The 288,358-nt window shown below is 38.4% G+C and overlaps 1 protein-coding gene and 2 pseudogenes across 7 annotated transcripts; 1 reads left to right on the top strand and 2 right to left on the bottom strand.

The window, feature by feature from the left end:
* The first annotated feature begins 130,032 nt into the window (after positions 1 to 130,032).
* NBDY (negative regulator of P-body association) lies at positions 130,033 to 273,384 on the top strand. 7 transcript variants are annotated; one of them, XR_015159938.1, is made up of 5 exons: positions 130,033 to 130,355; positions 132,207 to 132,343; positions 147,871 to 147,945; positions 166,462 to 166,572; positions 186,610 to 186,850. XR_015159938.1 is itself a non-coding variant. In XM_086390155.1 (2 exons), exon 1 carries the CDS (start codon positions 130,120 to 130,122, stop codon positions 130,324 to 130,326), a length of 207 nt encoding a protein of 68 aa, XP_086246281.1. In that variant the 5' UTR covers positions 130,033 to 130,119; the 3' UTR covers positions 130,327 to 130,355; positions 132,207 to 132,362. The 7 variants fall into 7 exon arrangements, 1 of the variants encoding a protein (XP_086246281.1); XR_015159937.1 differs by lacking the exon at positions 166,462 to 166,572; XR_015159939.1 differs by lacking the exons at positions 147,871 to 147,945; positions 166,462 to 166,572 and adding an exon at positions 133,922 to 134,022.
* Positions 237,970 to 238,614, bottom strand: LOC147340286 (ubiquitin-conjugating enzyme E2 D3 pseudogene; annotated as a pseudogene).
* LOC147340285 (endoplasmic reticulum disulfide reductase DNAJC10-like) lies at positions 262,842 to 268,155 on the bottom strand (annotated as a pseudogene).
* Positions 273,385 to 288,358: the final 14,974 nt, after the last annotated feature.

Raw genomic sequence — 288,358 nt, 5'->3', positions numbered from 1 at the left:
TCCCTGGGTCAGGAAGATCCCTGGGGAAGGGAATGGCAACCCACTCCAGTATCCTTGCCTGGAGAATTCCATGGACAGAGAAGCCTGGCAGGCTACACTCCATGGGGTCAAAAAGAGTCAGACATGACTGAGCAATTAACATTTTCACTTTCACCTAACAATGATTAATATCATTACAGGATGAATTTAAAAGTTGAAGATAACACAGCAGTGATGTATACAGCTGGCTTTTGATTAGCAGCACACATTCAGTTCAGTTCAGTTCAGTTCAGTCACTCAGTCATGTCCAATTCTTTGTGACCCCATGAACTACAGCATGCCAGGCCTCCCAGTCCATCACCAAACTCCCGGAGTCCACCCAAACCCATGTCCATTGAGTTGGTGATGCCATCCAACCATCGCATCCTCTGTCATCCCCTTCTCCTCCTGCCTTCAATCTTTACCAGAATCAGGGTCATTTCAAATGAGTCAGCTCTTTGCATCAGGTGGCCAAAGTATTGGAGTTTCAGCTTCAACATCAGTCCTTCCAATGAACACCCAGGACTGATCTCCTTTAGGAGACTGGTTGGATCTCCTTTCAGTCCAAGGGACTCTCAAGAGTCTTCTCCAACACCACAGTTCAAAAGCATCAATTCTTCGGTGCTTAGCTTTCTTTATAGTCCAACTCTCACATCCATACATGACCACTGGAAAAACCATGACTAGACAGACCTTTGTTGACAAAGTAATGTCTCTGCTTTTTATCCATCATCATATAACAACTTTATATAATAAGTTGATTTGGTTTAGCAGTTTTTCTAAGTGTTTAAAATTACAGAGCTTGTGCTTTATTTCTCTTATTTTTCCCCAAATGATAACCTAATGTATAATCAACACGTAAAGCTTGCTAGGTAAGATATATTACTTATTCCTACCTTAAACCACAGACAATAAGAATATTTCCATATTTCCAAGTCATGTTACCAATGTACTAAAGAGTTCACCAAGCCCAGTATCCATTATTTTTTTTAAAATTTTAATTGGAGGATAATTACTTTACAATATTGATGGTTTTTGCCATACATCAACACGAATTGACCATAGGCATACAACTCCTCTATCCTGAAACTTCCTCCCCTCTCCCTCCCCACTCCACCCCTCTAAGTTGACACAGAGCACCAGTTTTTGAATGCCCTGCACCATGCATCAAACTCCCACAGCTATCTATTTTACATATGGTAATATATATGTTTCAATGCTGTTCTCTCAAATCACCCTACCCTCTTCTTCTCATACTGAGTCCATTATTTTTTTTAATATTTATTTATTTTATTTATGGCCATGCTGGGTCTTCATTGTTGTGTGACAGTTTTCTCTAGTTGTGGGAACTAGGGCCTACTCTGCTGTGGTGTGTGGGCTTCTCATTGTGGTGGCCTGTCTTGTGGAGCACAGGCCCTAGGACATGTAGGCTTCAGGAGTTGCAGCACGTGGACTCAGTGCTTGTGGTTCATGGGCTCTAGAACACAGGCTCAGAAGTTGTGGGGCATGGGCTTATTTGCTCCATGGTATATGAGATCTTCTGGGACCAGATATCAAACCCTTGTCTCCTGCATTGGCAGGCAGATTATTTACCACTGAACCACCAGGGTAACACTATCCATTATATTTTAATTAATGACTTTATTTTTCTTGAGAAGTTTTAATTTCACAGTAAAATTAAAAAGAAGGTAAAATATCTCCCATATATTCCCTGCCCCAAATGCATAATTCCCCCCATTATTAACATCCCTTACCAGACTGGTGCATTTGTTACAACTGATGAACCTACAATGACACATCATAATTGCCCATCAACTATAAATTGGCACTTGCCATCTGCCTCTACAAAGAGAAAACTATGAGCTGCTGCAGCTGCTGATCTTCAGCAATCCCCTTAAAGGAGTTCATGGTGGAGATCAGGAATGAAGCACTCTGTGTTCTAGGATTAAACTGACAGTACAGGTCTTCAGATAATTAGATATTTCCAGGAGGCAAATTTATGAGCCCAATTCTTGCATTTCTTCAAATCTAGAAAAGCATTAAAATCCTTCATGGAAACATCTGCCTAGAAGAAAACATCTGCAAAAAGTATATGTATGCTTGATTACATTTCAGTTCAGTTCAGTTGCTCAGTCATGTCTGACTCTTTGTGACCCCGTGGACTGCAGCACACCAGGCATCACTGTCCATCAAAAACTCCCAGAGCTCACTCAAACTCATGTCCATTGAGTTGATGATGCCATCCAACCATCTCATCCTCTGTCATCCCCTTCTCCTCCTGCCCTCAATCTTTCCCAGCTTTAGGGTCTTTTCAAATGAGACATTCCTTCACATCAGGTGCCCAAAGTATTGTTGTTTCAGCTTCAGCATCAGTCCTTCCAATGAATATTCAGGACTGATTTCCTTTCATTTCAGTTCAGTTCAGTCGCTCAGTCATGTCTGACTCTTTGTGACCCCATGAATCACAGCATGCCAGGCCTCCCTGTCCATTACCAACTCTCACAGTTCACTCAGACTCAACGTCCATCGAGTCAGTGATGCCATCCAGCCATCTCATCCTCTGTCGTCCCCTTCTCCTCCTGCCCCCAATCCCTCCCAGCATCAGAGTCTTTTCCAATGAGTCAACTCTTCACATGAGGTGTCCAAAGTACTGGAGTTTCAGCTTACCATCATTCCTTCCAAAGAAATCCCAGGGCTGATCAGAATGGACTGGTCCAAGGGACTCTCAAGAGTCTTCTCCAACACCACAGTTCAAAAGCATCAATACTTCAACACTCAGCTTTCTTTATACTCCAACTCTCACATCCATACATGACTATCAGAAAACCCAAAGCTTTGACTAGATGGACCTTTGTTGGCAAAGTAATGTCACTGCTTTTTAATATGCTGTCTAGGTTGATCATAATTTTTCTTCCAAGGAGCAAGCGTCTTTTAATTTCATGGTTGCAGTCACCATCTGCAGTGATTTTGGAGCCCCCCAAAATAAAGTCTGTCACTGTTTCCACTTTTTCTCATATATTTGTCATGAAGTAATGGGACCAGAAGCCATGATATTAGTTTCCTGAATGTTGAGTTTTCAGCCAACTTTTTCATTCTCCTGTTTCAATTTCATCAAGAGTCTCTTTGGTTCTTCTTTGCTTTCTGCCATATGTGTGGTGTCATCTGCGTATCTGAAGTTATTGATATTTCTCCCAGGAATCTTGATTCCAGCTTGTGTTTCATCCAGTCCAGCATTTCTCATGATGTACTCTGCATATAAGTTAAATAAGCTGGGTGACAATCTACAGCCGTGGTGTACTCCTTTCCCAGTTTGGAACCAGTCTATTGTTTCATGTCCAGTTCTAACTGTTGCTTCTTGTCCTGGATAAAGATTTCTCAGGAGGTAAGTCAGGTGGTCTGGTATTCCCATCTCTTGAAGAATTTTCCACAGTTTATTGTGATCCACACAGTTAAAGGCCTTGACAGAGTCAGTAAAGCAAAAGTAGGTATTATTCTGGAACTATATTGCTTTTTTGATGATTCAATGGATGTTGGCAATTTGATCTCTTGTTCTTCTTCCTTTTCTACATCCAGCTTGAACATCTGAAAGATCACGGTTCACATACAGTTGAAGCCTGGCTTGGAGAACTTTGAGTGTTACTTTGCCAGCGTGTGAGAGGAATGAAATTGTGCAGTAACTAGAGCATTCTTTGGCATTGGCTTTCTTTGGGATTGGAATGAAAACTGAATTTTTCCAATCCTTTGGCCACTACTGAATTTTTGCAATTTGCTGGCATATTGAATCTACCACTTTCACAGAATCATCTTTGAGGATTTGAAATAGCTCAACTGTAATTCCATTACCTCCACTAGCTTTGTTCATAGTGATGCTTCCTAAGGTCCACTTTACTTCCCATTCCAGGATGTCAGGCTCTAGGTGAGTGATCACACTATCGTGGTTATCTGGGTCATTAAGATCTTTTTTGTATAGTTCTGTGTATTCTTGCCATCTCTTCTTAATATCTTCTGTTTCTGTTAGGTCCATACCGTTTTTGTCCTTTATTGTGCCCCTCTTTGCGTGAAAAGTTCCCCTGGTATCTCTAATTTTCTTTAAGACATCTCTAGTCTTTCCCATTATATTCCTTTCCTCTATTTCTTTGCACTGATCACTGAGAAAGGCTTTCTTAACTCTCCTTGCAATTCTTTGGGAGTCTGCATTCAAATGGGTATATCTTTCCTTTTCTCCTTTGCCTTTTGCTTCTCTTTTTTCACAGCTGTTTTTAAGACTTCCTCAGCGAATCATTTTGCCTGTTTGCATTTCCTTTTCTTGGGGATGGTCTTGATCACTGCCTCCTGTACGATGTCACGAACCTCCAACCATAGTTCTTCATGCACTCTCTCTATCAGATCTAATCCCTTGCATCTATTTGTAATTTACACTGTATAATCTTAAGGGATTTGATTTAGGTCATACCTGAATGGTCTAGTGGTTTTCCCTGCTTTTTTCAATTTATGTCTGAATTTGGCAATAATTAGTTCATGATCTGAACCACAGTCAGCTCCTGGTCTTGATTTTGCTCACTGTATAGAGCTTCTCTATCTTTGGCTGCAAAGAATATAATCAATCTGTGTTCAGTATTTGTGGAGGTCCTTTAATGGGCCGGGACCTGGCAGATCGGAGTCGACGATGAGGAAGAAGGATAGGGAGGGAAAGAAAGAAACCAGTATTCCCTGGGTTATGTAGAAAGCAAATAAAGCCCTAGAACAGGGCTTGTGCTGCTTACGAAGGCACAGGGCACCCTCTCAAAGAGGTTTTGAAAGCCCGAGCAAGAAAGTGAGCTCAACAGGCTTCTGCACTCCAGAGAACTAGCCAGAGAGAGAGAGAAAGAAAGACATGGAGACTCAGGTTCTGATGGAACAAGGGTACTTTAATCATGTTTGTGAGTATATATATTGGTCATACAAGGAAACTTTAGGCAAAAAATAAAGAACAATAACCAAACGTATATCAACCATCACCAAGGTAACAACAATAAATAACAATCGTCATAAGGCCAGAAGACAATCCATATTTGAGTAAGAGGGTCGTTACTAAACAGTTTTTCCTTAGGATAATAGGTTACTTAAGGAAATCCATGCATGTTTTCTGTCCCATGACCTCAGTCCTGGGAACAGCATGCCGCTCCACTCGTTCCTGTCTACCAGGAACTGATAAGGAACAGAGGGTTCATGAGAGATAGAAAACAACATACAGGAATCCTAAAGTTAAACATTCCCTAACAGGTATTGACCATCTGTTGATGTGCATATGTAGAGTCTTCTCTTGTGTTGTTGGAAGAAGGTGTTTGCTATGACCAGTGTGTTCTCTTGGCAAAAATCTATTAGCCTTTGCTTTGCTTCATTCTGTATTCCAAGGCCAAATTTGCCTGTTACTCCAGGTATTTCTTGACTCATTACTTTTGCATTGCTGTCCCCTATAATGAAAAGCACATCTTTTTTGGGTGTTAGTTCTAGAAGGCCTTGTAGATCTTCATAGAACCATTCAGCTTCAGCTTCTTCTGCATTCTTAGTCAGGGCATAGACTTGGATTACTGTAAGACTGAATGGTTTGCCTTGGAAACAGAGATCATTCTGTGTGTGTGTGTGTGTGTGTGTGTGTGTGTGTGTGTGTGTTTGAGATTGCACCTAAGTACTGCATTTTGGAGCCTTTTGTTGACTATGGTGGCTACTTCATTTCTTCAAAGGGATTCTTGGCCACAGTAGTAGATATAATGATCATCTGAGTTAAATTCACCCATTCCTGTCCATTTTAGCTCAGTTCAGTTCAGTTCAGTCCAGTCGCTCAGTCATGTCCAACTCTTTGCAACCCCATGAATTGCAGCATGCCAGGCCTCCCTGTCCATCACCAACTCCCAGAGTTCACCCAGACTCACGTCCATTGAGTCAGTGATGCCATCCAGCCATCTCATCCTCTGTTGTCCCCTTCTCCTCCTGCCCCCAATCCCTCCCAGCATCTTTTCCAATGAGTCAACTCTTCGCATGAGGTGGCCAAAGTACTGGAGTTTCAGCTTTAGCATCATTCCTTCCAAAGAAATCCCAGGGCTGATCTCATTCAGAATGGACTGGTTGGATCTCCTTGTAGTCCAAGGGACTCTCAAGAGTCTTCTCCAACACCACAGTTCAAAAGCATCAATTCTTCAGCGCTCAGCCTTCTTTACAGTGCAACTCTCACATCCATACATGACCACAGGAAAAACCATAGCCTTGACTAGACAAACCTTTGTTGGCAAAGTAATGTCTCTGCTTTTGAATATGCTATGATTGCTAAAATGTCAATGTTCACTCTTGCCATCTCCTGTTTGACCACTTCAAATTTGCTTTGATTCATGAACCTAACATTCCAGGTTCCTATGCAATATTACTCTTTGCAGCATTGGACTTTACTTCCATCACCAGTCTCATCCACAACTGGGTACATGTACTCCCCACTTTACTAAAGTTACATATATACTCACCTCCCCTTTACCTCTTTGAAGCAGTTTCTTAGAGCTATCTGAAATGCTATCTCCTGGCTATTGTTTTCATTTTGCACCAAGTAAAACTTACATCACAACTCTCATGTGGTCCTTTTTTTTTTTTTTTTCAGTCAACACACCCAAACCCTATATGTGAATTATAATTCACATTATAATTCACTTTTGCTGTTTTAGGTTCTATGAGTTTAGAAAAATATATAAGTGATACACACACAGAGACACACACACACACACACACATATGTATATACATCATTCCACTACTCATTATTAAAGCTTGATTAAAAGGAACTCATTAGACAGTAAATATAGAACTAATGAATTATAATAAATAGTGTTTAATTTGTTCTAAATCTTGAAGGTAAATTCATCAAAATAACCATTTCTCACATTTGTCAATGTCAATAGCAACATCTGAATTACAATCAGTTAAAACTCCTTGAATCATGGACACATATGTACCATATTTGATTCATATTGGTATAGGAGACAATTTACTTCCTTTAGTCAAATTAGTTATATTTGTTCAGTTTTCAACAGTTTCAATCTTATACTGCTAAATTTCACTTTTATAATATTAAAAATCTTCCAACACCATAATTTATTCTGTCTATAGATAGTAACATGTCTAACGACCAGTTTTTGAATAGTTGGCTGTGTGGTTTTAAATGTGAGGGCTTGTGAGATTTATTTAGCTGTGCATTTTATTGCAAAAGCATTTCACACAAGCCATCAAATTCCAAATTTTTCCTTAATACAATCCTAATTTTGCTTCTGCTGCAATATCCTGTATTATTTTGTGATTCCATAATTTTTGTCTTAGAAATGCATGTTTCTGCAATTGCCCCTAGGCAGTAATTTGTGTGTGTGTGTGTGTGTGTGTATGAGACAGAGAGAGAGAGAGATTTGGCTTATTTCTTTTTTAATTTTTTTCTTTTTTAAAAAAGCTGAGGTATGACTGACATATAATGTAATTTTCAGGTGTATGACATAATGACTGCATATTTGCAGATATTGCAAAATAGTCACAAATCTAATTAACATCCATCACCATTCACAGCTAAATAGTTGTTTTTCTTGTGATAAGGACTTTACTCTCTTAACAACTTTAGGAGGCCTGGTGTGCTGCAGTCCATGGGGTTGCTGTGTCAGACACAACTCACCACTGAACAACAACAATTATTAACTAGAGTCTCAACACTTTACATTATTTCCCCATGATTTATTTTATAACTAAAATTTGTATCATTTAACTCTCTTCACACATTTTTCCCACTCCCATTTGCTGCCTCTGGCACCATCAATCTGTTTATCTATGAGCTTTTTCTCCTTTAAAATTCCACATATAAGTGAGAGCATATGGTATTTGTCTTTCTTAGCCTTATTTCTCTGAATATAATGCTCTCAAAGTCCATTCATGTTGCAGAAAATGGCAAATTTTATTCTTTTTATGTCTGAATAATATTCCATTGTATGCATATCGCTTTTTCATTATTAATTAATCTACTGATGGACACTATGGACACTGAACTACCATAAAGATCCATTGTACATCTCTTTTCAAGTTAGTGTCTTCACTTTCTTCAGATAAATATCTGGAAGTGGTATTGCTGGATCATATGGTAATTTTATTTTTAAAATTTTGAAAAACCTCCATAAAGTGGCTGTGCCAAGGTACATTCCCAACAAGAGTACACAAGGGTTCCCTTTTCTCTATATTTTTCCCAGAGTTTTTTTTCTTGTCTTTTAATAATAGCCAGTCCAAAGGTATCAGGTGATTCGTATTTGCATTGAACCAATGATTGGTGATGTTGAGCATCTTTTCATGTGCCTATTGGCCAGCTGTATGCCTTCTTTTCCACAGTTTAGTGTGATCCACACAGTCAAAGGCTTTGGCATAGTCAATAAAGCAGAAATAGATGTTTTTCTGGAACTCTCTTGCTTTTTCTATGATCCAGCGGATGTTGGCAATTTGATCTCTGGTTCCTCTGCCTTTTCTAAACCCAGCTTGAACATCAGGAAGTTCACGGTTCACATATTGCTGAAGCCTGGCTTGGAGAATTTTGAGCATTACTTCACTAGCGTGTGAGATGAGTGCAATTGTGCTACTGCTTGAGCATTCTTTGGCATTGCCTTTCTTTGGGATTGGAATGAAAACTGACCTTTTCCAGTCCTGTGGCCACTGCTGAGTTTTCCAAATTTGCTGGCATATTGAGTAGAGCACTTTCACAGCATCATCTTTCAGGATTTGAAATAGCTCAACTGGAATTCCATCACCTCCACTAGCTTTGTTCGTAGTGATGCTTTCTAAGGCCCACTTGACTTCACATTCCAGGGTGTCTGGCTCTAGGTGAGTGACCACACCATCATGATTATCTGGGTCATGAAGATATTTTTTGTACAGTTCTTCTGTGTATTCTTGCCATCTCTTCTTAATATCTTCTGCTTCTGTTAGGTCCATACCATTTCTGTCCTTTATCAAGCTCATCTTTGCATGAAATGTTCCTTTGGTATCTCTGATTTTCTTGAAGAGATCCCTAGTCTTTCCCATTCTGTTGTTTTCCTCTGTTTCTTTGCATTGATCGCTGAAGAAGGCTTTCTTATCTTTTCTTGCTCTTCTTGCTATTCTTATCTCTTCTTGCTATTCTCTTGAGAAATTTGTATGCAGGTCAGGAAGCAACAGTTAGAACTGGACATGGAACAACAGACTGGTTCCAAATAGGAAAAGGAGTTCGTCAAGGCTGTATATTGTCACCCTGTTTATTGAACTTCTATGCAGAGTACATCATGAGAAACGCTGGACTGGAAGAAACACAAGCTGGAATCAAGATTGCCGGGAGAAATATCAATAACCTCAGATATGCAGATGACACCACCCTTATGGCAGAAAGTGAAGAGGAACTAAAAAGCCTCTTGATGAAAGTGAAAGAGGAGAGTGATAAAGTTGGCTTAAAGCTCAACATTCAGAAAACGAAGATCATGGCATCCGGTCCCATCACTTCATGGGAAATAGATGGGGAAACAGTGGAAACAGTATCAGACTTTATTTTTCTGGCCTCCAAAATCACTGCAGATGTTGACTGCAGCCATGAAATTAAAAGACGCTTACTCCTTGGAAGGAAAGTTATGACCAACCTAGATAGCATGTTCAAAAGCAGAAACATTACTTTGCCAACAAAGGTCCATCTAGTCAAGGCTATGGTTTTTCCTGTGGTCATGTATGGATGTGAGAGTTGTACTGTGAAGAAGGCTGAGCGCTGAAGAATTGATGCTTTTGAACTGTCGTGTTGGAGAAGACTCTTGAGAGTCCCTTGGACTGCAAGGAGATCCAACCAGTCCATTCTGAATGAGATCAGCCCTGGGATTTCTTTGGAAGAAATGATGTTAAAGCTGAAACTCCAGTACTTTGGCCACCTCGTGTGAAGAGTTGACTCACTGGAAAAGACTCTGATGCTGGGAGGGATTGGGGGCAGGAGTAGAAGGGGACGACAGAGGATGAGATGGCTGGATGGCATCACTGACTCGATGGACGTGAGTTTGAGTGAACTCCGGGAGTTGGTGATGGACAGGGAGGCCTGGCGTGCTGCGATTCATGCGGTCGCAGAGTCGGACACAACTGAGCGACTGATCTAATCTGATGTCTTCTTTGGAAAAATGTCTATTCAAGACTTCTGACCATCTATTAATCAGATTGGGTTTCTGTTTGTTTGTTTGATTGTTTGTTTTACTAGTGAGTTCTATGGTTTCTTCATATATTTGGATACTAACCCCATATCAGATATATGATTTGCAAATATTTTCTCCCATTCTGTGCGTTGCCTTTTAATTTTGTTGAGGATTTCCTTTGCTGCAAAGAAATATTTTTATTGGATGTAATCCCACATATTTTGTTTATGAAGTCAGGGCCAAAAAAATATCACCCAGACTGATGTCAAGGAGCTTACCACTTATGTTTTCTGCTAGGAATTGTATGGCTTCAGCTTTTACATTTGAGTCTATTTTAAGCTGATTTCTATGGATGGCGTAAGACAGTGGTCCATTTTAATTATTTTGCATGTACCTGTCCACTTTTCCCTACAAACAGACAATTTTTGTTCTTTATTTCATTCAGCCACTCCACATCTTTTGATTGGCATATTTAGTTCAGTTACATTTAAAGTAATTATTGATAGGTATGTCCATATCGCCATTCTGTCCATTGTTTTCTGGTTATTTGCAGTTCTCCTCTGTTTATTTCCTTTTCTCCTGCTGTCATTCATTTATTTTCTTTAGTGAAATGCTTAGATTCCTTTTTATTTTTGTGTATCTGCTTTAAGTTTTTGTTTTGTGGTTATCATGAGGCTTACATTTAACATCATATATTTATAATAATCTATAGTAAATTAAGAACTTTCAGATATCCAAGCTGGATTTAGAAAAGGAAGAGAAACTGTAGATCAAGTTGCCAACATATGCTGGATTATAGAGAAAGCAAGTGAATTTCAGAAAAACACCTATCTCTGTTTCATTGACTATACTGAAGCCTTTGACTGTGTTGTTCATGACAAACTTGGAAAGCTCTTAGAGAGATTGGAATACCAGACCATCTTACCTGTCTCCTTAGAAACCTGTATTTGGGTCAAGAAGCAACTGTTAGAACCCTGTATGGAACAACTGATTGGTTCAAGATTGAGAAAGGAGTACGACAGGGCTGTCTGCTGTCACCCTGTTTGTTTAACCTATACACTGAGCACATCATGAGAAATGCTGAGGTAGATGAGTTACAAGCTGGAATCAAAATAAGCAGGAGAAACACCAACAACCTCAGATATGAGAATGACACCACTCTAATGGCAGAAAGCAAAGAAGAACTAAAGAGCCCCTTGATGAAGGTGAAGGAGGAGAGTGAAAGAGTTGGCTTAAGACTAAATATTTAAAAAACTAAGATCATGACATCCAGCCCGCTTGCCCTAAAGATCCTGGAGCAAGTGAAGAATGAAAACAGAACACAAAATCTGATGCAATGGGTCAAGGAACCTGCAGCCTCTATTGGACTGAGGACCAGAGTCCACTCTGAGTCCAGATTTTATTTCTGATTGCAGACTACAAAACTTTCTTTGATCTATCTTTCCCAAGACACTACACTGACATAGTCCAGATCTCATTATTTTTATCCCAGGATGTTCCTTTCTTGGATAGTCTTGGGAACAATCAGCAATCAGGTAGGCAGTGTTCATACATAACACTGACCTGGTGTCCCAAGGTCCATGCTTTCATGATCCCAGTCATACTCCCTTCTGGGTCTGGCCTTGGGGTCTATAACAAGGCTATTATTCTAAGAAAAACATGAAAAATGTTTTTCATCATTGCTGGTATATCATCAACACAGTTTCTTGATATATGATATTTTTCCATGTGCTATTTCTATGAAATTTCTCAAGGCTGTGAAAGTGCAATATTAGAAATTCCCACTACATGGTCTCATGACTGCATGGCAAATAGAAGGGGAAAAGGTGTAAGTAGTGGCAGATTTCCTCTTCTTGGGCTCCAAAATCACTGCAGATGATGACTTCAGCCACAAAATCAGAAGACAATTGCTTCTTGGCAGGAAAGCAATAACAGACAGTGTGTTGAAAAGCAGAGACATTATTCTGCTGATAAAGATCCGTATAGTCAAGGCTATGGTCTTCCCAGTGGTCACCTATGGTTGTGAGAGTTGTATCATAAAGAAGACAGAACACCAAAGAATTGATGCCTTTGAACTGTGGTGCTGGAGAAGACTCCTGAAAATCCATTGTACAGCAAGGAGATCAAACCAGTCAATCTTAAGGGAGATCAACCCAGAATATTCACTGGAAGGACTGAGGCTGAAGCTGAAGCTCCCATATTTTCATCATCTGATGTAAACAGATGACCCATTGGAAAAGTCCTGATGCTGGAAGATATTGAGGGCAGAAGAAGAAGGTGTCAGAGGATGAAGTGGCTGGATGGCATCACTGATGCAATGAACATGAACTTGGGCAAACTCTGAGAGATGGTGAGGGACAGGGAAGCCTGGTGTGCTGTGATCCATGGGGTTGCAGATTCGGACATGACTGGGCAACTGAACAACAGCAATAGTAAATTAATAAGAACCTAAGTTTGAATGAATTCTAAAGTTCTACATTTTTACTCTGCTTATACCCACATTTTATATTCTTCATGTCACTTTTTAAAGTTTTTCATTTTGTGTTATTCCTTAAATAGTATTTATAGCTGTAGCTATTTTTAATACTTCTGTTTCAACTTTTATAATAGTTTATGTTATTTATGCATTAACTTTACTATATATTTATCTTTACCAGTAAACTTTATTGTTTCTTATGTTTCTTACTACCACTCAATGCTGTTTGTCTTTACCTTAATGAAGTCTCTTTAAGATTTTTGTAAGGGTGGTTTCATGGTAATAAATTTCTTTACTTTTACTTGTCTGAAACCCTGTCTCTCCTTCAATTCTGAATGATAACTGTCAGGTAAACTATTTTTGGTTGGATTTTTCCAGCATTTTGAATATATCTCATCACTTCAGGCCTAATAAGTTTCTGCAGAAAAATATGTTGGTAGTCTTATGTGGGTTCTCTTTTAGTAAGAACCTACTTTTTCTCTTACTGTTAAAATTTATAAAATTTCTTGAAGTGACATCACTGAAATAGCAAAGTCGGAAACCCTAGATTCCATCCTCCCACGATTGGCAACAATTAGACAGTTATCAGTGAACAAAAACAGCTCTAGGAGAAACCTGTACTGCACTTAAGAAATCTCAGAAACACTATGGAGCAAAAATCATGAAGATAACTGCATAAGAAGGAAGACGGGATCATTTTGCCTGCAACATCCCATTTCCTAAGTTGGCATTGATCAGTGGCAAGAGTTGTTGCAGTTCAGTCACTAAGTCATGTCCAATTCTTTGTTACCTCATGGACTACAGCACACCAGGCTTACCTGCCCTTTACTATCTCCTGGAGTTTGCTCAAACTCATGTCCATTGAGTCAGTGGTGCCATGCAACCATCCCATTCTCTGTCCTCCCCTTCTCCTCCCGCCTTCAATCTTTCCCAGCATCAGGGTCTTTTCCAATGAGTCAGTTCTTCACATCTGGCGGCCAAAGTATTGGAACTTCAGCTTCAGCATCAGTCCTTCCAATGAATATTCAAGGTTTATTTCCTTCAGGGTTGACTGGTTTGATCTTGTGGTCCAAGGGACTCTCAAGAGTGTTCTGCAAAATTGCAATTCAAAAGCATCAGTTATTTGGTACTCAACTTTCTTTAGAGTCCAATTTTCACATCTATGCAGAACTACTGGAATAACCATAGCTTTGACAATATGGACCTCTGTTGGCAAAGTGATGTCTCTGCTTTTTAATATGCTATCTAGGTTTGTCACAGCTTTTCATCCAAGGAGCAAGCATCTTTTTTTGTTTGTTTGTTTTTTCTTGGTGGCAGTCACTATCCACAGTGATATTGGAGCCCAAGAAAGTAAAATCTGGAAAATTGGGTCCTAAGATGGTGGAGGAATAGGACGGGGAGACCACTTTGTCCCCCATAAATTCATCAAAAGAACATTTGAACGCTGAGTAAATTCCACAAGACAACTTCTGAATGCTGGCAGAGGATATCAGAAACCCAGAAAAACAGTGCATTGTCTTAAAAATGAGGTAGGAAACAATATAAGATAAAAAGAGACAAAAGAGGTAGGGACGGAGCTCTGTCCTGGGAAGGGAGTCTTGAAAAAGAAAGAAGTTTCCAAACACCAAGAAGCACTCTCACTGCCGAGTCTGAGGCGAGCCTTGGAACCACAAAGGGCAACATAACTGGGAGGAAAAATAAATAAATAATTAAAACCCACAGATTACGTGCCCAGTGGTAACTCCCCCAGTGGAGAAGCAGTGCAGACACCTGCACCCACCACTATTAAGCTGGGGCTGGGCAGGGAGGCGCGGGCTACATTGCTTAGAGTAAAGACCGGGCCTGAATGCCCCAAGGGCAATCTGAGGGAACTAACTTGGGCTAGCAAACCAGACTCTGGGATAGCTACCATGCGAAAAGCCCTAGCCTAAGACACCGTGAGGCCCGTGTCTTAGGACTGAGCAGAGCTAGCCAGCTGCAGACCAGCACATTCCCCTCCAGTGACAGGCAGGCGAGGCAGTCAGAGCTGGACACTGGCAATTGCAGCCCCAGAGAGGCATTATCTACAAAACTGCAAGGAGGCTTCATTGCTAACCAAGACTTCTTGGGATTCTGGATGGTCAACATCCACCTGAGAAGGTGCACCGGTTGTATATCCAGAAAACCCAGTGGCAGGGACAGGGGAGGCGATAAGTCGGAGCGACCGCACTCACCACACACCTGGTCACCTGAGCTGCTCGGACCTGGGAAGAGCACAAAACGCAGGCCCAACTGAGTCTGCTCCTCTGAGGACTACCCGAGTACCTGAACCTGATTGACTTAGACCTGGGAAGTGCATACAACCCAGGGCTGGCCTCAGACAGTTCCTGGCATAGCAACCTAGAGCCTCAGCAGTGTAGACTGGGGAAGAACACACGCCATGACTGGGGGCAAATCCAGTGTGGCTAAGACAATGCGAGCACACTCCAGTGTTATTTGTTTGCTGTGTTCCTCCCTCTCCACAGCATGACTGAACAAGTAGGCCTAAAAAAGTGACCACCACTGACCCCTTCTGTCAGGGCGGAAATTAGGCACTGAAGAGACAAGCAAACAGAAGACGCTAAAACAAACAGAGGGACCCTCCTTGGAAGTGACAGGTGCAGTAGATTAAAATCCTGTAGTTAGTACCGACTACATAGGAAGGGGCCAATAGATATTGAGAAATATAAGCCGGATCAAGGAACTATCTGAAAATGAACTGACCCCACAATGCCCGCAACAACACCAGAGAAAGTTCTAGATATATATTTAATATTTTTACTATCATTCTTTAATTTATTTTTAATTTTTAAATTTTAAGTCCTCTATTGCTCCTTTAATTTTCATTTTTATAACCTACTATTACTTTGCAAATAAGAGACCTTATTTTTTAAAGCAAACTTCACATATATATATTTTATAATTTTTGTGACTTTGTTTTTTTCTATAATATTGTATTTTTTGAAAATCCAACCTCTACTCTAGATTTTTAATCTTTGCTTTTTGGTATTTGTTATCAATTTTGTACCTTTAAGAACCCAATCTTCAGTACCCATTTTTACTTGGTAGCGAGATTACTGGCTTGACTGCTTTCTCCGGCTTTGGACTCTCCTTTTTCTCCACGAGGTCGCCTCTATCTCCTCCCTCCCCCTTCTCTTCTATACCCAACTCTGTGAATCTCTTTGTGTGTTCCAGACGGTAGAGAACACTTAGGGAACTGATTACTGGTTGGATCTGTCTCTCTCCTTTTGATTCCCCCCTTTATCCTCCTGGCCACCTCTGTCTCCTTCCTACCTCTTCTCTTCTCTCTATAACTCCATGAACATCTCTGAGCGGTCCAGACTGTGGAGCACACATAAGGAAGTGATTACTGGCTAACTTGCTCTCTCCTCTTTTGATTCCACCTCATCTCATCCTGGTCACCTCTTATCTCCCTCCCCCCTCTTCTCTTCTCCATGTAGCTCTGTGAACTCTCTGGGTGTCCCTCACCGTGGAGAAACTTTTCATCTTTAACCTAGATGTTTTATCAATGGTATTGTATAGATGGAGAAGCCCTGAGGCTACTGTAAAAATAAGACTGAAAACCAGAAGCAGGAGGCTTAAGTCCAAATCCTGAGAACATCAGAGAACTCTGGACTCCAGGGATCATTAATTGACAGGAGCTCATCAAATGCCTCCATACCTACACTGAAACCAAGCACCACCCAAGGGCCAACAAGTTCCAGAGCAAGACATACCATGCAAATTCTCCAGCAACACAGGAACACAGCCCTGAGCTTCAATACACAGGCTGCCCAAAGTCACTCCAAACCCACTGATATCTCATAACTCATTACTGGACACTTCATTGAACTCCAGAGAGAAGAAAACCAGCTCCACCAACCAGAACACTGACACAAGCTTCCCTAATCAGAAAACCTTGACAAGCCACCCATCCAACCCCACCCACAGTGAGGAAACTCCAAAATAAAGAGAACTCCACAAACTGCCAGAATACAGAAAGGCTACTCCAAACACAGCAATATAAACAGGATGAAGAGGCAGAGAAATACCCAGGAGGTAAAGAAACAGGATAAATGCCCACTAAACCAAACAAAAGAGGAAGAGATAAGGAATCTATCTGATAAAGAATTCCAAATAATGATAGTGAAAATGATCCAAAATCTTGAAAACAAAATGGAATCACAGATAAACAACCTGGAGACAAGGATTGAAAAGATGCAAGAAAGGTTTAACAAGGACCTAGAAGAAATAGTCAATATATAATGAATAATGCAATAAATGAGATTAAAAAAACACCCTGGAGGGAACCAACAGTAGAATAATGAAGCCAGAAGATAAGATTAGTGAGGTAGAAGATAGAATGGTAGAAATAAATGGATCAGAGAGGAAAAAAGAAAAAAAGAACTAAAAGAAATGAGGACAACCTCAGATACCTCTGGGACAATGTTAAACACCCCAACATTCGAATCATAGGAGTCTCAGAAGAAGAAGACCAAAAGAAAGACCATGAGAAAATCCTTGAGGAGATAATAGTTGAAAACTTCCCTAAAATGAGGAAGGAAATAATCACCCAAGTCCAAGAAACACAGAGTCCCACAGAGGATAAACCCAAGGCAAAACACCCCAAGACACATATTAATCAAATTAACAAAGATCAAACACAAAGAACAAATATTAAAAGCAGCAAGAGAAAAACAACAAATAACACACAAGGGGATTCCCATAAGGATAACAGCTGATCTTTCAATAGAAACTCTTCAGGCCAGGAGGGAATGGCAAGACATACTTAAAGTGATGAAAGAAAATATCCTACAGCCCATATTACTGTACCCAGCAAGGATCTCATTCAAATATGAAGGAGAAATCAAAAGCTTTACAGACAAACAAAAGCTAAGAGAATTCAGCACCACCAAACCAGCTCTCCAACAAATGCTAAAGGATCTTCTCTAGACAGGAAACAAAACAAGGGTGTATAAACTCAAACCCAAAACAATAAAGTAAATGGCAACAGGATCATACTTATCAATAATTACCTTAAATGTAATTGGGTTGAATGCCCCAATCAAAAGTCAAAGACTGGCTGAATGGATACAAAAACAAGACCCCTATATATATTGTCTACAAGAGACCCACCTCAAAACAAGGGCCACATACAGACTGAAAGTGAAGGGCTGGCAAAAGTTATTCCACACAAATAGAGACCAAAAGAAAGCAGGGGTAGCAATATTCATATCAAATAAAATAGACTTTAAAACAAAGGCTGTGAAAAGAGACAAAGAAGAACATTACATAATGATCAAAGGATCGATCCAAGAAGATGTAACAATTATAAATATATATGCACCCAACATAGGGGCACAACAATATGTAAGACAAATGCTAACAAGTATGAAAGGGGAAATTAACACAATAATAGTGGGAGACTTTAATACCCCACTCACATCTATGGATAGATCAACTAAACAGAAAATTAACAAGGAAACACAAACTTTAAATGATACAATAGACCAGTTAGACCTAATTGACATCTATAGGTCATTTCACCCCAAAACAATGAATTTCACCTTTTTCTCAAGCGCACACAGAAACTTCTCCAGGATAGATCACATCCTGGGCCATAAATCTAGCCTTGGTAAATTCAAAAAAATTGAAATCTTTCCAAGCATCTTTTCTAACCACAATGCAGTAAGATTAAATCTCAATTACAGGAGAAAAACTATTAAAAATGCCAACATATGGAGGCTGAACAACACGCTGCTGAATAACCAACAAATCACAGAAGGAATCAAAAAAGAAATCAAAATATGCATAGAAATGAATGAAAATGAAAACACAACAACCCAAAACTGGTGGGACACTGTAAAAACAGTGCTAAAGGGAAGGTTCATAGCAATACAGGCATACCTCACGAAACAAGAAAAAAGTCAAACAAATAACCTAACCCTACACCTAAAGCAACTAGAAAAGGAAGAAATGAAGAACCTCAGCGTTATTAGAAGGAAAGAAATCTTAAAAATTAGGGCAGAAATAAATGAAAAGGCAACAAAAGAGACCATATCAAAAATCAACAAAGCCAAAAGCTGATTCTTTTACAGGATAAATAAAGTTGACAAACCATTAGTCAGACTTATCAAAAAACAAAGGGAGAAAAATCAAATCAATAAAATTAGAAATGAAAATAGAGAGATCACAAAAGACAACACAGAAATATGAAGGATCATAAAAGACTACTATCAGCAATTATATGCCAATAAAATGGACAACGTGGAAGAAATGGACAAATTCTCTGAAAAGTACAACTTTCCAAAACTGAACCAGGAAGAAATAGAAAATTTTAACAGACTCATCACAAGCACAGAAATGAAACTATAATCAAAAATCTTCCAGCAAACAAAAGCCCAGGTCCAGAACGCTTCACAGCTGAATTCTACCAAAAATTTAGAGAAGAGCTAACACCTATCCTACTCAAACCCTTCCAGAAAATCACAGAGGAAGGTAAATTTTCAAACTCATTCTATGAGGCCACCATCACCCTAATACCAAAACCAGACAAAGATGCCACAAAAAAAGAAAGCTATAGGCCAATATCACTGATGAACATAGATTCAAAAATCCTTAACAAAATTCTAGCAGTCAGAATCCAACAACACATTAAAAAGATCATATACCATGACCAAGTGGGCTTTATCCCAGGGATGCAAGGATTCTTCAATATCCGCAAATCAATCGATGTAATACACCACATTAACAAATTGAATGACCATCATGGTCATCCTGATCATTAAGACCTTTTTTATGTATAGTTCTGTGTATTCTTGCTACCTCTTCTTAATCTATTCATCCTGTATTAGGTCCTTACGGTTTCTTTCCTTTATTATGTCCATTTTTGCATGAATATTTCCTTTGATATCTCCAATTTTCTTGAATAGATCACTGGTTTTTCCTATTCTGTTGTTTTCCTCTGCTTCTGTGAATTGTTCATTTAAGAAAGCCTTCTTTTTTCTCCTTGCTGTTCTCTGGAATGCTGCATTCAGTTTGGTATATTTTTTCCCTTTCTCCCCTGCTTTTCACTTCTCTTCTTTTCTCAGGTATTTCTATAGTCTCCTCAGACAACCACTCTCCTTCTTGCATAAGAATGTCTAAAATAAAATAATAGCAAAACTTATTTAAAATCAAGAAGAAATGATCTCTTAGAAGGGAAGTCCCATGAAGCTATCAACCGATTTATCATTAGAGACCTTGAAGGCCAGAGAGAATTGGATTACGTATACAAAGTAGAAGAAAGAAACTGCCAAAGAATAAATTATCAGTGCAAAATAGACACATATGTACATAAATAAGATTTTTATTCAAGTCTCATGATAACCAGAAAACAAAAACCCACAATAGATTCACAAACATAGAGAGAAGAAAACAAAAATTATCTCTATGGATAAACATGATTTGCAAAGGAAGGCAGGAAGAGAGAAACACAGAAATATGTGAACTACAAAACATCCAGAAACAATATGATGAAATTAGTAAGAACTCACCTGTCAGTAACTACTTTAGATGTAAATGGATTGAAATATCTAATCAAATGACAAAGTAGCTGAATGAGTAAAAATGTAAAAACAGAAGACCTACCTATATATTCTACCTATAAAACACTTTAGCTTTAAAGACACAGTTAATACATAGGAAAATATTTTCTATGGAAGCAGAAACAAAAAGAGAGTAGTCCCTTGTACACTGTTGGTTGGAATGCGAATTGAGAGGCACTAATGAGAGTGGTATGGAAGTTCCTTAAAAAAACTAAAAGTAGAACTAGTATATGACTTTGTACACTGTTGGTTGGAATGCAAATTTAGAGGCACTAATGAGAGTGGTATGGAAGTTCCTTAAAAAAACTAAAAGTAGAACTAGTATATGACCCTGCAATTCCACCCCTGGGCATATATTCAGAGAAAAACAAGATCTGAAAGGATAGATGCATCCCAATGTCCATTGCAGCACAGTTTACAATAACCAAGACATAGAAGCAACTGAAACGTCCATTGACAAAGGAAAGGATAAAGAAGTAGTACATACATACAACAGAATATTACTTAGCCGTTATAAAATAAAATAATGCCATTTGCAGCAACATGGATTGACCTATAGATTGTCGTGCTGAGTGAAGTAAGTCAGAGAAGGAGAAATATCATATGACATCCCTTATATGTGGAATCCAAAAAGAAATGATACACGTGAACTTACTTAAAGACAAAAAGAGACTCACAGACTTAGAAAACAAATGCTTGGTTACTGGAGAAGAAGGATGGAGGAAAAGGATAGTTGAGGAGTTTGGGTTGGACATATACACATTGCTGTATTCAAAATGGATAACCAAGAAGGATCTATTGTATAGCACATGGAACTCTGTCTAATGCTATGTGGCAGCTTAGATGGGAGGGGAGTTTGGGGGACAATGGATACATGTATATGTATAGCTAAGACCTTCACCACTCACCTCAAACTATCAAAACATTGTTAATAGGCTATCAGTTCAGTTCAGTTGCTCAGTCATGTTCGATTCTATGCAACCCTATGGACTGCAGTACACCAGGCTTTCCTGCCAATCACCAACTCCCTTTTTCCTCAAATTCATGTCCATCGAGTTGGTGATGCTATCCAGCAATCTCATCCTCTGTCATCCCCTTCTCTTCTTGCCTTTAATCTTCACTAGCACCAGGGTCTTTTCAAATGAGTCAGTTATTCGCATCAGGTGGCCAAAAGATTGGAGTGTCAGCTTCAGCATCAGTCCTTCCAATGAATATTCAGGACTGATTTCCTTTTCCATTTCCATTTCCATTCCATTTCCAACAGGATGGACTTGTTGGATCTCCTTGCTGTCAAAGGGACTCTCAAGAGTCTTCTCCAACGGCACAGTTCAAAAGCATCAATTCTTTGGCGCTCAGCTTTTTTTATATTCCAACTCTCACATCCATTACATGACTACAGGAAAAACCATAGCTTTGACTAGACAGACTTTTGTTGGCAAAGTAATGTACATGCTTTTCAGCATGCTGTCTAGGCTGGTCACAGCTTTTCTTCCAAGGAGCAAGCGTCTTTTAATTTCATGGCTGCAATCCCCATCTGCAGTGGTTTTGGAGCCCAAGAAAATAAAGTCTGTCACTGTTTCCATTGTTTCCCTATCTACTTGCCATGAAGTGATGGGACCAGATGCCATGGTCTTAGTTTTTTTTAAATGTTGGGTTTTAAGCCAACTTTTTGACTCTCCTCTTTCACTTTCATCAAGAGGTTCCTTAGTTCTTCACTTTCTGCCATAAGGGTGGTGTCATCTGTGTATCTGAGGTTATTGATATTTCTCCCAGAAATCTTGATTCCAGCTTGTGCTTCATCCAGCCCAGCATTTCAAATAATGTACTCTACATATAAGTTAAATAAGCAGGGTGATAATATACATCCTTGGTGTACTCATTTCCCATTTCTAACCAGTCTGTTGTTCCATGTCTGGATCTAACTGTTGCTTCTGGACCTGCATACAGAGTTCTCAGGAGGCAGATAAGGTTGTCTGGCATCCCCAACTCTTGAAGAATTTTCCACATTTTATTGTAATCTACACAGTCAAAGGCTTTGGCATAGTCAATAAAGCAGAAGTAGATACTTCTCTGGAACTCTCTTGCTTTTTAAATTATCCAATGGATGTTGGCAACTTGGTCTCTGGTTCCTCTGCCTTTTCTAAGTCCAGCTTGAACATCTGGAAGTTCTCAGCTCACGTACTGTTGAAGTCTTGTTGGGAAAATTTTGAGCATTACTTTGTTAGCATATGAGATAAGTGCAGTTGTGCAGTAGTTTGAACATTCTTAGGCACTGCCATTCTTTGGGATTGGAATGAAAACTGACCTTTTCCAGTCCTGTGGCCACTGCTCACTGCTGAATTTTCCAAATTTGCTGGCATATTGAGTGCATCATTTTCACAACATCATCTTTGAAGATTTGAAATAGCTCAACTGGAATTCCATCACCTCCACTAGCTTTGTTCGTAGTGATGCTTCCTAAGGCCCACTTGATTTCACATTCCAGGATGTCTGGCTCTAGATGAGTGGTCACACCATCGTGGTTATCTGGGTCATGAAGGTCTTTTTTTGTATAGTTCTTCTGTGTATTCTTGCCACCTCTTCTTAATATCTTCTGATTCTGTTAGATCCATACCATTTCTGTCATTTATTGCGCCCCTCTTTGCATTAAATGTTCCCTTAGTATCTCTCATTTTCTTGAAGAGATCTCTAGTCTTTTCCATTCTGTTGTTTTCCTCTATTTCTTTGGACTGATTACAGAGGAAGGCTTTATTATCTCTCCTGGCTATTCTTTGGAACTCTGCATTCAAATGGGTATATCTTTCCTTTTCTCCTTTTCCTTTAGCTTCTCTTCTTTTCTCAGCTATTTATAAGACCTGCTCAGATAACCATCTCTCCTTTTTGCATTTTTTTCTTTGGGTATCATCTTGATCACTGCCTCCTGTACAATGTCATGCTTCACCCAGCCTTTCACATGATGTACTCTGCATATAAGATAAATTCTCATATTTTCTTGCTTCTTTTAATTTCACACAATATTTTGTTTTATAATGCTTTTCATGAATGTGATGATAGTTTTGTTTTGGCAGATAGTTGATTTGCTGACAAATCACTCTGATGTTTTCAAATCTTGATTTTAAAATTGATATGAATCTAGAGTGGTGACTTGCTGACTTTTTATTTAAGGGCAAAGTAATAAATATTTTAGGCTTGCAGGTCATACAGGTTCTATTTAACTGCAAGTAGACAAGAGACTACTATGAGCAATCATATGTGAAGAAAATGGACAACCTGAAAGCAATGGACAAATTTTTAGAAAAATACAACCTTATAAGACTGAACCAGAAAGAAAAAGAAAACATGAACAGACCAATCACAAGCACAGAAATCATAAGTGTAATAAAAAAGTTTTCCAACAACAACAACAAACCCAGAGCAAGATGGCTTCACAGGCAAATTCTATCAAACATTTAAAGAAGATCTAGCATGTATCTTACTAATACTCTTTCAAAGAGTTTCAAAGGAATGAAAACACACAAACTCATTCTACAAGACCACAATCACTGTGATATCAAAACCAGGCAAAGATATCACAAAAAAGTACACTGTATGCCAATGCCACCGATGAACATTGATGCAAAAATTCTCAGCAAATTGTAGCAAACAGAATTCCAAAACACATTAAAATGATCATACAAGTGAGGATTAAGTGATCCAAGGGTGCAAGAATTCTTCATTACTGTAAATCAATCAATACGATACACAATATTAACAAATTAATGGCAAAAACAATATGATCATCACAATAGGGACAGGGAAAACCTTCAAAAAAATTCAACACTCATTTATGATGAAAACTCTCTAGCATATCGGCATAGAAGGAATCTAGCTCAACATAATAAAGGCCATATATAATGCCACAGAAAACATTATTCTCAATGGTGAAAAACTGAAAGAATTCTCTGAAATCAGAAATAAGACAAGGACATTCATTCTCACCACATTTATTCAACATCGTTTTAGAAATGCTAGCCAGGGAAATCAGAGAAGATAAAGAATCCAAATAGGAAATGAAGAAGTAAAAGTGACCCTGTTTACAAATGGCATAATACTATATGTAGAAAATCGTAAAGATGCCACCATAAAATTACTAGAGCTAATCAATGAAGTCCCTTGTATTCCCACACACTAACAATGAAAAATCAGAAAGAGAATTTAAGGAAACAACCCCATTCATTATTGCAACTAAAAGAATAAAATATCTGGGAATAAACCTACCCAAAGAGAAAAAACACATGAATGCATAAAATTAAAAGACACTGATGAAAGAAATCAAATGTGACACAAACAGATGGAGAAACATACCATGTTCTTAGATAGGAAGAATCAATATTCTGAAAATGAGTACAGTACCCAAAACAATCTACAGGTTCCATGCAATCACTATCAAATTACCAATGGCATTTTTTATAGAACTAGAAGAAAACATTTTACAATTTAACAAAACACAAAAAGACCCTGAATAATAAAAGCCATCTTGAAAAAAAAAATGAAGATGGAGGAATCAACTTTCCTGCCATCAGACTACAAAGCTACATTCATCAAAACTGCATGGTACTAGCACAAAAACAGAAATATAGACCAATGGAACAAAATAGAAAGCCCAGAGATAATCTCATGTACATATGGCACCTTATCTTTGACAAATATGCAAAAATATTCAATGAAGAGAGGACAGTTTCTTCAATAAGTGGTGCTGGGAATACTGGACTGCTATGTATTAAAGGATTGAAATCAGAACACTTCCTGAACTCTAAATGGGTTAAAAATCTAAATGTAAGGCCAGAAACTATAAAGCTCTTAGATTAAAACAGAGACAATACACTCTTCAACCCTAATCACAGCAAGATCCTCTTGACCCCACCTTTAGAGTAATGGAAATAAAACTGAAAGAAACAAGTGTGACCTAATTAAACTTAAAAGCTTTTTCACAGCAAAGGAACCAATAAGTAGGATGAAAAGCAACCTTCTGAATGGGAGAAAATAACTGCAAAAGAAACAACTGATAAAGGATTTATCATGAAAATATATAAACACCTCATACAGCTCAATATCAGGAAAACAAACAATCAAAAATGACCTGAAGACCTAAATAGACATTTCTCCAAAGAGGACATACAAATAGCCAATAAACACTTGAAAAGATGCTCAACATCACTCATTATGAGAGAAATGCAAATCAAAACGACAATGATATATCAACTCACACCAGTCAGAATGGCCATCATCAAAAAATTTACAAACAATAAATGCTGGAGATGATGTGGAGAAAAGGGAACCCTCTTGCACTTTTGGTGGGAATGTAAACTGATATGGCTACTATGGGTAAAAGTATGGATACTCCTTTAAAAATAGCAATAAAACTACCATCTGACCCAGCAATCCCACCACTGGGAATATACTCTGAGAAAACCATAATTGAAAAACACATGTATACACCCTAATGTTCATTGCTGCACTATTTATAGTAGCTAGAATATGGAACTAACCTACATGTTCATCAATAGATGATGGGATAACCAAGATGTGGCACATATACAGAATGGAAAATTACTTGGGCATAGAGAGGAATGAATTTGAGTCAGGTGTAGAGAGGTGGACAAATGTAGACCCTGTAATACAGACTGAAGTAAATCAGAAAGAGAAACAAATATCATATATATTAATGCATATATATGGAATCCAGAAAAATAGAACTGATGAACCTATTTGCATGGAAGAAGTAGAAACACAGATATAGGGAATGCACTTGCAGACACAGTGGAGGAAGGAGAGGTTGAGATGAATTGAGAATGTAGCATTTACATATATACACTATCATGTGGAAAAGATAGCTAGTGGGTAGCTGCTATATAACACAGGGAGTCCAACCTGGCACTGCAACAACCTAGAGAGGTGGGATGAGGGAAGGGGAGGGAGGCTCAAGATGGTGGGGATATATATATATAATGATCATACAATAATATAATATATATATTATATATATAATTATGACTGATTTGCATTTTTGTACAGCAGAAATAAACACAACATTGCAAAGCAATTTTCCTCCAATTAAAAATAAATGAAGACAAAATAAGGAATACTAACTTTGAAAAACAAAGGAAGGATTTTTGATGCTGAACTCCCATCATGGCCTAGAGGATAGATGTCCACTTGTAAGTACAGGGGATGCAGGGTTGATACCTAGTCCAGGAATATTTCAAATGCTGAGGAGCAACAGGCCCATATGCCACAACTACTAAGCTCACTCTCTAGAGCCCATGAGCTGCAGTTACTAAGCTCACATGCCACAACCACTGAAGCCCACATGCCTAAAGCCTGTGATCCATAAGTAGAGAAGTCACCACAATTTGAAACCCATGTGCCACAAAGAAGAGTAGCCCCCACTTGCCCCAACTAGAGAAAGCCCACCCACTGGAACAAAGACCCAGTGCAACCATAAGTAAATCAATATATAAAATTAAAAGAAAAAAAAAAAAAAAAAAACAAGGAATGTCAGAGGTGAACCATTGGACCAAATAGATCAATCATTCCATCCAATAGCACCAAAATACATACTATTCTCAAAGCGTTCATTGCTCAGTCATATCTAACTCTTTGTGACCCCATGGACTGTAGCCCTTCAGGCTCCTCTGCCCAAGGAATTCTCCAGGTATGAATACCAGAGTGGGTAGCCATTCTGTTCTCCAGGGCATCTTCCTGACCCAAGGATTGAATGCACATCTCCTGTGTCTCCTGATTTTCAGGTGGATTCTTTACCTTCTGAGCCACCAGGGAAGCAGTATAATCTTCTCAAGTACATGCCAAACATTCTCTGCTGCTGTTGCTGCTGCTGCTGCTGCTAAGTTGCTTCAGTTGTGTCCGACTCTGTGTGACCCCACAGACAGCAGCCCACCAGGCTCCCCCATCCCTGGGATTCTCCAGGCAAGAACACTGGAATGGGTTGCCATTTCCTTCTCCAATGCATGAAAGTGAAAAGTGAAAGTGAAGTCGCTCAGTCGTGTCCGACTCTTAGTGACCTCATGGACTGCAACCTACCAAGCTCCTCTGTCCATGGGATTTTCCAGGGAAGAGTACTGGAGTGGGTTGCCATTGCCTTCTCCAAGAATATATAATATAATAGGTCACAAATAAATCTTGGGATATACAAAAAGATTGAAATCATACCAAATATCATTTCAACCATAATAATATCAAACTAGAAATCAATAACAAGAGAAAAGCTAGAAAATTCACACATATATGTAAATTAAATAACCCCCTAAACAACCAATGAGTAAAAGAAAATAAAATGGAAATAAAAATAACCTTAAAAACAAATGACGATGGAAACAAAACATACCAAAATATATGGGATGCAGCAAAAGCAAGTATAAGATGAAGGTTTACAGCATAAAAAAACCTACATTAAGAAAAAAATGGCTCAAATAAACTAACCACTCAAGGAACTGCAAAAAAGAAGGAACACCAAACTTAACATAAAAGAATGAAATAACAAAAATGAGAGCAGAAATAAACTGAGATGAAAAAAAAAATACAAAAGACAGCAAAGAGCTGGTTTTTTAAAGATAAAATTATAAAACTTTAGCTACACTATGGAAAAAAAACACAAATATATAAATACATGTAAATAAATAAATTTCAAAACGAAAGAGGTGATATTACATGTTACCTCAGAAATACAAAGATCATAAAAGACAATTAGCAAGAATTATACAACAGAAAATGGATGGACTAGAAGAAATGGTTAAGTTCCTAAAAGCACAAATTACCAAGATTAGAGAAATAGAAGATGTGAACAGAGAAATGAGTAGGAAGGTTAAATCAGTAATCAAAAGACCTGTTTGTTGTTTTAGTCACTAAATTGTGTCCGAGTCTTTGCAACACCATGGACTGTAGACCACCAGGCTATTCTATCCATGAGATTTCCCAGACAAAAATACAGGCGTGGGATTCCATTTCCTTCTCCAGGGGATCTTCCCCATACTTGAGTCTTTGTTCTGCCATCAGCTCCTCAGGTCAGGGCTGAAAGGTCATTAATGGACTGTTAGGGGCCTGGGGGGCAGCAGGCTCTGTGGGAGTTCAGGGAGCTGAGGCTAACTGAGGGCAAGGAAAGGAGCACATAGAAGGCTGCCCTCCTCCCCCACCCCACTCCCCATCCCTGTTCTCTAGCTCTTCCCTGTCAGTGCACCCCCAGTCAGGGTAGAGGGCAGAGGGCAGAGGGAATGAACATCCTGAACCTAGGGAAACTTTATTATTCATGAACACACTGTGCAGGCTGTCATTGGACTGGTTGGAAAGCTGCTGTCCTCTCCCTAGAGGGGCTGGGAGTCCTAGCTAAGCTGTGCTCCCTCTACATGCTCCAGGTGCTGACACGATGAGTGACATGAGTTCTGTAAGCCTGGAGATGGGTCTTGGCAGCTGGGTGACTTCAGCTGCCACACTGTGCTCCAGGATGAGCAACCACAGCAGAGACGATGGTGACACTTGCAGTAAGCACAGTTACAGTGAGTTGGGTGCCAGCAGCTCATCTTTTGAGGAACTGGACCTGGAGGGCGAGAGACCCCTGGGGGATCCAAAGCTCAGCCCTGAGACTAAGCCCCTAGGGGCTGCCAAGTGGTCCTGGGAGCCCACTACCCCAGAGAAGGGTGAAGAGTAACCACAGCCTGCACCTTCCTGTGGCCCAGCTGCTAAGGATCTGAGCAACTCTGCAGTCGTCCTCTCCCACCACTTCCTGGGTTCAAGCAGGGGCCAGGGCTCTCATGCAGCCCTGACTTCTCCTGCCCTGGGCCTCTGGCTAAGCCTTCTCCTCACTATCCTCTTGGCCCCAAGAGCCAGAGGAGCCTCTGGGGCTGCCATTCCTGTTACATCTGTTTTTCAGATTCAGGTTGGCACTTCCAGGACCCAGAATAAAAACAAATTATTTCCTCAGTTTCAAAAAATAGACTTGTTGCTTTAGTCACTAAATTGTGTCTGATTCTTTCTGATCACAAGGACTGTAGACCTCCAGGCTATTCTATCCATGAGATTTCCCAGTGGAAAATATGAGAGTGGGCTGCCATTTCCTTCACCAGGGGTCTTCCCCACCCAGGGATCAAACTCGCATCTGCAGCCTTAAATGCAGATTCTTTACAACTGAACCACTAGGGAAGCAACAGCAACAGATTAAATCAGTTATTAAAAGGCTACCAACAATGAAGAGCCAACAAGACAGTTTACCTACTGGATTCTACCAGACAATTAAAAAGAATGAATGCTAGTCTTTCTCAAACTCTTCCAAAAAATTGAACAGAGAATTCTATGAAACTCATTTTATGAGTCCAGCATCATCCTGATACAAAACCCAGATAAAAATACTACAAGAAAAGAAAGCTACAGAACAACATCTTAATGAATACAGATTAAAACCTCTCTGCAGAATACTGGAAAAAATGAATTCAAAAGCATATACAAAGGGTCATACATTATGATCATATGAGATTCACCTTTGAATGTAAGGATGATTCAGTGCATGCATAACAATAAGTATTGTACATCACATTCAAAAATGAAAACTTACCTCAATAGATGCAAAGAAAGTACCTATAAAAATACATTCTATCATGATAAAAGTGCACAATATAAAGCTTATAGAAGTAATTTCGTGACCCTAGGGACTATAACCCGCCAGGCTCCTCTGTCCATGGGATTCTCCAAGCAAGAATACTGGAATGGGTTGCCATGCCCTCCTCCAGGGGACCTTCCTGAACCCAGGGACTGAACCTACATCTCCTGTGTCACCTGCATCGGCATGCAAGTTCTATACCACTAGCACCCCCTAGGAGGCCCATAATAAAGACACATATGACAAACCCATAGCTAACATACTCAATTTTGGAAGGGTAAAATTTTTTTCTTCTAAGGTGAGAAACAAGAGTGTGTATTGTCACCACTCATATTCAAGTCTTATTCAGAGCAATTAGGTAAAGTTTAGCAAGGACCTAGAAGAAATAAAAAAGAGTCAATCAATAATGAATAATGCAATAAATGAGATAAAAAACACTCTAGACGGAACCAACAGTAGAATAAATGAGGCAGAAAATAGGATAAGTGAGGTAGAAGATAGAATGGTGGAAATAATGAAGCAGAGAGGAAAAAGAATTAAAAGAAATGAGGACAACCTCAGAGACCTCTGAGACAATGTTAAATGCCCCAACATTCGAATCGTATGAGTCCCAGAAGAAGACAAAAAGAAAGGCCATGAGAAAATACTTGAGGACATAATAGTTGAAGACTTCCCTAAAATTTAGGGGAAGGAAATAGCCACCCAAGTCCAAGAAACCCAGAGAGTCCCACACAGGATAAACCCAAGGCGAAACACCCCAAGACACATATCAATCAAATTAACAAAGATCAAACACAAAGAACAAATATTAAAAGCAGCAAGGCAAAAACAACAAATAACACACAAGGGGATTCCCATAAGGATAACAGCTGATCTTTCAATAGAAACTCTTCAAGCCAGGATGGAATGGCAAAACATACTTAAAGTGATGAAAGAAAAAAACCTACAACCCATATTACTGTACCCAGCAAGGATTTCATTCAAATATGAAGGAGAAATCAAAAGCTTTACAGACAAGCAAAAGCTGAGAGAATTCAGCACCACCAAACCAGCTCTTCAACAAATGCTAAAGGATCTTCTCTACACAGGAAACACAGAAAAGGTTTATAAACTTGAACCCAAAACAACAAAGTAAATGGCAATGGGATCATACTTATCAGTAATTACCTTAAATGTAAATGGGTTGAATACCCCAACCAAAAGACAAAGACTAGCTGAATGGATACAAAAACAAGACCCCTATATATGCTGTCTACAAGAGTCCCACCTCAAACCTAGGGACACATACAGACTGAAAGTGAAGGGCTGGAATTTTATTGGCATATAATTGCTCACAGTAGTCTTTTATGATCTTTTGTATTTCTAAATTATCTGTTGTAACTTATTTTTCACTTCTAGTTTTATTGATTTGAGGCTTCTCCCATTCTTTCTTGATGAATCTGGGTAATGGTTTGTTAACATCAGTATCTTATAGTTTTCTCTGCAGAAGTCATCTCCTTATGTCCTTATGTAGATTTATTACTTAGTATGTTATTTTGTTTGTTGTTTCAGTAGTAAATGGAATTGTTTCTTTAACTTTTCCTTCTGATCATTTGTTGCTATAGGAATAGGAATTGTGTATAGGACTGCAAAAGATTTCTGTGTATTGATTTTGTATCCTGAAACTTTACTAAATTCATTGATTGGATCTAGCAGTTTTCTGGTGTCATCTATAGATTTTCTATGTGTAGCAACATGTCATTTGCAAAGAGTAACAGTGTTACTTCTTCAATTTGGATTAGTTTTACTTCTTTTTCTTTTCCGATTACGATGGTTAGGACTTACACAATTATGTTGAGTAATAGAGGCAAAAGTCAATACCCTTGTATTATTCTTGATCTTGTAGGAAATGCTTCCAGGTTTTCACCATTGAGAATGATGTTTGTTTTCGGTTTGTCATATTTGGGCTTTTTTATGTTGAGATAGGTTCATTCTACTCCTACTTTATGGAGAGTTTTTATCATACATGGGTGTTGAATTTTGACAAAAGCTTTTTCTGCATCTGTTAAATGATCATATGGTTTTTAGTCTTCAATTTGTTAACATGTTGTATCATAATGATTGATTTGAATGTATGGAGCAACCCTCACATCACTGGGATAAATCTCACTTGATAGTGATATATGATCCTTTTACTGTATTGTTGGATTCAGTTTGCCAGTATTTTGTAGAGGATTTTCGAGTCTATGTTCATCAGTGGTATTGACCTGTAATTTTCTTTCTTTGTGATATCTTTGGTTTTGGTTTCAGAGTGATGCTGTCCTCATAGAATGAGCTTGAGAGTATTCCTTACTTGGCAAATTTTTGAGAGTTTGAGAAATATAAGCATTAGCTCTTCTTTAAATGTTCAGTAGAATTCTCATGTGAAGCCATCTGGTCATGGACTTTTGTTACCTGGAAGATTCTTAATCACAGCTTCAATTTCATTACTTGTGATTAGTCTGCTCATATTTTCTATTTATTCTTGTTTCAGTCTTGGGAGGTTGTACCTTTCTAAGAATTTCTTCTCGGTTGCCCACTTTATTGTCATATAGTTGCTTGTAGTAGTCTTTTACCCATTGTATTTCTGTGGTGTCTATTGTAGCTTCTCTTTTTTCATTATTAGTATTACGATATGAACTCTCTCCCTTTTTTTCCTTAGGACTGTCTAAAGGTTTATCAATTTTGCTTATCCTCTAAAAGAACCAGCTTTTAATTTCATTGATAATTTATATGTTTTCATTTCTATTTCATTTATTTATTCTCTGATTTTTATGATTTCTTTCCTTCTACTAAGTTTGAGGTTTCATTGTTGTCCATCTTTCTTTAATTGTTCTATGTGTAAAGTTAGGTTGTTTATTTGAGATTTTCCTTGTTTCTTGAGGTAGGATTGTATTGCTGGAAACTTCCCTCTTAGACCTGCTTTTACTGGATCCCATAGATTTGGGATCATTGAGTTTTCATTGTCATTTGTTTCAAAGTATTTTTATAATTTCCTCTTTGATTTTTTCAGTGATATCTTCATTATTTAGTTGCATATTTACTAGCTTTCATGTGTTCTATATTTTACAGTTTTTTTTTCTTTAATTGATTTTTAAACTCATAGTGTTGTGCTCGGAAAAGATGCTTGGTACCATTTCAATTTTTTTTTCAATGTACTAAGGCCTGATTTGTGTCACAGCATGTGATCTATCATGGAGAATGTACTGTGTGCACAGGAAAAGGATGAATTCTGTTGCTTTTGGATGGAATGTCTTATAGATATCAATTGTCTATTTGGTCTATTTTGTCATTTAAGGTTTGTGTTTCCTTATTTTCTTTCTAGATGATCTATCCATTGGTGTAAGTGGGGTGTTAAAGTCTCCCACTATTATTGTGTTACTGTCAATTTCCCCTTTTATGGCTGTTAGCATTTTCCTTATGTTGGATGTATAAATATTCGTAATTGGTATGTCTTCTTCTTGACTTGATTCCTTGATCATTATGTAGTGTCCTTCCTTTTGTCTTGTAACTGTTTTTTATTTTAATGTATGTTTTCTCTAATATGAGTACTGCTATTCCAGCTTTCTTTCGACTTTCATTTCCATGGAGTATCTATTTCCATCCTCTCACTTACAGTCTGTATGTGTCCCTGGATCTGAAGCATGTCTCCTGTCAGCAGCATATATATGTGGGGGTTGTTGTTGTATCCATTCAGTTAGTCTGCATTTTTTGGTTGCAGCATTTAATCCATTTACATTTAATGTAATTATAAATATGTATGTTACCATTACCCTTTTCTTAATCATTTTTGTAGGTCGTTTTCTTCTCTTGTGTGTCCTGCCTAGAGAAATCACTTTACCTTTTGTTGTAAAGTTGATTTCATAGTGCTGAATTATTTTGGTTGTCTGTAAAGCTTTTGATTTCCTTGTTGAATATGAATGAGATCCTTGTTAGGTAGAGTAATTTTGGTTATAGGATTTTTCTTTTCATCACTTTAAATATATCCTGCCACCCCATTCAGGCATGAAGACTTCTGCTGAAAAAATCAGCTAATAACCTTAATGGGATTTTCTTGTATATTATTTGTTGCTTTCCCCTTGCTGCTTTTAATATTTTTTTCTTTGTATTAAATTTTTATTAGTTTGATCAATATCTGTCTCAACATGTTTCTCCTTGGGTTTCTCCTGTCTGGGCTAGCTATGCTTCCTGTACTTGGGTGACGATTTCCTTTCTCATGTTAGAGAAGTTTTCAACTATAATTTTTTTCAGATATTTTGTCAGATTATTTCTCTTCTTCTAGGACCCCTGTAATTTGAATATCAGTGTGTTTATTGTTCTCAAAGAAGTCTCTGACACTATCTTCATTTCTTTTCATTTTTTTTCCCTTTATTCTGATCCATGGCAGTTATTTCCACCATTCTACCTTTTAGCTCATATATCCATTTCTCTGCCTCAGTTATTATGCTATTGATCCCTTCTAGTGTATTTTCATTTCAATTATTGTGTTTTATCTGTGAGTTTAGTATGACTTCATGCAACCTGTCTATTGATGGGTGGGTTCCTCTCTTGCTGGTTGTTTGGCATGAAATGTTCAGCACTACGTAATCTGCAGGCATTTTGGTGGAGCCAGGTCTTTGTATCAAGATAGATACTTTCAGGAAAGTACACAGCAATTAATTTTCCCTGGGCCTGGAAAATCTCTGTGGTCCAGAATCCTGGACTCAGTGCTCCCTGTCCAGAGGCCCAGGCCTGATCCCTGGCTAGAAAACCCAAAGCCCACAACCCAAAAAAGCATGGCTAAAGAAAAAAGGAAAAACAAAAACCAAAAAACAACAAACTGACAAAACCCAAAACAAATGTACAGGAACAGAATCAAACAGAAACAAAAGAAGAAGCAGACAGAAAAGAGAAAAAAAAAGAACAAAAGAGCTTAAAAATGAAAACAATAAGGAATAAACTAAGGGAAAGAGCAAAAGAAAGCAAACATAAACACATAAAATGGTCAAAAAAGAACAAAAGCAAAAAAAAAAAAAAAACAAACTAGAAAATATATATGTATATATATTTTAAAGTAATAAAAACAACATTAACATTTGAACAAAATGAAACAAACAAAAAAGTGTAGTAGTAATAAGGATATTTTCCTGGAGCCTTCTTTTCAGTGTCCTTGCTCCCACAGTGAGCCATGGTCAACCTCCACCTCCCCAGGAGGTACTCTAATACCTCTTGACAGGACTCTGGACCTCGTGTGGGCACTGTGGGGCCAGCTCAAACTCTGACATGGCCCAATTCCCATGTATACTTACCTCCAAAGCTGACTGTTGCTAAAGCTAGACCTTGGTTGTGGGAACACTTGTTGTCTATTCAGATGTTCAACAGATGCAGGCATTACCAAGCTGATCACAAGAATTTAATCCATAACTTGTACAGCTACCTGGGGAGATTTCCATTCCTTTTCCTTAGTTGCACCACCCGTGAGGCTCAGCTTGATTTTTGTCCCACCTCTGTATGTGTGTCACCCTTAGGCATCTATTCCTTGCCAAAGAGAGAGGAAGTGAAAACATTGGCTAGTTGGGTACACTTACTTATTCAGGATGGGGAGGGGTATGGTGGCCACAACTGCAGGGATGAGATGAGTGCTGGCAGTGGTGGAAACTGTTAGGCAGTTGCAATAGACTGGGGCATACTTGCCCTGTTGGCAGTCCTTCCCAGTGCCTGAGGAGGCAGGGGTTGGCATGTGGGGGCAGTGGCAGCCCTGCCCCTCGCATACCACTCAACAGTAGCACCTCATTATTTAGGCAGACCATGCTTCTTCTAGTGGCATTCCAGGCCATGGGGGCCCACACTCCCATCCCCTAAGTTGTATCAACACAGCCAACAGCGTTCCTCTCGCTGGGTCTGCTCTCTTAGTCCCACACTTTAGCACTCAGTCCCCACCAACACTGGCAGATTCCTGTCTCAGACAGGGATACCCAAGGCTGATTCCCAAGGAGGATGTGTGATGGGCAGTGCTCAGGACACTGGAGCTGACATGGGCAGAGGAGGCCTTGGCTTCAGGAGTGGGCAAATTGCCCTTACCCGTGCACACAGAGGTCAAAGTCAGAGGGTGGGGAAGAGGATTACAACTATGGGTCTGCTGCTTGTGCACCATTCATCAATGATGCCTTGCTTCTATAGTGTCCCAGGCTTTTTCTGCAAACCTTCCCAGTTTTGGAGCTTCTTACTCCTTTTCCTTCAGGCTGTTTTTTCACAGTCTTTTCACAGTTCCCTCTTTGGGTCTCACTCCAAACCCCACTTTCCAGCACCCAGCATCCTCTTTGCAACAGGAGACACACGATTCAGGCTTGGGTGAGTAGGGCAGCAGCATGGAGCATGTGCACAGTTCTTACTTTGCCATGCCTTACATTGACCATCTGCTATAATCGCCTTTGATCCCCCAAAGGCCGCTTTCTGTCCCAGATGACTAGCCTGTGAGGGATTTTTCTGAGTGTGGGAACCTCTTCTTAACTTTAGATTCCTTCAAGGATTGCTGGTCTCTTTTTTGATTCCTCTTTTCTCTTCTTTCTTTCATCCTACCCAGTTGCGAGGGGAATTTTCTTGTCCTTTTAGGTATCTGAAATTTTCTGCTAATGTTTAGCAGATATTCGGTGAGAATTGTTCTATTTGTAAATGTATTCTTGATACACTTGTGAGAACAGAAGATTCTGTGTCCTATTCAGTCATCTTGACTCCTCCTCCTTTTATTAGTTGTTTTAAAACAATTCCAAACTCTCGAATTAGCTTTAATAAAAACAACCATTTTTTTGCATTCATGTTTCATCAGTATATGTTCTGGTGTTTTATGTTTATTTTTCAATTTCCCAACTTTATCAAGATAAAACTGACAAGTAAAATTTGTATAAATTTAAGATTTGCAACTTGTTTCAGTGTACATGTATATTAGGAAATGAGTATACCACAATCAAGCTAATAAACACATTCACCAACTCATATAGTTACCTTTTTTTGTGGTAAGAACATTTAACATTCAAGGTTTACTTTTTAAACAAATACTGGCTATATAATACAATTAACTATAGTCACCATGCAATATAGAATATCTTCAGAAATAATTCATCCTGTGTGACTAAAAATTTGTACTCATTGACCAATATCACTGCAGTTCCCCCACCTACCAGCCTCCTGGTTACCACTATTCTACTCTGAGATTCTATAAGTTGGATATTGTGGCTTACACGTTTGAGATCTCATCAAGTATTTGACTCTATGTTCCTGCTTATCATCTGTACCTGTCTTGAATCATCTGATATTTCTATTTTTGACTTTTTTTTAGAAACCCCTAGAGTCTTCCCTGTAGCTCAAAAGGTTAAGAATCTGCCTGCAATGCAGGAGACCCGGGTTTGATCCCTAGGTCAGGAAGATCCTCTGGAGAAGGGAATTGCAGTCCACTCCAGTATTCTTGCTTGGAGAATCTCATGGACAGAGGAGCCTGGCAGGCTACAGTACATGGGATCGCAAGGAGTCAGACACAACTGAGTGACTAACACTGTTACTACCATACTGTTTTCCATAAGGGTTATATAAATTTACATTACCACAAACTGTACAAGGGTCCCCCTTTCTCCACATCTTCACGAAGACTTGTTATTTTTTCTGTTTTTGATAATAGCTATTCTAACAGGTGTGAGGTGAAATCTCATTGTGGTTTTGATTTCCACTTCTCTGAATATTAGTGATATTGAGGATTTCTTTATGTACCTGTTGGAAATTTTCATTGGAAAAAATGTCTATTCAGTTCCTTAGCCTATTTTTAAATCAGACTGTTTTCTTCCTATTGAGTTGTATGAGTTACTTATGTAGATTAGATATTAATGCCTTAGCAGATACAGGTTTTGCACATCCCCCCCCCCCACAATTCTATAAGTTATCTGTTTGCTCTGTTGACTATTTCCTTTGCTGTGCACTACCTTTGTAGTTTTAGGCAATCTCACTTGTCTTTTTGTATCCTGCAAGTTTACTATACTTATTAGTTCTAACAGATTTTTCATGTAGTCTTTAGACTTTCCTATAAGTGTATACCATTTGCAAACAGAAAAAAAAAATTAGTTTATTCCTTTCAAATTAGTATGGCATTTTTTTTTTCTTTTTCTTGACTAAATTCACTCTGGATAGGACTTTCAGTACTATGTTGAATAGAAGTGGTGAGAGTGAGCATCCTTTTCTTGTTCCTTATCTTAGTGGAAAGGCTTTTTAGCTTTCCACAGTTGAGAATGATGCTAGCTGTGTGTTTGTGATCAATGATCTTTACAGTGTTGAAATACATTTCTTTTATACCTAATTTTAACAAAATGTTTATTATGAAAAGATACTGAGGTTTCTCAAGTGCATTTTCTGCATCAGTAGAGATTATTCATTCTGTTAATGTGGCATATCTCATGAGAGAGATTTTTTTCAATTCTTTAGATTGTATGCTTTTTAAAAAATAAGTCTTATTAAAAATATAAATCCCACATAAACTCAGAGTCACTGTGCTTGGAAGTATCAACATTTCTTAGAGTGAAGGTTGCAAGGTGTAGGGGTGACCTGGGAACTGGGTTTCAAGGTCCACGCAGATGTGGGGAAAAAGGACACAGGTTTGCAGTCTAGGATGGAAGTAGGCGGGCAATTGTCTTTTCCTGGAATACCAAGGGAAAATGTACATTGTCATATAGTCTCTCTTGGGCTAACACTGACCTATGTCTCTCTCATGTTGCCATAAATCTTAATCATGAAGTATGATCCTTTTAATGTGGCTTTAAATTTAGATTGCTAGTAACTTATTGAAAAATTTTTATCTATGTTCATCTGGGATATTGGCCTATAATTTTCTTCTTATAATGTTCTTCTCCAACTTTGATATCAGGATAATACTGGCCTCATAAAAGAAGTGTAGAAGTTTTCCCTACTCTTCAATTTCTTGGGAGAGTTTTTAAGATTGGTGCTAATTCTTCTTTAAATGTTTCATAAAACTCACCAATGAAGCCATGAGCCTAAATTTTGCTTTGTTGGGAGGTTTTTGGTTATTCATTCAATCTCCTACCACATTATTTGTTGGTTCAGATGTTCTACTCATGAAATTGTTTGGGTAGATTATATTTAGAAATTTATCAATTTTTCTAGGTTATTCAACTTATTGGTGTACAATTGTTATTAGTCTTTTTATAATTTTTTCTGTATATGTCACCTCTTTTATTTCTAAATTTGAGTCTTTTCTGTCTCTATTTTTCATTAGCTTGTGTGTTCCAAGTCTCTTCAGTCATGTCTAACTCTTTGCGACCCTGTGGACTGTAGCCCAGGCTCCTGTGTCCATGGGATTCTCCAGACAAGAGTACTGGAGTGGATTGCCATGCCCTCCTCCAGGGGACCTTCCTGACACAGGGATTGAACCCACATCTCAAGGGTCTCTGGCATTGGTAGGCAGATTCTTTATCCCTGAGACACCTACGAAGCCCTTTGAGTTAGTCTAGCTAATGGCAATTTCCTTTAATTTGTCAAAAAAACTAGCTCAATTTTGCTAATATTTTCTATGGTCTTTTGGAACTCTATGTATTACTAATCTTTATATGTCCTACTTTATGCTAAATCGGTCTTAAATTGTTCTTCTTTTTCTGTTTCCTTGAGGCATAAATTAGACTGTTCAATTGAAATATTTATTTTGTCTGATTGTAAACATTTATTTCTTTTTCTGTGTGTTTCTATTTTATTTTATTTTTTAACTTTACAATATTGTATTGGTTTTGCCACATATCAACATGAATCTGCCACAAGTATACACGTGTTTCCCATCCTGAACCCTTCTCCCTCCTCCCTCTCTGTACCATCCCTCTGGGTCGTCCCAGTGCACCAGCCAAAAGAATCCAGTATCGTGCATCGAACTTGGACTGGCGACTTGTTTCATATATGATATTCATGTTTCAATGCCATTCTCCAGAATCATCCCACCCTCTCCCTCTCCCACAGAGTCCAAAAGACTGTTCTATACATCAGTGTCTCTTTTGTTGTCTCGTATACAGGGTTATTGTTACCTTAATCTTTCTAAATTCCATATATATGTGTTAGTATACTGTATTGGTGTTTTTCTTTCTGGCTTACTTCACTCTGTGTAATAGGCTCCAGTTTCATCCACCTCGTTAGAACTGATTCAAATATATTCTTTTTAATGGGTGAGTAATACTCCATCGTGTATATGTACCACAGCTTTCTTATCCATTCATCTACTGATGGACATCTAGGTTTCTTCCATGTCCTGGCTATTATAAACAGTGCTGCGATGAACATTGGGGTACACGTATCTCTTTCAATTCTGGTTTCCTCAGTGTGTATGCCCAGCAGTGGGATCGCTGGGTCATAAGACAGTCCTATTTCCACTTTTGCATGAAATGTTCCTTTGGTATCTCTGATTTTCATGAAGAGATCCGTAGTCTTTCCCATTCTGTTGTTTTTCTCTATTTCTTTGCATTGATTGCTGAAGGCTTTCGTATCTCTTCTTGCTATTCTTTGGAACTCTGCATTCAGATGTTTATATCTTTCCTTTTCTCCTTTGCTTTTTGCTTCTCTTCTTTTCACAGCTATTTGTAAGGCCTCCCCAGACAGCTATTTTGCTTTTTTGCATTTCTTTTCCATGGGGATGGTCTTGATCCCTGTCTCCTGTACAATGTCATGAACCTCATTCCATAGTTCATCACACACTCTATCTATCCAAAGGAACATTTCATGCAAAGATGGGCTCGATAAAGGACAGAAATGGTATGGACCTAACAGAAGCAGAAGATATTAAGAAGAGATGGCAAGAATAGCTAGTGGAGGTGATGGAATTCCAGTTGAGCAATTCCAAATCCTGAAAGGTGATGCTGTGAAAGTGCTGCAGTCAATATGCCAGCAAATTTGGAAAACTCAGCAGTGGCCACAGGACTGGAAAAGGTCAGTTTTCATTCCAATCCCAAAGAAAGGCAATGCCAAAGAATGCTCAAACTACCACACAATTGCACTCATCTCACACGCTAGGAAAGTAATTCTAAAAATTCTTCAAGCCAGGCTTTAGCAATATGTGAACCGTGAACTTCCTGATGTTCAAGCTGGTTTTAGAAAAGGCAGAGGAACCAGAGATCAAATTGCCAACATCCACTGGATCATGGAAAAAGCAAGAGAGTTCCAGAAAAGCATCTATTTCTGCTTTATTGACTATTCCAAAGCCTTTAACTGTGTGCATCACAATAAACTGTGGAAAATTCTGAAAGAGATGGGCATACCAGACCACCTGATCTGCCTCTTGAGAAATTTGGATGCAGGTCAGGAAGCAATAGTTAGAACTGGAAATGGAACAACAGACTGGTTCCAAATAGGAAAAGGAGTTCATCAAGGTTGTATATTGTCACCCTGTTTATTTAACTTATATGCAGAGTACATCATGAGAAATGCTGGACTGGAAGAAGCACAAGCTGGAATAAAGATTTCCAGGAGAAATATCAACCTCAGATATGCAGATGACACCACCCATATGGAAGAAAGTGAAAAGGAACTCAAAAGCCTCTTGATGAAAGTGAAAGTGGAGAGTGAAAAAGTTGGCTTAAAGCTCAAAATTCAGAAAACGAAGATCATGGCATCCGGTCCCATCACTTCATGGAAAATAGATGGGAAAACAGTGTCAGACTTTATTTTTCTGGGCTCCAAAATCACTGCAGATGGTGACTGCAGCCATGAAATTAAAAGACGCTTACTCCTTGGAAGGAAAGTTATGACAAACCTAGACAGCATATTCAAACAGAGACATTACTTTGCCAACAAAGGTCCGTCTAGTCAAGGCTATGGTTTTTCCTGTGGTCATGTATGGATGTGAGAGTTGGACTGTGAAGAAGGCTGAGCGCCGAAGAATTGATGCTTTTGAACTGTGGTGTTGGAGAAGACTCTTGAGAGTCCCTTGGGCTGCAAGGAGATCCAAGCAGCCCATTCTGAAGGAGATCAGCCCTGGGATTTCTTTGGAAGGAATGATGCTAAAGCTGAAACTCCAGTACTTTGGCCACCTCGTGTGAAGAGTTGACTCATTGGAAAAGACTCTGATGCTGGGAGGCCTTGGGGGCAGGAGGAGAAGGGGACGACAGAGGATGAGATGGCTGGATGGCATCACTGACTCGATGGACATGAGTCTCAGTGAACTCCGGGAGTTGGTGTTGGGCAGGGAGGCCTGGCGTGCTGTGATTCATGGGGTCGCAAAGAGTTGGATACAACTGAGCCACTGATCTGATCTGATCTGATTTCCAGTTTTTTAAGGAATCTCCACACTGTTCTCCATAGTGGCTGTACTAGTTTGCATTCCCACCAACAGTGTAAGAGGGTTCCCTTTTCTCCACACCGTCTCCAGCATTTATTGTTTGTAGATTTTTGGATAGCAGCCATTCTGACTGGCATGAGATGGTACCTCATTGTGATTTCTATTTGCATTTCTCTGATAATGAGTGATGTTGAGCATCTTTTTATGTGTTTGTTAGCCATCTGCCACCAACAGTGTAAGAGGGGTTCCTTTTTCTCCACATCCTCTCCAGCATTTATGCTTGTAGACTTTTGGATCGCAGCCATTCTGACTGGCGTGAAATGGTACCTCATTGTGGTTTTGATTTGCATTTCTCTGGTAATGAGTGATGTTGAGCATCTTTTCATGGGTTTGTTAGCCATCTGTATATCTTCTTTGGAGAAATGTCTATTTAGTTCTTTGATCCATTTTTTGATTGAGTCGTTTATTTTTCTGGAATTGAGCTGCAGGAGTTGCTTGTATATTTTTGAGATTAGCTGTTTGTCGGTTGCTTCATTTGCTATTATTTTCTCCCATTCTGAAGGCTGTCTTTTCACCTTGCTTATAGTTTCCTTTATTGTGCAGAAGCTTTTAAGTTTAATTAGGTCCCATTTGTTTATTTTTGCTTTTTTCCCAATATTCTGGGAGGTGGGTCGTAGAGGATCCTGCTGTGATGTATGTCAGAGAATGTTTTTCCTATGTTCTCCTCTAGGAGTTTTATAGTTTCTGGTCTTACGTTTAGATCTTTAACCCATTTTGAGTTTATTTTTGTGTATGGTGTTAGAAAGTGTTCTAGTTTCATTCTTTTACAAGTGGTGGACCAGTTTTCCCAGCACCACTTGCTAAGGAGATTGTCTTTTCTCCATTGTGTATTCTTGCCCCCTTTGTTAAAGGTAATGTGTCCATAGTTGCATGGGTTTATCTCTGGGCTTTCTATTTTGTTTCATGGATCTATATTTCTGTCTTTATGCCAGTACCATACTGTATTGATGACTGTGGCTTTGTAGTAAAGCCTGAAGTCAGGTAAGTTGATTCCTCCAGTTCCATTCTTCTTTCTCACGATTGCTTTGACTATTCGAGGTTTTTTGTATTTCCATACAAATTGTGAAATTATTTGTTCTAGCTCTGTGAAGAATACCGTTGGTAGCTTGATAGGGATTGCATTGAATCTATAAATTGCTTTGGGTAGTATACTCATTTTCACTATATTGATTCTTCCAATCCATGAACATGGTATATTTCTCCATCTATTAATGTCCTCTTTGATTTATTTCACCAGTGTGTTATAGTTTTCTATATATAGGTCTTCAGTTTCTTTAGGTAGATATATTCCTGAATATTGTATTCTTTTTGTTGCAATGGTGAATGGAATTGCTTCCTTCATTTCTATTTTCTCATTATTAGTGTATAGGAATGCAAAGGATTTCTGTGTGTTGATTTTGTATCCTGCAACTTTACTATATTCATTGATTAGTTCTAGTAATTTTCTGGTGGAGTCTTCAGGGTTTTCTCTGTAGAGGATCATGTCATCTGCAAACAGTGAGAGTTTTACTTCTTCTTTTCCAGTTTGGATTCCTCTTATTTTTTTTCTGCTCTGATTACTGTGGCCCAAACTTCCAAAACCATATTGAATAGTAATGGTGAGAGTGGACACCCTTGTCTTGTTCCTGACTTTAGGGGAGATGCTTTCAATTTTTCACCATTGAGGATAATGTTTGCTGTGGGTTTGTCATATATAGCTCTTATTATGTTGAAGTATGTTCCTTCTATTCCTGCTTTCTAGAGAGTTTTTATCATAAATGGATGTTAAATTTTGTCAAAGGCTTTCTCTGCATCTATTGAGATAATCATATGGCTTTTATCTTTCAATTTTTAATGTGGTGTGTTACATTGATTGATTTGTGGATATTGAAGAATCCTTGCATCCCTGCGATAAAGCCCACTTGGTCATGGTGTATGATCTTTTTAATGTGTTGTTGGATTCTGATTGCTAGAATTTTGTTAAGGATTTTTGGATCTATGTTCATCAGTGATATTGGCCTGTAGTTTTCTTTTTGTGTGGCATCTTTGTCAGGTTTTGGTATTAGGGTGATGGTGGCCTCATAGAATGAGTTTGGAAGTTTATTTTCATTCGTTTCTATGCAAATTTTGATTTCTTTTTTTGATTCCTTCTGTGATTTGTTGGTTATTCAGCAGCGTGTTGTTCAGCCTTCATATGTTGGAATTTTTTTTTCTAATTTTATTTTATTTTTAAACTTTACATAATTTGTAAACATTTATTTCTATAAACTTCTTTCTTAAAACTACTTTTGCTGCATCCCACAAGTTTTTGTATGTTCTGCTCTCATTTGTTTCAGGATGTGCTTAATTTCAACTTTTTATTTTTTCTTTGAACAATTGATTGCTTAGGACTGCATTGTTTAATTTCTATGTATTTTTGAATTTTCCAATTTTCCTACTATTATTGATTTCGAGTTCCATACCCTTGAGGGTAAAAATACTTGCTATAATTTCAGTCTTCTTAAAATGTTAAGACTTCTTTTTAGCCTAATATATGATCTCTCCTGGAGAATGCTGTGTGTACCCTTGAAAAGGTTGTGTATTCTGCTCCTGTACGTGAAATGCCCTGTATGTATCTGTCAGGTCAATTTCATTTATAGTATTGTTCATGTCTGCTAACTCCTATTGATTTTTTTGTCAGGATGATAAACATATTGTTGCAGTTGGGATATTATAACACCTTGCTATTATTGTTTTGCTATCTCTTTCTCCCTTCTGTTCTATTAGTATTTTTTCTGTGTATTTAAATGATCTGATGGTGATGCCTATGCTTTTAAATTGCTATATCATTTTAACAAATAGACACCATTCTCTATGCATAGTAACTTTCTTTCTCTCTTTTTAAAGTCACATTGTAACAAGTATGATCATAAACATACTTGGCCATTTGCTCCAACTTAGAAAGTTAAAACACACACACACACACACACACAGGTAGACAATTTACCACAAAAAAGTTTTCTACTTCTGTTTAATTCATGGTAAAATACTGATTGTGTGCATGTGTGCTTAGTCACTTTAGTCGTATCTGACTCTGTGCTACCCTATGGACGGTAACCTACCAGGCTCCTCTGTCCATGGGATTCTCCAAGGCAAGACTATTGGAGTGGATTGGCATACCCTCCTCTAGGGGACCTTCCTGACTCAAGGATGGAAGCTACAGTGTCTCCTCCATCTTCTGCATCGTGGGCAGATTCTTTACTGCTGAGCAACTAGGAAGTGAAAATACTGATTAGATATTTGTAATCCATACCATTTGACAGTCATATGAATAGTCTACTGGTTTTTGTATGATATTCAATATTGCTAATGCCTTAAGAATTACAATTAAAAATGCAACTGAAATTAAAAATGCAATAGAAGAAAATGATAGTAGTTGAGATGATGCAGAGGAAAGTGTCAGTGAACTTAAAGAGTAGTGGAAATCACAAAAAATAAACAGAAAAAAATAATGTGAATAGTTTCAGAGACCTCTGGTTCTACAACAAGCATACTATAATATTATACAGGTCCCCAAAAATAAGAGAAAAAGGTAGAGAACTTATTTGAAAATATAAATTTAAAAACCTCTTCAACCTCGGAATGAGACATCCAGGTGAAAGAGTTAAAGCTTAGGCAGGCAGTCCAAGGCCCTTTAAGGAGTGGGTGAGTCCCTTGGACTGCAAGGAGATCCAACCAGTCCATTCTGAAGAAGATCAGCCCTGGGATTTATTTGGAAGGAATGATGCTAAACTGAAACTCCAGTACTTTGGCCACCTCATGCGAAGAGTTGACTCATTGGAAAAGACTCTGATGCTGGGAGGGATTGGGGGCAGGAGGAGAAGGGGACAACAGAGGATGAGATGGCTGGATGGCATCACTGACTCAATGGATGTGAGTCTGAGTGAACTCCCTGAGATGGTGATGGACAGGGAGGCCTGGAGTGCTGTGATTCATGGGGTTGCAAAGAGGCAGACATGACTGAGTGACTGAACTGAACTGAACATTCTCAGTTATGCTTTCCTTAAGCCTTAGGTAACATTGTATCTTGCCTGAGAACTGGCATTTCTTTAGGTCAGGAACTAATGACTACATAGCACAATGTCTTACTCATGGAAATGCTTTTCTTGGACTCTATGTTAATAGTTATAGTTGTAACAAATCTTTCCCAGGAGCCTGTTTCTCCAGACTTGTATCCCTGATTACACAGAAACAGTATGTCTTGCCCAGAGACATTGCCCGAACCGTTCTCCCTGGCTAATCTTGTGCCAAAGTTATCTCGGGATGTATGCCTTGGGAAAGGGTCTGGTGGAACTCTTACAACCTTGAGGTATTCCTTTTATCTATTCTCAGCAGCTAGCAGAAAAGTTTATATGGCCCTGCTTAAACTAGTGAGGGTGGGTACTCTCCTACCAGCTTCTGATGTCTATGTCAGAAGCTTTGTCTGTCACTTTCACTTCAAATAAAAATCTACAAAAACTGTCTTTGGTCCCGGAGTTAAATCTTCTCCTTCAGAGACCACAAATCCAGTGGTGCTATTCACCCTACATGTAATCTATCACAGGTAAGACACACAGTAAGTCAGGTGAGAAAAGGTAAACCGAATTGTAAAAGGAGCAAGAAAAAAGCAACTAGTTACATATAAGAAACTCCCACAAGACTATCAGCTGATTTTTCAGCAGAAACTTTGTAGGCCAGAAGGGAGTAGCATGAAATATTAAAGTGATAAAAGGAAAGGGCCTGTAAACAAGAATATTCTATCTGACAAGGCTATCATTCAGATTTGAAGCTGAGTTAAAGAGTTTTACAGACTAGCAAGTTTAAGAGTTCAGCACAACTAAACAGCTTTATAAGAAATCTTAAAAGGGCTTCTATAAACGGAGAAGAGATTATAACTAGAAATATTGATAAATGCAAATACACAGCAAATATCAACCACTTATATAGTTAAGGTATAGGAGAAAAAATTACTAAAATCATCTATAATCTCTCTTCCTTTATCTCTCTTTCTACATATTTATATGTTTATATATATATAAAGACATTTATGTATGTCTATACAAATATATGTATATATATTGTTGTTCAGTCACTCACTCGTGTCTAACTTTTTGCAACCCCAAGGTCTGTACCACTCGAGGCCTCTCTGTCCTTCACTGTCTCCCAGATTTTGCTGAAACTCATATTCATGTTGGATGATACCATTAAAATATTTCATTGTACCACTCCAGGCCTCTCTGTCCTTCACTATCTCCCAGAGTTTGCTGAAACTCATGTTCATGTTGGATTATACCATCAAAATATTTCATCCTTTGTCACTTCCTTCTCCTCCTGCCCTCAATCTTTCCCAGCATCAGTGTCTTTTCCAATGAGTTGGCTCTTCACATCAGGTGGCCAAAGGATTGGAGCTTCAGCTTCAGCAAAAATCAGTCCAACAAATATTCAGGGTTGATTTCTTTTACAATTGACTGGTTTCATCTCCTTGCTGTCCAAGGGATTCACAAGCATCTCCAGCACCACAGTTCAAAAGCATCAATTTTTTGGCACTCAGACTTCTTTATGGTCCAACTCTCACTTCTGTACATGACTACTGGAAAAAACATGGTTTTGACTATACTGACCTTTTTTGACAAAGGGAAGTTTATGCTTTTAACATGCAGTCTAGGTTTATCATAGCTTTTCTTCCAAGGAGCAAGCATCTTTTAATTTCATGGCTGCAGTCATAGTCTGCAGTGATTTTGGAAGAAAATAAAATCTGTCACTGTTTCAATTTTTTCCCCTTCTATTTTCCATGAAGTGATAGAACTGGATGGCATGATATTAGTTCTTTGTATGTTGAGTTTTAAGCCAGCTTTTTTACTCTCCTCTTTAACTTTCATCAAGAGGCTCTTCAGTTCATCTTTGCTTTCTGCCATTGGAGTGGTATAATCTGCATATATGAGGTTATTGATATTTATTCCCCCAATCTCTAATCCATATTGTGAGTCATCCAGCCTGGCATTTCACATGATGTACTCTGCATGTAAGTTAAATAAGCAGGATGGCAATATACAGCCTTGTCATAACCCTTACCCAATTTTGAACCAGTCCACTGTTCCATGTCGTTTTAACCGTTGGTTCTTGACCTGCATACAGGTTTCTCATGAGGCAGGTAAGGTGGTCTGGTGCTTCCATCTCTAAGAATTTTCCACAGTTTGTTGTGATCCACACAGTCAAACTCTCTAGCACAGTCAATGAAGAAATAGATGTCTGGAATTCCCTTGCTTTTTCTATGATCCATTGGATGTTAACAATTTGATTTCTTCTTCCTCCACCTTTTCTAAATCCAGCTTATACAACTGGAAGATCTTGTTTCACATACTCTTGAAACCTAGACTGAAGGATTTTGAGCATTAGCTTGCTAGCATGTGAAATTAGCACAATTCTGCAGTAGTTTGAACAGTCTTTGGCATTGCTCTTCTTTGGGATTAGAATGAAAACTGAACTTTTCTAGTCCTGTGGCCACTGCTGACTTTTTCAAATTTGCTAACATATTGAGTCCAGCACTTTAACAGCATCATCTTTTAGGATTTGAAATAGTTCAGCTAGAATGCCATCACCTCCACTAGCTTTGTTCATAGTGATTCTTCCTAATGTTCACTTATTCACACTCCAGGATGTCTGTCTATAGGTGAGTGATCACACTATCCTGGTTATCTGGATTATTAGGACCGGTTTGGGACAGCTCTTCTGTGTATTTTTACCACCTTGTCTTAATATCTTCTGCTTCTGTTAGGTCCATACCATTTCTGTCCTTTATTGTGCCCATCTTGTCATGACAATTTCCCTTGGTATCTCTAATTTTCTTGAAGAAATCTCTAGTCTTTCCCATTCTATAGTTTTCCTCTATTTCTTTGCATTGTTCACTTCTGGAGGATTTCTTATCTCTCCTTGCTATTATTTGGAACAGGACATTCAGATGGATATATCTTTCCCTTTCTAGTTTGCCTTTCACTTCTATTGTTTTCTCAGCTATTTGTTAGGCCTCCTCAGAAAATCACTTTGCTTTCATACATTTCTTTTTCTTGGGGATGATTTTGGTCACCACCTCCTGTATACTGTTATGAAACTCCATCCATAATTCTTCAGTCACTCTGTCTATCAGATATTATCCCTTGAATCTATTTGTCACTTCCACTGTATAATCATAAGGGACTTGATTTAGGTCATACCTGAAGGGCCTAGTGGCTTTCCTTACTTTTTTCAATTAATTCTGAATTTTTCAATAAGTATTTTACAATCTGAGGCACAGTTAGCTCTTGGTATTGTTTTTGCTGACTGTAGGCTGCTTCTCCATCTTCAGCTACAAAGAATACAATCAATCTGATTTCAGTATTGACCATCTGGTGATGTCCATGTTTAGAGAGTGAAAAAGTTGGTTTAAAGCTCAACATTCAAAAAACTAAGATCATGGCATCTGGTCCCATCACTTCATGGGAAATAGATGGGGAAACAGAAGAAACAGTGTCAGACTTTATTTTTCTGGGCTCCAAAATCACTTCAGATGGTGATTGAAGGCATGAAATTAAAAGACACTTACTCCTTGGAAGGAAAGTTATGACCAACCTAGATAGCATATTGAAAAGCAGAGACATTACTTTGCCAACAAAGGTCTGTCTAGTCAAGGCTATGGTTTTTCCAGTGATTATGTATGGAGGTGAGAGTTGGACTATAAAGAAAGCTGAGTGCCAAAGAATTGATTCTTTTGAACTGTGGTGTTGGAGAATACTCTTAAGAGTCCCTTGGATTGCAAGGAGATCCAACCAGCTCATCCTAAAGGAGATCAGTCCTAGGTGTTCACTGGTAGGATTGATGCTAAAGCTGAAACTCTAATACTTTGGCCACCTGATGCGAAGAGCTGACTCATTTGAAAAAACCCTGATGCTGGGAAAGATTGAGGGCAGGAGGAGAAGGGGACGACAGAGGTTGAGATGGTTGGATGGTATCATGGACTCAATGGACATGAGTTTGGGTGGACTCTAAGAGGTGGTGATGGACAGGGAGGCCTGGCGTGCTGCAATTCATGGAGTCACAAAGAGTCGGACATGACTGAGTGACTGAACTGAACTGAACTTGTGTTGTTTGAAGAAGGTTTTTGTTATAACCAGTTCATTCTCTTAGCAAAACTGTGCTAGCATTTGCCTTGCTTCATTTTGTACCACAAGGCTAAACTTGCCTGTTACTCTGTGCATCTTTTGACTTGCTATTTTTGCATTATTTTCCCCTATGATGAAAGGACATCATTTTTTGGTGTTAGTTCTAAAAGGTCTTGTAGGGCTTCATAAAAATATTCACCTTCTTTGGCATCAGTGGTTGGGGCATAGACCTGGATTAGTGTGATGTTGAATGGTTTGCCTTGAAAATGAACCGAGATCATTCTGTCATTTTTGAGATTGCATCCAAGTACGGCATTTAAAACTCTTGTTGACTATGAGGGTTTTTTGGTTTCTCTTAAGGAATTTTTGCCCACAGTAGTAGATATAATGGTCACCTGAATTAAATTCACCCATTCCCGTCCCTTTTAGTTCACTGATTCCTAGAATGTCAACGTTCACTCTTGCCATCTTCTGTGTGACCACATCCAACTTACCTTGATTCATGGACCTACCATTCCAGTTTCCTATGCAATATTGTACTTTAAAGCATCAGACTTTACTTTCACCACCAGACACATCCACAAATGGGAGTCATTTCTGCTTTGGCTAGCCTCTTTATTCTTTATGGAGCTATTGCCCCAGTAGCATTTTGGACACCTACTGACCTCAGGGTTTATCTTCAAGTGTCATATCTTTTTGCTTTTCATACTCTTCATGGAGTTATCAAGGAAAGAATGCTGAAGTGGTTTGCCATTCCCTTTTCCAGTGGACCACATTTTGTCAGAACTCACCACCATGACCCATCCATCTGGGTGGCCCTGAACAGCAGGGCCAATAGTTTCATTGAGTTAGACAAGGCTATGATCCTTGTGATCAGTTTGGTTAGTTGTTTGTGATTGTGGTTTTCATTCTGTCTGCCTTCTGATGGATGAGGATAAGTGGTTTGTGGAAGCTTCTTGATGGAAGGCACTGGCTGTGGGGAAAACTGGGTCTTGCTCTGGTGTATAGGACCATGCTCAGTAAATCTTTAATCCAATTTTCTGCTCATGGGTGGGTCTGTGCTCCCTCCCTGTACTTTGGACTGAGATGGCTCAGCCCTGGAGTCTGCAGTCTCTATGGTAGGGCTATGGCAACCTCCTCCAAGAGTGCTTATGCCAACACACCTCTCCTCCTAAGACTTCTGCTGCCAGTGCACCTGACCCTGAGGCAGGCCACTGTCTATCCACACCTCAGCCAGGAACTCCCAAACACTCACAAACAAATCTGGCTCAGTCTCTTGTGAGGTCACTGCTAATTTCTGTATCCTGGTGCACATAACGTTTTGTTTGTGCCCTCAATGAGCCTCTGTTTCCCTTGTTGTTAAGTCGCTTAATCATGTCTGACTCTTTGCAACCCCATGGACTGCAGGACACCAGACTTCCCTGCCCTTTACCATCTCCCGGAGTTTGCTCAAACTCATGTCCATTGAGTCGGTGATGCCATCCAAACATCTCATCTTCTGTAATCCCCTTCTCCTCCTGCCTTCAGCCTTTCCCAGCATCTGTTTCCCTAGTCCTGTGGAAGTTCTGTAATCAAACCCACTGACCTTCAAAGTCAAATCCCCTGGGATTCCCAGTCCCTTTGCCAGATCCCCAGGTTGGGAAGTCTGTTGTGGGGCCTAGAACCTTTGCAATAGTTCTAGAACTTCTTTGCTATAATTGTTACCAGTTTGTGGATTGCCCACCTGGTGTCTATGGTGTGGCTAATGATGACCTTCTCCAAGAGAAGTTAGGCCCATGCCACCCCTCATAGGATTGCTGCTGCCAGGGTGTCTGTCCCCACAGCAGTTCACTGTCAACCCACACCTCTTCCAGAGACTCCCAAATACTCACAGGCAACTCTGGCTCAGTCTCTTGTGGGGTCACTGCTTGTTTCCCCTGGGTCCCGGTGTGCACAGGGTTTTGTTGGTGCCCGCAAAGAGTCTCTTTCAGGTATGAGGTTTGATTTTAACGTGATTTCACCCCTCCTACTGTCTTGGTGCAGCTTCTCCTTTGTCCTTGGATGTAGGGTATCTTTTTGGTAGGTTCTAATATCTTTCTATCGATGGTTGTTCAGCAGCTAGTTGTGGTTTTGGTGTTCTTTCAGGAGGAGATGAGTGTGTGTCCTTCTACTTCACCATCTTGGATCAGGCTTATAAATATGTATATATACACATACATACATGCACACATATATTTATGTTATATGTAAACCTCATGTTAACCTCAAACCAAAAATCTGTAATAGATAAACACAAAGGAAGAAAAAGGAATTCAAACATAATATTGAAGATAGCCATTCAATCACAAGTGAAGAGAGCCAAAGAAGAAACAAAATAAAACTATAAAAGCAATTCCAAAGCAATTAAAAAAATGAAAATAAGTATAAATTATCAATAATTAATTTAAACATACTAGGTTGATACAAATGTAATAGTAATTGCAGTTGGTACAAAAGTAATTGAGATTCAAAAGTAATTGTGGTTGACATTTGTGCGAACCACAGTTACTTTTTTCTTTGAAAGTATTTATTTTATTTTTAATAATTAAATGTATTTATTTTTAACTAAAGAGCTTACCACTATTACTTTTGAACCTCAATTACTTTTGTACCAACTGCAATTACTTTTGCATTAGCCATGATTACTTTTGGACCAAGTGTAATTACCTTTGCATACACAATTTCTTTCAAAATTCAATTACTTATACAGCAACCAGAATTACTTTTGCACCCCACAATTAAAGTTACTTTTGCACCAAACACACTTAATTTTGCACCAAACACAATTACTTTTTACCTTCAGTTGCTTTTGCACTAACTACAATGACTTTTTAACCTCAGTTATTAAATACTTTTGCATCCCACAATTGTCATTACTTTTGCAGGAACCACAATTACTTTTGCAGCAATCACAATTACTTTGCAACAACCTAATAGATGCAACAACCTAAAAGTTTCAATAAAAAGACATAGAGTTAATTCTTTTAAATCTGAGTCAATTCTTTTAAATCCCATATATGTGTTGCCTACAAGAGATGCAGTTTAGATATAAAGACAAAAAAAAAAAAAAAAAGACTGAAAATGAGGGTAAGCAAAGAGGTAGTCCATGCAAAAAAAAAAAAAAAAAACAGAAACCTGGGTGTAAATACTTACAACAGACAGACAATAAAACAAGTCCGGAGGAGGGGTCCAAGATGGTGAAGGAATAGGACTGGGAGACCATTTTTTCCTTCACAAATACATCAAAAGATCATCTGCATGTGGAGCAACTCCCACGGAACAACTTCTGAACACTGGCAGAGGACACCAGATACCCAGAAAGGCAAAGCAATCTCTTTGGAATGAGGTAGGATGAAAGATAAAGACAGAAAGAGAGACAATGTATTTGGGGACAGTGACCCATCCTGGGGATGGCATCATGAAGGAGGAGAAATTTCCACACAACAGGAAACACTCCCACAGAAGGTGTCAGTGGGGAGCTTAGGAACCTCAGAGGGAAGCATAACCGAAAAAAATAAATAAATAAATAAAAGAGACCACAGAAATCATGCCAAATCACAATTACCAGCCAAGAAGTTGTTAACATGCTCACATCTGTCTGCCATGACTGGGGAATGTGTGCTGAAGTGGGCTGTGTGGGCTGTGTCATCAGTCCTTAGGGAAGGGACCTGAGTTGAATTCCTTGAGTACACTCTGATGGAGCAAATGTGACTGACATAGCTCAGAAAGAATGGGGAAAACCTAAATTGTGGGATCACGAGAGAAACAAAGAAAAACAAAGGACCATCCCATGGGAAGGCTCTAATGCCACACTCTGAACCCTGGAGAGTTCACAGAACAAATTATCACATCCTAGCAAATACCAAAGGTGGGTGAGCCGGCTGTTATATGCAGCCCTCCACAGAGGCAGACAGGCAAGTGTGTGATAGCCAGAGGTGGAAGGCAAGGGACCACTGCAATTTTAGACCCAGAGACCACATCACCTGCCAGGCTATGAGCAGTCCTCCAGTCACCACCCATGTATTCCTGGGATCCTGGATGGCTCAATGCCAGGAGTGTCATAGCCTGAAACAAGCTCCCCTAAGGAGACACATGGTACACACCTGGGACTGTGCCCTCATGGCACACCAGTGAGCCTGAGAAGCTTGGACCTGGGAGGTGTACACCGCCTTGAGCTGTGTCAACCACTATGTGGTCAATCCACTGTGAGTGCTCCCCACATATGCCAGTGGCATTTGTTTGCAGTGTCCCTCATTCTACACAGTACAACTGAGCAAGTGAGCCCAAATAAGTAGCCACTTTCATGCCCTCATGTCAGGGCAAAGATCAGACACTGGAGAGACTTTCAAACAGAAGAGACCAACCTAATCAAAGAAAAGAAGGAGGAACTGCCCCAGAAGTGGCAGGTGCAAAAGATGAAAATCCTAGAGCTGGGGGAGGGGGGGGCAGTTCTAAGATGGCAGAGGAATAAGATGGGGAGATCACTTTCTCCCCAACAAATTCATCAAAGAACATTTGAACGCTGAGTAAATTCCACAAAACAACTTCTGAATGCTGGCAGAGAATATCAGGCACCCAGAAAAGCAACCCATTGTCTTAGAAAGGAGGTAGGAAAAAATATAAAAGATAAAAAGAGAGACAACAGAGGTAGGGATGGAGATCCATCCTGGGAAGGGAGTCTTAAAAAAGAGAGAAGATTCCAAATACCAGGAAACACTCTCACTGGTGAGTCTGTGGCGAGCCTTGGAACCTCAAAGGGCAACATAACCAGGAGGAAAAATAAATAAATGATTAAACCCCACAGATTATGTGCCCAACGGTAACCCCCAGCTGAGAAGCAGCACGGAGGCCTGCATCCATCACTAGCAAGCGGGGGCTGGGCAGGGAGGCGTGGGCTGCATTGCTTAGGGGAAGGACTGGGCCTGAATGCCCCAAGGCAATCTGAGGGAATTAACTTGAGACAGCAAACCAGACTGTGGGATAGCTATCCCATGAAAAGCCCTAACCTAAGACACCACCAGGCCCGCTCATAGAATAAAGGACTGAGCAGAGCTAGCTGGCTGCGGACCAGCCCATCCCCTACTGGAGACAGGCAGGTGAAGGCAGCCAGAACCGGAAGGGGACAATTGCAGCCTCAGAGAGGCATTGAATACCAAACTGCAAGCAGACTTCATTGCTAACCAAGATTTCTTGGGATTCTGGACAGTCGACATCTGCCAGGAGGGTCGCAGCCAGAGATCAGCTCCCCAGAAGAGACACACGGCACACCTGAGAAGGTGCGCCAGTTGTACACCCAGAAAACCCAGCAGCAGGGATAGGGGAGGGGATAAGTCGCAGCCTTCAGTTGGGGGCTACCGTGCTCACCAAGCACCTGGTCACCTGAGCTGTTCGGATCTGGGAACGGCACAAAACGCAGGCCCAACCGAGTCTGCGCCTTTGTGGACTATCCAAGTACCTGAACTTGAGTGGCTTAAACCTGGGAAGTGCATACAACCCAGGGCCGGCCTCAAACAGTTCCCAGCAGAGCAACCTAGAGCCTGAGCAGTGTAGACTGGGGAAGAACACACGCCGTGACCGGGGGCAAATCCAGTGTGGCTGAGACAATGCGAGCACACTCCAGTGTTATTTGTTTGCAGTGTTCCTCCCTCCCCACAGCACGACTGAACAAGTAGGCCTAAAAAAGTGACCACCACTGCCCCCTTCTGTCAGGGCAGAAATCAGACACTGAAGAGACAAAGAGAAGACGCTAAAACAAAGAGGGACCCTGCTTGGAAGTGACAGGTGCAATAGATTAAAACCCTGTAGTTAGCACCGACTACATAGGAAGGGGCCTAGAGACCTTGAGAAATACAAGCTGGACAAAGGAACTATCTGAAAATGAACTGATCCCATACTGTCCCAAACAACACCAGAGAAAGTCCTAGATGTATTTTTATTATTATCATTTTTAAATTTTTTTATTTTAAGTCCTCTATTACTCCTTTAATTTTCATTTTTATAACTTACTATTTGCAAAATAAAGACACTATTTTTTAAAGCAAACTTCATATATATATATACATATTATAATTTTTGTGACTTTGTTTTTTTCATTAATATTGTATTTTTGAGAATCCAACCTCTACTCTAGATTTTTAATCTTTGCTTTTTGGTATTGTTACCAATTTTGTACCTTTAAGAACCCAATCTTCAGTACCCATTTTAACTTGGGAGCGAGATTACTGGCTTGACTGCCCTCTCCCCTTTTGGACTCTTCTTTTTCTCCACCAGGTCGCCTCTATCTACTCCCTCCCCCTTCTCTTCTCTATCCAACTCTGTGAATCTCTTTGTGTGTTCCGGACTGTGGAGAACACTTGGGGAACTGATTACTGGCTGGATCTGTCTCTCTCCTTTTGATTACGCCCTTTACCCTCCTGGCCACCACTGTCTCCTTCCTCCATCTTCTCTTCTCTGTATAAATCCGTGAACATCTCTGGTTCAGACTGTGAAGAGCACATAAGGAAGTGATTACTGACTAGCTTGCTCTCTCCTCTTTTGATTCTACCTCTTCTCCTCCTGGTCGCCTCTATCTCCCTCCTCCCTCTTCTTTTCTCCATGTAATTATGAACCTCTGTGGGTGTCCCTCAATGTAGAGAAACTTTTTATCTTTAACCTAGATGTTTTATCATCAGTGCTGTATAGATGGAGAAGTCTTGAGGCTACTGTAAGAATAAGACTGAAAACCACAGGCAAGAGTCTTAAGTCCAAATCGTGAGAACACCAGAGAACTCCTGACTCCAAGGAACATTAATTGATAGGAGCTCATCAAATGCCTCCATACCTACAGTGAAACCAAGCACCACCCAATGGCCAATAAGTTCCAGAGCAAGACATGCTATGCAAATTCTCCAGCAACACAGGAACATAGCCCTGAGCTTTAATATACAGGCTTCCCAAAGTCACACCAAACCCACTGACATCTCATAACTCATTACTAGACACTTCATTGCTCTCCAGAGAGAAGAAATCCAGCTCCAACCACCAAAACACAGACACAGGCTTCCCTAACCAGGAAACTTTGACAAGCCACCCTTCCAAACCAACCCACAGCAAGGAAATTCCACAATAAAGAGAACTTCACACACTGCCAGAATATGGAAAGGCCACCCCAAACACAGTAATATAAACAAGATGAAAAGGGAGAGAAATACCCAGAAGGTAAAGGAACAGAATAAATGCACACCAAGCCAAACGAAAGAGGAAGAGATAAGGAATCTACCTGATAAAGAATTCTGAATAATGATAGTGAAAATGATCCAAAATCTTGAAAACAAAATGAAGTTACAGGTAAATAGCCCAGAGATAAGGATTGAGAAGATGCAAGAAAGGTTTAACAAGGACCTAGAAGAAATAAAAAGAGTCAATATATAATGAATAATGAAATAAATGAGATAAAAAACACTCTAGAGGGAACCAGTAGTAGAATAACAGAGGCAAAAGATAGGATAAGTGAGGTAGAAGATAGAATGTAGAAATAAATGAAACAGAGAGGAAAAAAGAAAAACGAATTTAAACAAAAGAGGACAATCTCACAGACCTCTGGGACAATGTTAAACACCCCAACATTCGAATTGTAGGTGTCCCAGAAAAAGAAGACAAAAAGAAACACCATGAGAAAATACTTGAGGAGATAATAGTTGAAAAAGTCCCTAAAATGGGGAAGGAAATAATCACCCACGTCCAAGAAACTCAGAGAGTCTCAAACAGGATAAACCCAAGATGAAACACCCCAAGACACATATTAATCAAATTAACAAAGATCAAGCACAAAGAACAAATATTAAAAGCAACAAGAGGAAAAAAAAAAAAAAAAAGCAACAAGAGAAAAACAACAAATAACACACAAAGGGATTCCCATAAGGATAACAGCTGATCTTTCAATAGAAACTCCTCAGGTCAGGAGGGAATGGCAGGACATATTTAAGGTGATGAAAGAAAATAACCTACAACCCAGATTACTGTACCCAGCAAGGATCTCATTCACATATGAAGGAGAAATCAAAAGCTTTACAGACAAGCAAAAGCCGAGAGAATTCAGCACCACCAAATCAGCTCTCCAAAAAATGCTAAAGGATCTTCTCTAGACAGGAAACAGAGAAAGGATGCATAAACTCAAACCCAAAACAATAAAGTAAATAGCAATGGGATCATACTTATCAGTATTTACCTTAAACGTAAATGGGTTAAATGCCCCAACCAAAAGACAAAGACTGGCTGAATGGATACAAAAACAAGACCCCTATATATGTTGTCTCCAAGAGACCCACCTCAAAACAAGGGACACATACAGACTGAAAGTGAAGGGCTGGAAAAAGATATTTCATGCAAATGGAGACCAAAAGAAAGCAGGAGTAGCAATATTTGTATCAGATAAAATAGACTTTAAAATAAAGGCTGTGAAAAGAGACAAAGAAGGACACTACATAATGATCAAAGGATCAATCCAATAAGAATATATAACAATTATAAATATATATGCACCCAACATAGGAGCACCACAATATGTAAGACAAATGCTAACAAGTATGGAAGTGGAAAATAACAATAACACAATAATAGTGGGAGACACTAATGCCCCATTCATACCTGTGGATAAATGATACAATGGACCAGTTAGAACTAATTTATATCTATAGGACATTTCACCCCAATGCAATGAATTTCACCTTTTTTTCAAGTGCACACTGAACATTCTCCAGGATAGATCACATCCTGGGCCATAAATCTAGCCTTGGTAAATTCAAAACAATTGAAACCATTTGAAGCATTTTTTCTGACCACAATGCAGGAATATTAGATCTCAGTTACAGGAGAAAAACTATTAAAAATTCCAACATATGGAGGCTGAACAACATGTTGCCTAATAACCAACAAATCACAGAAGAAATCAAAAAAGAAATCAAAGTATGCATAGAAACGAAGGAAAATGAAAACACTACAACCCAATACCTGTCAGACACTGTAAAAGCAGTGCTAAGGGGAAGGTTCATAGAAATATAGGCAAACCTCAGGGAACAAGAAAAAATTCAAATAAATAACCCAACTCTACACCTAAAGCAACTAGAAAAAGAAGAAATGAAGAACCCCAGGGTTAGTATAAGGAAAGAAATCTTAAAAATTAGGGCAGAAATAACTGCAAAAGAAACATGCGACCATAGCAAAAATCAACAAAGCCAAAAGCTGGTTCTTTGAGAGGCTAAATAAAATTGACAAGCCATTAATCAGACTCATCAAGAAACAAAGGGAGAAAAATCAAATCAACAAAATTAGAAATGAAAATGGAGAGATCACAACAGACAACACAGAAATACAAAGGATCATAAGAGGCTATTAGTAGCAACTATATGCCAATAAAATGGACAACTTGGAAGAAATGGACAAATTCTTAGAAAATTACAGCTTTCCAAAACTAAACCAGGAAGAAATAGAAAATCTTAACAGACCCATCACAAGCATGGAAATTGAAACTGTAATCAGAAATCTTCCAACAAGCAAAAGCCCAGGACTAGATGGCTTCACAGCTGAATACTACCAAAAATTCATAGAAGAGCTAACACTTATCCTACTCAAACTCTTTCAGAAAATTGCAGAGGAAGGTAAACTGCCAAACTCATTCTATGAGGCCATCATCAACCTAATACCAAAACCTGACAAACATCACACACACACACACACACACACAAAACACTACAGGCCAGTATCACTGATGAACATAGATGCAAAATCCTTAACAAAATTTAAGCAAAGAGAATTAAACATATTAAAAAGATCATACATCACGACCAAGTGGGCTTTATCCCAGGGATGCAAGGATTCTTCAATATCCACAAATCAATCAATGTAATACATCACATTAACAAATTGAAAGATGAAAGCCATATGATTATCTCAATAGATGCAGAGAAAACCTTTAACAAAATTCAACATCCATTTGTGATAAAACCCACCAGAAAGCAGGCATAGAAGGAACATACCTCAACATAATAAAAGCTATATATGACAAACACAGCAAACATTATCCTCAATGGTGAAAAATTGAAAGAATTTCCCCTACAGTCAGGAAAAAGACAAGGGTGCCCACTCTCACCACTACTAAACACAGTTTTGGCCACAGCAATCAGAGCAGAAAAAGAAATAAAAAGGAATCCAAATTGGAAAAGAAGTAAAACTCTCACTGTTTGCAGATGACATGATCCTCTACATTGAAAACCCTAAAGACTCCACCAGAAAATTACTAGAGCTAATCAATGAATATAGTAAAGTTGCAGGATATAAAGTCAACACACAGAAATCCCTTGCATTCCTATACACTAATAATGAGAAAATAGAAAGAGAAATTAAGGAAACAATTCCATTCACCATTGCAACAAAAAGAATACAATACTCAGGAATATATCTACCTAAAGAAACTAAAGACCTCTATATAGAAAACTATAACACACTGGTGAAAGAAAGCAAAGAGGACACTAATAGATGGAGAAATATACCGTGTTCATGGATCGGAAGAATCAATATAGTGAAAATGAGTATATTACCCAAAGCAATCTATAGATTCAATGCCATCCCTATCAAGCTACCAATGGTATTCTTCACAGAGCTAGAACAAATAATTTCACAATTTGTATGGAAATACAAAGAACCTCGAATAGCCAAAGCAATCTTGAGAAAGAAGAATGGAACTGGAGGAATCAACCTGCCTGAATTCAGGTTCTACTACAAAGCCACAGTCATCAAGACAATATGGTACTGGCACAAAGACAGAAATATAGATCCATCAAGACAATATGGTACTGGCAAAAAGATAGAAATATATATCCAAGGAACAAAATAGAAAGCCCAGAGGTAAATCCACGCACCTATGGACACCTTATCTTTAACAAACGGGGCAAGAATACACAATGGAAAAAAGACAATCTCTTTAGCAAGTGGTGCTGGGAAAACTGGTCAACCACTTGTAAAAGAATGAAACTAGAACACTTTCTAACACCATACACAAAAATAAACTCAAAATGGATTAAAGATCTAAACGTAAGACCAGAAACTATAAAACTCCTAGAGGAGAGCATAGGCAAAACATTCTCTAACATAAATCACAGCAGGATCCTCTATGACCCATCTCCCAGAATATTGGAAATAAAAGCAAAAATAAACAAATGGGACCTAAATAAAGTTAAAAGCTTCTGCACAATAAAGGAAACTATAAGCAAGGTGAAAACACAGCCTTCAGAATGGAAGAAACGTATAGCAAACAAAGCAACTGACAAAGAATTAATCTCAAAAATATACAAGCAGCTCAGTTCCAGAAAAACAAATGACCCAATCAAAAAATGGACCAAAGAACCAAACAGATATTTCTCCAAAGAAGACACACAGATGGCTAACAAACATGAAAAGATGCTCAACATCAGTCATTATCACAGAAATGCAAATCAAAACCACAAGGAGGTACCATTTCACGTCAGTCAGAATGGCTGCGATCCAAAAGTCTTCAAGCAATAAATGCTGGAGAGGGTGTGAAGAAAAGGGAACCCTCTTACACTGTTGGTGGGAATGCAAACTAGTACAGCCACTATGGAGAATAGTGTGGCGATTCCTTAAAAAACTGGGAATAGAACTGCCATATGACCCAGCAATCCCACTGCTGAACAGACACACCGAGGAAACCAGAATTGAAAGAGACACTTGTACCCCAATATTCATCATAGCACTGTTTATAGTAGCAAGGACATGGAAGCAACCTAGATGTCCATCAGCAGACGAATGGATAAGAAAGCTGTGGTACATATACACAATGGACTATCACTAAGCCATTAAAAAGAATGCATTTGAGTCAGTTCTAATGAGGTAGATGAAACGAGCTTATTATACAGAGTGAAATAAGCCAGAAAGAAAAACATCAATACAGTATAATAATGCATATCTATGGAATTTAGAAAGATGGTCACGATAACCCTGTATGCGAGTCAGCAAAAGAGACACAGATGTATATAACAGTCTTTTGGACTCTGTGGAAGAGGGAGAGGGTGGGATGATTTGGGAGAATGGCATTGAAATGTATATTATCTTATGTGAAATGAATCGCCAGTCCAGGTTCAATGCATGATACAGGGTGCTCGGGGCTGGTGCACTGGGATGACCCAGAGGGATGGGATGGGGAGGGAGTTGGGAGGGGGATTCAGGATGGGGAACACATGTACACTTGTGGCGGATTCATGTGAATGTATGGCAAAACCAATACAGTATTGTAATGTAGTCAGCCTCTGATTAAAATATATAAATTTATATTAAAAATAAATGAATAATCAATTAACTAACAGCTATCATTTATCTTGAAAAATAAATAAAATCCTGGAGCTAATCTGACACTGTACATTTAAGGGCAGAAAAACAAATTGTAGATTTGAGAACAAGTACAAGCCAGAACAAGACAATATCTGACACTGAACTGACCCCACACTGCCCAAAACAGCTCCAGAGACATTCCTAGATTTATTGGTGGATGGTCGGAGTAGTAAACTCGACTGGAACAGGAAAATGGAGGAATTACATCAACTGTACATTGTCCTGCCTCCTATAATTTTTTCTTTATTATTTTATCTTATTTTTTTTTACTTTTAAACTCTTTAATTTTTATTCTTTTTTCTCATTTTCCCTTTCTCCTTACCTTCATTTTTCCCACATACTATCCTAATATGTTTCTTTATTACTCTTTTAACTTTTATTTTTTTAATGCCTACTTTTTTTTCTCTTTGTATTTCTTTATTTTCAACTGAAGGGTAATTGCTTTACAGTATTGTGTTGGTTTCTACCAAACATCAACATGAATAAGCCATAGGTTTATGCATGTCCCCTCCAACTTGAACATCCCTCCCACCTTCCTCCACATTGCACCTGTCTAGGTTGTTACTGAGCCTCGGCTTGGGATCCATGAGTCATACAGCAAATTCCCATTGTATTTTTTATAGCCTATTTTTAACTTTCCTTTTAAAAATCTTATAAAAAAATACATTCCATATTTCTTATTTTGGGGTTTCATTTTTAATATTGTACTTTTGATAGTCTAATTTTTATTCTAGGTTTTTAATTTTTGATCTTTTGTTATTAATTTTGTATCTTTAAGAGTCTAGTTTTTGGTATCCTGTTTCACTTAGGGATTTTAATATTGGCTTGGCTGCTCTCTTCCCTTTTGACTCTCCTTTTTCTCCTGCTGGTCACCTGCTCCTCCTTCTTCCCTCTTCTCTTCTCTGTATAACTCTGAATCTCTTTGGGTGTGCCTGGCAATGGAGAGTTTTTTCATCATTATATTAGGGGTTTTGTCTTCTGTACTGTGTCCTGAGAAATCTTGATATTACTGTAAGAGGTCCAGACCAAAACCCAGAGGCAGGGGGCTCAACTCCAGAACTTTAGAACATCATAGAACTCCTGACTCCAGGGAATATTAATAGATGAGAACCCACCCAAAAGCCTCCATACCTAGCTTGGTGAGACCAACCTACACCCAAGAGCCAGCAAACACCAGTGCAAGACACCTCGTGATAATCCTCCAGCAAAACAGGAACACAACCCTGAACATTAACAGACAGGATGCCCAAGGCATACCAAACCAACAGAAACCCCAAAACTAACTATTGGACACTACACTTCCCTCCAGAGAGAAGAGATTCAGCTTCGTCCACCAGAACACAGACTCAAGTTTTCTCCCAACCAGGAAGCATTCCCAAGCCACTGGTCCAATCCCACTCACAGGGAGAGGATTCCACAATTAAGAAGAAAATTCTCCAAGGCAGGCTTAAGCAATACGTGAACCGTGAACTTCCAGATGTTAAAGCTGGTTTTAGAAAAGGCAGAGGAACCGGAGATCAAATTGCCAACATCCGCTGGATCATTGAAAAAGCAAGAGAGTTCCAGAAAAACATTTATTTATGCTTTATTGACTAAGCCAAAGCTTTTGACTATGTGGATCACAATAAACTGTGGAAAATTCTGAAAGAGATGGGAATACCAAACCACCTGACCTGCCTCTTGAGAAACCTGTATGCAGGTCAGGAAGCAACAGTTAGAACTGGACATGGAACAAAAGACTGGTTCCAAATAGGAAAAGTAGTACATCAAGGCTGTATTATGTCACCCTACTTATTTAACTTATATGCAGAGTACATTATGAGAAAGGCTATGCTGGATGAAACACAAGCTGGAATCAAGATTGCTTGGAGAAATATCAATAACCTCAGATATTCAGATGACACCACCCTTATGGCAGAAAGTGAAGAAGAACTAAAGAACCACTTGAAGAAAGTGAAAGAGGAGAGTGAAAACGTTGGCTTAAAGCTCAACATTCAGAAAACTAAGATCATGGCATCTGGTCCCATCACTTCATGGGAAATAGATGGGGAAGTAGTGAAAACAGTGACAGACTTTGTTTTGGAGGGCTCCAAAATCACTGTAGATGGTGACAGCAGCCATAAAATTAAAAAACACTTGCTCCTTGGAAGAAAAGCTATGACCAACCTAGACAGCATATTAAAAAGCAGAGACATTATTTTGCCAACAAAGGTCCATCTAGTCAAAGCTATGGTTTTTCCAGTATGTGTGAGAGTTGGACTATAAAGAAATCTGAGTGCTGAAGAACTGATGCTTTTGGACTGTGGTGTTGAAGAAGACTCTTGAGAGTCCCTTCGACTGCAAGGTGATCCAACCAGTCCATCCTAAAGGAGATCAGTCCTGAGTGTTCATTGGAAGGACTGATGTTGAAGCTGAAACTCCAATACTTTGGCCACCTGGTGTGAAGAGCTGACTCATTGGAAAAGACCCTGATGCTGGGAAAGACTGAAGGTGGAAGGAGAAGGAAATGACAGAGATGAGATGTTGGATGGCATCACTGACTCAATGGAGATGAGTTTGGGTAAACTCTGGGAGTTGGTGATGGACAGGGAGGACTGGCGTGCTGCAGTCCATGGTTTTGCAAAGAGTTGGACACAAATGAGCAACTGAACTGAACGGAACTGAACAGCTGATTTATCTATTGGGAACCCTTATGGCTGACATATCAACTGAAGCTCTGAAGGCCACCTCTTCACGACCAAAAATTTAGAGAAGAGCTAACCCCTATTTTCTCAAATTCTTCCACAAAAATGCAGAGGAAGGAATACTAACAAATTGGAAGGGAAAAAACATATGATTATTTCAATAGATGCACAGAAAATTTTTGACAAAATTCAACATCTATTTATGATCAAAACTCTCCAGTAAGTAGGCATAGAAAAAAACGTACCTCAACCTCAGTCAGTTCAGCTACTCAGTCATGTCTGACTTTGTGAGCCCATGGATTGCAGTATGCCAGGCCCCCCTGTCCATCATCAACTCCCAGAGCTTGTGCAAACTCATGTCCATAGAACCAGTGATGCCATCCAGCCATCTCACCCTCTGTCATCCCCTTCATCTCCTGCTTTCAACCTTTCCCAGCGTCAGGGTCTTTTCCGTTGGGTTCTTCACATGAGGTGGCCGAAGTATTGGAGTTTCAGCTTCAGCATCAGTCCTTCCAATGAATATTTAGGACTGATTTCCTTTAGGATTTACAGGTTGGATCTCCTTGCAGTCTAAGGGACTCTCAAGAGTCTTCTCCAACACCACATTTCAAAAGCATCCATTCTTTGGTGTTCAGTTTTCTTTATGGTCACACTCTCACATCCATTCGTGATTACTGGAAAAACCATAGCTGTGACTAGATGGACCTTCATTGGCAAAGTAATATCTCTGCTTCTTAATATGCTGTCTGGGTTAGTAATAACTTTTCTTCCAAGGAGCAATCTTCTTTTAATTTCATGGTTGCACTCACCATCTGCAGTGATTTTAGAGCCCCCCAGTGTAAAGTTTCTCACTGTTTCCATTGTTTCCCCATCGATTTACCATGAAGTGATGGGACTCGATGCCAAGATCTTAGTTTTTTGAATGTTGAGTTTTAAGCCAACTTTTTCACTCTGCTCTTTCACTTTCATCAAGAGGTTCTTTTGTTCTTCTTTGCTTCTGCCATAAGGGCGGTGTCATCTGCATATCTGAAGTTATTGATATTTCTCCCAACAATCTTGATTCCAGCTTGTGCTTCATCCAGCCCAGCATTTTGCATGATATACTCTGCATATAAGTTAAATAAGCAGGGTGAAAATATACCTCCTTGATGTACTCCTGAGAGAGTCATTTCCTAGGCAGGTTGATAAGGAGTCTAGGGGTCCCCAAGGAGAGAGGGGTCTGGAATTCTCAAGGAGGAAGAAAGGACAAACTTTTTTTCCTTCTCTACATTCCTTAGGATTATATAACAATAATGTATCCTGCCTGAGGACAGTCTCTGGATTAAACCTTCTGTTATCTTAAAATGTAAATTATGGGAGTAGGTCTGGTGAGGTCTTTACAACCTCCAGACATTCTTTGGATTCATTGAAGAGTATATAACTTCATTGCTAACACTAGCAAGTGGGTACTCTTTCTGCCCCCTTCTGATGCCTATGTCAGAAGCTTTCTCTAACTCCCTTATACTTTAATAAAACTTTATTACACAAAAGCTCTGAGTGATCAAGCCTCGTTTCTGGCCCCGGATTGAATTCTTCTCCTCCAGGGGCCAAGAATCCCGGTGTCTTCACGTGATTCAACAACAACCTTTCACTCCTTTCCCAATTTGGAACCAGCCATTGTTCCACATTCAGTTCTAACTGTTACTTCTTGATGTGCATGCAGATTTCTCAGAAGGCAGGTAAAGTGGTCTGCTATTCCCATCTCCTGAAGAATTTTCCACACTTTGTTGTGATCCTCACAGTCAAAGGCTTTGGCATCATCAATACTCAAACTGATCACATGTACCACAGCCTTCTCTAACTCAATGAAACTATGAGCCATGCCATGTAGGGCCACCCAGGATGGATGGGTCATAATGAAGAGTTCTGACAAAGCATGGTCCACTGGAGAGACAATGGCAAACCACTTCAATATTCTTGTCTTAAGAATCCCATGAACAGTATGAAAAGGCAAAAAGATATGACACTGAAAGCTGAACTCCTCAGGTTGGTAGGTGCTATTTCAATATGCTACTGGAGAAGAGTGGGAAAATAAGTGCAGAAAGAATGAAAAGATGGAGCCAAAGTGAAAACAACTCCCAGTTGTGGATGTGATTGGTGATGCAAGTAATGTTTGATTCTGTAAAGGGCAATATTGCATAGTAATCTGGAATGTTAGGTCCATGAATAAAGGTAAATCGAAAGTGGCCCAACAGGAGATGGCAAGAGTGAACATTGACATTTTAGGAATCAGTGAACTAAAAATGGACTGGAATGCCTCTTGAGAAACCTGTATGCAGGTCAGGAAGCAACAGTTAGAACTGGACATGGAACAACAGACTGGTTCCAAATAGGGAAAGGAGTACATCAAGGTAGTATATTGTCACCCTGCTTATTTAACTTATATGCAGTGTAATCATGAGAAACGCTGGGCTGGAAGAAGCACAAGCTGGAATCAAGGTTGCTGGCAGAAATATCAATAACCTCAGATATGCAGATGACACCACCCTTATGGCAGAAAGTGAAGAGGAAATAAAAAACCTCTTGATGAAAGTGAAAGAGGAGAGTGGAAAAAGTTGGCTTAAAGCTCAACATTCAGAAAACTAAGATCATGGCATCTGGTCCCATCACTTCATGGCTGATAGATGGGGAAACAGTGGCAACAGTGTCAAACTTTATTTTTGGGGGCTCCAAAATCACTGCAGATGGTGATTGCAGCCATGAAATTAAAAGATGCTTACTCTTTGGAAGCAAAGTTATTACCAAACTAAATAGCATATTCAAAAGCACAGACATTACTTTGCCAACAAAGGTCCATCTAGTCAAGGCTATGGTTTTTCCAGTGGTCATGTATGGATGTGAGAGTTGGACTGTGAAGAAAGCTGAGCACCGAAGAATTGATGCTTTTGAACTGTGGTGTTGGCGAAGACTCTTGAGAGTCCCTTGGAGTGCAAGGAGATCCAAGCAGTCCATTCTGAAGGAGATCAGTCCTGGGATTTCTTTGGAAGGAATGATGCTAAAGCTGAAACTCCAGTACTTTGGCCACCTCATGCGAAGAGTTGACTCGCTGGAAAAGACTCTGATGAGGGATTGGGGGCAGGAGGAGAAGGGGATGACAGAGGACGAGATGGCTGGATGGCATCACTGACTCGATGGACGTGCGTCTGAGTGAACTCTGGGGGTTGGTGATGGACAGGGGGGCCTGGCGTGCTGCGAGTCATGGGGTCGCAAAGAGTCGGACATGACTGAGCGACTGAACTAAATTGAACTGAAGAAGGAAGTGGATATGTAAGGCCATGAAGCTAGACCACCCAATTACCTCAATGCAAAAAGACTTTCTCCAAGAGACATGATATTAAAATTTTCAAATGTCAATGCCAACAAGTTTTAAAGGCGGGCGGGGGGCAAGTGAACAGTAATCTACAGAAGAACTTCCACAAAGCTTCCAGCAGGCATCCTAGCAGAAATCCTAGAGGCCAGGAGGGAGTAGAATGACATTCTCAAAATAATATAAGATAAATACTGTCAGCCAAAAGTAGTCTTACCAGCAAAGTTGTAATTTAGATATGACAGATAAATAATGTTCCAGACAAGCAAAAGCTTGGGTGTTCATGAACACTATGTCCTTATGAGACATATGAAAGAAGCTCTTCTATGAGAAACAAAATAACAAAAATACACAAAACTTTGAGTAAAGTGATAAACAGAATAAGAAAATCACAATTCTTTATCAGAATAAGTTTTTTTAAAATTTATTTTAATTGGAAGCTAATTACTTTACAATATTGTAGTGGTTTTTGCCATAGACATGAATCAGCCACGGGTGTACATGTGTTCCCCATTCTGAACCCCCCTCCCACTTCCCTCCCCATCCCATCCATCTGGGTCATCCCAGTGTACCAGCCCTGAGCACTCTGTCTCATGCATTGAACCTGGACTGGTGATTTGTTTCACGTATGAAAATATACATGTTTCAATGCGATTCTCTCAGATCATCCACCCTCGCCTTCTCCCACAGAGGCTGAAAGACTATTCTATACATCTGTGTCTCTTTTGCTGTCTCGCATACAGGGTTATCGTTACCATCTTTATAAATCCCATATATATGTGTTAGTATACTGTATGGGTGTTTTTCTTTCTGGCTTACTTCACTCTGTATAATAGGCTCCAGTTTCATCCACCTCATTAGAACTGATTCTAATGTATTCTTTTTAATGGCTGAGTAATATTCCATTGTGTATATGTACCACAGCTTTCTTATCCATTCGTCTACTGATGGACATCTAGGTTGCTTCCATGTCCTGGCTATTATAACAGAATAAGTTTTTTTTTTTAACACTTTATTATAGTATAAAATTAAAGGGAGGAAAAAGAGAGCAAAAAATAACTATAGCTATCTCACTTTGGTAATATTTTCACATTAAAAGGGATAACATAAATATAAGAGGAAAAGGATGGAAGTCATAGATAAATGAAGACAAAATTCCATCAGCAGAAAAAGGACTATTTTTCCTATGAGATGCTTGATTAAAATCTTAAGGTAATCACAAAACATAAACAGCAGAGATGTAAAACATTAAAAAAAAGAAGACTAATAAAAACATTATTTAAAACCACTAAAGCAAAATAAAAGCCAGAAACAGAAGAAAAAGAAATGAATATAAAACAGAAGAAAAAGAAACAATGAATATAAAACAGAAGAAAAACAAACAATGAATATAAAGCAACTATAAAAGGAAATTACTAGTACTAAGTACTCATCTAATGATAATCATACAAATCTAAGTGAACTGAATTCACCAATAAAACCACACAGAATTATTGGATAGATTAAAAAACAAGACCCAACTGTACACTGCCTCACAGGGGCACACTTCAGTGCTAAAGACTCAGTGCTACAGACTCAGAGTGAAGGATTAAAAATGATATTCTGAGAAAATGGCAGCCAAAAGAATCATCTATTTACAGTATACAGTCCAATGATTTTTAGTATATTCACAGTATCCATTGTCACTCCTGTATACCCTTAAGCAAGCATTATCTACTTTCTCCATATATACATTTGCCTCTTTTTTTTTTAATAAATGACATCTTTTACAGTTTATTAAATAGTACCCTCCTGTATCATCATTCTCATCTCAGTTCAAATAATACCCTTAGAAAAAACCCATTTCTAACTACCCAGTCTCTACATCTCCAGTAAACTATGTTTATCATATTTTCCTGTTTTATTTCTTTAATGACTCATAATTTGATTACTTATTTATTTACAAACTGATTGTTAATCTCCTCTACCTAAACACAACCTCATTGCAATCTTTTTCACTTACATTCCCAGACTGTAGAACAGTGCCTGATGTATTGTTAGATATTCAGTGAAAAAGATGAATCCACAAATAGGAATTCTGTTCTGGGATGATAAGATGAGCACCTTATGGAACCAGACATTTCACTTAAGAAGAGGTGGAGGTGGAATGTACCTACCGAAGGAGGCTCTTCACAATAAATGATTAATATGTTATTAGATTCCATCCGACAATAATATTCTGGCATTGAGAATGGGTAAAAAGTGCCTTGGGGCTATTGGTATTTTTGCTAAAGGGTGCTATTGGTATTTTGGGTGAATTAATTCATCTTCTTTGCATGCGTCAGCAACTTTGGCTCTACACATTAAATGCTAATAATGCAATATACTTACTCATTGTGACATCCAGTGAAACAAAGTGGGAAACTCATTGGCTAAAGAGATCAATGAAGGTGTCCTATAAACCATAATTTTATATGGGCCAAGTGTTATTAATTCTAGGACAAGTAAAGCAGTATAGCACAGTGGCTAGGAGCATTAATTTAGATCTTGAAATCCTTTCATGTGAATCTTTGTTCCAAAATGTAGTAATTTGGTGATTTGATGGAAGATATTTTACCTCTCTAAGCCTCAGTTTTGTGGATAAAATGTGTAAGTACTTCATATGGTTGTTAGGAGAATTAAGTGAAAGACCATAAAGTCCCAGGAGGTTCTTGACACAGCACTTAATAAGGGTTAACACTTGTGTTTATTGCTAAGTGGTCATTGAGTAGAGCACACTGTCTATGTGAAGGGCTCTAAATTTGGCTCCCTTGTCTCCACTGTAATCTAACAAGCCATTTAATTTTAATTTCTTTATTTGCATAGACAGGAAGCTTTTTTTATTTCGTTCTTTGACTTTTCTTCCTAGTAAAGGGCTCTATCAAGAAAGTGCCTAGAAAGCACTCAAGAAATTCTTAAATTTAAATCATTTGCAGAAAAAGCTATGATGCAAAAACAAGGTAAAGTTTTCCAAAGTCTTTGGTTTTCTAGAAAATATTATAAATCATTACTGTGTATGGTTATCTACATTCTGGCCCCTGGCTGCATGTACAATATTTTTTTAGCATTCATCATTCAAGTTTGATGCTTTACATCAAACTTCCCCTTTTGTCCCCTAATGCTAGCAACAAGACAAGAGAAATGTGTAGCAATCCTCACTCACCCCTATCCCACATCAAATAATGAGAAGAAAGATTTTTGATTCTCTTTTCTTCCATATATCTTTCACATGACTAATTGATGTTCCATATCTCTGATCATGTCATTCTCTGTGGAAGTTCTTTAGTGTCTTTTCATTACATACAGAATAATATGTGGTTTATTGGTGGCTCAGTGGTAAAAGAATCTGCCTGCCAGTGTAGGAGACTCAAGAGATATGGGTTTGATCTCTGGGTTGGAAAGATCCCCTGGCATAGGAAATGGCAACCCCTTCCAGTATTCTTGCCTGTAAAATTCCACTGGACAGAGAAGCCTGACGGGCTATAGTCTAGGTCACGAAGAGTCAGACATGACTGAACATGCAGTCAATTACTGCTTTAATACAGTTACAAATAAACTTTCTAAATTTGTTTTCCTTTGTTTATCTCCATACATCCTTATATTCAAGGCAATCTAAACTGTGATTTTCTGTCAAGCCTTTGTTACTGCTGTTTTTCATCTGAGAGCATCAGGAAATATATGCATGTGTGTACATGTGCATGCATGCAAACACAAAAGCACATGTTCTAACTACATGTCCAAATATTACTTATAAAATACTCCAAGGCCTAGATCAAAAGACTATCTATGGAAGAATAGATAAGAAACTTGTAAATGTTGTCTACTCAAAAGTGAATCTGAATGAGGGATAGAAAGAATGAGAGACTGACTTAATTTTATACCATTTTAGAAACTAAACTTTTATAGATTTACTTGGAATTGTAGGAGACACAAAGGAGATAACTTCTGCAGTTGTGGCATGGGAAGTTCTATGGAGTCCCTACTGAGAAAAAAAAATCTATAACTGGTGAAAATTATAAAAAAAAAAATTTAAATTCACCATTTAAAGATTCTAGGAATTACTGTAATGGCATATGGCAAGTGAAGAAACATATTCAAAAAATTGACAAAATTTCTGAAAAAATAACAGCAGTCTGTGGCATTTGAGAAACAATCTACATTCTTCCTCACCTCCCCTTCAATTCAGAGTGATGGAATCTCTACTCTGTATGGGTACAACTGAAAACACGGGACTTACTCTCATAGCACCGGTCTATGTGCTATTGTATTTTCCAACAGAAGCATGAATTTAACACATTACCTTCTTCCTCAATTTCCATGTTGCAAAAGCTCTATTCTAGGGAAAAAAATGGTGAGAGGTCTAGGGCTTCTTTCTCCTCTTGGCCTGACTCATAGTATGGAGGCTGTATTCCAGGCATGGGTAGCCAAGAACACAGGGATCTCAACTGCACTCGCCACAGATTACTTATAGAGAGATTATACACTGAGAAGTAATATCAGAAAACCAGAGTGCCCTTCTGACAAAGAAGTAATACACCAAGAGAAATGGACCAACAATTCAAGAGCAGTGAAACCAAGATTTCTCTCAGAGGAGAGACAGGCCGTGAGAACAGAGAGCTCTGAAGTCTTACCCAAGGGAACTGACTAAATTTTAAATGGGAAGTGAGTAAGTTTAGGCCTAAAAGTGGTCTTGCAAACAATAAAAGTTTGGTAGTAAGCAATTATGGGCATCCCAGGTGGCTCCAGTGGTATAGAATCTGTCTGCCAATACAGGAGACATAGAGTCATGGGTTCAATCCTTGGGTTGGGAAGATCCCCTAGAGAAGGGCATGACAGCCCACTCCAGTGTTCTTGCCTGGAGAATCCCATGGACAGAGGAGCCTGGTGGGCTGTGGCCCATAGGGTTGCAAAGAGTCAGACGCAAATGAAGCAACTTAGCACAGCATAGTAAGGAATTAAGAGGACCCTCCAAACAAAAAACAAGCCATAGACTGACTAAAATTTTACCAAAATTTAATGGTAAAAGAGGCATTTAAGACAAGATCTACTGGGGTCAGAGCAAATCTTCAATACAGGCCTTAAGGACTACCCTTGCAAAGAGCTTGCATTTTACTGGATCAGAGTGCAGAGCAAATTATGCCTTAGAAGAATCACCATGCAAATAGTGTGAACTAACATGATGACTGGTTCCAAATAGGGAAAGGAGTACATCAAGGCTGTATATTGTCACCCTGCTTATTTAACTTATATACAGAATACATCATGAGAAACTCTGGGCTGGAAGAAGCACAAGCTGGAATCAAGATTGCTGGGAGAAATATCAATAACCTCAGATATGCAGATGACACCACCCTTATGGCAGAAAGTGAAGAAGAATTAAAGAGCCTCTTGATGAAAGTGAAAGAGGAGAGTGAAAAAGTTGGCTTAAAGCTCAACATTCAGAAAACGAAGATCATGGCATCTGGTCCCATCACTTCATGGGAAATAGATGGGGAAACAGTGGAAACAGTGTCAGAATTTATTTTTTTGGGCTCCAAAATCACTGCAGATGGTGACTGCAGCCATAAAATTAAAAGATGCTTACTCCTTGGTAGGAAAATTATGACCAACCTAGATAGCATATTCAAAAGCAGAGACATTACTTTATCAACAAAGGTCCGTCTAGTCAAGGCTGTGGTTTTTCCAGTGGTCATGTATGGATGTGAGAGTTGGACTGTGAAGAAATCTGAGCACCAAAAAATGATGCTTTTGAACTGTGGTGTTGGAGAAGACTCTTGAGAGTCCCTTGGACTGCAAGGAGATCAAACCAGTCCATTCTAAAGGAGATCAGTCCTGGGTGTTCTTTGGAAGGAATGATGCTAAAGCTGAAACTCCAGTACTTTGGCCACCTCATGCGAAGAGTTGACTCATTGGAAAAGACTCTGATGCTGGGAGGGATTGGGGGCAAGAGGAGAAGGAGATGACAAAGGATGAGATGGCTGGATGGCATCACCGACTTGATGGACATGAGTTTGGGTGGACTCCGGGAGTTGGTGATGGACAGGGAGGCCTGGCGTGCTGCAATTCATGGGGTTGCAAAGAGTCGGACATGACTGAGTGATTGAACTGAACTGAACTGAAGGTATTTCAAGAGTCAACATCATCAACCTTCTGGTTCCAATATGTCTAGGTTCTATGTGCTTGTGTCAGATGAAGTTAATTTCTTCCACCTGGTGAGGTTTTAATCTCTGCAAAATAATTCAAGGATATAGCCCAGGATATTATCTATAGCCCTTGAGGAAGAACTAAAAGTCCCTGACTTTGTGACTAAACTACTATTGTTTTGTCTTCCTTGACTGTTTCCCTTTGTTTCTCATATTTTCATTTCTAATTAAATTCTTTCCTTGGAACCCAAGACAGACTAAGGAGACAAAAGGTGTTTTTTTGTTGTTGTTGTTGTTTTGTTTTTTACCAAAAAAGGCAATGGACACTAGGAGGAGTGTGTCCTCAGAAAGGCTCCATAGGATCCTGCTCAATTTCAGTCTGGCTTCTCTGGGGCCAAGCTGTTTTCTTCAAATTTGCTAATATTTAGGCTTACAAGATGTTGGAATTCAGCTGTTTGAGCTGTAACTTGCTTAAACTGTTTGAAAATTATTCCTTTAGAGAAAAACTTCTGAAAAACAGGATTCCAGATATGTAAATATTTTGAGGACACAACCCATCTATAGAGACTCTGGCCAATTTTATGTTTAAAAACTGTGATCCTTCTTCATATATATCTCTAAGTAAATGGACAGACCTGACCGAAAGCAATTTAGAACATCAATGGCCTTTATAGAGAGTTTTGATTCCCCAATTACTATCAAACTGAATTGTACCCAATACCTCAAAAATTTCCAAAACTAAATGGAATGCTTATTTTAATTGGTATGTTGAGGCTTCCCAATGTTATCAGGAGTCTAAAATTGTCTCTCCGCAAATCAAGATTTTGATATGAACTGAGGCAAACTAAAAATTAAAGAAAGATAAAATGGTTCCTGGAACCTCAGGCTCTTCTTCCTCAGCTTCTTTGTCTCAGATTCTGCCTCTGGCACCATTGTCTCTCTCCTCTCTGCTCCCTGTGGCCAGACTCCTTCTCTGATGCCATCTTCCTCCTTCCCTTCTATCCTACCTATGCCTTCACTATGCCCTCAATTCCTCACATAAATTCTCCATTTAGATTTCTCCTTTCTTTGAAAGTCTCTTCACCACATTTTCTTATGAACTTGCCAGAATTGTCCCTTTAATGTTAAGCCATCTGAGGATCCAGGAGATAAACCCTTAATTTCTTATATTCTATGGTCTAAAGCTGAAGTCAAAGATTTTCCCAAAGTTAATGGAGATCCTAGTAGATTCGCTGAGTTTAATATAGTCATTCAAACTTATTGTCCTGGTTTCTCTGATTTATATCAGCCAGTTCACATGTGTGTTGGTGAAGGCCAGGCCCAAGATTGGATTTAAATTGCTAATGGGGAAAATTCTGAATGGGTTCTAGAATTACAACTGAGATACGAGTTCAATAAATGCATTACATGTTCATGTTGAGGCAATTGTTAGGCAACATTATCAAGCATTTCTAATGCTTTTCCAAAGCTTATTGATTGAAGAAAAATTCAGGTTTGCACACAGAAATCTGATGAAACTGTTCATAACTAATACAATCAACTTCAGATTTTTTTTAAAGAAAATTCTTGTCTTTCTGATGTTGATTCCACTCAGGTGTTTTTTAACTTTATGTTTATTAATGGCTAAACTGGGACCTTTCCCCTCAAGTAAAAAGGACCAGAATGGAATGCACTTCAGAATGGATTAACTTCAGATTCAGTTAAACTGGCAAGCCAGCTCTTTTGCACTCTAAATGAGTTATGTAAAAGGAAGAACACAAAAATTCTTAATCTTCAACTTCAATCAACAAAAGTTCCTAAATTAAACTAAAATCCTATAGCTTCTCCCATAATTGCAAAGACCCAGAACATTAGAAAAGCTGTTATTAGAAATTTGAGTGCTTTGAACACCTTCAAGTCTCTAACCAGCCTTTCCATTATTCTCCAAATCCTCAATGTCAAAGCTCCAAGGAACTACAAAGGCTCATCTCAAACCTTCCTATTAATTGGCTTGGAGAAACATTTTTTTTTTTCTAGATTGGGCATAAATCTCTTCCAGTCCTAAATGACACCACAGTCACATCCTGGTGCTCAACATCAGTACTAAAAATATTAAAATGGTCCAAATAGTGGGAATATCTAATTAATCTCAAGAGGCTCTTATCTGTGAACCTATTCCCTTTTGTTTACGCCCTTTGAAAAGTACATATCCTGTATCCTTAATTTCATTGCCCCTGTCCACTTACTAGGATAAAACTTCTTAGGGAAGTATCATACAGGAATTTCATTTTCCCAAAAGGGGACAGTCATTCTGGAATTTGACAGTAGTCATTAAAGGAACTAGCCAGGTGAATTAAGTGGCCCTTTGACATTTTTTATTTGTTCTGTGCCTGATGGTACTAGAGCTGATTCTGGAACTACTGATCATTTGTCCATCTTGTTTCACCTACCTTCCTCCTCCTATGGGCAAAAACTCCAACTGATATTAGCAAATTGTACAGCATACCTCCTATCAAAATTTAAATAGATCACACAAAATATCTTCCTAGAACTAATCAATCAATACTCTATAAGAAGCTTTTCGAAACATAAAACTCATAATAGAAAATTCTCTTACTAGTCAGATAAACTAAATGCAGAGTGTGGAGATTTGTCCCAGGTCTCCAAAACATATGCAATATTGTTATTACTCAACACCTTATTGTTTGTAACCTTCATTCATTACTGACATCAATTTCCACTGGAAGTAAATTCTTTACCATAATTGATTTATGCAGTGCATTCTTTAGTATTCTAGATGATGAAGCTAGCCAGTACTTTGCAAATCTTGAAGGCTGATCTGGATGAAAGTTCGCTAGAGGTTCTAATTTGTCATAATATGTGAATGATTTGTGTCTTTGCCATCCTCAAACCTCCTCACTGGAAGAAAATATTAACTTGCCAAAGCTTTTAGCCTTAAAGGACCAAAAGGTTACCAATGAAAGTTGCAGTTTTCTCAAATCCAGGTTCAATATTTAGGGCCTCTGATATCAGAACAAGGCCTAAACCTAGATCTAGATAGATCTCATGGTGTTCTAAGTTTTCCAAAACTAAGTGCCAAATTAAGGTTTTCTTGGGCTAGTTGATCATTCCCAAAATTGAATTCCAAATTTCATTCTTATGGCCAAATTTCTATGTTTCATTAAAAAATAACCCAAATCCAATTTTATGGAAAGTATCATATAACATAGTCTTCAAGGCCTTAAAGAAGTTTGACAACTCATGTGCCTTTGAGCATCCCAATTATCAAATTACCTTTTTGCATATATTGGGTTGGCTAAAAGTTCAGTTGGTTTTTCTGCATAAGATGGTTCTAGTAGCACTTAGTTTTCTTTAATTTCATTCAAAACAATTTTGTTAGATTGTATTGTGACAGCTGTCACATCACCGTACATTTAAAAAAAAAAAAAAACTTATCAAAATTGGTGAACTTTTGTGTAGTCATTTTAATATTGAAAATGGAAGAAAAAAGTAACATTTTGGCATATTTTGGTTTTCAAGAGAGGTAAAAACACAATTGAAACAGGAATAAAGATGTGTGCAGTGTATGGAGAAGGTTCTGTGATTGATCTAATATGTCTAAAATGGTTTGCCAAATTCCATGCTGGAGATATTTTACTGGATGATACTCCACGGTCAGGTAGGCCAGTTGAAGCCTATAGAGATCAAATCAAGACATTAATTGAGAACAATCAATATTATTGTACCAAGTGGGAATTAGTCAACATACTCAAAATATCCAAATTAGGCACTGAAAATAATTTGCACTAGCTTTTCAATCACTTTGATGTTTGGGTTCCACATAAGTTACATGAAAAAAAAAAAAAAAAAAACTTCTTGATTGTATTTCCACATGTCAATTCCCTACTTAAATGTAATGAAAATGTTTCATTTTTAAAACAAAGTTTGATGTGTTATGAAAAGTGGATATTGTACAATAATGTGGAATGGAAGAGATCATGGGGCAAGCTAAATGAACAACCACCAGCCACACCAAAGGCTGGTCTTCATCCACAGAAGGTGATGTTGTGTATATGGTAACATTGGAAGGGAATTCTCTATTATGAGCTCCTGGCTTCTCTGGTAGCTAAGATGGTAAAGAGTCTGCCTGCAATGCAGGAGACCAGGGTTCGATTCCTGGGTCAAAAAGATCCCCTGGAAAAGGGAATGGCAATCCACTCCAGTATTCTTGCCTGGAGAATTCCATGGACAGAGGAGCCTGGAGGGTTATATTCCATGGGGTCGCAAAGAGTCGGACATGACTGAGTGATTAACAACATTTCAGAAAATCCAAACAATTAATTCCAACAAGTACTGCTCCCAATTAGACCAATTGAAAGCAGCACTTGACAAAAAGTGTCTGGAATTAGTTCACAGAAAACACATAATCGTCCATCAGGATAACCCAAGACCACATGTTTCTTTGATGCGGGGCAAAAACTGTTACGGGCATCCCTGGTGGATCAAATGGTAAAGAATTTGCTTGAAATGCAGGAGACCCAGGTTCGATCCCTGTGTTGGGAAGATCCCCTGGAGAAGGGAATGGCTACTCACTCCAGTATTCTTGCCTGGATAATTCCGTGGACAGAGAGCTAGACTGGTGGGCTACAGTCCATGGGATCACAAACAGTCAGACACAATTGAGTAGCCAGCACTTTCACTTTTTTTCACTCAAAAACTGTTACAGGTTGACAGGGAAGTACTGATTCATTCACAGTATTCACCAGACATTACACCTTTGGATTTCCATTTATTCCAGCCTTTACAAAATTATCTTAACCGAAAAAAATTCAATTCCCTAGAAGACTGTAGAAGACACCTGGAACAGTTCTTTGCTCAGAAAGATAAAATGTTTTGGGAATATGGAATTATGAAGTTGCCTGAAAAATGGTAGAAGGTACTGGAACAAAGTAATGAATACATTTTTCAGTTACGTTCTTGGTGAAAATGAAAATGCATCTTTAATTTTTTCTTTAAAACCAAAGGGAAAAAAATTTAAAAAATAGAAACCAAAGGAACATTTTGGCCTTAAGAAAATGCCCTTGGGGTGTTCACCCAAAATCACAGTAATCATCATTTTCTCATAGGGTATTGTAGCCAACAAGTGTGCCCTCTTGTACGGAGATTTCCCTACCTTTTACCTTGGAAAGATTACAGCCAGTGTCCCTTTGGTTAATACCACTGTAAAAGTTGTCTTGGGATTTCCTTTAACCAGTTTGTACCTCATGCAGTAGAAGCTCTCCTGAATTCTCATCACACTTAACAGTTTTCAGTCAGCTGCCTCAACTCCTATGAAGTCCTTTTGTTAACTGCTTCTCACATAACTCTTTGAAGTTGTGGTAACCTTAACCCTGCTATTCTTCTTCCTTCCATCACCAGTAAAGTCCCTCATGACTGCTTAACACTGATGGACTACCTCCAAACTCCTCAGGATGAAAGCCAGGAAATTCACTTGCATAATGCTAACTTCTCATGGGTCACTGATTATTCTTATTTAAAAGGTGACAGTGGCAAACACTGTGTGGGGTATGCCACTGCAACTCCTTTTCATGTTGTTGAGGCAGCATCTTTACCTATGTCTATTTCAGTCCATCAGGCAAAATTATAAGCTATCATATGAGCCTATTCTTTAGTCAAGGACAAAACTATCAATGTTTATACTAATAGTAGATATGATTTTAGAGTATCCAAAGATTTTAGAATGTTAAAATTTTTGTTAATTTTTGTTTTGTTTCTTAAAATTAATGTTAATGGCCCTTATGTTCAGGAACTATTAGATACAATACTTTTACCTACTGCTTTAGCTATTATTAACATTCCATTCTAGAGCTTTCTAAATGTGATTTTCTGGAAGCTACGAGAAAAGCAGTTTGTTTATATTTCTGCAAGAAATGCTACTCTTAAAAGGGACCAGCTGCAGCCAAAACTCTATCATGGTCGAAAGGGACATTTCCTCAAGTTTATAGCTAAAAAATAAACAGGTTAGAGAAGCCCAACAAGTTGTCTCAGAAAAAGAAAAACAAGAGTAGACTTTCCACAATTGTTGGTTTGATAAAAAGAGAAAGCTCTGGTTTGGACCAAATAATAACCCACTCTTCCAAGAGATTCTAAAATTCCCATTTCTCACCACTGCATATCCTTAAGCTGCTGGTTTATTGACAAAATAATAGCATTTATAAATCAATATTTGTGGGGAAACATTCACAAAACTGCAAAAAGTGTCTGTTTCATTCATTCTACTTGTTCAACATCCAACTCAGGGAAGCCTGTATATACTACTACTTGGTATTTTAAACTACCTAATGGACTATTTGAGGTCTGATAGGTAAATTTTATACAACTTCCTCTGTGACAATATACAGCCTTGACATACTTCTTTCCCAATTTTGAACCAGTCCGTTGTTCCATGTTCTAAGTAAGCGCTTACAAATAAAACTATTCTAAATTCAAGTAAAATTAAACTAAATGAATTTCAGGCTCAAGTCAACTGGGAAATATTCACTATTAAATTGATACTTGGTATTAATGTTTATTTATTAATCTAATTAACATAGACATTGTGAAGAAACTTATAAGGAATAAAAGTGCAAATGAAAAAAGAGTTTTGGATGATTTATGTTTAGCAATCTACAGAGTGATGATATAAAATACAGTTCATGGTTGCTGAAGGAAAGGAGGATCCATGTTTTCAGTAAAAAAATAAAAGTATAAGGAATGGAATTATATTTTATTAAGGGAAAAGGAAGTAAGTCTGAACTTACAGGTGGCTGTTCTCTGAATGGGCAAATAAAATGATGAATATAGAAAATGGAAAAAAAAAAACTTTGTGGGAAGTCAACTCTGAGAAGAGAGTTTTGTGCATGGTACAAGTTTCTTAAGACATTAAACTGCATCTGAAATATTTTATTGTTACTTTGACTAAGTGAATATTGTTTCACAGTGAATATAAGCTGGTATCAAGCTGGCATTTGGTTTCTCTCTCTGTTAAAAGAACAAAGTTTTCTTGGATTGTGGCTTTCGATAACAGATTGTGTAAATGTCTTTGCCTTTAAATATTTGTTTTTAAAATCTTTTAACTTTGCAAAGTGAATAAGTATTATTTCACAATGATCTATGAAGTCTATGACACACATAGACAAAGCTCATTCTGCTTCTGCAAAAACTAACCCCTCTACTACTCCTAAATCAATGAATTTAAAATAGATAAACAATGGCTGTAAATCAAACAATCAGGGCTATGGGAAATCCAAGACAGCCCCTTGGCTCTTCCAGCTCCCTGACAAACCTGACTTTTACTTGATGAGATAAAGTCTTTCCTGGCTGCAGAGTTGATGCTGTCACAATAGAGGAAAAAAATGATTAAAAATGTGTTTTCCACTTGGATATACTTTCTACAATCTCCCGTGATCAATGCACCCACTTGATCTTCATTGGATGAATCATAACATAAAACTTCATACACTTCTTAAAACCTGTAACTTTCACTATCATCCTCAATCATCAGATGAGGACAACAGAACAGAAATTATTTGCATGAGATTAAGTAAACTGCTAAATACAATTAACATTTTGATGAATTTTTTTGTCCAACATATTACTGGCTTCAGATCTTTGTTTTCAGATATAGAAAAAGTTCTTCTCCTCAAGATACTTATGGTTTAAAGCAATTTGATAATCTACATCTGTGGGTAAGATTAAAACATTTTTTCTCTCTGCCTTATCCCTCCAGAAATTTGTGACACTTGAGTTCTGAATAGCCTTATCAGGTAAGTAAAAAGGCTATCTCTTGACATATACAGAAATCTCAAAATATAGTGGGGACCTCTAGAAAAAAAAAAAAATCCACCTCGACAAAAACTGATGACAGGCCTATGACATCTAAAGTCAATAGGCCAAATTTACTTTAAAAACAAGTTAGTCTTGGGTTTGTTTAATAAAAATGGGGGTATTTTTTAAATGTTTCACTAGATATTAAATTCTAGTTTTGTTTGTGTTTACTAAGATTCACTTCTGAGATAATTCTTCGTTATAAAATTTAATTAGATTAATAAGAGGACACTCTAAGTTTGTTTCTTTTTTTTTTTTCAACTACAATTTTATTTATTTATTTTCTTTTTTTAATTTTATTTTATTTTTAAACTTTACAAAATTGTATTAGTTTTGCCAAATATCAAAATGAATCCGCCACAGGTATACATGTGTTCCCCATCCTGTCTAAGTTTGTTTCTAAAGCCTAACTTCATAGTCAGTCTTTGGCTAAAGACCAGGTGCACCATGATCTACAACCAGGAAATTAACACCAGACTATAGCCATTCGACAGAGAAGGCAATGGCACCCCACTCCAGTACTCTTGCCTGGAAAATCCCATGGACGGAGGAGCCTCGTAGGCTCCAGTCCATGGGGTCGCTAAGTGTCGGGCACGACTGAACGACTTCACTTTCACTTTTCACATTCATGCATTGGAGAAGGAAATGGCAACCCACTCCAGTATTCTTGCCTGGAGAATCCCAGGGACAGAGGAGCCTAGTGGGCTGCCGTCTATGGGGTGGCATAGTCGGACACGACTGAAGCGACTTAGCAGCAGCAGCAGCATAGCCATTGGACAAACTAAGTCAGACAACATGTTATATACTGGGCTACACCTAATAAAAGTTCTTAAATTCTTACTTATGACATTACTATTACTGCCTGAGAGCTCACACTGTAAAGAGTCTGCTTGCAATTCAGGAGACCTGGGTTCAATCCCTGGGGTGGAAAGATCCCCTGGAGCACGAAATGGCACCCTACTCCAGTATTCTTGCCTGGAGAATCCCATGGATGGAAGAGCCATGGGGTTGCAAAGAGTCAGACACGGCTGACTGACTTACACTTTCACTTTTCACTTTCATATTGTTTTCTGTATCATCTCTTTTACAAAATTGTTGTTTCTAACATTACCAAATGTATGACTGAATCTCTAATAATATAATGATATATAGTTCCATACGAGATCAATGATAATAATAATGTAACTCTAAATATAAGAAGAAACAACAAGAGGGACTATTTTCCTGGACTGTAAGAAATTACTAGTAAGGCAGGTATGGATCAGGACTTTTGCTACTTTCATGGCCCTAGTCCAGTAACAACACATTGAGTGATCTATCATAAAAATCTTTACTAGACCTGAGAATGAGCATTCCTAGCAACATGGAACAAAATGGGCATGAGTTGCCCCTTAAACCATGGTCAAATCTATGGCCTTGAAGGGGCCCTGATGACAGGAAACTGACACTTGCAATTTGTCTCTACAAAGATTAAATTCAGAGTGACTATAGCTACTGACCTTCAACATTCCCTGAAAGGAGTTCAGGGTAGAAATCAGGAATGAGGCACTCTGTGCTCTGGAAAAAAAACTGGCAGGACAGACCTTCAGACAGTTAGATGTTTTCAGGTAAAGATTGTCATGCGCCCCAATTCTTGCATCTTCTCATACCTAGAGAAACACCAATATCACAGACCAATGTCTGGCTCTATTTGCCCAGCTAGCCCCTCTTCCAGGCCCCTTGGCAGCTTTCTAATTCTATAAATCTCTGGGCCATGTAACTAAACTTCTGTTAAGTTTGTTTCTTCTAAAATACAACAAGAAAAATCTCCAAATGCTGTTAAAAGGATACCAGTTGGTTAACTCACAGACTATATTGGAACAAGTGGTTTTATCATTTCATGGACTCTCATCTCCTTCCATAAATGCACCTTGACTGAGAGCAGGCATTGGGACCCAGGACTCCATGACACCCCTGTCCAGCCAGAAGAAGCCAGAGCAGTCTCTGCCCTTTTCCCAATGACCTTGGTCCCTGTGTCCTGAGAAGGGGATAGGCAGGTAGTTAGACATGAGCAGGGTGCTAAGGAGCCAAAGATTCGGCCCATTGAAAAAAAGAGGGAGGAATGTTGAGTCCACCCCCAAGGCCACAGGTGTGAGGCCTTGCACCAATGCCACAGAAATGGAGCCCAGAACCAAGATCACCTCCAAAGCTGAGCCCCTTTGTAACAGTTGCCATAAGCCCCTTCCCGATCATCACTAACAAGCTTCCTGACTCCAAATTAGGCAAAGATGCCCACTCCAGTAAACACGCTATAGTGCCCAAACCAATCACCTAACACCAACCTTCCAGCAGGAATTTTGTCTTGAGGGTATAAAAATTAGTTTATAATTCATCATAACTCATGAAAACTGTCGACTCTTCCTGGCCTATCAGGAGTTGTCAGCCCTCTGTGCTTGCAGCACCCAATTTATCTCTACTCTTTGTTCTTAATAAACTCACTCCCTTCTGAAAAGCTCTAGTCTAGAAACTCTTTTCCAAACTGCAACTCAGACTCCCTCAACATATAGCACAGGGAATTATAGCCATTATCTTGTAATAACTTTTAATGGAAAAATACTGAGTCACTATGCTATACACCAGAAACTAATATTGTATTGAAAATCAACTATACTTCAATTTTTTTAAAAAATTTAAAATGAAGTTTTAAAAAAGGTATTTATGTAATATATATATATATGCATATATGTTTAATATATAATACATATTTAATTTATATAGTAAATATATTTATATATATTAAAATACATTTAATATATATATTAAATATATTTAATATATATATTTAATTATGGTATGCAGAAAGAAATATATTTTGCCTTTGATTCCCTTTACCACCAAAATGTAGTTGAAATAATTTTGCAGTGAATTCCCATATATCTACCATTTGTTATACAATTAGCTTTTTATAATACTTATCACATATCTATTTCTGCATTTGTTGATCCATCATTTTTTGCTGCATTTCAAAATAAAGTGAAGCTATCAGTAGTTTCATCTGAAGAAAAGAAATAATGGACAACAGTGTTTGGCTGAGAAAAGTAGGAATTCATGAATGTTTGATTTGAGAAAGCAAGCTCCAAATCTCAAGGAAACCTTAAATAAAAGTGCTCTAGGCTATCCTTCCTAATTGTCCTTAGTGATTCTATATTGTAAAAGTGGAAAAGTTTATATAAAGTCATTGGTTTCAAAAGGCCATTTTCTGTATGGGTTGATTCATCTCTTGTACTTCCAAAAAGTGAATTCTGTGGCAGAAACTCATATCTGGTATGCATGACCATCCAGCATCACACCACATTTGGCATGTAAGGAAATGCAGTGTAGCATGGCAGGAATGGAGAATAATTATAGATGTGGAGTCTATGGGGTAATAATCTGGAAATAAGAAAATTATTAAACTTTTATTGTGGGCCAATCTCTGTGTGAGACACTTACATAAATATTAACCTATTTAGTCATTACAAATATCTGCCAGACAAGTATTGTTGTTTCATTTTTATAAATGGGAAAACAGAGAGACCTTGCCCTATAGATGACCCCTGGACAGGAGCCTGTAGGAAAGGTGCCTATTCCCCGATCTGCCACTTACTTATTGAGTGATCTTGGGAAAGCTGCTTATTTTCTGTCATCAATGTAGACTTGGTCCTTATGATGCTGAAGTCCTGTCCAGCTCTGACATTTATCACTCTAGTCTATACTATTGCTCGCTATTCTACTTCATACATGGGCCAGAGACACTGCTGGCAGATGTTGTATTTTCCTTCACATTTATGTGATCCTAGTTTACAAATATACTCATTCTATAAGCATGCCAACTGCTTTCTTCAGAATACACCAAAATCCAATACCCCACTAGAAGTTGACTCTGAAAATGATCCAGAGGCTGCTCATAGCTGCCTGGGAAACCCGTTCTCTGAAATAAACCAGGATGCCAATTTATTCTGCAAGAGAGAGAAGACCTTCTGTAAAGTGGGACACAGGCATCATGTGCTGTTCTTTTTTAAATACAAAGATAATTTTCAACATGATATTTTTGAGGCCAACTAAAAGCACTGGAGTTATTAATCATTAATACAGTAAGTGCAATCTTCAGATCATATACCCAAAGTGATTAAAAACAGCTAAAGCAGTCACTAATACCAACTGTGTAATTCAGGTGGCAGCAGGAGCCTCAGTTTCCCTGGAGAAAGGGCAAGCCTTCTTCCTTCATAGGAATCTTCACTCAGCCAGGAGGTTTCCTATCAGCACTTTGTGGCACTCTTTATATTCACATATGACAATTTATCTTTCACCAACAGAATGTGGTTTCTAAAACAGCAATCTTACCAACTATCGGTGTCCTGAGGACTACTTCATGGGGACTAGCTTGTAAGCCCCACCTATATGTTTATACTTTCAATGTTAGCTCTTACAGAAGCTAGCATGTCAGCTCTTAAAGAAGACACATTTGTGTGACAGGTTTGAAGAGATCTATAAAGCTTCAGGCTTCCCTCATAGCTCAGTTGGCAAAAAATCCATCTGCAATGCAGAAGACCCTGGTTCGATCCCTAGATCAGGAAGATCCGCTGAGGAAGTGAGAGGCTACCCACTTCAGCATTTTGGGGCTTCCCTTACAGCTCAGCTGGTAAAAAATCTACCTGCAATGTGGGAGGCCTGGGTTCGATCCCTGGGTTGGGATGATCCCCTGGAGAAGGGAAAGGCTATCCACTCCAGTATTCTGGCCTGGAGAATTCCATGGACTGTATGGTTCATGAGATGGCAAAGAGTCAGACACGACTGAGCAACTTTCACTTTCATAAAGCTTCTATGAGGCTATTTACTTTAATAAATATAAGGAGGAACAAAATGCTTGAAAGAGTTTTAAATATGTGTAACTCTTATCATTCCTAAAGTTCATCTTAGTGGATAAAATGAGATGGCTATTCAAGATTTCTCATACTCCCAAAAATATGTATTATAAATATATATATACTACACTTATATGATCACAATATAAAATGCATTTCTTTAAAATAATGTACACTATATATGTGTATCTGTAATATATGTATAATCATGATCATTCATATAAAACATAAAATATATTTAAAATATATAATTATATGTAAATATTCAAAAATATATGGTTTTAATTGTGGGTCATGATGACAAATACTTGGTTAACATAGGTCTGTGGTTTCTTTGAATGAACCTATTATCTACTTTGACTAGGTAATAGGGTCAGGCAGACTCAGGAGAAAAAGAGATAGCAAATATGTCAAAATATAGTTAATCCTTTCAATTCTTTGCCTTTCAAAAAATGGTCATATGGTTTATTTTACCTGAAACCTCCAATGGTCTATTAGTAGTGTTACTGGGTAGGGAGGGTTGAAGACGACCTTCCTTTGTAGGCTTCAGTTCTTGATGTTGGAGAAGACTCTTGAGATTCCCTTGGACTGCAAGGAGATCAAACCAGTCAATCCTAAAGGAAATGAGTCCTGAATATTCATTGGAAGGACTGATGCTGAATCTGGTTTCAATACTTTGGCCACCTGATGTGAAGAACTGACTCATTGGAAGAGGCCCTGATGCTGGGAAAGATTGAAGGCAGGAGGAGAAGGGGATGACAGAGAATGAGATAGTTGGATGGTATCACTGACTTGATGGACGTGAGTTTGAGCAAGCTCTGGGAGTTGGTGGTGGACAGGGAAGCCCAGCATGCTGTGGTCCATGGGGTAGAAAAGAGTCAGATATGACTGAGTGACTGAACTGAACTGAAGGACAAAAAGAAGAATATGAGGTAGGCCAAGCCAAGAGAGGTACTGGCACAGGAGTGATCAGGTTGGGGGTGGGGAGGTGGGGGTAGTAGTGGGGGAGGTTTACAGACTGGGCTTTTACATATTCATTTAGGTGGGCACAGACTGACAATTTTGATTGACAGTTGCGAGTTACATAATAACAGGCTGTATTGCACAGGTCTTTTCCAGAATTCAGTCTGTTATAATCAGATATATGTATGTATGGAGGAGGGCATGGCAACCCACTCCAGTATTCTTGTCTAGATAATCCCATGGACAGTGGAGCCCGGTAGGCTACAGTACATGGGGTCACAAAGAGTCGGACATGACTGGAGCAACTAAGCACAAGCAGCATGTATGTATGGAATACTTACGAATACTTAATATGTCCCCATCTGACTAAGATCACACCTTTTCATCAAAGGTGCATGTGCCAGAGTTTGAGAAGCCCCTGTGGTTATTTTGTATTTATTGGGTCCCTAGGGTGAATGCTCTGGAGTTGGAAAGGTCTCTGTGGTTATTTTGTAGCATATCTGAGAGCTATCTTGGTCTGCATTGGGGCGTGTCTAGGGTGGGGTTTAGAGATCAGCTTGCCTCCTTATCGGCTAGGCCACCCCTCATTGCTCATGCCTAACTTCCTATCTAATATTACCAACCTTGCATAGTTATTGAGATTAAATAGGAAAATATAAAACTGTACAGTATGGTAGATGCTCAATAAATGGTAATTGCAACTAATATTTTACAGCAAAGAAAATGGAATAGATGGCCTTAAGTAATAGATTTGTGGCATTAATAGACTCATTAATAGTTCATAGTATCTAAAATCATTAACAGACTCACTAAGAAAACTTATTTTCCCCAAGTTGTTCTCCTTGTTTCTCAGTTCAATTAAAAAAAAAAAAAAAAACTTGCATTGAAATAGTTTTCCATTTACAAAGCACATTCATATCCATTATGTTATTTAATTATTATAATACCTTTGACAAATGGATAATAATTTTACAGAAGAAGATATTTTACAGGGGATGCACTGGAGGTCTAGAGACTTGACATAAAGATCACAAAGTCTGTAAATTAGACCTATAATTCAAAAGCAGTTTTGGACTCCCATCTTAGGATTCTTCCCACTATACAACAGCTGTTGTTCCTTGCATGCATGCTAAGTTGCTTCAGTCGTTTCTGACTCTTTGCGACCCTGTAGACTGTAGCCTGCCAGGCTCCTCTGTCCATGGGATTCTCCAAGCAAGAATACTGGAGTGGGTTACCATTCTCTTCTTCAGGGGATCTTCCAGACCCAGGGATAGAGCCCAGATCCCTAGGTCTCCTTCATTGGCAGGTGGGTCTTTACTTAACCACTAGCACCACCCGTGTTGCTCCTTAAGTAGCTGATATTCCTTTCTAAACCACATTTAAGAATAGGGATATAAGCATTTTTTCTGCCTCCCAATTAGTGCTGGAATTTTTTGGAGAATCATATTATTAGAAAAAAATATATGAATCCACAGTTTATTAAATACAACTTCTTTCCAATGCATTGTTTCCTGGCAGTTGCTTAGTCATTCTCTGCCTCAACATTTCCAATATTCAGTCCCAGATCCACCATGTGAAATCTTAAAGAACAAGTCTAATGCTACTTATAAAAGCCAGCCTTCCAACACTTTGAATTGTTCTTTTTTTTAATATATATATATTTTATTGAAGTATAGTTGACTTATAATGTTTCAGGTGCACAGCAAGGTGATTCACTTATACAAATACACATATATTATTTTTTAAATTATTTTCCATCATAGGATATTACAAGATATTGACTATAGTTCCCTGTGCTATACAGTAAACCTTTCTTGCTAGTTGCATATCTATTTTTTAATTAGAAATCTAGCATTCTATTCATACTAAGTCAAAAAAGTGGAATCAAAATGTTATAAATTTTTTAGTTAGGCAAAAATTCAAAAGTTTTCTAAAATACATGATATATATATATATATATATACACACACAAAAAAAAACTTTTCTACTACACTTGATAAAGGCTTGAGGAAGAACCTCAAAAAAAAAGAGATGGAGATATTGGAGAACATAAAGGAAATGAAATGAGAGCACTGAATATGAAATAGAAAAACTGAAACAAACTAGATAAAAGTTTGATAATAAAAGACCATCATATAGTCCAGTTGTTTTTAAACATGACTGCTCATTAGAAACATATGTGGAGCTCTGGAGGAAAAAAGCAATACCTGAGCATTTGCGTTTTTCAAAAACTTTCAAGATAATTCTGATATGTATCTGGATTTTAAAAAGTGATTACAGGTTTTTCTATTAGGTCCTAGATTTGGTGATATAGAGTTCTATTACTTTTCTGTTGATCAATCATGATACAAGGGTATTAAGTGAGTAATAGTTAAATAATCACAATAGTAAAAGATGTTTATCAGTTTTTACAATCCATAGCCAGACAAAAATAAACAATAATTATAATTGCAAGCTATAATGGGTACATGATTAACCTAACAATATAAAATAATTACATACAATTTCCAGGGGCAGGAGTCAAGCAGAGTGATATGGTAAGCGGAAGTGCATATATCCACATGTTTTCATCCACCCAGTCAGTCTATGTCTTTTGGTAGGTTCATTTAATCCATTTACATTTAAGGTAATTATTGATATGTATGATCTTATTACTGGTTCCAAATAGGAAAAGGAGTAGTCAAGCCTGTATATTGTCACCCTGCTTATTTAACTTATATGCAGAAACATCATGAGAAACGCTGAGCTGGAAGAAGCACAAGCTGGAATCAAGATTGCTGGGAGAAATATCAATAACCTCAGATATGCAGATGACACCACCATTATGGTGGACAGTGAAAGTTAAAGTGAAGTTGCTTAGTCGTGTTCGACTCTTTGCGACCCCATGGACTGCAGCCTACCAGGTTCCTCCATCCATGGGATTCTGCAGGCAAGAATACTGGAGTGAGTTGCCTTTTCCTTCCCCAGGGGATCTTCCCGACCCAGGGATCGAACCCAGGTCTCCCACATTGCAGGCAGACGCTTTAACCTCTGAGCCACCAGGGAAGAGGAATTAAAAAGCCTCTTGATGACAGTGAAAGGGGAAAGTGAAAAAGTTGACTTAAAGCTCAACATTCAGAAAACGAAGATCATGGCATCTGGTCCCATCACTTCATGGGAAATAGATGGGGAAACAGTGGAAACAGTGAAAGATTTTAATTTTGGGGGCTCCAAAACCCTGCAGATGGTGATTGCAGCCATGAAATTAAAAGACACTTACTCCTTGGATGGAAAGTTGTGACCAACCTAGATAGCATATTCAAAAGCAGAGACATGACTTTGCCAACAAAGGTCCGTCTCGTCAAGGCTATGGTTTTTCCAGTAGTCATGTATGGATGTGAGAGTTGGACTGTGAAGAAAGCTGAGCACCGAAGAATTGATGCTTTTGAACTATGGTGTTGGACAAGACTCTTGAGAGTCCCTTGGACTGCAAGGAGATCCAACCAGCTCATCCTAAAGGAGATCAGTCCTGGGTGTTCTTTGGCAGGAGATGCTAAAGCTGAAACTCCAATACTTTGGCCACCTCATGCGAAGAGTTGACTCATTGGAAAAGACTCTGATGCTGGGAGGGATTGGGGGCAGGAGGAGAAGGGGACAACAGAGGACGAGATGGCTGGATGGCATCACTGACTCGATGGACATGAGTTTGAGTGAACTCTGGGAGTTGGTGATGGACAGGGAGGCCTGGAGTGCTGCAGTTCATGGGGTCGCAAAGAGTAGGACATGACTGAGTGACTGAACTTAACTGAACTGATTACTGTTTTGTTAACAATTTGGGGTTTATTTTCTGTAGGTCTTTTCCTTCTCTTGTGTTTCCTGCCTAGAGAAGTTCCTTTAGCATTTGTTGTAAAGCTGGTTTGGTGGTGCTGAATTCTCTTAACTTTTGCTTGTCTGGAAAGCTTTTGATTTCTCCATCAAAGCTGATGGAGAGTCTTGCTGTGTAGAGTATTCTTGGTTGTAGGTTCTTCCCTTTCATCACTTTAAGCATATCATGCCATTCCCTTATGGCTTGTAGATTTTCTGTTGAGAAATCAGCTGATAGCCTGATAGGAGAGAGATCAAGAAATCCAGATTCTATACATGGACATCACCAGATGGTCAACACCAAAATCAGACTGATTATATTCTTTGCAGCCAAAGATGGAGAAGCTTTATACAGTCAGCAAAAACAAGACCAGGAGCTGACTGTGGCTCAGACCATGAACTCCTTATTGCCAAATTCAGACTTAAATTGAAGAAAGTAGGGAAAACCACCAGACCATTCAGGTATGACCTAAATCAAATCTCTTATGATTATACAGTGGAAGTGAGAAATAGATTAAGGGCCTAGATCTGATAGAGAGAGTGCCTGATGAACTATGGAATGAGGTTCATGACATTGTACAGGAGACAGGGATCAAGACCATCCCCATGGAAAAGAAATGCAAAAAAGCAAAATGACTGTCTGGGGAGGCCTTACAAATAGCTGTGAAAAGAAGAGAAGCAAAAAGCAAAGGAGAAAAGGAAAGATATAAACATCTGAATGCAGAGGTCCAAAGAATAGCAAGAAGAGATAAGAAAGCCTTCCTCAGTGATCAACGCAAAGAAATAGAGGAAAACAACAGAATGGGAAAGACTCGAGATCTCTTCAAGAAAATCAGAGATACCAAGGGAACATTTCATGCAAAGATGGGCTCGATAAAGGACAGAAATGGTATGGACCTAACAGAAGCAGAAGATATTAAGAAGAGATGGCAAGAATACACAGAAGAACTGTACAAAAAAGATCTTCATGACCCAGATATTCACAATGGTGTGATCACTGACCTAGAGCCAGGCATCCTGGAATGTGAAGTCAAGTGGGCCTTAGAAAGCATCACTATGAACAAAGCTATTGGAGGTGATGGACTTCCTGTTGAGTTATTCCAAATCCTGAAAGATGATATGCCAGAAAATTTGGAAAACTCAGCAGTGGCCACAGGACTGGAAAAGGTCAGTTTTCATTCCAATCCCAAACAAGGCAATTTCAAATTACCCAACAATTGCACTCATCTCACACGCTAGTAAAGCAATGTTCAAAATTCTCCAAGCCAGGCTTCAGCAATATGTGAACGCTGAACTTCCTGATGTTCAAGCTGGTTTTTGAAAAGGCAGAGGAACCAGAGATCAAATTGCCAACATCTGCTGGATCATGGAAAAAGCAAGAGACTTCCAGAAAAGCATCTGTTTCTGCTTTACTGAATATGCCAAAGCCTTTGACTGTGTGGATCACAATCAACTGTGGGAAATTCTGAAAGAGATGGGAATACCAGACCACCTGACCTGCCTCTTGAGAAATTTGTATGCAGGTCAGGAAGCAACAGTTGAAACTGGACATGGAACAACAGACTGGTTCCAAATAGGAAAAGGAGTACATCAAGGCTGTATATAGTCACCCTGTTTATTTAACTTACATGCAGAGTACATCATGAGAAACACTGGACTGGAAGAAACACAAGCTGGAATCAAGATTGCCGAGAGAAATATCAGTAACCTCAGATAGGCAGATGACATCACCCTTATGGCAGAAAGTGAAGAGGAACTAAAAAGTCTCTTGATGAAAGTGAAGCGAAGAGTGAAAAAGTTGGCTTAAAGCTCAACATTCAGAAAATGAAGATCATGGCATCTGGTCCCACCACTTAATGGGAAATAGATGGGGAAACAGTGTCAGACTTTATTTTTCTGGGCTCCAAAATCACTGCAGATGGTGACTGCAGCCATGAAATTAAAAGACGCTTACTCCTTTGAAGGAAAGTTATGACCAACCTAGATAGCATATTCAAAAGCAGAGACATTACTTTGCCAACAAAGGTCCATCTAGTCAAGGCTATGGTTTTTCCTGTGGTCATGTATGGATGTGAGAGTTGGACTGTGAAGAAGGCTGAGTGCCAAAGAATTGATGCTTTTGAACTGTGGTGTTGGAGAAGACTCTTGAGAGTCCCTTGGACTGCAAGGAGATCCAAACAGTCCATTCTGAAGGAGATCAGCCCTGGGATTTCTTTGGAAGGAATGATGCTAAAGCTGAAACTCCAGTACTTTGGCCACCTTATGCGAAGAGTTGACTCATTGGAAAAGACTCTGATGCTGGGAGGGATTGGGGGCAGGAGGGAAGGGGACGACAGAGGATGAGAGGGCTGGATGGCATCACTGACTCGATGGACGTGAGTCTCAGTTAACTCCAGGAGTTGGTGTTGGACAGGGAGGCCTGGCGTGCTGCGATTAATGGGGTTGCAAAGAGTCGGACACGACTGAGTGACTGATCTGATCTGTATGTTATTTGTCATTTTTCCCTTGTTGCTTTTAATATTTTTATATCTGTCTTTAATTTTTGTCAGTTTGATTACTATGTGTCTCGATGTGTTTCTCCTTAGATTTATCTTGCCTGGGATTCTCTGTGCTTCCTGAACTTAGTTGACAGTTTCCTTTCGCATGTTAGGGAAGTTTTCATCTATTATCTCTTCAAATATTTTCTCAGATCCTTTCTGTCTCTCTTCTTCTGGGACTATTATAATGCAAATATTGGTGCATTTAATGTTGTCCAAGAGGTCTGTTATGTTGTCTTCATTTCTTTTCATTCTTTTTTCCATATTCTGTTCTGTGGCAGTAATTTCCACCATTGTGTCCTCCAGGTCATTTATCCATTCTCCTGCCTCAGTTATTCTGCTATTGATTCCTTCTCACACATCATTTATCTCTGTTTGTTTGTTCTGTTGTTCTTCTAGGTCTTCAGTAAACATTTATTGAATCTTCTCAATCTTTGCCTCCATTCTTTTCCCAAGATCCTGGATCATCTTCACAGTCACTATTCTGAATTAATTTTCTGAAAGTTTGCCTATCTCCACTTCATTTAGTTGTTTTTCTGGGGTTTTATCTTGTCCCTTCATCTGAGACAGAACATTCTGCTTTTTCATCTTGATTAACTGTCTGTAATGTGGTTTTTGTTTTAGCCACTATGAGACTGTGCTTCTTGATTCTTCTGCCTGATCTCTGTTACCTGAGTCTAAGAGGCTTGTGTAAGTATCTTGATGGGAAGAATTGGCAATGGATAAAATTGGGTCTTGCTCTGCTGGGCAGGGCCTTGAACAGTAAAGCTTTAATCCAATGTATCTGCTGATAGGTGGGGTTGCACTCCCTCCCTGGTAGTTCTTTGGCCTGAGGAGAACCAGCCCTGGGGTCTATGGGCTCTGTGGAAGGGTAAATGGTGAACTCCAAGAGGGTTTATGCCAAGAGGAACCTTTTGGTGCCCCCATCCTTGTGGCGAGCCCCTGCCAACCCACACCTCCACAGGAGGCCCTCCAAGACTGGCAGGTCGCTTTGGTTGTCTCCTGTGGGGTTACTGCTCCTCTTTTCTGGGTCTTGGTCTGTGAAAAATTTTGTTTGTGCCCTCCATGACTGGAGTCTCTGTTTCCCCCAGTCCTCTGGAAGTCCTATAATAAAATCCCACTGGTTCTCAAGGCCAGATTCCCTGGGGATTCCCAGTCCCTTTGTCATATACCCAGGCTGTTAAGCCTGACATGGTGTTCAAAACCTTCACAACAGTGCAAGAACTTTGATCTTACTATTCTCCAGTCTATGGGTCACCTACCCAGTGAGTATGGGATTTGATTTTATCATGATTTCACCCCTCCTACTGTTTCACTGTGGGTTCTTCTTTGTCTGTGGATGTGGGATATCTTTTTTTTTTTTTTTTGGTGGGTTCTGGCCTCCTCCTGTCAGTGGTTGTTCAACAGCTAGTTGCAGTCTTGGTCGTCTCGCAGGAGATGAGTGCACTTTCTTCTACTCCACCATCTTGAACCAGTCTGAATGGTTCTTATTTACTCCAGGCTAGGAATGTTACAGTCCTTTTGGCTGTACTTCACATAAATTGTTTTATTATCCTAATCATTTTATATGGACATACTCCACATAATCATTTGGCTTGTATAAAAATGTGCTCATAGTTCTACACAGTTCACATAGAACAAATGTACTTAACCATAAGTTGTATCTGAATTACATGCAGAGATTTTGAAAGTATACAAAACTGAGATATCTCTTCAAGAGATCCAGATTCAACACTTCTGGAACTAAGCCAGGATGCAAGATTTGAACAAGTGCTTCTAGAAATTATATTGTGCAGTCACAATTAAGGAATCACTTTTCGGAAAGAAGTTCTTTCCTACAATATGGAAATTTTGATTCTATAGACTAAAGTCCGTAGAGTCAATAGAGTGGGAATTGCAACACAGAAGGGTAACAAGCCACTCAAACTAAAAATCATGTACTCTGGGTTTATTTGTATATGGGTTTTGAGTGACTGGAACAGTGCGTGCATGCTAAATCACTTCGGACAGCTCCGACCCTGTGCAACCTTATGACCTCTAGCACACCAGGCTCCTCAGTCCTTGGGATTCTCCATGCAAGAATACTGGAGTGAGTTGCCATGCCCTCCTCCAGGACTGGGACAGTAGGTAAGGACAAATGCACAAAGAAACAAACAAAAAAAATGTGATCCTGTGCATGGAACAGTAAAGAATAAATACAAAGTAAAGCTGATAAAAGCAATTGAGAGTTATTCACAATAGCTTCTCATTGTCTGATTTCTTGTTCCTTTTGGGACACCCAACTGACCTCAGACCCTGGGGTTTCCTAAATTCTCCTAAATACTGGTATTTAATTCTCCCTGTTTGGGTACATTAACCTTAGTTGGTTTCTGATGCTTGTTAATAAATAGTCTTAAGTTAAACAGTAGAATCTTCAGGTTCTAGGGAAATTATTTTTAGAGTGCCTGGTATTGATCCCTCCCAAGCTTCCTTTGTGGTTCAGCTGGTAAAGAATCTTCCTGCAGTGTGGGAGACCTGGGTTTGATCCGTGGGTTGGGAAGATCCCCTGGGGAAGGGAACAGCTACCCACTCCAGTATTCTGGCCTGGAGAATTCCATGGTTTGTATAGTTCATGTTGTCGCAAACAGTCGGACACGACTAAACAGCTTTCACATACTCCATGGAGGATGGAAAGCCTACCCAATCCAGTATTCTGGCCTGGAGAACTCCTTGGACTGTATAGTCCATAAAGTGGCAAGACACAACTGAGTGACTTTCACTCACAAGCAACTTCAGCACACATTTATAGAGAAAATGATTAAGAAAGATATATATTTTTAAAGTACATTCCACACCATTGAAGCATTTTGAGAACAACTTAAGTATGGTCAGCCTACATATCTGACTTCGAAATTTCACCTTGCTTAAATATTAGTATTAAATCAATTGGAATGTACAGATTCTAACAACATATTATTGCTTCCTAAAAGCATGGATTTTTTGAGTGACACCTTTCAATGGTACACTGAAATATTTTGTTCTGCCTGAAATGATGTCTTCTGAAAACATGCAACACAAAACAATACATGCAGTAGAGGAGTGGAGTTAAAGAGGAAGCAGTTCACAAGATGAGTCAAGGACAAAATCTTGTTTGTATAAAAGTTTCTGTGCAGGAAAGTAAGATTTTTGTCTGACAAGGAATTTGAAAAAGCTAAATAAAAGTGGAAGCTGTTCTTTTGGCACATTCAGGAGTGCAAGAAGTCTTGCATTCGCCTAGATTTAGTGACTAATAGAACATGAAAAATTTAGAGAAATCCAAGATGGTGGAGGAGTAGGTGGACATGGAGTACAACTCTCTCCAGGGATACATCAGGAATACACCTCCAGGCATAGAAAATATTGCACAACACCAGCTGAGAGTGGGCAAGAGTATCTGACCACCAAAAAAAACAAAATATATATATATATATATATATATATATATATATATATATATAAAATCACACAATACTTGGTAGGACAAAGGAAGGAAGACAAAAAAGAAGAAAGTAAGACTGGATTTGCACCTGGGGGGTGGGTGAAATAAGTAGGGGTCAGAACCCGAAATCAGGACAACTATTTGGGACAGAGGTAAGTATATGGGACTGTTGGAGAGTGCAGCAGCTGATCTGTGAATGGAGTGAGACTCACACAGACAATTCTTGCTGCAGCCCTACATTCCATGGATAGGACACAAGTACCCTAGAAAGCGCAATGGTTGGGAGCTGGAGCAGAGATTAGAGAGCAATTCTAGAGAAAGTCTATTGTTGACTAGAGGGAGATGGCCTGAGGGGACCTTAGGGAGGAGTTCACAGTAGGAAATGTTTGTGAAAGAAAGCCAGGCAAACAGGGAGGCAGGGTGATGCTCCTGGGTCACACACAGGGGTGGAGCCATCACTAGAGCTTCTCTCTCTCCACAAGTCAGCCAAGCAGCTGAAAGACTCTGGAGAAGGTGGCCCTTTACACATCTGATGCACCGAGCAACAGAGAAAGACCCTAGTCAGGGTGGCCCTCTAACTGCCTGATGTGCCAAACAACAAAGAAGGACCCCACCTGGGGCGGGGGAGGGGTATCTGTAAGTGCCTAAATAGGCCAAGCAACAGAGAAGGACCAACCAGAGTCCCTCTGATCACCAGAGGCTAGAAAAACACTCTGATAGAGTCATAACTCCTGCAGCTTAGGCAGTCGGTGTTCCTGCACACTTGGTGCTGCCAAGGATCCCACATCCAAGCAGCTGTGCTACCTCCATGCTTAATCCTCACTAAGGCGGAGCTGCCAGAAGCTAGAAAAAAACCCTAATAGCACCATACCTCCTGTGACAATAGACACCAGCAGCATGCCTGTGTATCCAGCATTGCCAGGCTCCCTGTGATCTAAGTTCCTGTGCCACTTCCATGCTAGAATCCCTGAGACAGAGCAGCCAGAGGCTAGTAAAAACCCCAAGACCACCATATTTCCTGCTGTCCTAGACACCAGCTCCTCTGAGTACCTGGTGCTGCCAGGGCCCTTGTGATCCAATTAGCTGTAAAACCTCCACACCCAGTACTCACTGGGGCAGAGCCAAGTCCTCCAGGGCAGCCACAGGAACAAAAACCCTGTGGATGACTCAAATGCAGAGGTGGAGATAACACCACAATTGAAACCCAGGGGCAGTGTGGCTAAGAAAGAGAACCCCAAACCTTCCCACCAGTGGTACAAGCTACAGATTAAATTCACACAATCAACTAGGCAGACTTTGTAGCTATGGAATATATATATATAAAGACAATGAAAGTTCCTGTAAAAGAAAATGCACTACCTCTGGCAGATGTGGACACTGGACTCACAAACACACAGGAGTATGAGCAGATTAGAGTCTGAGCTGCCCCCAGGTCCAGAGACCAGCCCAGTAGTGGAGGACATCCTAGGGAGGTGAAGTGGATTCTGAGTCACAGTGAGAAAAAGGATATTGACAGCTGAGATCCCAGAAAAACTATTATTATATTTTAACTCGTTTGGTAGTTGCTTCTGGATTTTTAAGAATTTTTTTCTCCCCCCGCCCCTGTTGCTATAGTTGTCAATTTTATTAGTACTATCAAATCTATTTACATTTTTGAGAAAAAAATTTAAATTACATGTGTTATTTCCTTAAATTACATGTCTTATTTCCAACTGTCTCTATGTTGGACTTTAGTGGTTTTGAGGGGTTTCTTCTTTTCCTTTTTAATTTTTTAAAATTTATTACTATTACTTTTCTACATATATTCTTTCGTTTGCTTTTCTTATTATTTTCTTGTTGTAGTTATTCTTTAATATATATAAATATTCTTTGTCTACCTCTAACTTTGCTTTCCTATTTTTTCTTTCTTTTCATCCTTTTCTTTCACTCAACATGGTTATCAGTCTGCTTTGCCTTTGTTGCTTTATTCCTTAGTTGGTACATTGCTTTGGTTTTGTTTTCCAGTTTATGCTTTAGTTAGTTTTATTTTTAACTGGTTGATTTCATTTTTGTTTTCCTTTGCTTGCTGGGCCAATCTCCTTTACTTACTTTCTTTCTTTTTGCAGTGTTTTGGTTTTGTTTATGTGTGTATATTCTGTATATATATTCCATTGTTTTTGTTAGTATGTGCCTGATTTTGTATTTTCCATGTGTCTGGGGTTTGCCTTTTGTTTCTTGTTTTAGTATGTTTGTTTTAATCCCCTTCAATGCCAACAAACCACCTGTGGAATCTCAGTTTCCTGGCCAGAGATCAGGCCCTGAGCCTTTGGAGTGGGAGCACTGACAGCAAGTCTCTAGACTGCCAGAAAACTCCTAACCCTAGGGAGTATTAATTAGTGAGAACTCCCACAAAGGCCTGTATACAATACCTGGCATCATACAACTGCCAGCAGCATGCATCGCAGGACGCCTCATCCAAACAACAAATAAGACAAAAACACAAACCAAATCATCAGCAAACAGGATTACCATCTCACACAGCCCTACCCATCAGAGTGGGGGAAAAAAACTCACCTCCTCCCATCAGAATGCAAGAACAAGTCACACCCAACAGAACCTACACAAACCACTGGAATAACCTTACCCAGCAATGGCAGAAACCAAAGGAAGAAGGAATTTGAACTCAGATTCTGAGAAAAGGAGACCTCAAACACAGTAAATATTTTTAATATAAATTTGTTTATTTTAATTGGAGGTTAATTACTTTACAATATTGTATTGGTTTTGCCATACATCAACATGAATCTGTCATGGGTGTATACGTGTTCTTTATCCCGAAACCCCCTCCCTCCTCCCTCCCCATACCATCCCTCTGGGTCATCCTAGTGCACCAGCCCCAAGCAACCAGTATCATGCATCGAACTTGGACTGGCAATTTGTTTCATATATGATATTATACATATTTCAATGCCATTCTCCAAAATCATCCCACCCTCTCCCTCTCCCACAGAGTCCAAAAGACTGTTCTATATATCTGTATCTCTTCTGCTGTCTCGCATACAGGGTTATCATTACCATCTTTCTAAATTCCATATATATGCGTTAGTATACTGTATTGGTGTTTTTCTTTCTGGCTTATTTCACTCTGTATAATAGGCTCCAGTTTCATCCACCTCATTAGAACTGATTCAAATGTATTATTTTTAATGGCTGAGTAATACTCCATTGTGTATATGTACCACAGCTTTCTTATCCATGCATCTGCTCATGGACATCTAGGTTGCTTCTATGTCCTGGCTATTATAAACAGTGCTTCAACAAACATTGGGGTACACGTGTCTCTTTCAATTCTGGTTTCCTCAGTGTGTATGCCCAGCAGTGGGATTGCTGGCTCATAAGGCAGTTCTATTTCCAGTTTTTTAAGGAATCTCCACACTGTTCTCCATAGTGGCTGTACTAGTTTGCATTCCCACCAACAGTGTAAGAGAGTTCCCTTTTCTCCACACCCTCTCCAGCATGTATTGCTTGTAGACTTTTGGATAGCAGCCATCTGACTGGCGTGAAATGGTACTTCATTGTGGTTTTGACTTGCATTTCTCTGATAATGAGTGATGTTGAGCATCTTTTCATGTGTTTGTTACTCATCTGTATGTCTTCTTTGGAGAAATGTCTATTTAGTTCTTTGGTCCATTTTTTGATTGGGTCGTTTATTTCTCTGGAATTGAGCTGCAGGAGTTGCTTGTATATTTTTGAGATTAGTCCTTTGTCAGTTGCTTCATTTGCTACTATTTTCTCCCATTCTGAAGGCTGTCTTTTCACCTTGCGTATAGTTTCCTTTGTTGTGCAGAAGCTTTTAATTTAAAATAGGTCCCATTTGTTTATTTTTGCTTTTATTTCCAATATTCTGGGAGGTGGGTCATAGAGGATCCTGCTGTGGTTTATGTCAGAGAGTGTTTTGCCTATGTTTTCCTCTAGGAGTTTTATAGTTTCTTGTGTTAAGTTTAGATCGTTAATCCATTTTGAGTTTATTTTTGTGTATGGTGTTAGAAAGTGCTCTAGTTTCATTCTTTTACAAGTGGTTGACCAGTTTCCCCAGCATCATTTGTTAAAGAGATTGTCTTTTTTGCATTGTATATTCTTGCCTCCTTTGTCAAAGATAAGGTGTCCATAGGTGCGTGGATTTATCTCTGGGCTTTCTATTTTGTTCCATTGATCTATAATTCTGTCCTTGTGCCAGTACCATACTGTCTTGATGACTGTGGCTTTGTAGTAGAGCCTGAAGTCAGGCAGGTTGATTCCTCCAGTTCCATTCTTCTTTCTCAAGATTGCTTTGGCTATTCGAGGTTTTTTGTATTTCCATACAAGGTGTGAAATCATTTGTTCTAGTTCTGCGAAAAATACCATTGGTAGCTTGATAGGGATTGCATTGAATCTATAAATTGCTTTGAGTAGTATACTCATTTTCACTGTATTGATCATTCCGATCCATGAACATGGTATATTTCTCCATCTATTAGGGTCCTCTGATTTCTTTCACCAGTGTTTTATAGTTTTCTATATATAGGTCTTTAGTTTCTTTAGGTAGATATATTCCTAAGTATTTTATTCTTTTCGTTGCAATGGTGATTGGAATTGCTTCCTTAATTTCTCTTTCTATTTTCTCATTATTAGTGTATAGGAATGCAAGGGATTTCTGTGTGTTGATTTTGTATCCTGCAACTTTACTATATTCATTGATTAGCTCTAGTAATTTTCTGGTGGAGTCTTTAGGGTTTTCTCTGTAGAGGATCATGTCATCTGCGAACAGTGAGAGTTTTACTTCTTCTTTTCCAATTTGGATTCCTTTTATTTCTTTTTCTGCTCTGATTGCTGTGGCCAAAACTTCCAAAACCATGTTGAATAGTAATGGTGAAAGTGGGCACCCTTGTCTTATTCCTGACTTTAGGGGAGATGCTTTCAATTTTTCACCATTGAGGATAATGTTTGCTGTGGGTTTGTCATATGTATCTTTTATTATGTTGAGCTATGTTCCTTCTTTTCCTGTTTTCTGGAGAGTTTTCATCATAAATGAATGTTGAATTTTGTCAAAGGCTTTCTCTGAATCTACTGAGATAATCAATGGCTTTTATTTTCCAATTTGTTAATGTGGTGTTTTACATTGATTGATTTGTGGATATTGAAGAATCCTTGCATCCCTGGGATAAAGCCGACTTGGTCATGGTGTATGATCTTTTTAATGTGTTGTTGGATTCTGATTGCTAGAATTTTGTTAAGGATTTTTGGATCTACGTTCATCAGTGATATTGGTCTGTAGTTTTCTTTTTTTGTGGCATCTTTGTCAGGTTCTGGTATTAGGGTGCTAGTGGCCTCGTAGAATGAGTTTGGAAGTTTACCTTCCTCTGCAATTTTCTGGAAGACTTTGAGTAGGATAGGTGTTAGCTCTTCTCTAAATTTTTGGTAGAATTCAGCTGTGAAGCCGTCTGGACCTGGGCTTTTGTTTGCTGGACGATTTCTGATTATAGTTTCAATTTCCATGCTTCTGATGGGTTTGTTAAGATTTTCTATTTCTTCCTGGTCCAGTTTTGGAAAGTTGTACTTTTCTAAGGATTTTTCCATTTCTTCCACGTTGTCCATTTTATTGGCATATAATTGTTGATAGTAGTCTCTTATGATCCTTTGTATTTCTGTGTTGTCTGTTGTGACCTCTCCAATTTGATTTCTAATTTTATTGATGTGATTTTTCTCTCTTTGTTTCTTGATGAGTCTGGCTAATAGTTTGTCAATTTTATTTATCCTTTCAAAGTATCAGCTTTTGGCTTTGTTGATTTTTGCTATGGTCTCTTTTGTTTCTTTTGCATTTATTTCTGCCCTAATTTTTAAGATTTCTTTCCTTCTACTAACCCTGGGGTTCTTCATTTCTTCCTTTTCTAGTTGCTTTAGGTGTAGAGTTAGGTTATTTATTTGACTTTTTTCTTGTTTCTTGAGGTATGCCTGTATTGCTATGAAATTTCCCCTTAGCACTGCTTTTACAGTGTCCCACAGGTTTTGGGTTGTTGTGTTTTCATTTTCATTCATTTCTATGCATATTTTTATTTCTTTTTTTATTTATTCTGTGATTTGTTGGTTATTCAGCAGTGTGTTGTTCAGCCTCCATATGTTGGCATTTTTAATAGTTTTTCTCCTGTAATTGAGATCTAATCTTACTGCATTGTGGTCAGAAAAGATGCTTGGAATGATTTCAATTTTTTTCAATTTACCAAGGTTAGAATTATGGCCCAGGATGTGGTCTGTCCTGGAGAGGGTTTTGTGTGCACTTGAGAAAAAGGTGAAATTCATTGTTTTGGGGCGAAATGTCCTATAGATATCAATTAGGTCTAACTGGTCTATTGTATCATTTAAAGTATGTGTTTCCTTGTTAATTTTCTGGTTAGTTGATCTATCCATAGGTGTGAGTGGGGTATTAAAGTCTCCCACTCCTATTGTGCTATTGTTAATTTCCCCTTTCATACTTGTTAGCATTTGTCTTACATATTGAAGTGCTCCTGTGTTGGGTGCATATATATTTATAATTGTTATATCTACTTCTTGGGTTGATCCTTTGATCATTATGTAATGTCCTTATTTGTCTCTTTTCACAGCCTTTGTTTTAAAGTCTATTTTATTTGATATGAGTATTGCTACTCCTGCTTTCTTTTGGTCTCTATTTGCATGGAAAATCTTTTTCCAGCCCTTCACTTTCAGTCTGTATGTGTCCCCTGTTTTGAGGTGGGTCTCTTGTAGAAAACATATATAGGGGTCTTCTTTTTGTATCCATTCAGCCAGTCTTTGTCTTTTGGTTGGAGCATTCAACCCATTTACATTTAAGGTAATTATTGATAAGTATGATCCCATTGCCATTTACTTTATTGTTTTGGGTTCGAGTTTATACAACCTTTTTGTGTTTCCTGTCTAGAGAAGATCCTTTAGCATTTGTTGGAGAGCTGGTTTGGTGGTGCTGAATTCTCTCAGCTTTTGCTTGTCTGTAAAGCTTTTGATTTCTCCTTCATATTTGAATGAGATCCTTGCTGGGTACAGTAATCTGGGATGTAGGTTATTTTCAGAGAAGTATTGCACAAAGGAAGGAAGAAACTAGACACACACAAAACCAAATAAACAAAGAGGAAATAGGCAAACTATCTGAAAAATAATTCAGAGTAATGATATTAAAGATGTTGTAAAATCTCAAAAACAGAATGGAGCAAATGCAAGAAGCAATCAACACAATTAACAGAATTAACAAGGACACAGATGAAATAAAGAATAAACAAACAAAGATGAATAATACAATGGCTGAAATTAAAAATACTCTAGGAATCAATAGTGGGTTAACTGATGCAGAAAAACGGATAAGTGAGCTAGAAGATAAAATGGTGCAAATAACTGTGAAGAGCAGAATAAAGGGAAAAGAATGAAAAGAATTGATTATACCTCAGAGAACTCTGGGACAGTATTAAATATACCAACATTCCAGTTATAGGGGTCTCAGAGAAAGAAGAGAAAATGAAAGGCAGTGAGAAAATTTTTGAAGAGATTACAGTAGAAAACTTCTCAAAATGAGAAAGGAAATAGTCAATGAAGTCCAAGAAGCACAGAGTGTCCCATATAGGATAAACCCAAGGAGAAACATGTTGAGACATTAATCAAGCTAATAGAGATTAAACCCAAGGAAAGAATATTAAAAGCAGCAAGGGAAAACCCAAATGATTAACAGCTGATCGTTCAGCAGAAACTCCGCAGGCCAGAAGGAAATGGCAGTATACAAGTACTAAAAGAAAAAAAAAAAAAAAACTACAACCGAGTTTACTCTATTCATCAAGAATCTCATTCAAAATTGATGGAGAAATCCAAAGCTTTACAGACAAGCAAAAGTTAAGAGAATTTAGTATCACCAAGCCAACTTTACAACAAATATTAAAGGGACTTATATAGGTAATAAACACAAGAGAAAGGAAAGGTTTACAAAGACAAACCCAAAGCAATTACAAAAATGTCAATAGAAATATATATATATATATATATATATATATATATCAATAATTACTTTAAATGTAAATGGATTAAACACTCCAACAAAAAGACATAGACTGGCTGAATGGATACAAAAAGAAGACCCATACATATGTTGTCTGCAAGAGACTCACTTCAGATCTAGAGACATATACAGACCAAAAGTAAAAAGATGGAAAAAGATATTCCATGCAAATGGAAATCAAAGGAAAGCTGAAGTGACAATTATAATTTCAGGGAAAAAAAAGTTTATTTTTTTTTCCTTTTTATAAAAAAATTATTTACATTTTAATGTAAGGATAATTGCTTTAGAATTTTGTTGTTTTCTGTCAAACCTCACTATTAATCAGCTATAGGTATACATATGACCCTCCCCCTTGAACCTCCTTTCTATCTCCTTCCCCATCCCATCCATCTAGGTTGATACAGAGCCCCTATTTGAGTTCCCTGAGACATACAGAAAATTCCCATTGGCTATCCATTTTACATATGGTAATGTAAGTTTCCATGTTACTCTCTGCATACATCTCCCCCTCTCCCCACCTCCCCGTGTCCATAAGTCTGTTTCCTATGTCTGTTTCTCCATTTCTGCCATGCAAACAAATTCTTCAGCACTCTCTTTCCAGACTCCATATAAATGTGTTAGTATATGATATTTACCTTTCTCTTTATGACTTACTTCAGTCTGTATAATAGGCTCTAGGTTCAACCACCTAAAAATAGACTTTAAAATAAAGAATATTAAGAGATAAAGAAGGACACTACATAATGATCAAGGGATCAATCCAAGAAGAAGACATAACAGTTGTAAATATTTATGCACCCAACATAGGAGCACCTCAATACATAAGACAAATACTAACAGACAAAAAGACAGAAATTGACTACAACAAAATAGTAGTAGGGGACCTTAATACCCAACTTACATGAATGGATAGACCATCAAAACAGAAAATTAAGAAAGAAACACAAATCTTACCTTAAACATTAGACCAAATGGACAGAATTGATAATCTTTGGTTACAAATCAAACCTCAGTAAATTAAAACAAATTGAAATCATATCAATCATCTTTTCTGACCACAGTGCTATGAGACTAGATATCAATTACAGGGGGAAAAAACCTATAAAACAAACACAAATGAGATTAAATAATATTTTTCTAAATAATGGACAGGTTACTAAAGAAATCAAAAGGGAAATCAAATTCCTAGAAACAAGTGACAATGAAAACACAACAACTCAAAACTTATGGGATGCAGCAAAAACAGTTTCTAAGAGAGAGGGTTATAGCAATATAGTCCTACGTCAAGAAACATGAAAACGTTGAATAGACAACCTAATTTTACACCTAAAACAACTGGAAAAGGAAGAACAAAAACCCTCCAAAATTAAGAAAAGAAAGGATATCACAAAGATCAGAGCAGAAATAAATGAAAAAGAGATGAATGAAAAATTAGCAAAGTTTAATAAAACTAAAAGCTGGTTATCTTACAAGATAAAATTGACAAACCATTGGCCAGATTCTTCAAGACATAAAGGAAGTAGAATCAAATCAACAAAAATAGAAATGAAAAAGGAAAGGTTACAACAGACAACACAGCAATAGAAAGGATCATAAGAGAATATTATGAGAAACTATATACCAATAGGACTTCCCTGATGGCTCAGACGGTAAAGCGTCTTACTTACAATGTGGGAGACCTGGGTTTGATCCCTGGGTCAGGAAGATACTCTGCAGAAGGAAATGGCAACCCACTCCAGTACTCTCGCCTGGAAAATCTCATGGACGGAGGAGCAAAATGGACAACTGGGAAGAAATGGAAAGATTCTCAGAAAAGTTAAATCTTTCAAGACTGAACCAGTAGGAAATAGAAATTAGGAACAACCCAATTAAAAGTACTGAAATCGAAACTGTGATTAAAATTTCCCAAATGGCTTCACAGGCGAATTCTATCAAACCTTAGAGAAGAGCTAATGGCTATTCTTCCAAAACTCTTTCAGAAAATTGAAGAGGGAGGAACACTTCCAAACTCATTCTACAAGGCCACATCACCCTGATACCAAAACCAGACAGAGACAACAACAACAACAAAAAAGAAAATTAAAACCCAATATCACTGATGAACATAGATGTAAAAATCCTCAACAAAATTCTAGCAAACAGAATTCAACAGCACATTAAAAAGATTGTACATCATGATCAATTTGGGTTTATCCCAGGGATGCAAGAATTCTTCAATATATGCAAACGAATCAATGTGATACACCATATTAACAAATTGCAACATAAAAACCATTTGAATATCTCAATAGATGCAAAGAAGCCTTTGAAAACATACAGTATGCATTTATGATAAAAACTCTTCAAAAAAAAAAAAAATGGGCCTAGAAGGAGCCTTTCTTAACATAGTAAAGGCCATATATGGTAAACTCACAGCAAACATTACTCTCAAATTGAAAGCATCCCCTCTAAATCTGGAAATAGCCAAGGGTGCCCAGTCTCACCAGTATTATTCAACATAGTTTTGTAAGTCCTAGCTATGGCAATCAGAGAAGAAAATGAAATAAAAGGAATCCAGATCACAGAAGAAGTAAAACTCTCACTGTTTTCAGACAGCATCATACTATACATAGAAAAACCTAAAGATGCTATCAGAAAATAACTAAAGCTAATCAGTGCATTTATCAGAATCACAGGATGTAAAATAGATACATAAAAATCACTTGCATTCTAGAACAAAACTAGAACAAAAAAAATCTCAATTCATATGGAAACACAAAAGACCCCCAACGAGCCAAATCAATGAGAAAGAAGAATGGAGCAGGAGGAATCAACCTTCCTAACTTTAGACTATACTACAAAGCTACAGTCATCAAGTCAGTATGGCACTGGCATGAAAACAGAAATATAGACTAATGAATTAAGACAGAAAGCCCAGAGATAAGGCCATGCACCTATGTATACCTTATTTTTGACAGAGGAGGTTAGAATATACAATAGGGCAAAAACAGTCTCTTCAATAAGTGCTTCTGAGAAACTATGTGTAAAAGAATGAAATTGAAACACTTCCTACACGATACACAAAGTTAAACTCAAAATGGATTAAAGATCTAAATGTAAGACCAGAAACTACAAAACTCTTAGAGGAAAACATAAGCAGAACATTCAATGACATAAATCAAAGCAAGATCCTCTATGACTGACCTCCTAGAGTAATGGAAATAAAAACAAAAATAAACAAGAGGCATATAATTAAACTTAAAAGCTTTTGAACAGCAAAAGAAACTATAAATAAGGTGAAAAGACAACCCTCTGAATGGGACAAAAAATAATAGCAAATGAAACAACTGAAAAAGGATTAGTTTCAAAAATATACAAGCAGCTCATCCAAATCAATACCTGAAAAATGAAAACCCAATCAAAAACTGGGCAAAGGATCTAAACAGACATTTCTCCAAAGAAGACATACAGATGGATAATAAACACATAAAAATATGTTCAACATTGTTCATTATTAGAGTAATGCAAATCAAAACTACAATGAGATATCACCTCATACCAATCAGAATGGTCATCATCAAAAAATCTACGAATGATAAATTATGAAGACAGTTTGGAGAAAAAGGAACACTCTTGCACTGTTGGTGGGAATGTTAATTGATACAGCCACTATGGAGAACAGTATGGAGATTCCTTAAAAATCTAGGAATAAAATCACCATATGACCCAGCAATTCTGCTACTAGGCATATACCCTGAGGAAAAGAAAATTGAAAAAGACACATGTACCACAATGTGAGAGTGGGGTGGGATGCATGGAAAGAGTAACATGGAAACATACATGGTCATATGTAAAATAGGTAGCCAATAGGATATTTTGGGTTTTTTTTTTCTCTTTCTGACTTACTTCACTTTGTATAATAGGCTCTCAGTTCATCCACCTCATTAGAACTGACTCAAATGCATTCCTTTTTATGGCAGAGTAATATTCCATTGTATATATATACAACAGCTTCTTTATCCATTCATCTATCAATGGACATCTCGGTTGCTTCCGTGTCCTAGTTACTGTAAATAGAGCTGCAGTTAACACTGTATGATATTGTATGATATTTTTATCTTAAGTGAGTGTTGAATTTTGTCATATTTTTGTGCATATATTGACATAATCATATGGTTTTTATCGGTGTTCTATTAAAACAATATATTGCATGTGGTTGGTATGTGTGTGTTAAACCATCTTTGCATCACAGAATAAATCTCATTTCATCATAGTATATAATACTATTTATGTACTGTTGAACTCAGTTTTCTTGTATTTTGATAATTTTTATATCTGAGATACAAGAGAGGATACAAGAGAAATGTTCCCTCCCCTTCAGTTTTTTTGGGAAGAGTTTTGGTAGAATTTACCAGTGAAATCATCTGGTACTAGACTTCTTTGATGAGAGGTTTGTGATTAATGATTCTACCTTGTTACTCACTAGTCTACTCAGATTTTCATTTCTTAAAATTGAGAGCAGTGGCTGATTTTTTTCCCACAAGTTAAATTAGCATCTGTACAAATAAAAACTGTGAAAACCTGTACCTGCAGGCTTAGGAAAATGCCAGTAAGAAGGAAAGGAATTATGTTTATAAAAGCACAGTGTTTATGTATCCTTCATTTTTATGATCATTCTTACATTTTTCAGCTTTTATTGGCTGGAGAGCTAGGGCCAGTGATATTTGTGAGCTATCTGTATGGATCCAGTAAGCTAAGAGAACACCATCTCCTGCTCTCCTTTCTTGGTATTGTTATAAGCTCTATATAAATTTACAATATTTGTCTATAATAAATCCATAAGAAAGAAAATTATTCATTCTTTCTCCTTTGGGTGAAAATTGTGAATATCTTCTGGTTCTTTATGATTTGGTCTTTGTAGATTGCATGTTTCTAGGAATTCATCATTTAATTCTAGGTTAACCATTTTGTTGGTGTATAACTTTTCATAGTAGTCTCTTATGATTCTCTGTATTTCCGTGATATATCTTCTTCATTTCTGATTTTATATATTTGAGTCTTCTTTATTTTTTCAATTAGTCTAGCTAAAGGTTTGTCAATTTTGTCTTTTAAAAAAAACAGATCTTACTTTGGTTAATCTTATGCCGTTTTTCTAGTCTCTATTTCATTTATTTCTTATCTAACATATGCTATTTTTTACCTTCTCCTAACTTTGAACTTAGTTTGTTCTTTATTTCTAGTTCTGTGAGTTGTAAAGTTAGGCTGTGTATTTGAGATATTTCTTTTTGTAATGTTGATATTAATACTACTAGTAATTTTATTATTAACAATATAATACCTTTCTCTCTATTATGCCATCTTACTGACATCACTCTTGACTAGTTGATAGACATTTGAGTTGTCTCCACATTTTGGCCATTTTAAATAGTGCTACAATTAAAATTTGCAAGTATTTATATAAACAGCTGCTTTCAATTATTTTTGTTACATACCTATAAGTGGAATTGCTGGAATTGCATACCATAATACGAAATTTAAACTTCTGAGAAGCTCTTAACTATTTTCCACAGAGATATACATTTCTATATTCCTATCTGAAATTTATAAGGCTTATAATTTTTCCACATCCTCCTCAAAAGTAGCCATTTTTCTTTTCTTTTCTTTTGTTTTTGTTGTTACTATATACCCACCTTAGTAGGTATAAAGAGGTATCTCATTGTGCTTTTGATTAGCATTTCCCTAAGGACTGATGATATTGAGATTTTTATTCATGTGCTTGTTTGCTATTTGTGTATCTTCTTTTTATTTATATTTTTTGGCTGCATGTGGGATCTTAGTTACCTGACCAGGGATCAAACGTCTGTCCCCTTTAAAGCATGGAGACTTAAACACTGAACCACCAAAGAAAATTCCTATATATATTAGTGTTTTGCTAATATTTTAATTGGTTATTTTTTTAGTTTTGAGTATTTATCTTTATTTTTACTGTACTTTATCTAACATTAAGTTTATATAGTTTAAGTTTTTAATTTATTTATTTATTTTAATTAGAGGAAAAATACTTTACAATATTGTGGTGGTTAACTTTGTCTTTTTTTGCTGTTAAGTTGTAAGATGTACTCTGGATATTTGACTATAGAAGTTGGACATTTGAGTATTAGCAGATATATAATTTGTGAATATTTTCTCCCATTCCATAAGTTGTGTCTTCACTTTCTTGAGAGTGTTCTTTGATACACAAAAGTATTTAATATTGAAAATGTCATATATATATTTTTGTGTGCTTTTGATATCACATCTATGAACCCATTGCCAAATCCATGCTCATGAAGATTTACCCCTCAGGTTTCTTATAAGATTTCAATAATTATAGCTTTTACACTTAGGTCTTTGCCAACATGAGTTAATTTTGTATACAGTGTAAGGTAGGGGTCCAATTTCATCCTTCTGAATGTGGATATCCAGTTGTCCCAACACAATTTGTTAAGAAGAAAATTCTTATTCAATTGAATGAAAATTGAAAACCAAATAACCAGAAATGTATGAGTTATTTCTAGAATCCCAGTTCTATTCACATGGTATATATGCTGATCATTATGCTATTATTACACTTTTTTAATTATTGTAACTTTCCTTGTATTATGATTTGAAATCTTGAAGTGTGACTACTCAAACTCTGTTTTGCTGTTAATGTTTGTTGTAGCTATTTCTGGTCCCTTGCAACTCCATACAAATCTAAATAATTCTTTTACATTTCTGGGAGAAACAAAGGCTGTTAACATTTTTATAAGATTTGCATTGAATCCATAAATCATTTTGGGGAGTATTGCCATATCAACAGTTTAGTTCAAACAGTCACTCAGTCATGTCTGACTCTTTGTGACCCTGTGGACTGCAGCACGCAAGGCTTCCCTGTCCATTACCAACTCTCAGAGTTTACTAAAACTCATGTCCATCAAGTCGGTGATGCCATCCAACCATCTCATACTCTGTCATCCCCTCCTCCTGCTGCCATCAATCTTTCCCAGCATCAGGGTCTTTTCGAATGAATCACTTCTTTGCATCAGGTGGCCAAAGTATTGGAGTTTCAGCTTCAGCATCAGTCCTGCCAATGAACACTCAGGGCTGATCTCCTTTAGGATAGACTGGTTGGATCTCCTTGCTGTCCAAGGGACTCTCAAGAGTCTTCTCCAACACCACAATTCAAAAGCATTAATTCTTCAGTGCTCAGCTTTCTTTATAGTCCAACTCTCACATTCATACATGACTACTGGAAAAATCATAGCGTTGATTAGATGGGCCTCTGTTGGCAAAGTAATGTATGCTTTTTAATATGCTGCCTAGTTTGCTCATAGCTTTTCTTCCAAGAAGCAAGCGTCTTTTAATTTATTTCATGGTTACAGTCACCATCTTCAGTGATTTTGGAGCCCAAGAAAATAAAGTCTGTCACTGTTTTAATTGTTTCACCATCTATTTGCCGTGAACTGATGGGACTGGATGCCATGATTTAGTTTTTTGAATACTGAGTTTTAAGCCAATTTTTTCACTCTCTTCTTTCACATAGTCAAAGGCTTTGGTATAGTCAATAAAGCAGGAGTAGATGTTTTTCTGGGATTCTTTTGCTTTTTAGATGATCCAGTGGATGTTGGCAATCTGATCTCTGGTCCCTCTGCCTTTTCTAAATCCACCTTGAACATCTGGAATTTCACAGTTCATATACTGTTGAAGCCTGGCTTGGAGAATTTTGAGCGGTAGTTTACTAGCTTGTGACATGAGTGCAATTGTGCAGTAGTTTGAACATTCTTTGGCATCATCTTTCTTTGGAATTTGAATGAAAACTGACCTTTTCCAATCCTGTGGCCACTGCTGAGTTTTCCAAATTTGCTGGCATACTGAGTGCAGCAATTTCACAGCATCATATTTTAGGATTTGAAATAGCTCAGCTGGAATTCCATCACCTTCATTAGCTTTGTTCATAGTGATGCTTCCTAAGGCCCACTTGACTTCTCATTCCCGGATGTCTGGCTCTAGGTGAGTGATCACACCATCATGGTTATCTGAATCATGAAGGTACTTTTTGTGTAGTTCTTGCCATCTCTTCTTAACAACTTCTGCTTCTGTTAGGTCCATACATTTCTGTCCTTTATTGTGCCCATATTCGCATGAAATGTTTCCTTGGTATCTCTAATTTACCTGAAGAGATCTCTAGTCTTCCCATTCTATCGTTTTCTTCGATTTCTTTGCACTGATCACTGAGGAAATCTTTCTCATCTCTCCTTGCTATTCTTTGGAACTCTGCATTCAGTTGGGTATATCTTTCCTTTTCTCCTCTGCCTTTAGCTTCTCTTCTTTTCTCAGCTATTTGTAAGGCCTCCTTAGACAACCATTTTGCCTTTTTGCATTTCTTTTTCTCGGGTATGGTCTGCATCACAGCTTCTTTTACAATGTCATGGACCTCCGTCCATAGTTCTTCAGGCACTCTATCAGATCTAATCCCTTAAATCTGTTTGTCACTTTCAGTGTATAATCATAAGAGATTTGATTTAGGTCATACCTGAATGGTCTAGTGGTTTTCCCTACTTTCTTCAATTTAAGTCTGAATTTGATAATAAGGAGTTCATGATCTGAGCCACAGTTAGTTCCAGGTCTTGTTTTTGCTGATGCTCTATATAGAGCATCTCCATCTTTGGCTGCAAAGAATATAACCAATCTGATTGTGATATTGACCATCTGGTGATGTCCATGTGTAGAGTCATCTCTTGTGTTGTTGGAAGAGGGTGTTTGCTATGACTGGTGCATTCTCTTGGCAAAACTCTGTTAGTTTTTACCCTGCTTTATTTTGTACTCCATGGTCAAATTTGCCTGTTATTCTAGGCATCTCTTGACTTCTTACTTTTGCATTCCAGTCCCCTATGATGAAAAGGACATCTTTTTTGGGTGTTAGTTCTAGAAGGTCTTGGAGGTCTTCATAGAACCATTCAACTTCAGCTTCTTCAGCATTAGTGCTTGGGACATAGACTTGGATTACTGTGATATTGAATGGTTTTCCTTGGAAACGGACAGAAATCATTCTGTCATTTTTGAGATTGCACCCAAATACTGCATTTCAGACTCTTTTGTTTACTATGAGGGCTACTCCATTTCTTCTAAGGGATTCTTGCCCACAGTAGTAGATAAAATGGTCATCTGAGTTAAAATTCGCCCATTGCAGTCCATTTTAGTTCACTGATTCCTAAAATGTCGGTGTTCACTCTTGCCATCTCCTGTTTGACCGCTTCCAATTTGCCTTTATTAATGGACTTAACATTCCAGGTTCCTATGCAATATTGTTCTTTACAGCATCAGACTTTACTTCCACCACCAGTGTTATTTTTGCTTTGGCTCTGTCTCTTCATTCTTTCTGGGGTTATTTTCTCCACTCTTCTCCAGTAGCATATTAGTCACCTACTGACCTGGGGAGTTCACCTTTCAATATCATACCCTTCTGCCTTTTCATAATGTTCATGGAATTCTCAAGGCAAGAATACTGAAGTGGTTTGCTATTGCCTTCTCCAGTGGACCATGTTTAGTCAGAACTCTCCACCATGACCCGTCCACCTTGGGTGGCCCTACATGGCATGGCTCATAGTTTCATTGAGTTAGACAAGGCTGTGAATCATGTGATCAGTTTGATTAGCTGTTTGTGTTTGTGGTTTTCATTCTGTCTGCCCTCTGATGGATAAGGATAAGAGGCTTATGGATGCTTCCTGATGGGAGAGACTGTCTGTGGGGGAAACTGGTACTTGTTCTGATTGCAGGGATTGCAGGACCATGCTCAGTAAACCTTTAATCCAATTTTCTGTTGATGGGCAGGGCTGTGTTCCTGCCCTCTTGTTTGACCTGAGACCAAACTGTGGTGGAGGTAATGAAGATAATGGCAAACTCCTTCAAAAGATCCCATGTAGGCACTGCCACATTCAGTGCCTCCAACCCTGCAGCAGGCCACCATTAATGAATAGCTCCTCCAGAGACTCCTAGACACTCACAGGCAAGTTTTGGTCAGTCTCTTGTGAGGTCACTGCTCCTTTCTCCTGGGTCCTGATGTGCACAAGGTTTTGTTTGTGCCCTCCAAGGATCTGTTTCCCCAGTCCTGTGTAAGTTCTGTAATCAAATTCCACTGACCTCCAAAGTGAAATTCCCTGGAGGTTCTCAGTCTTTTTGCCAGATTCCCAGGTTGGGGAATCTGTTGTGGGTCCTAGAACTTTCTCAACAGTATTGTGTCTTAAAATTCATGAACATGAGATGTTTTTCCATGGACTTGGCTCTTCTTTAATTTCTTTCTGAAACGTTTTTGTAGTTTTCAATGCACAGTTCAGTTCAGTCGCTCAGTTGTGGCTGACTCTTTGCAGCCCCACAGACTGCAGCACGCCAGGCTTCCCTGTCCATCACCAACTCCCGGAACTTGCTAAAACTCATGTCCATTGAGTCGGTGATGCACAAATCTTGCACAAATAACTTTCAGTGGACAAATAACTTCCTTGGTTAAATGTATTCCTAAGCATTTCAGTCTTTTTAATGTTAGTATAAGTGGAATTGTTTTATTACTTTTTCTGGGTTGTCTATTGATATTATATAGAAATGCAACTGATTTTTGTCCAATATTCTGCTATTTTTCAAATTGATTTATTAATGCTAATAGCTTCTTTATAATTCTTTATGATTTTATGTATATAAAACCTTGGCATCTGAGATAGAGATAATAATACTTATTTTCAAAAGTAAGTGGTTTTTACTCCTTTCTCTTGTCAAAATGGTCTGCCTAGAAAGAACTTGCAGTACTATAATGAATGTAAGTGGTGAAAGGTACACCATTGTATTGCTCCTGATCTTGAGGGGAAATTTTTCATTCTTTCACCATTCAGTATAATGTCAGCCATAGGTAATTCCATATTTGTGGTATGTCATAATGAGGCATTTTCTTTCTAATTCAGTTTTATTACTGGTGTTTTGTTTTGTTTTGGTCATGAAATGATACTGGATTTTGTGAAATGTTTTTTATGGATCAATCGAGATGATGATGTAGGGCTGCTTGCTGTGGGTTTGTCATATAGGCTTTTACTATCTTAGATAGGTTCCCTCTATGCGTTTTCTGGAGAGTGTTTAATCATAAATGGGTGATGAGTTTTGTTGAAAGCCTTACCTTCATCTATTTAGATGGCATGCCTTTTATCTCTCAATTTGTTAATATGGTATATTACATTCATTGATTTGTATATATTGAGGAATCCTTGTATCTCTTGGATAAACCCCACTTGATCATGTTGTATGATACCTTTAGTGTGTTGTTGGAATCTGTTTGCTAGTATTTTGTAGAGGATTTTTGTATCTATGTTCTTTAGTGATTTGATCTGCAATTTTCTTTTTTGTGGTATCTTTTATAGGTTTGGTATCAGGGTGATAGTGGCCTAATAGAATGAATTTGGGAATGTTCCTCCTTCTGCCATTTTTTGAGAGTTTGAGAAGGATAGGTGTTAGCTCTTCTCTAAATATTTGATAAAATTCACCTGTGAAGCCATCTGGCCCTGGGTTTTTGTTTGCTGGAAGATTCTTAATCACAGTTTCAATTTCAGTGCTTGTGATTGGTCTCTTTATATTTTCCATTTCTTCCTGGTTCAGTCTTGGCATATTGTACTTTTCTAAGAATTTGTCCTTTTCTTCCAGGTTGTTTCTTTTATTGGCATATGGTTGCTAATAGTACACTCTTTGATATTTCTGCAGTATGGTTGTAAGTTCATAAGTTCTCCTTTTCATTTCTAATTTTATTTATTTGAGTCCTCTCTTTTTTTTTTTTTCTTGACCAGTCTGGCCAATGGCTTATAAATTTTGTTTATCATCTCAAAGAACTAGCTTTTAGATTTATTGGTCTTCACTATTAATTTCTTCATTTCCTTTGCATTTCTGCTCTGATCTTTATAATTTATTTCTACTAACTTTGCATTTTGTTGCTATTGTCGTCATTCTTTCTCTAATTGCTTCAGGTGTAAGGTTAGGTTGTTTGGCATTTGTCTAGTTTCTTGAGGTATGATTGTATTGCTATAAACTTCCCCCTTAAAACTGCTTTTGCTACATCCCATAGGTATTGAGTTGTCATGTTTTCATTGTCATTTGTTTCTAAATATTTTTTATTTACTCTTTGATTTATTCAGTGATCTTTTGTTTACTTAGTAGCATATTGCTTAGCCTCCATGTGTTTGTGTTTTCACATTGCTGCTGCTGCTGCTAAGTCGCTTTAGTCGTGTCCGACTCTGTGCCACCCCATAGACGGCAGCCCACCAGGCTCCCCTGTCCCTGGGATTCTCCAGGCAAGAATATTTCCTGTAATTGATATCTAATCTCATAGCATTGTGGTCAGAAAAGTTGCTTTATATGATTTCAGCTTTCTTAAATTTACCAATGCTTCAGAAAATGAATTTCTTCAAAAAAGCAAAAACTAAAAGAACTCACCAATATGAAATATATAAATACATGTGTGTATAACTGAATCACTTTCCTGTATACCTGAAACTAACACAATATTGCCAATTAACTATACTTCAATTAAAATGGATATATTGTAGAATTCAGTGAATATACCCACTATTTTATAATAATTATAAATGGAAAATTACCTTTAAAAATTGTGAATCACTACATGTTTACCTGAAATATATAATGTTGTAAATTAACTACACTTCAATTTTAAAAGTAAAAGAAATACCATATATATAAGGAAGTAATAATATGCACTTAGAATGCACTCACATGTATACCTGTGATGGATTCATTTTGATATTTGGCAAAACTAATACAACTATGTAAAGTTTAAAAATAAAATAAAATTAAAAAAAAAAAGAATGCACTCAAATTTAAGAGACCATTATCTTCTAATAGACTGCTACATAAGTAGATAATTATATCAATATATAAACCACATCGTAAACACAAAGCAAATAAACCTATAATAGAGACACATAAACTTAGAGAGAAAAGAATACAAACATAACACTTAAGAAATTCATCAAATCACAGGGAAAGGAACACAAGAGAAAAAAGGAGCATATAATAACTACTAAAAATAGAAAGCAATTAACAAAATTACAATACATATAATACATGCCTAGCAATAACTATGATAAATATAAATGCACTAAAGGCTTCCTCAAGGCATATATTTATGCTGCCTACAAGAGACTCACTTTGGATCTACAGAAACACACAGTCTAAAAGTGAAGGGATGGAAAAACACATTTCATGCAGGTGAAAATAACAACATAAAAGGTCTAGGATAGCAGTACATATATGAGACAAAATAGATTTTAAAACAAAGACTGTAACAAGAGACAAAGACCTTACATAATAATAAGGGTATCAATTAAACAGAAGGATGTGCCAATTATAAATATCTCTTCATTATAGGAGCACCTAAATGCATAGAAAATATTTACAGACAGAAAGTGAAGAATTGACAATACTACAATAATTAACAAGGGATTTTAACACTTCACTTTAATCAATTAATGAATCCTGGAGGCAGAAAAGCAATAAGGTAACATTGGCACTATATGATACCTTAAAGCATATGAACTTAATATATATACAAAGAGTATTCCACCCCCAAAAAGCAGAATACCCATTCTTTTCTAGTGCACATGGAGTACTCTCCATTATAGATCATATTTAGGACATGAAAGAATTCTCAGTACATTGAATAAGACTGCAATCATGTTAAGCATCTTTTCCGACCAAGGAAGTATTAAACTAGAAATTGATTTTTTAACAAAATTATGGAAGAAATAATCATAGAGAGGCTAAATAACCTGCTTTTATATAACTAGTGGGTCAAAGAATTAACAAAAAATATCTGAGATAAATAAAACATAAACACAATGTTACAAAATCTAGGAGACACAGCAAGAGCAGTTTTAAGAGGGAAACTAATAGTAATAAAGTCCTACCAGAAAAACAAGAAAAATCTCAGTAAACATTCTTTCTAGAAAGAAGCAAATAATAAAGATCAGAGTGGAAATAAATGAAATGAAGACTGAAAGAGTACAGAAAAGATCAATGAAATTAAGAATTGGTTATTTGAAAAGATAAACAAAAGGTAAAACTTTAGGTAGACTCAAGAAGAAAAAAGAGAAAAGATTCAAATAGACAAAATGAGAAATAAAAGAGAATTTACAATTGATACTATAGAAATAAAAAAGACTACAAGAGATTATTACCAAAATTTATATACTGCTAAAATGAACAGGTTAGAAGAAATGGATAGATTCCTAAAAATATACAATCTCCAAATACTGAATCATGAAGAAATAAAAAAAAAATATGAACAGACTAGTTATCAGTAATGAAATTGAATCAGTAATGCAGAAAAACATTTTCAAGAAACAAAAGTCCAGGTTGTGATAGCTTCACAGTTGAATTCTATCAAATAGTTAACGGCTAACACCTATCCTTGTTAAACCATTACAGAAAATTAAAGAGGATGAAATGCTTTCAAACTCATTCTATGTGGCCAGCATTACTCTGACACCAAACCAAAGACATTATGAGAAAAAAAATTATAGGTCGATATGCCTGATCAACTGGGCTTCCCAGTTAGCTTAGTGGTAAAGAACTTGCTTGCCAATGCAAGAGACAAGAGACATCTTGGGTAAATCCCCTGGAGGAGGGCATGGCAACCTACTCCAGTATTCCTGCCTGGAGAATCCTATGGACAGAGGAGCCTGGCAGGCTATAGTCCATAGAGTTTCAAACAGTCAGACACAACTGAAGTGACTTAGCATGTATGCCTGATCAACATAGATGCAAAAATCCTCAATAACATATTAGCAAATAAAATTCAACAGTACATTAAAAGTTTCATACATCATAATCAAGTGGGATTTGTTCCATGGATGCAAATATGGTTCAACATGCAAAAGTCAGGCAATGTGATATACCACATTATCATACTGAAAAATAAAATTCATATGGTCATCTCAATAGATGCAGAAAAATATTTTGACAAAATTCACTATGTGTTTAAGACAAAAAAAATTTCAACAAAGGGGGTCTACACCTCAACATAATACTTTCATACACAACCAACTCACAGCCAACATCATACTAAATGATAAGAAACTGAAAGCTTTTTATCTAATATCAGGAACAAGACAAGGATGCTCACTCTCACCACTTTTATTCAACATTTTATTGGGAGTACAGGCCCCAGCAAACAGAGAAGAAAACACAACAAAAAGAATCTAAATTTTAAAGAAAATAAGTAAAACCGCCACTATTTGCTGATGACATATAATATACAGAAAATGCTAAAGACTTTACAAAATAGCTAATAGAATAAGTGAATTCTGAATAGTTGTGAGATACAAAATCAGTATGTAGAAATCTGGTGTGTTTCTACTCACTGAAATAAACTAATGGCAAGAGATATTAAGTAAATTCCATTTATACTTTCATTGTAAAGAATAAAATACCTAGAAATAAGTTTAACCAGGGAGGTTTAAGACCTGTACACTGATAATCATAAGGTACTGATGTAAAAAATTGAAAAAAAAAACACAAATAAATGAATTATTCTGTGTTCATGTATTGGAAGCATTAACACTGTTAAAAAGTCCATACTACTCAAGACAATATACAGATTCAATGCAATACTTATCACAGTTCTAATAGCATTTTCACAAAAATAACAAACAGTCTTAATATTTGTCAACAAAGGTCCGTCTAGTCAAGGCTGTGGTTTTTCCAGTGGTCATGTATGGATGTGAGAGTTGGACTGTGAAGAAAGTTGAGCACTGAAGAACTGATGCTTTTGAACTGTGGTGTCAGAGAAGACTCTTGAGAGTCCCTTGGACTGCAAGGAGGTCCAACCAGTCCATTCTAAAGGAGATTAGCCCTGGGTGTTCTTTGGAAGGACTGATGCTAAAGCTGAAACTCCAATACTTTGGCCACCTCAAGCGAAGAGTTGACTCATTGGAAAAGACTAATGCTGGGAGGGATTGGGGGCAGGAGGAGAAGGGGACGACAGAGGATGAGATGGCGGATGGCATCGAAGACTCAATGGATGTGAGTCTGAGTGAACTCCGGGAGTCGGTGATGGACAGGGAGGCCTGGCGTGCTGCAGTTCTTGGGGTCACAAAGAGTCGGACACGACTGACTGAACTGAACTGAATATTTGTTAATACATGACCAAACAATATTCACAAAAACCAAAGTTACCTTGTGAAGGAACAAAGCTGGAGGCATAATAATTCCTGATTTCAAACTATATTACAAAGCTGAGGTAGTCAAAATAGCATGGTATCAACATTAAAACAGACACATAGATCAATAACATGGAATAGAGAGCCCAGAAATAAATCCATGCATATGTAGTGAATTAATTTTTGAGAAAGAAAACAAAATTATACAATAGGGAATGGACACTCTCTTCAATGAATGGTTTTGGGAAACACGTACAAAGAATGAAACTATACAACTTCCTCAAACTATACACTAAAAAAAGCCCTCAAAATTGATTATAGACTTAAATGTAAGACTTAAAACCATAAGAAACTTAGAAGAATACATCAGAGACTCTTGATGAGAAGACTCTTAAGAGTCCCTTGGACAGGAAGGAGATCAAACCAGTCAGTCCTAAAGGAAACCAACCCTGAATATTCACTGGAAGGACTGATGCTGAAGGTGAAGCTCCAATACTTTGGTCACCTGATGCAAAGAGCTGAGTCATTGGAAAAGACCCTGATGCTGGGAAAGAATGAAGGCAAAAAGAGAAGGAGGCAACAGAGGAAGAGATGGTTAGATAGCATCACCAACTCAAATGACATGAATATGAGCAAACTGTGGAAGATAGCGGAGGACAGAAGAGCCCGGCATGCTGCAGTGCATGGGAACAAAAGTGTTGGACACGACTTAGAAACTGAACAACGACAAACTTTGTATAGGGACAGATGGTTACTAGACTTACTGTTGTGACCAATTCTGTGTATGTGTGTGTGTGCTCAGTCGCTCAGTCATGTCTAACTCTTTGCTGCCCCATGGACTGCAAGGTTCCTCTGTCCATGGAATTTTCCAGCCAAGAATACTGGAGTGGGTTGTCATTCCCTACTCCAGGGGATCTTCCTGATCCAGGGATTGAACTGACGTCCCTTGCATCTCCTACATTGGCAGACAGATGCTTTACCACTAGCGCCACTTGGGAAGCCCTGTGATATCATAATGTATGCAAATAAGTCATTATATCATACACCTGAACCTACATTTTAGTAATAAAATAAATAAAAATAAAAATATTTTTACAATATATAAAAGGAAGGAAATTTAAACACATCCTACAACATAGATGAACCTTGAGAACATTATGCTAAGTAAAATAATTCAATAAGACTAATATTTTATTATTTTATTTATATGAATTAATACTATAGTTGTATCTATGTAGACAGAAAATAGAATGGTGGTTGCCAGGGGCTATGGGAAGTAGGGAATGGGAAGTTGTTTAATGGATGTAGCATTTCAGTTTTGCAAGATGAAAAGAGTTCCAGAGATTGGTTGTATAACAATGTGAATGTACTTAATACTACTACTTTTTAAATGGTCAAGATGGCAAACATTACCTCAAATGAAAAATAAAAAAAAATATAGTAAACTTTATGTTATGTGTATTTTTATCATAATAAAAATATAAAAATAAAAAAGGATGAAGTACATTGCATAGCCTCATGAACCTTGGAAATATTGTGCTTGCTGAAAGAATCCAGACATGTAAGACCATATATTGTATGATTCCATTTGTATGAAATGTTCAGAATAGACAAATCAATTGAGACTGATAATAGATTAGTGGTTTCTAATGGCTCTGGTGAGGGAAGATTGGGAGTAACTGTTAATGAGTACATGGTTTCTTTTTGGAGTGATGAAAATGTTCTGGAATTAGTGGTAACAGATGCACAATTTTGTGAACATACATTAAAATACTGAACTGTATATTATTAAAAGGTGAATTCATGGTATATGGGTTAATTTTTAATTTAAAGAATTGGAATAACCAAAGAGTTCATAAACATACACAAATAGAGAATTATTTAAATAAAAAAAATTATGGTAAGTTCATACAATAGGATTGTGTGCAGCTATTAAAAGGACATTTATAAATGAGAACAAAAAACATGTTATATGGAAAAGTCACCAAGCTACATGGTTAAGTTAAAAAGGAAAACTACAAAAATGGTGACTATATGATCACTTTTGTGAAATGAAAAACAATAGCTATGCAAGTAGATACAACTCTCACACATATCTGTGTGTATGTGTATGTTTGTGCAAACATATACAAATTTATAGTCTGCCCCTCTCCCACCTAGTAATTACTGAAATGCAGCTAAAATGACCAACTTCAGATATTTTTACTTTTTTATTTGATCTTTCAGAAGTATTAATTTTTTTCCAGATTTATACTATTTTATCTCTTATACTTTAATGTTTTGAATGTTTAGAGCCTATCTAGGTGGAGAGATAATAGATCTTACTTTCTTTGTATTTCATAGAATTCTAAAAAATTCTTAGTGAAATATTACATCAAAAACCTGAAGTAAAACACACATTAAAAAAAAGATGTCGTCTTCCTCCAAATCATTCTTATTTTTCATTTTATGAGAATGTTATATGAACTCCATGGTTCTTATCCTTAGATTTTAGTTAAAAACAATTAACAGAGAAATCCTTTATATTTGTACAAGGAAGAGAAAAATTCTTGGCCTTAAATGAAAGCTAATTTCCAAAGAAACACAACAAAACAACCAACTTCTCAATTTAAAAAAAATAAATGAAAACAGATTACTACTACCCAGAGGCAGATTCAGTTTTATTCTCTGTTGTCATCCTCTAAGCTCTTGAAATTATGAAAGGAATTCAGATCTATGCTACTCAAATTTGATACAATAGTCCTTCAACTTAATAGTGCCTTCTTCTGGTGCCATGTTTCACATGCAACTACTTGTTTAGTTGCCAGTGGTGTCTGATTCTTTGCCACCCTATGGACTGTAGCCCCTCCAGGCTCCTCTGTCCATAGGATTCTCCAGACAAGAATATTGGAATGGGCTGCCATTTTCTTCTTCAGCAGCTACTTAATCAATGTTAATAAAGAGGGAGAGGGGCTGAACTTGGAAAAGATGTTTGAGAAAAACCATTTTGAAACCTAGAAGTAAAATGTTTTAGTTTTCTATTATAATATAACAAAAATAAACAAAAATCCAGTTGTGAGTATAATGGGGGTTGACAGGGCTGGGGAGAGAGGAAAATGGGAAGTTGTTTGCAGTAGTATTGCAGTGCTAGTTGCTCAGTCATGTCCAGGGATCAAACCCAGGTCTCCTGCACTGCAGGCAGATTCTTTACCATTAGAGTCACCAGGAAGATCCCAGAAAGTTATTTAATGGGCATAAAAAATTCTGGACTTTGGTTGTACAACACTGTGAATATACTTAGCATTACTGCACTGTACACTTAAAATGGTTAAGTTAGTAAATTTTAGGTTATATGCATTATAACACAATTTAAAATAAAAATAAATAAATCCATTTGAAGTATAAATAGTTCAGGTTGATGTCAGCAGCTCTAAATTGAGACTGTTTTCACTTCAAGTCAAATCTTTACCATAAAGCAAATCCATGTGGATTTGATACAATTTTTAATTTCAGTCACTTTACTAAAATAGGCACATGTTTCTCTTAATTTACTGAGAGACAACTTAATTTCCACTTTAACTCTTGAAGTCTTTAATCTTTCAAGATAAAAGATTGTGAAAATGGTATGGTTTTTCCAGTAGTCATGTATGGATGTGAGAGTTGGACTATAAAGCAAGCTGAGCACTGAAGAATTGATGCTTTTGAACCCTGGTGGAGAAAACTCTTGAGAGTCCCTTGGACAGCAAGGAGATCAAGCCAGTCAATCCTAAAGGAAATCAGTCCTGAATATTCATTGGAAGGACTGATGCTGAAGCTGAAACTCCAATACTTTGGCCACCTGTTGCGAAGAAGTGACTCATTGGAAAAGACCCTGATGCTGGGAAAGATTGAAGGCAGAAGGAGAAGCGGACAATAGAGGATAAGGTGGTTTGATGGCATCACTGACTCGATGGACATGAGTTTGAGCAAGCTCGGGGAGTTGGGGATGGACAGGGAAGCCTGGCATGCAGCAGTCCATGGGATCACAGAGAGTCAGACACGACTGAGCAAGTCAACTGAACTACTTCATTTATTTTAGGAAATAGTAAAATAGTGAGATATATATATATATATATATATATATATATATATGCATGCATGCTCAATCACTTCATTCATATTTGAATGCTCAATCACTTCATTCATATTTGAATCTGTGCGACTCCATGGACTGTACTCTGCCAGGTTCCTCTGTCCATCGGACTCTCCAGGCAAGAATACTGGAGAACCTGTCTGCCAATGGAGGAGACCTAGGATACTCCAATTCAATCCCTGGGTCAGAAAGATCCCCTAGAGGAAGGCATGGTTACCTACTCCAGTATTCTTGCCTACAGAATCCCATGGACAGAGGAGCCTGGTAGGGTACAGTCCATGGGGTCACAAAGAGTTGGACATGACTGAAATATACACACACACTCTAGGGTTTGAATTGTACAACTAGGTAGAAGGTTTAACATTCACTGAAGTGAAGACTAGGAAAGGAGCAAGTTTGGAGGATTAGGGATAGACCAACTGTTCTAAAAAAGTATTATCCGACCACCACCACCCTTCCTTGCCACTCTTCCACCCTGCCCAGGGTATATTTGAGAGTACCTGGAGACATTTTTGGCTATCAAACCAGGAGGCAGTTGGGGCAGGGTTGCGGGACATGCTACTGGCCTGGATTGGCATACTGCTAAACATCCTACAATGCACAGGACAGGGTCTCACCACAAAGAATGATCTGGCCTCAAATGTCAATAGTGCCAAGACCAAGAAACCTTGGGTTGGAATCCTCTCTTCTGAATTTGTCCATTATTTCTCAGCCTTTACAACAGGCTTCTCCTCTTCTGACCCTAATTACTCAATAGTCTGTCTTTAGCAGCCCACTTCTCTTTTCTCTACACTTTCTCTTTGGAATATCACCCATAACTTCAACTACCACATCTATATTACTGGCTCCCACAATTTTGTCTAGTCCCAACCGTTCTTCTAGCTCTACAGCATTGTTTCTTTTACATTTTTTCATTAACTTACTGCTACATCTCTTGTCTTTATAAGTAGCATCTGATAGAAAACCACAGGGTCATTTATTTCCCAAACTGAGTATCTAGTTTGTGCAAAGGGCAACACTAGTACTCAGAGTAAGGTAGTGATGGTGATGAGAGGTAATCATGGTAATTGCTTTAAATGCATTATCCTTGTAAAGCAATTATCCATCATTTAGAAAAAAAAAATAATGCATTATCCCTGATTCAGTTCAGTTCAGTTCAGTCACTCAGTCATGTCTGATTCTTTGTGACTTCAAGAACTGCAGCACGCCAGGCCTCCCTGTCAATCACTGACTCCCAGAGTCCACCCAAACCCATGTCCATCGAGTCGGTGATGCCATCCAACCATCTCATCTTCTGTTGTCCCTTTCTCCTGCCCTCAATCTTTCCCAGCATCAGGGTCTTTTCCAATGAGTCAACGCTTCACATAAGGTGGCCAAAGTATTGGAGTTTCAGCTTCAACATCAGTCCTTCCAATGAACATCCAGTACTGATCTCCTTTAGGATGGACTGGTTGGATCTCCTTGCAGTCCAAGGGACTCTCAAGAGTCTTCTCCAACACCACAGTTCAAAAGCATCAATTCTTCGGCGCTCAGCTTTCTTCACAGTCCAACTCTCACATCCATACATGACTACTGGAAAAACCATAGCCTTGACTAGACGGACCTTTGTTGGCAAAGTAATGTCTCTGCTTTTTAATATGCTATCTAGGTTGGCCATAACTTTCCTTCCAAGGAGTAAGCATCTTTTAATTTCATGGCTGCAATCACCATCTGCAGTGATTTTGGAGCCCAGAAAAATCCCTGATTATGACAATAGTTTTACAAGGAAAAAATTGTCATCTCCTGGGAAGGAAAGGTGCAAGTGTTTAATTAACTACTTAAATATAAGAGTGTTTGTAAATAGCAGAGTATTTTAAAAGTCAGTTCTATTTTGGCATTATGGATTGCATTCTCTCCATTAAAAAACACTGGGAACAGAGCTGGAAAAGTGTGTCCATAGTCACAGGGAGGTGGATATGAATGATGAAGGTCTAAGAAGTTCTGCCTGTCTGTTTAGTTGCATCTGACTCTTTGTGAACCCATGGACTGTAGCCCCCAGGCTCCTCTGACCACGGGATTCTCCAGGCAAGAATACTGGAGAGGATAGCCAATCTCTTCTCCTGGAGATCTTCCCAACCCAGGGATCAAACCAGTGTCCCCTGCATTGCAGGCAGATTCTTTATCATATGCGCCACCAGGGAAGCCCTAAGCCATTCTGCTGCTGCTGCTGCTAAGTCGCTTCAGTCGTGTCGGACTCTGTGCGACCCCATAGATGGCAGCCCAGCAGGCTCCCCCGTCCCTGGGATTCTCCAGGGAAGAACACTGGAGTGGGTTGCCATTTCCTTCTCCAATTCATGAAAATGAAAAGTGAAAGTGAAGTCCCTCAGTCGTGTCTGACCCTTATTCTAAGCCGCAGTGTACCTGCTTCGGTTACTTACCTACCATATATCACAGAATATAATACACCAGCCATAGTGGAATGAATCATTATTTTCCTTAACTGTAGAGAAGGAAAAAAAATGACAATGAAAGTATGACATACTGTCAATTGTCAGAGATTTCGTAGATGTTGACATATTTTAAAAAAGATAAGCCTTCAAAGATTTGTAATTTGTTAAAATATGAAGAAAAAACGTGATCTTAGATTCTATGACATACGGTGAATTTGTTTTCCACATTCAATTTCCATGGTCGGTGCCTGTGTGCTATCTGCACTTCAGCCAAGTAAGACGTTTGTATATCGCTTTCTAAAGGGTCGTAGGTAGTTTTATGACTCTGTTGTGCTTCTACAACTAGAACGTAAAGCTTTTAGCTTTTCAATCACCTCTTTGTTCTCCACACAAACACTCCCGCCCCGACACGCAGCGCCTTTCCACAATCTATGCAGATGCTTCCATTTAAGAGTAAACCTGAATTTGTTCTAATCTTAGAATTGCATAGATAGTATAAGACTATCTACAGATTTAGTTACACTGGGGGCGGGGGAGACATTCTATTAAATAAACGCTTCTTTTTTTTTTTTAAGACCCATCCTCGCAGAAACGTTAAAATAGGGTGGGGTAGGGAGCGAGGGCGGAGGCAGAGAGGGGATATACGTCTCAGGATACAGGAAATACGGAAAAAGCGAAACCCAGAGGAAGCTCGGTGCCTGGAAGGGACCCGCCGCCATCTCAGGTCTCTTGGCCTCGCCAGGGCCCACTGGAGAGAGCTGACACCCAGGTCCTATAATCCTTATGGGGGACCAACCTTGTACCTCCGGGAGATCCACGCTCCCACCTGGAAACACGCGGGAAACGAAGCCTCCAAAAAAGCGCTGCCTCCTAGCTCCACGTTGGGATTATCCTGAAGGAACGGCTAACGGAGGTAACACCACTCTCCCTTCCACACCTCCTCCAGCATCACCGGGCCTGAAGTCGCATCCACCTCCTCCGGAGAAGTAGTACAATATACTTCTTCCACTCTAAACCAGGTCAGATTCTTTCTCATTTGGGACAACCAGGCTCTCTCAAACTTAATTATGCATTTCCGCAGATCTCCTTCTCCCTTTCCCTATTCTTTTCACGATTTCAAAGTTAAAAAAAAAAAAAAAATGTAGGCATTAAATAGCTCTTTCACAAAATATGTGGGGGTGAGTTTATAGATATTTAATAACGTTAAGTAATTATTTTTAAATATATATTTTCAGTAGACGTATCTGTTGATTTGCTTTAAAGTCAGTTGGACCCAGATGAGGGGTACAAATGTTAATGACTTGATAATTGTTAAAGCTGAGTGATATATACATGGGGATTCATTAAACTATTCTTGCTACTTTTGTGTATATTTGAAGCTTTTCCGTTCAAAAAATGCCTGATTCAAGATCAATAACATCATTGTATTTAAGGCCTAATTCCTATAGCCATAGCTTTGTGCTAACAGAGTATTTTAAAGCGAACCTTCAGAGTTGTATAACAGGAGAATTTAATGATTTAAAAAATATAGTATGGTAAATAAAACCCAAGTACCATAATATTTGCTTGCTCAAGGTATTCAGGAAGCTTGGGGGACCGACCTTGAGCCATCAAAGAGGAAGGGGTAACTTTGGGTGGGCCTTAAAGGATGAGTGACATCTGCCTTGTGGAGGGGGCGGGAATGCTTTACTGGCCTAGCTTTCCCAGAACAAAAGCCCCAAGCAGGTTTGTGCTAGGAAAAGCTTGTCTATAATTCTGAATGTATGAGAAAAACTAGGAGGTGAGATAGTGTTGCAAGGGTTGAATATTTATGGTAAGGAGTATGCAGTTTAATCCAGAAACAGTGGAAACCATTGAAGATTTTCAAGGAAATTATATATTTTAGGAGTCCAGTTTTTCTATCAGGAAAACAATCAATTTAGATGAGCTTACAGAATGTAAAAACTAAGGTCTGACTCAAAACTCATAGATTCTTGTACTCCAAATGAGACATGGCATACTTTCTTCATTTATGCAATAAACCTTTAAGGAACTGTTGCAATGGACTAAGCATTATGCTGGGAACTGTAGGGGTTAGATAACTAAAGCACATAGGAAAGTGAAGTGAAGCCACCCAGTCGTGTCCGAGTCTTTGCGACCCCATGGACTGTAGCCTACCAGTCTCCTCTGTCCAGGGGATTTTCCAGGCAAAAATACTGGAGTGAGTTGCCATTCCCTTCTTCAGGAGATCTCCCCGACCCAGGGGTTGAACCCGGGTCTCCCGCACTGTAGGCAGACGCTTTACCATCTGAGCCACCAGGGAAGTCACGTAGGAGGGAAACAGATATTGAATGAATAGGTCAGTGATTGATGGGATTACAGTGGCAATTTAAGGAAGTTCTGGACTTGGGGCTTGGTGGTAGTGCATAGTAAAAGAATGAGCTCTTTTGTGCTTGAAAGCTTCACTCTCAGTCCTTCCTTACTGCCTGATTTCCCTCAACTTTACCTCTCTGTTCAAAGGGGTAGAGTTGGGGTAAAGGGAAACCATAGGAATAGGAGTGCTTAAACAGAAAACAAAGGCGGTTGTATAGGGCAAAAAATGCAAGAAATATATAATTTCCTCCAGTGATTCAAATCATTGAAATTATAATAACAAACATTTACTGAACATCTTATATGCCAGACACTGTTCTACAAAACTTCCCAGCGCCTATGCTCTTAATTGCTGTGCAATAGATCCCTTCTAATTCTGTCTGTATAACTTTTTCAGGAATACATAACTGAAATAGCTGAAACGGGGGTATGGTAGAACATAAGAACTTGAGGAGGTCATGGGAAAGAGAGGAACAGTAAAAGAAGAAATGATTTAACCTTATTTTATTATTTTTCAGTCTATGAGGGATTGCAGTATGACTCCATTTCCTTGGTGTATTCATAAAATAGTTCACTCAGTGAAGACAATGAAGATTACTGACATTGCCACCCTGCTTTTTCTGATGTCCTGCACCAGGAAGTTGTGATTTTTAAGGTAATCTCTTTACTAAAAACTTATTAAAGAAGGAAGAGGAATAAGAGTTGATTATAACACATTAAAATAGTTAGCCAAAGGGCTAGCACCAATGATAAATTGAAACCATTTTCTGCATTATATGAAACCATATATACCATATAATAATAATGCTATCTATAAGCTGTCTTGTTATATTCACTCCTAATTACCTTATAGTTTCTGGTATCGTGGTGAAATGTATCTTTTAAACCACATTTTCAGATTATTGTTGGTAAATGGGAATGTGATTGATATTGTAACATACTGATTTTATATGCTGTGAACTTTCTGATTTATATTTGTTCTAATATTTGTAGATTCTTTGTATTGTCTGTTAATTAAGTATATTGTAAATGATGGAAATTTCTTCCTTTCCAATATTTATTTTTTAATTAGTCTTACTGTGTTAGCTAGGATCTTTGGTATAACGAAATATAGTAGCAGTGATAGAGGATTCTTTTGCTCCTGAATTTACAAGGGAATTTTCATAAATGTTTCACCATTTTTAGTATTTTCTTTGTCAGGTTATGTAAGTTCCTTTATATTCTTCGTTTGCTAAGAGCTTTTATTATGGATGAGTATGGAGCTTCTCCAAATACTGATCACATGGAGTTTTTTCCTCCATTAACATGACACTGAGACCATGTGATAAATTACAGTATTCAATTTTCTAATATATTTCTTGCTTCTGGTTTCATCAGGCCTTACCACTGAATATTGTCTCTTATTTTAATAATTTTTCCTTTTATTCTCTTTTTGTTTGCTCTTTTTCTAATTTATTTGGACCATTAGCTCAGTAATTTTAAATCTTCTTTCCTAAAATAATTTATAACCATAAGTTTTCTACTATGTACTACTTTAGAAGAATTTCATAGGTTTTTATATGGAGTATTTTTATTATTATTCAATTATTATTTTACAATTGCTCTTAAGATTTATTTTTTGACTCATGAGTTATTCGGGTATTTTAAATTTACAAACATGGATTTTTTTTTAGAAATCATACTGTGAAATCATTAATCCAATTACAGTTAAACATTTTATTTTCTATTTTAAAATATTTAATGTTTTTTATTCTGTAACAAAAAGCAAAATTATACACTGGCTCCTCATCTCAATAGATTTCAGCAATATAAAACTTTCATTAAATACATAAGAAAACTGTGCTTATGCTGTTCAATGATGGAGTTATTGCTGATATTTATACTTGTGGTTTTAAATCTTTTATTTTGATCTAATTCTACACCTAAAGAAAAATTGTGAGAATATTACAAAGAACTCCCATACACTCTTTATCCAGGTTCACCAATTACCATTTTGCCATGTTGGCTTTATAATTCTCTATTTCTGTTTCTTCCTCTCATTCCCCTTTTCTCTTTCCCTTTACTGTTGTCTACCTCTCCCGCCCCTTAGCCTGTCTTCTACCTCCTCCTCTTCCTGTTTCCTTCTCTCTCTTTGAGCTGTTTAAGAGTAACTTGAAGACTCCAAGTGCTTTTACTTGTAAATACTTCAGTGTATATTTTCTCAGAATAATACCTTTTTCTTATATAACCTCAGTTGCTGCTGCTGCTGCTGCTAAGTCACTTCAGTCGTGTCCGACTCTGTGCGACCCCATAGATGGCAGCCCACCAGGCTCCCCCGTTCCTGGGATTGTCCAGGCAAGAATACTGGAGTGGGTTGCCATTTCCTCCTCCAATGCATGAAAGTGAAAAGAGAAAGTGAAGTCGCTCAGTTGTGTATGACTTGTAGCGACCCCATGGACTGCAGCCTATCAGGCTCCTCTGTCCATGGGATTTTCCAGGCAAGAGTACTGGAGTGGGGTGCCATTGCCTTCTCCCACATAACCTCAGTACCTGTTTCAAAATAGAAGTTGGACCTTCTTCCAATTTTTGTTTCATAAACCTTTATTGTCAAGATTATCCACTCATATTCATTGAAAAAGGGATGACTTTGGGAGAACATATATTTTAAATGGACAGTGTAAGCTCTATTACAGTTCTTTTTCTCCTAGCTTTATTGAAATATATTTGACATATAACAGTGTAAGTTTAAAGTGTACAGTACAGTGTGATGATTTGCTAAATGTATATATTACAAAATGATTACCCACAATAATATTAGGTAAGACATCAGTCATATAATTAATATTTTTTTGTGTGATGAGAACTTGTAAGATCTACTGTCCTAGCAACTTTTAAGTATACAATACAGAATTGTTAACTATACTCACTATACTATAGTATTAACTATACTATCACTGTAGTTATGTAACTATATATTGATAGTGTAACTATAGTGTTATAGTATAATGTACATCATGCTGTAGATTAGTGCCTCAGAATTTATTCCTGTTACAACTGAAAGTTTATATCCTTTGACCACCTTTATACATTTCTCCTACCTTCCCTTCCCTGGAAACCACCAATTTACTTTCTGTTTCTATGAGTTCAGTTTTTTTTTAGATTCCATGTATAAGTAAGAGCATTCAGTATTTATCTTTTTCTGTCTGACTTAACCTCACTTAGCCTGATATCCTCAAGGTTTATCCACTGTGTCATAAGTCCCTTCTTTTTATAGCTGAGTAGTTCCAGTGTAATGTGTGTGTGTGTATCACATTTTCTTTGTCCATTAATCTCTCAGTGACACTTAGATTGTTTCCACATCTTGCTTATTGTAAAGAATGATGCAGCAAAATTGGGATTGCAAGTATCTTGTGATTGTGATTTCATTTCCTCAGAAGTGGAATTGCTGGATTATATGCTAGTTCTATTTTTAATTCTTTGAAGAACCTCCATACTGCTTTCCATAGTAGATATTTCACTTCACATTCCCATCAAGGAATATGCAAGGGTTCACTTCTCTCTATATCATCACAGGCATTTTTTATCTCCTGTCTTTGTTAATAGCCATTCTAAAAAGTGTGAGGTATCTCATTGTGGCTTTGATTTCCTTTTCCTTGATGATTAATGATGTTTAGTACCTTTTCATGTACCTGTTGGCAATCTGTATGTCTTTGGGAAAATATCTATTTAGGTCTTTTGCACCTTTTTGAATTAGATTATTTGTTTTTCTGATATTGAGTTGTATGAGTCCCTTATATATTTTGGATATTAATTTTTTATCAGATATGTGTTTTAAAATGTTTTTTCCCCATTCCAAATATTGTTTTTTCGTATTGATCATTTCTTTTGCTGTGCAGAAGCTTTTTTGTTTGATGTAGTACCGTTTGTTTATTTTTTGCTTTTGTTGCTTATGTTTTGGGTGTAATATCCATAAAAACATTGCAAAGACAAATGTCAAGAAGATTTTCCCCGTTTGCTTCTAGGAATTTTAAGTCTTTAATCTATTTTGAATTAATCTTTGCCAGTGGTGTAAGATTGGGCTCCAGTTTTATTCTTTTTCATGTGAATATTCAGTTTTCTCAGCATTATTTATGAAATAGACTATCTTTTCTCCATTAAGTACTCTTGAATCCCTTGTCAAACATTAGTTGACTGTATATACAATGTTTTATTCTGGGCTCTCAATTCTGTTCCAAGGTCTATGTGTCTGTTTTTATGTCAGCACCATGCTCTTTTGATTAGTATAGCTTTGTAGTATATCATAAATTAGTGTTCCAATATTATTATCTAGACCATATTGCACTTTGACCAGTTTGTTCCAATAATGTGTTTTATAGCTATTTTGGGCTTCCCTGGTGGCTCAGATGGTAAAGCATCTGCCTGCAATGCGGGAGACTCGGGTTCAATTCCTGGGTTGGGAAGATCCCCTGGAGAAGGAAATAGCAATTCATTCCAGCAATCTTGCCTGGAAAGTCCCATGGATGGAGGAGCCTGATAGGCTACAGTACATGGGGTCGCAAAGAGTTGGACACGACTGAGTGATTCCACTTTCCACTTTATAGCTATTTTATTTTCTTGATCAAAGTTTCAATCGAGGATGATGTGCTGCATTTAGTTTCCATGTTTTTTCAGTTTTCTTTAACCTGGAACAGTTCGACCTTTCTTTGTCTCTGATGACAATGACAGTTTAAAGATTTCTGGACAATTGTAGACAGTTGTTTTATAGGTTGTTCCTAAACTTAAATCTGTGTGCCCATTCCTCATTATTGTATTTAGATTATGGAATTTGGCAGGAATGTCAGAGAAGTAATGTATTATTCTCAGGGCAGCATATAAGTGGCACATAATGCTGATTTGACCCCTTAGAAGAAATGTTAACCTCGATTACTTGGTTAAGATGATGTTTACTAGATTAATCCACTCTAAGTTTCCATTTTCTGCTTTATACTTAATAAATTTGCTTGGGGTACTTTGAAACTGTGTAGGTATCCTATTTCTCCTCAAACTAAAATCCTCTGGCTTTAATATCCATTGATAATTCTTGACTGAATCAGTTATTACCCTGTTGCTGCTGCTGCTAAGTCACTTCAGTCATGTCCGACTCTGTGCGACCCCATAGATGACAGCCCACCTGGCTCCTCTGTCCCTGGGATTCTCCAGGCAAGAATACTGGAGTGGGTTGCCATTTCCTTCTCTAGTGCATGAAAGTGAAAAGTGAAAGTGAAGTCACTCAGTCGTGTCCAACTCTTTGTGACCCAATGGACTGCAGCCTACCAGGGTCCTCTGCCCGTGGGATTTTCCAAGCAAGAGTATTGGAGTGGGTTGCCATTGCCTTTCTGAGTTATTACCCTAATGGCTGCAAAATGGTCATTTTCTTTCTTTCTGGCTGCACTGGGTCTTTGTTGCTTTTGAATGAGCTTTCTCTAGTTGCCATGAGCGGTGGCTACTCTTCATTGCAGCGCCTGGGCTTCTCACTGCCATGGCTTCTCTTGTTGCAGAGCATAGGCTCTAGGCTCACGGGCTTCAGTAGTTGTGGCACACAGGCTCAGTAGTTGTAGCTCTTGGGCCCTAGAGCTCATGGGCTTCAGTAGTTGCAGCACATGGGCTCAGTAGTTGAAGCTTGTGGGCTTTAGAGCATGGGCTCAGTGGTTGTGCTGCACGGGCTTACTTGCTTTGTGGCATGTGGAATCTTCCTGGGCTAGGAATCTAACCTGTGTCCCCTGCATTGGCAGGTGGATTCTTACCCACTGGGGCATTGGGGAGATCCTGAAATGATCATTTTCAAATGTCATCTTTTCACTACATTTATTACTTTGTATTCTGCTTCAAGGAAGAGGTTTTTTCCTCCTCCTTTTATTTATTTATTTGCTTATTTTGGTTTTGACACATAGATTTTTATTTTATTTCATGAGTATGCTATTGCTATCATTATTTATTTTAATGCTCAAATTGTCCCAGTGGCAACCTATTCAAGCTGGATTCTCTGTCCATTTGACATATTCCCATGATTTTTTGATACATACTTGACTTCAGCCATTTCCTTACTTTTTTAACCTTTATGCTTGTTTTGTATTCCCTGCTTCATTGCTAATTTCTCTATGCATCTCTGGTACATTTTGTGGGAGATGGTATTTGGAAACCAAGATGTGGGTACATGGATATATTTTGAAAAAAACTTTAAACATTTTAAAGATTACTTTCCAGTTACAGTTATTACAAAATATTGGCTATATTTGCCATGTTGTATGATACATCCTTGAGCCAATCTTATACCCAATAATTTGTACCTCCCCCTTCTCCCTATTGGTAACCACTAGTTTGTTTTCTATATTTGTGAGTCTATTCTTTTTTTGTTACGTCTGTGTGCTAAGTCACTCAGTCACTCAGTTGTTCCAGCTCTTTGCAAACCTATGGACTATAGCCCACCAAGTTCCACTGTCCATGGGATTTTCCAGGCAAGAATACTGGAGAGGGTTGCCATGCCCTCCTCCAGAGGATCTTCCTGACCTAGGGATTGAACCTGCTTCTCCTGCATTGGCAGGTGGATTCTTTGCTACTAGTGCCACTTGAGAAGCCCCTTTTTTGTTATATTCACTAGTTTTTTTTTTTTTTTTATTCTACATATAAGCGATACCATACAGTATTTGTTTTTCTCTGTCTGACTTATTTCACTTAGCATAATACCCTCAATGTCCATTCGTGTTGCAGTAGATGGCAAAATTTTAGTCTTTTTTATGGCCGAGAAGTAGTCCATTGTGGGCTTCCCTGGTGGCTGAGTAAAGAATCTGCCTGCCAATGCAGGAGATATTGGTTTGATCCCTGGCTTGTGAAGATCCCCTGAAGAAGGAAATGGCAACCCACTCCAGTATTCTTGCCTGGGAAATCTGGACAGAGAAGCTTGGTAGGCTACAGTCCATGGGGTTGCAAAAGAGTGGAACAGGACTTAGAGTCTAAACAACAGCAACAATGGTAGTTCTATTTTTAGTTTTTTGAGAAACTTTCAGACTGTTTTCCACAGTGTCTGTGCCAATTTCTGTTCCCACCAACAGTGTACAAGGGTCCCTTTTCTTCACATTTTCTCCAACATTTTTTATTTTTTGTTTCTTTTTGATAATAGCCCTTCTGGCAGGTATGAGGTGATATCTTATTGTGGTTTTGATTTCCATTTCCCTGATGGTTAGCAATGCTGAACATGTTTTCCTGTGCCTGTTGGCCATCTGCATTTCCTCTTTGGAAAAATGTCTGTCTTACTCTTCCTATTTTTTAGTTGGGCTGTTTTTATGATGTTAAATTGTATAAGCTGTTTATATATGTTGGATATTAATCCCTTATTGGTCATATCATTTGCAAATATTTTCTCCTATTCAGTAGCTTGTCTTTTCATTTTATTGATGGTATCCTTGGCTGTTCAAAAACTTTTAAATTTGATTAGGTCCTATTTGTTCATGTTTGCTTTTGTTTCCTTTAAGAGACAGATTAAAAAAAAAATGTTGCACAATTTATGTCAGAGTGTTTTGCCTGAGTCTTTCTCTAGGAGTTTTGTAGTATCCAGTCTTATATTTAGGTCTTTAATCCATTTTGAGTTTATTTTTGTATATGGTATTAGAGGATGTTGTGATTTGATTCTTTTACATGTAGCTGTCCAGATTTCCCAGCACCATTTATTGAAGAGACTGTCTTTTCTCCACTGTGTATTCTTGCCTCCTTTGTCATTGATTAATGACTGTGACTGTGTGGGTTTGTTTTGGGGTTTTCTGTCTTGTTCCATTCATCTATACATATGTTTTTGTGTTACACATAGTTTTGATTACTGTAGCTTTGTAATGTAATCTGAAGTCAAGGAGCATGTTCTTCTCTGTTCTTCTTTCTCAGGATCATTTTGGCTATTTGGGACCTTTTGTGTTTCCATACAGATTTTAAGATTTTTTTGTTCTAGTTTTGTGGAAAATGCCATTGATATTTTGACAGGGAAATGCATTGAATCTGTAGACTGCCTTGGGTAGTATAATCATTTTAATAATACTTATTTTTTCAATCCAAGAGCATAGTATATCTTTCCATCTATTTGTCTTCAGTTTCATCAGTGTCATAGTTTTCAGAGTACAGGTCTTTCACCTCCATAGGTGGGTTTATTCTAGGTATTTTATTCTTTTTGATGCAATAGTGAATGTGATTGTTTCCTTAATTTCTGATAGTTCATTATAGTGTATAGAAATGCAACAGATTTCTATATATTTATTTTGTATCCTGCAACTTTACTGACAATTGATGAGCTCTAGTAGTTTACTGGTGGCATCTTCAGGATTTTCTACATATAGTATCATGTTATCTGCAAACAGGGATAGCTTTATTTCTTCCTTTAGAGCACATGGATATTTTTTAGCTTAGCATTTTGTTACTCTTTTCCATTTAATTGCACTTAATACAGACAACATGGTTTACATGATACTGATTATTTAGTATATGTTGAGATATGCTTCATGTTTTAAAGAGCAAGATCAATTTGTGATGCACGTGTGCTTGAAAATATTTTGTATATTCCAATTGTTTCATATAGTATTCTGTAAATGTCTGTTAAACTTATTGATTGTATTGTGTGTCTTCTATATCACTATTAATTCTGTTTATTACATCTATCAATTATTGAAACCAATTTAAAATCTTCCACTGTAGTTGTATAAATTCTTGTAGTTTGTATATATTCAAGGATTTATTATTATGTGCATACAAATCTAAAATAGATATACCTTTTTATCATTTTTAGTGACTCACTTGAATTTAAAGTCTATTTTGTCTGATAGACTTCTTTTTGGGTGATATTTCTTTTTTCCATTCTTTTACTTAATTCTTTTTTTTCCCTTTCTTTTATTTTTCAGCAAATGTTCTGCCAAAAAATTGAATACACTGGTTTATTTCTGAATTTACCGTCAGGATTTATAATTAGAATTAAGGATAAGCTTTATAGCTTCAAACATTGTTTTCTTCACAATTTTTAAAAAATTTTATAAAATTCCAACTCTTCAGGAATGCCAAAAGACATCATTCATGTAGATACATCATTTGTTTTTCTACATATGTTTTTCTTTCTCTTTTTGTGTGTGTATACACATACACACACACACACACACACACATATATATACACTTTTTTGCTAAACCATTTGGAAGTAACTTGCAGATATCATGACACTTAAGCCTTAAACACATCAAAGAGTATCTCTTAATAACAAGGCATAGCATTCAGAAAAATTCAACTTTGATACAATTATATAGTATACCATTGATGTCAAAGTTCCCCAACTGTCATAACAATGTCCTTTATATCTTTTTATTTGTTTTGATCCAGGATCCAGTCAAAAATCATGCACTGTATTTAGCTGTCACGCCCCTTTAGTCTTTTAAAATCTAGAATAGCACCTTCTCATTCTTTTCTTTCTGGAGAAGGAAATGGCAACCCACTCCAGTATTCTTGCCTGGACAAGCCCATGGACAGAGGAGCTTGGTGGGCTACAGTCCATGGGGTTTCAAAGAGTCAGACACAACTGAACGACTAAGACAGACAATTTTTTTTCTTTATATTTTTCATACCATTGGCAGTTTTGACAAGTCCAGGCAGTTGTCCTGCATTCATCCCACAATCTGAACGTGTCTGCTTTACCAAGATTAATTTGAACATTTTTAGTAAGAAGACTACATAGGTGATGCTGTGTCCTTGCTATTGCATCACATCAGGAGACACAAAATGCCATTTTGTCCCATTCATTATTGATGATGCTAAGTTAGTTGATTTTGTTCAAACCACACACCCTACTTTCCTTAAGCAACCATAAACTATCTTCTACACCAGTATTCTATAGATTAGTAAACATAAATACCAATGATTTCTAAAAACATGTGCTTTCTCAAAGAGAATATCTCAGGGTGGCATCAAACTCTGTTTAGTAATTGATACCTCAGTATCTTATTTTATTTGGGAATGACCTAGCTATTCAATAAACTGCCATCGCTTAATTTAGAACAACTCTAAATATCAAATAAATTTTCAAATACCTAGAGATTATATTTGAAAAAAAATTTTATTGGAGTACAGTTGATTTAAAATATTGTATTATTTATTGGAGTTGGTGATGGACAGGGTGGCCTGGCGTGCTACAGTTCATGGGGTCGCAAAGAGTCGGACATGACTGAGCGACTGAACTGAACTGATTAGTTTATGTATACCAAGGTGAATGAGTTACACATACACATATATCCTCTCTTTTATAGATTTTTTTCCATTTAGATCATTACAGAATACCCTGTGCTATACAGTACATGTTTGCTGGTTATTTGTTTTATATATGGAGAAGGCAATGACACCCCACTCCAGTACTCTTGCTTGGAAAATCCCATGGACGGAGAAGTCTGGTAGACTGCAGTCCATGGGGTCGCTAAGAGTCAGACATGACTGAGCGACTTCCCTTTCACTTTTCACTTTCATGCACTGGAGAAGGAAATGGCAATCCACTCCAGTGTTCTTGCCTGGAGAATCTCAGGGATGGGGGAGCCTGGTGGGCTGCTGTCTATGGGGTTGCACAGAGTCGGACACGACTGAAGTGACTTAGTAGTAGTAGTAGTAGTATATCAAATGATTCATAAAGCACAGATATTAATAGAGTTTCCTGAGGAACCTCAAACACCAAGAAACATGAAGAAATCTAACAAATATTTTATCCCTGTTATGAGCCTAAAAATAAAACTGTCCCAGTTTTAAATGGGTATGCATAAAAATTCTAAAATGGTGATGATTAGGGAATACCAGACCACCTTACTTGCCTCCTGAGAAACCTGTATGTGTGTATGTGTTGATCCCAATCTCCCAATTTAACCCTCCCCCCATAGATTACACAAATAAGCAATATCCTATGATATCTTTCTATGTCTGACTTACTCTAGGTTCATCCATGTTGCTACAGATTACATATTTACAAAACAGAAATAGAGTCTCATGTGCAGAAAACACACAGTTTGTTGTGATCCACATAGTCAAAGGCTTTAGCATAGTCAATAAAGAAGCAGCAGATATTTTTCAGGAACTCTCTTGCTTTTTCCATGAGTGAGTATTATTCCATTGTACATATGTACCACATCTTCTTTATCCATTCCACTGTTAATGGACATTTAGGTTGCTTCCACATCTTGGCTACTGTAAATAGTGCTACAGTGAACACTGGATAGCATGTGTCATTTTGAATTATGGTTTTCTCTAGATATATGCCTAGAAGTAGGATAACTGGATCATATGATAGTTCTGTTTTTAGTTTTGTAAGGAAATTTCATACTGATATCCATACTGGCAGTACCTATTTACATTCCCACCAACAGTGTAGGAGAGTTCCCTTTTTTCCACACCCTTGAAACCGTGCACCTCAGACTGGGACTTGAACCCATGTGCTGGGACTTGAACCTGCCCAACAAATTCTGTTAAGGCAGCCGAATTGAGGAAAAGCATCAGATAAGATCAGCCTCTTACCTAACTACCCAGCACAGACCACACAGTCTCCTACAATGAAGCAACCTTGGTATCTGGATGAACTGAAGTTCAGGGTCTTTTTTTTCTCAGTGCAGAACAAATTCAGCAAGAGGCAAACTGATAGGCATGAAGTAGGTTTATTAATACAGAAGGTTTGGGAGAGATGCAAGCTGACAGATGAGCATCCTCTGTCCTGAGGATTGTGTGGGCTGCAATTTTATAATCAAAGGAAAGTGGGGAAGAGAAAGACTGCCTTTGAGTAGACCTGAGAATAATATCACTAGCTTCTCTGTTGTAACAGGCAGAAGAGTGTCTGACCCTGTGAGATCAAACAGTTCACTAACTCAGTCGTGTCTGAGTCTGTAACTATGTGGACTGCAGCACACCATTCTTCCCTGTCCACCAAATCTTGGAGCTTGCTCAAACTCATGTCCATCAAGTCAATGATGCCATCCAACCATCTCATCCTCTGTCATCCCCTTCTCCTGCATTCAGTTTTTCACAACAGCAGGGTCTTTCCTAATGGGTTAGTTCTTCACATCAGGTGGCCAAAGTATTGGAGGTTCAGCTTTAGCATCAGTCCTTGCAATGAATATTCAGGACTGATTTCCTTTAGGACTGACTGGTTGGATCTCCTTGCAGTCGAAGGGACTCCCAAGACTCTTCTCCAAAACCAAAGCATCAATTCTTCAGCGCTTAGCTTTCTTTATGGTCCAAATCTCACATCCATACATGACTACTGGAAGAACCATAGCTTTGACTATACAGACCTTTGTTGGTAAAGTGATGTATCTGTTTTTTACTATGCTGCCTAGGTTTGTCATAGCTTTTCAACCAGGGAGCAAGCGTCTTTAAATTTCATGGATGCAGTCACCATCTGCAGTGATTTTGGAGCACAAGAAAATAAATTTTGTCACTGTTTTCATTGTTTACCCATCTATTTGCCATGAAGTAATGGCACTGGATGGCATTATCTTAGTTTTTTGAATGTTGAATTTTATGCCAGCTTTTTCACTCTCCTCTTTCACCTTCATCAAGAGGCTCTTAAGTTCCTCTTCACTTTCTGCCATAAGGGTAGTGTCATCTGCATATCTGAGGTAATTGCTATTTCTCCTGGTAATCTTGATTCCAGCTTGTGCTTCATCCAGTCTAGCATTTCTTATGATGTACTCTGCATATAAATTAAATCAGCAAGGTGACAATAATTCATAGCCTTGACATATTCCTTTCTCAATTTGGAACCAGTCTGTTGTTCCATATCCAGTTCTAACTGTTGCTTCTTGACCCACATACAGGTTTCTCAGGAGGCAAGTAAGGTGGTCTGGTATTCCCATCTTTTGAAGAATTTTCCACAGTTTGTTGTGATCCACATAGTCAAAGGCTTTAGCATAGTCAATAAAGAAGAAGTAGATGTTTTTCAGAAACTCTGTTGTTTTTTCGATGATTCAGTGGGTGTTGGCAATTTGATCTCTGGTTTCTCTGCATTTTCCAAATCCAGCTTGAACATCTAGAAGTTCTTGGTTCACATACTGTTAAAGGCTAGCTTGGGGAATTTTGAGCACTACTTTACTAGCATGCATGGTGAGTGGGATTGTGCAGTAGTTTGAACATTCTTTGGCATTGCCTTTCTTTGGGATTTGAATGAAAGCTGATCTTTTCCACTCCTGTGGCCACTGCTGAGTTTTTAAAATCTCCTAGTATGTTGAGTGCAGCACTTTAACAGCATCATCTTTTAGGATTTGAAATAGCTCAGCTGGAATTCCATCACCTCCACTAGCTTTGTTCATAGTGATGCTTCCTGAGGCTCACTTGACTTCACAATCCAGGATGTCTGGCTCTAGGTGAGTGATCACGCCATCGTGGTTATCTGGGTCATGACGATCTATTTTGTGTACTTCTTCTGTGTATTCTTGCCACCTCTTCTTAATATCTTCTGCTTCTGTTAGGTCCATATCATTTCTGTTCTTTATTGTACCCATCTTTGCATGAAATGTTCCCTTGGTATCTCTAATTTTCCTGAAGAGAACTCTTGTCTTTCCCATTCTATTCTTTTCCTCTATTTCTTTGCATTGATAACTTAGGAAGACTTTCTTATCTCTTCTTGCTATTCTTTGCAACTCTGCATTCAGATGGGTATATCAAACTAGGATTATCTTAATGCTGATTCAAATCAGAAGAAGGAGGTCAACATTTTTCTGTCACCTAATGGACTGGGGCATATTTCATAATTTTATTTATGGTTTTATACATAACAAAGCCTGCTTCATTCCATGACATTCCAATAGCTTTCCTGATCCATCATTAACTTACAGTGGTCTTCCAAAGTTTCCTAGGTTTCCCTCTCTATCTATAATCCCCTACTGGGACCTGTATAACTATCTGGTTCTTGTTACTGAGTCCACACTCATTGTGCTCACTGCACAACAGGCCAGTGAATCCTAGAGATGAGGTGTTGAGGCCAGGATTATGACTTTATTTGGAAAGCCAGCTGACCAAGAAGATGGCAGACTAATGTCTCAAATTAAGCATCTTTTTGGGGTCTGGATGCCAGGTTCATTTATAGAGTCAGAAAGAGAAAGAGAGAGAAAAGCAATGAGGAACTAAAGTCAAAAGGCAGAATAGAGAAGGAGAGGCAGTGAGAAGTGAAGTAAAAAGGGTCTTCAGTCTTGCAAAACATCTCCAAGAGCAGCCTCTGGAAAAAATGTGTTCAGTTCAGTTCACTTGCTCAGTTGTGTCCCACTCTTTGTGACCACATGGCCTGCAACATGCCAGGTTTTCCTGTCCATCACCAACTCCCAGAGCTTGCTCAGACTCCTGTCCATCAAATCGGTGATGCCATCCAACCATCTCATCCTCTGTTATCCCCTTCTCCTGCCTTCAATCTTTCCCAGCATGAGGGTCTTTGTCAATGAGTCAGTTCTTCGTATCAGGTGGTCAAAGTATTGGAGTTCCAGCTTCAGTATCAGGATGTGTTAACGGTCGGCAGGGTCTGATTATCTCTCTATGAGCTGAACAAAGGCACATTAATTTACATTCAGGCAGTGGTATACTCAATATGCTAGCAAATTTTCAAAATTCACCATTGGCCACAGGACTTGAAAAGGTCAGTTTTAATTCCAATCCTAAAGAAAGACAATGTGAAGAATGTTCAAACTACCATACAATTGCACTCATTTCATATGGTAGCAAGATGGTGCTCAAAATCCTTCAAACTATTCTTTGATAGTATGTGAACCAAGAAATTCCAGATGTACCAGCTGAATTCAGAAAGAGCAGAGAAACTAGAGATCAAATTGCCACCATCCACTGGATTATAGAAAAAGCAAGGGAATTCCAGGAAAACATCTACTTCATTGACTATGCTAAAGCCTTTGACTGTGTGGATCACAACAAACTGTGGAAAGTTCTTAAAGAAATGGAAATACCAGACCACCTTACCTGTCCCTTGAGAAACCTGTATGTGGATCCAGAAGCAGCAGTTAGAACAAGGCATGGAACAGTGGACTGCTTCAAAATTGAGAAAGAAGTACATTGAGGCTATATATCGTTACCCTGTTCATTTAACTTATATGCAGATTTTGTCATGTGAAATGCTGGGATGGATTAATCACAAGCTGGAATCAAGTTTGCTGGGAGAAATATCAACATCAGATATGGAGATGATACCACTCTAATGGCAGAAAGTGAAGAGAAACTAAAGAGCCTCTTGAAGGTGAATGAGGAGAGTGAAAATGCTGGCTTGAAACTCAACATTCAAAAAAACAAAGTTCATGGCATCTGATCCCATGACTTCATGGCAAATAGATGGGGAGAAAGTGCACACAGTGAGATTTTATTTTCTTGGGTTCTGAAACCATTGTGGACAGGGACTGCAGCCAAAAAATTAAAAGACACTTAACTTCTTGGAAGAAAAGCTGTGACAAACCTAGACAGCATATTAAAAAGCAGAGATATTACTATGCCATCAAAGGTCCATATAGTCGTAGCTATGCTTTTTCCAGTAATCATGTATGGATGTGAGAGTTGGACCATAAAGAAGGCTGTGTGCTGAAGAATTGATGTGTTCTAATTGTGGTTCTAAAGGAGACTCTTGAGAGTCCCTTGGACTGCAAGGAGATCAAACCAGTCAATCCTAAAGGAAATCAGTCCTGAATATTCATTGGAAGGACTGATGCTGAACAAGTTCCAGTACTTTGGCCATCTGATGGGAAGAGCCAACTCATTGGAAAAGACCCTGATGTTGGGAAAGATAAAGCACATGAGGAAAAAGGGGCCACAGAGAATGAGATGGTTGGATGGCATCACCCTCTCAGTGGACCTGAGTTTGAGCAAACTCTGGGAGATAGTGAAGGACAGGGAAGCCTGCCGTGCTGCAGTCCATGGAGTCACAAAGAGTCAAACATGAGTTAGCGACTGAACAACAACAGTTATGTATGATCGTAATAACAAAAGCAATTCAAAGAAATATTTCCATTATGGAGTCAGAATTGGATTCTTTGCAACAATTCTGCACTTTAAAAGCCCATTCCACAATCTTGTGGAAAAAAGGGGTAACAACCATTTTGCTTCATCAGATGGATGTTTCTGAGAATGTCTGCCATTAGTGCCAATGTTTCACATGTTAAGATTTGTCTTCCTTTTGTTCCTCTTCAGTAAATGTCTACTTTACACTTGTCGACTTTAGAAATACTGATCTTCAAATCCAGGAGGCAGCATTTCAAATTAAAGGTATGTAGTACTTTTCTAAATATAGGAAGATGCAAGAGTCAGGGATCATTAAAATTATTTCCTTTATATGTACCTCAGCTATCTGGGGGCTTCCTTGGTGGCTCAATCTGTAAGGAATCCGCCTGCAATGCAGGAGACCTGGGTTTGATCCCTGGGTTTGGAAGATCCCCTGGAGAAGGGAATGGATACCCACTCTAGTATTCTTGCCTGAAGAATTCCACAGACAGAGGAGCCTAGCAGGCTGCAGTCCATGGGGTCACAAAGAGTTGGACAAGACTGAAGGACTAAGGACAGCACAGCACAACTGCCTGGGGGTCTGTAATCCTGTATTCTCAAAGTTTCCTCAGAGTTCACCATAGGAAGAGGCAGCAGTGTGATGACTGCTAGATGGCAGGTATTCTCCTTCCTCGGGTTTCACTGGCTCATGTTGAAGGGCTGCAATTCCCGATTCAATTCCTCAGGTCTTCCCTTCTTGGTCATGAATTTGACCAATGTTTGGAAGACATTTCATGATCAACTTTTGTCCCACAGCACTGGGAGACTTATCCTAGTTCAGGCAAAATGCTTGATATGCCCCTCCAGGTGTTACGTTTTGGACTAGGCCCCATCAATAATTAAAAATTGGATTCTGTCTAACTATAATCCAGGAGACATTTTCCACTGTTGCTTCTTTCCATACCTAGAATCACACTACTACAGTCATTTTATTTTATATATGTGATTTTCTCAAAATATTTAGCCACACAAATATTTTTGGAGGTCTGATTATACATTGGTTACTACAAGAGACAACAGTCTTATAAATTAGAGAGGACATAAGTAGTGCAGCTAGTAACATTGACAATGACATAGTGCAGCACAAAGCACTATTTGAAAACAAAAAAATTAAACAATGATTTGTATAACTAGTTGTAATCCAGTTGTAGTAATTGAGTGACCAAAGGAGCTATAACTGATTTAATGACCTATTTGCAGTTCCATTGTACTGGCCATGTACATTTATGCTTGGCTTAATCTTTTGAGACAAGCATATGTTACTGGCAGGATCAACCAGGTAGAGAGAAAAAGAATAAATGTTCCAATTCTGCTCACAAAAGGCATAATCTACCAAATTACTACAAGTCATAATTAAATGAAGAAGAACATTTTTCTTACACCTAGAAAACACAAACCGATAGTCCTTTTAGATAGAAACCATAAAAATTACAACCATATTTACCCATTTACTCATTCTTGTGTAACTTTTTGTTAAGGGCTTTATGAAGTCATCAGGTGTTCTAGTAGAATTCTTCAATTTTCAGTTCAGCATTGTGTGTGGTAATATTCCACCTGGACATATCAGACTCTTAGGAACTCTATATAATCTCTAGAATATTTGTACTATTTATCATATAATGCAACTTAAAATTTATTACTCACTTGACAATACTCTATTAACATACCAAGTGAACCTAATTAGTTTAATATCTCCCTTTGGGGTGCCTCAGGGGCTCTTTGAAGCACCCCAAAGTTAGCTAGAGGTCAAAGGAACTTTATTATATAATTTAATTTGTGAAGCCCTATCAAAGGAACACCAAAAATTTTTTTAAATACATCAGGACCATAGGTCACTGTGAAACTTAGCCAAAGTGACTATACAAAATTTCAAAAGCAAATACATTCTTTAAAAGGTAAACTTAAATATCAAACGCAGTTTAGCATGTTAAGAAAACTTGTCTGTTTTAACAGAGAAAAAAGCCAAATTTACATTTTGCACCTGTTTATTTTAAGTTTCATTTACTCAGTTAAACTTGTTTGAAACTTTGTCAGTCCTGATTGATCATGTACATAACCATTTTTGGGGTCCATTTTCCATAAACCTCTCATTACTTTATTTGTTTTAACAAATTTTACCTTTTAAGTTGTAGAATATCTGGAGAGATCCTAAAACATGTATTTCTAAAAGTTCACTTAAAGCTCATATCTCATTTGTATTTTCTTAAAATTTATCTAAAAAGCTGTTGTTTCATTTACACTTCTTTATCTAAATGTTTGTTTACATTGAATTGGGTCACCACCCAGTTGTGGGTGCCTCACTTAGCTTCCTGATGTATTACAAAGAGCATGTACTGCGGCTCAAGGTCTAGTGGAAACAGACTAGTCTACCATGTTGGACCTGTTTGCTTATAATCAGCCTTGTAATGTCCTAGGGTTATGTCACTCTTTCAAAGGTTGTTCCCTGCCCTCTTCCCTCCTGTTTCATTTCCCCTCTCAGAGATTTTACTCCCATATTCTTATGGAAAGCAGAGAGGGGATGGTCTTATCTTCTGTAACTGCTTCAAGTCTGAGTAGTGGCATGGACTGCTGGTCAGGGAATAAAAGTCTTTGGATACCTGATATAGGGGCCTCAGGGGCAGGACAGCTTCTTGCTTTAATCCATATGGATTAGAATTCTTGAATAGCCATCATTTTGATGTGGAACTATTTTAAGTGCTTCCATAGACTTCCTGTGAATTTCCTTAATAATAAAGCCCATTTTGTAACAGCATCAGAATGCAGATATATCTATAAATGACAAAAGACTTAAAAGTCATAGTTAAACATCTGGTTAATTGGTAAAGTAAGTTGGATCACACTTATTCCTTAAGCAAAGTAACCAGAGATCTCAAAGGCAAATACAAAGCACTTAAAGGCAAAGAAACTCATATAATGTGTTATCAAAAATGGCATTCCAAGAATACTTTTTTCTCTGAACAGAAAGAAAAAGCCAAATCCAAGTCTTAGCTTACTCCCAACATGATTCATTTACTCAACTAAATTCAATCTAGTCTTAGGAAATCCTGATCATGCATAGCTCTTTTCAGTATTTTTTTTTTAATTCCTCACACCTTCTTCTACTGACAACACATATCTTGATATCCCTACAGTTTTTTTCCCCCACATTGAGGTACTTTACTTGCTGACAAATTTTTGACAGATATAATACCTTATTTAGCTTATGTTAAGCGTAGGCACAATGAAAGTCTTATGCTTAATATTATAGTTAATTTGATGATGACTCAGGACATGTCTATATCATTAAAATTAGATCAACAAACTTAAACATTGATACCAGCTACCAATTTAATATTAAATATTTACCAGTTCACGTGAGCCTGAAAGTCATTTTTAAATTTCTCTTATATTTAGAGTTGATTGGTTTGTCAGTGTTTATTACTTTTATTTAAGCCAATTAAATAGAGCTCTTTTTACAAATCAACTGCAGCAATGTTATCCAAAAACAAAGATATATGTAATGCACATTGAGGCCTCAGTTCTTCAAGGTTTCTGTCCTGAATCAGGTATAGCAATGTAAAACCCAGTTTACAGAAGAGGTTGGATTAAAATTGGCTTTCTCACAGGTGGAACAAATCAAGCTCATTTGGCTAGATGGCTAAATATTAATATTTGCATAAAAAGGAATTTCTAATTACCTTGGACGAGACAACTTCTGAATTACTTTACCCTCTCTAAAGAAAGGCATTGCAAGAGAATGTTCAAATTACCATACAATTGCACTTATTTCATATGCTATCAAGATTATGCTTAAAGTCCTTCAAGCTTGGCTTCAGCAGTACATGAACTGAGAACTGCCAGATGTACAAGCTGGATTTAGAAAAGTCAGAGAAACCAGAGATCAAATTGCCAGCAATAACTGGATCATAGAAAAAGGCAAGGGAATTCCAAAAAAGTATCTACTTCTGCTTCATTGACTATGCTAAAACCTTTGTGTGGTTCACAACAAATAGTGGAATATTCTTAAAGAGATGGAAATACCTGACCACATTTCCTGCATCCTGAGAAACCTGTATGCAGGATAAGAAGCAACAGTTGGAACTCAACATGGAACAATGGACTGGTTCTAAATTGGGAAAGGAGTACATCAAGGCTATACATTGTCACCCTGTTTGTTTAACTTATATGCAGAGCACATCATACGAAATGCTGGGCTGGATGGCTCACAAGCTGGAATCAAGATTGCCAGGAGAACTATCAACAGCCTCAGATATGCAGATGATACCACTTTATTGACAGACAATGAAGAGGAATTAAAGAGCCTCTTGATGAAGGTGAAAGAGGAGAGTGAAAAAGCTGGCTTAAAATTCAACATTCAAAAAAAGAAGATATGGCATCTGGTCCCATCACTTCACAGCAAATAAATGGGGAATAAGTATCAGATTTCATTTTCTTGGGCTCCCAAATCACTGTAGATGGCAACTTCAGCCGTAAAATTAAAAGACTCTTGCTCCTTGGAAGAAAAGCTATGACAAACCTGAACAGTATATTAGAAAGAAGAGACATCAATTTGCCGGCAAAGGTCTGTATAGTCGAAGCTATCATTTTACCAATAGTCATGTATGGATGTGAGAGTTGGACCTTAAAGAAGGCTGAGTGCTGAAGAAGACTCTTGAGAGAGTCTCTTGGACAGTAAGGAGATCAAACCAGTCAATCCTAAAGGAAGTCAACCTTGAATATTCATTGGAAAGACTGATACTAAAGCTGAAGCTCCAGTACTTTGGCCACCTGCTGAGAAGAGCCAACTCATTGGACTCTGATGTTGGGAAACATTGAAGGCAGGAGGAGAAGGGTGCCATAGAGGACAAGATGTTTGAATGGCATCACTGACTCAGTGGACATAAGTTTGATCAAACTCAGGGAGATAGTGAAGGACAGGGAAGCCTGACATGCTGCAGTTCATGGGCTTGCAGAGTAGGACAGGACTTAGGGACTGAACAACAATAACTCTAAAATTTACATTAAAAAACAAAAAGCAGAGATAATGGTTTTTGAGAAGACCAGAGAAGGCATTTGCTTCTCAGTGATACAGGCAATTTCTTCCTAGGATGATTTTGTTTCCCCCTTTTAAAAATATTTACATGACTCTTAAGATGAACAGGCAAGATTTTGGAAGTGGTAAAAGGACTTTTTGGAGCCTCCCTTCTGGTGCTATAAAGACTACATTGTAAAACAAGTTTTGTTTTTTTCCCTTTTTATTTTTTTGAAAGAATTGAGTGGCTACCTTAGGAAAGTTTCACCCCTCCTTCTCTCTCATAGGGGAGAAGGCCTCCTGGAATGGCCGAGTGGCAACACTCAGGCTTCTGCAAAATTAATCTCGACTGAGAGGGAAAGAGGTGAAGGCAACAGGGAAGACAGGCTGAGGAATCTGCCTTGTAATCCTACTGGGAACTTGTCTGTCAGGGGAGTGGGCTCAGTGTTTTGCTTGAACCAATATGTATCTGAGTTTCACAGAAGTTGTCTTGTTGGGGACAGATACTCTAATACTGTAGTCCATTTCATGATTCCTTTATCCTGTCACTGGAGTCTGCAAGTGGCAGGCACCCTAATGGCTTTTCTGTGCCTGACTTGTGCCCACATGATATTAATTGGCCTGGTCTTCAGCTTAAGGGAGGGAGAGGAAAGGAGAGCCCTCACCCGCTTAGGTGGCAGCTACTGGGGCACAGTGACCTTTGGGCCTTCAGAACACACCAGAGAGGAACCCTGGCCAGAGTTCCTCAATTGCTTCCATAGCCACTTACCTGTTTGCAGAGGGTTCGAGGAGAAAGAAGCAAGAAGATGTAGAAGAAGCCTTAGAGGAAAGAGTACCAGATGTCTATGTATTACCAAAGTACCAGAATAAACCAAAACCTAGCCAACCAGAAAGTCACATTAGACTGTGACCTTTGTCCAAATGCTCCGAGTTTTCCCTCTCAGGGGGAGCTCCCTAAACTGGAGCTGATGCTCCCCACTGTCAAAGTTACCTGGGGCTGCTGTAGTGGAACTAGAATCAGATGCCTCAAGTCCAAGGGAGCCCTAGGGCCTCTTCATTTTCAGGGAGTTCCTTTCCTTTGTACTTCTATCTGAGAGACTATAATTGTGAGCCATTCTGGGGCCATTGCTCTTCTGATCTTAGTATATCTAATATATGCCCTAAAGAGCTTTCCTTAGGGATAGATTAAATATTTCCCATTTTTATAAGTTTGATAACGCCAAAACACAAAAGACATGTGCAAATTCCAAGAAAGACAGCACAAACAAATTCCAGCATTGATGCACAGATGAACCGGTTCCAAAATCAGGTGGATAAATTTACCCTATGAAACAAATGAACTAATTCCAATGAGGGTAGGCTTGTCTTACAAGAAGTAATTCCCCAATGAACTGGTTCAATGTAGAGTCCAACAACACTTCCGCTTTCCAACAGGGTACCCCAACCAAATTGGCTTTTCCCATAAAGGAAAAGCCCAAATTGAAGGGGGGAATATGTTCCTGGTGTGTACAGGAACAGTTGTGTGTACAGCAACTTCACCTCCAAAATTGAGACCACTGACTCATAACACAAAAGGGCAGACAAACAAGCAAATTGACTGAACGGGCCATCAAATTGAGATTTACCCTTGAACAAAATCAAGTCTGTTGACTTGTAGAAGTTTGTTGGTTCCTTGTCTCAACTCCCAAGTGCTGGGGTAGCTGGTGCCGCTTCAGGGAATCTTGAAGAATAGATCCTCAGGACAAATGGTCCTAGAAGCTGCTTAGGGCCTTGTCTAAATATTCCCTGATTGGGGCCAGCTAGCCATGAGCAGTAAGGCTCCTGTGCTGGCTCACCAAATTTGTTTCCGTGTCCAAGCTTACTGTACTTGTTGCATAACAGGGTGATAAATCCAAGAGAGGTATTGAAGCAAGGAATATGACTTTATTCGGAAAGCCTTCTGACCAAAAAGACGGCAGACTAATGTCTCAAAGTAACCATTTTGTTGGTGTCTGGATCCAGGTTCTTTTATAGAGTCAGAGAGAAGCAATGAGGAACTAAAGTTAAAAGGCAGAATAAAGAGGGAGGGGAAGTGAGGAAGTAAAGTAAAAAGGATCTTCAGTCTTATAAAACATCTGCAGGAAGGGTCAGCTTTTGGAAGGGATGTGTTAATCTCTTCCATTCACAAGTGAGCAGGGTCTGATTGTCTTTCTATGAGCTGAACAAAGGCACATTAGTTTACAGTCAGGCAGAGGAACAGGGTCCTTTGAAGCAGGCCATTATGTATGACTGTAATAACAAAAGCAAGTGAAAGAAGCAGTTCCAGCATGGAGTCAGTATTGGCTTCTTTGCAACATTCTATCCCTATCACCCCGGAGAGATTATTTTTAAGTAGATATTCCTAAAGCATAATTACTTCTAAAAAGTTCACCTAAAAGCTCTTACTTCACTTGAATTTAATTCACTTATAAAAATTTCATCATACCAAGTTATTTTTCTTGCTGTCAGAACAGATACAGAAAGGTCTCATTTGAGCTCTAGTAAACGTAGGTACAACATTTTATTTTTTAATTAGAGGAAAATTGATTTTACAATGTTGTGTTGATTTCTGCCATACAACAACGAAAATCAGCCATAATTACACATATATCTCCTCCCTCTTGAGCCCCACTTCCCCTGCCCATCCCACCCCTCTAGGTCATCACAGAGTGCCAGGCTGAGTTATCTGTTATATAGCAACTTCTAACCATCTCTTTTATATGTGATAGTATATAAAGACATTTATATTAATCAAACTAAAAAGTGCATACTAGATATTAATATAATACTGAATATTTTTTAGATCACATGAACATGAAATTTACTCTCGCTAGTTTCCTTCATATTTATGAGTATTTATATACAAATCAAGGCCACCTATCTAGGTTAAATAATTTTTTACTGGCATTTATGAAAAATACACTGAAGACATTTATTTGTCCTCGACAAGTTCCAAATTACCTACCCTTTTTCAAAATTTGTATTTTAAAAAGATGGCAGAGATAAGGGTTCCTCTAGAAAAACAGGTAGAATATTTTCATTTCAAAAGCATGAGAGGAGAAAAGCAAGTTCTTCCTTGATGATTTTGTCCCTCTTTTGTTCAATACTTACAAGCTTCTGAAGACAAATAAGGAAGGTTTTGGGAATGGTAAAAGAATTGATGGGCTTTGGATTATTTTCGGAGCCACCCATTTGGTCTTCTTTTCCATTCTCAGATCTCTGTTTCCATACCATGGTTTGGACCATTACCATTTTTCTCCTAAATGACAATAATAGTTTTCTAACTGACCTCCAGCCTGTTCCACTACCGCCTGTTGAGCCGTGGCACAGCCTCTAGAATAAATACCTAACCATATTTTTCCCTACTCAAAATCCTTTAATGACTTCCTGTTTTATATAATAAAATATTAGCATGATCTAAGATTCTCTCAAAAGCCTCTTAATTTAGCCTTGCTTGTTGCTTTTAATTCCTACACTCCATCCTGGACTTCTCCAACCCTCTTCTTGTATATTATATTCCACTAGGCTGTCCTTGAACATATTTTGTTATTTCATTCCAATCTTTTGTACATTTGGCTCTCTCCAATACCTTTAGACCCGTGTCTACCTCATGGTCTTTGTTCTTCAAGCTCTGCTCAGTTGTGCTAGTCTCAGGGAAATATTTCCTTATTTCCTGTCCTCTGCATCTAGAGGTGACTAATTCCTCTTTGCTACTTCTCTGCGTGGTATACATATCATACATACACTTGGTAGGTGCACATTGATTTCAATCAAATTCTCAGTGTAGTATCTTGTCATCTGGTTGATTAGGAGTGTAAAAGAAAAATAAAGTACACAACAGGAATCCATAGGTTCGTTGTATTTGTTTTACTTATTAATTGAGATATAACTCATAGTGAAGTAATATATTTTAAGTATGTAGTTCAATGAATATGTGTATATGTATACATGCTTGTATAAATATCACCACTTAAAACAAAATATAGAACATTTCCAATAACTCTGAAGGCCCATTTCTGCCTGTTCCAAGTCAATACCCTTGAGAAGTAACCATTATTGTGACTTCTATCACCATTGGTTAGTTTTGCCTGTTTTTGAAATTTGCATAAATGGAATCACAGACTATGTGCTCTGTTGTCTGACAGGTTTTTATGTGAAGCCTTATAAAAACCATAATGGTGCCTATGAGGGCACAATATACTGAAGTAGTCCATGAGGGTAATGCTCAAAGAGGGAAACAAATACTTTAACAACTCTTAAATAAGTAGAATCAAAAAGTCTAAGAACATTTGGATGGGTATCCTCACACTGAAATAAAATAATCTGGCACATGGCTTCCCAGGTGGTGCTAGTGGTGAAGAACCCACCTGCCAATGCAGGAAACATAAGAAATGCAGGTTCTATCCCTGGGTTGGGAAGATCCCCTGGAGGAGGGCATGGCAACCCACTCCAGTATGCTTGCCTGGAGAATCCCATAGACAGAGGAGGCTGGTGGGCTATAGTCTGTAGGGTTGCAAAGAACCAGACATGACTGAAGTGACTTATCACAGCACAGCACATATATTGTCTATGATAATGCAAAATTAAATATAAAAAACTTTTGAAGAAACTGTAGAAGAGTTCTTCACATTTTTCTGGGGTAGAGAAGATATTAATTTTAAGTTAACTCAGTTCTATTTTTTTATTTCTATTTTTCCTTTACACAAATGTAAAAAGCTGATAAATCTAAAGATTATAAAATTGGTTTATTGTAAAAGCAATTCAAGAATACCTAGTTAAAATCTTATTCCAATGCCACCCAATACAACCAAGAAGCAGTTAAACACTTTTACATTAGAAACAAGGACAAAAACCAAGAAAGACTACATCAAAGCTGTAATTCAAACTCAGAAAGAGAAAGGCTTAGGTCTCCTTCAGGTCAATACAATGGGTACAATTAGGTCAAAGCACCATTTTCTTTAGACACCACGGTGCTGCTACAACATTGAGGTGTAACTGATTCTATTTAATCAATACTGACTGAGAACTTACTGTGTGTTGGGCACACAGCTCACTAAACCGTGCATCTGCCTTGAAGATCATACAGTCTAGTGCTGGAGAAAAAATCATCTTGTAAGGGAGAAGATAAAGATAGGAAGCACAAAGGAGGGATCATAAGCTCTAAGAGAAGGGTTCTTGGAAGGGATAATGTTTGGATTAAACTTACTTTATAACTGGGGGACACGCAGGTGAAGAAAGTTGACAAATTATTTCATTTTCATCCGTAATGAATTTGAGATACCTGTGGGATATTCAAGTGTGCATGTTCATTAGAATGTCAGCATTATAGGCAAGGAATGCATATTTGGATGTTACCAGCATGTGATGGAAGTTGTCAGCATATATATGGGAGCTGCAGTCATGAGGAATGTGTATTGTGCGAAGAAAGCAAGAATTGAATTCTGAAAAACACCAATGATGAAATGACTGACAGAAGAAGATCCTGCAAAGGAATTGAATAGGCAAAGAAGTAAGGAAGGAAAGCAGGAAATGAAGTGTCTTGAAACCTGAGAGAAGACATTACCCCAAGAAAAAAGAAATAATCAACAATGTCAAAGAGTTTTGTCATTTTGCTTAGTCACTCAGTTGTGTTTGACTCTTTTCAACCCTGTGGACTGTAGCCTGTCAAGCTCCTCTGTCCATGGGGATTCTCCAGGCCAGAATACTGGAATGGGTTGCCATGCCCTCCTCCAGGGAATCTTCCAAACCCAGGGATTGAACCCAGGTCTCCCACATTGCAGGTGGGTTCTTTACCATCTGAGCCACCAGGGAAGCCCAAGAATACTGGAGTGGGTAGCCTGTGCCTTCTCCAGGGAATTTTCCTGACAGGAACTGAACAGATATCTCCTGCATTGCAAGTGGATTCTTTACCATCTGAGTTATCAGGGAAGCCCACTTAAAAGTGTCCATTGATGTTGGGGAAGAAAGGAAACAACAATCACTGAATTTGTCAAAAGATGTTTGTGACTTTATCAAGAGCAGATTCACTGAGGAGACAGAGAAAAGATTGTAATAAGTAGAGGAATTTGTGGAGGGAATGTGAGGAAGTGGTCAAAGAGAGAACTGACAGTGCTTTCAAGAATCTGAGCTATGATACGTAGGAAGAAAGAGAAAAAGTTATAACTGAAGAGGACTATAAGGTAAAGGGTCGTTTTTTTAAGAAGGAAAAGATGAGCATATTTAAATGTTTATGGGAAATATCAAATAGAAAGGGAGCTAGGAGAAAGTGGCTATAATTAATAGTCTGACAGAAGTGAGATCATATGAGATCAAGAGTGGAGATAGGAAAGTATGCTGTAAGAAAGGAGAGAATTGAAGGGAGGAATAGACAGTAATAGTTGGAGACAAATACTCTATTCTCAATAATTAATAACATGTAAACAGAAGACCAATAAGGAAATGGCAGACTTACACACCACTATAAACAAGTAGACCTAACAGACAAGTATATCACAGTCCTTGCAACAATAGCAGTGTACATATTTCTCTCAAGTGCCAGGAACATTCTCTAGGATCGGCCATGTGTTACTTCATAAATTTAAATCATACAGTGTATCTTCACCCATGACAATGTAATAAAACTAGAAATCAATAAAACGGAAACTTATGTAGAGAGAGAGAGAGAAATAGATTGATTATACACCATGATGCAAAGGCAATCCCAAAGAAAAGGGATTCCCAAAGAAAGGCAGTGCCAAAGCATGTTCAAACTACAACACAATTGCACTCATTTCACATGCTAGCAAAGTAATGCTCAAAATTCTCCAAGCTAGGCTTCAATAGTACCTGAACCAAGAACTTCCAGATATTCAAGCTGGATTTAGAAAGGACAGAAGAACCAGAGATCAAATTGCCAATATCTGTTGGATCATAGAGAAAGCAAGTAAATTCCAGAAAAAACATTTACTTCTTCTTCACTGACTACGTTAAAGCCTTTGACTGTGTGGAACACAATAAACTGGAAAATTTTTCAAGAGATGGTCACCTTACCTGCCTCCTGAGAAACTTGTATGCAGGTCAAGAAGCAACAGTTAGAACTGGACATGGAACACCAGACTGGTTCCAAATTGGGAAAGAATTTAACTTATATGCAGAATACATCATAAGAAATGCCAGGCTGGATGAAGCACAAGCTGGAATCAAGATTGCCAGGAGAAATATCAATAACCTCAGATATGCAGATGACACCACCCTTATGGCAGAAAGCAAAGAGGAACTGAAGAGCCTCTTGATGAAAATGAAATAGGCTAGTGAAAAAGCTGGCTAAAGACTCAACATTTAGAAAACTAATATCATGGCATCCAGTTCCATCACTTCATGGCAAATAGAAGGGGAAAAAATTGAAACAATGACAAGCTTTATTTTCTTCCAAAATCACTGCAGACTGTGACTGCAGCCATGAAATTAAGACACTTGCTCCTTGGAAGAAAATCTATGACCAACCTAGACAGCGTATTAAAAGGCAGAGACATTATTTTGCCAACAACGGTCCATTTAGTCATGTGTGGATGTGAGAGTTGGACCATAAAGAAGGTTGAGCACCGAAGAATTGCTGTTTTTGAACTGTGGTATTGAAGACTCTTGAGAGTCCCTTGGACAGGAAGGAGATCAAACCAGTCAATCATAAAGGAAAGCAATCTTGAATATTCATTAAAAGGACTGATGCTGAAGCTAAAGCTCCAGTACTTTGGACACCTGATGCAAAGAGTTGACTCATTAGAAAAGACCCCGATGCTGGGAAAGATTGAAGGCAGGAGGTGAAGGGGATGACAAAGGATGACCTGTTTGGATGGCATCACCTACTCAATGGACATGAGTTTGAGCAAGCTCTGAGAGATGGTGAAGGACAGGGAAGCCTGGTGTGCTGTAGTCCACAGGCAAACAAAGAGTTGGACATGGCTGAGTGACTGAACAACAATATACTATGATGAGGTGAGATTTACCTCAGAAATAAAGAAGGGTGGTTCATTATAAGAAAATCAATCATTGTAACACATCACACTAACAAAATGAAGAAAGGAAACAATAATCACAATTGATGCAGAAAAAGCATTTGACAAAGTCCAATACTATTTCGCAATTGGAAAAAAAAGTCAGAAAACTAGGAATAGCAAGAACTTCGTCAATGTAATAAAAGGCATCTATGAACCCCAGGTGACTCAGTGGTAAAGAATCTGCCTGACAATGCAGGTGACATGTGTTTGATCCCTGGGTCAAGAAGATTCCTGGAAGAAAATGACAATCCACTTAAGTATTCTTGCCTAGAGAATCTCATGAACAGAGGAGCCTGGGGGCTACAGTCTGTAGGGTTGCAAAGAGTTGGAAATGACTGAGAGACTGAGCATGCACACACATATGAACAACAAACCACTAACATCATTCTTAATAATAAATGAGTAAAAACATTACTCTTTAGATCAAGAAGACAAGGATGCTGCCTTTCACCACCGCGGTTCAACATTACACTGGATGTTTTAACCAAAGCAATTGTGAAGAAAAAAGAAATAATAGGAATCCAAATTGGAAAGAAAGAAGTAAGACGGTCTCCATTTGCAGATCACATAATCCTATATAAAATCCCACAGGATTCTCACACCAAAAAAAAAAAAAAAAAAAAAAACCCTGCTAGAGCTAATAATTCAGTAAAGTTGCAGGATACAAAATCAGCACACAATGTTCAGCTAAGTTTCTATACACCAGCAATGAACAATCCAAAAGGAAAATCTAGAAAACAGCCCTCTTTACAATAGTATCTCCCCAAAATAAATACATAGAATAAATTTAACCAAGTAGGTCAAAGACCTGTACACTCAAAGCTACAAAATGTTGACGAAAGAAATTAAAGAAGACAAATGGAAAAACATTCCATGTTCATGGATTGGAAGCCTTGATATTGTTAAGATATCCATACTACTGAAAGTGATATACAGATTCAATCCAGTCTCTATCCAAATTTGAATGGCATCTTTTTTTTTTGCAGAAATAGAAAAAATGCATTCTAAAATTTGTATGGACAATTAAAGGAATCCCAAACAGCTTGAACAGTTTTGGAAAAGAACAAAGTCGTAGGACTCACACTTCTTGATTTTAAAACTACAGTAATCAAAACAGTGTAGTACTGGCATAAAGATAGACAAATAGACTTGAGAGTCCAGAAACAAACCTATATGGATCAGATGAACTTCAACAAGGGTGCCAAGACCATTTAGTGGAGTAAGCACAGTCTGTTGAACAAATGATGTTGGAAAAACTGGGTATCCATGTACAGATGAATATAAGAAATTCAACTCAAAATGAAATAATGACCTAACTACAAAAGCTAAAACATAAAATTTTTAGAAGCAAATATAAATCTTCTTTACCTTGGATTTGGTAATGTTTGAATAGGACACTGAAAGCAATAACAATAAAAGAACAAAAATAGATGGATTTATCAAAATTGAGAACTTTTATTCAGCAAAGGTCTATAATAAAGAGAAGACAGCCTACAGAATGGCAGAAAATATTTGCAAATTATATATCTGGTAAGGGCCTATATCCAGAATATGAAAAAAAAAAAATTGCAACTCAACAACAGAGCAGTGCACAGTACAATTTTAAGAAAAATGGAGAAACTTGAATTAGACATTTCTCTAAAGAAGATATACAAATGGTCAATAAGACTTTAAAACGTGCTGAACATCATTAGTCATAAAGGAAATACAAATCTAGACCATAACTTTACAAACCCACTAGGATGGCTATAATTGGGGGGAAATAAAGGAAATAAGTGTTGGGGAGGACATAGAAAAATTGAAATACTGATAAAATTACTAATAGAAAAGTGAAATGATGCAGGTGCTATGCAAAAAGTTTTCCTGTTTCTCTAAAAGTTAGCATAGAATTGCTTCAACCCAGAAATTCCATTCCTAGATATAAACCCAAAAGGGCTGAAATAGATACTGAAACAAATTCTTTCACATTAATGTTCAGAGCAGCACTATTAACAATAGCTAAAAGGTGAAAACAACTCGAAGAAATGAATTGATAAAGAAATTGTGGTATATACAATAAAATCAAATAGTATAGTTTGTGGTCAGTTGCTTCAGTCATGTCTGACTCTTTGAGACCCTATGGACTGTAGCCCACCAGGCTCCTCTGTCCATGGGATTTTCTTGCAAAACTGGAGTGGGTTGCCATGTCTTTCTCCAGGGTATCTTCCCGACCCAGGGATCGAACCCACGTCTCCTGCATCTGCAGGTGGGTTCTTTACCACTGAGCCACTGGGGAAGACCCAAATATAATATTCAGCCATAAAAAGGAATGGTGTTCTTATACATGCTACAACATGGATGAACCTCAAAAACGTAAGTGAAAGGATGTAGACAGAAAAGGTCACTTACTGTATGATTCACTGATATGAGATGTCCAGAATGGGTAAATTTGTAGATGTGGAATGCAACTAGGGGTGGGTGGTGAGTAGGGAAGTGGCAAACTGCTTAATGGATAGGGAATTTCCTTTTCCTGCTAAAATGTAGGGATGGGGAGGGAGGTGGGAGGGGGGTTCAGGATGGGGAACACATGTACACCCATGGCTGATTCATGTCAATGTGTGGCAAAACCACTACAATATTGTAAAGTAGCCTCCAATTTAAATAAATAAATTAAAAAATAAAAATAAATTTAAAAAAGAAATTAGATACAGGTGGAGGTTACACAACATTGTGAATGTGATAGATGCCACTGTTCACTTCAGAAGTAGTTACTTTCATGATACATGAATTTCACCACAATTGAATAAAGAAGAAATGAAATAGTAACTATTTGGAAAAGAAAACTGTTCAGTAAGATGGATATATAAATCAGAAGTCAAAAAGGGGAAAAAAAGTAACATTTAACAAACTAAATCATGAGAAGACTTACTCTATGAAACACCTAAGAAAAGATAAGCAAGTAGGAAAGAGATAAAGTCATGTCAAAGCCAGTAGGATCCAGGGCTCCTAGATCTGTCTTTCCCATTGTGGGGAGGGCGTCCCCTTAGGCTTCTGAAAGTTACTTAGGATTTTACTTCTCCCAAGAGCAGGCGTGAAGAAAAAAACGGGTTGGAGGCAAAGAAGGGGGAAAGACCTGCAGGACGTCCAGCCTCCTGACCAGTGGTCATTCTGTCCTTTTCTCCCGTCCTTCACGGGGTTGTCTGTGTTGGTCTGATAGTGGTTTTGCCTTGGAAGGGGAGGAGGATCAAGGCCTGATGGGATGATGGAGGCAGGGTCCAGCCCTCGGTTGGCATTTGGGGAGCCATGCTGCCATTAAGTGGAGCTTGTCTCTGTCAAAGCCAGCAAAGCCAGTCATCTGGGCTCAAGTGATGGAGACAGCCATGGATTGGGAAGAAACTGGCCCTGTGGGGGTTGAGGGGGGTGGGGATGGGTGTTGTGTCATCCTGAGGGTGCACATGGGCAACGGGCTCCCGGCTGTCCCTTCATCTGTGCGCTCCATGGGAGACTGGACCGTGGTTCCGCAGTTGTGGAAGGCCCTCAGATACCCCAGGGGCAGCCCGAGATGGCTGTCACTGGGAGTGCCAAGTGTAACTGGCCCCAGTCCCAGAACCTCAAAGCCCCTCAGCTCCCAGTGAGGAAAGAGGCCGCCTGACCCCCAATGTGGTCCCAGGCAGGGCACCCCGGCACTCCCCAGCAGGGACACCACAGGAAAAATTGCAGAATCTCTCTGGGTCCAGCCCAAAATGACAGACAGGGGAAGCTCCGCCCCCTGAGCTGGTCGTTCCCTGTGCTATCGGCAGGGTCCAAGGCTCCTAGAGCTCTTGTCTTTCCCGTGGTGGGGCAGGGGTCACTTTAGGCTTCTGAACTTGGGGTGGGGGTGGAGTGGGGGAGGAGAACCTTCAGCTTGGGCAGAGCTCAGAAGGCCCAGCACAGCCTTGCTGATCCCTGGAGGCCTGGCAGAAGACAGGTGTCTGCTGCATGGACTTTTGAGATACACGTTCCGCTGGGTGGCACTGTGGCTCCAGAAATGGCAGTCGCCCCTTTCCTAGGCCCCAGCAAGCCTTCCTCTCCTTCCTTTAGCTGCCAGACAGAGTATGGGATGGGGGTGGAGATGAGGAAACGCTCAGGTCACCTTTCTCCTCCTCCTCTTCTTGCTTCTCCTGCCACCCCTCTTCCTCCTCACTCCCCTCATCATCACCATCATCATGAGCAGCAGCGGGAGCAATATCCCAATACCCTCATCACCACTGATAGTCCAGCTCACACAGCACCCAGCTCCATTTCAGCTGGGCTCCTCATAACCTTGGCCACTTAGGGATAACCTGCAGGTGTAGCTAGGCTGTTCTTGACTGCCTTCACGTGAACACCAACAACCCTGCAGAGATCCCACCAGTAGGCTTGCAGTTTCTTCTTTGTATCTTCGGGCTCCTCCCAGCCTCTCTTGCTTGTCTGCACTGTGCTCTTCTAGGCAGCAACCCCTGTTCTCCCGAGGATCTGGTGGGACAGAGGCAAGCAGGTCCCAGGGAGGTCCAGAAGTTTTTTACCCCTTCTGTAATAAGGGGGAATCTTTCCAGGAGTCTCGAGGGTCTGGAAGAGGCCACCAGGCTGCCTCCCAGCGTGGTACCTCTGAGCACTCATTCTGTGCCCATGGGTGGGACTTTGGGGGATGGCATGTATCACACAGGTGGAATCTTTGGGAATGCCCCACTTGGCCTCGCCTACATTTGTCCACAGGTTTGCCATCTGGGTCTTTTCTGCCCACAGGCCTTGGTAGCCAGGCTCTTGCAGGCTTCAGTTCTGCACCAGGAACCCGTCCGCATGTCACCTTCAATCTTTCCAGGTGCCCTCCCTCTGCTAGCAGTCCTATTAATTTTTATCCTCTGGGGAGTAGGTGGAGTTTAGGGGGAAGGGAGAGAGGAGGCGGGCTTGGGGATTGAAGGGGTCAGGTGGCAAGAAGGGAGTTTGGTGGCTTGGTTTGCCATGTAGGTCTCTTAGCTTCGAAACCTAACCCCTGACAGTAGCCTAGTATTCACCCTGGAAGCTCACCCCCACCCCAGGGGAATTATGGATCCCCCTTAAACAGACACACACACACACACACACACACACACAAGCGGGCATGGCAATCATGACAAGGGAATCAGGGCCTTTATCCAGAGAGTTTTGGGATGTGTGCAAAGAAGGAAAACACACAACCTGAAAGCTGACAGTTTCCTTTCATTCGGGGACCTTCCTGAGGGGTACAGCCACAGGGCCACATCTGCTCTGATAGCTCTGAGGAAAGGTTTCCCCAGAGGTAAGGGAGGAAGGAGCCAGCCTATTTTAGGAGTTTTTGTTGAAAAAAAGAGAGGAAAAAATTAAAACGTGGGGAACACTGAAAGGTTACTGCTAGTCCACTGCCCACCCCCCCATTCCACCCCTCCCCCCATCCCAGGCCAGCAAAAGCCAGTAAACATACATACATACATATATACACAGAAAACAGCCAGACATCTCATTCTCTGTGTGGAAAGGTTTCAGAGTTTGGGCCCACTGAAATCATTCCTAGATTCACATCTGAACTATCCAGGCCCCGTATCTTGCTCTTCCCCATCCTGAATCCCTCTCAGGGTGACACCTTTCGGGGCAGCTGCAGTGGCTGAGGGCAGGGCCACAGTCTTTGTTCATGGAAAAGGCCAGGAACATTGTTTTGGTCCGCAGGTGCAAGGGAAAGCAAGTGGTCACCATGGCCTGAGTGTTTAAGGATGTCGTGCCCATGCCACCCAGTGCCTCATGAGAGACCAGTGTGGAAGGTGAACCCGAGTCTCTTTTGTAAGTTCCTCAATGGTTCCTTTCTTTGCTCCTTTAAAGTCTTCCTAGATGTGTAACCCGAACAGGAGGGAACTCCAAAGGAAAGCAAATCCACGTCCCAGGGATTTCCCACACTCAGTATCTTAAGGACTCTTAGAACTGAGTGGCAGTTTCAGACATTCTTCTACTTATGCCAAGCTGTCCCAGAAAGTAGGCCAACATTCGAAATTGGTGAGAGAAACCAAACACATAGCAAACAACCCACTAAAACCAAAGTCACCACCTTCCTATCAGGTAGGACCTGAGGTGGATCTTTCCCAGGCATTAAACATCAGGACTTGTGGAACACTTACTTGGGGAAGATGCAGGGAGGAAGGAAGGAGGGCAGGGATTGGGACCAGCAAGTGGTGGAATCCCTACTCTCTGAATCACTTCACACCTTCCCCTGCCTTTGCCCGGGCTTACTGTCCTGAACTGGGGCACACACCCACACAAAGGTTGCATTCCTGAAAACATGCCTGTGCAGGCCCCACCACACCCCCAACCCCCGTGCTGGCACCCATTCCACCAAGTCTCGGCAGACCCGATGGTTGCCTTTCCTTCCTTGTTCCCTGTCCTTCCTCCTTGCCCCTTTTCTGTTTGTCTTTCCACTTCCCAGTTGGGCACTAGGGCATCACAGAACAGGCCTCTCTCTGGATGGGGTTCAGCCCCTTGCCTGCATGGCTGAGGCTCTGCCCTGGCTGATGACTCTTTGGCTGATGGCTCTTCTCTTAGGAGGCCACGGTTGGTTCCACCAGCCTACTTGGGACACAGTGCACTGGAGACCCCCTTTACACTTCACCTCCACTGTGGTTCTTTCTTGTGCTTTCAGTTTGCTCTCCACTTTCAGCTCCTTCCTTTCAGTTCTTCCGTGTCCTGAAGGCAGGGTTGGGCGGGTGTCTGAGAGCATCAACGCTGCCAACACTTTTACTTTTCCTGTGGGAGTGAGGGGAATTCCCTCACAACCATCCTTTAATTGCCATCAGAGATTATTACCTCATCCCTCTCATGTGTGCCCTTCACCTCCCACTTTTAACCTACAGTTCCTGGAGTCCTCCCTAGCTTTGCTGAGCCCCGCGTGCACGCCCCGGGCTCTTTAGCCCTGATATGCTCAAGGCATCCAAACTTGGCCGCGCCTCTCCTTTTGCCTTCTGGAGGCCCACCAGGCCTACTGCCCGGTTGGTTGGTTGGTTTGTCCGTTGGTCAGTCTGGAGCCCTGGAAGGCACTCAGGAGGGACCACTCCTGACAAGGGGCTGCCTGGCAGCATATCCTTTGGGCTCCAGGCAGCTTGTGTTTCCCTGTCATTCCTTGTGTATGTTGTGTGGGAGACACAATGAAGCGCCCTTGCACAGGGCCCAGGGGCAGACAGTGTTGGAGGTTGGAGCTTGGAGGTGGCATGACCACAGTGGTAGTGAATTACTGCTTCCCACTCTGCCTTTCAGTTTCTTTTAGCTGGCCTAGTGTCCTCAGTGTCCTTGCTCTTCTGCTCTTTGGTTAAGGGGGAGGTACAGGTGTAGGAGAAAGCAGTAAGTAGTGTGGTTCAGTTTCCACTCTTCCCCTGCATCATTGACATCTCCCTTCTCTGGTGGTGGAGATCCCTGCCATCCTCCAGAAAACCCCCAAGAACTAAACATAAATAAAACTGAAGGTGTTCCATGAATTACTTGGCAATGAAACAGCAAGAGAAGCTCAAGGCTTGCAAAAATATCTCTTGACTTTGCATTCCTTACAGCTGTCATGCTTATGGGAGCTCTTAAAGTCCAGAGGTGAGCCAGTAGGAGCCTCCTCAAGTCGTGCCCTGCTCCCTTTAGGTTCCCAAGACCAAGGGCATGAAGGGAACAATACACATTTCACTGTATACTTACAGGCTGTTGCCTCTATATCCAGGAGCCTGGCTAAGCTGGTTTTTAAAATCATTTTCAATTTTTTACTTGTCATTGACCTATTCAGTTTTTCTGTTTTCCTGTTTCAGTCTTGGTAAGGTGTACATTTCTAAGTATTCATTTCTTCTGGATTGTGTATTTCATTCCCATATATTTGCTTCCAGTAATCTTTTATGATTTTATTTGTGTGGTTTCCATTGTAACTTCATTTTTTAACTTTCTACTTTTATTTATTTGAACCCTTTTTTTTCTTGAGGAGTCTGACCAGAGGTTTATTATTATTATTATATCTTCAGAGAACCAGCTTTTAGTTTGTTTTATCTTTTGTATTATTTTCTTCATATATGCTCTGATATTTATGATTTCTTTCCACTAACTTTGTTTTTTGGTTGTTCTTTTTCTAGTTGCATTAGGTTTAAAGTTAGGATATTTATTGTGGATATTTTTGCATAAACGCTAATTATTTTTCACTATTGTATCAGCTGTTACTTTCCTTTTTGGCAAAATAGCCAACTGATTTTCATAAAAATTACAGAGAACTTCACCTTGAAATTCAATTTGGAACACTCTATCATCCATTCCCAGCATTAATTAATATCCTATAAATAATCCCTTCTCCATAAAGCCATTGAAAGAAGTTTACAGTGTTGAAATCCTCATTATCCCTTGCACTTGCTAAGGTAACACTCATTTTACAGTTGATAAAACCTAAGAGCTGAGTCTTGAACTTTGTTTGCAACCTTTATGGAGATAACAACATAGTTATTCCTATGATCTATAGTCCTCATACATTACTAAAGTTCATTCCTATTGGAAATAAATTCTTTACCATAATTTTCCAGCTAATGGAAGTGTGTACTCAATAGCTTTTTGCTTTACTTGGGAGCAGAATCAATTTTCTGGACAGTAATGCTTCAGGGTTATACTGAGTGTCCTTATTCCTCACACAACCTGTTGGCTGTTCTGGAAGACATAAAGTTCCATAGAGGCTTTATTTTGTTTTAATATACAGATGATATGCTTCTTTGCTCTCTTTCTCATGCCTCCTCACAGAAAGACAGCATCCACTTGCTAAAGCTTTTAACCTTAAAATGTCATAATGCTGCGAAAGCAAAACTGTAGGTTTCCCAAATCCATGTTTGAGAAAGCTATCTTGAATGCTGCCTCTGAGGCTTGAATTCCTCAGAAAGGGTTTCTGATGTTAGAAAAAGAGTTTCAGCTAGATTTAGATAGACTTTATGTTGCCCTAATTTTTTGAAAACCTCATACAATGCACAAACACCAAGGTTTTCTCTGGTTAGTTGTTGCTGATACTGGATTGCAGTTTCTCTCTTATGGCCAAATGTCCAAATTTTTACTCAGCTGTAACAATTTGGACCCAGTTTTATAGAACTAGATCATGAAGCTTTCAAGGCCTTAAGGTAGAATTTGATGGACCCACCTAAACTTGGGCATCCCAATTATCATATTCTTTTTTTTTCCTTTCTCTATTTGAAAAGATAGGGGATGCCCTTGGGGTACTCACCTATAAACAGAGGGTTCACCATAGATCCACAGGTTATTATAGCCAGTATCTGGATCCTGTGGCAAAGGTATACCCCATTTGTGTTAGAGTAATTAGTCACTGCTTTTTTTGGTGAACACCAATGAGAAAATTGTGAGTTCTTCTTTAACCTTTTTTGTACCTCTTGCAACAGAAGCGCTCCTGAAATCTAATCCGACTCAACCTTTTCTCAAGTAGCTGCTTCACTTCCTTTGAAGTAATTTTGTTTCCTGCCCTTCACCTAAACGTTTTACATTGTGAGAACATTAACCCAAATATACTTCTCCCCTGCATCACCAACGTGTTCCTTTACAACTGTTTGATTCTTGGATCAGGAAGATCCCCTGGAGAAGGGCACAGCAATCCACTCCAGTATCTTGCCTGGAGAATCCCACGAACAGAGGATCCTGGCAGGCTACTGTCCATAGGGTCACACAGAGTCAGACATGACTCAAGCAGACTTAGCATGCACGTATGTCTTTTGACGTAAAATAATTATGGATATTATGTACTTATTGCCATTTAACTACATGTTTTTCCAGTTGTTTTTTGTAGTTCTTCCTTTTTCTTTATTTTGTAGTTCATTGATTTTCTTTAGTGGTATGCTTGTATTCCTTTCTCATTTGTTTTTGTGTATGTATCATAGATTTTTGATTTGTGCCTACCATGGGATTCACATATGTTGATCTATTACTATATCTACTTGTTTTAAACAGGTAGTGTTTGAACTTCAAGCAAGTACTAAAGGACCTAAATTTATTAATATTACTACCTTCCACTATACTTTATGTTTTTGATGTTACATTTTACATCTTTATGTCTGTCCCTTTACTGATTATTACAGTTATATTTGATTTTGCATTTTATTTTTACTTTTAATTTTCATACTGGCTGATTTAAGAGGTGGAATCTCAGTCTTTGCTATATATTTGCCTTTAGTAGTGGGATTTTTCATTTTGTCTAGGTACTTCTTGTTAAAGCCTTTTATTTTCTACTTAGATAATACATGTTAACATTCTTGTAAGGTGGGTTTAGTATAGAAGAAGTCTTATTTATTTCTTCTCAGAGAAGTTATCTCTTTTTCAGTTCTAAATCATAATCTTGCTGGGTAGATAATCCTAGGTTGCAGTTTTTTTTTCATTTTAGCACTTTAAGTATTTCATGCCACTCCTTTCCACCATGTAAAGTTTGTGCAGAAAAATCAGCTGATAGCCTTATGAGGGGTTCCCTTGTATATAAATCTATTTTTTTCTCTTGCTACCTTTATAATTTTTCTTCTTTTTTTTCCTTTTTACAAACTTTTATTTTATATTGAAGCATAGTTGATTAACAATGTTGTGTTTCAGTTGGATAGCAAAGTGATTCAGTTATATATAAACATGCAGTTATTATTTTTCATTTTCCCCCATTTAGGTTATTACAGAATATTCAGCAGCATTCCTTGTGCTATACAGTAGGTCCTTGTTGGTTATCTATTTTATATATAGTAGTGTGTACATGTCAATCCCAAATGCCCAATCTATCCCTGCCCTGCACCCTCTCCCCCTGGTAACTATAATGTTGTTCTCTAAGTCTGTGAGTGTGTTTCTGTTTCATAAATAAGTTCATTTGTATCATTTTTTTAAGATTCTACATGTAAGCAATAATACTAATATATATTTGTCTTTTTCAGGCTGACTTACTTTATTTAGTATGATAATCTCCGGGTCTTGTTTCTTAAAATGGCATTATTTTGTGCTTTTTAATGGCTAAGTAGTATCCCCTTGTATATGTGTACTACATCTTCTTTATCCATACGTCTGCTGATAGACATTTAGGTTGTTTCCATATCGGGGCTGCAAAGAACATTGTGTGGATGTATCCTTCCGAACCATGTTTTTCTCTGGGTATATGCCTAAGAGTGCAATTGCAATAGTATGTGTTGGCTCTGTTTTTAGTTTTTTGAGGAACTTCCGTATTATTCTCTACTTTGGCTGAACCAGTTTATATCCCCTCCAGCAGCAAAAGAAGGTTCCCTTTTGACCACACCCTCTCCAGCATTTATTGATGTAGACTTTTTAATGATGGTCATTCTGACTGTTGTGAGGTGATATGTCATTGTAGTTTTTTTTTTTTTTAATTTATTGATTTTTAATTGGGGCATAATTGCTGTACAATATGGTGTAGTTTACTGCCATACATCAACATGTTTCAGTCATAGGCCTACATATGTCCCCTTCCTCTTGAACCTCCCACTCACCTCCCACCCTATACCACCCATCTAGTTTGTCACAGAGCACCAGGTTTGAGCTCCCTGGGTCATACAGCAAATTCCCACTGGCTATCTATTTTACATATAGTAAAGTATATGTTTCAATGCTACTCTTTATTTGTCCTACCCTCTCCTTCCTCCTTTCTGTCCAAAAATCTGTTCTCTAAGTCTGTGTCTCCATTGCTGCCATGGAAATATGTTCGTGAGTACCATATTTCTAGACTCCACATATATGTGTTAATATACAATATTTCTTTTTCACTTTCTGACTTACTTCACTCTGTATAATAAGCTCTATGTCATCCACTTCATTAAAACTGACTCAAATGCATTCTTTTATGACTGCGTAATACTCCATTGTATATGTATGTACCACAGCTTCTTTGTCCATTCATTTGTCAGTAGACATCTAAGTTGCTTCCATGTCCTAGCTATTGTAAATAGTGCTTTGATGAACATTGAGGTACATGTGTCTTTTTCAATTATGGTTTCTTCAGTGTATATTTCCGGTACTGGGACTGTTGGTTCATATGGTAGTTTTATTCTCAGTTTTATTGGTGTAAAGTGATACCTCATTGTAGTTTTGATTTGCATTTCTTTAATAATATCTTTTCATGCATTTATTAGCCCTTTGTATGTCTTCTTTGGATAAATGTCTGCTTATCTGCTTAGGGATTTTGCCTACTTTTTTATTGGGTTGTTTGTTATCCTGGTATTGAGATGCATGAGCTGCTTGTATGTTTTGGAGATTAATCCTTTGTCAGTTCTTTCATTTGCTATTCTCGTATTCTGAGGGTTGTGTTTCTACCTTGTTCATAGTTTCTTTTGCTGTGCAAAAGCTTTTAAGTTTAATTAGGTCCCATTTGTTTATCTTTATTTTTATTTCCATTACTCTAGAAGGTGGGTCATAAAGAATCTTGGCATGATTTATGTCAAGGAATGTATGGCCTATGTTTTCTTCTAAGAGCTTCATAGTTTCTGGCCTTATATTTGTGTATGGTGTAATATTAGGAAGTTCTAGTTTCATTCTTTTACATGTAGCTGTCCAGTTTTCCCAGCACTACTTACTGAAGAGGCTGTCTTTTCTCAATTGTATGATCTTGCCTCCTTTGTCAAAGATAAGGTGCCCATAAGTGCGTGTTTATCTCTGGGTTTTCTATCTTGTTCCATTGGTGTATATTTCTGTTTTTGTGCCAGTACCATACTGTCTTGATGACTTTAGCTTTGTAGTATAGTCTGAAGTCAAGAGAGTTGATTCTTTCAGCTCTGTTTTTCTTTCTCAAGACTGCTGTGGCATTGTTGTTGTTGTTCATTTGCTCAGTCTTGTCTGACTTTTTGTGACCCCATGAACTGCAGGATGCCTTACTTCATTTGGGGTCTTGTGTTTTTCCATACAAATTGTGAAAAAAATTGTTGTAGTTCTATTTTGGAAGTCCTAGCCATAGCAATCAGAGAAGAAAAAGAATAAGAGGAAGCCAGATTGGAAAAGAAGTAAAACTCTCACTGTGTGCAGATGACATAATATTATACATGCTGCTGCTGTTGCTAAGTCGCTTTAGTCATGTCCGTCTCTGTGCCACCCCATAGGCGGCAGCCCACCAGCCCCCTCCCCCCACCCCCCATCCCTGGGATTATCCAGGCAAGATATACTGGAGTGGGTTGCCATTTCTTTCTGCAATGCATGAAAACAAAAAGTGAAAGTGAAGTTGCTCAGTCGTGTCCGACTCTTAGCGACCCCATGGACTGCAGGCCACTAGGCTCCTCCATCCATGGGATTTTCCAGGCAAGAGTACTGGAGTGGGGTGCCATTACCTTCTCCACATAGAAAATCCTAAAGATGAAGGAAACCAAAAAATTACTAGATCTAACCAGTGAATGTAGTAAAGTCACTAGATACAAAATTAATGCACAGAAATCCCTTGTTTCCTATACACTAACAATGAAAAATCAGAAAGAGAAATTAAGGAAACAATCTAATTCACCATTTCTACAAAAGAATAAAATACCTAGGAATAAACCTACCTAAAGACCTGTATGCAGAAAACTATAAGATACTGATGAAAGAAATAGAAGACAACACTAACAGATGGAAAGATATACCATGTTCTTGGATCAAAAGAAACAATATTGTAAAAATGACTATACTACCCAAAGCAATCTACAGATACAATGCAAACCCTATCAAACTATAAATGGTATTTTTCTCATTGTAGTTTTGGTTTGCATTTCTCTAACTGTTAGTGATGTTAAGCATTTTTTCTGTGCTTCTTGGCCATCTATATGTGTTCTTTGCAGAAATATCTATTTAGGTCATCTGCTCTTTTTTTTTTTAAACTGAGTTGTCTGTGTATCAGATTTATTGAGCCCCATGAGCTCTTTGTAAATTTTAGAGAATAATCCCTGTTAGTTGCTTCATTTGCAAATATTTCTTCCATTCTTTGGTTTTCCTTTTCAGTTTGTTAATGATTTCCCTATCTGCAAAAGTTCCTGAGTTTAATGAGGTCCAAATTGTTTCTTTTCATTTTTCTTTTTCTTTTTCTAGGAGGCGGGTTCACCAAGATATTACTGCAGTTTATGTTAAAGAGTGTTTTGCTTGGGTTTGCTTCTAAGAGTTTTATAATATTCCACCCAACCTTTAGGTCTTTATTTCATTTTGAGTTTATTAGGGTGTTAATGAGTGTTCTAATTTCGTTCTTTTACATGTAGCTGTACAGTTTTTCCAGCACTTATTGAAGAGATTGTCTTTTCTGCATTGTATATTCTTAACCTCCTTTGTCATGGATTAATTGGCCATAGATGTGTGATTTTATTTTCAGCTTTCTGTTTGTTCTATTAATCTATTTTTCTGTTTCTATGTCAGTACCAAAGTCTTTTGATAGCTGTAGCTTTGTAGTAGAGTCTGAAGTTGGGGAGCCTGATTTCCTCCAGCTCTGATTTTCATTCTTAAGATTACTTTGGCTCTGCAGAGTCTTTCATATCTCCATACAAATTTTGATGTTTTTATTCCAGTTCTGTGAAAAATGCCATTGATAATTTGATAGGGATTATAATGATTCTGTAAATTGTTTTGGGTAGTATAATTATTTTGACAATATTGTTTTTTCTGATTCAGGAGCATGGTATATCTTTTCATTTGCTTGTGTCATCTTTAGTTTCTTTCATTGGGGTCTTATAGTTTTCAGAGTACTGGCCTTTGCCTCATTAGATTGGTTTAATCCTAGACATTTTACTGTTTTGATGTGATGGTAAATGTGGTTGTTTCTTTTATTTCTCTGTCTGATCTTTCCTTGTTAGTGTATAGAAAAGCAACAGACTTGTCTGTATTAATTTTAAATCCTGCAGCTTTACTCAGTTCACTGGTGAACTCCACTAGTTTTCTGGTGCCAACTTTTGGGATGTTCTATGCATAGTTTAAAGCCTTCAACAAACAGTGACAGTATTACTTCTGATTTTCCAATTTGCAATGCTTTTATTTCTTCTTTTTCTCTGATTCCCTTGGCAAGGACTTCCAAAACCGTTGAATAAAACTGATGTGGGTGGTCATTCTTGTCTTGTTCCTCATCTTGGAGGAAATGCTTTCAGCTTTTCACCATTGAATATAATGCTAGCTGTAGGTTTGTCATATATGGCCTTTATTATGTTGAGGTAGGTTTCCTCTATGTCCACTTTATAGAGAGTTTATCATAACTGGGTGTTGAATTTTGTCAAAAGGTTTTTCTCTTATCTATTTGCATGATCATATGGTTTTTGCTTTTCAATTTATTCATACAGTATATCACACTGGTTGATTTGAAAATATTGAAAAATCTTTGTATCCCTGAGGAAAATTCCACTTCATCATGGTGTCTGAGTAAAGTCATATTTTCAATATCAGTACTTGTGATTGGTCTGTTCATATTTTCTAGTTCTTCTTGGTTCCATCTTGGGAGACTGTACCATTCTAAGAATCTGTCCATTTTTTTCCTGGTTGTCCATTTTATTGACTTACAGTTACTTATAGTATCTCTTATGATCCTTTGTATTTCTGTGATGTCCATCGTAGTTTCTCCTTTTTCATTTCTAATGTTACTGATTTGAGGCCTCTCCCTCTTTTCTCAATAAATCTGGCTATAGGTTTATCAGTTTTGTTTATCTTTTCAGAGTCAGATTGTAGTTTCATTGATCTTTTCTATTGTTTTCTCCATCTCTATTTCTTTGATCTCTTCTCTAATCTTCATGATTTTGTTCCTTTTACTATTTTGGGGTTTTGTTTTTTTTCTCTTCCCCTAGTATCTTTAGGCATAAGGTTAGGTTGTTTATTTGAGATTTTTCTTGTTTCCTGAAGTAAGGTTGTATTTCTATAAACTTCCCTGTTAGAACTGCTTTGCCACATCCCATAGGTTTTGGATCATTGTGCTTTCATTTTCTTTTGTCTCTGTGTATTTTAAAAAATTTCCTTTGATTTCTTCAGTGATCCATTGGTTGTTTAGTTGTATATTGCTTCCCCTCCACGTAATTGTAGTTTTTAGTTTCTTTTTCCTTGCAGTTGATTTCTAATCTCAATAATTCTGTGATCAGAAAAAGATTCTTGATAAGATTTCAATTTTCCCACTGAGTCTAAAAGACTTTTCTTTACATCTGTGTCTCCTTTGCTGCCCTGTAAGTAGGATCATCGGTACCACCTTTCTAGATTTCATATATATGTGTTAATATATGGTTTTTGTCTTTCTCTTTCTGACGTATTTCACTCTGTATAATAGGCTCTATGTTCATCCACATCATTAGAATTAACTCAAATGAATTTCATTGTAGAGCTAAGTAATATTCCATTGTATATATGTACCACAGCTTCCTTATCTATTCACCTGCCAATGGACATCTAGGTTGCTTGCATGTCCTAGCTTTTGTAAATAGTGCTGGAATGAACATTGGGGCACATATGTCTTTTTCAATTCTGGTTTCCTCAGGGTATATGCCCAGTAGTGGGATTGCTGGGTCATATGGTAGTTTTATTCCTAATTTTTTAAGGAATCTCCATACTGTTCTCCATAGTGATTTTATCAGTTTATATTGCCACCAACAGTGTAAAAGTGTTCCCTTTTCTCCACACCCTCTCCATCATTTATTATTTGTAGACTTTTTGATTATGGCCATTCTGACCAGTGTGAGATGATTCCTCATTGTGGTTTCGATTTGCAGTTCTCTAATAATGAGTGATGTTGAGCATCCTTTCATGTGTTTATTAGCCATTTGTGTGTATTCTTTGGAGAAATGTCTGTTTAGGTCTTCTGCTCACCTTTTGCTTGGGTTGTTCATTTTTCTGGTATTGAGCTGCATGAGCTGCTTGTATATTTTGGAGATTAATTCTTTGTCAGTTGTTTCATTTGCTATTATTGTCTGCTATTCTGAGGGCTGCCTTTTCACTTTGCTTATAGTTTCCTTCTTTGTGCAAAAGCTCAGTGGTAGAAGGAGAGTGTGGGATGATTTGAGAGAATAGCATTGAAACATAGACATTACAATATGTAAAATATATGACCAGTGTGAGTTTGATGTGTGAAGCAGGGCACCCTAAGCTGGTGCTCTGTGACAACCTGGAAGGATAGGGTTGGAAGGGAGGTGGAGGCGGTTCAGGATGGCAGAGACACATGTATACCTATGGCTAATTCATACTGATATATGGCAAAACCATCACACTATTTTAATTATCATATATAAAATAAATAAATAAATATTTTTAAATGATTTCAACTTTCTTAAATTTACCAATGCTTGATTTGTGTCCCAAGATGTGATCTATCCAGGAGAATGTTCTGTGTACAATTGAGAAGAAAGTGTATCCCTCTGCTTTTAGATGCAATATCCTATAAATATCAATTAAGTACATCTGATCTAATATGTTATTTGAAGCCTGTGTTTTCTTGTTGATCTTCTGTGTGACTGATCTTCCATTGATGAAAGTGGGATGTTAAAGACAAAAGTGCCACTATTATTATGTTACTGTTGACTTCTTATTTAATGACTGTTAGCTTTTACCTCATACATAGGGATTCTATGTTGGGTGCATGCATGCATGCTCAGTTAATTCAGTCATGTCTGATTCTTTGTGATCCTACGGACTGTAGGCTGCCAGGCTCTTCTGTCCATGGGATTCTCCAGGTAAGAATACTGGAGTGGGTTGCCATGCCTTTCTCCAGGGGATCTCTCCCACCCACGTATCAAATCCAGGTCTCCTGCATCTTCTACATTGCAGGTGGATTCTTTATGTTGAGGCACTGGGAAAGTCCATGTTGGGTGCATATATGTTTTCAATTTACAATCTTCTTGAATTGACCCCTTGATTTTTATGTAGTTTCCTTCTTTGTCTCTTACAAGTTTATTTTAAGGTTTATTTTGTCTTATGACAGCATATATATGGGTCTTGTTTTTGTATCTATTCAGACAGTCTGTGTATTTTGATGAACATTTAATCTATTTACATTTAAGGTATTTATTGATAGGTATGTTTCTACCACCTTTTTTAAATATATATGTTTGCATTGCCATTTTGTTAGGTTTGTTAATTTTTTTCAATTTGTTTTGTAGGTCTTTTTCTTCCCTTCCTCTTTTGTTCTCTTCTGTTTTGATTTGATGATTAAACTTGGTTTTGTGTTTAGAGTGTTAGAGTGTTTGTTTTCTTTTTCGTATTTATATCTAGTGTGGATTTTCAGTTTGGGTTACCATAAAGTATTAATATAGCAGTCGATATATAAACAGGATTGTTTTAAATTATTGGTCTTTAATTTATTTTTTAATTAAGGATAATTGCTTTACAATACTGTGTTGGTTTCTAACATACAACAATGAAAATGAGACTTAACTATATATATATAACTTCTGCAATGCAGAAGATGCAGAAGACCCAGATTTGATCCCTGAGTGGGGGAGATCCCCTGTAGAAAGGCATGGCAACCCACTCCAATATTCTTACCTGGAGAATCCCAGGGATGGGGGAGCCTGGTGGGCTGCTGTCTATGGGGTCGCACAGAGTCAGACACAACTGAAGCTACTTAGCAGCAGCAGCTTCCCATTAACTATCTATTTTACACACGGTATTGCATATGTGTCAATGCTACTTTCTCAATTTGTCCTGTTCTTTCCCTCCCCCATTGTGTCCACAAGTCTGTTTGCTACATCTGTGTCTCGATTCCTTCCATGCAGATAGGTTCATCAGTACTGTTTTCTAGATTCTACATGTATGCTTTACTATATGATATTTGTTTGTTTTTTTCTTTCTGACTTCCTTCATTCTGTGTAACAGGCTATATGTTCACCCATCTCAGTTCAACTGATTCACATTTATTCCTTTTTATGGCTGAGTGATATTCCACTGTATATATGTACCACAACTTCTTTATCCATTCATCTGTCAATTTACATCTGTGTTACTTTCATGTCTTGGCTATTGTAAATAGTGCTGCAATAAACACTACAGCACATATGTCTGTTTGAATTGTGGTTTTCTCAGGGTATATGTGGAGAAGAAAATGGCAACCCACTCCAGTACTCTTGCCTGGAAAATCCCATGGATGGAGGAGCCTGGAAGGCTGCAGTCCATGGGGTCGTTAAGAGTCAGACACGACTGAGCGACTTCACTTTCACTTTTCACTTTTCACTTTTCATGCATAGGAGAAGGAAATGGCAACCCACTCCAGTGTTCTTGCCTGGAGAATCCCTGGGACAGGGGAGCCTGATGAGCTGCCATCTATGGGGTCGCACAGAGTCAGACACGACTGAAGTGACTTAGCAGCAGCAGCAGCAGCAGGGTATATGCCTGGTAGTGGGATTTCTGAGTCATATGATACTTTTCTAAGGAACTCACATACTTTTTTCCATTGTGGCTGTATCAGTTTATATATATTCTTACCAACATTGCAAGAGTGTTCCCTTTTCTCCACATCCTCTCCAGCATTAATTATTTGTAGATTTTTTTTGATGATGTTCTTTCTGTGTGTTTTAATTTTAAATACATTTCCAGTATCCTGCATTTGTACTCTCCTCACAATTGCTTGTTTTTATATCATATTTTTGTGTAGTTCATTTCCTACCTTTATTCTTGTCTTTATCCATCAACTTTTTTATTTGTAATGGTCTTGCTTTTTGTAGTGGACTTTTCTACTTACAGAATTTCCTTTAGCATTTGTTGCAAACATAGTCTGGTGTTGCTGAATTCTCTTAACTTTTTCTTGTCTATAAACTTTGAGTTCTCTGTTGCATCTTAATATGAGCCTTGCTAGGTAGAGTATTCTTGGTTTGTAGGTTCTTCCTTTCATCACTTTAAATATGCCATGCCATTCCCTTTGACCTGCAAAGTTCCTACTGGGAAATCAGCTGATTACCTTATGGAGTTCCCTGACATGGTATTTGTTGCTTTTCCTTTGTTGCTTTTAATATCTTCTTTGTTTTTAATTTTTGTCAGTTTGATTAAAACGTAACTCTCTGTTCCTCCTTCAGTTTATCCTGCCTGAGGTTCTCTGTGCTTCTTGTACCTGGGTAACTGTTTCCTTTCCCATGTGGGGAAAGTTTTCAGCTATTATCTCTCCAAGTATTTTTTTCAAGTCATTTCTCTCTCTCTTCTCTTTCTGGGATCCCTATAATGCAAATGTTCATACATTTAATGTTGTCCTAGAGGTCTCTTAGACTGTCGTTATCTTTTTCTCATTCTTTATTCTGTTCCACAGCAGTTGTTTCCACCATTCTATCTTCCAGCTCACTGTTTTTCTGTTATTTTCCCTCAGTTCCTCTGATATTGATTCTTTCTAGTGTATTTTTAATTTAACTATTGTATTGTTCATCTCTTTGTTTGTTTTTTATTTATTTTTATTGAAGGATAATTGCTTTACAGAATTTTCTGTCAAACCTCAACACGAATCAGCCATAGGTATACATATATCCCCTCCCTTTGAAACTCCTTCCCATCTCCCTCCCCATCCCACCCCTCTAGGTTGATAAAGAGCCCCTGTTTGAGTTTCCTGAGCCATACAGGAAATTCCTGTTGGCTATCTGTATTACATATGGTAATGTAAGTTTCCATGTTACTCTTTCCATACATCTCACCCTCTCCTCCCCTCTCCCCATGTCCATAAATCTATTCTCTATGTCTGTTTCTCCACTGTTGCCCTGTAAATAAATTATTCAGTACCATTTTTCTAGATTCCGTATATATGTGTTAGAATACGGTATTTATCTTTCTCTTTCTGACTCACTTCACTATGTATAATAGGTTCCAGGTTCATCCACCTCATTAGAACTGACTCAAATGCATTCCTTTTTATGGCTGAGTAATATTCCATTGTGTATATATACCACAACTTCTTTATCCATCATCTGTTGATGGACATCTAGGTTGTTTCCATGTTCTAGCTATTGTAAATAGTACTGCAGTGAACAGTGGGATACATGTGTCTATTTCAATTTTGTTTTCCTCAGGGCATATGCCTAGGAGTGGGATTGCTGGATCATATGGTGGTTTTATTCCTAGTTTTTTAAGGAATCTCCATGCCATCTTCCATAGTGGTTGTATCAATTTACATTCCAACCAACAGTACAAGAGTGTTCACTTTTCTCCACACCCTTTCCAGCATTTACTGTTTGTAGACTTTTTGATGAGGGCCATTCTAACCGGTGTGAGGTGATATCTAATTGTAGTTTTGATTTGCATTTCTCTAATAATGAGCAATGTTGAACATCTTTTCATGTGTTTGTTAGCCATCTGTATGTCTTCTTTGGAGAGATGTCTGTTTAGGTCTTTTTCCCACTTTTTGATTGGGTTGTTTATTTTTCTGGTATTGAGTTGTATGAGCTGCTTGTATATTTTGGAAATTAACCCTTTGTTAGTTGTTTCATTTGCTATTATTTTCTCCCGTTCTGAGGGTTGTCTTTTTACTTTGCTCATAGTTTCCTTTGTTTGCTTTTAGTCCTTCTGCATCTTTGTTAAACATTTTTTGCATCTTCATAATCTGTACCTCCATTCTTTTCCTGAGATTTTGGATTATCTTCACTATCATTACTCTGGATTATATTTCAGCATATTGCCTATTTCCACTTCATTTTGTTGTTCTTCTGGGGTTTTATCTTGTTCCTTCATTTGGGATATATTCCTCGTTCATCTCTTTTTGTCTAACTTTCTGTGATTGCAGTTTCTTTTCTGCAAGCTGTTGGACTGTTGGATGAGGCTATCTAAGGGCCTTTTGCAGGCTTCTTGGTGAGAGGATCTGGTTCCTTCCTGCTGGTGGTTGGAGCTGTGTCCTGTCTCTCTGGTTGGCAGAGCTCTGCTCAGGAAGGCTTTACCCAGCCTGTAAGCTGATATGTGGGACTCTGTTCCCTCCCTGTTGGTTGTTTGGCCTGGAACATCCCAGCACTGAAGCTTACAGGCTGTTAAGTGAGGCTAGGTCTTGAGTAGAAAATGGTGTTCTGCAGGAAGGCTTGTACCAATGAGTACTTTCCCGAACTGTTGTCTACCAGTGTCTTTGTCCCTGCAGTGAGCCACAGCCACCCCCAGCTCCACAGCAGACCCTCCGATACTAACAGGTAGGTGTGATCTAGTCTCTTATGAGGTCACTGATTTTTGCTCATGTGTCCTGATGCTCACAGGGTCTTGTTTTCCCCCTCCAGTAGTGAGGTTTTTCTTTCTTCCTGTCCCGTGGAATTCCTGTGATCACCCTCACTGTCCATCAAAGCCAGATTCTCTGGGGTCTCCTTCTCTTGTTGACCCAACCTCAGGCTGGGAATCCTGATGTGTGGCTCAGGACTTTCACTCTGTCTCATTGCCACTTCTGTGTTGTGTTTGGATACCGGGTACCAATTTTTGGTAGATTCCTGTGTTTTTTTATCGATTGTTCTTTAGCAATTAGTTGTGATTTTCATGTTTTAATGAGAAGGTGTTGCTTATGTCCTTCTACTCTGTCATTGTCAGCCATCTGTATAGCCTTTATCAAGGTCACTGCAGCAGTACATATGAGGCTTGTCTTGGGCACTACATGATGAACAGACCACACTGGCTGCCAGAATTTTATAATGTATATAAAGGTTTTAATTGGGTTCACTCCTGTATATAGATCATCCAGATAGTCCCCAAAACATATTATGCTCACAAGACCATATCCTTGAAGGAGCTTCTAGTGGAGGGATGACACGTGGATGCATATTCCAGGGGTAGAGAGAAAGAAGGGGCCTCCAGCAAGATCTTCCAACAGTTTCATTCACCCCATGACCTATAATTATTTATCTTTGACTTTAGCCATTTTGATTATGACTGTGTCTTGCTGTGGGTCTGTTTGGGTTCAATCTTTGTTTTCCTGTACCTGAATATTTTTCCTTTTCCAGGTTTGGGAAATTTTCTGCTATAATTTTATTAAATGTATTTTTACCCCCTTATCTATCTCTTCTCTTTCTGGAACCCCTATAATGTGAGTGTTTGTATGCTTGATGTTATCCCCAAAATCTCTTAATCAGTTTCCATTTTTAAAAATTTAGTTTTCTTTTTCCTGTTGTGCTGCTGATTTATATTCTATCTTTCAGACAGAATGCATTCTTCTGTATGCATTCTTCTGTATCACCTAGTTTGCTGTTCACTCCTTCTAGTGTGTTTTTTATTTACTTTATTTTTACTTCTTTAAAAAATGATTTTATTTATTTATTTTTGTTTGTGCTAGGTCTTCATTGCTTCATAGGCTTTTCTCTAGTTGTGGTGAGTGGGGGCTACTCTTGTTATGTTGCACTGGCTTCTCATTTTCATGGCCTCTCTTGTTACAGAGTATGGGCTCTAGGGTGCATGGGCTTCAGTAGTTGCAGCATGTGGGCTCAACAGTTGTGGCTCTGGTTGCTAGAGTACAAGCTCAGTGGTTGTGGCATGCAGGCTCAGTCGTCCTGCAGCATGTGGGATCCTCCCAGAGCAGGGATCAAACCCATGTCTTCTTCATTGGCAGGCGGATACTTTACCACTGAGTCACTAGGGAAACCTTATTCTTTACTTCTGCCCTATTTTATATATATATATATATATATATATATATATTTTTCTGCTTCCTTGTTAAAATTTTCATTGTGCTCATCTATTCTCTTACATAATTTAGTTAGCATTGTTATTACTAATGCTTTGAATTCTTTATCTAATAAATTGTTCATTTCTGTTTTATTGGTTCCTTTTTTCTTTTTCAAATGAGAAAAATTCCTCTGTCTCCTCAATTTGCTTATTCTTCTCTGTCTCTATGAAATTAAGTAAAACAATTATCTTGAAGGGATGTTCTTATGTGTGAGTCTATGTGTGCCCAGTGACTTTGGTGATAGAGCTAGATTTGATGTGAACATAAGTCACATCTTTTCTCAGGGTGTAATAGCATCTATCGTCGTGGTAGAAGATGGGGCTGGAGAGTCAGGGGCTAAGGCAGAAAGCAGATGTGAAGAGGGGCTTTCCCTCTGTTCAGTGACTGTCACCACCCTATTGGGGGTTGGGTCAGATCTCAGGTTGCTGGAACAGAAGCCCTGAGGGTTGAGTCTGAAGTACCTCAGTTCCCTTGAAGTGTGTATTCTTCTGCTTTCCAGCACAGTCTCCCTTAGCCCCAGAGAAAAGCAGTGCTGGGGCAAGAGGTAATGGTGTGGGTACTGAACAAGGGTCAGGGCATAGAGTATGGTATGGCAGTCTGGCCACTTTCAGCAATCTGGTCTTCCTGTGATGTGCTGCCTGTGCTATCAACCACAATGGCTGCCCAGTCCCTGCTCAGACACGCTTAGTGTCTGAGTCACTGTGACATCTTATAGCTGAGCTCTTTCTTCATTTCTGACTGCTTTTGCTTTAGTGGGGAGCTTGAGTGTGAGGCAAATGGGGCTACAGTGTTTGCTTGATTCAGGCTGGGGCACACACCAGATTGGTCACAGGGAATGAGTCAACGACCTGTGTGGTTTCAATTCAACCTTTCCTGCTTCCTTTCCCTCCTTCAATGGAGCAAGCAAGCATTCAAGTGCTCATCACAAAGAGAGTCAAGGCTTCCCACAGCACTCTTGAGCCTCCAATCAGCCAAGGGGGCGCTTCCATTTGTCAGACTCCAGGGGTGGGTCATCTAATATGTTGCTCAAACTACTCACTCTCCAGTGAATGTCTATGCCTGTATAGTCTCCCTTTTCCTCTGAATCTTCTCCCAGAGGCACAAGTCCTAATCTGATCATTTCTTTTCCCTTCCTACCCAATTCTTCATGTATCTTTCTTTCTTACAACCTTGATTGTTCAGGAGTCTTTCTGCTAGTCTTCAGTTAGTTTTCTCTGAGCATTTTTTTCCACTTGTAGATGTATTTTTGATATGTTCATGGGGGGAGGGCCACATCCTCCTACTCCACCATCTTGATTTGAGTCCTTAAAACACTTTTATATATAACACAGAATACAAATAACTTGATAGAAAAATGTTCAAGGAACAGACAGTTCTTAGAAGGCAAAATATTAATGACCAATAATGATAATTAATTAACTTCCTTATTAATCATTGAAGTATAATTCAAGATATCATTTTTAGCACATCACATTTGCAACAATCAAAAATCTATGTAATCTGTTTTAGGGAGGATGTGGTGATATATACACCGGTTATGAGAGTGTGTATTTTTATATTAGCAGCATTAAAACTTTAAAGTGTGTACTCTTTGACACATAATTTGCTTATGGAATCTATGGGAAAATTCTTACATATAGACAAATATGCTTTTTTATTATAAAGAAAAATTTCAAAGATAGAAATTCCTTTTGAGAGAGGAATGACTATTCTGTCATGCAGTATAATATTGTGAGGTGTTGAAATATGTAGATAGATCTATTTTGATAAAGAAAAATCATTAATATTTTATTAAGTGGTTAAAGTGAATTAAAACAATTTGCAGAATGAACTAATTTATATTCAAACTGTCTAAATTTTATATTACTGTAAGTACTATCTGTATGAACATTTAAATGCATAGAAAAGGATTTAGAAAGAACTGATACCTGTGATTTCTTTTAGAAATAGAACTGAAGAAAAGTAGAAGTTTGGTGACAAGGATAATTTTGTTTAGGTTGTTTAAATTATATACTGTTCAATTATAAACATGTATTATTTCTGTAAATAAGTACAGATTTTCTGGAGAATAAAATACACCAGGTATAAATAATATGCCTGTTATCAGCATCTTATGACTTTGATTTAATGTTTATGAAGAAATACACTAATAATTTTGCTTCCCTTATAATCTGCCTAGAAGGAAATGTGGGGTGTTACCTTCTCAAGAGACATATCTAATCTGTATAATTATTGCATTTCTCAATATAAATGAATAAATTGTCCTCTTTTATATCTTTCAGTCTTATGATATAATCATCAAAATTTCACCTCCTGTATTTGGATGGATTCTGGGACATGACCAGTAGATCTCTAAATTTGAAGACCCCAGCTTGGATTGTGGTGACCTCACCAAAGCAAATAATGCCTGTGAGGTGGTCCTGCAGCAGCCAGTCAATGCTCTCTTTTGGTGACACTCAGTCTTTGCTGTATAACTTTGAATTCTTATAAATCCATTAAGTTTCCAATAAAGTTTTTCTCTCATTTGCTGTTAGTTCTATATGACTATGATCTAGTAAATTGTCAATTTTCAGTAAAGGTTTCATAGTAATTCCAAGCATCAGTAAAATTGGTATCAAAGTATGACCTTCTTCCTAAGAATTACCATTCACTGATTCTTTATAGTGTGAAAATACCAGAAGAAGGGGGGGGGGGGAGGATTGAGGGGAAATATGAAAAATAATTAAATTCCCAGCACATTCTCTTTACTATCAACTTTTCTATGGTATCTTATCTATTCTATGGCATTCCTTATTCTTCTACATCTTAACTGCTTTCTTGGTCAAGATGGCTGCTATGCTTTTCATTTGCTATTTTCTAATTTACTTCTAAAACACTCAGTATTAAACAAATAGGTTATCTTAATTAAAAACATTAATAAAAAATTATGATAAAAAATAAAAGGAAAACGGGAAAATTTCAGTCAGCAATTTTAGTATTTTCACATTGTTCATGTATTTTTCATAAATCATAGGAAAAATTAAAGTTAAATTTTGGGAGATCTTTATGTACATTAATATAAAAATGATGCAATAATTAAAACAACCTATTATTTATGTAGAAATGTGTACACAAGTCAATATAACAGGATATAAACCCCAGAAATGGACACATAGAAGACTTTAAAGGTAGTATGTCAAGTAAGTGAGGAATGGCTGAATCATTCATTAAATTGTATAAAGAATATCTGGCTGATCATATGAGGAAAAAACAGATTAGATCTTCCCCCTCATACCACGAATTTAAATTAAATACATCAAATCACAAAAATATTAGAAAAAACTTTGGTGAATATTTATATTATTGTACAATGAGCATACCCCATGCATAATAATTTAGTTTTTCAAAAGATGGTGTTTAACTATTTATGATGTAATAAATGCTACAAACTATGGAAATATGAGGGTGAGTAAGATAGTAGTCAGTATAACTTGCAGTTTAACAGGAAAGGCAGTTAATTAAACAAATTTATAAAGCAAGTCTGGATCTACATACTGAAGCTGCCTTCAGTGATCTCTCCTCATCTTTCAGTTCAACATTCCTTTGCTTACTTCATTTTCAGCCTTTTTCTTCATATTGAGAAAGATGGTACCTCAGTACCTTCAGAATTATATTACATTAAGCTCACACACTCAGAAGGAGAAGCAATCTCTTTTCCAAGTTCCCATATTAATAGCTCCAAAAGTACTCAGTTTGACCTTGCTTGGATCACATATGAATTTATGGACAAATCACTATCCACTAGAATGGGTGCTCTGATTGGCCAGTTTAAAGATTATATTCTTACCTCTATGGAGAGGAAGGTAGGGTTCCTGATTGACATTCTCACCAGAGTCATACTGAATCAGGAAATGGCAATTCCCAAAAGGAAGAGACACAAGACAGATTAAAAAGTAGTATATATATATATATATATATATATCCACTAAGCAAGAAAATATTTCCTACTTGACAAATTAAAAAACAATTTAGCTAAACTATAAAGTAGATGGAGTGGTGAGAGATCAGACCGGAGTGATAGGTAGAGGCGATCACAAGGATTTATGTAAATTGTTTTACAGAATTTAGACTTTATACCCATGGTTTTTTTTAATTGCAATAAAATATACATAATATAAAATTTATCATTTATTCATTTAAATTAACTCTTTTAATTAAAAAATGTTTTTGACCATGCCATGTGGCATGTGGGATCTTAGTTCTCCAACCAGGGATTTAATCTGTGCTCCCCACAGTGGAAGCATGGAATCTCAACCACTGGACCACCAAGGAAGTCCCTAACCATTTTTTTAAATTGGAGGATAATTGCTTTACAATAATGTGGTCTTTGCCATACATCAACACAAATCAGCCATTGTACATTTATACATGGTTAATATGCAATTGTAACCACCATCCATTCTCAAGAATTTTTCATTTTCCCAAACTGAAATTCTGTATTCATAAAACAGTAACTCTCCATTCTTCCCTCCCACCAGTTCCTAGAAACCACCATTTTATTTTTTGTTTCTATGAATTAAACTACTCTATGTACCTCATATCAGTGGAATTATACAGTATTTGTATATAGCTTATTTCAGTTTGTATAATCTCTTCAAGTTTCATCCATGTTGTAGCAATGTATCAGAATGCCTTCCCTTTTTAAAATTGTGGTAAAATACACACAACATAAAATTATAATTTCTAACTGTACAGCTTAGTAGTGTTGAATATACTCATATCATACAATCTATCTCAAATCCCTTTTCATCTTGCAAAGTGAAAATTCTATGCACATTACATAATAATTCATTTACCTCTATACCAAGCCACTGGCAGACAACATTTCACTTTCTGTTTCTATGAGACTGACTACTATAGATACCTCATATAAGTATAATAATACAGCATATGTATTTTTGTTATGTGATTGGCTTATTTCATTTAGCATAATATCCTCAATTCATGTTGCACCATGTGACAAGACTTCCTTCTTTTAAAGATTATTTTTTTTGTAAACACTTTATTTTTTTAGAACAGTTTTAGGCTCACAGAAAAATTAAGTGTAAAGTATAGAGTTCCCATGCATTCCCACCCCAATAGGTGCATAAACTCCCCCATCATCACCCACTACAGTGGTGTATTTGTCACAAATGATGAACCTAAATTGACCCATTGTAATACAAAGTTTACTCTAGGATTCTCTCCTAGTGTTTTACATTAAGTTTTTCATTCTGTGGATTTGGACAAATGTATAATAATATGTGTACATCATTATAGTAGTGCACATCGTATTTACACCACACTAAAAATCGCCTATGCTCCACTGATTCATGCCTCCTCTCCCTACCACCAAATCCGGACAACCACTTGTCTTTTTACTAACTCCATAGATTTGCTTTTTCCTGAGTGTTATGTCCCTGGAATCATACAATATGTACTCCATTCAGTTTGGCCTTTTTCACTTAGTAATATGCATTTAAGTTTCTTTCATGTCTTCATGGCATGATAGCTCATTTATTTTTATTGCTGAATAATATTCAATTGTTTCGATGTACCACAGTTTATAAATCCATTCACTTGTTGAAAGACTTCTTGGGTGCTTCCAAGTTCTGGCAATTATGAATAAAGCTCCCATAAACATCCTTGTGCAGATTTTTGTTTGGACATAAGTTTTCAATTCTTTGGTTAAATATCAAGAATGCAATTGCTGAACTGTAGGAAAAGAATTGGATTAGCTTTGTAAGAAATCACAAACTGCTGACCAAAGTGGTGGTACAGTTTTGCATTCCAACAAGGAATGAATTAGTGTTCCTATTGCTCTTCATATCCTAGCCAGCATTAGCTACTTTCAGTGTTCTGTGTTTTGGTCATGCTAATAGGTATGTAGTGGTATCTTACTGTTGCTTAAACTTATATTTCCCTGATGACATATGATGTGGGGCACTTTTTCATATGCTTCTTTGTCATGTGTATATCCTCATTGATGCTATGTTTGATAAAATTTTTGGCTTATTTTTTAATCATGTTTTTTGCTGCCTTATTTGTGAGTTTTAATTATTTGTATTGTTGAGTAACATTCCTTAAGCACATGTGTTTTTTTCTTGTGGAGAGCTCTAAATTTCTTGTATTTAAAGTAACATTGGTTTATAACATTGTGTAAGTTTCAAGTATACAATATTATATTTCAACTTCTTTATACTATAGCCTGATCACCACCAAAAGTTTAGTTTTCATCTATCATCATATAGTTGACCACCTTACCAATTTCATCTTCCCCCAGCCCCCTCCCCCAGTGGTAACTATTAATATGTTCTCTGTATCTATATGTATAATTTTGTTTGTTCATTCAGGAGCAGACCAATCAACCTGTGCTCAAGCTGCAGCTCAGCCAATCAGATCATGTGTCTCTGAGGGTATTGGTGTGGCCATTTTCCCTAAGGTAGGAGATTTACAACACAATAGAGTCGAGTTCCCAATTGAAGGCCTGTTTTAGAAGGACAATCTCTCAGCCTGGGGAAGGGGGGTAGTCTAGGGGCCATGTCCCATGCCTGGCAGTTCCAGTAATTCTCAACTGGAAAAACGCCTGGGAAGGTCAGAATCAAAGCAAGTTTATTAGTCCTCATCCACCTCTGCCATCCCAACCTCCACCTATTGATTCAAGGGCAAATATATTCTTTTCTTATTTTGTTAACTCTTTGGGAATAGGAACTCCTTTAAAACATCCAAGGAAAGCATGGACCTTACCCCTTGAAAAACACCATTCTGCTTTGCATTCACAAGGATGTCTCCTGATCCTTCTCCCCCTTCGAGGCCCAAACATCACCCAGGTTCTGATTCCCTAGTGAAAGGGTTGCAGGTGGCCCCCATCCAAGCACCGCTGCATTTTAAGTTTTATTCACTGTGCAGGCATGATGAAAGAACTTGTAAGAAAAGAGAACCTCAGGGCCTGCCAAAATGCTGGGGAAAGAGTGGAGCAATCAGGGAAGGCAACTGGGTTCTGAACAGTCTTTGTGAGGAAAGGCACATTTAAAAGACTAGCGCTTCAGGATATCTCATTCTTTAATGTGACAAATAGTCGAGCTCTCCCTTTTCAAGGCTTGGGCTCTGCTGAATCCACTCTTTTACAGTCCAGGCTCAAAACCATCTCCAAGAAAAAAAAATGCAAAAAGGCAAAATGGTTGTCTGAGGAGGCCTTACAAATAGCTGAGAAAAGAAGAGAAGTGAAAGGCAAAGGAGAAAAGGAAGTGAAAGTGAAATGTGAAAGTCGCTCAGTCATGTCTGACTCTTTACAAAACCACGGACTGTCCATGGAATTCTCCAGGCCAGAATACTGTAGTAGGTAGCCTTTCCTTTCTCCAAGGGCTCTTCCCATCCCAGGGATCAAACCCATGTCTGCTGCATTGCAGGTGGATTCTTTGCCAGGTGAGCCACAAGGGAAGCCCATCTGAATGCAGACAAGATATGTCTTGGTTTACCTAGAGACTTCCTTTGTGTTGAGCTATCCCGAGGCAGTACCATTGTAAATGACTGTGTGGAATATCTTTGGGCACAAACCTGTTGTGCTTTTCAGAATGATTTTTGCTTTCATTTTGTTTTTGTAAGATAAAGTTCCTTACGGGGTCTTATTGGGAAAGACCCAGTGATTATTTTTGAAGTACCTGGTTTACAGGGTACTTTTAACCTAGGCCTGCTTTTAACTTCCTCTATTGTCCTAAGACTTTTATAGGGCTCAGTTCAGTTCAGTTCACTTGCTCAGTCGTGTCCGACTCTTTGCGACCCCATGAATCGCAGCACGCCAGGCCTCCCTGTCCATCACCAACTCCCGGATCTCACTCAGACTCACATCCATCGAGTCAGTGATGCCATCTAGCCATCTCATCCTCTGTCATCCCCTTCTCCTCCTGCCCCCAATCCCTTCCAGCATCAGAGTCTTTTCCAATGAGTCAACTCTTCACATGAGGTGGCCAAAGTACTGGAGTTTCAGCTTTAGCATCATTCCTTCCAAAGAATTCCCAGGGCTGATCTCCTTCAGAATGGACTGCTTGGATCTCCTTGCACTCCAAGGGAATCTCAAGAATCTTCTCCAACACCACAGTTCAAAAGCATCAATTCTTCAGCGCTCAGCTTTCTTCACAGTCCAATTCTCACATCCATACATGACTACTGGAAAAACCATAGCCTTGACTAGACGGTCCTTTGTTGACAAAGTAATGTCTCTGCTTTTCAATATGCTATCTAGGTTGGTCATAACTTTTCTTTCAAGGAGTAAGCGTCTTAATTTCATGGCTGCAATCACCATCTGCAGTGATTTTGGAGCCCCCAAAAATAAAGTCTGACACTGTTTCCACTGTTTCCCCATCTATTTCCCATGAAGTGATGGGACCAGATGCCATGATCTTCGTTTTCTGAATGTTGAGTTTTAAGCCAACTTATTCACTCTCCACTTTCACTTTCATCAAGAGGCTTTTTAGTTCCTCTGCACTTTCTGCCATAAGGGTGGTGTCATCTGCATATCTGAGGTTATTGATATTTCTCCTGGCAATCTTGATTCCAGCTTGTGCTTCTTCCAGTCCAGCGTTTCTCATGATGTACTCTGCATATAAGTTAAATAAGCAGGGTAACAATATACAGCCTTGACGTACTCCTTTTCCTATTTGGAACCAGTCTGTTCCATGTCCAGTTCTAACTGTTGCTTCCTGACCTGCAAAGAGGTTTCTCAAGAGGCAGGTCAGGTGGTCTAGTATTCCCATCTCTTTCAGAATTTTCCACAGTTTATTTTGATCCACACAGTCACAGGCTTTGGCATAGTCAATAAAGCAGAAATAGATGTTTTTCTGGAACTCTCCTGCTTTTTCCATGATCCAGCGGATGTTGGCAATTTGATCTCTGGTTCCTCTGCCTTTTCTAAAACCAGCTTGAACATCTGGAAGTTCACAGTTCACGTATTGCTGAAGCCTGGCTTGGAGAATTTTGAGCATTACTTTACTAGCATGTGAGATGAGTGTAATTGTGCAGTAGTTTGAGCATTCTTTGGCATTGCCTTTCTTTGGGATTGGAATGAAAACTGACCTTTTCCAGTCCTGTGGCCACTGCTGAGTTCTCCAAATTTGCTGGCATATTGAGTTCAGCACTTTCACAGCATCATCCTTCAGGATTTGAAATAGCTCATCCAGAATTCCATCACCTCCACTAGCTTTGTTTGTAGTGATGCTCTCTAAGGCCCACTTGACTTCACATTCCAGGATGTCTGGCTCTAGGTGAGTAATCACACCATTGTGATTATCTTGATTGTGAAGATCTTTTTTGTACAGTTCTTCTGTGTATTCTTGCCACCTCTTCTTAATATCCTTTGTTTCTGTTAGGTCCATACCATTTCTGTCCTTTATCGAGCCCATCTTTGCAAGAAATGTTCCCTTGGTATGTCTAATTTTCTTGAAGAGATCTCTAGTCTTTCCCATTCTGTTGTTTTCCTCTATTTCTTTGCATTGTAATTTGCATTTTTTGGTCTTAAATCCATTGTCTTGCCTGCTCTTGTGATTGAAATGTAATGAAGGAGTTAAAGCACATTCTTTCACATTTGTCCAATTGTGAAAAAGCTTTATTGATATGGACTCTAATAATAGATGATGTGGCAAACAGAGAAAAGAGAAAGTTCCATGTTTGAATTCATTTTCTAGGTGAGAGTGTGGCTTAGGAGGACTCTTACCTTCAGGACACTCATAAAATGGCACCCCCACTCTTGAATGAAGACTACTTTCTCAGCCTGACCTCTAATGCTGTTGATGACCCGCTTTCCAGCTTCATTATTTACTACTCCTGAACCATTTACTATCATTTCCGGCTTCTTATGCTACAGTCCATTTCCCTCAGAATTCCAAGTTTTCTCATTGTTTATATTTTGACAGTGTATTTCCTTGTTGCTTTCTCTTCATTTTCCTGTCTCATTCTGAACTGGTAGATAAAATGTCAGCTTGTTACTTAGATACAGACAAAAGTGTTATTACTAACTGGGTACATGGAAATTAAGGCATTAAGCATACACAAACAAGGACCCTTGGTGAGAACTGCTGCTGCTGCTGCTAAATCACTTCAGTCATGTCCGACTCTGTGCGACCCCATAGATGGCAGCCCACCAGGCTCCCCCATCCCTGGGATTCTCCAGGCAAGAACACTGGAGTGGGCTGCCATTTCCTTCTCCAGTGCATGAAAGTGAAAGTGAAGTCACTCAGTCGTGTCCGACTCTTAGTGACCCCATGGACTGTAGCCTACCAGGCTCCTCCGTCCATGGAATTCTCCAGGCAAGAATACTGGAGTGGATTGCCATTTCCTTCTCCATTGGTGAAAACAGAACAACAGAATTCCAGAGCTGTTTGGGCCTTTGCAATTATTTTGTTCAAATCCTTATTGTACTGAATACTAAACCATTCTAGAGAGACAAAAGGATTTAGAGCATTGTACTATCCTTTAAGGAAAAAAAAAAAAACTGAAAGTTTGTCTCACAGTCATGTCTGACTCTTTGCAATCCCATGGACTGTAGCCTGCCCAGTTCCTCTGTCCATGGAATTCTCCAGGCAGTAGTGACATAGTGCATTGCCATTTCCTTCTCCATTGGTGAAAACAGAACAATAGAATTCCAGAGCTGTTTGGGCCTTTGCAATTATTTTGTTCAAATCCTTCTTGTACTGAATACTAAACCAGTCTAGAGAGACAAAAGGATTTAGAGCACATTGTACTATCCTTTAAGGAAAAAAAAAAGAAAACAAAACTGAAAGTTTGTCTCACAGTCATGTCTGACTCTTTGCAATCCCATGGACTGTAGCCTGCCCAGTTCCTCTGTCCATGGAATTCTCCAGGCAGTAGTGATGTAGTGCGTTGCCATTTCCTTCTCCAGAGAATCTTCTCAACCCAGGGATTGAACCCAGGTCTCCTGTACTGCAAGCAGATTCTTTATCAACTGAGGCAGGCCTTAAATGAATATTTCTTGATTCCTGGATCTAGGTTCTACTGCTGCTACTTTCCTTCTCCCTCATTTTTTATTTCAAGAGGAAATAAAATATTAGAGATGTATTGTAGCCCTTATTATGTCCTTTACACATTTTTTTCCCTTTGACCCTGAACTGAAGTCAGCATATGCCCTTTCTTCTAATGTTTCTAATTTCACTACATATGTATCCCAAAAATGTATATAATAGTACTTTTTCTGATACAATAATGATTCCCATCATTAATTCATCCAGGATACCACTTTCATGATTTTTCCGTACTCATACTACTTATACTGCATTTTTTTCTTTAGAAGATGCATTTAACTATCAAATTATTTCCCAGAATAATGTACCATCTAGTGACATATGGACAACTGCTCTGATATCTTTGAGATACCTTATGCCTTAGATCATCTACAATCATCTAAAAGTCTACCATTGGTACTGCAGTTTAGAAACCATTACACTACACTTCACATGGGATAAATGTGTGTTAATACAGTGATGTTTATCTCTGATTAATAGGGTTTTTATATTTCATTGTTTTGACAAGGAAATTTTCTACCTGTAACTTCATCTTTAACATGACACTCTTTTGACCTGCTGACAAAGATTCTCTCCTTGACCAAACTCCACTCAGGCTCTTTTGATCTCTCTTCTCAACTAGACTTTGACTTTTGGGCTTCCATATTTATCTCTGTATTATCAGTTTTAGCATGAATCTTGCTAAGTAAGTTTCGCCAGAATTCCCAGTCTCAATATCTAAGTGGGTTCCTCTTCCCACACATCTCCCACATGATATCTGATCACCCTGGCCTGCCTTCAAACAAGAATCCTGTTTGGTCAGTTTAGCCAGAATCCTCTCCTTACCTCTGATGTTTCCTCTTAGTGATTTTACATCCACTTCCATCATCACCACCACCATGTTCCTTGGCTTAAAATTCACATTTTTCCTTGCTGTATTCAGAGTTAAGTCTGATCTCCCTCCTCCACTGCAAGACACCATTACAATGATCCCTATAATTACCACAACAGTCCTCCATCGAATGAAGTTTTTCTTACCATCTGTAACAAGGGCCATGAATAATTTTTTCTTTAACAGCTATGGTGCCCAAACCCAGATGGGATCAGATTTATCATTGGATCCCCAGATTCTCACTCAGGACTCTAGGTGAGTATGTTTGCAGCCTTTGGCTTCACTTCTGACTGACTGGTCAGGTGTCCATTGGTCAATCTGACTCCTAAACCATTGCTCTGGACAAATATTTGTTGAAGTTGGTAAGGACAGATTTTGATTCTTAACATTCTGAGTAATACTCTAAAAGTTGAGGTAGAAGTCCCAGACAGAGGTTGCATTTAAGTACTAGGATCTCTATAATAAATGGGTTAGAATCCCAGGCTTCTTTGTTTGAAAGATACCTGCTGGGCTAAAAGTCTTTCTTTCTGGCTCTCTTCTTAACTGGAGGATTATTCCCTCACTCACTGGACTGGAAGTTCTTCTGGCTCCTTTTTTAAAAATTAACTTATTTTAATTAGAAGCCATATATTGACATGAATCAGCAATGGGTGTACATGTGTCCCCCCATCCCGAACACCCCTCTCACCTCCCTCCCTACCCCATCCCTCTGGGTTGTCCCGGAGAACCAGTTTTGAGTGCCCTGCTTTCTGTATCAAATTTGTACTGGTCATCTGTTTTACATACGGTAATATACATGTTTTGATGCTATTCTCTCACATCATCCCAACCTTGCCCTCTCCCACATAGTCCAAAAGTTTGTTCTTTACATCACTGTCTCTTTTGCTGTCTTCCATATAGGGTCATCTTTACCGTCTTTCTACATTCCACGTATATGCATTAATATACTGCATTGTTGTTTCTTTTTCTGACTTACTTCATTCTATATAATAGGCTCCAGTTTCATCCACCTCATTAGAACTGGTTCAAATGCTTTCATTTTTATAGCTGAGTAATATTCCATTGTGTATACGTACCACAATTTCCTTATCCATTCATCTGCCGATGGACATCTAAGTTGCTTCCATGTCCTAGCTATTGTAAACACTGCTGCAATAAACACTGGAGCACATGTGTCTCTTTCAATTCTGGTTTCCTCAATGGGATTGCTGGATCGTATGGCAGTTCTATTTCCAGTTTTTTAAGGATTCTCTACACTGTTCTCCATAGTGGCTGTACTAGTTTGCATTCCCACCAACAGTGTAAGAGGGTTCCCTTTTCTCCACACCCTCTCCAGCATTTATTGCTTGTAGACTTTTGGATCGCAGCCATTCTGAGTGGAGTGAAATGGTACCTCATTGTGGTTTTGATTTACATTTCTCTGATAATGAGTAATGTTGAGCATCTGTCCATGTGTTTGTTAGTCATCTGTATATCTTCTTTGGAGAAATGTCTAGTTCTTTGGCCCATTTTTTGATTGGATCATTTATTTTTCTGATACTGAGCTGCAAGAGTTGCTTGTATAGTTTGGAGATTAATTCTTTGTCAGTGTTTCATTTGCTATTATTTTCTCCCATTCTTACAACTGTCTTTTCACCTTGCTTATAGTTTCCTTTGTTGTGCAAAAGCTTTTAAGTTTAATCACGTCCCATTTATTTATTTTTTGTTTTTATTTCCATTACTCTGGGAGGTGAGTCAAAGAGGATCTTGCTGTGATTTATGTCAGAGAGTGTTCTGCTTGTTTTCCTCGAAGAGTTTTATAGATTCTGGTCTTACATTTAGATCTTTAATCCATTTTGAGTTTATTTTTGTTTATGGTGTTATACATTGTTAGTTTCATTGTTTTACCTTTGCCCCCTTGAGTCTGGCTCCTTGTTTTGATTAGGGTTCTTTCCCTGACTCCTGGACTGGAAGGCTTTCCCCTAAGCTCCTTTCTTCAATTTCAATTCTCTCCCTGCTTCCTGGGTTGGATTTTATTCCTGACTCTTTGTGAAAACATTCTATTCTCTTGTTGATACTGCTTTGCCAGTGGGAACTTCCCAATTAATTGAAACCCCTTTCTTGAGTATCTGCTCACTATATGTTCTGCCAACTCTGTCCACCTCTTTCTTGCTGGCATGATTTTGCTGATGATAATTTGGAAGTTTTTTACCTCCTTGGGAATTTTGAAATCTCCCCCAGATTTCTCTTCTAAGATCTCTCTCTTCCTGTTACATCTGCTCCTCCGCCTTTCTCTTACCACCTTCAATCTCCCCTCCAATTCCATTGAATCCTTTGACATGTTTGCCTTCAAAGTCCTCCCCTCTTCATCTCTCTTATCCATACATCCCTGACAGACTTTTCCCTTCTCACTTCAGCTCCTTACAATCACTTTTGCCCTGTACTCTTCATTGGGTACCATCTAAGCATTCATGTATCCCTGCTGGCAACCATCTGAGGCTTCTGAAAAGAGCAAAAAGGGTTAACTGCAAATAGAACTGGAAGTTTCCTTCACTCATGAGCTTTGGAGATATCTAGGCACCTGGCATGTGTTTATCCTTTCAATCTCTTAAAATTTAGTCCACATCGTCTATATTGTTATCCTCCATATTGTTATCCTCCATGGCAAAAGAAAATGATGAAATCTACTCCACAGTTTTTGATAAAAGTGTAATTTTTTGTTATTTTTCTTAAAGCAATTCAAATAAAAACAAAAGGTTGATATAAACTAGTGGATTTTTGTCACTATATTTTGCTGACTGATCACTAAAATTTCATAATTAAAGCTACAAGGTATCAGCATGGATCAGTGTGTACGTTTTTACATATGTCCGTATATTTGTTATGTATTTGTTATATTTTTCTGTCTCTGGATGGTTCAGTTCAGTTCAGTTCAGTTGTTCAGTCATGTCCGGCTCTTTGTGACCCCGTGAATCGCAGCACGCCAGGCTACCCTGTCCCTCACCAACTCCCGGAATTCAGTCAGACTCACGTCCATCGAGTCAGTGATGCCATCAAGCCATCTCATCCTCTGTTGTCCCCTTCTTCTCCTGCCCCTAATCCTTCCCAGCATCAAGGTCTTTTCCAATGAGTCAACTCTTCGCATGAGGTGGCCAAAGTATTGGAGTTTCAGCTTCAGCATCAGTCCTTCCAAAATACGCCCAGGACTGATCTCCTTTAGGATGGACTGGTTGGATCTCCTTGCAGGCCAAGGGAATCTCAAGAGTCTTCTCCAACACCACAGTTCAAAAGCATCAATTCTTCAGCGCTCAGCCTTCTTCACAGTCCAACTCTCACATCCATATGTGACCACTGGAAAAACCATAGGCTTGACTAGATGGACCTTTGTTGACAAAGCAGTGTCTCTGCTTTTGAATATGCAGTTTAGGTTGGTCAAAACTTTCCTTCCAAGGAGCAAACGTCTTTTAATTTCATGGCTGCAATCACCATCTGCAGTAATTTTAGAGCCCCCAAAAATAAAGTCTGACACTGTTTCCACTGTTTCCCCGTCTATTTCCCATGAAGTGATGGGACCAGTTGTAGTTTGAAAATAATATCTGTTTCAATTTGTTTACCAATAATAAGAACTTATATAAATTATCTTTTCCTAAAACTCTCAGAAATATAAAAATAATCCCAGTATTTTAAAAATTATTTCACATCTGAGGTAATATTATATCACCCATGTATAACCTACTCTATGTGTAAAAGATTAAAATATTATAAATATAACCTAAGAACCAAATGTACAATAAAAATTAATTGCTCAATGTCTATGAAGCACAGAAGAAAAAAATAAGGTGGACAATTCATATGTTTAAATTTTTGAATTCTTTTGTTGTGTAAAACTTTTATTACTCACCTGATTTACCACCAAGAAAAGTAACTAAAGATGATGACAATCTTTAATATCTCATGAAATTTTCATGATCAATTCAGGCATAATTCTTTAAAATAAAGTATAAATATGTAAGTGATATAAAAGTTTATAAATGAAATTTTTAGAAATAATTATGTTTTATAATATCTATACTGTAAAATAGTTCAAATTTATTTTTGTAACTTGAAACTTTAAAAATATGCTAAATTATGAGATCAGGCCTGGGTGTTCATTGGAAGGACTGGTGCTGAAACTCCAATACTTTGGCCACCTCATGCAAAGAGTTTACTCATTGGAAAAGACCCTGATGTTGGGAGGGATTGGACACAGGAGGAGAAGGGGATGACAGAGGATGAGATGGCTGGATGGCATCACCAACTCGATGGACATGAGTTTGAGTAAACTCCAGGAGTTGGTGATGGACGCGGGGGCCTGGCGTGCTGTGATTCATGGGGTCGCAAAGAGTGGGACACAACTGAGCGACTGAACTGAAATTGGTGTAGCCAGTATGGAAAATAGTATGATTTCCTCAAAAACCTAAAAAGAACTACAATAAGATCCAGTAATTTCACTTATGGGTATATGTTCAAAGAAAACAAAAATATCAATTTGAAAAGATATATGCATAGCATTATTTACAATAGCCAAAATATGGAAACAACCTAGGTATCCATCGACAGATGAATGGATAAAGAAGATGTGGTACATATATACAATAGAATTCTGCTCAGCTATAAAAAGAATGAAATTTTGATATTCGTAACAACATGGATGAACTTGGAAGGTATTATATTTAGTGAAATAAGTCAGAGAAAGGCAAATAGTATATGCTATTTCTCACATGTGGAATCTAAAATATTAAACAAATGGATGAATATAACGAAACAGAAACAAACTCACAGATATACAGAAGAAACTAGTGGTTACCAGTTGGGAGATGGAAGCAGAGACGGGTCAGTTAAGGGTAGTAAAATAATAGGTACAAACTACTATACATAAAATAAAGAAGCTATTGATACAATGATACATTGTTCAGCACAGTAAATTTAGCCAGTATTTTATAATAACTTTAAATGTTGTATAATCTATAAAGATATTTTGTGCACCTGAAGCTAATATACTACCAACCATTTCCATATAAGATAAAATATTGATATATTAATTGCTTCAATGCTATCCTCTCATATCATCTCACCTTCTCCTTCCCACACTGTGTCCAAAATGCCTGTGTTTCCTTTACTGCCCTGCAAGTACCACTGTCAGTATTATCTTTCTAGATTTCATATATATGCATCAATATACAATATTTGTTTTTCTCTTTCTGACTTACTTCCCTCTCTATAAAAACTCTAGTTCATCCTCCTCATTAGAACTGACTCAAATGCATCCCTTTTTATAACGGAGTGATAGTCCATTGTGTATATGTACCACAACTTCCTTATCCATTCATCTGTTGATGGACATCTAAATTGCTTCCATGTCCTAGACATTGTAAATAACGCTGCACTGAACATTCGGGTACATGTGTCTTTTTCAATTTTGATCTCCTCAGAATGTATGGCCAGTGGTGGGATTGCTGGGGTGTATGGTATCTTTAACCCTAGTTTTTTTAAGGAATCTCTATAGTATTCTCCATAATGGCTCTATCAGTTTGTATTCCCACCAGCAGTTAAGAGGGTTCCCTTTTCTCAACTCTCTCTCCAGCAATTATTGTTTGCACACTTTTTGATGATGGCAGTTCTGACGGGTGTGAGAGGGTACTTCACTGTAGTTTTTATTTGCATTTCCCTAATAATGAGTGATGTTGAGCATCTTTTCATATGTTTACTAGCCATCTGCATGTCTTCTTTGGAGAAATGTCTCTCTAGATCTTCTGCCCACTTTTTTATTGGGTTGTTTGTTTTTCTGGTATTGAGCTGCATCTGCTGCTTGTATATGTTAGTGATTAATCCTTTGTCAGTTGTTTTATTTGCCATTAATTTCTCCCATTCTCACAGGGGTCTTTTCACCTTGTTTATAGCTTCCTTCACTGTGCAAAAGCTTTTAAGTTTAATTAGGTACTATTTGTTTATTTTTATCTTTATTTCCATTATTCTAGGAGGTGAATCATAGAGGATCGTGCTGTGGTTTATGTCACAGAGTGTTCTACCTATGTTTTCCTCTAAGAGATTTAGTTTCTGATCTTACATTTAGATCTTTAATGCATTTTGAGTGAGTGTTTGTGTATGGTGTTAGGAAGTGGCATAATTTCATTATTTCACACAGAGGTGACCAGTTTTCCCAGCACCACTCGTTGAAGAGACTGTCCTTTATCCATTGTATATTTTTGGCTCCTTTGTTAAAGTGTCCATGGGTATGTGTATTCATCTCTGCACTTTCTATTTTGTTCCAGTGATCTGTATTTCTGTCTTTGTGCCAGTACCATACTGTCTTGATGACTACAGTTTTGTAGTATAATCTGAAGTCAAGAAGGTTGATTCCTCTAGTTCTATTCTTCTTTGTCAAGGTTGCTTTGACTATTTGAGGTCTTTTGTGTTTCAATTCAAGTTGTCAAATTATTTTTCCTCGTTCTGTGAAAAACACTATTTGTAGTTGGATAGGGATTCCACTGAATCTAGATTGCTTTGGGTAGTATGGTCATTTTCACTATATTGATTCTTCTGGTCTAAGAACATGGTTTATCTCTCCATCTGTTTGTGTCAACTTTGATTTCTTTCACCAGTGTCTTATAGTTTTCTGCATACAGGTCTTTTACCTCTTTAGGTAAATTTACTTTGAAGTATTTTATTCTTTTTGTTCCAGTGGTGAATAGGATTGTTTCTTTAATTTCTGTTTCTGATATTTCATTGTTAGTGTATAGGAATGCAAGAGAGTTCTGTGTATTCATTTTATATCCTGAAAATTTACTGTATTCATTGATTAGCTCTAATAATTTATCTGCAAACAGTGAGAGTTTTCTTTCTTTTCCAATCTAGATTCCTTTTATTTCTTTTCCTTCTCTTATCACTGTGGCTAGGACTTCCAAAACTAGTTTATTCCTAGTTATTTAAGAAATCTTCATACTGTTCTCCATAGTGGATGTATCAATTTATTGTCCCAGTAACAGTGCAGCAGGGTTTCCTCTTCTCCATACCTGTTCCAGCATTTGTTTGTAGATTTTTTGATGATGGCCATTCTGACCATTGTCAGGTGATACCACATTGTAGGTTTGATTTTTTTTCCCCCAATAATGAGCAATGTGAACATTTTTTCATGTGTTTATTAGGCATCAGCATGTCTTCTTTGGAGAAATATCTGTTTAGGTCTTCTGACCATTTTTTTTATTGGGTTGTTTGTTTTTCTGGTGTTGAACTGTATGTGCTGCTTGCAGATTAATCCTTTGTCAATTGTTTCAATGGCAATAATTTTCTCCCATTCTAAGGGTTGTTTTTTCACCTTTTTTATAGATGTCTTTGCTGTGCAAAAGCTTTGAAGTTTAATTAGGTCTGATCTGTTTGTTTTTCTTCTTATTTTCATTACTTTAGAATGTGGGTCATAGAGAATCTTACTCTGATTTATGTCAAGGAGTGTATGGCCTATGTCTTTCTCTGAGAGCTTTATAGTTTCTGGCCTTACATTGAAGTCTTTAAATCATTTTGAGTTTATTTTTGTATGGTGTTAGGAAGTGTTCTAATTTCATTATTTTACATATAGCTGTGCAGTTTTCCCATCACCACTTATTGAAGAGACTGTCTTGTCTCCATTGTGTAATCTTGCCTCCTTTGTCAAAAATAAGGTGCCCATAGGTGTGTGGGTTTATCTCTGGTTTTTCTACCTTGTTCTATTGGTATATTTTTCTGTTTTTATAAGAGTACCTTACTGTCTTGATGACTATAGCTTTCTAGTATAATCTGAAGTTACAAACATTGATTCATCCACCTCCATTTTTTGTTCTCAAGATTGCTGTGGGTATTTGGAATCTTTTGTGTTTCAATGCAAACTGTGAAATTATTTGCTCTAGTTCTGTGAAAATACCATTGGTAGTTTGATAAAGATAACATTTAATCAGTAGATTGCTTTGGGTAGCATAGTCATTTTCACTATGTTGATTCTTCCAATCAAAGAGCATGGTTTATCTCTGCATCTGTTTGTACCATCTTTTATTTCTTCTTTTTTCTTAATTTTATTTTTTAATTTATTGATTTTAATTAGAAGCTAATTACTTTACAGTATTGTAATGATTTTTGCAATACATTGACATGAACCAGCCATGGGTGTACATGTGTTCCCCATCCTGAACTTCCCTCCCACCTCCCTCCCTATCCTACCCCTCAGGGTCATCCCAGTACACCAGCCCTGAGCACCCTGTCTCATGCATCGAATCTGGACTGGCAATCTATTTCACATATGGTAATATACATGTTTCAATGCTATTCTCTCAAATCATCCCACAGTCACCTTCTCCCACAGACTGCAACAATCTGTTCTATTCAGCTGTGTCTCTTTTACTTTCCCACATACAGGGTTATTGTTACCATTTTCCTAAATTCCATATATATGCGTTAATATTACTGTATTGGTGTTTTTCTTTCTGACTTACTTCACTCTGTATAATAGGCCCCAGTTTCATCCACCTCATTAGAACTGATTCAAATGCATTCTTTTTAATAGCTGAGTAATATTCCATAGTGTATATATACCACAGCTTTCTTATCCATTTGTCTGCCGATGGACATCTAGGTTGCTTCCATGACCTGGCTATTGTAAACAGTGCTGCAGTGAACATTGGGGTACACGTGTCTCTTTCAATTCTGATTTCCTCGGTGTGTATGCCCAGCAGTGGGATTGCTGGGTCGTGTGGCAGTTCTATTTCCAGGTTTTGAAGGAATCTCTACACTGTTCTCCATAGTGGCTGTACTAGTTTGCATTCCTACCAACAGTGTAAGAGACTTCCCTTTTCTCTGCACCCTCTCCAGCATGTACTGTTTGTAGACTTTTGGATCGCAGCCATTCTGACTGGCGTGAGATGGTACCTCATTGTGGTTTTGAATTGCATTTCTCTGATAATGAGTGATGTTGAGCATCTTTTCATGTGTTTGTTAGCCATCTGTATGTCATCTTTGGAGAACTGTCTGTTTAGTTCTTTTGCCCACTTTTTGATTGGGTCATATATTTTTATGGATATGAGCTACAGGAGCTGTTTGTATATTTTTGAGATTAATTCTTTGTCAGTTGCTTCATTTGCTATTATTTTCTCCCATTCTGAAGGCTGTCTTTTCACCTTGCTTATAGTTTCCTTCGATGTACAAAAGCTTTTAAGTTTAATTAGGTCCCATTTGTTTATTCTTGCTTTTATTTCCATTACTCTGGGAGGTGGGTCATAGAGGATCCTGCTGTGATTTATGACAGAGAGTGTTTTGCCTATGTTCTCCTCTTGGAGTTTTATAGTTTCTGGTCTTAAATTTAGATCTTTAATCCATTTTGAGTTTATTTTTGTGTATGGTGTTAGAAAGTGTTCTAGTTTCATTCTTTTACAAGTGGTTGTCCAGTTTTCCAAGCACCACTTGTTAAAGAGATTGTCTTTTCTCCATTGTATATTCTTGCCTCCTTTGTCAAATATAAGGTGTCCATAGGTGTGTGGATTTATCTCTTGGATTTCTGTTTTGTTCCATTGGTCTATATTTCCATCTTTGTGCCAGTACCATACTGTCTTGATGACTGTAAATTTGTAGTTTAGCCTGAAGTCAGGCAGGTTGATTCCTCTGGTTCCATTCTTCTTTCTCAAGATTGCTTTGGCTATTCAAGGTTCTTTGTATTTCCATACAAATTGTGAAATTGTTTGTTCTAGTTCTCTGAAAAATATCGTTGGTAGCTTGATAGGGGTTGCATTGAATCTATAGATTGCCTTAGGTAGTATAGTCATTTTCACTATATTGATTCTTATGAACATGGTATATTTCTCCATCTATTTGTGCCCTCTTTGATTTCTTTCATCAGTGTTTTATAGTTTTCTATATATAGGTCTTTTGTTTCTCTAGGTAGATATATTCCTAAGTATTTTATTCCTTTTTGTTGCCGTGGTGAATGGAATTGTTTCCTTAATTTCTCTTTCTGTTTTCTCATTGTTGGTATATAGGAAGGCAAGGGATTTCTGCGTGTTAATTTTATATCCTGCAACTTTACTATATTCATTGATTAGCTCTAGTAATTTTCTGGTGGTGTCTCTAGGGTTTTCTGTGTAGAGGATCATGTCATCTGCAAACAGTGAGAGTTTTACTTCTTTTCCAATCTGGATTCCATTTATTTCTTTTTCTGCTCTGATTGCTGTGGCTAAAACTTCCAAAACTATGTTGAATAGTAGTGGTGAGAGTGGGCACCCTTGTCTTGTCCCAGACATTGGGGGAAATGCTTTCAATTTTTCACAATTAAGGATAATGTTTGCTGTGGATTTATCATATATGGCTTTTATTATGTTGAGGTATGTTCCTTCTAATCTGCTTTCTGGAGGGTTTTTATCATAAATGGATGTTGAATTTTGTCAAGGGCTTTTTCTGCATCTATTGAGATAATCGTGTTTTTTAATCTTTTAATTTGTTATGTGGTGTTTCATATTGATTGATTTGTGAATGTTGAAGAATCCTTGCATCCCTGGGATAAAGCCCACTTGGTCATGATGTATGATCTTTTTAATATGTTGTTGGATTCTGTTTGCTAGGATTTTTTTAAAGGATTTTTGCATCTATGTTCATCAGTGATATTGGCCTGTAGTTTTCTTGTTTTTGTCACATCATTTTCTGGTTTTGGTATTAGTGTGATGGTGGTCTCATGGAATGAATTTGGCGGTTTACCTTCCTCTGCAATATTCTGGAAGAGTTTGAGTAGGATAGGTGTTAACTCTTCTCTAAATTTTTGGTATAATTCAGCTCTGAAGCCGTCTGATCCTGGATTTTGTTTGTTGGAAGATTTCTGATTACAGTTTCAATTTCCGTGTTTGTGGTGGGTCTGTTAAGATTTTCTATTTCTTCCGGGTTCAGTTTTGGAATGTTATCCATAATTCCAAGATATTTTATTATTTTTTGATTCAATAGTAAATGGGATTGTTTCCTTAATTTCTCACTTTCTAATGTTTCACTGTTAGTGTATAGGAATGCAAGTTATTTCTTTGTTTTAATTTTATATTCTGCACCATTAATTTTTTGGTGTCATCTTTAAGGTTTTCTATGTATGCTATCATGTCACTTGCAAATAGTGAGAATTTTACTTCTTCTTTTCCAATCTGGATTCCTTTTTTTTTTTTCTTTTCCTTCTCTGCTTTCTGTGGCTAAGACATCCCAAACTATGTTGAATAATAGAGGTAAGAATGCGAAGCTTTGTCTTGTTCCTGAATGAAGAGGAAATGCTTTTAGTTTCACCCTTGAGACTAATGTTTGCTGTGTGTTTGTCATATGTGGCCTTTATGATGTTGAAGTATATTCCTTCTATACCTACTTTCTGGAGAGTTTTTTTTTTTTTTTTTTTATCATAAATGGCTATTGAATTTTGTCAAAAGCTTTCTCTGCATCTATTGAGATGATCATGTGGCTTTCAGTTTTCAATTTGTTACTATAATTTATCACATTGAATTGGATATATTGAAGAATCCTTGCATCTTTTTTTTTTCCTAATTTTATTTAATTTTTAAATTTTACATAATTGTATTAGTTTTGCCAAATATCAAAATGAATCCGCCACAGGTATACATGTGTTCCCCATCCCGAACCCTCCTCCCTCCTTCCTCCCCATACCATCACTCTGGGCCGTCCCAGTGCACCAGCCCCAAGCATCCAGCATCGTGCATCGAACCTGGACTGGCAACTCGTTTCCTACCTGATATTTTACATGTTTCATTGCCATTCTCCCAAATCTTCCCACCCTCTCCCTCTCCCACAGAGTCCATAAGACTGTTCTATACATCAGTGTCTCTTTTGCTGTCTCGTACACCAGGTTATTGTTACCATCTTTCTAAATACCATATATATGCGTTAGTATACTGTATTTATGTTTTTCCTTCTGGCTTACTTCACTCTGTATAATAGGCTCCAGTTTCATCCACCTCATTAGAACTGATTCAAATGTATTCTTTTTAATGGCTGAGTAATACTCCATTGTGTATATGTACCACAGCTTTCTTATCCATTCATCTGCTGATGGACATCTAGGTTGCTTCCATGTCTTGGCTATTATAAACAGTGCTGCGATGAACATTGGGGTACACGTGTCTCTTTCCCTTCTGGTTTCCTCAGTGTGTATGCCCAGCAGTGGGATTGCTGGGTCATAAGGCAGTTCTATTTCCAGTTTTTTAAGGAATCTCCACACTGTTCTCCATAGTGGCTGTACTAGTTTGCATTCCCACCAACAGTGTAAGAGGGTTCCCTTTTCTCCACACCCTCTCCAGCATTTATTATTTGTAGACTTTTGGATCACAGCCATTCTGACTGGTGTGAAATGGTACCTCATAGTGGTTTTGATTTGCATTTCTCTGATAATGAGTGATGTTGAGCATCTTTTCATGTGTTTGTTAGCCATCTGTATGTTTTCTTTGGAGAAATGTCTATTTAGTTCTTTGGCCCATTTTTTGATTGGGTCGTTTATTTTTCTGGAGTTGAGCTGTAGGAGTTGCTTGTATATTTTTGAGATTAGTTGTTTGTCGGTTGCTTCATTTGCTATTATTTTCTGCCATTCTGAAGGCTGTCTTTTCACCTTGCTAATAGTTTCCTTTGATGTGCAGAAGCTTTTAAGGTTAATTAGGTCCCATTTGTTTATTTTTGCTTTTATTTCCAATATTCTGGGAGGTGGGTCATAGAGGATCCTGCTGTGATGTATGTCGGAGAGTGTTTTGCCTATGTTCTCCTCTAGGAGTTTTATATAGCCCACTTGATCATAATGTGTGATACATTCAGTGTATTACTGAATTCTGTTTGGTAGAATTTTGTTAAGGATTTTTGCATCTATGTTATTCAGTGATATTGACTTGCAATTTTCTTTTTTTGTGGCATCTTTGGGTTTGGTATCAGAGTGATGGTGGCCTTATAGAACGAATTTGGGAATTTTCCTTCCTCCAAATTTTCTGAAAGAGTTTAAGCATGGTTGGCATTAATTCTTTTCTAAACTTTTGGTAGATTTGCCTGTGAAGTTATCTGGCCCTGGGCTTTTGCTTCTTGGAAGATTTTTTTATTACAGTTTGGATTTCCATGCCTGTGATTTGTCCGTTCATATTTCTATTTCTTCCTGGTTCAGTTTTGGAAGGTTATACTTTAAAGAGTTTGTCCTTTTTTTCGAAGTTGTCCATTTTACTGGCATATATTTGCTCATAGTATTCTCCTATGATCCTTTGTGTTTCTGCATTATCTGTTGTAACTTCTCCATTTTCATTTATAATTTTTGTGTCTTCTTCCTTTTTTTTCTTGATGAGTCTGGATAATCATTTGTCCATTTTGATTATCTTCTCAAAGAATGATCTTTTAGTTTTATTGATCTTTGCTATATTTTCCTTCTTTTTCCTTTATTTCTACTCAGATCTTTGTTAATTCTTTCTTTCCACTAGCTTTGGCATTCTTTTCCTCTTTTTCTAGTTCCTAAGTGTAATGCTAGTTGTTTATTTGATGTCTTTCTTGTTTCTTGAGGCAGGCGTGTATTGCTATAAACTTCCCTCTTAGCACTGCTTTTACATCCTATAGGCTTTGAATTGTGTTTTCATTGTCATTTATTTCTAAGCCACATTTTAATTTTCTTTTTGATTTCTTCAGTCATCTATTGATTATTCAGAAGTGTATTGTTTAGCTACTACGTGTTTGTGTGTGTGTGTGTGTTTCCCTGTAGTTGGTATCTAATCTTACTGTGTTTTGATTAGGAAAGATGCTTGAAATGATTTCATTTTTTAAAAAAATTACCACAGCTTGATTTTTGGCCCAAGATATGATCTATTCTAGACAATGTTCTATGTGCACTTGTGAAAAATGTGGAATTTACTGTCTTGGGGTGAAATGCCCTATAGATATCAATTAGGTCCAACTGGTCCATTGTATCATTTCAAGCTTGTGTTTCTCCACAAATTTTCTGTCTGGATGATCTGTCCATTGGTGTGTGTGGGGGTGTTAATGTCCCCCACTATTACTGTGTTACTGTCGATTTCCCCTTTAATATTTGTTAACATTTGCCTTATGTATTGAGTTGCTCTTATGTTGCCTGCATATATATTATAATTGTTAAGTCTTCTTCTTGGATTAAGCATTTGATCATTTTAAAAAATAAATTTACTTATTTTAATTGGAGGCTGATTACGTTACAATATTGTAGTGGTTTTGCCATACATTGACATGAATTCACCACGGGTATACACGTGTTCCCCATCCTGAACCCGCCTCCCACCTCCCTCCCCATCCCATCCCTCTTGGTCATCCCAGTACACCAGCCCTGAGCACCCGGTATCATGCCTCGAACCTGGACTGGCAATCCATTTCACATATGATAATATACATGTTTCAATGCCATTCTCCCAAATCATCCCACCCTTGCCCTCTCCCACAGAATCCAAAAGACTGTTCTATACTTCTGTGTCTCTTTTGCAGTCTTGCATATAGGATTATTGTTACCATCTTTCTAAATTCCATATATATGCATTAGTATACTGTATTGGTGTTTTTCTTTCTGGCTTACTTCACTCTGTATAATAGGCTCCAGTTTCATCCACCTCATTAGAACTGATTCAAATGTATTCTTTTTAATGGCTGAGTAATACTCCATTGTGTATATGTACCACAGCTTTCTTATCCTTTCATCTGCTTATGGACTTCTAGGTTGCTTCCATGTCCTGGCTATTGTAAACAGTGGTGCGATGAACACTGGGATACACGTGTCTCTTTCAATTCTGGTTTCCTCAGTGTGTATGCCCAGCAGTGGGATTGCTGGGTCATAAGGCAGTTCTATTTCGTTTTTTAAGGAATCTCCACACTGTTCTGCATAGTGGCTGTACTAGTTTGCATTCCCACCAACAGTGTAAGAGGGTTCCTTTTTCTCCACACCCTCTCCAGCATTTATTGTTTGTAGATTTGGGATAGCAGCCATTCTGACTGGTGTGAAATGGTACCTCATTGTGGTTTTGAATTGCATTTCTCTGATAATGAGTGATGTTGAGCATCTTTTCATGTGTTTGTTAGCCATCTGTATGTCTTCTTTGGAGAAATGTCTATTTAGTTCTTTGGCCCACTTTTTGATTGGGTTGTTTAGTTTTCTGGAATTGAGCTGAAGGAGTTGCTTGTATATTTTGTGATTAATTTTTTGTCAGTTGCTTTGTTTGCTATTATTTTCTCCCATTCTGAAAGCTGTCTATTAACCTTGCTTATAGTTTCCTTCGTTATGCAAAAGCTTTTAAGTTTTATTAGGTCCCATTTGTTTATTTTTGCTTTTATTTCCAATATTCTGGGAAGTGGGTCATAGAGGATCTTGTTGTGATTTATGTCGGAGAGTGTTTTACCTGTGTTTTCCTCTAGGAGTTTTACAGTTTCTGGTCTTATGTTTAGACCTTTAATCCATTTTGAGTTTATTTTTGTGTATGGTGCAGAAAGCGTTCTAGTTTTATTTTTTTACAAGTGGTTGACCAGTTTTCCCAGAACCACTTGTTAAAGAGATTGTCTTTTTGTCCATTGTATATTCTTGCCTCCTTTGTCAAAGATAACGTGTCCATAGGTGTGTGTATTTATCTCTGGGCTTTCTATTTTGTTCCACTGGTCTATATTTCTGTCATTGTGCAGACAATGGGATTCAACTGAATCTATAGATTACTTTGGGTAGTATACTCAATTTCACTATATTGATTATTCCAATCCTTGAACATGGTATATTAGGTCCAACTGGTCTACTATATCATTTAAAGTTTGTGTTTCCTTGTTAATTTTCTGTTTAGTTCATCTATCCATAGATGTGAGTTGGGTATTAAAGTCTCCCAGTATTATTGTGTCATTGTTAATTTCCCCTTTCATACTTGTTAGCCTTTGCCCTACATATTGCGGTGCTCCTATGTTGGGTGCGTATATATTTATGATTGTTATATCTTGTCCTTGGATTGATCCTTTGATCATTATGAAGTGTCCTTCTTTGTCTCTTTTCACAGCCTTTATTTTAAAGTCTATTTTCTTTGATATGCGTATTGCTACTCCTGCTTTCTTTTGGTCTCTATTTGCATGGAATATCTTTTTCCATCCCTTCATTTTCAGTCTGTATGTGTCCCTTGTTTTGAGGTGAGTCTCTTGTAGACAACATATATAGGGATCTTGTTTTTGTATCCATTCAGCCAGTCTTTGTCTTTTGGCTGGGGCATTCAGCCCGTTTAACTTTAAGGTAATTATTGACAAGTATGATCCCATTGCCATTTACTTTGTTGTTTTGAGTTTGAGTTTATACGCCCTTTCTGTGTTTCCTCTCTAGAGAAGATCCTTTAGCATTTGTTGAAGAACTGGTTTGGCGGTGCTGAATTCTCTCAGCTTTTGCTTGTCTGTAAAGCTTTTGATTTCTCTTTCATATTTGAATGAGATCCTTCTGGGTACAGTAATCTGGGCTGTAGGTAATTTTCTGTCATCACTCTAAGTATGTCCTGCCATTTCCTTCTGGCCTGAAGAATGTCTATTGAAAGATCAGCTATTATTATGGGAATACCCTTGTGTGTTATTTGTTGTTTTTCCTTATTGCTTTTAATATTCTTTGTGTTTGATCTTTGTTAATTTGATTAATATGTGTCTTTGGGTGTTTCACCTTGGGTGTATCCTGTTTGGGACTCTCTGTGTTTCTTGGACTTAGGTGACTATTTCCTTCTCCATTTTAGGGAAGTTTTCAACTATTATCTGCTCAAGTATTTTCTCTTGGTCTTTCTTTTTGTCTTCTTTTGGGACTCCTATGATTCGAATGTTGTGGTGTTTCACAGTGTCCCAGAGGTCTCTGAGGTTGTCCTCATTTCTTTTAATTCTTTTTTCTTTTTTTTTTCTGCTTCATTTTTTCTACCATTCTATCTTCCACCTCACTTATCCTATCTTCTGTCTCCGTTATTCTACTGTTGGCTCCCTCCAGAGTGTTTTTTTTTTTTTATCTCATTTATTGTATTATTCATTATATATTGACTCTTTTATTTCTTTATTTTACTTTAAATTTATTCATTTTAATTGGAGGCTAATTACTTTACAATATTGTATTGGCTTTTTTTTTTTTTACATAGTAAACCTCAACTCAAACATTGACACACAAACAATAAAAAATATTAAAGAGTATCATCATACATCATTTTGGCAAAACAAGATGGTCCAAGTTCTTGTCACAAAACATTGCATAGTGACATTTTTCCTGTCAAATGACTAACTGGATGAAAATACCACATTTCTTTTGTGTCCTTAAGAATATGTAGGTCATTTATCAATTATTGAGTTTTGAGAAGATTCATCTACAATATATTGTACAATGTATTGTACAATGTATTGTACAATGTACAATGTATTGGTTTTGTCATACATCAACATAAATCCACCACGGGTGTACACATCTTCCCCATCCTGAACCCCCCTCCCACCTCCCTCGGATGTGTAGAACAGTCTTTTTTATTTTTTTTCTAGGTCCTTTTTAAACATTTCTTGAATCTTCTCCATCCTTGTCTCCATGCTATTTATCTGTAACTCCATTTTGTTTTCAAGATTTTGGATCATTTTCACTATCATTTTTTTTTTGAATTCTTTTTCAGGTAGATTCCCTATCTCTTCCTCTTGTGTTTGTTTTGGTGGGGATATATCCCTTTCCTTTACCTGCTGGGTATTTCTCTGCCTTTTGATCTTGTTTATATTGCTGTGTTTGGGGTGGCCTTTTGATATTCTGGCAGTTTGTGGTTCATCTTTACTGTGGAGGTTCCTTGCTGTGGATGGGGTTGGACGTGTGGCTTGTCAAGGTTTCCTGGTTAGGGAAGCTTGTGTTATTGTTCTGGTGGGTGGGTTGGATTTCTTCTCTCTGGAGTGCAATGAAGTGTCCAGTAATGAATTTTGAGATGTCAATGGGTTTGTTGTGACTTTGAGCAGCCTATATATTGAAGCTCAGGGCTATGTTTCTGTGTTGCTGGACATTATGCATGGTATGTCTTGCTCTGGAACTTGTTTCTTCTTGGGTGGTTCTTGGTTTCAGTGTAAGTATGGAGGCTTTTGGGTGCTGCTGCTGCTGCTAAGTCACTTCAGTCGTGTCTGACTCTGTGCAACCCCATAGACAGCAGCACACCAGGCTTCTCCATCCCTGGGATTCTCCAGGCAAGAGCACGGGAGTGGGTTGCCATTTCCTTCTCCAATGCATGAAAGTGAAAAGTGAAAGTGAAGTTGCTCAGTTGTGTCCGACTCTTAGTGACCCCATGGACTGCAGCCTACCAGGCTCCTCTGTCCACTGCATTTTCCAGGCTTTTGGATGAGCTCTTATCAATTAATGCTCCCTGGAGTCAGGAGTTCTCTGGTGTTCTCAGGTTTTGGACTTAAGCCTCCTGCCTCTGGTTTTACGTCTTATTCTTACAGTAGCCTCAAGACTTCTCCATCTGTACAGCACCAATGAAAAAACATCTAGGTTAATGAAGAAAAGTTTCTCCACAGTGAGGGACACCCAGAGAGCTTCACAGTTACATGGAGAAGAGAAGAGGGAGGAGACAGATAGTGGTGACCAAAAAGAGAATAAGGGGAATCAAAAGGGGAGAGAGCAAGCTAGCCAGTAATCAATTCCCTATGTGCTCTCCACAGTCTGGACCCCTCAGAGATGTTCATGGAGTTACACAGAGAAGAGAAGAGGGAGGAAGGAGACAGAGGTGACCAGGAGGATAAAAGGGGGAATCAAAAGGAGAGAGACAGATCCAGCCATTAATCAGTTCTCTAAGTGTTCTCCATAGCCTGGAACACACAAAGAGATTCTCAGAGTTGGGTAGAGAAGAGAAGGGGAGGGAGGAGATAGAGGTGACCTGGTGGAGAAAAAGGAGAGTCAAAAGGGGAAGAGAGCAATCAAGCTAGTAATCACACTCCCAAGTAAAAATGGGTACTGAAGATTGGGTCCTTAAAGGTACAAAATTGATAACAAATATCAGAAAGCAAAGATTAAAAACCTAGACTAGATGTTAGACTCTTGAAAATACAATATTAAAAAAAATCACAAATATTATATATATATATATACACACACACACTCATATATATGAAGTTTGCTTTAAAAATAGGGTATTTTTTTGCAAGATAATCACAATGGTGTGATCCCTGACCTAGAGCCAGACATCCTGGAATGTGAAGTCAAGTGGGCCTTAGAAAGCATCACTACGAACAAAGCTAATGGAGGTGATGGAATTCCAGTTGAGCTATTTCAAATCCTGAAAGATGATGCTGTGAAAGTGCTGCACTCAATATGCCAGCAAATTTGGAAAACTCAGCAGTGGCCACAGGACTGGAAAAGGTCAGTTTTCATTCCAATCCCAAAGAAAGGCAATGCCAAAGAATGCTCAAACTACTGCACTATTACACTCATCTCACACGCTAGTAAAGTAATGCTCAAAATTCTCCAAACCAGGCTTCAGCAATATGTGAACCGTGAACTTCCTGATGTTCAAGCTCGTTTTAGAAAAGGCAGAAGAACCAGAGATCAAATTGCCAACATACGCTGGATCATCGAAAAAGCAAGAAAGTTCCAGAAAAACATCTATTTCTGCTTTATTGACTATGCCAAAGCCTTTAACTGTGTGGATCACAATAAACTGTGGAAAATTCTTCAAGAGATGGGAATATCAGACCACCTGATCTGCCTCTTGAGAAATTTGTAAGCAGGTCAGGAAGCAACAGTTAGAACTGGACATGGAACAACAGACTGGTTCCAAATAGGAAAAGAAGTTTGTCAAGGTTGTATATTGTCACCCTGTTTATTTAACTTCTATGCAGAGTACATCATGAGAAACTCTGGACTGGAAGAAACACAAACTGGAATCAAGATTGCCGGGAGAAATATCAATAACCTCAGATATGCAGATGACGCCACCCTTATGGAAGAAAGTGAAGAGGAACTCAAAAGCCTCTTGATGAAAGTGAAAGTGGAGAGTGAAAATGTTGGCTTAAAGCTCAACATTCAGAAAACGAAGATCATGGCATCCGGTCCCACCACTTCATGGGAAATAGATGGGGAAACAGTGGAAACAGTGTCAGACTTTATTTTTCTGGGCTCCAAAATCACTACAGATGGTGATTGCAGCCATGCAATTAAAAGACACTTACTCCTTGGAAGCAAAGTTATGACCAACCTAGATAGCATATTCAAAAGCAGAGACATTACTTTGCCAACAAAGGTTCATCTAGTTAAGGCTATGGTTTTTCCTGTGGTCATGTATGGATGTGAGAGTTGGAATGAGAAGAAGGCTGAGTGCCAAAGAATTGATGCTTTTGAACTGTGGTGTTGGAGAAGACTCTTGAGAGTCCCTTGGACTGCAAGGAGATGCAACCAGTCCATTCTGAAGGAGATCAGCCCTGGAATTTCTTTGGAAGGAATGATGCTAAAGCTGAAACTCCAGTACTTTGGCCACCTCATTCGAAGAGTTGACTCATTGGAAAAGACTCTGATGCTGGGAGGGATTGGGGGCAAGAGGGGAAGGGGATGACAGAGGATGAGATGGCTGGATGGCATCACTGACTCGATGGACGTGAGTCTGAGTGAACTCCGGGAGTTGGTGATGGACAGAGAGGCCTGGCGTGCTGTGATTCATGGGATTGCAAAGAGTCGGACATGACTGAGCGACTGATCTGATCTGATTTGATCTCAATATATTATAAAAATGAATATTAAAGGAATAATAGAGGACTTAAAAATAAACAAAAATAAATTTAAAAAATGATAATAGTAAAAATATATCTAGGAATTTCTCTGGAGCTCTTGTTGACAGTGTGGGTTCAGTTCAGTTTCATAGTTCCTTGATGTGGCTTATACTTCTCAAGATCTATAGGCCCCTTCCAGTGTAGTTGGTGCTAATTACAGGGTTTTAATCTGTTGCGCCTCTCAATTCCAAAGTGGTTCCCTCTGTTTATTTTAGCTTCTTCTGTTTGCTGGTCTCTTCAGTGTCTCATTTCTGCCCTGACACAAGGGGGCGATGGTGGTCATTTATTTAAGCTCACTTTTTCAGTCGTGCTTTGGGGAGGGAGGAACACTGCAAACAAATATCACTGGTGTGTTTGGGGAGTGGTCACAGTGGTTCAGCCGCACTGGGGTTGCCCCTGATCATGGCGTGTGTGCTTTTGTAGTCTGCACTCCTCAGGCTCTAGGTTGCTCTGCCAGGAACTGTCTGAGGCAGGCCCTGGGTTGCCTGCACTTCCCAGGTCTAAGCCACTCAGGTTCAGGTTCTTGGGTACTCTACAAAGGTACAGACTCGATTGGGCCTGTGTTTTGTGTCCTTCCCAGGTCCAAGCAGCTCAGGTGACCAGGTGCTTCATGAGCACAGTGACCCCCAGGTGGGCGGTGCATCTTATTGCCTCCCCTGTCCCAGCCGCTCAGTTTTCTGGGTGTACAACCAGCATGCCTTCTCAAGTGTCCCGTGTGTCTCTTCTGGGGAGCTGATCTCTGGCTGCAACCCTCCTGGTGGATGTCAACTGTGCAGAATGCCAGGAAGTCTTGGTTAGCAACAAAGCCTGCTTACAGTTTGGTAGAGGATGCCTCTCTGGGGCCGCAATTGCCCCCTTCCAGCTCTTGCTGCCCCCACCTGCCAGTCTCCAGCAGGAGATGGGCTGGTGTGCAGCCTGCTAGCTCTCCTCTGGTATTCTCTCAGTCCTTTGTTCAGTAGCGGGCCTGGCAATGTCTTAGGTTAGGGCTTTTCATGGGATAGTTCTCTCTCTCTCTTTCTCTCTCTCTCTTTCTGGCTATCCCACAGTTTTGGTTGCTATCTCCGGTTAGTTCCCTCAGATTGCCCTCAGGGCATTCAGGCCTGGTCCTTAACCTAAGCAATGCAGCCAGCGCCTCCCTGTTCAGCCCCCACTTGCTGGTCGGGGCTTGAGCTCTGGGAGTTGCTGTTAGGCATGTAATCTATGGGTTCTAATTATTTATTTTTCCTCCTGGTTATGTCACCCTCTGAGATTCCAAGACTCCCCACAGATTCACTGGTGAGAGGGTCTCCTGGTGTTTTGGAAACTTCTCTTTTAAGACTCCCTGCCCGTGATGGATCTCCATCCCTAACTCTTTTGTCTCTGTTTTTATCTTTTATATTTTGTCCTACATCCTTTCGAAGACAATGTGCTGCCTTTCTGGGTGCCTGATGTCCTCTGCCTGCATTCAGAAGTTGTTTTGTGGAATTTGTTCAGTGTTCAAATGTTCTTTCAATGAATTTGTTGGGGAGAAAGTGGTCTCCCATCCTATTCCTCTGCCATCTTAAGACTGCCCCCCTCCTTTGATCATTATGTAGTGTCCTTCTTTATCTCTTGTAATGGTCTTTATTTTAAAATCTGTAATTTCTTCTATGTATATTGCTACTCCGACTTTATTTTGATTTACATTTGCATGGAATATCTTTGTAGAGCCTTGCACTTTCAGTCTGCAAGTGTCTCTCTTTCTGAGGAGAGTCTCTTGTAAACAACATATATGGGGTCTTATTTCTGTGCATCTATTTAGTCAATCTGTGTATTTTGGTTGGAGAACTTAACCCATTTATGTTTAAGGTAATTATTGATATATATGATCCTATTTAAATTTATTTTATTGATTTGAGTTTGTTTTTGTAGACTATTTCCTTCTCTTGTGTTTCTTTTCTAGACAATTTCCTTTAGTATTTGCTGTAAATATGGTTTGGTGGTACTGAATTCTCTTAATTTTTGCTTATCTTTAAAGTTTTTGATATCTCCTTTGAATTTGAATGAGATACTTGCTGGATAGAATAATCTTGCTTGTAAGTTTTTCCTTTCATCACTTTAAGTATATTTTGCCCCTCCTTTCTGGTCTGCAGATTTTCTGTTCAAAGATCAGCTTTAGCCTTATGGGGATCTCCTTGTATGTTATTTGTTGCTTTTCCCTTGCTGCTTTTAATATTTGTTCTTTGTGTTTAATTTTTGTTAGTTTGATTAATATGTGTCTTGGAATGTTTCTCCTGGATATTTCCTGAATGGGACACTCTGGGCTTCTCATATTTGGGTGGCTATTTCCTTTTCTATGTTCTGGAAAATCTTAACTACAAACTCCACAAATACTTTCTCATATCCTTTCTTTTTCTCTTCTTCTTCTGGTACCCCTATACTTGGAATGTTGGTGCACTTAATATTGTCCAAGAGGTCTCTGAGACTGTCATCATTTCTTTGTATTCTCTTTATTTTCCTCTGATCTGCTTCAGTTATTTCCAACTTCCAGCTCACTTATTCATTTTCCTCCCTCAGTTACCCTATTATTAGTTCCTTTGTGGGAATTTTTAATTTCAGTTATTGTGTTGTTCATTGGTATCGTCTATTCTTTACTTCCACATCCTTGTTAAACATTTCATGTATTTTCTTTTTTAATTAAATTATTTTTATTGAAGGATAATTACTTTACAGAATTTTGCTGTTTTCTGTCAAACCTCAACATGAATCAGCCATAGGTATACATACATCCCCCCTTTGAAACTCCCTCCCATATCTCTCCCCATCCCTCCCCCTCTAGGTTGATACAGAGCCTGTGTTTGAGTTTCCTGAGCCATACAGCAAATTCCCGTTGCCTATCTCTTTAACATATGGTAATGTAAGTTTCTATGCTACTCTTACCATACATCTCACCCTCTCCTCCCCTCTCCTCATGTCCATAAGTCTGTTCTCTATGTCTGTTGCCCTGTAAATAAATTCTTCAGTACAATTTTTCTAGATTCCGTATATATGTTAGAATACAGTACTTATCTTTCACTTTCTGACTCACTTCACTATGTATAATAGGTTCCAGGTTCATCCACCTCATTAGAACTGACTCAAATGCTTTCTTTTTTATGGCTGAGTAATATTCCATTGTGTATATATACCACAACTTCTTTATCCATTCATCTGTCAGTGGACATCTAGGTTGTTTCCATGTTCTAGCTATTGTAAATAGCGCTGCAATGAACAATGGGATACATGTGTCTCTTTCAATTTTGGTTTCCTCAGGGTGTATGCCTAGAAGTGGGATTGCTGGATCATATGGTGGTTTTATTCCTAGTTTTTTAAGGAATCTCCATGCCATCTTCCATAGTGGCTGTATCAGTTTACATTCCCACCAAAAGTGCAAGAGTGTTCCCTTTTCCCCCACACGCTTTCCAGCATTTACTGTTTGTAAACTTTTTGATGAGGGCCATTCTGACCTGGGTGAGGTGATGTCTTATTGTAGTTTTGATTTGCATCTTTCTAATAATGAGTGATATTGAGCATTGTTTCATGTGTTTGTTAGCCATCTGTATGTCTTCTTTGGACAAATGTCTATTTAGGTCTTTTTCCCACTTTTTGATTGGGTTGTTTGTTTTTCTGATATTGAGTTGTGTGAGCTGCTTGTATATTTTGGAAATTAATCCTTTGTTAGTTGTTTCATTTGCTATTTTCTCCCATTCTGAGTGTTGCCTTTTCACCTTGCTTATAATTTCCTTTGCTGTGCAAAAACTTTTAAGCTTAATCAGATCCCACTTGTTCATTTTTGTTTTTATTTCCATTACTCTAGAAGGTGGGTCATAGAGGATCTTGCTTTGATTTTTGTCAGAGAGTGTTCTTCCTATGTTTTCCTCTAAGAATTTTATAGTTTCTGGTCTTACATTTAGGTTCTTAATCCATTTTGAGTTTATTTTTATGCATGTTGTTAGGAAGTGTTCTAATTTCATTCTTTTACGTGTAGCTGTCCAGTTTTCCCAACACCATTTATTGAAGAGGATTTCTTTGCCCCATTGTATATCCTTGCCTTCTTTGTCAAAAATAAGGTACCCATAGGTGCATGGGTTTATTTCTGGGCTTTCTATCTTGTTCCATTGGTCTATATTTCTGTTTTTGTGTCAGTACCATACTGTCTTGATGACTGTAGCTTTGTAGTATAACCTGAAATCAGGAAGCTTGATTCCTCTAGCTCCATTCTTCTTTCTCAAGACTGCTTTGGCTATTTGGGGTCTCTTGTGTTTCCATATGAATTGTGAAATTTTTTGTTTTAGTTCTGTGAAAAATGCCATTGGTAATTTGATAGGGATCACATTAAATCTGTAGATTGCATTTGATAGTATAGTCGTTTTCACAATATTGATTTTTCCTACCCAGGAACATGGAATATCTCTCCATTTGTTTATACCATCTTTGATTTCTTTTATGAGTGTCTTATAATTTTCTGTGTACAGTTCTTTAATCTCCTAAGATAAGTTTATTCCTAGATATTAAATTATTTTTGTTGCAATGGTGAATGTGATTGATTCCTTAATTGCTCTTTCTGATTTTTTGTTGTTCGTATATAGAAATGCAAGGGTTTTCTGTGTATTGATTTTCTGTCCTGCAACTTTGCTAAATTCACTGATTAGCTCTAATAATTTTCTGATACTATCTTTAGGGTTTTCTGTGTACAGTAACATGTCATCTGCAAACAATGAGAACTTTACTTTTTCTTTTCTGATCTGGATTCCTTTTATTTCTTTTTCTTCTCTGATTGCTGTGGCTAAAACTTCCAGAACTATGTTGAATAACAGTGGTGAAAGTGGACACCTTGTCTTGTTCCTGATCTTAGGGGGAGTGCTTTCAGTTTTTTAGCATTGAAAATAATGTTTGCTGTAGGCTTATCAGATATGGCCTTTACTATGTTGAGGTAGGTTCCTTCTATGCCCATTTTTTGAAGAGTTTTAATTATAAATGGGCTCTGAATTTTGTCAAAGCCTTTTTCTGCATCTATTGAGATGATCATATGGTTTTTATCTTTCATTTTGTTAATATGGTGTATCATGTTGTTTGATTTGTGTATACTGAAGGATCGTTGCATCCCTGGAATAAACCCAACTTGATCATGGTGTATGAGCTTTTTGATGTATTGCTGAATTCTTTTTGCTAACATTTTGTTGAGAATTTTTGCATCTATGTTCACCAATGATATTGGCCTGTAGTTTTCTTTTTTTGTTGTCCTTGTCTGGTTTTTGTATCAGGTTGTTTGTGGCCTCGTAGCATGAATTTGGAAGTGTTCCTTCCTCTGCAATTTTTTTGAAAGAGCTTTAGAAGGGAACACATTAGCTCTGCTCTAAACGTTTGATAGAATTCTCCTGTGAAGCCATCTGTTCCTGGGCTTTTGTCTTTGGGGAGATTTTTGATCACAGCTTCTACTTCAGTGCTTGTAATTGGGTTGTTTATAATTTCTATTTCTTCCTGGTTCAGTCTTGGAAGATTGAACTTTTCTAAGAGTCTGTCCATTTCTTCCAAGTTATCTATTTTATTGCCATTTAGTTGTTCATAATAGTCTCTTATAATCTGTGGTATTTCTTCATTATCTGTTGTAACTTCTCCTTTTTCATTTCTAATTTTGTTGATTTGATTCTTCTTTCATTTTTTCTTGATGAGTCTGGCTAAGGATTTGTCAATTTTCTTTATATTCTCAAAGAACCAACTTTTAGTTCTCGTAATCTTTACTATTGTTTCTTTCATTTCTTTTTCATTTATTTCTGCTCAGATCTTTATGATTTCTTTCCTTCTACTAATATTGGGTTTTTTTTTTTCCCTTCTTTTTCCAGTTGCTTTAGGTGTAAAATTAGGTTTTCTATTCAATGCTTTTCTTGTTCCTTCAGGTAGGATTGTATTGCTATAAACTTCCCTCTTAGAACTGCTTTTGCTGCATCCCGTAGGTTTTGAGTTGTGTTTTCATTGTCATTTGTTTCTAGAAATTTTTTGATTTCCCTTTTGATTTATTCAGTAACGTGTTCGTTATTTAGAAACGTGTTGCTTAATATTCATGTGTTTGTGTTTCTCATGGTTTTATTCTTGTAATTGATATCTAGTCTCATAGTGTTGTGTTTGGAGAAGATGCTTCTTAAATTTACTAAGGTTTGATTTGTGACCCACGATGTGGTCTATCCTGGAGAATGTTCCACGCACTTGAGAAGAAGGTGTATTCTTCTACATTTGGATGAAATGTTCTGAAGATATCAATGAGATCTATCCCATCTAATGTATCATTTAAGACTTTTGTTTCCTTATTAATTTTCTATTTTGATGATCTGTCCATCAGTGTGAGTGGGGTGTTAAAGCTTCCTACTGTTAATTTGTTACTGTCAATTTCTCCTTTTATGTCTGTTAGTGTTTGTCTTATGTATTGAGTTGCTCCTATGTTGGGTGCATAGATATTTACAATTGTTATGTCTTCCTCTTGGATTGATTATCTCTTCTAATCTTTATTTTAAGGTCTATTTTGTCTGATATGAGGATTGCTACTCCAGCTTTCATTTGCTTCCCATTTGCATGGAATATATTTTTCTCTCCTCTCACTTTCTGTCTATATGTGTCTTGAGGTCTAAAGTGGGTTTCTTGTAGACAACATATATATGGGTTTTGTTTTTGTATTCATTCAGCCAGCCTGTGTCTTTGGTTGCAGCATTTAATCCATTTACATTTAAAATAATTATTGATATATATGTTCCTATTGCCATTTTCTAATTGTTTGGGGTTGATATTATAGATCCTTTTTCTTCTCTTGTATTTCTTGACTGTTTAACTTCATGTAACATTTGTTGTAAAGCTAGATTGGTGATACTGAATTCTCTTAATTTTTGCTTGTCTGAAAAGCTTTTTATTTCTCCATCAATTTTGAATGAGATCCTTGCCAGGTACAGTAATCTTGGTTGTAGATTTTTTCCTTTCTGTACTTTAAATATATCCTGCCATTCCCTTCTGGCCTACAGAGTTTCTGTTGAAAGATCAGCTGTTAAGTGTATGGGGTTTTCCTTGTATGTTACTTGTTGCTTCTCCCTTGCTGTTTTAATATTCTTTCTTCCTGTTTAGTCTTTGTTAGTTTGATTAGTATGTGTCTTGGCATGTTTCTCCTTGGGTTTATCCTGTGTGGGACTCTTTGTGCCTCTTGGACTTCATTGGCTATTTGCTTTTCCATGTTGGGGAATTTTTCAACTATAATCTCTTCAAAAATTTTCTTGTACCTCTTCTTTTTCTCTTTTTCTTCTGGGACCCCTATAATGTTGGTGCATTTGATATGGTCGCAGAGGTCTCTGAGACTGTCCTCAGCTCTTTTCATTCTTTTTACTTTATACTGCTGTTCAGAAGTTATTTACAGCTCACTGTCTTCCAGATCACTGATTTTTGTCTTCCGGATCACTGATTCATTCCTCTGCTTCAGATATTGTGCTATTAACTCCTTCTCAGTTCAGTTCAGTTCAGTTGCTCAGTCGTGTCTGACTCGTTGCGACCCATGAATCGCAGCACGCAAGGCCTCCCTGTCCATCACCAACTCCTGGAATTCACCCAGACTCATGTCCATCGAGTCAGTGATGCCATCCAGCCATCTCATCCTCTGTCGTCCTCTTCTCCTCCTACCCCCAATCCCTCCCAGCATCAGAGTATTTTCCAATGAGTCAACTCTTCGCATGAGGTGGCCAAAGTACTGGAGTTTCAGCTTTAGCATCATTCCTTCCAAAGAAATCCCAGAATGGACTCGCTGGATCTCCTTGTAGTCCAAGGGACTCTCAAGAGTCTTCTCCAACACCACAGTTCAAAAGCATCAATTCTTTAGCACTCAGCTTTCTTCACAGTCCAACTCTCACATCCATACATGACCACTGGAAAAACCATAGCCTTGACTAGGCACCTTTGTTGGCAAAGTAATGTCTCTGCTTTTGAATATGCTATCTAGGTTGGTCATAACTTTGCTTCCAAGGAGTAAGCGTCTTTTAATTTCATGGCTGCAGTCACCATCTTCAGTGATTTTGGAACCAAAAAAAATAAAGTCTGACACTGTTTCTACTGTTTCCCCATCTATTTCCCATGAAGTGATGGGACTGGATGCCATGATCTTCGTTTTCTGAATGTTGAGCTTTAAGCCAACTTTTTCACTCTCCACTTTCACTTTCATCAAGAGGCTTTTGAGTTCCTCTTCACTTTCTGCCATAAGGGTGGTGTCATCTGCATATCTGAGGTTATTGAAGTTTTTCTCGGCAATCTTGATTCCAGCTTGTGTTTCTTCCAGTCCAGCGTTTCTCATGATGTACTCTGCATAGAAGTTAAATAAGCAGAGTGACAAAATACAGCCTTGACATACTCCTTTTCCTATTTGGAACCAGTCTGTTGTTCCATGTCCAGTTCTAACTGTTGCTTCCTGACCTGCATACAAATTTCTCAAGAGGCAGGTCAGGTGGTCTGATATTCCCATCTCTTTCAGAATTTTCCACAGTTTTTTGTGATCCACACAGTCAAAGGCTTTGCCATAGTCAATAAAGCAGAAATAGATGTTTTTCTGGAACTCTCTTGCTTTTTTGATGATCCAGTGGATTTTGGCAATTTGATCTCTGGTTCCTCTGCCTTTTCTAAAACCAGCTTGAACATCAGGAAGTTCATGGTTCACATATTGCTGAAGCCTGGCTTGGAGATATTTGAGCATTACTTTACTAGCGTGTGCTATTGCTACTGCTAAGTCACTTCAGTCGTGCCCAACTCTGTGCGATCCCATAGATGGCAGCCCACCAGGCTCCCCCCGTCCCTGGGATTCTCCAGGCGAGAACACTGGAGTGGGTTGCCATTTCCTTCTCCAATGCAGGAAAGTGAAAAGTGAAAGTGAAGTCGCTCAGTCGTGTCTGACTCTTAGCAACCCCATGAACTACAGCCTACCAGGCTCCTCTGTCCGTTGGATTTTCCAGGCAAGAGTACTGGAGTGGGGTGCCATTGCCTTCTCTGATGAGTGCAATTGTGTGGTACTAATGTATTTTAAATTTCAGTAATTGTGTTGTTTGTCTCTGTATGCTTATTTTTTAATTCTTCTAGGTCTTTGTAGATGGATTCTTGGATTTTCTCCATTTTGTTTTCAAGGTTTTTTTATTATCTTTATTATCATTATTCTGAATTCTTTTTCAGGTAGTCTTCCTATTTCCTTTTCATTTATTTGGACTTCTATGTTTCTAGTTTTTTCCTTCATTTGTGCAGTATTTCTCTGCCTTTTCATTTTTTTTTAAGTTACCGTTTTTGAGATCTCCTTTTCCCAGGCTTCAAGGGAAGTTGAATTCTTTCACTGAAGAAGGTTGAATTCTTTCTTCCTTTTTGCTTCTGCACTCCTCATTTTGGTCCAGTGGTTTGTGTGAGCTTCATATAGGGTGAAATTTGTGCTGAGTTTTGTTTTTTTGTTTGTGTTTTCCTCTGATGGGCAAGGCTGACTGAGGTGGCACTCCTGTCTGCTGATGATTTGGCTTGTATTTTTGTTTTGTTTGTTGTGTAGATGAGGCATCCTGCACAGGTGGTTGTGTAATGCTGGGTCTTGTATTCAAGTGATTTCCTTTGTGTGAGTTCTCACTATTTAATACTCCCTACTGTTAGATCTCTGGTAGTCTAGCATCTTGGAGTCAGTGCTCCCACTCCAAAGGCTCAGGGTTTGATCTCTGGTCAGGAACGAAGATTCAACAAGTGGTTTGTTGTGGCATTAAGGGAGAGTAAAACAAATATAAAAAAAAGAGAAACCAAAGATGAACCCCAGACAAATGGCAGTTACAAAATCAGGCATATAATAAGTTAAATAATGGAATATACACCCATGATCAAAGTGAAAACAGTCCAACAATAATAAAGTATAGTAGATTGATCTGGTGAACAAAGGAAATCAAAAATTAGATTTACCAGTTAAGAACAAAACTAACTTAAGCACAAACTGGAAAACAAAACTAAACCAAGGTGCCAAGTGGGGAATAAAGCAGTGAAAACAAAACTAACTAATATGTTGAGAGGAAAGGAAAGAAAGAAAAGAAAGAAAGAATAGATATGCAATGTTAAATAGAGGTAGATGATGAAGGTTTATATACATTAAAGATTAACTACAAGGGGAAAAGAACAGGAGGAAAAGCAAACAAAGGAATAAATGTAGAAAAAATATAATAGGTTTTAAAAATTAAAATTATAGAAAAGAGAAAAAAACAAAGAAAAAAGGGGAAAAGAATGAAAACTCCACAGAACTGCAAAAGCCCAAATGTAAAGGCAGAGGTTTATAACAACAATAGGAAATGTGACTGAATATACACATCTACATATACATCCATAAGCAAAATCAAAACAGTCCAACAAAAATTAAGTACAATAGATTCACCTGGGGAAGAAAGGAAACCAAAAATGATATCTACCAGAACAAAACTAATTAAACCACAAACTGGAGGACAAAACTAAAGCAAAGTGACAATTGGGGAATAAAGCAATGAAAATAAAACTAATATGTTGAGAGGAAAGGAATGAAAGAAAAGAAAGAAAGAATAGACATGCAGGAGAAGGAAATGGCAACCCACTCCAGTATTCTTGCCTAGAGAACCCCATGGACAAAAAAACCTGGGGGTCTATGATCCATGAGTTCATAACTTAGCGACTAGACCACAACAACCATAACAACAAACACACAATCAGGCAGATTATGATTCAGGGAAATACCTTTCCATGAAAATGTGGCATAAAATGGAGAATGAAGAGACCTAGCAACGTGGAATGTAGAGTTTTGTAAGAAATTAAAATGTGTGTATAGAATAATAGTTGTTAATATTCAAGCAATAAAGTCAGTGGCTACAGGAAAAAAAAATAAAGCAGTGAAAACAAAACTAACTAATATGTTGAGAGGAAAGGAAAGAAAGAAAAGAAAGAAAGAATAGACATGCAAAGTTAAATAGAGGTAGATAAATAAGATTTATATACATTAAAGATTAACTGCAAGGGTAAAAGAACAGTCAACAAAGCAAACAAAGGAATAAATGTAGAAAAAATAATAATAGGTTTAAAAATTAAAAGAAAAGAAAAGGAAACTCCACAGAACTGCAAAAGCCCAACGTAGAGGCAGAGGTTTATGACAACAATAAAAAAAAAATGTGACTGAGGAAAAAGAAAAAAACTCAAAAGCTTAATTTGATTTCTCAGTGCCAATAAAATCGACAACAACAACAGAGGGAAAAAAATGGGGGGGGGGGGGAATCCAAAATAATCTACAGAACAAGTCAAAAATAAGAATAATAAATATTTTTCTTGAGTCACTGCTGTCAGAGTCCTTTCCTGCACTGGTAATCACAGTCCGCCTTACCTCCCTAGGATGCCCTCCAACACTGTACTGATCTCTGGACCTGCTGTGGGGGCTGCTCAGATTCTAATCTGATCCTACTCCTGTGTGTTCTTGCCTCCAGTGTCCACAGCTATCAGAACTAGTGTTTCTTTTGTGGGAGCTCTCAGTGGCCTTTTATATATTCCGTAGCCACAGAGTCTGCCTAGTTGATCTTGTGGATTTAATCTGCAGCTTGTACGGCTGGTGGGAAGGTTTTGGGTCTTTTTCCTTAGTCACACTGCCCCTGGGTTTCAATTGTGGTTTTATTTCCACCCCTACAAGTGGGTCGTCCACTGGGGTTTAGCTCTTGAGGCTGCCCTGGATGGCTTGGGTTTTCCCCTTTGAGGGCCAGGTGTGGAAGTGGTGCAGCTGCTTGGGTTGCCGGGGTTCTGGCAGCACCAGGTACTCAGGGGGTTGATGGCTAGGGCAGCAGGAAATATAGTGCTCTAGAAGGGTATGGCAACCAGTATTGGCCAATAGGCTCCAGTATTCTTGCCTGGAGAACCCCTTCTCTGACAGAGAAGCCTGGCAGGCCACAGTCTACATGGTCACAAAGAGTCAGACGGACCAAAGCGACCCTGCATGCATAAACACAAGACATTTTGTGTGTGTGTGTGTGTGTGTGTGTGTGTGGCAGCTCTGCCCCAGTGAGAGTTGAACGTGAAGGTAGTGCATCTGCTTGGCCTGTGGGTACCTTGGTGGCGTCAAGTGTTTGGGGACAAAGACTACCTCAATGGCACGAGTTATGGCCCTATCAGAGTCTTTTATCGAGCCTCTTGTAGCTGATGATCAGAAGGCCTCTTTGGCCTGTCTTTCTCCATAGCTCTGCCGTTCAGGCACTTAGAGGGATCCCTTGCCTGGGGTCGTTCTCTGTTGTTTAGTGCTTCAGGCACATAAAGGAGCCCCCCTGACTGGGGTCCTACTCTGTAGATCGATGCATCAGGCACTTAAAAGGGCACCCTGGGTGGGGTCGTACTCTAGCTCAGTGCATCAGGCCTTTGATGGGCCAGCCTCTCTATTGTTCAGCTGACCAATGCTGGTGTCTGGAGAGAGAAAGGCTATGGTGATGGCTCCACTCCCTACACGTGACTCAGCAGTATCACCTTACTTCCATGGCTGCCTGGCTTTTCTCCGCATGCATTTCCCACCACGATCCACTCCCTCACATCCTCTTGATCCGTCTTTCCACAGTCAACAGCAGCCCTCGCACTGGGATTGCTCCACAATCTCTAAACTCCAGCACCCAGCCGCTGCCCCTTCCAGGAGACCATGTTCCTGAACAGTGTATGTATGACTGCGACTATGGCAAGAACTGTCTGATTCTCATTACATTTAGGCTGCCACAGATGAGCTGTTTCACTCTCAGCCTTGAATGTTTCTCCTCTGACTCAGACAATTGCCCCACTATGGGGATCGGACTCCTGCTTCAGTTCCCTCACCCACCAAGGGCAAGTACAGTCTTAGTAATACTCGTGTTTCTCCCCCTAGTTCCTTCAACCTACCAAGTTTTTGTGGTTCCATATATTCTTTTCCACTGGTCGGGTATTCCTGTCTTCTCTCAGCTGATGTTCTGTATGCACTTCTGTATCCGAAGGTGTATTCCTGATGTATCCATGGAGAGAGATGTACTCCATGTCCACCTACTCTTCTGCCATCTTGTTCTCCCTCATGTATCTTCTTGATCTGTGTCTCCAGTCTCTTTATTTGTGCTTCCATTTTATTTTCAAGATTTTGAATAGTCTTTACTATGATTACTCCAAATTCTTTTTCAGGTGGACTGCCTGTTTCCTCTTCATTTGTTTCATGTTGTGGGTTTTTACCATATTCTTTCATCTGCTACATGTTTATTGTCTTTTCATTTTGTTTAACTTAGTGTGTTTTAGGTCTCCCTTCTGTAAGGTGGAGGGCCACAGTTCCTCTTAATTGTAGTCTGCCTTCCATGGGTCTGCTGGACCAGTGCATTGTGAACGTTTCTTGGTTTGGGGGACTTGTGCCACTGTTCTCATGGATGGAGCTGGCTCTTGTCTCTCTGAAGGACAGCTGTGTCCAGTAGTGTGTTTGGGGATGTATTTGGGCTTTATATGGCTTTAGGCAACCTGTCTGCTAATGTGCAGTTTTGTATTCCTGTTTTGCTGAAAGATTGGCATGAGACATCAGGCACTGGAGCTTGCTAGCCTTTGGATGGAGCTTGGTCTTAGTGTTGAGATGGAGGCCTTTGGGAGAGGTCTTTCTGATTAATATTCTGTGGGGTTGGGAGTTGTCTGGTGGTCCAAAGTCCTGGACTTGGTTCTCTCATCTCGGGGATTTAGGCCTGATTGCTTACTGTGACAGCATGACTTCACAGGCCACATAGCACAGAAGACAAAACCCCAAGACTAGTGGTGAAAGCAACAGTCAACAACCAAAGAAACTCACACTCAGATGTCACTTTTCCTTAGCTCTTCATTCTCAAGTTGATGTACTGGAATCTTTATTTCTTTCAGATTGGGCCATTTGGTGCCTAATTCTCCTTCCAGCATGTTGCCATGCCTTTCTAATCACCTGCTGAGGTGATTTTCCTATATGATCAGTCTGGTTTCACTTACTCACAGGTACTGCATGCAAGGGCCTGGCATTTGATACTTCATAACCATTTCTTTATCGTTTAAGCTAGCTGCCTGAGAAATCAAGTTTGTATGATTTAGAATGGTTTTCTGTGCTTGATGTAATCTTTATAAGGTCTTTAATTACTTAAGAAAATTGGGTGTTTTTAATATTAAAAGAGCTAAGGATTTTTTGTTTGCCTTATAAGCACATAACCTTCTAAGAGAAGCAGACGATATTAAGACAAGGTGACAAGAATACACAGAACTATACCAAAAAGATCTTCATGACCCAGATAACCATGATAGTGTAATCACTCACCTATAGCCAGACATCCTGGAGTGTGAAGTCAAGTGGGTTTTAGGAAGCATCACTAGGAGCAAAGCTAGCTGAGGTTATGGAATTCCAGCTGAGCTATTTAAAATACTAAAAGGTGATGCTCTTAAAGTGCTGCACTCAATATGTCAGCAAATTTGGAAAACTCAGCAGTGCCCACAGGACTGGAAAAGATCAGTTTTCATTCTAATCCCAAAGAAGGGCAATACCAAAGAATGTTCAAACTACCACACAGTTGTACTCATTTCACATGCTACCAAAGTAATGCTCAAAATTCTCCAAGCTAGGCTTCAAAAATACATGAACTGAAAAAAAAAAAAAAAAAATACATGAACTGAGAACTCCCAGATGTTCAAGCTGGATTTAGACAAGGCAGAGGAACCAGAGATCAAATTGCCAACATCTGCTGGATCATAGGAAAAGCAAGAGAGTTCCAGAGAAGCATCTATCTCTGCTTCATTGACTATGCTAAAGCCTTTGACTGTGTGGATTCCAACAAACTGGAAAATTCTAAAAGAGATGGAAAGGGTTCAGGATGGGGAACACATGTATACCTGTGGCGGATCCATTTCGATATTTGGCAAAACTAATACAATATTGTAAAGTTTAAAAAGAAAATAAAATTAGAAAAAATAAAACTTATAGCCTAAAAAATAAAATAAAATAAAAGAGATGGAAGTACCAGGCCACCTAACCTGCCTCCTGAGAAACATGTATATGGGTCAAGAAGCAGCAGTTAGGACTGGACAACAGACTGTTGCAAAGTTGGGAAAGGAGTACATCAAGGATGTATATTGTCACCCTGCTATTTGACTTATATGCAGAGTACATCATGCAAAATGCCAGGCTGAATGAGGCACAAGCTGGAATCAAGATTGCTGGGAGAAGTATCAACAACCTCATATATGCAGATAACACCACCCTTATGAGAGAAAGTAAAGAGGAGCTAAAGAGTCTCTTGATAAATGAAAGAGGAGATTGAAAAAGCTGTTTAAAACTCAACATTCAAAAAACTAAGATCATGGCAACAAGTCTCATCATTTCATGGCAAATAGATGGGGAAAACAATGGAAACAGTGAAAGACTTTATTTTCTTGGGTTCCAGAATCATTGCAGATGGTGACTGCAGCCGTGAAATTAAAGACCTTTGCTCCTTGGAAGAAAAGGGTCTTAGACAGTGTTTTAAAAAGCAGAGACATTACTTTGCTTACAAAGATCCATATAGTCAAGGTATGGTTTTTCCAGTAGTCATGTATCATGTAAGAGTTGGACCATAAAAAAGACTGAGTGCTGAAGAACTAATGCTTTTTAACTGGTGTTACAGATGACTGTTGAGTGTCCCTTGGACTGCAAGATCAAACCAGTCAATCCTAAAGTAAATAAACCCTGAATATTCATTGGAAGGACAGATAAGTTGAAGCTCCAATACTTTGGCCACCTGATGCAAAGAGCCAACTCATTAGAAAGACCCTGATGCTGGGCAAGATTGAAGGCAGGAGGAGAAGGGGATGACAGAGGATGAGATGGTTGGATGGCATCCCCGACTCAGTGGACATGAGTTTTGACCAAGTTCTGGGAGAAAATGAAGAACAGGGAAAGCCTGGAGTGCTGCAGTCCATGGGATCACAAAGAGTCAGACACGACTGAGTGACTGAATAACAACAACTTTCTATATTAATGTTTGAAATTTTGTTGTAACTTTTATTAAATCGATAGCCATCTACCTGTGATCCTATTTAGTCAACTGTTCCATCTTTTTGACAATTTTGAAACTTCTCAAAATAAAATTCTGAATTGAGCCTTTTCATAGACAAACTAACTTTGAGGTTTCCCAGAAGCCCCCTGGAAAGTCTTGAAGTATTTTTCTCTCACCTTGTAAAACAGAGGTATATTTAGGTTTATCTGATATGTCAAATTACGTGGTGAGCATTGTCAAAAAGGAAGTAATGATGAACTGTCTTTCATTATATGTGTACAGATATATATTTTTAATGTGGATATTTCAGAATTAACATGAAGTTCATAGAAACATGTTGATATTCTTGTTGTTCAGTTAGTATGTTAACATGTTGTATGCCACAGAAATAACTAAAATTCCTCCACAAATGAACTTACAGCAGGTCTTTAGCCATGGTCATTTTTTTTATCTTTCATCATTTTCAGTTACTGCTATATTGCAATTATTCTCTGAAAGTATTTATAATTAGCTGCAAATAAGAATGCTCCATAATGGTGTGCCTTCAATAACTTGAGGACCATACCACTGAACTGTGTAAGAATTTCCAGAACTAATGAAGAAACTCATGAATTCATATATTTTCCAGCCTGAGATCAAGAAAAATAAGAATTAGTTACATTTGACTAAATGAACTGGTATGTATTTTTGGAATTTTTAGAATATGACTTCTTGTTTGATATATTGCTGGTTAAAGCATTAAATATTTTATTTTCCAGATTTAAGGAAACATGTTTTCCTCTTAAGCTATCTATCTGCTGTGGTGTCCTTAGTTACTCAGTCGTGTCCAACTCTTGGTGACCCCATGAACTGTAGCTCATCAGGCTCATCTGTCCCTGGGGATTCTCCAGGAAAGAATACTGGAGTGGGTTGCCATGCCCTCCTCTAGGAGATCTTCACGACCCAGGGATCCAACCCAGGTCTCCTGCACTGCAGGCGGATTCTTTATCATCTGAGCCACCAGGGAAGCCCAAGCATACTGGAATGGGTAGCCTATACCTTCGCCAGGGGATCTTCTCGACGCAGGAATCAAACTGGGGTCTACTGAATTGCAGGTGGATTCTTTACCAGCTAAGTTACCAGGGAAGTCCAAGCTATCTATAACTTAGAGTAATTTGGTAAATTATATCTTTGTAAACAAAATTCAACCTTTTATCATTTCCTCTTAACTGATACCTCAAGAATTTGGAAACTCTTAGAGAATATTCTTATTTTAATGGAAATATAGTTATTTGCATCAATTCAGTTAGAGTCTGTTCTCCTTGTAACAGAACACAATTGCAAACATTAAATTATTAGCAATGCTCTGAATGGAATGTTATATTTTAGAATGATGTACAATAAATCAGATGACCATTGACTTTAAGGCACCAGTGCTTATAAAGCCAGGCTTCCCAGGTGGCTCAGTTGTTAAGAATCCACCTGCCAGTGCATGAGACAGAGGAGAACTGGGTTCAATCTCTGGGTCAGGAAGATCTGCTGGAGTAAGAAAGAGCAACCAGCTACAATATTCTTGCCTGTAAAAATCCCATGGAAAGAAGAGTCTAGAAGGCTACAGTCCATTGGGTCACAAAAGGTCAGACATGAGTGACTGAGCACACAGGCACGCTTATGAAGTCACTCCTTAGAAAAACTGTCTATACCTGGACTATAGGCTTTCTTGCCTTACAAGTGAGTAAGGAATGTCACTTCCTGGCAGGTTTAGGAAGTTCAGGATATTTCAAAGACCTGAAGAAAGAGAAATACACTTAAATCTATAGGTATTTCAGGCAAAATCTGGTGATGAGTTTTTGCCTTGTTTTCCTAGTCTCAAGAGGCTTTTAAAAGCCCAATCTGAAATTCCATATGTAAAGTTCCAGCAAGGCAAACTTAAAAAGGGCCCATGTGGGCAATTGCTGTGCCTCAGTTATGTAAAGAGTAAAAGCAAGTTTAATGAAACTAACTTATTTTGTAAACAAATTAGTCTTATGAATACTTTGATTATCTTTGATAAAAATGGAGGTGATTGCAGAGGGAACTTTTTTAAAATTGAAAACTATGGTGTACCCATGTGGATTTAATCTTGCACATTTTGCCATTCCTTACCCAATCCTTCTTCTCTCCTGTATCCTGCTACAACTCTCCAAATTAAAGTTTCCACTTTTTCCCCTCTTCTGACTTAAAATCATTCAGGACTGAAACTGTCCTTTGCTTAAAGTCTTGCCAGCTGAAACTGATGACTTCTTATAAAGTTAAATAATTGCCACATCATTTTTTTAATAGGCAGCCTTTGAGCCTACTGCTGTATGGACAACTCAGAAAGTTTACCAGAACACCTGATTTTTCCTCACAGTATTTTTCTCTTCCATGGACTACTTCTTGATGATAAATATCCACTTTTCTATCCTGTGGTTGGAGTTGAAACCAATCTCTGTCCCCCATTGTAAAAACCCATTGTAGTTGTTATTATACCTATCTAAACTGTCCTGAATAAAGTCTGTCTTACCATCTTTAACAAGTGTCACTGAATATTATTTTCTTTAATAGTTATCAGGACACCTTGTTTGGTATTTTAAAACTGACTTTAAATTGCTTTGCTCCTTCTTTTATTGTCTTAACACTATTATAGGAGCAGTCAGTAACAACCTGCATTTCCTTCTGTTTTAGATTAATTGTCTTATCTGCTATTGTGATGAGGATACAATGAAGGGGTTATTATAGAATGCATTCCTTTACATTTGTCCAACTGGATATGCTGAACTTATATAAAATTAATATTTGCTATGCCAATGCATGTGAAAATCCAACCTTATATTCCTTCAGTTTTTTTCTTTGTTTGTTTAAGCAACTTTATTGAAGAAAAATAAATCAATTACTAGCAGACTATTAGTTGATCACTCATCCATTGACAACTCACATCATTTATTCAGTGCTATATTAAACAATGCATTGGAAGATAGATTAACTAAGAGCTCTAAGCCTCCTAACAATTTAAGTGAAAATTACAAAATGTTTGAGATGTTATTTTGGAATAGAAAGGGTGTTTGACTTCTAATTTTTATTCTCTGTAGAACAAGAGCAGGTCATTCTTTTATTGACATGCATAAAATACATCACATTTTCTGTTCTGCTGATGCTGTAAATTCAATACCAATTCTCCAGCCACATCAGTTATGAGCATAAAGTGTATCATGTAACCTCAAACCTTTAACAGTGGAAGGCTTAAATGGATGTTGCTAGAATAATTCTGCTTCCTATGACGTGACAGCTCAGCATCCATCTCCCTCCCTCTCAGATGATTCTTCAGGATGTTAGAGCAATTAGGAATGGTTTTAGTCTCACAACCAAGACACTGGCCACATAATACACATGATCCATTTAAAAAAAAAAAAAAAAACTCCTAGAGGAAAACATAGGCAAAACACTCTCCAACATAAATCACAGCAGGATCCTCTATGACCCACCTCCCAGAGTAATGGAAATAAAAGCAAAAATAAACAAATGGGACCTAATTAAAATTAAAATCTTTTGCACAACGAAGGAAACTATAAGCAAAGTGAATAGACAGCCTTCAGAATGGGAGAAAATAATAGCAAATGAAGCAACTGACAAAAAACTAATCTCAAAAATTAAAAGCAACTCCCGCAGCTCAATTCCAGAAAAATAAATGACCAAATCAAAAAATGGGCCAAAGAACTAAACAGACAGTTCTCCAAAGAAGACATACAGATGGCTAACAAACACATGAAAAGATGCTCAACATTACTCATTATCAGAGAAATGCAAATCAAAACGACAATGAGGTACCATCTCACGCCAGTCAGAATGGCTGCCATCCAAAAGTCTACAAACAATAAATGCTGTAGAGGGTATGGAGAAAAGGGAACCCTCTTACACTATTAGTGGGAATGCAAACTAGTACAGCCACTCTGGAGAACAGTGTGGAGATTCCTTAAAAAACTGGAAATAGAACTGCCTTATGACCCAGCAATCCCACTGCTGGGCATACACACTGAGGAAACCAGAATTGAAAGAGACACGTGTACCCCGATATTTGTCTCAGCACTGTTTATACTAGCCAGGACAAGGAAGCAACCTAGGTGTCCATCAGCAGATGAATGGATAAGAAAGCTGTGGTACATATACACAGTGGAATATTACTCAGCCATTAAAAAGAATCCATTTGAATCACTTCTAATGAGGTGGATGAAACTGGAGCCTATTATACAGAGTGAAGTAAGCCAGAAAGAAAAAGACCAATACAGTGTATTAACACATATATATGGAATTTAGAAAGATGGTAACAATAACCCTATATGCAAGACAGCAAAAGAGACAGAGATGAATAGAACAGTCTTTTGGACTCTATGGGAGAAGGAGAGGGTGGGATGATCTGAGAGAATAACATTGAAACATGTATATTATCATATGTGAAATGGATTGCCAGTCCAGGTTCCATGTATGAGACAGGATGCTCGGGGCTGGTGCACTGGGATGACCCAGAGGGATTGGATGTGAGGGAGGTGGGAGCGGAGGTTCAGGATGGGGAACCCATGTAAACCCATGGCTGATTCATATCAATGTATGGCAAAACCCACTACAATATTGTAAAGTAATTAGCCTCCAACTAAAATAAATAATTTTTTTTTAAAGAATCAACACCGAAACATAAAAATAAAAAAAATCAAAATTCTGAATCTTGGGCAACTGTTCTCTTGTAACTACTTTAGTTTCTAAAAGCAGTTGTTGTCCAAAGCTGGAAGAACTTAAGTCTTCTCAGATTAGCATGTGAATGAATGGAGGAGGTAGACAAAAAATAAAATAAAAAAAGATGAGGTCCAAAAGGGGAGCAGCCAGATAAGAAAAAGATAAGCAAATAAAAGGAATAGTAATTTATAAGTTTATTACAGCTATAATGCAGGTTATTCTGACTTTAAGGTAGAATCACATGGCATACTGCTGACTCCATTCCTGAGATATTTTGTTGTACTTATCTCTGTTTTATAGATCTGTGCAATCTCTGGCACTAGGGTGTCATCTGGGTTTGAATCACATAGCAGTGAACAAATGGATAAAAAACTTTAGAAATAGTTAAAGCAGGAGACCATTGTGATTTTAGAATATCAAGACAAATGCTGCCATTACTGTTAATATTTGGATGATAGATTATTGTTGTAAATGCAACCTTAGGTGGTTTGAAAGGGTAGTCTGAAGGAAAATGAATTGTCAAAAATACACCACCTTGAAATGGCTGTCATTAGGTCCCATAATTGTGGCTTGCCAATGAAATGTATCATCTCCAAATCGACCTGCGTGTGCTAGAGGGTCACGGGCCAAATCACTAACTTGCTTATTAATCCATTTCAGCGTCCTGGTCTGTGCCATAATCTGGCTCCTCACTCTCTCAGTGGGTGCTCAAAGGTCCTGCAAAAACCCTTGATTATACCAGCATCTGGGAAGGATTGTCTTTTGATCTCCCATCGGCTCTGCCAGATACAGGCGCTTGGTATTGAGGTGGAACTCGTGAGAATCTCAAGGCTGGTTAACAGGAGCTGTCATGCTGCAATGACTAAAGGGCAATTTTGTGCACTCCTCCTGACAGGGGCCCGTCTCCTTTCTTCACTTTTTTTTTAAATTTTTAAATTTAAAATTTTTTTTACAGTTTTATTGTGCTTTTATTTTTTACTTTTTTTGCTTTATTTATTTATTTTTACTTTACAATATTGTATTGGTTTTGCCATACATCAATATAAATCTGCCACAGGTATACACATGTCCCTCTTCCTGAACCCGCCTCCCACCTCCTTCCCCATACCATACCTCTGGGTCATCCCAGTGCACCAGCCCCAAGCATCCTGTATCCTGCATCGAACCTGAACTGGTGATTCATTTCTTATATATTACACATGTTTCAAGGCCATTCTCCCAAATCATCCCACTCTCTCTCTCTCCCACAGAGTCCAAAAGACTGTTCTATACATCTGTGTCTCTTTTGCTCTCTCGCATACAGGGTTATCATTACCATCTTCCTAAATTCCATATATATGCGTTAGTATACTGTATTGGTGTTCTTCATTCTGGCTTACTTCACTCTGTATAATAGGCTCCAGTTTCATCCACCTCATTAGAAGTGATTCAAATGTATTCTTTTTAATGGCTGAGTAATACTCCATTGTGTATATGTACCACAGCTTTCTTATCCATTCATCTGCTGATGGACATCTAGGTTGCTTCCTTGTCCTAGCTATTGTAAACAGTGGTGTGATGAACACTGGGATACACGTGTCTCTTTCAGTTCTGGTTTCTTCAGTGTGTATGCCCAGCAGTGGGATTGCTGGGTCATAAGGCAGTTCTACTTCCAGTTTTTTAAGGAATCTCCACACTGTTCTCCAGAGTGACTGTACTAGTTTGCATTCCCACCAACAGTGTAAGAGGGTTCCCTTTTCTCCACACCCTGTCCATCATTTATTGCTTGTAGACTTTTGGATCGCAGCCATTCTGACTGGCGTGAAATGGTACCTCATTGTGGTTTTGATTTGCATTTCTCTGATAATGAGTAATGTTGAGCATCTTTCCATGTATTTGTTAGCCATCTGTATGTCTTCTTTGGAGAACTGTCTGTTTAGTTCTTTGGCCCATTTTTTGATTTGGTCATTTATTTTTCTGGAATTGAGCTGTAGGAGTTGCTTGTATATTTGTGAGATTAGCTGTTTGTCAGTTGCTTCATTTGCTATTATTTTCTCCCATTCTGAAGGTTGTCTTTTCACCTTGCTTATAGTTTCCTTTGTTGTGCAGAAGCTTTTAATTTTAATTAGGTCCCATTTGTTTATTTTTGCTTTTATTTCCAATATTCTGGGAGGTGGGTCATAGAGGATCCTGCTGTGGTTTATGTCGGAGAGTGTTTTGCCTATGTTCTCTGCTAGGAGTTTTACATTTTCTGGTCTTATGTTTAGATCTTTAATCCATTTTGAGTTTATTTTTGTGTATGGTGTTAGAAAGTGTTCTAGTTTCATTCTTTTACAAGTGGTTGACCAGTTTTCCCAGCACCACTTGTTAAAGAGATTGTCTTTTCTTCATTGTATATTCTTACCTCCTTTGTCAAAGGTGTCCATAGGTGCGTGGATTTATCTCTGGGCTTTCTATTTTGTTCCATTGATCTATATTTCTGTCTTTGTGCCAGTACCATACTGTCTTGATGACTGTGACTCTGTAGTAGAGCCTGAAGTCAGGCAGGTTTATTCCTGCAGTTCCATTTTTCTCTCTCAAGATTGCTTTGGCTATTCGAGGTTTTTTGTATTTCCATACAAATTGTGAAATTATTTGTTCTAGCTCTGTGAAAAATACCATTGGTAGCTTGATAGGGATTGGAGAAGGCAATGGCAACCCACTCCAGTGTTCTTGCCTGGAGAATCCCAGGGACGGGGGAGCCTCGTGGGCTGCCGTCTATGGGGTTGCACAGAGTCAGACACGACTGAAGCGACTTAGCAGCAGCAGCTTGATAGAGATTGCATTGAATCTATAGATTGCTTTGGTTAGTATACTCTTTCACTATATTGATTCTTCCGATCCATGAACATGGCATATTTCTCCATCTATTAGTGTCCTCTTTGATTTCTTTCACCAGTGTTTTATGGTTTTCTATATACAAGTCTTTAGTTTCTTTAGGTAGATATATTCCTAAGTATTTTATTCTTTTCATTGCAATGGTGAATGGAATTGTTTCCTTAATTTCTCTTTCTATTTTCTTTCTTTTTTTTTTTTTACTTTACAATATTGTATTGGTTTTGCCATACATCAACATGCATCCACCACGGGTGTACACATAGGAATGCAAGGGGTTTCTGTGTGTTGATTTTATATCCTGCAACTTTACTATATTCACTAATTAGCTCTAGTAATTTTCTGGTGGAGTCTTTAGGATTTTCTATGTAGAGGATCATGTCATCTGTAAACAGTGAGAGTTTTACTTCTTCTTTTCTTATTTGGATTCCTTTTATTTCTTTTTCTGCTCTGATTGCTGTGGCCAAAACTTCCAAAACTATGTTGAGTAGTAGTGGTGAAAGTGGGCACCCTTGTATTGTTCCTGACGTTAGGGGAAATGCTTTCAATTTTTCACCATTGAGGATAATGTTTGCTGTGGGTTTGTCATACATAGCTTTTATTATGTTGAGGTATGTTCCTTTTATTCCTGCTTTCTGGAGAGTTTTTATCATAAATTAATGTCAAATTTTGTCAAAGGCTTTCTCTGCGTCTATTGAGATAATCATATGGCTTTTATTTTTTCAATTTGTTAATGTGGTGTATTACATTGATTGATTTGCGGATATTGAAGAATCCTTGCATCCCTGGAATAAAGCCCACTTGGTCATGGTGTATGATATTTTTAATGTGTTGTTGGATTCTGATTGCTAGAATTTTGTTAAGGATTTTTGCATCTATGTTCATCAGTGATATTGGCCTTTAGTTTTCTTTTTTTGTGGCATCTTTGTCTTGAGAGTCCCTTGGACTGCAAGGAGATCCAACCAGTCCATTCTAAAGGAGATCAGCCCTGGGTGTTCTTTGGAAGGAGTGACGCTAAAGCTGAAGCTCCAGTATTTTGGCCAACTCATGTGAAGAGTTGACTCATTGGAAAAGACTCTGATGCTGGGAGGGATTGGGGGCAGGAGGAAAAGGGGACAACAGAGGGTGAGATGGCTGGATGGCATCACCGACTCGATGGACATGAGTTTGAGTGAACTCCCGGAGTTGGTGTTGGACAGGAAGGCCTGGCGTGCTGTGATTCATGGGGTCTGAAAGAGTTGCACACGACTGAGTGATTGAACTGAACTGAACTGAACTGAACTGAACTGTCAGGTTTTGGTATTAGGGTGATGGTGGCCTCATAGAATGAGTTTGGAAGTTTACCTTCCTCTGCAATTTTCTGGAAGACTTTGAGTAGGATAGATGTTAGCTCTTCTCTAAAATTTTGGTAGAATTCAGCTGTGAAACCATCTGGATCTGGACTTTTGTTTGCTGGAAGATTTCTGATTACAGTTTCAATTTCCATGCTTGTGATGTGTCTGTTAAGATTTTGTATTCCTTCCTGGTTCAGTTTTGGAAAGTTGTACTTTTCTAAGAATTTGTCCATTTCTTCCTCGTTGTCCATTTTATTGGCATATAATTGCTGATAGTAGTCTCTTATGATCCTTTGTATTTCGGTGTTGTCTGTTGGGATCTCTCCATTTTCATTTCTAATTTTATTGATTTGATTTTTCTCCCTTTGTTTCTTGATGAATCTGACTAATGGTCTGTCAATTTTATTTATCCTTTCAAAGAACCAGCTTTTGGCTTTGTTGACTTTTGCTATGGTCTCATTTGTATCTTTTGCATGTATTTTTGCCCTAATTTTAAAGATTTCTTTCCTTCTACTAACCCTGGGGTTCTTCATTTCTTCTTTTTCTAGTGGCTTTAGGTGTAGAGTTAGGTTATTTATTTGAATTTTTTCTTGTTTCTTGAGGTATGCTCGTATTACTATGAAATTTCCCCTTAGCACTGCTTTTACAGTGTCCCACAGGTTTTGGGTTATTGTGTTTTCATTTTCATTCATTTCTATGAATATTTTGATTTCTTTTTTGATTTATTTTGTGATTTGTTGGTTATTCAGCAGCGTGTTGTTCAGCCTCCATATGTTGGCATTTTTAATAGTTTTTCTCCTGTAATTGAGATCTAGTCTTACTGCATTGTGGTCAGAATAGATGCTTGGAATGATTTCAATTTTTCTGAATTTGCCAAGGCTAGATTTATGGCCCTTGATGTGATCTATCCTGGAGAAGGCTCCGTGTGTGCTTGAGAAAAATGTGAAATTCATTGTTTTGGGGCGAAATGTCCTATAGATATCAATTAGGTCTAACTGGTCTATTGTATCATTTAAAGTTTGTGTTTCCTTGTTAATTTTCTGTTTAGTTGATCTATCCATAGGTGTGAGTGTGGTATTAAAGTCTCCCACTATTATTGTGTTATTGTTAATTTCCCCTTTCATACTTGTTAGCATTTGTCTTACATATTGTGGTGCTCCTATGTTGGGTGCATATATATTTATAATTGTTATACCTTCTTCTTGGATTGATCCTTTGATCATCATGTAGTGTCCTTCTTTGTCTCTTTTCACAGCCTTTGTTTTAAAGTCTATTTTATCTGATATGAGTATTGCTACTCCTGCTTTCTTTTGGTCTCTATTTGCATGGAATATCTTTTTCCAGCTCTTCACTTTCAGTCTGTATGTGTCCCCTGTTTTGAGGTGGGTCTCTTGTAGACAACATATATAGGGGTCTTGTTTTTGTATCCATTCAGCCAGTCTTTGTCTTTTGGTTGGGGCATTCAACCCATTTACGTTTAAGGTAATTATTGATAAGTATGATCCCGTTGCCATTTACTTTATTATTTTGGGTTTGAGTTTATACACCCTTGTTGTGTTTCCTGTCTAGAGAAGATCCTTTAGCATTTGTTGGAGAGCTAGTTTGGTGGTGCTGAATTCTCTCAGCTTTTGCTTGTCTGTAAAGCTTTTGATTTCTTCTTCATATTTTAATGAGATCCTTGCTGGGTACAGTAATCTGGGCTGTAGCTTATTTTCTTTGATCACTTTAAATATATCCTGCCATTCCCTCCTGGCCTGAAGAGTTTCTATTGAAAGATAAGCTGTTATCCTTATGGGAATCCACTTGTGTGTTATTTGTTGTTCTTCCCTTGCTGCTTTTAATATTTGTTCTTTGTGTTTGATCTTAGTTAATTTGCTTAATATGTGTCTTGGGGTGTTTCACCTTGAGTTTATCCTGTTTGCGACTCTCTGGGTTTCTTGCCCTTGGGTGATTATTTCCTTCCCTATTTTAGGGAAGTTTTCAACTATTATCTCCTCAAGTATTTTCTCATAGTCTTTCTTTTTGTCTTCTTCTTCTGTGACTCCTATCATTCGAATGTTGGGGCGTTTAACATGGTCCTGGAGGTCTTTGAGGTTGTCCTCATTTCTTTTCATTCGTTTTTCTTTTTTCGTATCTTATTCATTCATTTCTACTATTCTATCTTCTACTTCACTAAACCTATCTTCTGCCTCTGTTATTCTACTATTTGTTCCCTCCAGAGTGTTTTTGATCTCATTTATGGCATTATTCATTATATACTGAGTCTTTTTTATTTCTTCTAGGTCCTTGTTAAACCTTTCTTGCATCTTCTCAGTCCTTGTCTCCAGGCTATTCATCTGTGATTGCATTTTGTTTTCAAGATTTTGGATCATTTTCACTATCATTATTCGGAATTCTTTATCACATAGATTCCCTATCTTCCTCTTTTGTTTGGCTTGGTGGGCATTTATCCTGTTCCTTTACCTGCTGGGTATTCCTCTGTCTCTTCATCCTGTTTATATTGCTGTGTTTGGGGTAGCCTTTCTGTATTCTGTCAGTTTGTGGAGTTCTCTTTATTGTGGAGTTTCCTCGCTGTGGGTGGTGTTGTGTGGGTGGGTTGTCAAGGTTTCCTGGTTAGGGAAGCTTGCGTCGGTGTTCTGGTGGGTGGAGCTGGATTTCTTCTCTCTGGAGTGCAATGAAGTGTCCGGTAATGAGTTATGAGATGTCAGTGTGTTTGGTGTGACTTTGGGCAGCCTGTATATTGAAGCTCAGGGCTGTGTTCCTGTGTTGCTGGAGAACTTGTGTGGTATGTCTTGCTCTGGAACTTTTTGGCCCTTGGGTGGTGCTTGGTTTCAACATAGGTATGGAGGTGTTTGATGAGCTCCTGTCAATTAAATGTTCCCTGGAGTCAGGAGTTCTCTGGTGTTCTCAGGATTTGGACTTAAGCCTCCTGCTTCTGGTTTTCAGTCTTATTTTTACAGTAGCCTCAAAACTTCTCCATCTATACAGCACTGTTGATAAAACATCTAGGTTAAAGATGAAAAGTTTCTCCACAGTGAGGGACACCCAGAGAGGTTCACAGAGTTACATGGAGAATAGAAGAGGTAGGAAGTAGTTAGAGGTGACCTGAATGAGATGAGGTGGAACCAAAAGAGGAGAGAGCAAGCTAGCCAGTAATCACTTCTTTATGTGCGCTCCACAGTCTGGACTGCTCAGAGATGTTCACGGAGTTAGAAGAGAAGAGTGAGGAAGGAGACAGAGGTGGCCAGGAGGATAAAAAGTGGGGAATCAAAAGGAGAGAGCCAGATCCAGCCAGTAATCAATTCCCTAAGTGTTCTCCACCGTCTGGAACACACAAAGATATTCACAGATTTGGGTAGAGAAGAGAAGGGGGAGGGAGGAAATAGAGGCAACCTGATGGAGAAAAAGGAGAGTCCAAAGGGGGAGAGAGCAGTCAAGCCAGTAATCTCACTCCCAAGTAAAAATTAGTACTGAAGATTGGGTTCTTAAAGGTACAAAATTGATAACAAATATCAAAAAGCAAAGATTAAAAATCTAGAGAAGAGGTTAGATTTTCAAAAATACAGTGTTAAGGAACAGGAAAAAAAAAAGTCACAAAAATTATAATATATATATATGAAGTTTGCTTTAAAAAATAGGGTCTCTTTTTTTTTTTGCAAAGTAATAGTAGGTTATAAAAATGAAAAATAAAGGAGTAATAGAGGACTTAAAATTAAAAAAAAAAATGATAGTAAAAATATATCTAGGACTTTCTCTGGTGTTGTTGTGGGCAGTGCCGGATCAGTTCATTTTCAGCTAGTTCCTTGGTCCAGCTTATATTTCTCAATATCTATAGGCCCCTTTCTATGTAATCGGTACTAACGACAGGGTTTTGATCTATTGCACTTGTCACTTCCAAGACGGTTCCCTCTGTTTTAGGTTCTTCTGTTTGCTGGTGTCTTCAGTGTCTGATTTCCGCCCTGACACAAGGTGGCAGTGGTGGACACTTTTTTAGCTCACTTGTTCAGTTGTGCTGTGGGGAGGGAGGGACCCTGCAAACAAATAACACTGGCGTTTGCTCCTAGTGTCTGAGCCACACTGGGCCTGCCCCCGCTCACACTGCGTGAGCCCTCCCTGCCCACAGTGCTCAAGCTCTAGGTTGCTTTGCCGGGAACTGTCCAAGGCCGGCCCTGGGCTGCATGCACCTCCCAGGTCTAAGCCGCTTAGATTCAGGTACTCAGGTAGTCCTCAGAGGCGCAGACTCGGTTGGGCCTGCATTTTGTGTCCTTCCCAGGTCCGAGCAGCTCAGGTGATGAGGTGTGTGGCGAGCATGGTCGCTGCAAGCTATTGCCTCCCCCGTCCCTGCTGCTCGGTTTTCTGGGTGTACAACTGGTGCACCTTCTCAGGTGGATGTTGACTGTCCAGAACCCCAAGAAGTCTTAGCAAAGAAGCCTGCTTGCTTCTTGGTAGATAATGTCTCTCTGGGGCTGTGATTGCCTCCCCCCACCTCCCCCCCAGCTCTGGCTGCCTGTCACCGGAGGGAGATGGTCTGCAGCTGAGTAGCTCTGTACAGTCCTTTGTTCTGTGAGCGGGCCTGGTGGTGTCTTAAGTTAGGGCTTTTCACGTGGTAGCTTAGCGGGATCACTGTCTGGTTTGCTGGCCCAAGTTAGTTCCCTCAGATTGCCCTAGGGGCATTCAGACCCGGTCCTTTCTCTAAGCAATGCAGCCCATGCCTCCCTGCCCAGCCCCTGCTTGCTAGTGGTGGGTGCAGGCGTCTGCGCTGCTTCTCCACTGGGGGAGTTACCACTGGGCAAGTAATCTGTGGGTTTTAATTATTTATTCATTTTTCCTCCCAGTTATGTTGCCCTCTGACATTCCAGGGCTCGCCACAGACTCGGCAGTGAGTGTGTTTCCTCGTGTTTGGAAACTTCTCTCTTTTTAAGACTCCCTTCTCAGGACGGAGCTCCGTCCCTACCACTTTTGTCTCTTGTTTTGTCTTTTATATTTTTTCCTACCTCCTTTTGAAGAGAATGGGCTGCTTTTCTGGGTGCCTGATGTGCTCTGCAGGCATTCAGAAGTTGTTTTGTGGAATTTACTCAGCATTTAAATGTTCTTGTGATGAATTTGTTGGGGAGAAATTGGTCTCCCCGTCCTATTCCTCCACCATCTTCCTGCCCTCCCCCTTCAGTTTTATTATAGTAATTGATGAAACTATTAAACTTTTTTCTCAAAATGTAGTCTTTAAAATCATGAGCAAATATCAAATCTGACTTTTGAAATAATATATTTCATAATGCTATCTCTTTTATGCTTCTCTTAATTTTTTTCACCACCACTCCAGCCTTTTCAAACACACACCATATATAGTCTTATTCCTTTAGGAAACATTTATAAACAGGAAGCTGGAAAATAAGACCAAGTAATCTAATCCCACCTACCATCTATTTTCATAAATAAAGTTTTATTGGAACACAGCCACATACCATCATTTACATGTATCTACAGTTTTGCTACAAAGACAACCAAGCAGTTGTGACTGAGGCCATATAGCCTATATAGCTTAAAATATTTACTATTTGCTCATTTTAAAAGCTTTTTCAGACCTATTATAGAATACTGAGATATTGTTAAGTCTTCTTTATCTCTAAGAATATCCTTTGTAAATGATTTTTATATTGCATAATTTTATTTGGCTGCCTGTTTTCTTTTAAAAAATTTTATAGTATATCACAATGTAAGAAAAACTGAAGAATTAAACTTTAATAATTATGATAATGCCTACCTAATATTTGTTTTAAGAATTAAATAAATATGAAATATCTAGAGCATAAAGATTAGATTATCATGAATCTAGAGACAAAATCAGTCTTCCACTGGAGAAGGATTTAGATTGTAAATGAGCAAGTCACCTTTGTAGGATCTTTAAGGATTATTCCAACATGGTAGTGAGTACTACACTCAGAAAAGAGTATAAAAATAAAGGATTTATTACATACAGGTTCTAGAAAAGAGAGGTATGGCACATCACACAGGATACGAGAGGAGTGCCAAAAGAAAGAACTCAACTAAGCAGATAGGGAGCTTAGAGAGAGTAAATACTGCTGGGCAAGTGCCTTTAAGGGTCGAGGTGGAGTGTACAAGCAAAAGACATGAGAAAATTTCACTGGTGTATTTATATGTCCTGAGATCACGGACAGGGGAGGACAAAAAGGGGAACTTGTATCTAGAAACAGTTTTGGTGCACCCAAACATCTAGAAGTGCTCACAGCCCAATGCTGAGGAATCAAGATACTGTGAAGTTTTAAAAATGTACAATATGAAATTATACTTTGGAAAAACAATTTCATAGTAAGAAAGAAATAGAGAAGAGGTCTAGGCCTACCTACCTAGAGCTTCCATTTAGATTTACTTGGCAATGTGACTGGGTGCTGAAAGTGGATGGCCTGTATTACAGAATAAAAAATAAATAAATAAAAACTATTCATTCAAGGCACTTATTAAGGACAGAAAGTCAGAGCCATTGAGATAAATATCAGGACCACTGCCAATGGGGTCTTGAGGTGGCGGAGAAAATAAAGCAAGGAAAATTTAGAAGGTATAACTGAGGAGTGAGTTAGGGAGTCTATGGATGGAAAATTACTAAGAGAAAACATCAGGTGTAAGGGGATATTCTGGTTAAACTGACCTAACAGGATTCCTAGTGAAGACAGGTGAGGGTGCTATCATCACCTGAGGGATAGTGGAGGATGAGGAACCCAATTAGATATTAAGGGTGATCAGATATCAAGAATGCGGAAATTCTATCTAGCTAGAATTGCTAATCTTGCTTATTGCAATCTTTCTAACACTGACAATGCAGAGACAAACACAGAAGCCCAAAAGTCAGGGCCTAATTGGGAAGAAAGTCTGAAGAACCTGAGTAGAGTTTGGTGAAGGACTTTTGTCAATCCCTCTTCTTATTCAAAGAAAGAAAAGACATCCTTCTTTGCTCTGAACAATATAATTCCATTTCTTATAAGTTGACTTTTCTTCACTAAGGGTGAGCTGACCTCAGATATGCAGATGACACCACCCTTATGGCAGAAAGTGAAGAGGAACTAAAAAGCCTCTTGATGAAAGGGAAAGTGGAGAGTGAAAAAGTTGGCTTAAAGCTCAACATTCAGAAAATGAAGATCATGGCATCTGGTCCCATCACTTCATGGGAAATAGATGGTGAAACAGTGAAAACAGTGTCAGACTTTCTTTTTCTGGGCTCCAAAATCACTGCAGATGGTGACTGCAGCCATGAAATTAAAAGACACTTACTCCTTGGAAGGAAAGTTACGACCAACCTAGATAGCATATTCAAAAGCAGAGGCATTACTTTGTCAACAAAGGTCCATCTAGTCAAGGCTATGGTTTTTCCAGTGGTCATGTATGGATGTGTGAGTTGGACTATGAAGAAAGCTGAGCGCCGAAGAATTGATGCTTCTGAACTGTGGTGTTGGAGAAGACTGTTGAAAGTCCTTTGGACTGCAAGGAGATCCAACCAGTCCATCCTAAAGGAGATCAGTCCTGGGTGTTTATTGTAAGGACTGATGTTGAAGTTGAAATTCCAATACTTTGGCCACCTAATGCAAAGAGCTGACTCATTTGAAAAGACCCTGATGGTGGGAAAGATTGAGGGCAGAAGGAGAAGGGGACAACAGAAGATGAGATGATTGGATGGCATCACCAACTCGATGGACATGGTTTGGGAGTTGGTGATGGACAGGGAAGCCTGGCGTGCTGTGGTTCATGGGGTCGCAAAGAGTCGGACACGACTGAACTGAACTGAATCATTTATTGCAACTTGGTAGTAGAGGTGTTTGCTGGATGGTTCAGTTAGGTATTTAGTGAAGGGATAGTCTACGAAAACAAAACCAAAGATTAAAAGTTGAAAACCTAGTTGCTAAGTCCAGAAGGTAAACTATACAGAATACTTCTAGACTTGAGATGAAAGCATGTTTTGATGATAGAGTTAAGAATGGCAGTGGTAATCTGATAAATTTCTTGATTTGCAGTTTGAATTTCTTTGGTGATGGCAGAGATATCACTGTTGTTGTCATGGTTATTTGTTGGAGCAGAGCATGGAAGTATCTAACCAGTTCAAATGAGCTTCTTTAGATGGTTCTCATAAGTGTCTAAGTGGGCATGTTTCAGTTATCAGTGGTGCAAAGTCAAAAAGATGGGAAAAAATATGGAAATGTTAGTTTAGTGAATTCTAGGCCAATGTAGGAATAAACTAGGAGAACTGAGAACCCATAAGGGTGTGATATAGTTTTACACTGAAACAAAATTTCTCTGTACAGTCACCTCACTATTGATTTTTGTTTATAGAATAAGTCGTCTCATTAAATTTAGCCTGATTATTTGCATGAGGCAGAAAGCAAAGAAGAACTAAAGAGCCTCTTCTTGAAAGTGAAAGAGGAGAGTGGAAAAGTTGGCTTAAAGCTCAGCATTCAGAAAACTAAGATCATGGCATCTGGTCCCATCACTTCATGGCAAATAGATGGGGAAACAGTGGCTGATTTTATTTTTCTTGGCTCCAAAATCACTGTGGATAGTGATTGCAGCCATGAAATTAAAAGACGCTTGCTCCTTGGGAGGAAAATTATGACCAACCTAGACAGCATATTAAAAAGCAGAGACATTACTTTGCCAACAAAGGTCCGTCTAGTCAAAACTATGTTTTTTTCAGTTGTAATGTATGGACGTGAGAGGTGGACTATAAGGAAAGCTGAGCACCAAAGAATTGATGCTTTTCAACTGTGGTGTTGGACAAGACTCTTGAGAATCCCTTGGACTGCAAGGAGATCCAACCAGTCCATCCTAAAGGAGATCAGTCCTGAATGTTCATTGGAATGACTGATGCTGAGGCTGAAACTCCAATACTTTGGCCACCAGATGGGTATAACTGATTCATTGGAAAAAAAAAAAAAAAAAACCTGATACTGGGAAAGATTTAAGGCAGGAGGAGAAGGGGACGATGGAGGATGAGATGGTTGGATGGCATCATCGATTCAATGGCCATGAGTTTGGACAGGTTCTGGGAGTTGGTGATGGACAGGGAAGCCTGGCATACTGCAGTCCATGGGGTTACAAAAATTTGGACATGACTGAGTGACTGATCTGAACTGAATTTGCGTAAGTGCAGCTGCTGCTGCTAAGTCACTTCAGTCATGTCCAACTCTGTGGGACCCCATAGGCGGCAGCCCACCAGGTTCCCCCGTCCCTGGGATTCTCCAGGCAAGAACACTGGAGTGGATTGCCGTTTCTTTGTCCATTGTGTGAAAGTGAAAAGTGAAAGTGAAGTCACTCAGTCATATCTGACTCTTAGCGACCCCAATGACTGCAGCCCACCAGGCTCCTCCGTCCATGGGATTTTCCAGGCAAGAGTACTGGAGTAGGGTGTCATTGCCTTCTCCAATAAGTGCAGCAAGAATGGTAATTGATAACATAAGCCCTTTTGAGTTTGCTTTACTGGAGCATTTATAAAAAATCTCAAAGGCTCTTGATGGTAGGAAGCCAAGCCAAGAATATAATACCAGATTTCATCTTCAGTACGTATAGATTTGAGTGAATTCTTCTCTCGTCTTCAGTACCTATAGATTTGAGTGAGTTCTTCTCTTTTTGAAGTTTCCCACATACCTTGTGTTTCCTATGTCTTTCAGGAAGCAACATTCCTTATGCACCTATAAGGCCGTGAACACTGTAAGTCAAGAGTCATTGGTTCCATAATATCAGTCTTGGTTCCTTAAAGCTGTCTAGTCATATTTAATTCTATTCATCATTCTCAAATATCACATTTTAGTGAAAGTTTCCAGTACTCTTGCCTGGAAAATCCCGTGGATGGAGGAGCCTGGTAGGCTGCAGACCATGGGATCACTAAGAGTCAGACATGACTGAGCAACTTCACTTTCACTTTTCACTTTCATGCATTGGAGAAGGAAATGGCAACCCACTCCAGTGTTCTTGCCTGGAGAATCCCAGGGACGGGGGAGCCTGGTGGGCTGCCATCTATGGGGTCATGCAGAGTCGGACAGGACTGAAGCAACTTAGCAGCAGCAGCAGCATGGTTAAACAGAGAAGCTTGGCTGGCTGCAGTCATCAGGATCACACACAGTCAGACATGACTGAAGCGTATTAGCATGCACTCACGCTATGGTTAAATATCTAATGAGAATTCATTAGACAAGAAAATTTAGTTATTTTTGACATATTAAGATAAAAACTGGTATCATTACTGAAAAAATTATATAAAGGATAATCATGTATTAAAAACTGTATGATGTATTTCTATGGACTTCATACAATTTCTGAAATATGTTTAGTAATAAAGTTTACTATATGAACATAATCTGGGGTAGTTTAGGTTCTCTACTTATTTGAAAATGCTTTCCCATGCAATTAAATATATCAAACAAACCCAATTACTTCTTAATTTACTTTTTTCTCCTTACAAGATGAAACAACAAACCCTCCAAGATTTTTCAGGGGCCTTCTGGGAAATCTTAAAGTCAATCCGAGGAGAAGAAAATTTCTTTTAGCTTTTCCTTTGGAGAGGTTATCAAAAAAGTCAAAAGATTTGAACATCTAATTAAGTTGGTTCACAGATCACTGTGAAACAAAAGTTCCACTCTGTTAAGAAATCTAGAACATGATAAATGTTAGCATAAGGTGGAGGAAATTATTCTGTTAAAATTAAGAATATTTCCTAAGCAGTTCATTTAAAAGGTAAAGAAAAACCTTTTACAATCTCTTATTAAGGAAAGATCAATAATCCAATAAAAGAGTCATTCTAGTATCGTGCATTGAACCTGGACTGGCAACTCATTTCATATATGATATTATACATATTTCAATGCAATTCTCTCAAATCATCCCACCCTCCCCCTCTCCCACAGAGTCCAAAAGACTGTTCTATACATCAGTGTCTCTTTTGCTGTCTCATATACAGGGTTATTGTTACCATCTTTCTAAATTCCATATATATGCGTTAGTATACTGTATTGGTGTTTTTCTTTCTGGCTTACTTCACTCTGTATAATAGGCTCCAGTTTCATCCACCTCATTAGAACTGATTCAAATGTATTCTTTTTAATGGCTGAGTAATACTCCATTGTGTATATGTACCACAGCTTTCTTATCCATTCATCTGCTGATGGACATCTAGGTTGCTTCCATGTCCTGGCTATTATAAACAGTGCTGCGATGAACATTGGGATACACATGTCTCTTTCAATTCTGGTTTCCTCAGTGTGTATGCCCAGCAGTGGGATTGCTGGGTCATAAGGCAGTTCTATTTCCAGTTTTTTAAGGAATTTCCACACTGTTCTCCATAGTGGCAGGCTGGTGCACTGGGACGACCCAGAGGGATGGTATGGGGAGGGAGGAGGGAGGAGGGTTCAGGATGGGTAACACATGTAAACCTGTGGTGGATTCATTTCGATATACGGCAAAACCAATACAATATTGTAAAGTTAAAAAATAAAATAAACTTAAAAAAAAAGAATAAAAAAAATACAAACAAATGGAAAGGAGAAGGGGCCAAGAAAGATTTCTGGGAAAAAAAAAAAGAGTCATTCTACTTTTGTATCAGTACACTTTTGATATTAAGGCTCATTTAAAAGCATATAAATCAATGCATTCAAATATTAAAACAGCACACACATAAAATTCCATAACCAAGTTTCCTTTTTCCACAAGCTTTGTACAATTAAAAAAATATCTGTTGTGTTTTCCCCCTATATTTTCCTTTTTCTTATTCTGGAAGAAGAAATCATGCTAGTTAAGAATAAAACTACATTGTTGTGGAAAACCAAGGTGGCAGAGAAGTAGAAGGACATGGAATGCATCAGAAATACATCTACAGGTGCAACAGCTCTTGCAAAACACCAGCTGAACACTAGCAGAAGACTTTGGTCACCAGTAGGAACTATAATGATTCTTGCATAACTTGGTAGGAAGAAAGAAGAGAAGAGGAGAAGTGTAACAAAACCTGGACTCTGTAGAGGGGCATGCTGAAGGAGAAGGGAGATTCCCATATCAGGGGAAGCCCCCTCATGAAGGTGGAAATCAGTTGATCAGGACAGAAAAAAAAAAAGCTTTTGAAGTTGTTGGAGGATGGTGAAGTGGCTGATCTGTGGCAGAGGCAACAGAGTGAGAACTATACAGATGGACCATGTTGTGGCCCTATGTGCCCTGGACTGGGGTGTGTGTCTACCAGAGCACACAGGGGTTGGGAGCTGGATTGTGGGAATTAGAGACCACAGCCAGGGCAAAGATTACTTTTGGTTGTGGCAACCTGAAGGGACATGAGGGAGGAAATTCACAATGGGAAATGTCTATGGAGGAAAGCCAGACTGCCATGGAAGCAGGGCCCTACTGCTGAGTAACATGCAGGGAGTGGAGCCACCTGCATTTGTAGCCTTCTTTCCTCATATGCCAGCACCTGCTGCTGAGCAATAGAAAAAGGCTGGCCAGGGCTGGCCCTCATGCGCCTGCCATATGGTGCCAAAAAATGCTCCCAGTAGGGCCATATCTCTTGCACCTGTGGCCACTGACTTCCCTGCACACCTAGCACACAAGAGATCTTGCAATTTAAGCAGCCATGCCACCTCTGAACCCTGTCCTCACCAGGGCAGACCCAATTACTCCAGGGCAGCCTCAGGAGCAGAGTCTCATGGATGGCCCAAATACAGAGGTGGGGATACAATCACAGCTTAGCCCTAGTGGTGAGGTGATTAAGGAAGAGGATAGAAAGTCCTTCCATCAGCTGCACAAGCTGCATATTAAATCTCTGTAGTCAGTCAGTAGACCCTGCATCTAAGGAATATCTGAATGGACAATGAGTAATCCAAAAAATGAAATAGTCTAGTTATGGCAACTGTGGACCTTGAGGGCAAGCACATGTGAGAGTTGGGCCAGACCAGAATCTGGACTGTCCCTACAGGTCCCACAGCAGGTCCAGAGACCAGCCTAGAGGCACTGGAGGGCCTCCTCTGAAGGCAAAGGTGTGACTCATGGAGGGCCTCCTCTGAAGGCGAAGCTGTGACTCATGGTGGGGGCAAAGAAACTGGGAACTGAGACACTAGGAAAACATTATTACTGTTGCTTTTATTAAGCTTTGATTCATTCTGTTGTTGGTTCTGTTTTCTTTCTTTTTGTTGTTTATTATTTTTATTCAGTCTTTTGGGGGTTAAAAAAGTTTTTTTTTTTTTAATATTTCTACTTTTACTTTACCTTTCTGTTGTTCTGTGAAGTATTTCTTTGTTTTTAATTTCTTTATATTTCCATTTTTATTTGCTTTCTTCTTTTCTTTGTTTTTCTCCCTTTTAAAAATAATTTTTGTCTGATTTGTTTTCTTAGCTTTATTCTTCAATTTTTACTTTCCTTTGACTTTGTTTTCTGCTTTTGCTAGTTTTGTTTTCAATGGTATGATATCATTTTCGGCTTCTTTTGTCTGGTTGATTGTTCTCTTGTTTTCCTCCTTTGGCTCTGTTTTGTTTCTTGTGTGTGTATGTGTTTCTGTGGTTTTGTTTTTGTTTGTTTGATTTTGATTTTACTATTTGGGGTTTTGTTTGCCTTTTCTTTCTTTTTCCTCTTTAATCCCCTTTATTGCTCTGATGAGAGACTTGTGGGGTCTTGTTACCAAAGTGGAAGTCAGGCCTGAGCCTCTGCAGTGGGAGAATCAAGTTGAGGATGCTGGACTGCTAGGAAATTCCCAGACTCAGAGAATTTAATCAGCAACAGTTTTCACAGAGGCCTCCATCTGAATCCATGACTTGGCTCTACCCAACTGCCTGCAGCCCCAGTGCTGGACACCTCATGCCAAACAATAAGAAAGACAGGGACACACCTCACCCATAAGCAAATAGGCTACATATAGCACAAAGATCACAGACATCCCAAAATGCACCGCCTGAGATGGTCCTGCCCATCAGAAGGAAAACAGCTCCATCCACCACAACACAGGCACCAGTGCCTACTACCATGAAGCCTCCACAAATCACTTGACCAACCTCACCCATTGGGGGTAGGGACAACAAGCAAGAGAAATTTTGACCCTACAGCCTGGGAAAAGGAAACTTCAAACACAGTAAGCTGGACAAAATGAGAAGACAGAGAAATATCTCACAGACAAAGGAGCAAGGTAAAACCCTACAAGACCAAATAAACGAAAAGTAAATAGGCAATCTATGTGAAAAAGAATTCATGGTAATGATAGTAAAGATGATCAAAAATCTCAAAAATAGAAAAAATAAAGAAATGGTTTAAAAGGACCTAGAAAAACTAAAGAACATATAGTGCTGAACAACACAATAATTTAAATAAAAAAGATACTAGTAGGAATCAGTAGCAAAATACTTGAGGCAGAAGAATGGGTAAACGAGGTGGGAAATGGTGGAAATAACTGTTGAGGAGGAGAATAAAAAAGAAAGATGAGAAAAATTGAGGATAGACTTAGAGACCTCTGGGACAAAATTAAATTCATCAACATTTGAATTATAGGGGTCTAACAAGAAGAAGATAAAGTGTCTGAGAAAATAATTGAAGAGATTATAGCCAAAAACTTCCTTAACATAGGAAAGGAAATAGTAGATCCGGTCCAGGAAGCACAGAGAGTCCCATTCAGAATAAACAGAATAAGAATAAACACAAGGAGAAGATACAAATAAGAAGATACTTATTTTTGGATACAAAAGTAAGACCCATATATATCCTGTCCATAAGAGACCCATTTCAGATCTAGGGACACAAACAGACTGAAAGTGAGGGGATGGAATGAGATATTCCATGTAAATGGAAATCAATAAAAGCCAGTGTAGATATTCTCATATCAGAGAAAATAGACTTTAAAATAAAGTCTATTACAAGAGATAAGAAAGAACATTACCTAATAATCAAGGGATCAATTCAAGAAAACATAACAATTATAAATATTTATGCACCCAACATAAGTGCATATCAATACATAGTCAAAGGCTAACTGCCATAAAAGGGGAAATTGATAGTAACACAGTAATAGTGGGGGACATTAAAACCCCCACTTACACCAATGCAGTGATCATCCAGACAGAAAATTAATGAAGAAACTCAACCTTAAAGCACATTATACCAGATGGACTTAACTGATATTTATAGAACATTCCATCCAAAAGCAGTAAATACATTTTCTTAAGTGCACACTGAACATTCTCCAGGAGAGACCACATCTTGGGTTACAAATCAAAGCTCAATAAGTTTAACAAAATTTAAATCATATCAGGCATTCTTTTCCAAATACAATGCTATGAAATTAGATATCAATTACAGGTAAAATAATGTAAAAAATACAAACACGTGGAGAATAACCAATACAATACTAAATAATCAAGAAATTACTGAAGAAATCAAAGAGGAAATAAAAACTACATAAAAACAAATGACAATGAAAACTCAGCCATGCAAATCCTGTGTGATGCAACAAAAGCAGTTTTAAGAGGGAAGTTTATAGCAATACAGTTTTACCTCAAAAAAAAATCCCCAAATCTCAAGTAGTCAACCTAACCTTACAACCTAAAGCAATTAGAAAAACAAGAACAAGCAAAACCCAAAGTCAGTAGAAGGAAAGAAATCATAAAGATCAGAGCATAAATAAATGAAAAAGAAATAAGAAACAGTAGCAAAGATCAATAAAACTAAATGCTGGTTCTTAGAGAAGAGAAACAAAATTGATAAACAATTAGCCAGACTCATCAAAAAACAGGGAGAAGACTCAAATCAATAAAATTAGAAATGAAAAAGGAGAAGTTACAACAACACAGAAATGCAAAGGATTATAAGAGGGTATTACAAACACCTATATGCCAATCCACGAATAAATGGACAAATTCTTAGAAAAGTACATTTCAAGACTAAACCAGGAAGGAAAAGAAATTATGAACAGACAAATCAGATGTACTGAAATTGATACTGGAATTTAAAATTTTCCAGAAAAAAAACAAGCTAAGAGCCAGATGGCTTCACAGGTGAATTCTATTAAACAATTAGTGAAGAGCTGTCACCTGTCCTTCTCAAAATCATCAAAAAAAGAGAAAGGAACACTCCCAAGCTCATTCTACAAGGTTCTGATCATGCTAATACCAAAACCAGAAAAAGATATCAGAAAACACACACACACACACACACACAGGCCAATATCACTGATGAACATGGATGCAAAAATTCTTAACAAATACTAGCAAGTAGGATCCAATAAGGTATTAAGATAACATACACCATTATCAAGTAGGCTTCATCACAGGGATCCAGGATTCTTTAATACATGCAAATTAATCACTGTAATACACCATATTAACAAATTGAAGGATAAAAGCTATATGATCATCTCAATAGATGCAGGGAATGCTTTAAAAAAATTCAACACCCATTTATGATTAAAAAAAAAAAAAAAAAACCTCTCCAGAAAATGGGCAGAGAGGGGAACATATCACAGTAAAGGTAATATATGAGAAACCCACAACAAACATTATTCTCAATGGGTGAAAAACTGAAAGCATTTCCTCTAATATCAGGATCAAGACAAGACTGCCCACTTTCACCACTATTATTCAACATAATTTTGGTTGTTATTGCCAAAGCAATCAGAGCAGAAAAAGAAATAAAATGGATCTATATTGGAAGAAGCACAAGCTGGAGTCAAGATTGCTGGGAGAAATATCAATAACCTCAGATATACAGATGACACCACCTTTATGGAAGAAAGTGAAGAGGAACTAAAAAGCCTCTTGATGAAAGTGAAAGAGGAGAGTGAAAATGTTGGCTTAAAACTCAACATTCAGAAAATGAAGATCATGGAATCCGGTCCCATCACTTCATGGGAAATAGATGGGGAAACAGGGAAAACAGTGTCAGACTTTATTTTTCTGGGCTCCAAAATCACTGCAGATGGTGATTGCAGCCATGAAATTAAAAGACGCTTACTTCTTGGAAGGAAAGTTATGACCAACCTAGATAGCATATTCAAAAGCAGAGACATTACTTAGTGCCAACAAAGGTCCATCTAGTCAAGCCTATGGATTTTCCAGTGGTCATGTACGGATGTGAGAGTTGGACTGTGAAGAAAGCTGAGCACCGAAGAATTGATGCTTTTGCACTGTGGTGTTGGAGAAGACTCTTGAGAGTCCCTTGGACTGCAAGGAGATCCAACCAGTCCATCCTAAAGATTAGTCCTAGGTATTCATTGGAAGGACTGATGCTAAAGCTGAAATTCCAATACTTTGGCCACCTCATGCGAAGAGTTGACTCATTGGAAAAGACTCTCGTGCTGGGAGGGATTGGGGGCAGGAGGAGAAGGGGACGACAGAGGATGAGATGGCTGGGTGGCATCACTGACTCGATGGACATGAGTTTGAGTGAACTCCAGGAGTTGGTGATGGACAGCGAGGCCTGGCGTGCTGTGATTCATGGGGTCGCAAAGTGTCAGACACGACTGAGCGACTGAACTGAATTGAACTGATATTGGAAAAGAATAAGTAAAACTGTCACTGTTTGCAGATGATGATACTATACATTGAAAATCCTAAAGATGCTACCAGAAAACTACTAGAACTCATGAATGAATTCAGTAAAGTTGTAGGATACAAAATTAATGTACAGCAATCTCTTATTTTCCTATACACTAACAATGAAAGATCAGAAGTTAATGAAACAATTCCTTTTACCTTTGCAACCAAGAGAATAATATACCTAGGAATAAACCTATGAAAAGACGGAAAGAAAGCTGTAAGACTGATGAAAGAAATCAAAGACAACACTAACAACAGATGGAGAGATATATCATCATTTTGAAAATGACTATACTACTTAAAGCAATCCACAGATTCAATGAAAGCTGTATCAAATTACTAATGACATTTTTCACAGAACTGGAACAAAAAAATTTATAGTTTGTCATGAAACACTAAACACCCCAAATAGCCAAAGCAATCTTGAGAAAGAAAAATAGAGCTGGAGTAATCAGGCTCCCTGACTTCAGCTTATACTACAAAGCTACAGTAATCAAGATAGTATGGCACTGCCACATAAAGAGAAACACAGCTCAGTTGAACAGGATAGAAAGTCCAGAAATAAACTCACACACCTATGGTCAAAGCCACCTTTAACTGAGAGGATTAAAGCTTAGGCAGTCTGGGGCCCATTAAGGAGCAGGTGAACATTCTCACTCATGCTTTCCTCAAGCCTTGTGCAACAATGTATCTTACCCAAGAACTTGTCTTTCTTTAGTATCTAATGACCACACAGCACAGAGTGTCTTACTCATGGAAATGCTTTTCTTAGATTCTATGTTAATAATTATAATTGTAACAAATCTTGCCTGAGAGCCTGTTTCTCAGCAATAGTACATCTGGTCCAGAAACACAGTGCCTGGAACATCTTCCTTCTGGCTGGCTAATTTTTTACTGAAGTTATCTCAGGACCTATACCTTGGGAAAGGGTCTAATGGAACTTGTACAGCCTTGAACTGTTCTTATCTATTCTTAACAGTCAGTTGAAAAGGATATAATGCCCTGCTTAAACTAGTGAGGCAGGTACTCACTTACCCCCTTCCAGTGCCTTTTGCTGGAGGCTTTCTCTATCCTTTTTAAACTAATAAAACTTTGCTACACAAAGCCCTGAGTGACTGAGACAGTGTCTTTTGGGTCCTGGAGTGAAATTTTCTCCTTCAGAGACCATGAACATTGGCACTGTTCTCCATAAGCTATCCCTATCATCACAAAGAAGGCAAGAACATACAATGGAGAAAAGACAGCCTCTTCAGTAATGGTGCTGCAAAAACTGTACAGCTACATGTAAAATAATGAAATTAGAACACTTCTTAATATCATTCACAAAAAGAAACCCAAAATGGATTAAAGACCTAAATGTAAGGACAGACACTATAAAACTCTTAAGAGGAAAACATAGGCAGAACACTGTTGGACATAGATTGCAGCAAGGTCCTCTTTGACCCACCTCTTGGAGTAATGAAAATGAAAACAAAAATAAACAAATGGGACTAACTAAATATAAAAGTTTTTACACAGCAAAGGCAACCCTAAACCCGACAAAAAGACAAACATCAGAATGGGATAAAATAATTGCAAATGAAACAACTGACAAAGGATTAATTTCTAAAACATTCAAGCAGCTCAACATGAAAACAGCAAACACCCCAATCAAAACATAGGTGGAATACCTAAATAGACATTTCTCAGACCTCCCTCATGGCACAGTGAATAGGAATCTGCCGGCTAATGCAGAGGACATGGGCTCAATTGCTGGTCCATAAAGAGTCCACAAGCTGAGAAGCAGGTAAAGCCAGTGTACCACAACTACTGAACCTGCACTCAGGCCCACAAGCCACAACAACTGAGCCTGTGAGCTGCAACTACTGAAGCTCATTTTCTTAGAGCCCATGCTCTGGATCAAGAGAAGCCACTGCAATGAGAAGCCCATAGACCACAATGGATACCCAGTGCAACCAATAAATAAATAAATAAGACATTTATCCAAAGAAGATATATAGATGGCCAAGAAACACGTGAAAAGACGCTCAACATCTCTAATTATTAGGATAATGCAAGTCAAAACTACAATGAGGTATCACCTCACACAAATTGGAATTACCACCATCAAAAATCTACAAACTGTAACTACTGGAGAGGGTGTGGAGGTGAGGGAACCCTCTGACACTGTTGGTGGGCATGTAAATTGACATACCCACTATGGAGAACAGTATGGAGCTTCCATAAAAAACTATAATTAAAACTACTATTCCACCCAGAAATCCCACTCCTGGGCACATACTCTGAGAAAACCATAATTCAAAAGGAGTACAACTCCAGTGTTCACTGCAGCACTATTTACAATAGCCAGGACATGGAAACAACTTAAATGTCCATCTACAGATGAATGGATAATGAAGTTGTGGTACATATGTATAAAGAATATTACTCAGCCATAAAAAAGAACAAAATTGTGTCATTTATAGTGATGTAGATGAACATAGAGTCTGTGATAAAAGTTAAGTAAGTCAAAAAGAGAAAGGCAAATATCCTATATTAATGCATATTTAATAGATTATAGAAAAATGGTATTGATGAACCTATTTGCTATAATACAGATATAGAGAATGGGGTCGTGGATACAGGGAGGGAAGAGGAGGGTGGGATGAAGTGAGAGAGTGGCAGTGACATATATACACTACCATATGTAAAACAGATAGCTAGTGGGAAGTTGCTGTATAGAACAGGTAGCGTAGCTCAGCTCATTGCTCAGTGATGACCTAGAGGGGTGGAATGGGGTAGTTGTAAGGAGGCTCAAGAGGGAAGGGATATATGTTTACATGCAGCTGATTCACATTTTTTAGCATGAATATATGGGACTTGTTTATTTCCCCACATTTGAGTCTGTTTTTAAATGAAATACATGGTCAAAGAATCATTTTCAGAGAATTTTTAGGAGAACAGGTGACTGAAAACCAAATTCTCTTTTCAAGTCAGCCACAAAATTTTAAATAATAAAGTGCATTTTGTATAACTTACCATAGAGCAGTATCATGTTTGACACAGTCAACCTAAATATTTTTCTGGGGGTCAGCAATCTGTGGCTCATGAGTGGAATATGGCTAATGATCTATTTGTGTACAACCTGGATCTGAGAATGATTTTTACATTTTTAAAGGTTTTCAAACAAAACAAAAACAAAATATGTGACAAATAACTATATATGGTCTACAAAGCCTAAAATATTCATAATCAGGTCCTTTATAGAAAACAGCTGCAGACCCTTCATTTATATCAATGTTGTACAGAATTCAGGCAGTGCAGTTTGAAGTCCAAGATAATGTTCATTTATTCCCATCACCTATATAGTAACATTCTGAAAACGTGTCTTCTGATGTCACCTGTCAATTTCTTTTCAATTTTTCTTCGTTTTTAACATCATTAAATTTCATTAATATTTCTCTTTCCATGATTTTTGTGGCTTTGCAGATTTTCATATATTAAGGTATTAATATCTTTTGCATTTCTGGAATCTATTTGCTCTCCCCAAGTATTTCTCTTTGCCCTTTCATAAGGATACAATTTAACAGTTGGATAAGCTTTGTGGCAGGTTTGAGCATAAGCCTGTCTACTTTTCCAGCTTTCACTTTTTCTTTAATCATCTTAGCCAAGAACTCTAACTCTGGAGAAAAGTTTTCACAAGATTCACACCAAGGAGCATAGAAATCAACCACCCAATGGTTTTTACCTTTGTAAAACTTTTTCACTGAAAGTCTGAGGTGTTAGATCTGTAGATATTTACGTTAAAATCCTACACTCCATAGTCCTAGGGAATAAACATCTCTATTCTAACTATTGTAACTATGATATTGATTAGCTTTATTTGATTTTTGAGAAAAAAATTCATTTCAGCTTGTCTCCGAACATTTTCTTGAGCACAAAAGGAATGATACTGTTGGCAGTCTATATTGCCCCCATTGATCAGTTCAGTTAATATCTAGGCCATTCTAGCATTAAGATTTCACATGGATAACATCATGGAGACTAGAAATCAATCATCCAGACTTTACATTTTCTATGTTTAACTAGCTCATTGAAAGTGGTCAGTGTCAAGGAAATCACTGAAGAATTTATAAGGTCCTCTATGATCTCCAAGATCTGTTCAGCAAAGTGATGTCCTTCATATTCATGAATTTTAGATTTGTTGAATACCACTGCTGTTGAATAAGCCTGAATGTTACACATGTTACAGTGTCCTTCCTGAACTGTACAATCTAATGTACCAAACTTAAGCTGACCATAAAGATGCTTTGGTGCTTTTCATAACTCTGGCAATAAAGCTCTACATGGTGGACACCAAGGGGCAAAAAAATCAGCTAGCCATGGTTCTTTGTCATTGGCAGGAAAATGTTGAGATTCAAGTGTGGTAAGATGAGAATTAACACTTTCTTTGGCAAAGGCAAGCATATCATATAAAATCTTCTTTCCATGATGAATTCCAAATTATTTGATTACTTGTCCTTTAAATATTGCTAGACATGGTTGAATACATTTATTTTTAAGTAGAGACTTTAGTTTCTTCAACTCAAGAGCAATTAAATTTTCATTTTTTCCAAAATGAAAAAATAAAAGCCATTGATGGATGATGAGCCAAATGACCCTCTACTGTGTTTGCTGAAAGTAGTTTAAAATGTGGAAGATTATTTCCAATATTTCCAAATATATTCCAAATATATTATTTCCAAATATATTTCTTTAGCATCCAATTAAGTAAGAAACAAGACACTGCTTTTCTCATTGTTATTTAAAGTGGCTCTAGAAGGAAAATAAGCAGTAGTACTTGTATATCCAAACTTTTACAAAGATTGTCCTGGGTGGCACAGTCTATCCATTCTACATTAACAAGACCATCCAACACACCACTTAACCTTAGACCTGTTTGTGAAGTCACACAATCTCCTTTGGAACAAAAAGTGATCAGCTAGCTAATACCAGTAGAAAACACAGTTTGTATGAAGCTAACACAATTTCTTGTCCATAATTCTGTCACTGTGCTTCTAACATGCTGCATGGCAAAATTCACTAAACTTTCTTTTTGATCTATGCCTGTGATATTTCACTACAGCCATTCTACATCTAAAATCGAAGAGGCTGGGATAACTGTTGACTCTTTTCATTCAGCAAAGCATTCTGTCATCACCACAGTTAACAGCTCTAATTAGAAGCAACCCATCTACTTCTTTAGCAAAGTCTTTCCATGTGAGAGGCAAATTATGGCAATGTGAACACCCTGGGGAGTAAAAGTTCACAAGCCACAGATCTCCAGATGCGGAGAGCGAGCTCCACCCGTGGCAAGGGTCATGAGGAAGGAGGCTCAGCATATGCAAAGGCGGGATCGAGCCTCAGGAGTCTCCCTGGAAATTCTCGAGCATCTACCCCCAAAACCAGAGTCTGCCTACTTTCTGCTTTGTACTTTCACCTACACCTCTGACTTTACGGGGGGGGGGGGGCTGTCCCCCACTGCCTCTCTCTGAAAAAAGAGTTAGCTTACAGCTCCAGTTGATAATTCCTGGGTGTGACAGTGTTTAACCTACAAACTCCTTTGGAAATCCTCTAGCCTGCCTGAATAGGTTTTTCCGGCCACATGTGATTGTTCAGAGCCTCCCAACTGTGAGAGGCAGGAGATGTTCTAAACTGTCTAAACACCGATTCCTTTGAGTAGTTAAAAGATTGATTAGAAATTGTATTGGTGAAGGGTTTTTCACTTATTGGGCCAATGTTTGCTGCTAAGTCTCCATACTCCTTACCTACTGTGTCCTTGGCAGTGTATTGACTGATATAATGGGTGTATAGAAATGTAAGTAGTAGCCTCAATGTTTGTAACCTTGGACCCTTGAGTTAATTCTTTTCTTGATTGAGCCCACCTCACCTTTGCCCTATAGGAATGCAGCTTTGTCCAATGCTTTTTTGGAGGCTGGTGCCTGACTTTGGAATAATCACCTTTAGAGAAAGATAAGTTTCTTAAAATGCTAACAGGCCTCCTGGCCAGAAGATGATGTAATTCACCTGAACTTTTGCATATGATAAGTTTGAAAGCCTGGCTTCGATTAGGACCAGGAACTGCTGTCCCTGCATGACTCCACCCCTTCCCCCATTATCCTCTATGCACAACTTAAGGTATAAAAACTACTTTGGAAAATAAAGTGCGGGCCTTGTTCACCGAAACTTGGTCTCCCCATGTTGCTCTCTCTCCCAAATTCTGGCTGAGTCTCCATCTGGAGCGCGGAACCCACCATGCTTACTAATTATGCCTGGGCTTCTAAGATCCGACTGGGGAGGCCTCAGTGTCTCCTCTCCTTCGGGAGAATGGAAGGACGCCTGCGGCCTACATAAGTGGTGCAAACTTCTTGTCTTGAAGTTTTATTGGTCTCCTGCGTAAACCAAGCTACTCAGCCTTTTTTCTCCACTGAATTTTCCTACTGAGCTATCCTCATTCTATTACTCTTTATATCTTTGATAAAATATTTAAATAAATATGTCACTGACGCCGTCCCCACTTCGAATACCCTGGATCAGCTGGGGCTGGTCCCTGGCATCCAGAATTAACAGCAGTGTCAAATTCTCTTCTATCCAACGCTATGATTTCAGGATCTTCATCATAAATACTAAAACCATAAGGATAACAATTCTAGCTTTCATAGTAGTCTCCTTTATTATCAGTAAGTCCCCTCTCTATATATTTGTCATACTTTTTCCACAGATCTTAATCTTTGAGTAGTTCATATTCTGTATTTTTAAAAAATCATTATGTACATTTGAGTTACTCAGGTTTTTATCAAGATGTAGTTTAAATACCAGTTTCTTGAAAGCTTGTCTTATTTCTCTACTGCTTCCATTTTAAATACTCCAAGTAAACTGTAAAAACTCTGATCTGTACCCACTAAAATGGCTGTATACACTATTAGAAAACAGCATGAACATTATTGAGTCTCTGAAATAGTCATCTTCATTCAACCATTGTTTTTCTTGTATAAGTTCTGACTTAAATGAACATTAAGATAATGTCACTCATTCCAGTTGATGCTAAATGCAAATTTGAGAACTGCATACATTAATCCAAAGGTGAAACAGGGAGCACAAATTGTCTCCCAAAATGTTAATCTGTGAGTGTTTTTCAGTTATGTCAACTACCAATTGATGCTTGTCAAGGGCATTTGCCAACTGCCTCTGTGGAGACTGAATCATGTGCTGCTGCAGCTGTTGACCTTCAACACACTGTGAAGGGAGTTCAGGCTGGAGAATGAGGCATTTTTTGCTCCATGGAAACTAGAAGAAAGGTCTTTAGACAGATATTTTCAGGAATTGATTTCATGATCTCAATCCTTGCATCTCCTCATGTCTAGAAAAGCATTAAATAGTATCTTGTCCTAAACCCCTTCATGGAGACATCAATTCCTGGTGACTAGCAAAAACTTTTTGTAAGACAAGTGCTTGATTGCATTGAGCTCCCACTTCACCAAAATCTTATATATATTGATATTCTCTCACTACCTCTTTGTAACAGTTTCTCAGAGCTATCTGAAGTGCCATCTCCCAGGCTGCAGTCCTAATTTTGCCCCAAGTGAAATTTAACTCACAACTCTCATGTTGTGCATCCTTTTTTAGTCAACGGTTATGGTGACTATGAAGTGACCCAGTGTGGATTTCCCTCCTTCACCTGAACGGTTTGAGGAACAGTAGATTTAGTACCAGCAGTGGCTTATACATCCTCAGAGAGTCCAGAGGTTTATTTGATGGTGGACCAGGTTACCTACCCCTTCCCAGTTGAAAGATATGGAGGGGGGCAGTTGAAATATACTGGGGCATTCCCACTCAGTGTTTAGACATTGAGTGGGACTCAGGAAATACATTGAGGTTTAACAGTTGTAGGAGACTGAGTGATCTGTGCTGAGTAGTTAGGTAAGAGGCTGATCTGTTGCTTTTCATCAATTTGGCTGCCCTTATAGAATTTTTCAGGATAAAAGTGAAGATATCACATGAGAGCTTTATTTCAAAGAAGAGGCAAGATGACCGAGAAATTTATAGGAATGGTGAAGGCCAAGTCCTCATATTGTGCAGTAGTCCCATAGGGAAATTCACTCATTAATTAAAACACCTACTCATCTGGGAGCTCAGATTAGAATTGTCCATTCAGTGATCTGAGCACCTGTGGTGGTCTTAGACTGCCAAAGAGAGTTACTGAGACATGTAAGAGGGCTGAAATGACTCTGGGGGTGACTCCTGGAGGAGTTAAGCTCACAAGCATTGCATTTGCCCACCACATTGAAACTGTCCACCCCAGATTGAGACTTGAATCCATGTGTCAGAATCTAATCAAGCCAAAACCCAGTTTGGGACACAAACCCACGTGGCTGGGAATCAAACTCAACCAAAACCCACAGTCTTCCAACTAACTGAGATCACAGATCTGGTTTCAAGACCTGATGAAGCCCTGGTTCTTGATGTCTTATTACAGAAAGAATTAAGTGAGAGACAAAATGATAGGTTAGAAGTGTATTTATTTAGAGAGAAACACATTCCACAGGCAGTGTGGGCCAATGCAGAGGGAGAGTGTAGCCTTGAAATGTGGCGTGGTTAGCTTTTATGGGCTGGGTAATTTCATAGGCTAATGAAATTACCTCTTTGATGGTCAACCTTGGAACTGTCATGGTGCCTCTGAGTGTGTCATTCAGCTTGTTGATGTGTTATGATGAATGCATGCTCAGTCGCTTCAGTTGTGTCCGACTCTTTGTGATCCTATGGACTGTAGTCTGCCAGGCTCCTCTGTCCATGGGGATTCTCAAAGCAAGAATACTGGAGTAGGTTACCATGCCCTCCTCCAGGGGATCTTCCCAACCTAGGAATCGGACCCAAGTCTACTGCATTGCAGGAAGATTATTTATCCACTGAACCACCTGGGAAGCCCACAATAAGCATATACTGAGGATCAAAGTATAGTTGAAGTTCACCTGTCTGCCATCTTGGACTCATTTGATTCTAATCAGGTTATGTTGTATCCTCAGGCTATTTCATTCTTTCAAAGGTTGTGGCCTGCCCACTTCCTTCCTGTTTCAATGCCATTTCAATAATGAATTTTATCAATGACAAATTCAACTTAAAATGGGAAATAGAGCCTCTCAAACACAGAAATGAGGGACATCAGAAGGTACCCTCTAACACTCCAGCCAGGGTTATGTATGTACAAAATTGCACTTGCAAATACCTACTTAATTGTGGAAATTATACTAAGGAGATATCAACCTAAAATGGCCAAATTAGGGTTCTTTTGACATTCCCAAATTGATATTTTTGTATGCAGAGTTAGAAAAGGCCAGCAGTAAGATCAAACAGACTGAATGGAATGCTTACTTTGATTGATGTCTAGAAGTTTCTAAAACAAGAAACAATAGAGTAACTTCTTTGCAGGAAACCAAGAAGATATTGATTGAAACTATATCAGAACTAAAAAGTCCACTAGCACTGACTCTGCCTTTCCCTCTGTTGTAGACGGAAGTCAACTGTTTCTTTTTGACTTGCTTTCCATTGCTTTTGTTATTATAATCATAAATAATGGCCTGCATCAGAGAATCCTTTCCTTCTGCCTGACAAGCTTAAGTGCCTTTGTTCATAACCCTATCCACTTGAAGATTGCAGGAAGGAAGAAATTAACACATTCCCTGCCCGAGGCTTGCCAACCTAGGAGATATTTGCAAGATTAATGAACTTCTTTACTTTCATTCTTCACCTCCCCATCTCCATCCATTAAAAAAACCTGCATCTATACCGCGAAAAGATGGTTATTTTAAGACGTTAGTCTGCCATCTTCTTGCTTGGTTGGTCTTCTGAATAAAACCATATTCATTGCCTCAGCACCTCATCTCTTGGATTCACTGTCCTCTTGTGCAGTGAGTAGAGTGAGTTTCGACTCAGGAACAAATTTGTCTTAGCCAGCTATGATCCTTGCTGCTTGTAGCTAGCTGATTCTGGTCAGGGAATGTTTCAGTAAGATCTTAAACAACTCCTAGAACTATTTTGTCTGAGGATCTTTCCTTCAGGATTCCCAGAAATGGCACCCAGTGCTTGACAGCTGAGACAAGGAACCAACAAAACTTCTGAGTCAATGGACTCAATTTTGTTTGCAGGGTAAGTCTACCCAATTCAATAGCTGTTTTGTTTATTTGTGGTATTGTGTGCACTTTTTGTGCTAGAAGTCAGTGGGAAACAAAAATACTGATACAGAAAGTGATTTTAAAAAAATGTTTGTGGAAAGTTGACCCTGAAAAAGTTAGTTTCATGCAGTCAGTTTTGACTGAGTTTAAAATAAATTTAATTGAGTAAATGAATTTAAAAGTAAGCTGCTGGGGGGGCAGTCCCAAGATGGCAGAGGAATAGGATGGGGAGACCACTTTCTCTCCCACAAACACATCAAAAGATCATCTTCACCGGGAATAACTTCCACAAAACAACCTCTGAATTCTGGTGGAAAACCCCAGATACCCATGAGGACAAACCAATCTCTTTGAAAAGACGTAGGAAAAAAGATACAGATGAAAAGAGAGACAAAGGATTTAGGGATGGAGACCCATCAGGGGGAGTGTGCTATGAAGGAGAAGTTTCCATACAATAGGAAACGTCACAGTCAGGGTCAGTGGGGAGCTTTGGAATCTCAGAGGACAGCATAACCGAAAAAAAAAAAAAAAAAAAATCACCACATGCCGAGGACCAGCCCCGGCTGATCCAGGGTATTTGAAGGGGAGACAGCGTCGGTGACCTATGCAAATGGTAATTAGAGATATAAAGAGTAATAGAATGAGGATAGCTCAGTAGGAAAATTCAATGGAGAAAAGAGGCTGAGTAGCTTGGTTTATGCGGAAAATCAATATAACCCATGACACCAGGTTAGCTCTGACCACGGAGGCCGCAGGCGCCCTCTCGAATAGCGGAAGGTGCCCCACCTTAGACATCTTCTCGAGTGGGTCTTAGAAGCCCAGGCAAATTAGTGGTTGCAGAGGATATCCACGCTCTAGATGGAGACTTCAGCCGGAAGTTAAAGGAAAGAATGACATGGGGAGACCAAGCATTGGTGAGCAAGGCCCATAGCTTTATTTTTAACAGGGGCTTATATACCCTAAGTTATACATAGAGGATAATAGGGGATGCAAAGTCAGCAGTCTTTGATCCTTATCAAAAACCAGGGTTTCTTTCCTGCAAATTTATTGTATACAAATGGTTTAGGTGATTTACATCATCTTCTGGCCAGAAGTCCTACTAACATTTTATGACTCTGGACAAGGACTTATCAACAAAGACTTATTTTCTCTAAGAGTAATTATTTTAAGGTTTGGCGCCATCTTCTGAAGATAAAATTGCATTCCTATAGGGCGGATGTGTAATGGGTTTACAACAAAGAAAAGAATTTATTACCTTAAGGGTCTAAAGTTACTAACACCAAGGCCACTACTTATTTTTTCTACATACCAACTATTAATTAACACATATTCAAGGATACAATACAGGGGATGTGAAAACTTGGCAACAATCATTGGCTCATCAATGAAATCCTTTACTAGTTTATTCTGACAGTTTCTAACTCTCTGAGAGGCTCTAAACTATTTGAATAGCTTAAGCTTCCCGTGCCTCTCGAGGCTGGGAGACTGTAAACAATCGTATGCATAGCTGTAGGAGTCCGGGTAAACTTGTCAGGCGAGTTAGAGAGCCATCTGAGGGGTTTGGATTTAGACACCCCTAATTGCCCAGGAACTTTATTAACTGGAGCTGTAAGTTAACTCTTTGACAGAGAGAGCGAGATGGTGGTGGGGGACAGCCCCCAGTAAAGTCAGAGGTGAGAGCACAAAGCAATAAAGTAGGCAGACTCTGTTTTTTGGGGGGAAGATGCTCGAGAATATCCGGGGAGACTCCTGAGGCTCGATCCCGCCTTTGCGTATGCCAAGCCTCCTTCCTCATGACCTTTGTCACGAGTGGAATGCCTCACCGGCTCCTGGCAACCACAGAATTCATGCTGAATGGCAGTTACCAGTGGAGATGCAGCTTCATATGCTCGCATCCACCCTTAGCAAGTGGGGACTGGGTGTGGAGGTGCGGATGCATCATCAGTCGTTAGGGTAAGGACTGGTGTTGAATGCCATGAAGATATTCTGAGGGAAATAAAATGACATAGAAAACCAAACCATAGGAATGCCAGAGAGACAAAGAAAAACAAAGAACCTTTCCCACAGGAAGGCTCAAACGCCTCACTGTGATTGATCCCTGGTGCTCACAGAACAAAGTATCATGCCCTAGCGAATAACAAAGGAGAGCAAGCTGGCTGCCCTTCAAGGCCCTCCCCAGAGGCAGAGAGGAAGGTGTGTGACAGCCAGAGGCAGAAGGCAAAGGGCCACTTCAATCTCGGCCCCAGAGACCGCATCTCCTTCCAAGCTGTGAGCAGGCTGCCGGTCACTAACTATGTCTTCCTGGCATCCTGGATGGTTTATATCTGCCAGGACTGTCACAGCCTGAGACCAGCTCCCCTGAGGAGATGCATGGCCCACCTGGGACTGTGCACTCATGGTACCCCTGAGAGCTTGAGTGGCTTGGATCTGGGAAGTGCAAGAGACACAGACCCCACCCAGAACTGTGCCCTCGTGGAGCACCTGGAAGCCTGAGCAACTTGGACCTGGGAAGTGCATGCTGCTTTGGGCTGTGGCAACCCCTGTGTGGTCCATCCACAGTGAGTGCTACCCAAACCCATTGCTACCCAAATGCTACCCAAACATGCCAACAGTGTTTGCAGTGTCCCTGCCTCTCCACAGCACAACTGAACAAGTGAGCCTGAGTAAGTGGCCACTTATTGCCCCCTTGTGCCAGGGCAGAGATTAGATACTGAAGAGACTTGCAAGCAGAGGAGGCCAACTGAAGCAAAGAAGGGGGAACAGCCTAGAAGTGGCAAGAACAACAGATTAAAATCCTGCAACTAAGCTGAGACTCTGTATCTGAGGGGCAACTGTAGACTTTAAGAACAAGTACAAGCCAGAACAAGGTATTATCTGACACTGATTTGATCCCACAATATTTTATTTTTATTTTTGTGTTCAATTTTGTTTTATTCTTTTTATATTGTACTTTTGAGAATCTAATATCTATTCTAGTTTTTTAATATTTCTTTTTGATATTTGTTATTAATTTTGTACCTCTAACAGTCTGACATTTCATATCCATTTTAACAGAGGGATTTGATTACTGGCTTGATTGCTCTATTCACTTTTGATTCTCCCTCTTCTCCTCCTGGTCACCTCTATCACCCTCCTTCCTCTTCTCTATATAACTCTGTGAATCTCCTTGGGTATTCCTGGCTCTGGAGAGCTGTTTCACCATTAACCTTGGTCTTCTGTTCTGTGTTGACAGAGAAGTCTTGATGCTACTGTAAGAAGTTGGGATGAAAATCCAGAGACAGGAGACTCAAGTCCAGAACTTTGGAGCATCACAGAAGTCCTGACACCAGGGAACATTAATAGACGAGAGTCCACCCAAGACCCTCCAAACCTACACTGAGACTAAGCTCCACCCAAGAGGTAGCAAGCTCCAGTACAAGACATCCCATGCAGTCCTCCAGCAAAACAGGAATACAATCTTGAACATTAAAATATTGGTTGCCTAAAGCCATACCAAACCCACAGATACACCCAAAACTCACCACTGGACACTGACCGCCCTCCAGAAATATGAGATCCAGCTTCATCTAACAGGACACAGACACAAGTTCCCTCAGCCAGGAAACCTTCACAAGACACTGGTCCAACCCAACCCACAAGGAGCTGACTCCACAGTTAAGAGGAACTATGACCCTACAGCCTGCAGAAAGGAGACCCCAAACACAGCAAGCCAAACAAAATGAAAAGGAAGAGAAATATCCAGCAGTGAAGGAACATGATTAAAAACCCAACAAAAGAGGAGATAAGGAGTCTACCTGAAAAAGAATTCATAATAATGATAGTAAACGTGATCCAAAATCTTGAAATCAGAATGGAGTTACAGACAAATAGACTAGAGAGAAGGCAATGGCAACCCACTCCAGTGTTCTTGCCTGGAGAATCCCAGGGACGGGGAGCCTGGTGGGCTGCCATCTATGGGGTTGCACAGAATCGGACACGACTGAAGCGACTTAGCAGCAGCAGCAGACTAGAGACACAGATTGAGAAAATGCAAGAAATGTTGAACAAGAACCTAGAAGTAAAAAATAGTCAATAAGTAATGAACAATGCAATAACTGAGATTAAAAACACTCTGGAGGGAACCAACAGTATAGTAACTGAGGCAGAAGAAAGGACAAGTGAGCTGGAAGATAGAATGTGGAAATAAATGAAACTTAATGGAAAAAAGAAAAAAAAAGAATGAAAATAAATGAGGACAGCCTCAGAGACCTCTGGAACAATGTTAAACACCCCAACATTCGAATTACAGGTGTCCCAGAAGAAGACAAAAAGAAAGGGCATGAGAACATATTTGAGGAGATAATAGTCAAAAACTTTCCTAAAATGGGGAAGGAAATAGCCACCCAAGTCCAAGAAGCCAAGAGAGTCCCATACAGGATAAACCCAAGGTGAAACACGTGAAAACAAGTACTGATGAAATTTAAAAAATTAAACACAAACAGTAAATATTAAAAGCAGCAAGGGAAAAGTAACAAATAACATACAAGGGGATCCCCATAAGGATAACAGCTGATCTTTCAACAGAAACCCTGCAGGCCAGAAAGGAATGGCAGGATATACTTGAAGTGATGAAAGGGAAAGTCCTACAACCAAGATTACTCTACCCAGTAAGGATTTCGTTCAGATTCGAAGGAGAAATCAAAAGATGTACAGACAAGCAAAAGCTAACAGAATTCAGAACCAACAAATCAGCTCTTTAGCAAATGCTAAAGAATCTTCTCTAGACAGAAAATATAGAAAAGGTTTATAAAAACGAACCCAAAACAATAAAGTAAATGATAACAAGATCATACTTATCAATAATTACCTTAAAAGTAAATGGATTAAATGCTCCAACCAAAAGAATAAGACTGGCCGAATTGATACAAAAAAAGACTGCTATATATATTGTCTACAAGAGACTCACCTCAAACCTAAGGACACATACAGACTGAAAGTAGGGGCCTGGAAAAAGGTATTTCATGCAAATAGAGACCAAAACAAGCGGAAGTAGCAATACTCATATAAGATAAAACAGACTTTAAAATAAAGACCTTTATAAGATACAAAGAAGGACACTACATAATGATCAAGTCAAGAAGAAGATATAATAGTTATAAAATATATGCACCCAACATAGGAGCACCTCAATATATAAGGCAAATGCTAACAACTATTAATGAGGAAATTAACAGTAACATAATAATAGTATGGGACTTTGATACCCCATTCATACCGATGGGCAGATCATCCAGACAGGAAATTATAAAGGAAACACAGTTTTAAATGATACAGTGTACCAGTTAGATCTAATTGCTATCTACTAGGCATTTCACCCAAAAACAATGTATTTCACCTTTTTCTCAAGTATCTTTTTCTGATCACAGTGCTGTAAGATTAGATATCAACTACAGGAAAAAACAGAAGTATAGACCATCGGGAAAGGATAGAAAGCCCAGAGGCAAACCCACACATCTATGGTCACCTAATCTATAATAAAGGTGTCAAAAATTTTAAGTGGGGGAAAGAAAGTCTCTTCCAGAAATGCTGCTAGGAGATCTGGATAGTTCCATGTAAAAGAATGTAGTTAGAACACTCCCTAACACCATACACTAAAATAAACTCAAAATGCATTAAAGACCTAAATGTAAGGCCAGAAACTGTAAAACTCTCAGAACAAAACATAAGCAGAACATTCTTTGACACAAATCACTCCAAGATCTTTTTCTGACCCACCTCCTACAGTAATGAAAATACAAACAAACGGTACCTAATTAAATGAAACTTTTGAAGAGCAAGTGAAACCATAAACAAGAGGAAAAGATAACCTCCAGAATGGGAGAAAATATTTCAAATGAAGCAACTGTCAAAGATTAATCTCAAAACAGAAATAGCTCATGCAGTTCAATGTCAAATAAACAACACAATTAAAAATATGCAGAAGCCCTAAATAGACATCTCTCCAAAGAAGACATACAGATGGCCAAGAAGAAGATAAAAAGATGCTCAACATCACTATGTATAAGAGAAATGCAAATAAAAACTACAATAATGTATTACTTCATACTGTTCAGAATGACCATCATCAAAAAAGTCTACCAACAACAAATGTTGCAGAGTGTGGACAAAAGGGAAGCCCCTAATACTGACAGTGGGAATGTAAATTGATGCACCTGCTCTGGAGAATAGTAAGGAGGTTCCTTAAAGAGCTAAAAATAGCACTACAGTATGATGCAGCAATCCCACTACTGGGCATACATGCAGAGAAAACCAAAGTTCCAAAAGATATATGCACCACATTCTCATTGCAGCAGTATTTTCAATAGCCACGACAAGGAAGCAACCTAAATGTCTATCAATAGAGGAATGAATAAAGAAGATGCTGCACATATATAATGGAATACTATGCAGGTAAAATAAGGAGTGAAATTGTGCCATTTTCAGATACACAAATGGACCTAGAGACTACATACAGAGTGAAGTAAGTCAGGAAAACAGATATCATATATTAATGTATATATATGGAATCTAGAAAATGTTAAAGATGAACCTATGTGCAATGTAGAAATAGAGGCAGACATGTAGAGAACAAACATACACACTCCAAGGAGGAAGGGGAGGTAGGATGAATTTTAAGATTGGGAGTGACATATATACACTACTGTATATAAAACAGATAACTAATGAAAACCTACTATTTAGCAATTAGTAAAATCGACTCAATTCTCCATGGTGATCTAAATGGGAAGGAAATCCAAAAAAGAGGGGATATAGATAAAAGTATATGTGATTCACTTTGCCATACAGCATTAACTAACACAATATTGTCAAGCAATTATAGTCCAACAAACGTTTTTTAAAAAGAAGAGGAATTAGACCAGACAGCTGTTGCTCCTTAAATGTTCACAGAGAATATATTGGTCTAGGTCAAGAACAGGTTGTGATAAATACTCTAACAGAAGGATGGAGGCTATATGATTACAAAGGAGAGAGCAATGTACTATGCTGGGACATTAAAGGAAAGATTTCAGATGTTTAAGTAAGTCTTGAACAATTGAGCATATTTTCATCCAGCAGTGGAGGTGCATTCTAGGCAGGAGGAACAGCAAGTCAGTTCAAGAGACTTGGAACAACTTGAAATGTTGAGAGAAATGTTCTGAGCAGGAAGTAATATTTAAAAATGCAAAAGTAGCAGTCAAGTTGGAAAGGGATATAGGAGTCAGGTCATGAAGGGACTTGGATGCCAAGCTGAGAGTCTTCATTCCAGATGAATTATGTAGTACTGTCATGCAATTCAGTGGCCCCATTTGTCATGAAAAATTATAAGCTGTTTTTCTTTCATTCTTTGAAACCATTTTCTTTGATGCATTATCAATTTCAGATGGAATACTGATCCAGTAAAATTCATTATAATACTTGTCTTTCCTTGTCCAGGTAATAATTTTCAAAACAGTAAGCATTGGGACATCTGTTCTTTTCTCACTCCACAGTTGGTGGTACTCATGTGTGCAGGTCATTCATATTTGAGTGAACAAAGGGAAGAAGGAGGGCAAGAGAGAAAAGATATGAGGATTGGAAGACTGTGAGGCTCTCTCTTCTTCCCTCAACTATCCTGCTATTCCTCAATTCCTCCCTTTCTTCATACATGGAATGAAATTTCATCAGTAGTAACAATCTCACTCAGACGAACTGATGCATTTCACTTTTATGAGGTTTTAAACAGGTTGAGTCTGATAGTGTTTGCACAATGTTCAGTACACATTGAACTTCTTCAGTGTTTAGGCAAGGGAGATCCTATAGCCAAGGTATATGTCCATAAGAATCAGCAAATATGTATGAAAATCAACAGTTTAAGTAGACCTGGGTGAGTGCAATGGGTGAGGGCTCTGCAAGGTGAGGACTATGCCAGTGTGAGGGGTAACTATTGAGAAACCTGACGAGGCCATCTTCATAAAAAATATTTTGTGTTCCATACTAAACGTTGATAGAAACAGGCAAATCACTGAATTATAGAATCTGGGTAGGGTTTCACTGTGTATATATAACACAAAGGACTAACAGGGTCTCAGATGAACAAGGGCTCTTTTTCACTGGACCTGACTTCCTTATTTGTGGTTAGTTAACTGAGCTTTGAACTAGGCTTTAACTGCCTACTTTCCCTATCTACCTTTGACTAAAACACTCTCTTCTGTGACAATTACTCCATATACTTCATTTGCTTTTTGCTGTATTGTAGGATAAAAAGAGATTTTACTTTTTTTTTTTTTAGGAATAGGAGTACTTTTTATATTTATTTTATTTATATATTTATTTGGCTACACCAGGTCTTAGTTGCTGCACATGGGACCTTTTTTTTGCAGCATGTGATATCTTTTTGCTGTAGAATGTGGGCTCTAGATGGGTTTCCTTGATAGCTCAGTTAGTAAAGAATCCACATGCAATGCAGAAGACCCCGGTTTGATTCCTGGGTCAGGAAGATCAGCTGGAGAAGATATAGGCCACCCACTCTACTAGGTCCTTTACCAGGGATAGAACCCAGGCCCGCTGTATTGGGAGCAGAGTCTTAGCCACTGGACCACCAGGTAAGTCCCTAAAAAGAGATGTTAAAAATAAACATTGGGGGTTCCAGGATGGTTGAGGAGAAGGTGGACGTGGAGTGCATCTCTTTCCAAGGATGCATCAGGAATACATCTACAGATGAAACAGTTCTCACAGAACATTGACTAACAGGAGTTCTTAATCACCAGAGAAGACCATACAAATCCATACATAACTGTTTAGGAGAAAAGAAAGAAGGGAAAAGGAGGAGGAAACCAAGCAGAACTGGTCCTACAATCCAGGCAGGCAGAGTTGAAGCAGGGAAGAAATTCCCTAATCTGGGGAAATTGATTTAGGCAGAAGGGAACCATTTGAGGTTGTCAGAGGAGGGTGAAGCAGCTGATCTGTGACAGTCTGGATAGAATGAGAACCACAGAGAATTCATGCTGTGGCCCTACACAACCAGAATGGGGTGCATATCCACTAAAGTACTTAGGGTCTGGGAGGTGGAGAGTGGGGATTGCAGAGAAATCCCAGGGTGAGGACTAATGTTGACTGTGAGGAGATGACCTGAGGGAACAAGGAGGAAATCCTCTAAAGGGAATGCCTTTGGAAGAAAACTGGACTGCTATGGATGCAGGGCGCTACTGCTGAGTCACATGCAAATACTGGAGCTTCAGCTTCAGCATCAGTCTTCCATTGAATATTCAGGGTTGATTTCCTTTAGGATTGACTGGTTTTTATCTTCCTGCTGTACAAGGGACTCTCAAGAGCCTTCTCCAGCACCAAAGTTCAAAAGCATCAATTATTCAGCGGTCAGCCTTCTTTATGGTCCAACTCTCTCACATCTATACATGATTACTGGAAAAACCATAGTTTTGACTATACAGACTTCTGTTGGCAACGTCTTGTCTCTACTTTTCAATACACTGTCTAGGTTGGTCATAGCTTTTCTTCCAAGGAGCAAGCATCTTTTAATTTCATGATTCCAGTCAATGTCTACAGTGATATTGGAGCCTAAGAAAATAGTCTCCCACTGTTTTCATTGTTTCTCCATCTATTTGCCATGGGGTGATTGAACCAGATGCCATGATCTTAGTTTTTTGAATATTGAGTTTTAAGCCAGCTTTTTCACTCTCCTCTTTCACTTTCATCAAGAGGCTCTTTAGTTCCTCTTCACTTTCTGCCATAAGGGTGGTGCCATCTGTATATCCGAGGTTATTGATATTTCTCCTGGAAATCTTGATTCCAGCTTGAGCTTCATCCAGCCTGGCATTTTGCATGGTGTACTCTGCACATAAGTTGAGTAAGCAAGGTGAGAATATACAGCCTTGACACATTCCTTTCCCAACTTTGAACCAGTCCATTGTTCCATGTCCAGTTCTAACCGTTGCTTCTTTACCTGCATACAGGTTTCTCAGGAGGCAGGTGAGGTGGTCTGCTTTTCCAATCTCTTTAAGAATTTTCCACAGTTTGTCATGATCCACAGAGTCAAAGGCTTTGGTTTAGTCAATGAAGCAGAAGTAGATGTTTATTTCTGGAATTATTTTGTTTTTCTATGATTCAACAAATGTTGGCAATTTGACCTCTGGTTGCTCTGCTTTTCTAAATCCAGCTTGTCCATCTGTAAGTTCTCAGTGCACATAATGTTGCAGCCTAGCATGAAGGATTTTGAGCTTACCTTGCTAGCAGGTGAAATGAGTGTAATTGTGCACCAGTTTGAACGTTCTTTGGCATTGCCCTTCTTTGGGATTGGAATTAAAACTGGCCTTTTCCAGTCCTGTGGCCACTGCTGAGTTTTCCAAATTTGATGCCATACTGAATGCAGCAGTTTAATAGCATCATTTTAGCATCTTAAATAGCTCACCTGGAATTCCATCACCTCCACTAACTTCGCTCCTAGTAATGCTTCCTAAAGCTTGCTTGAGCTCACACTCCAGGATGTCTGGTGCTGGGTGACTGATCACACCATAGTAGTTATTCAGGTCATTAAGACCTTTTTTTGCACAGTTCTTCTGTGTATTCTTGCCACATCTTCTTGGTATCTTCTGCGTCTGTTAGGTCCTTGATGTTTTTGTCCTTCATTGTGCCCATCTTTGCATGAAATGTTAAGTTGGTATTTCCAATTTTGTTGAACAGATCTCTAGTCTTTCCCATTCTATTGTTTTTCTCTATACCTTTGCATTGTTCACTTAGGAAGGCTGTCTTATCTCCCCTTGCTATTCTTTGGAACCCTGAATTTAGATGGGTTGTTGTTGTTCAATTGCTCAGTTATGTCCAACTCTTTGCGTCCCCATAGACTGCAGTATGCCAGGCTTCCCTGTCCTTCACCACCTCCTGGAGCTTGCACAAACTCATGTTCATTGAGTCACTGATGCCATCCAACCATCCATCTTCTGTCCTCCCCTTCTCCTGCTTTCAATATTACCAGCATCAGGGCCTTTTCTAATGCATTAGCTCTTCACATCAGGTGGCCAAAGTATTGGAGTTTCAGTATCAGTCAAAAAACAAAGATTATGGCATCTGATCCCATCACTTCATGGCAAATAGATGGGGAAACAATGGAAACAGTGAAAGACTTTATTTTTGGGAGCTCCATAATCAATGCAGATGGTGACTGCAGCCATTAAATTAAAAGATGCTTGCTCCTTGGAAGGAAAGTTATGACCAATCTAGATAGCATATTAAAAAGCAGAAACATTACTTTGCCAACAAAGGTCCATCTAGTCAAGGCTATGGTTTTTCCAGTGGTCATGTATGGATGTGAGAGTTGGACTGTGAAGAAAGCTGAGCACTGAAGAACTGATGCTTTTGAACTGTGGTGTTGGAGAAGACTCTCGAGAGTCCCTTGGACTGCAAGGAGTTCCAACCAGCCCATCCTAAAGGAGATCAGTCCTGGGTGTACATTGGAAGGACTGACGCTAAAGCTGAAACTCCAATACTTTGGCCACCTCATGTGAAGAGTTGACTCATTGGAAAAGACCCTGATGCTGGGAGGGATTGGGGGCAGGGGGAGAAGGGGACAACAGAGGATGAGATGGTTGGATGGCATCACCGACTCGATGGACATGAGTTTGGGTAAGCTCTGGGAATTGGTGATGGACAGGGAGGCCTGGCGTGCTGCAATTCATGGGGTCGCAGAGTCAGACACAACTGAGTGACTGAACTGAACTGAACTGACACGTACAGATTGAAAGTGAAGGGATGGGAAGAGATATTTCATGCAAATGGAAATCAAAGAATGCTGGAGTAGCAATTCTAATAAAAGAAAAAGTAGACTTTAAAGTCAGTAGCAAGAGACAAAATAAGGAAGGACCCTACATAATGATCAAAGTATCAATCCAAGAAGAAGGCATAACAATTGTAAATATTTATGCACCAAACATTGGAGCACCTCAATGCATATGGAAATGATAACAGGCATTATCAAAAGGGGAATTGAACGTAACACAGTAATAGTGGGGGATTTTAAGATCCCACTTAAACCAATGGGCAGGTCATAAAAGACAGAAAATTAATAATGAAAGGCAAACCTTAAACAATATATTAGAGCAGATGAACTTAATTGATATTTACAGAACATTCCATCCAAAAGGAGCAGAATACACTTTTTACTAAAATGGGAATAGAATGGTCTCCAGGATTGATCATATCTTGGGTCACAAATCAAGCCTTGGTAAATTTGAGAAAACTGAAATCACATCCAGCACCTTTTTTGAAAACAATGTTATGAGATTAGATGTCAGTTACAGAAAAAAAAAAAAAAACCTGTAAAAACACAAACACATGAAAGCTAAACAATATGTTCCTAAATAGCCAAGTACTCACTGAAAAAAGCAAGGAGAAAAGCAACAAATACCTCAAAACATATTACAAAGAAAACACAATGACCCAAAACCTATGGGATGTAGCAAAAGCAGTTCTAAGAGGGAATTTTATAGCAATACATACCTCAAGAAATGAGATACACAACAAATAAACAATCTAAGCTTACACCTAAAGCAATTAGAAAAGGAAGAGCAAAACCCCCAAAAGTTAGTAGGAGGAAATGAATCATAAAAATCAGAACATAAATAAGTGAAAAAGAAATGAATACCACAATAGCAAAGGTCAATAAAACTAAAAACTTATTCTTTGAAAAGACGAGCAATATTGGTAACCAGTTAGCCATACTCATTAAGAAAGAAATGGGAAAGAGTCAAATCAATAAAATTAGAAATGAAATAAGGAACATAGCAGAAATACCAAGATCACAAGAGACTACTGTAACTATATGCCAATAAAATGGACAACCTGGAAGAAATGGACAAACTCTTAGAAAAGAACAATCTTCCAAGCTTGAACCAGGAAGAAAATAGAAAATAATGAACAGATCAATCACAACAATGAAATTGAAACTGCAATAAAAAAATCTTCCAACAAACAAAAACCCAGGGCCAGAGGGCTTCACAGGTGAGTCCTATCAAATGTTTAGAGAAGCACTAACACATATCCTCCTCAATCTCAACCCCAAAATTGTAGAGAGATGAGCACCTCCAAATTCATTCTATAAGGCCACCATCACCATGAAACCAAATCCAGAGAAAGATATCAGCCAAAAAAAAAAAAAAAAAAAAGGAAAAGAAAAATTACAGGCAAATATCATTGATGAACATAGGTGCAAAAATTCTCAACAAAATACTCACAAAGAGAATCCAACAACACATTAAAAAGATCATACATCACGATCATATAGGATTTATCCTAGAGATGCAAGGATTTTCATTATACACAAATCAGTCAATGTAATACATCATATAAGCAAATTAAAGAGATGAAAAATCATGCCATAATCTCAGTAGATGTATAAAAAGTTTTTAACATCCATTTATGATAAAAATTCTCTATAAAGTGGGCATAGAGGAAGCCTACCTTAACATAATGAAGGTCATACACAACAAACTCTCAGCAAACATTATTCTAAGTGGTGAAAAAAATGAAAGCATTTCCTCTATGATTAGTAATAAGACAAGTGTGCCCACTCTCGCTACTATACAACATAGTTTAGGAAGTCCTAGCCACAGCAGTAGAGAAGAAAAAGTAATAAATGAACCCAGATGGGAAAAGAGCTAAAATCCTTACTGTTTGCAGATGACATGATACTATACATAGAAAACCTTAAAGATGCCATCAGAAATTTACTAGAGCTAATCAATGAATTTAATAAAGTTTCAGGATACAAAATTAATACAGAGAATTCTTCTGAAATCCTGTATACTAACAATGAAAAATCAGAAAGAGAAATTAAGAAAACAACCCCATTCATCATGGCAACAAAAATAATAAAATATCTATGGATAAACTTACCTAAGGAAGCACACCTGTATGCAGATTTAATTCAAGACCCATCAAATTACCAATGGCATTTTCACAGAATTAGAAGAATAAAATTTTACAATTTTCATTATACACAAAAGACCCTGAATAACCAAAATATTCTTTAGAAAGCAAAACAGAGCTGGAAGAATTAACCTTCTTGACTTCGGACTCCACTAGAAAGCTGCAGTAATCAAGACAGAATTGTACTGGCACAAAACAGAGACATAGACCAATAGAACAAGATAGAAAGCCTAGAGATAAACCCACACACGCATGGGCACTTTAGTTTTGACAAAGCAGGTAAGAAAACATAATGGAGAGAAAACAGCCTCTTCAAGAAATGGTGTTGAGAAAACTGGACAGCTATATGTAAAAGAATAAAAGTAGAACACTTCCTAACACCATACACAAAAATAAACTTAAAATGAATAAAAAATGTAAAGCAATACACTGCAAAACTCTTAGAGGAAAACATAGGCAGAACACTCTTTGACCTAAACTGCAGCAAGATCCTCTTTGACCCACCTCCTAGAATAATGAAAATAAAAACAAAAATAAAGAAATGGGACCTAATTAAACTTAAAAGCTTTGCATAGCAAAGGAAACTATAAACAAGATGAAAAGACAACCCTCAGAATGGGGAAAAATAATAGCAAAGGAAACAACTGACAAAGGATTACTCTCCAAAATATACAAGCTGCTCATGCAGCTCAATACCAGAAAAACAAACAATCCAATAAATAATTGGGCAGAAGACCTAAACATACATTTCTCCAAAGAAGACATACAGATGGCCAACAAACACATGAAAAGATGCTCGACTTTACTTATTATTGAAGAAATACAAATAAAAATTACAATGAGTTATCACTTCAACACTAGTCACAATGGCCATCATCAAAAAAATCTACACAAAATAAACACTAAAGCAGATGTGGAGAAAATGGATCCTTCTTACACTGTTGGTGAGAATGTAAATGTACACTGCCACTAGGGGAAACAATATGGAGATTCCTTAAGAAACTAAGAAGTATGTCCTCATTTGACCCAGTAATCCCATTATTGGTTATATATTGTGATAAAAACCATTAATTCAAAAAGACACATACCTCAGTGTTCACTGCAGCACTATTTACTATACCCAGGACATGGAAGCAACTTAGATATCTACTGACAGATGAATGGATACAGTTGTGGTGTGTGTATATATATATATATATATATATATATATATATATATATATAATGTATATATATATATATTTGTGGATAAGTTGTGGTGTATATATATATATAATACATATACATAATGGAATATTACTCAGCCATAAAAAAGATTAAAACTGGTCAAATTTGTTCATTTGTAGTGGTGTGGATGAAGCTAGAGGCTGTCATACAGAATGAAGTAAGTCCAAAAGAGAAAAACCAATGTTCTATATTAATACATATATATATATATATATACATGGAACCTAGAAAACTGATACTGATGAACCCATTTGTAGGGCAGGAACAAAGATGCAGATGCAGAAAACAGACTTGTGGACACAGTGGGGAAGGATAAAATGAGATGAATTGAGAGTAGCATTTATATATATATACAGTGAAAGTGAAAGTGAAGCTGCTCAGTCATGTCTGACTATTTAGGACCCTATGGACTGTAGCCCGCCAAGTTCCTCCTCTGTCCATGGGATTTTCCAGCCAAGAGTACTGGAGTGGGTTGCCATTTTCTTCCCCTGGGGATCTTCCTGACCTGGCATTAAACTCAGGTCTCCCTCATTGCAGGAAGACTCTACTCTCTGAGCCACCAGGGAATCCCATATACACTACCATGTGTAAAATACATAGCTAGCAGAAAGCCACTGTATAGCACAGGGGGCTCAGCTCGGTGCTCTATGATGACCTATATGAATGAGATGAGGGATATGGGAGGGGGGTTCAAGAGGGATGGGATATATATATACTTACAGCTGATTTGATGCTTTCAAATTGTGGTGCTGGAGAAGACTCTTGAGAGTCACTTGGACTGTGAGGACATCAAACCAGTCAATCCTAAAGGATATCAACTCTGACTATTCGTTGGAAGGACTGCTGCTGAAGCTCCAATCCTTTGAACACCTGATGCAAAGAGCCGACTCATTGGAAAAGTCCCTAATGCTGGGAAAGACTGAAGGCAAAAGGAGAAAAGGGCTGTAGAGAATGAAATGGTGAGATAGCATCACCAACTCAATGGACATGAATTTGGGCAAACTCTAGGAGATAGTGGAGGACAAAGAAGGAGCCTGGGATGCTACAGTCCATGCAGTCGAAATAGTCAGACATGACTTTGTTACTGAAGAACAAAACAACATACCTGATTCACACTGTTCTACAACAGAAACTAATATGACAGTGTAAAGCAATTATCCTCCAAGTAAGATAACTAAATAAACCGTTCATCTTCTAGGCATTTATTTCACATCTGTTGGTCTCATTCCTAATATTGCTGTGGGTGCCAGGAAACCACAATGTCCCTCAAAATCTTTATAGCTTTAGTGATATTTTAGGAAGGAGTGAGTTGAGAGTGCTCAAACTGGTGGACACATTACTTTGATACAATGAAAAGGATGTTATGTATGGGTTCTTGGCTGTAGGCAGTTTTATTCAAAGGAGCTGAAAACAACAACAACAAAAAAATCATCTGGAGATGACATTTGAGTTGAAATGTGAATAATTTGTCAGAAAGAGATTTAAGGTCTCAGATCAGATCAGTCGCTCAGTCGTGTCTGACTCTTTGCAACCCCATGAATCACAGCACGCCAGGCCTCCCTGTCCATCACCAACTCCCGGAGTTCACTCAGACTCACGTCCATCGAGTCAGTGATGCCATCCAGCCATCTCATCCTCTGTCGTCCCCTTCTCCTCTTGCCCCCAATCCCTCCCAGCATCAGAGTCTTTTCCAATGAGTCAACTCTTCGAATGAGGTGGCCAAAGTACTGGAGTTTCAGCTTTAGTATCAGTCCTTCCAAAGAAATCCCAGGGCTGATCTCCTTCAGAATGGACTGGTTGGATCTCCTTGCAGTCCAAGGGACTGTCAGGAGTCTTCTCCAACACCACAGTTCAAAAGCATCAATTCTTCGGCGCTCAGCCTTCTTCACAGTCCAACTCTCACATCCATACATGACCACAGGAAAAACCATAGCCTTGACTAGACGAACCTTTGTTGGCGAAGTAATGTCTCTGCTTTTGAATATGCTATCTAGGTTGGTCATAACTTTCCTTAAGGTCTAGGTGGAGGCTAACAAAGAAGGACTCCCAAGTTACCACACTTTTCATTTTACTCTTATCTCTTAGTCTCTTTGGCTTGTGTCCCCTCGTTTCCCAAATCTCTTTGTGGCCCAAGGCTCTGTCCATGATCATATGCTCTTCTCCATGCACTTATTCCCTAAGGTAATCTAGTATACTCCCATGTCTTTAAATACCATTTATGTGCAAAACCTCCTAAATTTATTTATCCAGCTCTATAAGACCTCTCCTCTTTACTGCAGATTCAGATATACAGTAACTGCTCATCATCTCTACTTAGATGTTCTAAAAACACCTCAAATTGAACTTTTAGAAAACTTAATTTCTAACCCTCCCTCTATGTCCATCCAAACCATAGCCTTCTTCATCTCAGTTAATGGCTACCCCATTCTTCCAGTTGCTTAGTCCAAAAATCTTGGAACCATCCTCTATTTCTTTCACATTGTACTTCCAACTGGTCAGAACATCCTGGGGCATTTCCTTCAAAATATATCCAAAATTCAAATTCTTCTCACTATCTCCATTGTTACCTTTCAGATATCATCAGTTCATGCCTGGGTTCCTGCAATACCCTAACTAGTTTTACTGATTCTGTGCTTTCTACTTTATAGCCTGTGCTCAAAACATCAGATCCTTTAAGAAAGTAATTCAGGTCAACTATCTCTTCACAATCTGCAATGGCTCTGTGGACATGGAGATGCAACACCCAGGTTCCTTTTCATTGAGAGAATTATTACCCCAGCTTCACCTGTCATTCCTGTTTAAGGATTGCCGCAGCTGCAGAGAGAAATCATGTTCAAGGTCACATCCTTTTCCAGGATGGCCTATATCCAATGACTGATCAGTGTATGTGTTTGTGGCTGACACTTTCATTGAGTATCAGAGATTGACTTCTCCATTGTTGCTTCTACTTCTTCCTCATTTCTTCCAGTTATTAACCCCAAAGCATTGCTTAATAAATTTTCTGAAGGGTTAACTTTGTTTTATATTTACTTCCTGGGGAACTTTACCTGTGACAGGCTCTCCTCATTTCATAGAGAGTTCCTACATTACAGGACCTTATGTGATTTAGCCTCTTATTACCTCCTTGACTTCTCCTATGTCTCTCACCCTCACTTACATAGCTATATAGACAAAGTAGCCTCCTTGGTCTTTGAACATGTCAATAGCCTTTCCTCTAACAGCTCCCTTATTAATTTTTTTTTTTTTTTTACTATGAATGCTCTTTCTCCAGCTATATGGTTGGCTAACTCCTTTACTTCATTTCTTTGCTCAAATGTCACCTTTCCCATGAAAACTATCCTAATCTCTCTATTTAATATTACAACCCACCACTCCTCTTAGCTCTTCATTTCAGTTCAGCTCAGTTCAGTCGCTCAGTCGCGTCCGACTCTTTGCGACCCCATGAATCGCAGCACGCCAGGCCTCCCTGTCCATCACCAACTCCCGGAGTTCACTCAGACTCACGTCCATCGAGTCAGTGATGCCATCCAGCCATCTCATC

Source organism: Bos grunniens, chromosome X (assembly GCF_055505025.1).
Source record: "Bos grunniens cultivar Pamir isolate PY7600 chromosome X, Bosgru_T2T1.0, whole genome shotgun sequence".
NCBI classification, from domain to species: domain Eukaryota; kingdom Metazoa; phylum Chordata; class Mammalia; order Artiodactyla; family Bovidae; genus Bos; species Bos grunniens.
Note: the sequence above shows the minus strand (reverse complement) of the source record. Positions and strands in the feature narration are given on the sequence as shown.

Excerpts from the sequence above, each read along its gene's own strand:
- NBDY (XM_086390155.1), top strand. The coding sequence starts at position 130,120 with ATGGGGGACCAACCTTGTACCTCCGGGAGATCCACGCTCCCACCTGGA.